Source organism: Chelonia mydas, chromosome 6, assembly GCF_015237465.2.
Source record: "Chelonia mydas isolate rCheMyd1 chromosome 6, rCheMyd1.pri.v2, whole genome shotgun sequence".
NCBI lineage: Eukaryota > Metazoa > Chordata > Testudines > Cheloniidae > Chelonia > Chelonia mydas.
Genome location: NC_051246.2, coordinates 18,765,771 through 19,030,421, shown reverse-complemented (window position 1 = coordinate 19,030,421; position 264,651 = coordinate 18,765,771). Strand labels below are relative to the sequence as shown.

General features: G+C 53.4%; 3 protein-coding genes and 1 long non-coding RNA gene across 10 annotated transcripts; 2 read left to right on the top strand and 2 right to left on the bottom strand.

The window, feature by feature from the left end:
• Window positions 1-9,885: 9,885 nt before the first annotated feature.
• LOC122466272 lies at window positions 9,886-27,820 on the bottom strand. The gene is made up of 2 exons (XM_043549065.1): window positions 27,638-27,820; window positions 9,886-11,494 (listed from the first exon to the last, which is right to left on the bottom strand). Exons 1-2 carry the CDS (start codon window positions 27,771-27,773, stop codon window positions 10,827-10,829), a joined length of 804 nt encoding a protein of 267 aa, XP_043405000.1. The 5' UTR covers window positions 27,774-27,820; the 3' UTR covers window positions 9,886-10,826.
• A 39,875-nt stretch (window positions 27,821-67,695) lies between these two features.
• Window positions 67,696-237,124, top strand: SYT7 (synaptotagmin 7). Of its 7 annotated transcripts, XM_037899442.2 has the most exons (13): window positions 67,719-68,051; window positions 148,063-148,166; window positions 161,127-161,206; window positions 166,830-166,961; window positions 168,070-168,285; window positions 174,292-174,660; window positions 182,411-182,533; window positions 191,093-191,228; window positions 212,498-212,768; window positions 213,878-214,047; window positions 214,847-214,961; window positions 215,441-215,640; window positions 229,184-237,124. In XM_037899442.2, the coding sequence occupies exons 1-13, from the start codon at window positions 68,021-68,023 to the stop codon at window positions 229,286-229,288; spliced, it is 2,052 nt and encodes a 683-aa protein (XP_037755370.1). In that variant the 5' UTR covers window positions 67,719-68,020; the 3' UTR covers window positions 229,289-237,124. The 7 variants fall into 7 exon arrangements, with proteins under 7 accessions (XP_037755372.1, XP_037755376.1, XP_037755370.1 ...); XM_037899444.2 differs by lacking the exon at window positions 166,830-166,961 and having other exon boundaries at window positions 67,696-68,051; XM_037899443.2 differs by lacking the exon at window positions 182,411-182,533.
• On the top strand, window positions 76,942-85,278 carry LOC122466282. The gene is made up of 3 exons (XR_006291677.1): window positions 76,942-77,046; window positions 83,911-84,008; window positions 84,631-85,278. It is a non-coding gene; the product is annotated as an uncharacterized LOC122466282 (long non-coding RNA).
• Window positions 237,125-252,357: 15,233 nt separating the features above from the next.
• LRRC10B (leucine rich repeat containing 10B) lies at window positions 252,358-254,565 on the bottom strand. The gene has a single exon (XM_007065769.3). It carries the CDS (start codon window positions 253,808-253,810, stop codon window positions 252,920-252,922), a length of 891 nt encoding a protein of 296 aa, XP_007065831.1. The 5' UTR covers window positions 253,811-254,565; the 3' UTR covers window positions 252,358-252,919.
• Between the last annotated feature and the right edge of the window lie 10,086 nt (window positions 254,566-264,651).

The window sequence follows — 264,651 nt, the reverse complement described above, 5'->3', positions numbered from 1 at the left end:
TTACAAGATCTGTTTAACTGACTATGTAGGCAGTTAGATCTTAGAGAAATACTTATTGTTTGGGGTACTTCTTTTCATCAGCTGGGTGTATCACCAGAAGAACTCTCTCAGGTGCACAGCTCCTGCTTACAAGATATACCCACACATGCAAACAAAAACTGTTACAGAGGGGCCCTTACCATCACCTAAGCTGCCCATGTGCTGGCCACACTCTGGAGACACCTTGGTGGATGACAAGAGGAGGAGAAATCATTAATAATTCTTGTCCTGGTATCGCCAGACAGGGGCAAACTTCCCACCAAGCCCTTGCTGCTATGGAGAGTGTGAGACTTTCCTTTAAACTCTCACTTTCCCTTTCTTTTGTATTTAGCCAACAGAGCAGATCCAGCTCAGGCTCATGTGAGCCAGCGAGAAACCAGGCACAGATTCCGCATCCTGGAAAGTCAGCAAAGAGATTTCTGCGTCAGAAAGAGGCTGCAACCAACCCTCTTCAAGGCCCTTGGGACAGCTGTAAGGCCAGATCCTTAACTGGTGTAAATCAAAGAGCCAATGGCTGCAATCGAGCTGGATTGATTAACACCAGCTGAGGAATTGTCCCACAGTTGTCCACCCACCCACCAGTGGAGATCCCCCAGGTTGGATGGGGGTAGTGCTTCCTGCTCCTCCATGGGATGCGTCCCCCAATGGCAAGTGGGGTCAGACTGGCTGAGGAGGGGTGTAATTTACATGTTCCTGCACCAGCCACAATGAATCTGGCCTGACCTCCCCAAGCGCCGGCTACTCTTCCTCTTGCTGCAGGGCTGACTTTCTGACTTTCAGCATGGCGCAGGCATAACATCTGCCAGAGGAAGCTCATGCCCTCCCGCTTGTGTGTATCTAGCCTCCCCCAGCTCAGACTCTCCCCCCCACACACACACTCCTGGCAGCAGTGAAGATGCACATCTTTGACATCCACTTTCCGCGGAAAGAACGTGGCTCGGAGACTTATTTTTCCACAATTCGGCCCATTCAAACACGCCAAGCACTGGCCTGGCAATGGGCATCTGGCAAGGAGCCACTTGGTTGCCAAGGAATCCCGGATGCCTCCCAAACACAGAGGCCGTTACAAGGAGCTCAGCAGAGAACAAGGGCCTTAATTTGGAGACTGCTGTTTTGACAGAGATCCAGGAGGAGACACAGAGCGACATGCTTCCCCCCCGGGCTCAGAGCAGCAGACAAGCCAGGCTACCTTGGCCATCAGCTTCCTCCGGAGCCACAATGCTAGTGACTGATCACGCTTTCCCCTGTTGGGCTTTACGGGTATCCTGCACGTGCCCTCTGGCCATCAGAAAGGCCATGTTTTTTTTCCAGACACCCACCCCCTTTTTTTGGTCCTTTGCCCCTGCTGGGGCTTTCTTAGGGCATTTTCATGGCAAGGGATGGTTTTGTCTTGAAAGATGGATGGCTGATCAGATAAAATGGCGTACCAAGTACAGGGCAAGTGTATGCTTCGTGTTTCACAAGCACACCCCCATACATGGGATGACTCGGGGGATTGGTAATAGGGCACAGAGCCTTCACCTAGCCCAGATTGGTAGTGACCAAAATTCACAGCCTACAGGAAACGTGGATGGTCTTGGCCTAATTCATAATGGGCATCCAACCCACTGGCCCAGCTGGCTCCCTAGTTGACAGCCAAGGATCAAATAGGCCTGAAGACAACGTGCCCCTCACCCACAAAGCAGCAGTCCCTCTGGGATTGGGTGGAGCACTGCAGCATGGGAGCAGCCAGCGCTGCTTCTGGAGACAGACGAAGAGCTCTTGTCTCCAGGGGTGTTCAGCCAGCGCCTTTCACCACCATTTATTTTAAATTGACTTTGAAAATATTGATCTGCTGATTTTTAAAGTCCACAGCAGCACGGTCTCTGCCCAGGCAGCCGGTTGTGCAGACACTACTGCGGCTGCTCACTCGAGCACGGAGTGGCTTGAATCTTCCCTGTAGTTCCCATCTGCTAGGATTCAGATTAATGAGAGACAGGTAAGAACGGGAACCCACTGTGTAAAAACGAATGCCGGGGAGGAAGGCCAGGGTAAACCTCAGTTCCCCACAACCCCTAGGTCTCAGCAGATGTTTTGCTTCCTGCTGCATCTGTCCCCTCTGTACTCTGTATGATGAACTTCACCCTTGGTGGTGTCTGAACTCAGCTCCCTTTACCAAGGAGGGCTCCACCTCTCCTGGGTGAACATTGCTTAGCTAGCCCCTCTAACTCAGTGCTCTGTGACTCTACCAGCCGCCTGTGAGCAGCCCAGGAACACTGGCAACACCTACCCAACTCCCAGCCTGCCCAGGAAACTGCAGCTGGAAGATATATCCCTTCTTTGCAGTGATGGGCAATCAATTACACATTGCCACATCTACGGTAAGCGTCGCCTACCATCCCCATCGGTTTGCAGGGAGCTCAGCGCTGGGGCTGCCAACTCTCTGGATTTTGGCCCAGCAGTTCTGATTTTGATGAGGCCATCCAGCAAATTAGGCCAGCAAGACATTACAGGCCTGATTTTCAAGATTAGGTGCACGTAATTACTCATCCTACCCTGCCTGTCTAGCTTGTGTGCAAAATCACCGCAATTACCCAGCCCAATCTATACGCACTTTTCCGGTTACACAGCTGCCTGGTCACTTGCACACCTGCATTCGAAAAGCTAGAGCGACTGGCTGAGTAGCTGTGTGCACCTCACTTTGATCGCTGGGCCCTAATATGTCCCTGGTTCCCTTTCAGCTCTGGCTCACCGTTAGCAGGGTAGGATGCCGCGTGGTCGCAACACTGCGATGTTGCTTGGTGACCTGGTGCCTTGTGACAACCAGTCCCGCTGCTGCATCGCGATGCAATGACCCTGCATCATGACACAGCACACCGTGATGCTGCAATGGCAAGTGGTCACAATGCAGACGTCACGCTCACTCGGATTATTCCCCTGGAAGATTTCCCCTTGGCCTCTGTCCCTCTTTGCTGGAGGAGTCGTCTTGTGGCCTGTGCTAGTACGTCTAAAATTGTCAGAGAGAGAGAGTACACACGCCTCCCCGGGCCCGCTCCAGGCGATTGCTTGCACTGTTGCATCTTGCATTATTGAGTGGAAACTGGAGCTATAACAGTCTCCTTGAAATTGCTCTGTCCTGGACACTGGGTTCATTATCAGTGACACTGAGTTATTCTACAGAACGCTCTCTCTGCCAGTTCCACTCCAGATCCTAGCTGCCAGTAATGTGATTCTATCTCCTGCCTTCTTTCCCTCTGTCCCTGTACCCCCGCCCCTCCCGGCCTTTCACATACCTGGAGCTAGCAATGTCAGAATCATCAGGAGGTGCCCTTTTCTGGGGAGTTAATCACCCAGCGGGCAGCAGACACGCATCCCAGGGGCAGTCAGCACTGCATGCCCCCATGCCTGATGAATGGCACAGTGTGATGATCTTTCCCATCAGAGGGATGTCTGCACTCTGTTAAATACCACTATTGCTAGGAGTCCCTCTCAGCTGGGATTGATTAAGCCTCCCAACAGCACTGATCTGATTTGGTCCTATAGGTAGAACCAAGTCATGCGAAGCAAACTGCTGTAGCCTTGGTAGTTTCAAGGGCGCGGCTTGGGTCCCTAAACACCGGGGTGACAACTGGATCCTGTCTACAAGGGCAAAACCAAACAGGACCATGACCACTGGGAGACTCCCAGCTGTACCATCGTAGCAGTAGTGTAGGTGGGCCCTTCGTCAGTGTGGGAAGTTGCATGGGTGAAGGCAGCCTGGTGCCCAAAAGGGGACTCCAGAGGAGGCAGCAAAGGGAAGTCCCAAGGCAATGATCCTGAAGGGGTGTAGGCCACAGAAAAGGAGGGGCAGGATGGTCCAGTGGTTAGAGCATTTGCTTGGGAGCAACTGCCAGCTTCAATTCCCTGCTTCGCCACAGACTGGCTGCGTGACCTTGGACAAGTCACTTAGGCCCAGATTCTCCAATGAGAATTAGCCACCTTTGAGGATCTGAGCCTTAGCCTCTGAGCCTCAGTTCCCCATCTGGACAATGGGCATACTAGCACTACCCTACTTCCCCGGGGTGTGGTGAGGATCACTCCATTGAAGAGTGCAATGTGCTCAGATCCGATGGGAGGAAAAGCAGTTCTCGTAGGTGTGGGTGAAGTGCCAGTCAGCACAGGGCTGGATCCTGAACTGGTGTAAGCCAGTGCAGTTCTGCTGATGGAGCTATGCTGATTTACACCAGCTGGGGATCTGGCCCTCAGTATCAAGACTAACTGGAGGTTATAAGATAAAGGTGTCCTCTCCCATCCTTAATATCAGCAGCCCAATGAAACCCAGTGCCCAGCTACAAAGGAAAGCTTTGCTGTCAGACCAAACAGGGGAAATACATTTTAACTGTGATTAACTTATCACCTTCTCACAATACCTAAGTACATGTCCAGCTTTGGAAGCACAGTTTCACACCATCATTGCCAGATACATTTAACATATACTGGCCCATTGCAAAAAGTCTACATAAAGAACACTGAGGTCACAAAGTTAAGCATTCAAACATCAGGAAATGCCAGAGCTACACAATTTTAACACTGCTCATTTGTGCACATCCTTATGATATAGCCTGTAATTAACATGATCATGTTATTTCCCAAATTCTTCCTGCGACCCCCGAGGGGAGCATGGTGTCTTGTAGTGGTTATTTTCCTCTTCTAGGCGTGCTCTAATGTCATTGTCATAATGGGCCAGTTTGTCTCTTTTGGTTTTATATGATAAATTGTCTCCCTGTGAGGACTATATTTCAGTAATGGATGGTGACCAAATTAACACTTATATTCAGTAGCATCCAGAGGCCCCGATCAAGATCAGAGCCCCATTGTGTTAGGTGCTGCACATTCACATGGTCCCGGACTTTCCAACGAATGGCAGAGCCTCTCTAATGGGCAGCAAAAGGGGTGTGCTGGTTAGCTATGGGCTAATTTATATGTTCACATCCCAGCATCCTTGCTTAGGTGCAATGACGGGGACGAGGCAGTTAACTGTGTAGCTAATTTAGCTGCTAACTTGGGTGACCTAGATCTGCCAGCGCATTTTTGCTCTCACTCTGTTGTCTATTAAATCCATAGGACATTGGGTAAGTACACTGGCTTTCCATGGAAAGGATTCAGACTCAGCACTGCAAGATACTCTCCACGGGGATCTAAGTTTGTAGACAACACAGAATCCCGCTCGCTCCCCCGCAGCTTCCCTAATGGCAGGGTGGTCCGGGGCCTTCCCCCCTCACATTTACCTCCATCCAGGGCTTCTAATTGGCATGGTGGTGGGAGGGGCTGGGTCCCCTCTTTTGCCCCCTCTCCTTTTGACATCTGCCTGCTTCTCAACCAGCTCCTCTGCTGTGCTCCCACTTGTGGCAGCAGGTGGGGTTTGCAACTCAGCATTGGAGCCAGCCAGGAGGGAGCTCACGCCAGCCCTTGCTCCATCCCAGCCTCTCCCCAGACGCCACACGCATCAGACTTCACTAATTCCCCCACCTTCCTGGGGCCCAGCCCGCCCTTCACCGGCCCTCGGGGAAGCTCTGTGTCTCCAGCCTCCCAGCTCACTGCCATCACTCTCCTCTGAGCTCCTCCCGCTTTATCCCCATCACCCCGATAGGATGGTGCCCAGGACCGGGTGTGGTGACCGGCACCTGGTTCTGGGATGGGGCACCTGGGTGGAGCCAAACTGACTTCAGTGTTTGCCTGACAGCAGAGGCCCCGGTTGCCCTAGTTGCCCTACACAGGCGGTTAGAACCCAGTAGGTTCCCTTCATGGCGCTTCCTGGATGATTTTCTGTTACAGGATAGAGGCCCAGTCCGGCATCCTCACAGCTCCAAAGCCTCCCGCTCCTGGTGGCAGCAATGACCATTTGGGCCAGGTTTCGGCTCCCCATGGATTTCAGCAGCAGGACTTTGCAATGTGCAAGGAACGCGGGAGAGGGGCTAGAGTGGGAAAGGCAGCCGGAGCCCCCTGGGAGAGGTGGGGGAATGGGAAGAGAATAGGGTTGGAATATTCTAGTGTTTCCAGCACTCCCCCAGCAGCCTTGCCCGCCGGTCTTTCGCTGCTGCTTTTTAAAGCCAGCTTCCCCTGGGATGGCACAGCTAATTTAACCAGAGGTCAGTCTCTCTGGGTCAGGGCAGAGGAAGGATGCAAGTGGGACAATGTTCTATAAAAAGATCCTCGCTGCTGCTTTTTTGTAATTCCATATCGATTTTCCCTTGCATATCTGTACCGATTCCGTGCAGTATGAGACGAGGGGGGATGGGAGATCTCGCCAGCACTGCCCCTGCTCCTGAAACACATCAAACCAGCCTTTGCCTCACCTGCATTACGCTAGCTAGTGAGGACTAGGATTTTACTAATCAGCTGAGCACACCCTCATTCAGATTGGCTGGGAGGAGAGCTGTGCGTGGAGGGTGAAGTCAGACTGTAGCAAGGCCCCTCCATACCCAGCATCAGATGCCGCCTCTGCCTCAGTTTCCCCTCTGTTTCAGTCATTCTCCTGCTGCAAGCACCCAGGACTGTCAGGTCACTGCAGTCACCCAGCCCACCAGCTAAATCCACTCCTTTGGGGATATAAGCCATAGAGTCCAGACACACGCAGGGCTTCTAATACTGTCCTTTCCCTGGGCTCTAGGCAGTCCCTTCAGCCACACCATATTCCCACGGATGACAGCACCCCCGCACTAAGGGGTAGGATAGGGGTAGCCCACGCCCACCCATAGTGGTACACAGCCCTGAGCAACCAGGCAGTCGGCCCTCATAATACAAAATCACCGGGGCTTCTCCTCAGGGTCTCTGCCCCTGCACTCCTAGCCCTTTTGCACTTGAGAGGGCACCAACTCTAAGACCTGCTCTCCTTAGAGTCTTCTAAACACTCCCTCTAGGCTACGGGCTGCTCGTATTTCCCCAGCAGTCCTGGTCTTAGTCATCTGCCCTTATCTCCCTGGTCTCCTCTACCTGGCAGGTGGGCTAAGCCTGCCATAGGGGTAGCTGAGCCCCAACCCCCTTAGATGGCCAGCTCACCCTGTAACACCAACCTTACCCCAAAGGGCAGTGTCTTCTAGGAGACATTCTGGAGCCAAGCCCAAGGCAGCACTGGTCTTTGCTCTGTATTTTGGGATAACACTTGGTATTTTTACATCCCTTGCCATTGAGCAACGCTGTTCACCGGGTGTCAGTTGCAGGCTCATTTATAGCTTATAAGGGGGTCACAGGGTGGAGGGGCAGGGCAAGGAAAATGGAGGTGAGTGATGGGCAGACTGAAGCAAGGAAGGGTATTGCAGAGGGCTAGCATACTGAAGGGATGATAGGTAAGGTGGCCCATGGCAGATGATCAATAATAATCCCTAGCACATTTTACCAGCAGATCTCAAAAGTGCTCTACAAAGGAGGGCAGCATCATTATCCCCTATTTTACATATGGGGAAACTGAGGCACGGGGTTGTGAAGTGACTTGCCCAGGGTCACTCAGCAGGCCAGTGGCAGAGCCAGCAACAGAACCTAGGTCTTCTGAGTCCCGCCCCACTGAGCTATCCACTAGACCACACTACCTCCAATGGGCAGAGAAAGGAAAATCAGCTTGGAATAACTGAAATAACAACTAAGGGGTGCTGCTTCCCTTCCTGGCCACACACCCCCTCCCCTCCCTCCCCGATACTTCTTTGTCCGTGTGTTCACCCATTTAGATTATAAGCTTTTCATTTGGGGGAGGGAGGAGCCGCTCTCGGTCTATGCTTGTATGACCCACACTTACACGTGTGGCTCCTTGACCCACCCCTACCCCTGGTGGCTGGATATGGTTGCAGTTTAGGAGCCTGTTAACTGGCTTTGTGATAACACAGCTGGGTCTTTTAGCTCAGGCTGCAGTAAGGATTCTTGGCTGTAAATCCAGAGATGCACAGACCCACCCCAGGGCATTGTGTTAGGTTTGTAAATGCCTAGCCCGTTCTTGGACACTAAACTATCTTGGCCGCGTAGGGCCATAAGGAGGAGTAAGTGCCCCCTTCCTTCGCCCCATGCTGGCCCCCTGGAAGCGGGTCTGGGCATGCAGAAGTAAGCAAGGTGAGTGGCCAGATTCATTGCGCTTTCAATATGTCATTCAACAAGCACCGATAAAGCACGGAGCTGCTCCACTGCGGGCCTCAATCAGCCTTGGGGCACTGAGAAGTCCAGCGATGGCCCATTAATGCACCCCCCTGGGGGCGGGGTAGCAGGGCTGGAATCTAGCTCATTTGCCATGTCACCTTCAATTAAAAAAATATACTGAAAGCAGTGAAGCAATTTATCCTTCCACTCCAAAAAGCAATCCCTGCGAAAAGGCGAAGAGAAAACAGCAGGGAAAAGGCTCTGAGGCCCAGCTCCTCAAAAGGGCCTAACCAGGAGTGAGCTGGAGCCGGCTGTTAAATTTAGAAGCCCTTTCAGAACCGGTTGTTCCGCGAGGAAGAACCGGTTCTAAAAGGGCTTCTAAATTTAACAGCCGGACAAAAGTGGCGCCTTAGGCACCGACTCCGTGGGTGCTCTGGGGCTGGAGCACCCAAGGGGAAAATTTGGTGGGTGCAGAGCCCCCACCGGCAGCTCCCCTCCCCGGCCTCAGCTCACCTCTGCTCTGCCTCCGCCCTTGAGTTACGCTCCGCCCCGCTCTGCTTCTCCGCCCCCCCGGCTTTCCGCAAATCAGCTGTTCACGCGGGAAGCCTGGGAGGGCTAAGAAGCAGGTGGCGGCTTCGTGCTCAGGCCCAGGGAGGCGGAGGCGCAGGTGAGCTGGGGGAGGGGGAGGGGGCGCGAGGAGGGCCATCCATGCCACAGCAGGTAACCCGGGGGTGCAGGGGAACCGATCCCCACCCCAGCTCACCTCCGCCTCCCTGGGCCTGAGCACAAAGCTGCCGCTTGCTTCTCAGCCCTCCCTGGCTTCCCGCCGAACAGCTGATTTGTGGGAAACCGGGGGGCGGAGAAGCAGAGTGGGGTGGCGCGTTCAGGGGCAGGGGCAGAGGCGGAGGCGGAGCAGAGGTGAGCTGGGCGGGGCGGGGAGCTGCCAGTGGGGGTTCTGCACCCACCAAATTTTCCCCGTGGGTGCTCCAGCCCCGGAGCACCCAGGGAGTCAGTGCCTAAGGCGCCACTTTTGATGTGATCAGTGTGGGGAGCAGCCGCTCCCCCTGTTCCCCCCCAAGCTACGCTCCCCCGCCCCTAGGAGCCAGAGGGACCTGCCGGATGCTTCCCGGGAGCCGCCCCAGGTAAGCTCCGCCGGGACTCCGCACTTCACCCCCCGGCAGGTCCCTCTGGCTCTTAGGGGCTGGGCGGGCACCCACCATGGTGGCCCACGAGACCCTCCTGCCCGGTTCCAGGGTCAGTCAGGGGACAGTGGAGGAAGGTGGAGGGGGCAGGGGGCGTCAAGGAACGTGGGGGGTTGGATGGGGCAGGAGTCCCGGGGGGCAGGGCCGGGCAACGACCCCCTTTTGCGGTGAGGAGGGAATGGGTTGTTAAGATTTTGGCAGCTCATCACTGGGCCTAACTCCCACGGCAATCAGCAAATACCTAAACACCTTGGAGGCTCTGGCCCATAGATCCCCTCGCTCCGCTGCTCTGAATAAGTTCATTGTTCATCTCTCTCTTTTAAGGTTCCCTGGACTATTTGACCCCTCGCTTGCTCCCCAAAAGCTCAGCCCCCTTACGGCAGCAGCTTGGGACTCAAGAGCCCCATTCAATTCACTTCCTTTTGAGCAGCTCCCCAGCCAGCTTTTACACTCCACGCAGCTGAGGAGGCCCCACAATGGAGCTGAAAGCCCTCCTTGGGGAGGGGCCAGTTCAAGCTGCCATGTGTCCTCCTTCTACCCATCCCACTCTGCCTTGGTACCTTCTTCCTGTCACCTTCAGGTCCCCTCCCACGGAACATAATGGACGTAGGGGTCTCGGGATCTGTTGACCTCATCAGACAGGCCCAAGCAGGCAGTCGCAATGCGGCACTGGGCAATTGGTGGCTCTCCAGGGTTGGATGCTCTTGCAGAGCCAGGCCGGTGCTGAAGCAGTGTGGAAGGGGAGCATACTCACAGTGCCATCTCCTCCCCCACTTTTGGGGTGGCTTACATGAGGGCATAGTGCAATGTGTGAGCATTTCGCACCCTCCCCTCCCCAGGGGCATTCCTGCAGGGACTGACCACACTCTTTCTGGTCCTTGACCTGGCTGGGGAGGCAGCCCTGTCTCCCAGCTGTAGCAGGAGAAAAAGAGATTAATGCTCCGACTCCTCCAGCCCCAGCCCCTGTCTTTAAAACATTAAATGAGCAGCGACTGGTGTCTTTGGGGATCATGGATCAGTGGGCAGGCTCCTGGACAAAGCACTGGGTGGGAATCCGGACAGATCTCCTAATGCAGAATGCAACATTCAGCACAGACTGTACTGGGTCTGTCACTGCTCTGGTGTGCGGGGGGGAGGGGGGACAGCAGGATGGTTCTGATATGTAACAGAGCTCGGCCCTTGGGGCGCTAATTGTCCAGTTTCAGATTTCCCCCCCTTTTTTAATAAGCTTTTGCCAGTGAGAAGTGCTACCACCACCAGAAGTGATTTTCCACTCACAGCTCCTGTCTCACACACACACACGCACCGCATCCAACCAGCAACAGCGGCCTGAAATCATATTTCATGCATTAAGTTAATGTCTTACTGGAAGCAACCACAAATCTTACCCTGATGACGCAACACAGGCAGGGTTATTTTGGGGCGGATATCGGTTTGCTTATAAAACGGTCTGTCCTGGCAGGGCAGTCGCAGGAAGTGAACCTGTAGCTCTTGACATGTCCTCGATCAGATCCCGAGCAGCAGGGCAATTGGAACTGTGAGAGGCTGCGCTCGTGGGCTGGCCACTATCTTTGTTATTACCAGCACTCGCTGGCTGGTTCCATACACAGTGCTGGAGGTGGGTGCCTTGATGCGATAAACAGCATGTTCACAGTCACTGTAAGCACCCCAGCACCACAACCAGAGTCTCACAAGCAGTAAAGCCATCTGCAAAGTTTTGATTTTGCCCACACGGCGGCACCGCGGGCTGGGGCGAGACCAAGTCTCTTTTCGCTGTGTAAGATCCTGCTGGCTGATCAGATTCTCTCTGGGCTGCCGCTGTCTGACACCTGAAACAGGAGGGTGCTGTCTTGGCTTGCGGCCATGTGCCTTTTCCGCCCTTGGGCGCTGAAGCTGTGGGGTGCTCACAATGGAGCGTTTTCCATTTCTTGTTTGACCTGAAGTGCATTTAGTGCCAGCAAGCGGTGTCTGACAGCCCCTAACCCTAGCACAGGGATGGCTTCCTCCCACGGCCCTGCCAGCTCTGCAATAGGCTGACCCCTGGTCACTCAGACAGATCTGATCCGTCTGATCCGTGGTGAATTCCTCTACAGGCTGCTGGCAGCCAGGTGCCAGTTGGGGCAGCCCATGGACTGCAGCGATCAGGGCCGAGGGCCATACAGGTGCCTGGCAACCTGAAAATAGAGGAGATGCTTTGGTAGCAAAAACCCAGTGCTCTTCCTGTGCACCCCACGGAGTTCAGCCCAGCTGCGGTGATGAATTCAGCCCAATGGGCCTCCCCACTCCATGCAGGGGCCATCTCTAGGTCTGGCTGCGGAGTTCAGTCTCTATGGCCTATTCTGCCCTTGCTCTCTCTGCTGAGCCTGCCCAGTGAAAGGGTCCAGCTGGTGTCCCTGGTGGCACCATTGCTCTGATGTCTCCCCGCTACCTGGTCCCAGTCGATGCGGCTCCTTGGATCACCCGCTCCCTCCAGCTGCCTCAAGTCACCACTGCTTCCTGGGACCTCACTGCGCTGGCTTCTAGGCTGCCTCCCATCCCTCCCGCTGACTGATGCCAGTCCCCCAGAGCCCCTGATGGCAGTTCAAGCGAGCTGTGGGTACCCCAGGGAGACTACGAGTTCAGCTCTTAGAGGGGCAGTGGGAGTGGGCAAGAGATGGGTCAGCTTCTCATTCTGTCCCCTAGAGTCCTGCCTGCTGGTTCTGTGCCGAACTGTAAGAGCAGGGTAAGGTTACCCCGGCTTGGGGGATGTGAGCATGTAATTAAAAGCTGTCTCATAATGCAGCCACACAAGGGGGCTGGATTAATGGCTGCATGGGCAACCTGACTTTGGGCATTTCCTGACGTCTGAGTGCTTGACTTTGCAACCAGTAACATTCTTTTCCCAGAGGTTGCTTTGGGTATTTGCCTTCCCCACAGGCCAGACGCCAGCCAGGTGGCAATGACTCCTGGGCACTGCAAAGCTGGGTTTACCAGTGCGGTCGACAGGGATTATCAGACTGAGCCTGTCAGTCTCCTGTTGCTTTTTCAGTGGCACCAGGCTGTGAAGGAGAGTTTGGCTCCTGCTCAGGAAGATTCCTGAGGCTGTTCTCAGTCGGGTGTGAGATATTTGTTTTCTTGTAATTTCTTGTTGGCTCTTCCCGTCCCCTTTCGGGGCTAGTCGTCCACTTCTTCCTTCACGGCCAGTCTAGTGGGAGGACCACCAGGGGACCATTGGCAACAGCACACCTCCAGCATGGCAGTGCCCTGCACAAGCGACAGCGGGGTACTGGGCAATGCTCCTCCACCGGAGAGAGGTAGCTGGGCACCCCCTTTGCTAATGAGGCACCAGTGAGGTCCCAAGGAATTAGGGAGAAGGTCAGGGTGGCAACAGGGAGGGCCAGGGTGGGGTAAATCGGCGTAGCTCCACAGGAGTCAATAGAGCTAAGGCAACTGGTGCCAGCTGGGATCCGGCCCTTCGAGCTCTGTATTGAAATGGTGGATCCCTTGCAGTTGGGTCAGTCCGTCACACTGGGTCAGCTCTCACATCCTCCCGAGCCATCACGCGCTGGGTGCTCATTCACATCCCCCCTTCCCTCACCCAGCCCTCTCGCTCCCCCTTCCCATTTGTCTCAAACACCCACTGTTATCACTCCCGCCCCAGTCCCAACCCCCTGACAGCACTAATGCCCCGCCACACCCACACCCCCAAGCAGGCAGGCGTGTGCACATCCAGAGCTGGGCCGAACAATGGCGCAAGGCAGCAGTGGGTGAGGGCTGCTTTAATCAGGTGCTTTTGGCATCGCCATCCCTGGACCTCATTCAGTCACACTCCATGTGCGTCACGTCACATGGGATTATCCGCCATGCCACGCAGTGTGGGGACTGCCCTTCAAAACACAGGCCCTCTCTTTGCGGCCTGCCGTTCCCCTGGTGCCTCCGTTTCCTGCCTCAGCGCCAGACGACGAGCTCGGCCAAGCCAGGCAGAGCAGGAGCTATTGGGCCAGGGAGGGAGGGGCAGACAGAGAGATGACCCTCCGCGAGGGCCAGAGGCCGGCTCGATAGGACGTGACAGGGGATAACAACATCAAACCCCAGGTATCTCAGAGACATTCACAGTCCGTGCTGGGGCCAGGGCATTCCAGGCGGGAATGAGCCTGGAGAGTGGATCCCCCGCCATCACACCAGCAGACGGACTCCTCCAGGGCAGGGCTTGGGCAGAACAGAGAGCAAGCAAGCAAGCGCTTGGGCCTGAATGGATGTGGAGTGGAAGCAGCCTGGCGGGGCAGAGCTGGGCAAGGAGCCTGAATCTGTCAGTCCCTTGTTTGGTCTCCCTGAAGGCTCTTTCTTTGCCCAAGGGCTCAGCCTCACTAGCTGGGATAACGAACCAGGATCTGGATCCTCCCACATTCTGCACCTCCCTTGACGGCTGTTAAGCTAGCAGAGGTGCCCCCTCGCTATCCTGCCAAGCCCCTGGGTCTTCCTTCCACTCCCCAGTGAGCTCCCTCACAAGTGAGACAGTCTGGACCAGCCCTCAGGTGGCTGTGAACTGCACCCTGACCTGCCACACTGCCCTGCCCTGCTGGCCTCTCTGGCTGCTAGGTCATGATCCAAGGATCCTGCTCGAATCGGCCTCTGAGCCCATTGGTGGCAGCCAGAAGTTCCCTAATGTGCCCAGCAGGGGGAGCTTTCAGACTGTTCCTACCCTTTGGTTTAGTAGCCGATGTGCCCGCATGGCTGCGAGTGCTTTCTCGCCCGCTCCATTTCCAGGGGGGCGCCGGCTGTGCACTGCGCCTGGACTGCCTAATGAACACGGGGCCTCTTTAGTTCCCTTCAGTTGCAGGGAAGGAGCAAGCAGGGTTTCCAGGAGCAGAGCGGGTTACTCCTAGCAACGGGTGTGTGACAGACCTGCAAGACCTAGAGCTCTGGGCAAGGGGGCACTTCAGTCTCAGCCCCTATTTCCAGTTGCTCGCTCTAAAAACCTCTCCCTTGGCTAGCAAATTTCCATGTCCAATCATCACACATGGGCCTCTGGAGATTTCCCAACCAGCACTATTGCTTCCATGGCCGTAGTGCCCACCAGCATTAACAGAGGTCAGGGCCACATGGTGCCGGGCAAACCCAGAGTGAGAGACGCTCCTTGCCCCACAGCGCCCACAAGCCAAATAGACAAGAAGTGGGAAAACAAAAGGATTCTTATACCCATTTTACAGATGAGGCACTGAGGTCCTAAGGGATTAGGAGCTCAATTTTCAAGGGCTCAAACCCTGTCACAAAATAGCACACCTATATAGGTACCTAGATGTAGCCAGCTTTCACTGAGAGACTCATGGGCAGCACCCACCAACCTAGGCACTTTTGAAAAGAACTTGCCCACACTCACAGAGAGGCTGTGGCAGAGCTGAGAATTGAACTCATAGCTTCTAAATCCCAGCCCAGTTCTTCAGCCACAAAATCAGCCTCCCTCCCTGTGATAGGGGTTTACAAACCCCTCCCACCAAACCAGGGCAAGGTACAGAGCCATACTGGGCTAGGGAGGCCCACGTGCTCCCAGTGGAGGATCAGAATCACAGAAACGTAGGACTGGAAGAGATCTCAATAGGTCATCTAGTCCAGTCCCCTGCACTGAGGCAGGACTAAGCACTATAGGCTAATAGTTTAAAACAGTGACTCTCAACCTTTCCAGCATAGTGTACCCCTTTCAGGAACGGGATTTATCTTGCATACCCCCAAGTTTCACCTAACTTACACTACTTGCTTACAACATCAGACATAAAAATACAAAAGTGTCACAGCACACTATTACTGAAAAGTTGCTGACTTTCTCCTTTTTACCATATAATTATAAAATAAATCAATTGGAATATAAATATTGTACTTACATTTCAGTGTATAGTAGATAGAGTAGTTATAAATGAGTCTTTGGGTGAAATTTTAGTTTGCACTGACTTTGCTAGTGCTTTTTATGTAGCCTGTTGTAAAACTAAGCAAATATCTAGAGGAGTTGATGTATCCCCTGGAAGATCTCCAGGTACCCCTGGATGAAAACCATTGGTTTAAAAGGACATTGGTAGCCCAAGAAAATGAAACATGGCTGAAGCTGGGATAGGAGGGGCTACAGAGTTGTTCAGGCTGCTGCAGCAGCGGGGAAGCAGATTTGCCCCCCACCTCCTTTGGGAGCAGAAAGCCCTAAATAGGCTGCTTTGAATGGGACCTTAACAGACCAATTGGAGTTTTCTAAGCCAGCAACCACACCCCAAACAGAGAAGCTCCTGTCTGACTGGAAGTGACCCAGAGGAAAGTGTAACTTGGAGTAGATCAACAAAGTCTGGACCCTGTGACAAACCTCTAGAGCCCAGGTCAGACTCTGGTGGAATGGATGGGCTCAGGTCCCCCTGTCTTGCTCCCATATAGCAACAGAACCACAAGGGGAGCCCTCAGGAGGGATTGAGGCCTCCCGCATACAACTTGGCTGGGGCCCCCTCTGGGATGACTCAGCCGGCAGAAACTGAAAGGCCACTGCATGATCGCGAGGCCAGCTGGGGGTGGGACTGTCCCGCTACACTCCCCGTTAAGAAGACTCTTCACACTGCGTGTGTGCTCGGATAGCGATCGTGTCTGCTGGCATTCCTCCATGCTACTCTCATACCTTTACCATGAGATTTGCCATTGGTCTTTTTAAGCCCCAGCTCCTGGAGTCAGGTGATTCTATGAGAATCTCAGCTGCTCTCTTAAAAGGACATTTCTAGCCCTTGTGGTTGTGGAGGAAAGCTTGAAAATGTGACCCCTCAAGGCTCCAGCACCAGAAAGCCAATAAAAAGGCCCCAACATTTATGACACGATAAAAATCTACCGATTTTGGGGCAGCTACCTCCTGACGTTCGAATAAGGGCAGCAGTTGGAGCGCTGAATGCCAAAGGCAGCCAGTTTGAATGAAGACACTGAGTCTCATGCTGAGCACTCACCCCGTTCCACAGTAGAGTGGGACGTTCCCACCCACAGATGGAATACCCAGCGCATTCATTCCCACCCCGCCAGGGAGGTCCTTTTCAAGGCAGAGGCCTGGCTTTGAGCAGGCAGATACATCTTTGGGCACCCAACCATTACCTATGTATTTCAAAGACCCCTCGCTGCTCTCTGAGCTCCAGTTACCTATAGCTCTGGGCTAAGCAAAGGTTGGCTGGGTCCCTCGGGACTGTGCTAACGGGAGCTGCATGCAAGGGAGCTCCCAGGCTCAGTCTCTCGGGGCTCCCAAACTCACCATTACACCACGGTGTGATCAGCCCAACTTGGGATGTTACAGACCCCGCTCAGCCAGCCCTGGGGCATGGAGAGGAGGACACAGCCACCGCTAGAGCGAGTGTGGGGTGGTTGCAGGACTGGAGGGGAAGTAGAGCATATGGAGACTAAGGAGTTATTTCCATGCATCCCACTCTGCTGCATTTCAGGGCAGCTGAATCTCCCCTCCCCACCCCCCACACACATAGTTATCGCCATCCTCCTCTCCTTACTCCCAACTCTCTCTGAATCTCTAAGGTACTGGAAGAGGGAAAGGCTAGTGGCCTGAACACAGGGCTGGTAGTCAGGTGTTCTAGCTCCCAGCCCCTCTGTGGCCAACTCACAGGGGCTCTGTGCCTCAGTTTCCTTTGTCTGTACAATGGGGACAGTGAGACTTACCTCCCTGGCCAGGGCTGGGAAGGGGAGGTAGCTGATCCTGCTGAAGTGCTTTGAAGGGCTACGCACCCTGATCCCCAGAGAACCCCCCTCTCTCCTCTGTTCCTGCACAAGTAGAGGAGCCGAGATTCAGGGCTGGGAAGGAGCATCCCATGAGCCTCTTCCCCTTTCTCCCGGTCCCCACCCTCCCCATTCATAGCGCACCCTAAATCCCGGCAGGCAGCATAGCTGCAGCCCGGCTGTCTAACATTAGGAGCCTTAGCGAAGAAGCAGGCTAATGAAGTGATGGTGGTTGAGTTTCCTGCTGCCTCATCTCTGAGGCGCCATTAGGCACTGCCCAGGAGGAGAGGAGAAAGTAACACACTGAGGGAGAAGGCAGCAGGACAGAGACACTTACCACTGCCTCAGGAGGAACCCCGCTTCCCTCGCCCCATCCCAACAGGCCCTGGGTCCCATTCTACCAGTGGCTCCTCAAGTCTCCAGGATGTTGCTCTCCATCCCAATGGGTCCTTGCAAGGCGTGAGGCCTGGGGGGCTCTGTTGCCCACCCTGGTGGGCCCCTGTGAGGTTGAGAAGCCCCCACAACTTCACTCCCTGTACTGAGGGGCCCCAGAAGACATGGGAAGACTGACACAACCCTGCCTCTTCCTCAGGAGGCCCAGGGTCCTCTGCGGTGAAGGACACGTGGGCTTGGACAGAAAGTTGTTTCCTGTCGCCCTCAAGGTGTGTGTGAAGAAGGCCTTGGTGTCTCTCCGCTGGGCAGGCCAGAAGGGGAAGAAGCCATCTCCACCCCTCCTGCTCCAGCCGTGGCTGTTGGGGCCATGGCTGAGGTCTGGCAGTCCTGGGCGAGAGACACGTCATTGCCATGGCAATCAGGGATGTGTGCAAGTGGCGCAACCACCGAGGGGCAGCCACCCTCCCGCGCTACTTCCCAGTGACTTCTGGGAGACCACAGCTCAGCGCCAAGCCTGGCACCAGGAAGTCGGTTGTTGTGGCCTTTGCTCTTTACACAACGTACATAACATGAAGGAATCAGATGGGCACCATGGGGGCCAAGTCACTATCTTTACTGAGCAGAGAGGACACACAAGGCCTAGCTACATGTGTACAATACAGCACTGCAGGGCTCCTGGGGGCTTCTGGAACAAGGACAGCGAGGATCACTAGACGCCCCTCAGACCATTTATGAAGATACTACCCAATTCCTATATGCTACAGCAGTGAACCCGGGTCATTGGGACCAAGCCTGTCAGGAGTGAAAACACACTATGGATATACAGAATTAATGGCAAGTTCTAGTGCCCATCCACCCAACACACAAAGAGCCAGTCCCTATATACAGCCAGTCCATCCAACCCCACATCCTTGCTCCTACCCAGCATGTCCATCTAGCTCCCAACTGCGCCTCCCTTCCCCAGCCAGCCCACTTATCCTTGCCATCCCCCTTACAGCAGATCCCTCTGACTAGTGAACACGCAGGAGAAACCCAGCTGGTGTTTATTCCTAACACCTGGGTCATTTTCCCCATAGCTCCCTGGACGCTCTGCTCCTGTGGCCTCACGTAACAGGTTCTCTTGGGACAAGAGCCTGTGCCCAGCATCAAGCCTGAACCTTTCCTCTTACAGCCCCCGTTCCTGACAGCGCTCTATACCCCTGCCGTGGCAGGCACACCCCGCACAGGCCTCCTTCTTAGCATGGCCTCAGAACATTGAGGTGCAAGGCCTGTGATTCTGGGTTATGAGTGTACCTGGCAAAAGAGGATCAGGTCCCAGGAGGGATCTATATTGGTGGCTCACCAGTCACTCAGTAATGTAGGACCAGGGCTGGCAGCTGGGAGGCCAACAGCAGAGTCTCAGCACAGAGCCCTGGCCTCACAGCCTGTGAGCGAAGGCTCCAGTTCAAACAACGCCACGCGCTGTGCCACGCATGGCTAGTGAAAGTGGGTGCCCGGGCTCCTTGGGACCAAAAACGTGAGCGTGCCACTGTTTGCACGACCAGTCGTGTCTCAGATCCTTGCACTTAGGCTTGGGAAAGCCAGTCTTAGCCTCCTCCTCATCCATCCTACCAAGCTAACCCCCTTTTGGCACACACACCCCTACCGCCTCTCTTCACCTTCTGGCTGGCCAATGGTTTCCTACCCACTGCCCTTCCCTTGCTAGCTAGCTGCTTGCTCCCCTGTCTGCATGGCAGGACTCTCCTCCCTGTTGTAAACTCTTTGCTGGTCTTGCCGTCCTGTTAAAAGGGAGGGCCTTGACTGGATTTCTCACCATTTCAAGTGGCACAACTGCCTGTGGTAGCTCTTCAGTCTCGTTTGCAAAAGATTGTGCTCACAGCCGTGAAATACCCATTTCTGCACAGAACACACAGCTCAGTCTGTGTCGAAACACTGAGACCCATTGGATTGTTCCAGACACAAACTGCCTTAAGAAACAGCGAAGACTGTAAAGACGTAGTAATTGCTTCTGCTAAAAGCCTCATTAGAACACTGGGCTTATTAGAAAACCCAAATGCCTGAAAAGCCAAGAAATATCCAGCTAAGGACCATTGCATAACATTGCTAAACCAAAGCTTGAAAAGTCTCGAAACTGAGAACTAAATTTTCACAAATACCCTTAATCTGCCCTGGCCCCTGCTATGCTCCAATCGCCCCTTTAGGGTGTGCTGCCCACATGATGTATACCAGTGCCTATGTCAGGTGTTTCAAATGTGTGTGTGCGCACTCTATCTGCCTAGCTTCTTACCAGCGCCCATCACCATGGGCTCTGAGCAAGTCCTCTGTGTGGGACAGGTAAGGTGATGAGTGTGTTTTGGAGAAGGTGGTGCAGGCCTCTGTGGTCTGCAGCTAGAATCTGTACAATGGGTGGGATGATAGGGCTGGATCCAAAGACTATGCACTTCCATGGGCTTTGGAGATCTGGCTAGATAGGGATGGGCTGGTCTCATGAACAGAGAAGGAAGGAGATTAAGGCCTTCTCTACACTACGGGGGTAAGCTGACCTAAGTTATGCAACTCCAGCTACGTAAACTGCGCTGGGTCGATGGGAGACACTCTCCTGTCGACTTACCTTATGCTTCTCGTTCCGGTAGAATACCGGAGTCGATGGGAGAGTGATCTGCGGTTGATTTAGTGGGTCTTCACTAGATCGACCCCCCAGTGCAGCAGTTGCTGCAGCTTCGATCCCCGGTAAGCGTAGACATGCCCTAAGTGTAACCCATGCTGGCAGAGCGTGGCTCTTTGTCTTTCTCCCATGGCTGGTTTATGCATTTCCTGTTGTTTCCCCACTGATGAAGCCAATCCTTTAGCTGAAGCAATAGAAGTTCATTCTTTTAGTTCCAGAGGTCATAGAATCATAGAATATCAGGGTTGGAAGGGACCTCAGGAGGTCATCTAGTCCAACCCCCTGCTCAAAGCAGGACCAATTCCCAATTTCTGCCCCGATCCCTAAATGGCCCCCTCAAGGATTGAACTCTCAACCCTGGGTTTAGCAGGCCAATGCTCAAACCACTGAGCTATCCTGGCTTGGAGCCCTGTGGCTAGCCCAGTGAGGCAGGAAGGGGCATTACATAAGCAAGCGGCGTCTACATGCCACTTAGAGAGAGCAGGGAAGTAGGGACAGATTGGGGGTGGGGGGGCTACCCCACTCCTAAAATAGAAGGGGTTAAAAGCAGCCCTGGAGAGGGCTGTGGCTGGGGATGGCTGACTGGGGAAGCAGCCGCAGCTGGGCCATGCCCCAATCAGGCCCCAGCTGGCCTGTATAAAAAGGCTGTGAGCCAGAGGCCCAAGGAGTCTCTCTCCAGACAGACAGACAGACAGGGTACTGAGGGTGATGCAGTGCTGGGGAAGGAGCAGGCTGAGCGGGGGCACTCTAGGCTGTAGGGGCTGGTCCAAGGCCCACAGAGGTACTGGGAGGCAAAAGAAGGCAGCAGGTCTGAACCCCCTTGCCTGTGATGAGTGGCCTTTACACTGCAGTCTGCCCTAGGGAGTGGGGGCTTGGTGATGACTGTCAGTAGCCCAGACTGAGGCAAGGTGGGGATAGTGGGTTGGGGGTTCCCCAGGAAGGGGAGACCAAGAGGCAGAGTGTGGGGATACTGCCAGGGGGCAGAACCCCATAGAAAGGGGCACTGGGGTCTGTGAGGGACATGGGGCCCAGAGCTGTGGCAGATTCCCCAGCCTGCAGAGGGAGCTCTATGCTGGAAAAGAGCTAATCCCCAATGACCAGCAGGAGGCGCTGTAGGGGTGAGTTGCCATGCCTTTACAAGGATATATGCAGATAGGGAGATGTGAAAGTGTCGTCTGTTGGCTAGGGCACATGGAGTTTTAGAAGTGGTTTCATTGCGCTGTGCTCATTTCCCTTGGGATTTACTGTGATGCACATATGGGGCACACATGAGAAGGGATGGCCCCAGCCCTGAGGAGCTCTAAGTCCAGGAACAGGGGAACAATCAGAGGGATTTTCTGTTCAGGTCTACTTAATTCACTAGAGGCAACAGGGCAGAAGTTGGTCTATTAGCGGGATTTCAAAGGGGAGAATGAAGGGGTCTTCCGAATGAGCTGGGGGAAGCGTCATAACATGCACATGGGGAAAAAGACAGAGGGCAATTGTGCCAACGAGAAGGGTCAAATAACCCACGCCTCAATCGCAACTCAGTCCTGCTCTGGGATTCATGCTAGTTACTAAATTTCAGCAGGCCGGGGCAGGGACTTTCACTCCCCCTCTCCTCTGGGTGCAGTGTGACCCTGTGGGGAGGGGCCCCCTGGCTGCCAATCCAAGGAGCCAGCTCGGCTCTGCCACCTGCTTTTGTCCCCCAGGGAGGGTGGGAGCGAGAGCACAGTGTGGGACAGCCTGGGGCCACATGTCTGTTGTCTGCTCTCTGATGCGTGGGAATCTCATTGCGGAGTGGTGCTTTCCAGCTCCACCGCGCGGCTTGGCAGGCAGAGGGAACAGGGCTAATTACCTTTGTCACCAGCTTCTCTCGCTACCTAAAGTGAGCAAGCAGCGTATAATCTGCCCTGTCAGACAGGAGCCCATGTGGGGTGAGAAGCCCGCCTCCCCACACCCCCACACGCATCTATTCACCGGGCTGTCAGTGCCAAACACCACTCGCTGACAACAAATATTATGCCAGGCGAGGAAGGGAAAAGCTGATTAGAGGAGGACGGGGCACTGTGATTCATGGGGGTAACTGGCAGCTGCAAGGCAGGACTGATAAAGAGCAGCTGGCTCCCTGTGGCAGCAGCCCATGCAGGGTGTGTATACACAGGGATCTCCCCTGGGTGCTGGCTCAGCACCCAGGGGATCCAGGCCTGCACATACGGGCACCTGACAGGGGCCCCTGAAAGCACAGAGAAAGGACTTCTGACCTCTCCCACTCCTTAGAAACCTATCTAGCCAGTATCCCCTCCAGCTCTTTGCACTGCTCATCAGCTGTCCCACCCTTCTGAAAAGCTGAGCTGTCTCTGCACTCCTTTATTGATCAGAGATGCAGTCTTGAATATTAGCTGCAACCAGGTGTCATTGCTTGCCTATTCCAAGACCCTTCTATCCAAGAGGGATGCGTAGATGGTTTCTTCCTCCTCATAAAAGAAGCTCAGACACCTGCCCCAAGAGCCTCAGATACCTACCCTCATAGCAGCTAGATAAAAAGATGGCAGGGGATAAACACCTGTAAAGGAAATGTGTTATGACTCCCAATGCTGTCCCCTACAGAGTATTATGCTGCACTGCGTAATTATCAAACACTGTCTGTTTCTCCTCAACGTCTCTCCTGCCAAGCGATCCCCGGCACTGCATCACAATGGCACACTCAGGAGATCAGGGTTACAATAAGAAAAGGAGTACTTGTGGCACCTTAGAGACTAACCAATTTATTTGAGCAGCAGTACCGCCCCCTAGGGAGCCTTATGGAGCAGTCTCACACCCCACAAAGCACTGCCCAGCACACAGCACTGTCCCGTTGTGCTCTGTCTCCTCCCTGGCAGCCTGCCTGGGGAATTCTCCCCCTCCGGCGCTGGGTCCGGGACGGCTGTGTCTCCAGGAGGCCCACCCTCCGCCAGTGTTAACTAGGGAGTAGGGAGGGAGCTGCTGGAGCGAGACAGCAGCCGGTCTCCCCGCATCTGGGGGCGTCTGATTTCTGACACCGTCACTTACGCCATTCTAAATCCGGCTCCTGGCTCTTGTGGGGTGGGAGGATTTGCGTCAGTGGGTGACTATTATAGCTGGGAGAGCGGCAAGGGGGGACTCCTGGAATGGGAACCAGCTGCTGCTTGAGTCACGCGTGGAAAAGGCTCCCGCTCAGGCCAGCCAGGAGTGTGTGCGGTCAGTGCTGCCTGCAGCATGATGGGAAGGATGGGGGGGCTCCATTCCCATTCACCCCAGTGGGTTTGCTCCATCCCCCACAAGGCCTGAGTTAGCTCCTTGTTCTCGAAGGGAGGCTGCCAGGCAGGAATGGGAAATGCTGCAGACTCTGCTTCGAGCTTCCATTCCCAGCTCACTCCTATGTCCCTCTCCTCCTGCTCAGCTGGATCTCAGGCAGGCAACGTGAGGATCCAGCTCCTGGAAGTCCAGAGCTGCCTTAGAGAAGCATCGTTCTGGGTAGAGATTTCACCCGTGTCCATCGGAATCCCTCTGATTGCAGAGCTCATGCTCACCGCTCTTAGGTACTGTCACGATTCGGGAGGAAGGGAATCCATTAGAAATAGCACTGAGAGCTCCCAAAATGGTCCCTTACAAAGGCTTCTGGGGATCCAGTTCACCCGAGCCTAGATCTGTCCCAGGGAGCCTCTTCAGGGGACTGTCCATGAATTCATCTTACTTCGCTGGGCATTGCCTTCAGTTCCATGTGGACACTTCAGACTCCCAGTCTCCCATCACACCTCAGCTGGGGTTCCCCTCAGAACCTCATCCACTGCAATTGCAGCCAGATATCCACAAACCCAACTCAGCCCGGCCTCCTGCTTCCCGAAGAGCTTCCCACACAGAAGCACAGAAAGTTCAGGGCCCAGCAAGGACTTGACCTGGGGAGTCCTTGTGCTGGGTGTTGATCCCCAGATCCCCCATTCTGCAGGATTCAAGGTGAGGCACCACCCCTGCTGAGCTGGTTCAAACCATGGTTTTAAAGGTGAGATGAGCTTGGAGAAGAACAGCATTGGCACTGGGGGAGGTTTGGGGCTTGGCCCAGTGTCTTTTTTTAACAGGGGCAGGCTAACTAAATGCCACTTGTCTGGTCATTGGGTAGGGGGCCTAACCGTTTAAAATCCACATTCTAGCCTAGGTTGAGATGTGTGCCAGGATGCAGGCTGGCTCAGCCCTCTAGATCGAGTTAGCCTTGATCACATATAGCTTAACCCCATTGAGAACCTAGGTGTCCAGAACTCCAGATCACTTTAGCCTGGAACACACTCTGCTGGGGGTTTCAGTCAGGTGTCCTGTACCCGACTCCATTCAGTTGCTCCTGAAGACAATCCACACAGAGATATAAACGCTGGACTGGGAGTTGGAAAGCCTGGATTCTACCTGCCTTACAACTGACTCTGTGAGTTTAGCCAAGTCACTTAATCTCTCTGTGCCTCCAGTTCCCACCTGTACAACAGGGAAAATGATTCATACCCACCTTCCCCAAGTGCTAGTGAGAGCTAATCATTCGTATCAGAGCCCAGCTAACTCACAATGGAATAAGCAGAGTCTGTTCTAACCTCTGTCTTCAACCACTCAGAACTTTCTGAAACATTCACCTTTGGGCCTGACATTTTCCAGCCTGGGCTCTGTCCAAAGGTTACTTATTTTTGGTGAGGGATGCAGGGATAGGGAATGTTTTAGTAAAATTCTTTCAGCTGTTTTGTCTTAAGGGAAGGTTAGAGAAAGGAATTTGCTGTGGTTGGTTGAAAATTCTGTCAATACTGTTTTTCAACAAAACATTATTCAAGAATAATCTTTGCTTTCCACAGAAAATTTTGATTTGTTTTGGGGGAAAAAAACCAAGGTCCCCAAAACCAAAATATTTTTATCTGAATATGTTTTCACAGTATCTCATGGGAGTTGTAGTTAGCTTGCTTCATGGCCTCATTCGCCTCTAGGGAGCGGGCTCCCTATTTGGACTACATCTCCTATGATGCACCAAGGCCAGGAATTCCCAGGATGCAACCTTTTCGTCACCATAAGGGGAGACTGTAGTGCATCATGGGATATGTAGTGTGAGACCAGGGAGCTGGCCTCTTGAGGAGACTCAGAAGGGAGGAGGCATCTGAACTACAACTCCCATGAGGAGAGGCAGCACAGTTTCCAAATTGCTATTTTTCAGTTTTCGGCATAAGTATTTTGATATTTTAATTGTCATTTTCTGACCAGTTCTAGTCTTTTTCCATTGTAAAAAAACAAACAACCCCAAACCTTTTCATGGGTTTAATTTCAGAAAGGAAAGGGAGGGCAAGATAGGGGAGCAGCTACATCTGGGGAAGTTACTGATAACCTACAGTAAATAAAATATCCTATTTTGTCCTCCTGTCTCCTTGCTTACCTCCGTCAGAATGCACTAGTCTCCTTGGCATATGTACACGTGTCAGTGGAACCCTCCCTCGTCTAATACCTTTTGCCCTGAAAGTTAAGGTACTAACAGATGTATGCTGCACGCTTGTCATTAGTTGTATTGGGCTGGTGCCAAGATGCCTCAGGCAGGCAGGGGCTGATTGTGCTAGGTGCTGTATCATCCTAAGTGACAGTCCCTGACCCAAATAGTTTACAATCTAAAAGAGGCACAAGCGTTCTGAAATGGGTCACGACCTGTAGAGTTGGTGTATGAAAAACGCTACCAATCTATCAGTGGGATTTGCCCCATCACCTCACAATCTTCAACATATTTAGCCTCACAATGCCCCTATGTGGTAGGGATGCACGACTATCTCCATTCCACAGATAGGGATATCAAGATCCTGCAGGGATCCTATAGCAAAGTCAGGAAGAACCGACGTCTCCTAAGTTATAGGCTAGCACCCTAATGACTGGAGCAGTCTTCTCTGTAAAGACCAAGCCCTTCAGAATCAACTTAGTTTTACATTAAGGGAAACAACCAAACACAAATAAAACTGCTGCGGCAGGTGTGTGGGTGTGTGTGTAACATGTCGCATCAGCTGTCTCGCAGAACAGCAGCTACCTCAGCATCTTTGTCAGAAGTGTAACAGTGCAGAACAGAAAGCCAACTTGTAGCAGTTATGAAGCTATCCACAAACCGCAACCTATCTTAGGGGCAAATATGTGCAATGGCACATTCTTGCACGCAGGAGATGTTGACACCATATTGTTTTCCCAATACACTATATACGGTTTATTCCATTTTCAATAAAGAAGTTATTATTGATATTACTAAGGCAAGTGGAGGTCTCACACAAGATCAGGGTTGCATTGTGCTGCACAGACACATAGCAAGAAACAACCCCCAAAGTTTATGTTCTCATCCAGACAGACATCCCCCCCTTTTCCAGAGAGATGAAATCCCAACCCCAAAAAGCTTATACTCTAACTAGACAAAGGGAGCATTACTGTCCCCAGAGGGGGAACTGAGGCCCAGAGAGAATCAGTCACTTCCCCAAGATCACACAAGGAGGTGGTGAGAGATCCAGGTAATGAACCCCCAGCTGAGTCCTACTCAGCTGTTGTAACCACCAGGCCATCTTTCCCCGCCAGTGAAGGGGTTAACAATCCAAGTTGTTGGGAGTCTTGGCATATTTTTTTTCCTGCAGGCCTGTGTGAGCTCTTCAGAGCCACCAGGTCCTTTCTCAGGAGCTGTCACATGCTTATCCACCTCATTAATTTTACTGGACATGGTCTTAACTTTGTTTTCCAGCAGGACGGGAGCATTTGGCCAGAACAGAGTGCTTACAGAAATAGGAGGGAGCCTATCCTAACCCGGCTAGCAGCCTCCTTTCCCCCCCTCTAACAGGGCTTAGCTGGAGCCTCCGCACCTAACAGGGAAGGTGATAATGAACACCAGGCAGACAGTGAGGTGCACTTTAAATGAGTCCAATTTGGCCATTTTCTACTGTATTTTTCCTCATGCTATTTTGCCTCGTTGTGTTCCGCTCGAGAAAGGACGGAGAAGCAGATCTGCTCCCCACAGCTCCTCTAAACGCAGGATGCTGAGTGGTTAAACCACTAGCTTAGAATTTAGGAGACCTGGGTTCAAATCCAACCTGTACCACATGCGCCCTGTGTGACTTTGGCAAAGTCACTTGGCCTCCCTGGGCCTCAATTCCCCATCTGAGGATAATAAATCTGTCTTGTCTATTTAGATTGTAAATTCTCTGGAGCAGGGACTGACACGAATTATGAGTCTGTACAGCATCCAGTGCCACAGGGCACTGATTGAGGTTTGGCATTACCATACTATAACTAACTATGGACACAAACATTTAAAGGGCATTATTTAGGATGCAAAGTCAAGCACTGAAAGGTCTGGAAATGCCAGAATATACCATTGCCCATGCCACCTTAGTTCAGCCTCCCTTATGCATTATGATACAGTACTTAATTGCATGGTCACTTATTAGTTTTCATACAGGATCCCTGCCTCATTCAGTGCCCAGGGTGCAGCAGCTCTGAGGAAAGCTTGGCTGCTTTGAAGGTGGAAAGGAGGCAACTGAGGAGATTGGAGATGGCTCCATCTTTCATGACTTACTCCAGATTCCACAAGGCACCAATTCCTGAATGGACTCAGATCCAAGCCCTATGTGAACGGATTCATCCCAGCTCAGGAGAACTTGTCTGAAGGAAGTCAGATGCTTTAATAAAATGGCAGGGTATGACCAACTCATCTGAGCAGCTAGTGCCCATCGGGGTCTTTTGTCTGGGAAGGGCAAGGGCGAATTTGTGTAGAAGAGAAAACAGAAGCAGAGTTAGAGGGCGGGGATCAGAAGTATTTACAAGAGCCAAAAGTTTAGATCTGGGAAACCCATCTTTAGGCATCTAAACACAAGGCCAGTGTTCAGACATGCTGAGAACTCAACTCTAGTTGAGGCCAGCTGGAGCTCAGCACCCCAGAATGTTGGATGCTTGAACGTGGATGCAGGCAGGTAATTTCAGGCAGCCAGCAGAAACACGGGATGACACCTACCTAAGTAAGACATTGCGTGCTGTGATGATTAATTGGTTGACAGAGGTTAAGGCCAGAAGGGACCATTAGATCATCTGGTCTGACCTCCTGTGTAACACAGCCCATACAATGTCACCCAGCCATTCCTGCAGTGGAGGGAATCGTTTTTCTCTGCTTTCTAAGAGCCTCTGTCAAGCCTGAGAGCTGATGGCCATATGGCGCTCCACATGTGCTAAGCAGCGAGACACAATAGAGATTGCTCGGGGAAAGGTAGGAGGAATTAAAACCAAGGGGGGAAAATTACCAGGCATCTGCTACAGGCCCTAGGGTCTGGAGAAGAGAGAGAATGACAGTGTCCAGATGCAGCTCTCAAGATACTTGAAACCAGCGTACCAAACACTCAAGCAGGATTTTAACCAGCCAGGTATCTGTTGGGTAACATGGGCAGCCAATCGTGCCTCGTGTGGGTCCTTATTTTACAAAGTGGACAACTTTATGATCCGGCAAGAGGCTCTGACAGAAAAGCATCCCTCCTGGACTGGCTGGTGGAAGATGGGAGACCCTCACAGCTCTAACAATAGCAGTTAAAGGCCCCTCTGCCATGCAACAAGCTCACATCATACAGCAGAGCAAGAGGATGCGTTTACTTGAAAGGCACTATAGCTCAGCGAATTAAGTGAGCAGGACATCATGGGAAGAGGTGACAGAATTAGACTCCATGAGTATGGGACACTGATCCCTTAAAGGTGGCCACAGGTAACCGCATGCCTGAGCTTAGCTCCCCACAGGGAGCGGAGTTCATTCCTGCTGGGACATCTCTTGGGAAGGGGATGCCACTGCTGCACCAGAGCCAACCGGCCTTCGCACCACACAGAGCTCAGCACAGACAGATGGGCTCCCCCGGCAGAGACCTTACTAAACATTCTCCTGCCTTCATGGCGCTCTATCCAGTGACGAGCTGCCAAAATCTTAACAACGGGTTCCCTCCTCACCCCACGAGGGGGTCGTTGCCCACCCCTGCCCCCCGGGATTCCTGCCCCATCCAACCCCCCCGCGTTCCTTGATGCCCCCCCCAGGACCCCTGCCCCATCCACCCCTGTCCCCTGACTGCCCCCAGAAACAGGCAGGAGGGTCTCGTGGGCCACCATAGTGGGTGCCCACCCCACCCCTAAGAGCCAGAGGCACTTGCCAGGGGGTGAGGTGGGGAGTCCTGGCGGTGCTTACCTGGGGCAGCTCCCAGGAAGCATCCGGCAGGTCCCTCCGGCTCCTAGGGGCGGGGGAGCGTAGCTGGGGGGGAGCAGGGAGAGCAGCCGCTCCCCACACTGATCACAGCAAAAGTGGCACCTTAGGCGCCGACTCCCTGGGTGCTCCGGGGCTAGAGCACCCACGGGGAAATTTGCTGAGTGCAGAGCCCCCACCAGCAGCTCCCCACCCCGCGCCCGGCCCCAGCTCACCTCCGCTCTGCTTCCCTGGGCCTGAGCGGGAAGCCGTGGCCTGCTTCTCAGCCTGCCCCAGCTTCCCGCGCGAACAGCTGATTCGCGTGAAGCCTGGGGGGGCAGAGAAGCAGAGCGGGGCGGCGCATTCAGGGGAGGAGGCAGAGGCGGAGCACAGGTGAGCTGGGGCCGGGGGTGGGGCGGGGAGCTGCCAGTGGGTGCTCTGCACCCACCAAATTTTCCCCTTGGGTGCTCCAGGGCTGGAGCACCCATGGAGTCGGCACCTAAGGCGCCACTTTTGGCCGGTTAAATTTAGAAGCCCTTTTTGAACCCGTTGTCCCTCGCGGAACAACCGGTTCTAAAAAACAACCGGTTCTAAAAGGGCTTCTAAATTTAACAACCGGTTCTAGCGAACCGGCTCCAGCTCACCACTGGCTCTATCCCTGCATGGGGGAGAGCGGCCTGGACTGATCCCTATGCCGCTACGAGTACCAGGACAGAGGCAATGCAGCTTGAGTCTCCCCTGTGGCAGGGGCTGCCCTACATCCCTGCTTCATGGAGCCCTTGGGGAGTTTTGAAGAATTGCCAGGGCACAGGAACACCCTGACCACACCCCTGACCTGCTGCCTTCCAAATTGGCCCTCTTCCAGCTCCACCCCCTGCCATAGGGGACTGTGACTGACAAAGGCAGCTGTGTGCTTGTGCCCAGAGATCCCTCACTCTGGGGTATCCCCCATGAGGGGGTTGTGGCCACAGAGCAACGCTGAACGGTGCCCAGAGCAGGGGTAGCAGCAGGGAGGAAGGTCACCAGGGAACACGGCTTGTACTGCACAACAGGAAGCGGAAGTGGCATTGTCCCATCAAAGCCCTTCCCTGCAGACACCCGCCAGGCATGAGATGATTAGGTGGCAGCTTTGCATTCCTAGGTGCTCAGCAAAACCTTTTCACAGCTCACTCACCAAACCGCTCATTGAAACAGAGCAGCTCTGAGCCTAGAGTCCTGTCCACCAAGGCGGGAACCCAAGAAAACCGTGCTCCCTTTCTAGGCCTTCTTATGTGGCAGACAGAATTCCCAGAACTCCTTGGGATTTTAAAGGGGCATTGTCCAGTTTTCACCCAATACACGTTTACGATCAGCGAGACAGAGCTGTGCCTGCCATACAGAACAGAGTGACTTAGCCCAGTGTCCTTAGCAGGGTCCCCCGTCAGCGACACAGTGAAGAAGCCCATTGTAAAAGGAAAGTTAGTTTGTAATGCCTCAAACGGGGAACTCTCCTGTCTCTATGGCGCTGTATTCTCCTTCCTCTGCCTGGCAGTCCATCCTGTCTGTTCTGCTTCACCTGCCTCGTCCTCCACACTACAGCATCTGGAACAACGCACCAGTGCACTTTCCCCTCCAATGTCTCACACTCCCAGCCGCACTAGAGAAACCACAGGTGGCCGGCTGCCAGCTGGAGCAGCGCTCCTGAAACAGAGAGGGGCCACATGGGAGCAGCAGGGACTAGCGCAAACCTGAGGGCTCAAGGACAGGGAGGCAGATGGGCCTCCCCAGATTGATCCCCTGCCCCCAAATGCAATTGGGGGGCGGGGGCTAACACACACACACACACACCAGGCAGCGAGTCCTTCTCCCTTAGGAAACCGAGATGGGGGAGCTCGGCAGTGTCCTGGGTAAATATCGCCCCCAGCCCCACTCTCTGGCAGAGCTAGAAAAAAAAAACATCAGGAAGGAGAAAAAGGCGCTCCTGCCCTCACCTTACAGGGAGAACGTTTTCAGGGGTCCAGGGCTCAGGGGAGTGGGAGAAATGGGCCAGATGGGTTGAGAGGCCTTCTCTGTGCCTAGGAGTCTGTGACTCCCGGACACCTGTCTGGGATAGCCCATGGCAGAGTCCTGGGAGGAGGGGGGCTGGGTTCCAAGACACTTCTTGCAGCTCCCCCCACTTGTGCCTGTCCCTCGTCCCTGGCTGGGCTGTTGTTTCCAGCTGGCAACCTGCCCCATCTCCTGCTGTTCCAGGGCTCTGAGCCCTTCCTCTGTCTGCAGGGCCTTGGAGCTCCTGCAGCAGGGAGACTGGGCGACTGCATTTCCTGGCCTGAGAAATTCGCCTTTACCCCAGCGTGGGTGGACTGCAGACTCATCTTCTTCCCTTGCTCCAGTCCCAGGTCCTTCCCAGAGCCAGGAGGCAGGTGAAAGGGTGAGGCAGTGGAGGAAGATGGGATGAGTCAGTGGCGAAAAGGAAGCAGGAGAGGTACAAAGAGCCTGAGGAAGGAGGGGAGTGGGAGAGTGATGGAGAAGAGAACCTGCTCCCTCCGGCCCACTCTTGGCTTCAATGACAGTCCCCTCTGGAGCCCGGGGGAGCTCGGGAGCACAAGGCATGATGCCCTGCTACGCTGAGCGACAGGTCCCCTTGCCCTTCCCATCATGCCGCAGGCAGCACTGACTGCAAACCCTTCTGGCCAGCCTGAGCGGGAGCCTTCTCCACGCATGACTCAAGCAGCAGCTGGTTCCCGTTCCAGGAGTCCCCCTTGCCGCTCTCCCAGCTATAACAGTCACCCACTGACGCAAATCCTCCCACCCCACAAGAGCCAGGAGCTGGATTTAGAATGGCGTAAGTGACGGTGTCAGAAATCAGACGCCCCCAGATGCGGGGAGACGGGCTGCTGTCTCGCTCCAGCAGCTCCCTCCCCAATCCCTAGTTAACGCTGCGGGAGGGCGGCCCTCCTGGAGACACAGCCATCCCGGACCCAGCGCCGGAGAGGGGAGAATTCCCCAGGCAGGCTGCCAGGGAGGAGACTAGAGCATAACGGGACAGTGCTGTGTGCTGGGCGGTGCCAGGGGGTGCTTTGTGGGGTGGGAGACTGCTCCATAAGGCTCCCTAGGGGGCAGTACTGAGGCATGGTAACCCTGATCTCCTGGGTGCCACAGTGATGCAGCGCTAGGGGAGCTGTTCCCATCCCCTGCAGGTGTGGCAGGGCTGTAACTGTCTAGAGGGTGCGGTGCTGGGGAGCTGTATCCATCTCCTGTGGGTGTGGCAGGGCTGCAGTCTAGAAGGTGCGGTGCTGGGGAGCTGTTCCCATCTCCTGCGGGTGTGGCAGGGCTGCAGTCTAGAGGGTGCGGTGCTGGGGACCTGTTCCCATCCCCTGCGGGTGTGGCAGGGCTGTAACTGTCTAGAGGGTGCGGTGCTGGGGAGCTGTTCCCATCTCCTGCGGGTGTGGCAGGGCTGCAGTCTAGAGGGTGCGGTGCTGGGGACCTGTTCCCATCCCCTGCGGGTGTGGCAGGGCTGTAACTGTCTAGAGGGTGCGGTGCTGGGGAGCTGTTCCCATCTCCTGCGGGTGTGGCAGGGCTGCAGTCTAGAGGGTGCGGTGCTGGGGAGCTGTTCCCATCCCCTGCAGGTGTGGCAGGGCTGCAGTCTAGAGGGTGCGGTGCTGGGGAGCTGTTCCCATCCCCTGCAGGTGTGGCAGGGCTGCAGTCTAGAGCGTGCTGTGCTGGGGAGCTGTTCCCATCTCCTGCGGGTGTGGCAGGGCTGCAGTCTAGAGGGTGTGGTGCTAGGGAGCTGTATCCATCTCCTGCGGGTGTGGCAGGGGTGCGGTGCTGGGGAGCTGTTCCCATCCCCTGCAGGTGTGGCAGGGCTGTAACTGTCTAGAGGGTGTGGTGCTGGGGAGCTGTATCCATCTCCTGCGGGTGTGGCAGGGCTGCAGTCTAGAGGGTGCGGTGCTGGGGAGCTGTATCCATCTCCTGCGGGTGTGGCAGGGCTGCAGTCTAGAGGGTGCGGTGCTGGGGAGCTGTTCCCATCCCCTGCGGGTGTGGCAGGGCTGCAGTCTAGAGGGTGCGGTGCTGGGGAGCTGTTCCCATCCCCTGCGGGTGTGGCAGGGCTGCAGTCTAGAGGGTGTGGTGCTGGGGAGCTGTTCCCATCCCCTGCGGGTGTGGCAGGGCTGCAGTCTAGAGGGTGTGGTGCTGGGGAGCTGTATCCATCTCCTGCGGGTATGGCAGGGGTGCGGTGCTGGGGAGCTGTTCCCATCCCCTGCAGGTGTGGCAGGGCTGCAGTCTAGAGGGTGTGGTGCTGGGGAGCTGTATCCATCTCCTGCGGGTATGGCAGGGGTGCGGTGCTGGGGAGCTGTTCCCATCCCCTGCAGGTGTGGCAGGGCTGTAACTGTCTAGAGGGTGCGGTGCTGGGGAGCTGTATCCATCTCCTGCGGGTGTGGCAGGGCTGCGGTCTAGAGGGTGCGGTGCTGGGGAGCTGTTCCCATCCCCTGCAGGTGTGGCAGGGCTGCAGTCTAGAGGGTGCAGTGCTGGGGAGCTGTATCCATCTCCTGTGGGTGTGGCAGGGCTGCAGTCTAGAGGGTGCGGTGCTGGGGAGCTGTTCCCATCCCCTGCGGGTGTGGCAGGGCTGCAGTCTAGAGGGTGCGGTGCTGGGGAGCTGTATCCATCTCCTGCGGGTGTGGCAGGGCTGCAGTCTAGAGGGTGCGGTGCTGGGGAGCTGTTCCCATCCCCTGCGGGTGTGGCAGGGCTGCAGTCTAGAGGGTGCGGTGCTGGGGACCTGTTCCCATCCCCTGCGGGTGTGGCAGGGCTGCAGTCTAGAGGGTGCGGTGCTGGGGAGCTGTTCCCATCTCCTGCGGGTGTGGCAGGGCTGCAGTCTAGAGGGTGCGGTGCTGGGGAGCTGTACCTGTCCCCTGCGGGTGTGGCAGGGCTGGAGAGTGTTCTGCACATGGCACGGGCTGCGTTTTCCTTTCATACCCTTTTCTTTCAGTGCGTTTCCGGCGATCTGGAGAGGCCCATGCTGCAGAAGGCAGGATGATGTGAGTGAGGGTGCAGTGACCCCAGTCCCGAGCCCTCCTTTAAGAAGGTGTCTCGCAGCCCCTTCCTCCCGCAGGGCTTTCCAGAACTACAGGCTGCTGGTCTGCACAGCCCAGCAGTCAGAGCAGCCGAGTGATAACAGGTTATTAAAGCTCTCTGAAGTGTCCCATTTCCCATTATTGCTCTGAGTGCAGAGTCATTACCATTTAATAACCACTAATCCCCTCATTACTAGTTATCTCCGCTCACTAGCTACTCATTGCCAGTGCCCAGCATTGTGCCCTCCCTCCTGCTGCTGGCAAACAGCTGTCCTGAGCCCCATGGAACAACTCCTTGGCTGAGCCAGCCGGGCTCAGTTCCCAGGCACAAGATCTGCAAAGCTATAGGACAGGGGGAAGAACCAAGCCTATGCACCAACCTCCCAGACTCGGTACTCCACCCCCACCGTTTCCTCTACCTACTGCTTCCCCCTCCTCCCAGTTTGTCTGTGTGCTGATCCCCAGCTGATGGCCTCAAATTTCCAGTTCTGATCTCTCCAGCTCCCTTGGCCATCGGCTCCCCACTCCCCTGCGTCTGATATTCCCAGATTGGGCATCCTCCACAAATCTGTGTGTGGTTGCATTTCACCTCCTCCTTGCACATCAAGGAACATATTAAGAGAAGGGTGTCATAGCACCCGACCCTGAGATTACCCCCCCCAGCACTGCTTCCCCTCAAATGGTCTCCCCTTAATGGTCACTCAACTCCCTGCTCTTCTGCCAGTTGCCAGTACATGCAATGGTATTTTTATCTGCTTGGTATCAGTCCAATGTCCTAATGTTTATGATGTGGCACAGGAATGACTACCTGACTGAAATGCACATAGACTCTCTGCCCTGCATTCCCTTTATCTGCTCCATCAGTGATTACATTTAAGGAAGCTATTAGCCGGTTTGGCACAACCTCTTTCTAATAAACCCATGTTGCTCAGTGGCTATTAGAAACCTTTCTCCTAAATGTTTACATTATTGACTATGCTTTTTTGGCTTGGGCTAGATGTTGGGCTAGTTGGCCCAGTTAATTTCCTAATATGGCTGCCTTCTGGCCTGGAAATTACATTGATCTCTTCCCTCTACCGCTCCCACCCCTTTCAATACCTCCTGCCCACATGATTTACTGCAGGTTATTTTCATTTCCATGCCAGAGGCTGGAGATTTCCTCCACTACATTCTTTAAAATCTCTCAGGTACCCGCTTCCAACCGGGCCTCCAGATTCACCGTGCTCCATCCAGATGTGCCCTGTCTCCTGCAGGTGTGGCAGTGACTCTGTTGTCTTTTCGTAACGTGTGCTCAGTTTCTGAAGTGATGAGGGCACCCGAGTACCTCGGTGAATGACATGTGGCAGCGACAGTGCCTGTGAACTGTTGGCATGCAGAGCGAATAAACGCTGTATCGCTGAAGATAGGTGTTCTCCTTTAGATCAGATTGCAGGGGCCTGTGTTACTGGAGCAGAGTTCTCATCCCATCTCCCCTTTGGGGTGTCAGTCACATAGTAACTTGTCAGTGACTTTTGCTCTGCCTGGGGACTCTCCATGCCCTGCCTCCTCCCCATGGTTATCTGAACTCCCTGGTTAGCCTTTTGAGCTGACAAGGGAATCCACTATCTATAAGGCTCCCTGCCCACTGCAGCCCTCCTCCTCTCCCATCTGCCACCTCCTCCCTCTCCCACTGCAGAATGTGTGTATCCAGCTTCCTTTGTTCTCTTTGTCTCACCGCCCCAGCATCGTCTCATTTGCTGTCCCCTGATTTTGTCTGCACCTTTGGTTGGCAGTGTCTCACAGTTCCTTTCCATCCTCCCCCCACCCCCCGCCTCCCGCCTGTTTCCTACACAGTCCTTTCTTCCTTGCAGGCCTGTGGGTTTTTTAATCTCCCTTGTATGTAACTTGTACTTAATTTTTAGGCTTCATGTATTGTCTTCTCAGAAACATTCTCCTCCTGGCACTTTGGCTTATTTTGTGCTGCCTATGCTTTTCTCCCTGATAACAAAGTTTGCTGGATGCAAACAGGTGTGTTCTGGGCCCGCTCTCTCAGCACTGAGTCATGGCAGTTGTTCCAAGGAAGTCATTGGGCCTGTTCTTAATCATTACAGTCCCCAGCAGAGATCAGACCACAATGTGGTAAGGACTGGACATACATACACTACATACCTGGCCCCAAAGAGCTTCTAATCGAGATAGACAAGACAGGCACAGGGTAGGAGAAAGGGCAGCGCTGTTTCACTGTTAGGGAGCTGAGCACAGAGAGACTCGGTGACTTGTCCAGGGGTCACACAGGGAGTCTGTGGTAGAGTCAGGAACTGAACTCACATCTGCTGAGGGGCCACCCTGTGCTTTAGCTATAAGGCAGGGCACAGGGGGCTTGCGAGGATCATCTGAGTAATCTTATTGTAATGGTTCCTCCCTCTCGGGTCCAGAGGGAGGCTGGATGTAGTCGGGGTGGCTTGACTTGCGGTCACAGAACGACCCACGCCAGGCTTCTAGCCTCCAATGGAGGACCCAGGATGAGGCCTGTCGGCTGGTGACTCCAGCCCGCAGTTGGAGTACCCAGCAAACGTCTGGGGTTTTAGGCCTCCTGTGTAATGGCACAGTCTGACCTACAGCCTCCTGGCTGGGCAAACAACAGTAATCTGTGGCTCCAGACCTCTGGGCAGGGCCGAGCAAGCAAACAGTCTACAGCCCTCAGCCTCCCAGCTGGGGCAAGCAACAACAGTCTGCTGCAGGCCTTCTGGCCTTGCGGGGGCACGGGGCCTAAGAGAAGCCCATGTCCCTGCCCCCCCGCCCCCCCCCGGGGCTCCCCACCCAGGTCAAGTGGAGGGTCTGGGGCTCCCCACAGCTGCCCAGGCTTCCGGCCTGGTCAGGGGGTGTGGCCTTAGGCGGAGGAGGAAGGGCAAGGGGCTGGGGCTTGTCCTGAAAAGTGGATGGGACAGGCAGTCCATAGCCCCCCCGCTGGTTCCGGCACCCCTGGCCTCAGAGAAATGTCTTGTCACATACACCTTGTGCATAATAGGTTGCAGAGCTGCTACTAACAGGTCAGGCTTCTGTACCAGATATGGACTGGCCCCAGAGCTTCCTTCTCAAGGTAGATGCCCCAGATGTGTCTTCCATAAGACCCTTTAAAGGTCTAAATGAACGAGGTTTAGGATTTCTCCTCACATTTGGTTTGGAATGACAATGCACTCGCCTTTAATCATGAGTCCATTTGACTCACTTAATTGTCCACGTACAGCAAAGTAACCTCTTGTCACTTCATTAGTGTCCTTTAGATTCCCTGTCTGAGAAGAAAGCTCCATAGCCAGTCCATACCTGGCACAGAAGCCTGGCCCGCAACCTACCATGTGCAAGGTGTATGTGACAGTTCTAGGATTCAGAATGGGACAAAGACAAAGTCCATGTGAGACAGCTTGGAGGAAACCTGGGGGCAGGGGACAAGGTGGGAGGAAGAGTCTTATTTGTCACAGAATCCAGGCTCCATTCAGATGTAATCCACCCCCAGGGGAGAGTGAAACTCAGATTAGAGCAGTTTAGCACCACAGCAGAGAAAATCCTGTTACTGAACTGAGAAAATCTCACCAGCTTCCAGGGTTTTGAGCAAAACATCAAACTCAGGCCAAGTTTGTTGAGAATTTGTGACTCTTTGGAGGGAACTCAGGTCGAGTTCTGAGCAAAGGGCTCCCCACAGCTTCAGTGGGGAGGAGGTTTAGAGAAGAGCTTGAGCTAAAGTCTGGTTCAGGATCCAAACTTGGCTGAAACTTGTGGGTGGGGTGGGACTAAGGTCGGGCGCATTGCTAATAGGCTAGTGTGAAATTAGGAATTTGGACTCTAACTCAGGCAAAGTTCAGTGGTTCCAGTAGAGTTTTGCATTGAGGTTTGGATCGTTGGGAGGTGCCACATCCCCTGCCCAAAAACAAACATTTGACATCCCTCTACCCTGATGAACCAAAATCGCCAAGGCTGGCCCAAATCACACAAGTCCCTGGAAGAGCAGAAGCTTCTTCTGAACATCCCGAGTCTGAAGCAGGAAATCTAAGGAGAACAACAGGCCCTTGGGGTTTTCTGGCACTTTGTGCTTCTGCTTGGAAAACCTCTTTTCTTGGTGGATTCACCTTCCCGTGGCTGGTCTTGGCTAAAGCCTGGAGGAAGGCACAGATTAAAACAGATGGGGAAAGAAGAACGTTACCTAATGTTGGTAAAGTGCACGGAGGCTTTGATTCAACTTCACACGGGGTAGGCCGTATGGCTACACTTGAATTGTTAGTCATGTTTTAACAAGTGTGAACTCCATTATGACCTCTAATGTAGGCTGGCCTTGACAGTTTATTCCTAGTCCTATTTAACCCTAGACCGCAGCAAAATGTGTGTCATGTAACAACTACTTGTGTAACTGCTACACTAGAATTTACAATCTGGTTAGTTAACACTTGACTAAAAATTCAAATGTAGACAAGCTGTTGGGCAAAGGTCAGGGCTGGCTCTTGTTTTATTCAAACCAACTGCCCGGCTTGAGGCCTAACATGACTCCTCATTTCTAACACACTTCCTTGTGACACAAATAAGGGTGAATAATGCCTGTTTATTCAGTAAATGTCCTCCTACCATTTGCTTTTTTTCAGTTCACATGAACTCCAGGGTCACACTTTTCCTTGTTGTTTCCCCCACCATTTGCATGAAGAAACTATCTGCCACCAGGTCTAAGGGTATATCTACACTGCATTGTAAACCCAGACTCAGATTCAGGTTTGAACCCAACCCTCCCACACAACCGTCCAGACACAAATCTGTCTGACTCAGGTCAGCAAGCACTCAAGCCCTGGGTCCTAGGACAGATCCCTGGATATGGGTCTTCAACCAAGTCCTGCTGAGACTTGGGGTCCAAGCCCGGTCATTTTGCAGTGTGGATGCAGCACAATCTCCACACCCAAGTCAGCAGGTCTGTGTAATGCAGTATGGACACATTAGCATAGCTGTGAGACCCGGGTCCAGCAATTTTAAACCTAGGTTTACAATGAAGTATGGAGGCTCAAACCCAGGTTTAGGAACGCAGTCCACTAGCACAGGTTCCACAGACCCGGGTTTGCAGTGCAGTGGAGAAATACCATAAGTGTTTCTGCAGTGTAAGGTTGTCATTTGTGTTTTCCCGCAGAACTCTAGCTACAATTATTGAAGTCATCTATTATTCTTTCATTTTTTGACATTCTTGATATTTGCTTCATAACTGCACAAGCTTCCCCTATTCCCTGCTTAGGGATTTGGAATAGTAATGTAATATCCCACGCAAAATCTAGGCTTTAATGTACTGTTGCAGATAAGAAATCAAGTGCTCAAAAGTCAGGAAATGCAAAGTTAAGGTTGAAAGCTCAAGATTAACTCAGGTCCTTGCTGCTAATGCCAGAAAAATAGATCTCTCTGTATGTCTCTGAAAATGATCTGTCAAGTAGCACAATACATAATGCAGCTTCCATCATCTTTATGCTGCACTTATCCCAGGACAAATTCTTCCCCAGTTCTTCATGGTGCATTAACGCTCCCAATATGCAACTGTGGTGATGCACAGGGGACAGAATATGCGCTGAAACGTGCTGGATGTTTACATAGGCTGGCTGGGCAAAGGAAACACTTCATGAATTTTCAATAGGCTGTTCAACAGGGGGCTTGGTTCCATCCGGACTCCCAAACATGGGAAGAGTTTGCTCTTCAGGGGTAGGCTGTCCTGTGGATGCATGCTACAGAGCAGTGACAGAACCTTGCAAAGCCCTTCTGCTCCCACGCTATTCCCGTGGGCACAGTATGGCACAGCGTTGGTGATAGCCAAGGGAATGAGGCTCTGCCCGCAGTGGGCAGCCGAAGCAGCACAAAAGGACGATGCCACTCCCCAGGTTTGCACTGCTGGGTCGTGCCGGTGTCCAGCACTGCTGCGACTAGCAGGCAGGCTAATCTGACTCAGGCTGCCCTCTGCCAACTCTTTGCCAGCTCCATAGGAGGGGAGGCCAATGGTAATTGACAGCCTACTTGTTTTGATTGCTTCATCCGTTGTCAGGTCCCATAATAATGATTAAGGACCTTAACATTTAAAATGTGTGTGTGTTTCATCCCTGTGTGAGAGAGAGATGGGAAAGCTCTTTACTAGTTCAAGTATTAAGTATAATAGAGATTTTTATCTCTGGTCCTGTTTTATTCTCTATTAGATTTCCTGCATCTCTCAAGCACCCAATAAAATGTTTGCTAAAGCGGTGCCGTGGTCTCTGCTCACTCAATAAACCCAGCGCCCATACCATGCTCCTACTAAACCAAAACTGGCTCCAGAGGGAGGGTGGCTTCCACAGAGGGACAATCAGGGTCTGAGAGCACAGGGTATTCCTGGCAGTAGGACAATACTGGTGATCTTGGCACAGGAGTAGGGGACGGGAGCTACGGAGGAGATGTCAGGAAGGAAGAGAACTGTGAGGAAGACACAGGACGTGATTGGAGGCGTCATTAGAGGCTGTGGGAGCCTTTCCATTGACTTCAGTGGGCTTTGGAGCTGGGCCTGAGTGAAGCTGGTGGGAGTCAATGCCAGGCCGCAGAAGCTGGCAGCACTCCTGGTGGGCAGTTCCAAGCCAGGATTGCCTCATGCAGCAGGCCCAGGAACAGCGCATGCTTTGCTATCTTCATTTGCCTCAGAGGCTTCTCATGCTAAATATAATACCCTAAGGGGTTGGTTTTCCTTCTCCACCTGTAGCCTCAGCCTCTCAGCCTCCTCCTGCCAACCCTCCTCATCCCAATGTGTGTGTTGTTTCTGCATTTTCCACACATCCATGGAAACACTGGCACTCAGAGCCCCTCTTCATCTCCTACTGCAACTCAAGGAAGAACTCATTCTTTAGCATCCTCTTCTTTCTCAAGCTGCCCGGTGGCTGCTCTCTGCTGCCCTCCAGAGGCCTCTGTAGAGCTTGGGCAGGCATCTTGGGTATGGTCTTCCAAGAACCTCAGCATGCTTCTCCTCATTATCCAGGCCTGGGAAAGAAAGAAAACAGCTGATGGGAAAGTATGTATGGGTGCCCCCTGTGTTCCAAACCTCACATGCATACCCCGCTCCCATCTACAGTACCTGCAGTAAGTAGGGGCATGCAACAGAACTAACACATCCACAGAGAGTATCTTCTCCCAGGGTAACAGAACTCTGTTGCAATTAGGAGTGGGAGGGAGGAGAAGGCAAAAATAATGCTAGATAAAAAGATGGAGGATCATGGAGTCCAGGATTTGTGTGACACTATCATAATGTGTCACTGTCTGTGCGGGTAAACCGAGGCAGCTGCGGCCTCAACAGAGTCCAGCAGAGGCTTCCTCTGCTCCCCGGAACTGCTGTAAATCTACAGCTATCCTGTACTCCCAGGGCTTCTCCCTACCCGTAGCTCAGCATGCTGGCAGAGCTCTGAGTGTCCGCAGGCAGCTTCCCAGTTCTCTGGAGAGCCCACATTCAGCCTATGGTTTCAGCTGGTGCTTAAGGTCTGCAGTAGATCCTGTGCACTTCAGAAAGTCCACAGGGTGCAAAGCTGAGAAGAGGCAGCAGGAATTAAGATGTGGAGTGGGGGAGAATGTGGAACTGTGGGAAGCTGACTCACTGGGTGAGGAGCCAGGGACCATGTGGGACTCCCATGCCCCCGCAGTTCCCTGTTCCTGGGCTCACCCGGTCCCATTACCCTGCAGAACTTAGGGGCATCACATGCCACCTCTTCCTTGCCTACCTTGCTTCTTATGTACATCAAAGGTTTCAAACTATAAAAAAAAAAAATAAGGAAAATCCCATCCAGAAAACTTTGCTGTGCTGGAGTCAAGCTTGAAAGCATGTATCAGTAACTGAAGCGTAAAAAAAATACTTACAATGGGGTCATAAAACCCCAGAACAAAATCCAACATCCCTTAAACAAACCCAGGCAACAGAAATGCAGGAAGTTCAGAGTGAAAGTTAAACTTAAAAGAAAGCTTCGTATTTAAAGGATGAAAAGGCACATTTAAGGCATGCAAACAACCTTAATTCTGCCCTTGCAGTATTACCCTGATTAAAGAGAACAGAAAGACATTCTGAGTCACCCTTATCCATCCATAATAAACAGTTTAAAGTAATCAGTGACTTCAGCCACTGGAATGATTTACTCTTAATTGTACAGTGGCTCTGCAAAACCCGACTGCCTTTATGTCCACAAAGATAAAAGAAGAAAAAAAGATGTAGTGTACAAATTCCCACTGAAACTAATAGCATACTGGAGGTCATCATTCATTAAGATTTCATGTACCAACCATTATACAAGCATCAAGAAATGAAGCTATTTTTAATACGGATACTAAGCTCCTAGACTCAGATCACAATAGCTATAGCCCTTACAGAAAAAGAGCAAAGCGTGGTTATGAAGCACCACACTTACAGCTGGTGCTATATGGCAGGTCTGCACAAGGGCAGCATTCTCTTCAAACTGAGTATTTCTGCAGCCGTCAACCACAAACTTCTTAATGCCCTTAGGAAAAAAGATGACTTGGGACCAGATCCAAAATAAACTGAAATCAATGGAAAAGCATTCAGTGATTTCAACAGGCTTTGGATGAGCTCCAAAAGGAAGATGGGAGGTTGCCAGGAGTAGAGTCCAATATACCTGCTTTTCCAAACTCCATGCACCCGCTGGTGTAGAGCATCACAGCCCCATTGACTTCAGCTGAGCAACAAGTTAAAGCTCTTAGAAAATATCCTTGATCCAGAAATAGCAGTCTGACGCCACAGAGGCTTGAGCCTGCCCAGCTGTATTTGTGTGAGTAATGGTCTGTAGAGCCAGGGTATGTCTACACAGCAAAGAAAAACCTGTGGGTGGCCTGTGCCAGTCAACTTGGGCTTGCGGGGCTGTTTCATTGCTGTGTAGAATTCTGGGCTAGGGTCTACACAGCAAAGAAACAGCCCCACAGCCCGAGCCCTGCAAGCCTGAGTCAGCTGGCATGGAGCAGCCGTGGGTGTTTAGCTGCTGTGTAGACAGACCCTCATACTCTTTGTGTGAAAGGGACAAAGACCAACAGATTGGAAACTGGTGCCACCCAAACAGCAGAGTTAAGGTTATCTGGGAGCGTTCACTGTGCAGCTTCATGCTTCCGAATGTTAGGGGCTCTCCAGTGTAACCTCAGCTTTGAATTTCTAATGTGTGAGGTATTTTTTTATAGAACTGTAACATTGCTTTAACACCCTTAACTTTTTAGTCACTGATGTGTGCTCTCGACCTGAACAAAGACTTATGCCTAGAGATATTATTACTAAGCAGTTATGCAGCACTTTTTCATCCATAAGTCTCAAAGGACTTTATGAAGGAAGTCAGTCTCATTAGCTCCATTTTACAGATGGGGAAACTGAGGCACTGAGCTGAAGTGACTTGCCCAAGGTCACCCAACAGATCAGGACACACAAAGGTCTCCTGACTCCCAGTCCAGAACTCTATCTATTGGACCTCTCTGACCACCTTCTCCCTTCTGATTCAGTCAATTCTTCAAAGATTTGAATTTCAAAGGTTCCAGAGAATCTAAATCACTAAGCCTACAACAACATAGCCCTCCTCATCATATATCCTTATACTTGTTATGTCCTGTATTCTAACCTCTCTTTTCCCCCAACATCCCTCTGCCCTTCACTACTTACATGGATATTGTTATGCTGGGATGTGTTAACGGTGGCCACCAATCTGGTAAAAGTTGATGGGCATACTAAGTATCCTTCATTTCAGGCTAAATGAGGGTGCAATTTAGTGATAGTTTAAACCACAGAAGCCACCGCTCATGGCTTGGACCAGAAAAGCCTAACTAAGAAGTGAAGCCATATGGCCTATGGGGTTTCCCTGGAGACTGACTACAAATTTAGGCTCTGGGCCATTGGTTTAGTTGCAGCTGTCTGTCTGTCTGTCTGTCTGCGGAAGGAACCAAAAAGCAGGGAGAAAGCGAGCAGAGGCAGTGTGAGTGTGGCCCTGGAAGGAAACCAAGAGAGACCTTCTTTTGGGCAGAGAACTCACTGAGAAGGCAGGCTTGGATTTCTGACCAAGGAAATTGCCTCCTGTTTGTGTTTACTGTGTTCAGGGGAACAGGACTTTGTGTACATTCATTGTAAATCAACAGGATTACACCAACGAAATGCCTGACTTACCTCATCCATTTCTCCTCCTAAAGGAAAGAACCCAGCAAGGCCCCGAACACGGCTAACCACTTGGGCTTAAAGGGGTTAACAATGTTTTTGATACCACCAGTGACTTACAACCTCTTCCAGGCTTCCCTAAGAATGTCCTGATTAAACTGTACATTGGATCCTTCTCTATCAGCATTCTGGTCATGTGTCTTACCCTACCAGGTCCCTGCAATACCAACTAGGTAGTAATTGTCTTCATGCATGAGAAACTCGACTTCCTCCTGGTTATTTCCCTTGATTCTAGCATCAGCATCATCACATCTCAGACAGCTTTCACCCCCTTCTTTCTTAATCCTGGCTCAGCATTTCCTTTATTAGTCATAGGGCTGCTCTTCCCTTTCACTTAGAGACCTAGTTCTATTCATTATATAATTGTATTCCCTTCTCACTGCTGAGTTTAAAGTCCTTCTAACCAGCCGTGCTAATCCCCCCCACCCAGCCACCCAAGGAGGACTGAAAGTGAAGAATCTATCAGTATAGTATGAAAACCAATGCTGCATGAATCCAAACCCTCCCATCTCCATGCCAGCTCCTAGAACACCATTTTATCACTAAGATCATCCCTCTTCCTTCTTCACTGGCCCTTGCTACAGGTGGGCTCATTGGAAAGATCACCTGAGACTTTCTTTCCTTCTGTTGCTGCCTAGACATTGTCCATGAGCCTTTGTTTTCTACATACTGGACTATGCTGCCATGGGAGCTTTACTGCACTGCCTTTCAGCTTTCCTTCATGGCCCTGCTCCGGGAGATCTGAACAGCAGTTGAATGCTCAATGACATTAGCACATTAGCATCCATTTCAAACAGAACCCAAGCTGCAAAGGAGGGGGGATGATGGATCCATTAAATGCAGTATTTATTTCTTCACAGCCACAGCTGCAGATCCAAGAAAAAACTAAGCCAGCTCCGCCCCTAACGTCAATCAGCATAACTCCTCTGAAGGCAATGAAGCCATGCCGATTCACACCAGCCAAGGGTCTCAGGTGTGGAGTCTAAAATGTAATAGTCCTTCGGACACTGTCCACACCAGAACTTGTAACTGAGACCGGAGCCAGTTTGGCTGGTCTTACTCATTCCCAGCTCTCTGTGCAGTCAGACATCCCAGAATGCGCTGCTGCATGGGTTGTCGGTGCCACCCTCTGGGCTTGATCGATGGGAGATGGCTCAGGCCCTGTGGGCATGTTCTCTGGGCACTGTGTGCCTTGCTGAGGCACGATGGAAAAGCAGCGCAGATTTTCCCACAATGCACTGACACAAAGGCAGAAGGGAAGGTGTGGATGCACTAACTCATCCAACACATGGCTGGGCTGTGAAAAAGAAGCTGCTGTGTGGACATAACACAATGAGGTTTAGCTGGGACAGGGGAGAGTGTTATAATTGTTATAAAACCACAACTGCCCTTATTGTATAGACAGGACCTGAAGTCAAGCCTCCAGCCCAGCAAGCAGAGATCTCATTGGCTGGCAGCTAGCATGACAATTTCCTGCCTTTTCCACAGCCTTTGTTCTACTTTAAGTGTATCCCAATGTTCCTTGTTTTCACGCACCGTCTCCTGTCTCCAGGCACAGCAGAGATGGAGCTGGAGGTGAGACTGGGGGCCACAGGAAAGGAATATTCCCAATGTCTCTAATTTTGGGTGCAGTGGAAAGCAACTGTCCTGCTACCTCCCAGCTCTAGTGCAAGCAGGGAGAGTGTTTCCTGAGCTCTGACGCTGTAGTTACTGGAGGCAGTTTCATGGGGGCAAGCCACAAACCCAAAGAAAGATGCTACGTGCTGCCAAGGCATGAACGTGCAGGGAGATTTGCAAACCACGTGCTGCCCTTTTAGGATACCAGTTGCCTGCACTCATCCAGCACATGAGTCCAAATCAGAGACCCGATTGGGATTGTAGGGAAAATGGAACATGCCAATAACCTCCAATTGCTACTGATCTTAGAGGAGCTCCAGGCTGCTCAGCCAGAACATCGGGATGCCCCACTTGGGTACACAAGGCAGCAGGCTTGACTGCCATTTGGAAATGCGGCTGCACAAGGGAATAAGACTCTCCTAAGGCCCCGATGCAGACTAACTGGATCTTGGGCCCAGGATCATTGGGGCAAGTGGGACCAACTCATCCATTTGCACCTGGAGCAGATGGGCCGGGCCTTGGCTCCATGCCCCCTTACATGCTGGACGGAGCAGCTGAGACAGCATGCAGGGGTAATGATTTATTGTGATATAGCGAGGGGGAAATAGAGGAGGAATTGGTGCCTCCCAGGAGCATCTTAGCATCCTGGGCAGGGCATTTTATGCAGCACCCCTTATTTGAGGCTGTGTCCAAAGGCACAACCTATCCCAGTTGTTCTTTAAAGGCAACTACAGAAAGCCACAGCTAGACCTAATTCCATGCTAAAATTACTCCCAGAGGGACTAGAATGTTTGGACATAACAAGTATAAGGATATATGATGAGGTGGGCTATGTTGTTTGTTAGCCTGGGAGCAAAGGTGTATAAACACTTAGAACAGGCAGTGAGCAAAGAGGAGAAGACATAGGAGGAGAAGACAGCAGATAAATAAGGCAGAAGGAAAGAGAGACAGGAAGGAGAATGGAAGCCTAGGGATGGGATAGACCAAAGTCTCCATCCCAGGAGCTGCTGAGCACCTGTGGCATCAGTGGACATTGAGGGTGCTGAGCTCATAGGATCAAACCCAGGGGAGAGCCAGTCTCTGTCCATATTCAGGAGCAGAAATTATTTCAGACACCCCCACTCACTTAAATGGCAGCAGCTGAGCAGGGCTCAGGGTCATCTGCTGGCTCGAGCCCTCTGTTAACAAATATCTGCCCCTGGGCTCCTGGGTTTAAGCTTGGCTTGGATGGGATCTTAGAGTGGGCTGTGTCTCCTAGGCAGGCTAGTGAGTGGGCAAGGGACAGGGCATCGATGGTGCAGACAGGCTGAGTGCAGAGCAGCTTTATGGCTCAGCACTTCCAGCACAGCCGTCATTCAAACGACTGACCATCTCCATGGGGAAGAACCATCAGGCTACATTCGGTGCACATGAAGGCATGTTGCTGAGAGAGAGGAAGCATTGCTGGATCAGAAGGGTCTAGTCTGAAGGCCTGTGGGGGACAACCTGGATTCTTCCCAGGGAGGCAGTAGCGAGACACAGCTTTGATCCCCCATCTCCCTCTCGGCTGGCTTGGTTTCGGGTGGGCGCGTGTCTGGCGATGGGAAATGGATCTTTGATTGACCGTAATTCCTCTCTCAGCTTCCGCTCCCCATCTCCTGTTTTCATGTTAATTATAATTTTATGTTCCTGGTTCGGTTTCTTTTGTTCGTTTAATAACATTGGCTGCCCAGGAGAGGAGAAATAATGAATTTTTATAAAACACAGAACAGGGACTGAGTGGGAACTCAGTTGAAAGGCCCTGGAGCTCTTACGCTCGCTTAATGCCCCACTCAACCTGGCTGAGCAGAGCATCCAACAAGCAGCAGAGGGGCTGGGTTCTTCAGGATACGGGGGAGGGGTGTTTGTGGGAGGTGTATCAGCTGCACGGGAGGAATATCAAAACCTTCCCTCTCCGGCTCAGGCTTGTTTGGCTTTGCAGATGGCTGTCAGCTTTCAAGGAATCTGAGATGGACCCACACCCAGCTGGACCCTGGTCTGAGGAGCGTTGCTCCTCCATGGCCAAGGAGTCTAAACCTGAGGGTTTCTCCAAGGCCTAAAAGCTTCCTGGAACTGGGTGGGTCCTCTAATTTCAGGAGCCAGGGGAGTCCCCTCAAATGATACCAGCTGCTGCTTCTGATTGTTGGCTTTTTCTCATGGTCATTTCTGAGCAGCACACTCTAAAGTGCCCTTAATTCTCCACACTGACCATCACTCCACAGCCTCTGTCCTGGTCCCAGGGCAGTTGTCAAGGGACAAAGGAGGGCATTGCTGGATTGGAAGTAGCTGATCATCCGTCACTGTGGAGCAGACCCAGTGAGGGCAATCTACTGTCTGGAGGAGGAGTAGCATGGAGGACATTACTATTATTGTTGTTCAGCATAAGACTCATGAGAGGCCTCTAACATTCCCCACTCTCAGTCCTCCACCCTACTCCTTCTCCAGAAGGTAAGTTGCCCTCACTAGGTCTGCTCTTGTTTGCCCTCTCAAAGGGCTCTCTTTCTGTTTCTCGTTTTCCCTCCACTCCTATCTCTGCCTCTCCCTCTTGTCCCCTGAAGATCAGCTCTTAGAACAGAGAGATGGGTAGCTGAATGTTTAGTCCTGAGTTCAATGCAGAGGCTGGCGGTTGAGGAGGACAATAGGGTGCGGGATGAGGACAGTGAAGTGCTGTCCTGCTGCAATGGAGGTGATTGTCCTATTAGGGATGGTGGAGGTGCTGGCAATGGGGTAATTACAGTAGAAGCGAATGTAAGCGAATTGTAAGCGAATGTGGTGACCAAAGAGAGCCAAAATGCTAGGGAAGATTACGATGATGTGATTTCTACTGCTCTGGTGAAGGTCACACAAGATGTGGGCTCTACTGCTGATAGACATCACTAGCAGACTATGAAGAGTGCGAATCAGACTGTCCTGATGAAAGTGGTTATAGTGATGGGGAAGTTAAGAATTAAGATGCCTGTGAATATTACAGAGGACAAAATTGTGATGTCGTGAGGACAACCCCATCCTGATTCCAGAGCAGAACCACAAGAAAGTTCCACCCCAGAGACTCCATCACAGATTTTACACAGAGCGCTGTCCAGATAGGACTCTGGGAGTTTAGTCAGTGCTGTGTGGCTGAGCATGCAGTGTGGACACAATCAAAGCACTTCTACTTACATACCTCCCTACTGAGTTCTGGTGTCTTGATTTAAGGAATGGCCCAGTAACCTGGATGTGACCCTAAGAACCGCTCAGTGCCAACTGGCAGGGGGGTTACAAAAATATCCTGATCCTAGTATGTACCTTCTAGTTGACCGAAGAATATCAGGTGAGGTCTTAAATGAAAGCCAGGCTCATGCTGATCAGTAATAGCATTGTGAAGTGTATGTACAGATAAGTCAGGAGCTATACTGAAAATATGTTCCTAAAGTCTGTATCCAGGCAGAACTGACAAAAAGATGTGTATTCACCTGTCTCTTTGTTGACATGTAAATCAAGCATTGCAAGCAAACACAATGGAAGTCCCATTTATATAAAAACATAAGAATGGCCATATTAGGTAAGACCAAAAGTCCATCTAGCCCACTATCCTGTCTTGCAACAGTGACCAATGCCAGGTGCTTCAGAGGGAATGAACAGAACAGGTAATCATCAAGTGATCCATCCCCTGTCACCCATTCCCAGCTTCTGGCAAACAAAGACTAGGGACACCAACCCTGCCCATCCTGGCTAATAGCCATTGATGGACCTATCCTCCAGGAATTTATCTATTTCCTTTTTGAACCCTGTTATAGTCTTGGCCTTCACAACATCAAAGTCAACTGGAGGGTGGGAGGAGGAGTGAAATCAATAGAAAGGCAGCACACCAGAGAATAAGCCACAGAGGGTTATCCTATCTCTAGGTACAAAACATGAACTTTGGGGAATACAAGGATCTTTTATCCTGCATCTAAGAAGTGATGGGGCAGTGCAGGATGACCATCTGCCCTGGCTGAAACATTGCAAAGGGCAAGTGAGGTTAGATAAACTTCTTTAGACAGAAAGTTAGTCTGTTCAGTTCAGTCTCTAGAAAATGTGCTATGACTTTGTTTTATTTATATCCCTCTTGTTCCCATTATCCTTACTCACTATCTCTTCAATCTCTGATAATAAACTTATCATTGTTTCCACTATAAATATAGCTCAGTGCTGTGGTATTAGACCAGGAGCTGAATCACTCAAGCTGGTGTGAGCTCTGGATCCGTGGGGACAGCAGAGCTGGTATTACTGTGGGTGTTCAGTGGAGAAGAGGCTGGATATCACAGGGGAAGCTTCGAAGGGGCCCGGGGACTGGGATGCACTGAATGTTAACCTGCAAGGCAAAGTGAGGGCTGGCCTAGCCCAGTGGAGATGGTGTGGGTGGCTAACAGGCTGGTGGTGTCAGGGAGCTGACACCCAGTTAAGCATAAGCGAGGCTCCCTCTGGCTGGAGGCAGGGGTGACTCACAAGGTGAGATGGAGGTGAGGGTGGAAGTACAATATCAGGGCATTTTGATGAAGATTGTGACAGGTAACAATAACATCTCTCATACGCTATCAAGATATCAGCTCTTGCCTCTGCTCTGCCAGTGGGGCCAGCCTTCATCGCCCACTTGTTACATTTTCAAACAAGCACCTTCATGCTTTCTCCCAGGCTACCCCTCATGCTTGGGGGCAGCTCCCTGTAACCATCAACAAAGCCACCTTGTTGCCCTCCTTCAAATTCCTCCTCACAACTTTGCTTTGCTGTGATACCTACGAAAAACCTGACAACAGTTAGGCTGCTGGTGTGCTGAGACCACTGCCTGTCATCCTGACCGACGTTGCTTTATTGGTTTCTTATGCTCCCTTAGCTGCCTGTATCTGTCTGTCATCTCTTGTAGTAAACTCAGGTTGTAATCTTTTTGGGGCAGGGACTGTCTCCATGTTCTGTGTTTATACAGCGTCTGGCAGAATGGGGTCCGGGCCCATAACTGGGGCTCCTTGGTGCTGCTCCAATACAGACAATTAATAATAATTAGGGCCCTTTGATGAGGATGATTGTGACTGTGGTGATGAAGATGAGGCCCAGCCATGGAAATGACGGAAAGTGGAAGACTTATGATGAGGATGCCCCTAAGATCAGACTCAAATGCGCCACAATGCTGAAAAATTGGAGCAAGAGGCCAAAATCAATTACAGGAGATGCAGTGAGAACAAACATGACAGGCTTTATGTGGGGAGGAGTAAGATGCACACATAGAACAGGGGACTTAGTGGTGAGGCAGCTGGGCCGGCAGAAAACAGACAGGATGACAAATGGAAATGTCAAGAATGTGATGCTCTGCCAGAAGAGGCCAGGATGTTGGGGTGTCACACGGAAGAGAAGCTCATTCCACTTCGCGCTGGGCTGGCTGCCGTCAGGAGCCTGCGTTCAGTGGTTAGCTCCATGTTTGAGGAACTGGAAGCAGATCAGAGGAGAGTACGAAAAGTCAGAGAAGCGCGTAGGAAATAGGTCCCCCGGGGCAAGGCTAAGAGAAAGTGGCACATTGAGCTGGCAAGAAATGAAGTGGAGCGGAGACATGAGAGCTGGCTACAAACACTTGAAAGGAATGATTGTCACCAGCTGAAGGCGGAACAAGACGTAACCAGCTCAAAGGCCAGCTGGGAACGTTTAGGTTAAACAGCAAAAAAATCTTTCTGACTTTGAGATGAGTTCAGCCTGGAAACAATTTAAGTGGGGAGCCCACTCCAAAGGTGGCCCCAGCCTTGCAGTGGTACATGAGCAGAGGGAAGGGCAGTTGGCTCATCTGGATCTAGCATGGGGAGGTGCATTCAGCCAGCCCTGTGGGCCTGCACAGGATGTGAGGGACAGTGGTGGGAGCATGTGCGGGACAGCGTGGGGACAGGGCTGGGTGATTTGGAGGGATACAGGTGAAACATTCCCCCAAACCACTGAAATTTAGGGAACATATAAGTATATGACCATCACTGCCCCTCAACAGGAACCCTCCAGGTCACAGTCACCCCGTTCACAGCCCCCAACAGGAACCTCCAGGTCACAGTCACCCCAGCGAGGTGACAAAACCAGGATTCCTATCACAGGGTGAGAGGCAGCGGTTGGTTTTGGCAGGATTCCTGGCTGTGGGTACAGGAAGGTTGGGGGACTAGGAAGGGAGAGAGCAAAGGGTGCCCATCCTTCCCAGTCCCGTCCTCAGCCAAGCAACAGCCCTTCCCTTTGCTCTCAAAATAAAACCAGGGCCTGAAACCTCAGCTGAGCCCCAGAGTTCTCCTTGTCCCTCCTAAGGGGGGAACAGGAACAAGTCCCTTCCTTCCCCCCATCCTGCACCCAATCACACCAGCTAGAGCAGCTCCAGAGCCTCAAATGGCTCCCTAGGGGCCATCATGCTGGCTGAACTCCAGCCAGACCCCCCTCCTATCCTAGTAATACCCTGACATCAAGGAGCTGGAAGGGGGTGGCCAAATCCCTGGGGGAATCTTCAGTCACCCCCAGCAGCACAAAGGGGATTTAATGTCTGGGATTCATTATAATAAAGGGTGAAGTGGGAGCAAACAGCATTTACCCATCTGGTGTCTCCACTGCACCAGTCAGCACATCCCACATACCTGAAAGCCCCAGCTCCTTTCTCATCTATCTCCCATGGGCTGGATCCTACCTTATTTCTTTATTTTCCCTGCTCTTGTCTGCCATGCCCTCCTCCACCTGCTCTTACACCTTTCTCTGGCTTTTTTCCTTCTTTTCCGCTCTCCCCGCTCATCTCTCTCTGTGAAAGGGAAATGTAGCTCAAGGATTCCTGCCCAAGAGGCCTGATGCCTAGAGGGAAGGCAGGGTAGCAATGGGACAGGTCTGGGAGGGTGCAGGCCTGGTAGCACACTCAGCCAGTAGGGTTGTCAACCCTCGAGGATTGTCCTGGAGTCTCCATGTCAAGTGATGAAACCTCCAGGAATTCGTCCAACCAGAATTGGTGACCTTATCAGCCAGTCTACCATCAATTCCACCAGCTCAGCCATTTTGTTGCAACTTAAAAAACTGAGGCAAATCTGTGCGTTTTGTAAAACCAGCAGGGGCTCCGGGATGGGTCCCCACGCCAGGGATATTCCCAGCCACTCAGTCTCCCTACTCACATGGCATGCAGGGCCTGCACCAATTACATAATGCCCTGATGCAGTCAACCCCAAATGTTCAAAAATCATGAGATGCTTTAAATACGATACATCTGTGGGGAGGGGGTTGTTTATATTCTGAATCTTTAGGGTACACTTGGTTTATGTTTGTAGGCTTTTCTCTGCAACCATGAAGGCTGGGAACTTACTGCTCAGATTGCCACAAAACCACCAGACAGTATGAGGAGCATAAGCAACCCACAGTGGTGTGGCTTATGGTTTTGTTTTAATATGGCTGGAATTGTCCAAAGCTGCATTCTAATTGGCTGGTTGGATCTTTCTTTGATGATGTCACAGCTGCGTGCCATCTCCCAATAATGTACAGCTGGGATCTCGTCGGTGGATGGCTGCACCTACAGAGGGGTGGGGCTGGGGGAAGGGAGTGGCGGTGGCAGTGGGAACTAAAGTATGTGGAGATAAAGATAGTACAGGCCTCCTGAGGCTTATTCTAAATTTCTCCTTTTACTAGGTACTATTTTTCACAGTGGAAGGGTATATGTGTCGTTCCTCCCCCCCACACACACACACACATTCCCTGGCAGGACCAGGAGCCATTGGGTTTCTATCCTGGTGGTGGCTTCTGTTCTCCAAGCCTGTCCTAGGCCTGGTTTCCATGGGAACCCTGGCTGATAGCTGAGGAGCATACTGAGTTCCTTCCTTCTCTGTAGCCTGAGGAGATGCTGGGTTTTCATAGAGAGACCAAGGATGGAGGAGATAGGGGATGTATTTCCCTTCACAGGGAGGAGGGTGTGAGAGCCCAGCCCTACAGGAGCTGCTGTTCTGCTGCTAAGTCTCAGCCGGAGGACTAAGGCAACAATCCTACAAGGGGGTCTGCATGCACAGATCCTTGTTCCCAGTGGGACTCTGTGTGGGCCCTTGTCAGACTGGGGCCACAGTGAGAGACAGGGAGTGATCATCCATGTCTCAGTGCTTGAGCCAACCTGGAGACTTTCACACTTTACGTCCTGTTTCCTGCTTGACAGAGGTGCATGGACATTTATGTTGTTCTTATTGTAACAAATCCCAGGGCTTCCTGTTAGTTGCCCTACTGCCCCTTGTGTCTGCTCAGAACTTCACAATGACAGCAAGGGCAGGACTCAGATCCTCCTGCTCCCCAAGCTCCTATCACTTGAGTTAAAGGAGCATCTTCTTTCGGTGTTGAGCAATATAGCGTGTAGGGTACCCCGAGGAGCAGTTCTGATTCCGTCCAGCACACGGCAGCCTGCGCAGGTGTGCACACTCACATAATTGGCAGCTGGCTCACTGCGGTATCATGAGAAAAGCCATCATATCATGTCCCAGCACAACATCACATAACAATGCTGACATACTCAGTCATTTTATGGATGGGTCAGTGAGCTGAAGTTGGGGTGATCCTACTAAATTCAAAACAGGTGGCAACCTGCTGAGGCAAGAGGAAAGGAGAGAGACTAGATTTTGAGAGCATGTAAGTCAGTTGCCGGAGTAAATCCTCTTGGAGCTGAACTCTGGTGTTTGCTGCTGACCTGAGCAGGTTTGCAGAGATAACACTACTCCCAGAACAGAACTCCACAATCCTACCTCAGTGCTTTATTCCATGCTCCAGCCAGAGCTCAGGAATAATACAGACATTGGAGTTCCCTGCTCTCCCTGTCCCAGCCTGCCTGGGGGGCCTAGAAAGGCTACAAGCTGAATCTCTCCAGGGGATTGTTTCTTGGCCTATAGGTTCCCTTAGAAGCCATGCCCTGCAGCCACCCTGACACAGGGCCACCTAAAGGCCACAATTTGCTTTTCCCTTTAGTGGTAACTGACCCATCTTGGAGGTTCCCTTAGTGTGGGGCACTGTAATTCCACAGCTTGATAAACACACGGGGCCTGAGTCTGCTCTCACTGACAGCCTTATGAGCTCACAGGCCCCCAGGAGGAGAAGCAAGCCACTGAGCGAGGAGAAAGAAGTGGGTTTGGAAGTGGGCAGTGCAACCCAGTCATCCCCTCTCACACCGCCTCTGCTCCTTACTATTCCAGTTGGCCTGGTACGTAATGAATGGCCTGAATCTGTTGTGCTGTAGCCCCTTTATGTGCTGTGTTGGCATAAAGGGGGTAGAAACGGCCGCTGGGGAATACTCTTATATAAGGGAGCTCCCTCGCCAGCGGTGGCATGACTCTAGGCTGTGCTGATATAGAGGCCAGGCCAGGGGTGGCTGGAGTGCATTGCACTCTGCCTCTTCCTGGCTTGCCACAGCTCCCAGGGGACCATGGGAAGAAGAGTGTATATTGGAACAGACCTGGGGCTACACTACTTTATACCAAGGGCCAGGCAAGCCCCCAGCTGGCCCGAGGGAGGTGCTAAGGAGGCTTAAGGCTACCTTTGTTGTCCCTTCCCACTCCACGGTTCCTGAGCTGAGTGTGGGAATGGTGCTGCATAGAGCCGGGCCAACGTCTTCCGCCAGTCTGTTTCCTCCAGCTCCTTTCTGGTGCTCGTCTCTTTTGCACTATTTACACCAAGGTTAGACTGGGGCTGTAGCCAGGGAGTGGGGGTGGGGAAGTGGCAGGACTCAAATCTCTGCCGATGATCCCCAACTCCACTCACAGCCTCTGAGCAGCTGGGTGTTTCTGTCAAAATTATCACTAGGGAACTAGCTAGCAACAATGAGTTTTAAATGGTCACCATTAGCCTTCAGAGTCAACATCCCATTGAGAAACAGAGGACGGTGTACATCTTTTTGGGTCCATGGTTTCAGTCTCATTAAGAGAGTCCTGCGTCAGTTCAGGACAGAGGTTTGCTTTGAAACACTAAGGGCTAGAAATGTAATTACTTTTACATACAAACTTATATTCTGCAGAAACAGATGGAGGCGCCCCCAAGAGGGGCAGCACTACTGAATGCTGTCATGGCCCAGTTCCATCCTAGGTACTTACATTACATTACTGGGGTATTTAAGCACCTTGCAATGTTTTTATCCCCCTTGAGGTAGGGAATTGCTGTTAACCTCATTTTACAGCTGGGGAACTGAGGCACAGGGAGGCTAAGTGACTTGCCCAAGATCACCAAGGAAGCATGTGGCAGAGCAAGGACTTGAACTTAGATCTCCTAAAGCCGAAGCTAATGCCCTAACCACTGGCTCACCCTTCCTCTCTGAGCAGCCTGCTGTGCTTTGGTTCCCAGCAGCCTGCTATGCACTGGCTCTGGATCCACAGCATATTGCTATACACCAGCGTCATCCAGCCTCTACATTTATACTGACCTGTTCTCTTTTCCACCCTGTTCCAGCCATGTTCACAAGAGCGAAGAGACCTGAGAGCAGAATGCCTTGTGCAAACTCTGGCCGGGAAGATGTGATTAAAGCCAACAGCCGAGAGGCTCGGGGTAGAAATTATTCCCATTTCCCCAGTAATCTGGAGGAGAGAGAGCAGCCTTGTTGAGCAGTCTGATTGCTGGGGCCTTTCAGTCAGTCTGTCAGCCTAGAGCTGGGGGGGAACTGAACTGACGTGTTCTTGCCTTCCGGAGGCCTGCAGTAAGGCTGTCAATCATACTACTGGTGACAAGCAAGGGAGAGGCTCCTTCAGCTCCAGTGGCAGACACAAGACTTCCCATAGGGGGAGGGGGATGGTAGCCTTGAGTTCTTTCCCCCATGCTGCATATGCCTGGTATGGCTGGTGATCTTGGTGCCTATATAAGGCCAGGGACTCATTTACTACAATCAGTGTAAAGAAAGGTCAAAGTACTGCAGTGGTGAGCCAGTGCAGCAAAACAAACACAGGCAACATGGCAAGTAGCAGGTGTTTCCTGGCAGCCACAAGGCACTATGCAGGGTATAATGAAACACCTAGGTTTCTGGTCCATGACTGGGGTGCCCAGGAGGCACAATAATATAAATAATAATAGCAGCGTGGGGCTTCCTACCCCAGGGCACAGCTTCAAATGGCCAACCTAGGCCTTTCCTGACACTTCATTCTGTGGGATCCCCTCATCAGAGACCCATCTTCTAATGGAGCCACTGCACCTTGCAACACTCCACTCCTTGGTCCCCAATATCTCCCTGCCAGTCCCATGTGAGCTCTATTGTCAGAGGCGGAAGGCCCTGGCTAATGGTCCCATAAATCAGGGCATGGTCTCTTTGCTCAAGGCGAGCTCACAGGAAGGCGTGGCTGGCGTAACGGGACCCTGCTTTGTGGCAAAGCTGACGCAGGAGGGAGCAGGTAACTCTTATGTAAAGGGCGTAGCGTTATAGCACAAGCCATGCAAAGCAAACAGCCCATGCAAATACTGTGAGCTGGAAGGAAACATCTGATCCAAATCCAAGCTAAAACGTTACAGACATATTCAGGTAAATATAGTGAAGAACAACTTGTGCCACAAGAATCGTTCCATAGAAAGCATGATTGACACTCCCTCTGTAATGAAAATACATACAGGGTGTTCAATCACGCCCCATCCAATCACTCCTATGTGGGATGCTGTAGTGAAGGCAAAGTCCCTCATTACTGGGTAGAGATTGCAGGATGTTATCCCCACCATGTTCCTGGCCAGCACTTCAGAGCAACAGTAAGTGTGCTGTTCCCCCAGGCTTAATGTTAAGCCTGGTGCATGCTGGGGCAGCGAGGAGGGTGCCCATTGGTTAGCAGGCAGCATGGCATCATGTCCCAGTGCTGAGGATTTATTTGCAGCCATAAAGGCTAGAATGTGTATGTGTTTTGCAGATGAAAGCTTAAAATTGCTGGAAGCATTGGGTCCATGCGAGAAGTGATAGGCCAGTGTATTGGCTCCAGTCTGACCCCATTCCCCAATGGCCGGTCCCCTCCGTGGCCAGGCCAGACCTCTGCTCTATTGAAGGACAGGCATTATTTTGACCTGATCCCTGGGAAATGCTCAGAGAGGTCTGTGCACAAGGCCTGATCCAAAGCTCATGAGAGACTGCAGGACTCTGTCCGTTGACTTTAATGGGCTTTGGCTCAGGGTCTTGGTGCTTGTGTGAGTGACTGTCTCTGCACAAGAGTGTGACTTTGAGGGTAATTCTGCCAGTGTCCCTGTCTGGAAATGGGAACATTCAGCAGTGTAATCTACTGCCTTCCATATCCGCCCCTCTGTGCCTGATCCACACAGGATAGGAATCTATTACAGCTCCTAGCTACAAGCCCTTCAATTCAAGGGGTATAGGCTTACGCCATTGAATCATGGAATCATAGCATCATAGAATATCAGGGTTGGAAGGGACCTCAGGAGGTCATCTAGTCCAACCCCCTGCTCAAAGCAGGACCAATCCCCAACTAAATCATCCCAGCAAGGGCTTTGTCAAGCCTGACCTTAAAAATATCTAAGGAAGGAGATTCCACCACCTCCCTAGGTAATGCATTCCAGTGTTTCACCACCCTCCTAGTGAAAAAGTTTTTCCTAATATCCAACCTAAACCTCCCCCACTGCAACTTGAGACCATTACTCCTTGTTCCGTCATCTACCACTGAGAACAGACTAGATCCAGTCTCGTGCTTGAGGGTTCTGGTTCACAGCCCCTGGTCACCACCAAGCTGGTGGTTGTCACAGACAGCATGTGACAATCAGTATAACTTTGGGTCCTGGTTACTTCAGAGTCTGTCTCCTCATGTGATGCCATGGCATTTGAGATCAGCCAATATCCTCCATCTAACAGCCCTCCCAGGACCAGATAGCCATGGGTTGGAGGCAGGGTGTTTTCAGTGCCTGGCCCTGGGCTCTGTAACTTGTTCTTTCTGCCTTGGCCTGACAAAGCCAGGATCTAATGATCTGCAGGGCTCACCTAGGATATAGGTAGAAGCTCTTGCCTGTGGGGATGTGTGGGTGAGTTTCCAGCTGCCTTTCTTTGTTAGCTAGGTTGTTAGAGGTTGCTTACTGGGACTAGGGCAGTATGTGTATGCTAGTGAAGTGATGTGGTTTTAATTACACATAGGTTGAGGGACTTGCTGATTGCAGAATTTTATACGCTGAAATAACTAATTGTATAGATGAGTGTGTTCCCGGGGGGGTGTGTGTGTGGAATACACCTGACCTGTTCATTTTCCTGCACAAGCATAAAATATCCTGAGCTACACAACCCACATAATCTCCAACACAGAATCCCAGCACCAGGGGCAGCCTTGGCTGTGCTCTGACCGGCCTCCACCCTCCCAGAACACACACACATACAGCTGCTCATACAAGTTAAATAACTCTTAATTCCATTTAGTCGCTTGACCGGTTCTATCCTCAGCATAATGTTTACACAGAAGGACAAACAAGATGCTGCATGGCCGGGCTACGATTCCACTCCAGTCAGCAGACGAGAGCTCTTCTGCAGGGCAGGGATGCTGCCGTAAGAGCTGTAACCTAGCTAATCTCTCACTGCTTACATCCTGGGAAATGTTCCATTATACTGGACAGGGGGTCACAGAGACAAGGTAGGGACGAGGACAGGGAGTTGGGAACTGCCTGATCAGAACAGCTCATTGGGCCATCAGCCCTATAACCCTGACTCTAATGCAGCCTGTGGGAAAGATAGTCTTGGGGTTAAAGCATTGGCACAGACCTTTGGAAAGCTGGGCTCAGCCCTGCCATAGACTCTCTGTGTTGATCCCAGGCAGGTCACTTAATCTCTCTGTCTCAGTACCCCCTTTGTGCAAGTGGGATAATAATGCTCCCTTTGCCTCTTTCCAGTCTAACTCTTCAGGGCCGGGAGCACTGTGTGCATGTACAGCACCCAATGTGCTGGGGCTCTGATCTTGGATGGCATCTCGGTGATGAGCATGGGAATTTTCTGCAATATTTTTATGGATGATATGCCTGGAAATGAATGACGTGACAGGATTGCTACCCTGTCAGTACAGAAGGGTTCAAATGCTGCTCTGGGGCAGACCAGGAGACATGAGGGACTGGTGTCATGGAACTGTCTGGAATGGTATGAATGGGGTGTTAAAGACTGGCTGAAAGCGACCCATATCAGTGAAGGATCCACAAAGAGAAAGAGAACCCCAAGGACTGAACAACTGACACCTAAAAATGGGAAATTCCCACAGGCACAACATGTGAACTCAGCATGGGTCTGCAGGAGGGAAACAGTAGAGCAGAAGGTGACAGGAAGCTAGGATAAGCACTGGCCTTGACAGAGACACAGCCACTCTCACCTGGGACTGACACAGAGCGACAGAACGAAAATGGATTCTACAGCAGCTTGGCTGGGTGGAGTCCTGATGCTGGTGGCCAGTCTGAACTCTATCTTACCCTTTGCTTCTCCATGCTCATGTAAGGACTTCCCGATGCTGGGTTCCAGTTGACTAATACACCCTACTCCATTGTGCAGTCTCTCATGAGCTGCCTGGTGTGCTGAAGCCCAGAGGCTCAGTCTCAGAGGTGTTGGCCTCCTAACCTGAAGGAAGAGTGGGACCCCTGAAGAAGTACTGCCAAGAGACTGTTTAAAAGCTGGGGCGTAGCACAGATGCCTAGGCACTAATATAATACAAGTAAATAATACGACTACTACGCACTATAATTCTGTGCACCCCTGCAGTGCCTTTAGTTGGAGGATACCAAAATGCTTCACAAACAACAAAGAATTCAGTGCTAAGTATTATCCCTGGTTTACAGACAAAGAGGTGAAGAGACTTATCCAGAACTTCACAGTCAATCTATGATGCCCCCAGTGCCTTGCACTAACCAGCAGCAGTGCTCCCTTTATTTACAGTTTTGGTTCCCTTTTCCTTACGGCACTTTGCCTCCTCCTAAAGTGTACTTAATAACTATAATTAATAGGACTTATCACTCATGCAGCACTTTCATAGAATATCAGGGTTGGAAGGGATCTCAGGAGGTCATCTAGTCCAACCCCCTGCTCAGACCAGGACCAATCCCTAATATTTGCCCCAGCTCCCAAATGGCCCCCTCAAGTGTTGAACTCGCAACCCTGGGTTTAGCAGGCCAACACTCAAACCACTGAGCTATCCATCCTCCCCATCTCAAAATCACTGTACTAACATTTAGGTATACAATGTAAGAGTTATGAGCTACTTTTCAGCAGCAAGTGGGTCTTTATTGTGGTAGTTCATGTATTTACCCTTTATTGACTGTCTTGGGTGAGTCCGGATGACTTGGAGGCTGTGATGGACTTGTCCTTTAGCCACTCAGGTATCATATAATGAAAGACCCAATATTTTGCCCCCCGCTACTCCCCGACTTTGTGGGTCTTGTGATAAACGAGTGGAGGCTAGAGAGCAATTGCGGCAGCTTTGTATTTGCACAGTCCAAGGGAGAGCCAATGTCTGGAACAAAGATCCAATGGATGGAAATTGGAGCTTGATAAATTCAGACTGCAAATAAGGTGCACATTTTTAAAAGTGAGGGTAATCAACCTCTGGGACAGATTGCCAAGGAATATGGCAGATGCTCCATCACTTGAAGTCTTTGAATCAAGGCTGGATAGCTCTTTACATGGTATGCTGTAGCTGAACCACAAGTTATTGACCTTGATACCAGGTGAAATTCTGTGGTCTGTGTAATGCAGGTCAGTTCACTATAGCCTTAAAATCCATGAAATTATGGGACCAGAAAGAGAGACTGGGAAGTTAAGATGTTTGAAAGGGAAGGAACTCAGATTCTCAAGCAAAAGGGAAGGAACTCGGATTCTCAAGCAGACTTAATTGAAATGAAGAAACCTAGGCATCACGTTGTTATCTTTAGTTTGTTAACATTTTATTTAGTCCATCCTAGCAAACGCCTGGTTACAACCTGCTCTTGTTAAAGTTGCAAAATAGTTTTCATTCTAACCCCCTATTTTAGTCACTTATGCTCTGAAAATTTCATTTTTTTTTTTTTTGGATTAAGTTTCTTTGAGCCCAAAGATTAATTGTTATCCAAGGCTTGAGCAAAAAATAAAAATAAATAAATAAATTCCACCACTTTTGAGTGTAAGGAGAATGAAACAAATTCACTCTCCCCCAAACTGTGCAAAAGTTTAATGACCATTTTTTTAACAGTACTAGAGCCAAAATGGCTGGGGATTGTGAATTGCAATTTGGCTGGGAAATAGACTTTATTGAAGAGCAGTGCACAGCTGCCTCCTGGAAGAAATTCATTTTGATTTGGTCAACTTCTGGGTGTTTGGAAATCACATATTGAGCTTTCACGGTAGAGTTTTTTGACTGGACTCATTAAAGGCACAACAAAGAAAAGATGAGCTGTTGTGGTGAGGGATGATTAGACTATCAAATGTCTATTGCTGTGCAGCCCGTCACAAGAAGTGAGGGTGAGGATGTTCTGTTTGGACTAACAGAGGGAAGATCCTCTTGGGGGAGATTGGAAAAGGAGATGTGTGTTTTGGCTTATTATTTGTCGGACAATAGAACCAAGAAGCCCAATGGTGCTAGGTGGTGTGTAAGCCCATAGTAACTCTGTCACAAAGAGTTTGCACTATGAATGGGCAAGACAGACACAGGGTGAGGGGGCAATAGAGCCCCAGAGACACTTCTCCAAGGTCAGACAGTAGGTTAGTGGTACAGCTGGGAATCTGAACCCAGTGCTCTTTCCTACAAGGCCACAGCCACTAGACCAGACCGACTCTCTCTTTGGGTAGGGAGTTAGGGTAATAGGGGACGGAAAGATCCTGCATAGGTGAGACATCTTGATTCCCCAGCTCGCTCAACCAGACCCAAGCTGCTCACCCTCCCTACCACAAAGCATAAGCTGTAAAGACCACACAGGCATTTCCACTTGGTGCGGGCACCCATGGTCCAGCCCCCTCCAAGGCTGCAGGGTCAATGGCATGACATAAAGCAATGCCTTAATTTTCCCCATGCTAAGCACTCTTCCTGAGGGCAGGGACAGCAGGTACAGCAATCTCAGCCTGTTGCAAAGGAGACACCCACAAAACACTCTCACTCTGCTTCTTTCTGGTTGTTTTTCCTTTGATCAAATCTAAATCTCTTTCAAGAGAGGTGTGAGGGCCACCATCTTGGCTGATACAGTGAGGAGTGAACCCGCGGCCGGGGAACCACTGGAGCTAAACGCACAAGTTGCTGTACTGGAGGAAAGGCTTTCCAGTCAGGGCTGTACCAGCCTCTGCAGCTTGGGCACAGTGGGGACCAGGCACACGCTCCCCAGTGGGGTACAGAGGTCCAGGTTTTCCTTTGTGTATGGCAAACCGAATCAGCAGCATGTTTGAGACAAACCTAGGCCAGCTCCACCTACTTTCAGGGCAGTTCCAAATACATTGCACAGATCTGCTTCCAACTTCCCCTGCTTAATTACCTCTCACTTGGAAACTCCTCCGCTTGCTCTCGCACAGGTAGGGAGGAGTTTGAGGCCCGCTGAAGGTCACTAGGGCAGCGACAGTACTTCAGAGTCATCTGCGCGTGTCCCCCTCTCCCGCCATTAAAACTTGCCTCCCCCTCTGCCCCCGATCACAAGTAAGCAGTTTGGATTTAAGACCTTAAACATGGCCTGCGCATAGTCCCAGGCAGGAAGGTGGCTTTGCTGCGTTCACAAACAGTTGGCTGAGAAATAAAGGTTTGGGTGAGTGAAGCTTGCGTAGGGCTTGGGAGCAGCATGTGTGGTGTGTATTGCAGGTTTCAGAGCTGGTCCAGGGAACATGCTGGATGGTGGTGGGGAGGGAATGAGGGTTGTGTAGACGATTGGGGGTTGTAGAGGGGATCATATAGCTATAAAGTGGAGATGCAAGGTGGGGGTATATCATCAGCTGAAGAGCAGGCAGGTCTCTGGGTTGAGAGTGGGGTTGCACAACCCAGGTGGGGAGGAATGATGGTTAAGGTGCTTGAGTGGGACTCAGGTGCTCTGGGTTCAGTCCCCCACCCCACCTCTGACACAGACTCTCTGTGTGATCTTGGCCAAGTGACCTGAGGCTGGATTTCTATAAGTACCCAATCCACTTTAGGCCCCGAACCATGGGCCAGATTATCCAAAGCACTCAGCACCCTGCAGCTCCTGTAGAGACACTCCTGGGCAGATTATCTCTGGAAAATCTGGCTGCCTCATTTGGTGCATAGATGGGAGCAGAACTCGTGGGGTTTCAGGTCCCCATCTGTGAAAGAGGAGTACAAATCCATTCTGTCTGTTTCCTTTATTTAGCTTGCAAGGTGTTCAGGACAGGGGCTGTCTCTTATCATGTGTGTGCAGCGCTGAGCACACCCATGGAACTGAATCTCTACCTTGCAGCATTGTTGTAACCTGGGCATAGTGAGGCCATGACTCTGCTCTGAGTCAGCAGCATTTTACATTCACTTTTCACCAGTGAAAATGTCTGGGCAGGGTGCAAAGCAGTGGAGTGCATTTGTGTGGGAGTGAGGGGTTATGGAGCTGACAGGAGCTTCTGTGCATGGGGGGAGTGGGATTTTCTAGCCTGCTGAAGAGCATGTGGGAAGTGTGTTTAGAAAGCGGAGTAGAGCAGCGATTTGCTGCCAAGAATTTAATTAGAGGCTCTCACAGAAAGGTCCCCCCCCTTTGTCTTCAATCAACCCCACATGCTAGGGGCATGTGAGCTCTCAGAGGAACGGTCGAGGGACTTGTTTGCTTTCCCCATTTAAACCAAACCACTCTCTCATAGCCCCAGGGAAGTGGGTATGATCAGTTGGCAAACAAACTTCACTGAGTGCACTTACTGGAAATGTTTATATTTGTGTCCTGAAAAGTGGGCTGTTTACTGAGACTCCAGCCCAGTGTTTAACTTGTTATCGGAGATGGTGTGTGCATGGGGATGTGGAGGTGTGTAGAACAGCCCAGTTCCGTGGTCTTTCCTATTATCCTTTTCCGACACAGGAGAAAGAGGGCTGGTTATATAGGCCTGGTCTCAACACGCTTTTTGTCCCACTATAACTATTTCAGTTAGCGGGGTGATTTTTGTTACAGATATACAGTGTGGACAGTTCTACTGGTATACGGGTGTCTGATCCTGGTATAGTTTATTCCCCTTCCTCTGTAGGAATAAACTACACTGATACCAGGCTCCTCTATACATCTATAGCTGTCCACACAAGGGGATCCGTCGTGATATTGCAATACTGGAATGGTTCAAGCACTACAGCTCTTTTATGGAGACAAGGCCTTAGTTAAGAGCCAGCATGAAGTCAAATTTCTTCAGAAAGAGAAATCTCCTGGTGCTTTAATCCAAGCCAGGCGTGCAGCACAAATAAGGAAACAAAGCAATAGGGGAATGGAGAGTAGTTTCCTCTACACAGCAGCAGCCCTGTCCATAGGAGACGGCTCTCTCTGTATCTGCTACTGAAAATGTTCCACCTCCTTCCCTGGAGGTCCAGAAAGCACTCCTCCAAGTACCAGCTACTAACCTCCAGGAGGGTGTTGCCTTATTTTGTTTGAGAAGCAGGGGAACTGAGACTGTTTTGGGTCCTGAAAGGAATGTACACTGTGCATATGACATGCATGTGTGCACCTGTGCTTGTACACGTTTGTGTCTCCAGGTGTGTTGTTGTTGGGGGGCGGGGGGGGGCGCACCTGGGACTTCTGGTTCTAAAACGTGAGCCTTCGCTACTTGAGCTAAGAGACCCAGCTCAAGTCAAGGTTGGAAAAGGTTCATCAACCTTGGTCCCAGTCAATGCTAGAGAGGGACGAAGCGACATGCTGAGTGGCTGGGACACATGCGTGTACAGGTGGGTACCTGTGGGTTGATATGTGCATGTGCATGCATCTTATGAGCATGTGTATGTGGACCTGTTAGGGCACCTTCCCCTCAGAACGTTTTTATAGCACTTGGTGCCAACTCTGATGCATTCCAAAGGCAAAGATGAAATTTTGAGAGATACCCGCACATGCCACAAGGATGAGGCCTGTCTGGCAGGGCTAACGCAGAGCAGGGATGAGCTCCAGCAGAGGCAGGCAACCACCCCAACCCACCTATCATGAGAGACCTCTGACCACCACCGTTGGTCTGGGGAGGTGACTAGTGTGTGTGAAAGGATGACGGGGGTGTCAGTAGAGCAGGCTTCTACAGCGGGCTGGAGAATGTGTTTATGGGGGGGGGTGTAATATTGACTGACAAAGTGGGCAACTTCTCTACCTTTGCTCCTGCCCAAACTCTCTTGGCCCTCCCTCCTTAATCCTTGGACATGGGTTAAGGAGCATGATAGGCTGGGTTCATTTCCCCACTGGGGAGAAAAGGTTAGATCACTTCCTAGGGACAATTAGTCCCTTGGAGCTCTCACATTGGCTTGTGTGAGTGGGGATGGGGTGGGGGTTCTTGGCTCTCAGGGGCTGTTTCCTGTTGGCCTCAGTTTAGCCAGAGAGCTCCCCTGCCTGACACCCCCCTCCATACCTATTTATCAACACACTGCAGAGCCAATTTACCAAACATATTTCCGTTAATTTGCTATGTGTGTTTTTCCATTGGATGCGTTCAGCAAATGTTAATGTGCAATAAAAGCAGGGGACGTGAATTGTGTTTACCTGCTCCGGTGGAGTGGAAATGATATTGAGATCTTCCTCTGCCCCCTCACAGATGGCTCCAGAACTCATTCCAGCAGGGCACAGAAATCCACCCATGGCTTTACCAGTGACCATGTGGACTAAGAAAATCTGTGCTAGTGTCAAGACTAAGATGATGCCCTCTGTGAATTTATCAGCAGGAAAAAAACTGAACTGGATTTCTGTGCCCCCTGGAGTGGACTCTCGGTGTCCCCGGGAAGAACCGGAGTTGGATTTCTGTGCCCACGGGGTGGGTTCTGGGTGCCCCTGGGGAGAAGAACCGGAGTTGGATTTCTGTGCCCACGGGGTGGGCTCTGGGTGCCCCCGTGGAGAAGAACCAGAGTATGGTTTCTGTGCCCATGAGGTGGGCACCGCATGCCCTCAGGAGAAGAACCAGAGTTGGATTTCTGTGCCAGTGGGGTGGGTTCTGGGTGCCCCCGGGAAGAGGAACTGGAGTTGGATTTCTGTGCCCAGGGGGTGGGCTCTGGGTGCCCCTGGGGAGAGGAACCGGAGTTGGATTTCTGTGCCCAGGGGGTGGGCTCTGGGTGCCCCCGGGAAGAGGAACCGGAGTTGGATTTCTGTGCCCAGGGGGTGGGCTCTGGGTGCCCCCGGGAAGAGGAACCGGAGTTGGATTTCTGTGCCCAGGGGGTGGGCTCTGGGTGCCCCCGGGAAGAGGAACCGGAGTTGGATTTCTGTGCCCAGGGGGTGGGCTCTGGGTGCCCCTGGGGAGAGGAACCGGAGTTGGGTTTTTATACCCACAGGGTGGGCACCAGGTGCCCTCAGGAGAAGAACCCAAGCTGGATTTCTGTGCCCACGGGGTGGGCTCTGGGTGCCCCCGGGAGAAGGGCTGGTGCCCGGTGCACACCGGGGGCCCGCGGTGCAGCTGGGCGGGCGCCGGCCCATGCACGTCCGGCTCCGGCGGGCGGCTGCAATCCCCTCCGACGCCAGCAGCGAGCAGCAGCGGGCCGGGCGCCGCACACACACACACACACACACAGGCGCGCGCGGCGGGGTGTGGGGAGCGCGCCGGAGCCTGGCATGCCCCAGTGTGGACGTGAGTCACTCCGCGGAGCCCCTCGCAGCAGCAGCCGCCGCCCGCCAGGCTCCCCCCACATGCCGGCTCCCCGCTGCTCCGGGGCTCAGTTGCCCGCCGCGCTTGCCCGGCTCCCCGCCGCCTGCGGCTGATGCTCGCTGCTCCCCAGCTGCTCCGAGCCTGCCCGTGTGGACCGTACAAAGCCCGCAGCCCGCGCCGCTGTCCGGGGACTGCCTTGCCTGGGAGGAGCCCACGGCTACCAGGAAGGGACCATGTACGTAGACCCGGAGGCTGCCGGCAAAGGTAGGAGCCAGCCCGGCCCCTCCGGCGCGTCTGGGGCTGCCGCGGCCACCGGGCGTCTCCTGGGCCCGCCCTCGCTCTGCTCGCGCCCCTGAGCGCTGTACAGCGCCGCGCACCGGGACAGCGGCGCGACCCCCTGTTCGACCCCTGCTGCTGCTGCTGCCGCCCGAAGCGGGGCGACGGCGGCGGCTGCGCCCCCCTCTGTCTCCACGCTGGGGTTGACCGGGGGATGCCCCCCATCTTCCCTCGGGGTAGCCCTTTGCTTTGACAGACAGCTGATTCTCGCCCCCAGCCGCGCTTGCCGGGCACCTGCTGCGCTCACCCAGGTGCTGCCCGCTGGGCGCTGCTGATGCTGCCCTTCCGGGACTGGGCGGGTGGGGACGGCGCGGCTGGGGGAGCGCAGGGCTCGGCTGCTTAGTGGAACTTCGCTCCCCATTTCGGGCCACAGAGAAGAGCAGGGCACGGGCACAGAATGGGGCTCCAGCCGCCCCTCTCTCATGCCTTCTCCTCTTCGCTTGCTTCATTTCATCTCCTCTCTGCCCCATCTCTCCTTCCTCCTCTGCCCCATCTCTCCTCCTTCCCCTTCCCCCTCTGCCCCATTCCTCCTCCCCATTCCCCCCTGCCCCATCTCTCCTTCTTCCTCTGCCCCATTCCTCCTCTTCCTTCCTGTTCTCCTCTGCCCCATCTCTCCTTCCCCCTCTGCCCCTAGTCCTCCCCCTCCTTCCCTCTCTGCCCCCATTCTGCATCCTTCCCCCATTCCTCCTCCTCCTCCTTCCCACTCCCCCTGTGCCCCATGATCTCTCTCCTTCCTCCTTTGCCCCACTCCTTCTTACTGTTCCCTCTCTGCCCCATTCCGCTTCTTTCCCATTCCCTCTCTGCCCCATCTCTCCTTCCTCCTCTGCTCCTATTCCTCCTCCTCCTTCCCTCTCTGCCCCTATTCCGCTTCTTCTGTTCCCTCTCTGCCCCATCTCTCCTTCCCCTCTTTGAGCCATTGCTTCCCATTCCCTTTGCCCCTATCTCTCCTTCCCTCCATCATCCCATCTCCATCCCCTCTTTGCTCCCATCTTCTTCCCCTTCCCCTCTCTGCCCCATTCCTCCTTTCCATTTCTTTCTTCTCTTTGACGTTCTGCTCCCATTACCTCCTTCCTGTTCTCTGCTCACAATTTACTCTATCAGATCTCTGCTCCTGTTCCTCTCTTTCCCCAGATCCCCTTTCTTTTCCTTTCCTTATTCCGCTTTTCCCTCTCTTCCACCCACGGAGCCGCCTACTTCTCCTCCTTTCTCCGTTCCTTTCCTCTCCTTCCCCGCGGGGGTTGTGGGCTTTCTGGAGTTTCCCAGGCAGGAGTTACAGTAGTTTGGGGGGGAAGTCACCGCCGCTCATTTCAAATGAGTCACCACCCTGCAGAGCTGCCTGAGCAGTGGCACCTGCTATTCCTGGAAGAAATAAACACAACACAAGCAAAACATTCCCAAGTCCCGGAGCCAGTTTGAGAGCAGTCAGCCCACAGTGGGCGGGGGGGAGGAGAGCCTCTCCATCTGGCTGGCTCTGGGGGTCCTGCTTAGACACAGCTTCCTGGCCCCACCCGCTCCCTACCAGCCTCAGTCTTGCCCTCTGGGGATAGGGGTTTGGGGAGGCACTTTGGCTCGTGCTCTTTGCTGATCTCATGCTTACAGGGAGCAGTTGGCCCGCTATCCAGGAATCTGGGACACGCTGGTGTTGGGGGCTAGGACTTACGGCTCTCGGCAGAAGGGTCTGTTGCCAATGCAAAAGAAGAGGGAAGGGGCATTGTCGAACGCAGTGTGGCTGACTGGGGCCTGGTGTTACCTTCAGGGTTTGGTTGCCAAGGTGGCTAGTAATGATGGGTTCCCAGGGGCAGGAGGACAGGCTGTTTTCTTGAGATTTGGGGAGATCCAAGAGAGGGGTGGATTGGGGGGTGGATTTGTCTTCAGGGGATTCTTCGGAACGTAGAGTCAAATTTTCCAAGTAATCACGATTCTATTTGAAGTAGATGCTCAGGCCTCAGCTAACTGGGCCTGTAGGAACTGGCAGACCCAGAACATGGGTCCATCTAGCCCAGTGTTCTGTATGTCAGTGGTTCTCAACCAGAGGTCCGGGGCCCTCTCGGTGGCCGTGAGCAGGTTTCAGGGTGTCCGTCAAGCATGGCTGGCACTAGACTGTGTAGGGCCCAGGGCAGAAAGCTGAAGCCCCACCGTGCAGGACAATAGCCCTGGGCCCCGAGCTCCAGCACCCGGGGATAAAACTGAAGCCTGAGCAATTTATCTCCACGGTGTCCCTTGTGACGTGGGGCCCCAGGCACTTGCCCTGCTTCCTACCCCTTAATGCTTTTATATGGAGAAAACAGTTGTTGTGGTACAGGAGGACCGTGAAGGTTTTATAGCATGTTGGGGTGAGGGGGGAGCCTATCATTTTGAAATTTGCTGCCCTTCCGTTTTGTTGCCTGGCCACCAGGTCTCCCCCTGTGCAAGGATAAACGGGATATACCTGATCTACCTCTTCTGTGCCAGTCGTTATTTTCTATATCTTGATCATTCCCCTTCTTATTCAGCTCCTCTCCAAACTAAACAGTCCCAGTCTTTGCAATCTTCATATGGAAGTTTCCTATGTCTCTGGTCAGTCCTGTCTCTGAAGCCCTATGTTTCTGCGCTGTCCCTTTGGAGACAGCGTCCCCAGCATGGCACACAGTATTCCATACGGGGATTCCATATTCTTTTGTTTTACACGCACGCTGGCATTATAATAGTCTCCGTGTAAATCTCCATCACCTTCCTTGCGGACCCTAATGTGCTGTTTGCTTTTTCAACTCCCGCATACTGAGCAGAGGTCTCCATTGTACTGTCCGCAGTGGTGTCCATGTCTTTCTCCTGAGCTGATAATTAAAGTCAAGCCCAGCAACATGTGTGAGTAGTTCTTGCTGTGGGCCACTTCATTACTGCAGCCCCCTGTTCTGTCCTGGCCCCTTACCAGGAGATTGAGGCCCCAAATCTATTACATCCAGCACTCCACCTGCCTCTGCCCCACTGAGGAATCCCACTGATTGCCCCCAGATTAGGCAGCTTCAGCCTGAACTGCTCTACGTTTGACATCTGCCTTGCTGTGTGGGCAGCTCTCTCCCAGCCCCTGCGGTGAGCTGCCCTCACCACATTATGTGGGTAACCCTCCCTGGACTCCTCCCCACATCACAAAATGTGTGTGACCCTAGTCCAACGCCCCCTAGCTGCACTAATGAGGCTCCCTCCCTGACCCCATGGCATTTGGGTGTCCATGCACTAGTGCCCCCTAGTCCCAGCACACCCCTGCTCTGAGCCCCTCCTCCCAATATTCCGAACGGGCAAAGCCCCCTGTGCCCGACACAGCCCCATCCTGAGACCCGCTGTCACCATGATCCTGTCCTATTGCCTTCCACTGCACTAATGATCCTGCCTTGACCCCAGTTTTCCCCATGATTTATGGATGACTGTCTCATGCCCCACTGCTGAGCTAATGACTGCCTGAGCCCCATGTCATCCCAGCGTGCTCACCCGTACCTGCCTCTCCATGTCACAGGGACAGCCCCCTTGGTCCTTCTCCCATCCCATCCTTGGGCTCTCACACGGAAGGGTGGATTTCTGGGATGTAAAGCTGCCACGCGGAATGGAATTGAATGTCTGCCTTAGAACAGGGGGTTGGGGCGGGGGAGCCAGGTAGGGGCAATGATAAGGCAGCACAGATTTCCCCTCTCAGGCCCTGGACAAATATGGGTTATTTTGAGTGGGCTTGATCCTGCTAGGAGAAACTCCTGGGGGTGCCGAGCTCCCTCAGCTTCCACTGAAATTCCACTGAAATCTGTGGGAGTTGAGGGCACCCAGCCCCTTGCAGGATCCAGCTCCATGTGATGTCTGTCTCCATTGTGTGGCCTGGAAGCAGGCCAGACAGATACAGAAGCTATGACGGCAGGTGTGGCTTCCTCAGACACAAGTTCAGCCAGAGCGCCAAGAAACCTAGCTCTGCACTGGTTGGCAAGACAGGCCTTGCTGTATGGGGAGACCAGCATGAGCGGCAGTGGGTTGGTGGGGGACCTGGTTTAGTTTCTGTGCTGAAATCTCTAGTCTGAAAGCAATCACAAGGAGACTCCGTGAGCAGCCTTTGGAGGAGTGTGTCTTGAGGCAGGGACAACAGCAAGAACAGGAGCAGCAGCAGAGAAATAAATACCAATGCCTGCACAGAACCGTGGCCTCAGATCTCATTAGAGCTCACACATTACGCAAGGTGGGATTGGATTGGTATGTGGATGGGCACCTCCCTGGACACTGGGTGTGAGTACTTGTATGGGAGATGTCCAGGAAACATAGAGGTGCTGCAGGAAATATTGTTGGTGACTCCGTAGATGCCACTTTCCCCTCTGTTTGTACTTGTTCCAATGCCCCAGCATGGTGCTAGGGGGAACTTCGCTGCAGGTGGCATCATCTTCTGGCTGAAATATGATAAAACCAAGGTGCTGATCATGTGTGGTCATTAAAGATCCTATATCCTGGTCACACTCCCCCCCAGGTTCTTACATCTTGCAAAAATCAATTCCTGTTCCGCTTTCAAATGGAAAGAGTATTACCCTTCATTTCCTGATGCAAAATTGTGTTATGTTGCTGTGTGCTGTTAAACAGCAGTTGCACCTCTCTCCAGAGGTGGCTGCATTTCAGTGGTGAAGGAAGCAATCAGCCTTGAGAGATTTGTGAAATGTAATTCATTATGACTTGTAAAATACTTTGGGACCTTTGGAGGAAAAGTGCTTTATAGCCCAAGGTAGTGGTATTAATTATTACCTAACTGTAAACAATCCACAGTCTAGTTAAACAATGGGAGGAATTGGGAGCTGTTATTAAGGGAAATAGTCTAGGGTGAAAAGAGACATTACGGGTGTAATTCAAACCAAGAAAAAACTGAGGTGGTTTCCAAGGAGTTTTTCCAGAGGCCAAGAGTGGCAGAGAAGGCTCTTGCTCTGACTGATTGTGGCAAGGGATTGCGAGAAGGGAGCAGGGACGTGGTCATGGTTTTGTGAGGTTTGGGGAATGGGTGATGCCACACATGATACCCAGCTGCCCAGGGGAGTTACACTTCCTGTAGCACATCTGAGGGCTTGATCTCTCTGAAAAAATGGATCAGCCTTAATGTCAAAGATGCTCTCCCTGCTACATAGCAAGATTTCTTCCCCATGACCCTGTGAGTGAGATTTCTCCCCCCCACCCCCGCCATCCGTGTCCTCCCCTCCCATCTCTTCCTGCTCTGTCTCTTTCCATCTCAGCCCGTGGAGTGAGACTGCCCACCCCTGTCATGCCCTTCAGGTGTCTGGCAGCATGAGAATGTCTGATGCCCCCAGCACTTCTGGGAGGGCAGGTGTGGGGGCAGTTTGATAGTGGCTGTCCCCCTTCACTGTGTGAGTAATGCCTGGGGGGCAAGGGATCAGCACCCCACATGGCAGAGCCTCCTATGTCCCTGGGGCAGCCCTTTCCACTCTTCCTTTGGTGCCTCCGCTCCTCTGATCACCAGCTGCACTGACAGAGCCGAGCAGCCTGAGTGATGGCCCCTCACGATGTGGTGAATAAATAACCAAGCGCCTGCTGTTTTCTCAGGGGAGCTCCCGGATCTGGGATAAAAAGGTCTGCGTGTTTGAGCAGCAGGTGTCGGGATGGCAGAGCAGGGGAGTGGAAGGGAAGGTGACTCCCGAGGGCTCGTGGTGCGGAGACAAAAGCGGGGCTGGTTAAAAATAAGATGAAATAACATCAGAAAGATTGTAGCCTGGGGCCCTGGTACAATAGCCCTGAACTTACGTGAGCAGAACAGCCGGGAGGGGAGGGAAGGGGGGGGCGAATGTATTGGGGAAAGTCACTGGCGGAGAAGCAGACACAGAGCGAGGAGCTCAACCAGCCCGCAAGCCATTCTGCACAGCGCTCTCCATCCCCTCCTTGGGCTGGGGGGCTGGAGAGGCCAAAGAGTCATTTCCATGAACAAGCCACCTTCGCTCCCCCCGGGCCTCCCTGTGCCGCTCGGCTGACATGCGTCTGACCTCCTGCTACTCCGGGTTTGCCTCTCTGGGTCTGCTAGTGCCCCTCCATCCTGCCCCACAGCACCACCCTGCTATTTCTGCCCCAGCTTTCCCCTCAGTCCTCTTGATCAAGGGCATCCTCTGTTATGTCAGGTCTGGCACTGCAGATACATTTACCTACATGTGCCTCTGCCAAAGCCCCAAAATCCAGCCCTACAGCATCCTCTGCTCTTCCGCTCTTGAGGTCCCTGCATCAGTTTGCCAATCCCCTCAATCCTGCCCTGTGTTATCCCTCTGCTGTTCCAGCTCTGGGCTCTCATAGAGCTCTGCCAATGCCCCTCCATCCTGCCCCGCAGCACCACCCTGCTAGTCCAGTTCTGGGCCCCCTGCTTTGCCAGTGCCCCTCCATCCTGCCCCGCAGCACCACCCTGCTAGTCCAGTTCTGGGCCCCCTGCTTTGCCAGTGCCCCTCCATCCTGTCCTGGAGCACCACTCTGCTAGTCCAGTTCTGAGCCCACTGCTTTGCCAATGCCCCTCCATCCTGCCCCACAGCACCACCCTGCTAGTCCAGTTCTGGGCCCCCTGCTTTGCCAATGCCCCTCCATCCTGCCCTGCAGCTCCCTCTTCATGCCACACCTGGGCCCCTCCAAAGCAGAGACCATACCACCTGTTGCCAGGTCCTGCAGCAGTGGTTTTCAGGCATATTAAATCAAGACCCTTGGTCTCATTTTTCTTGGGACCAAGGTCACATTTGAACCCAGATCTGCTGGGCTGAAAGGCCGATGTGTGAAACTGTTGCATCATGAGCTCCCTCCCTCCTCCCACTGGCCTCCTGCTGGCTTTTCTCTCTCTTCATCCCTCCCTTTCCCGCCTACTAGCTGTAAAATTTCTCCTTTCCTGCTCTCAGGTGCTGGTGCCTCCCAGAATAGCTCCCATGCCAAGGGAGGGGTGGGGAGAGAGAGAGAGAGACCCACACACACACCCTCACATACCCAGTGGTGACAGGTGAGATCAGGTTACTAAAATTAAACCTGCCTTGGCTGCAGCTGCAGGAAGTGGGGTTGGAGGCGAGGGGACCCTCAGACAGAAATACGGTCTAGCCAAGCCCAGTAACGGCACAGGCCAGCCCCAATTTTGTTTCCAGTGAAAAATGGGGCGAGGAGGGTGCCCCCTCCCCAGCCGGGAATGATAAGTGTGGAAGGAGCTTGGGGCTGATTTCCGTGATCTGATCTCGCAGCCTTCAGCCTGCCAGGGAGAGAGAGAAGGAAATGAAGACAGATGTAGATAATAATCGCTGCCACCCCAAGCCCCCGGGGGCTCGGCTACAATATGTATTATGGATGAATTCAGCAGGGAGAAAGGCTTTCAAAGAGCAGACGGCAGGGCTGGCAATAAGGGACTGTGTTCAAAAGGCAGAGAGCCTGGGAAAGCATAGAGTGGGGTGGCTTGAAAAGCCACCAACTGGCTCAGCAGGGCATGGCCCGTTCCCGGAGGGGGTGGGGGCGCAGATTTAAAGCAGGTGCTGGGATACCTATGGGGTGGAAGCAAGCCCCTTCTGCCATTGGGGGTGGGGTCCTCACTTCCAAACAATGGGACTCTCCAACACTCTCTTGACTTCCTCATAGGGCGAGTCCCTGCCCTGCCCAGCCTCCCCACTTCCCTCTTGGCTTCATAGATTTTAGGGCCAGAAGGGACCATTATGATCCCCTAATCTGACCTCCAGAATCACAGTCAATTAAGTATCACAGCTAAGGATGTAACCCACATGTCTGGCATTCATTTCCATGACAGAGGTGGGGATAGAACCCAGGAGTCCTGATTTCTACTCCCGTGTGTGTGTGTGTGTGTGTGTGTGTGAGAGAGAGAGAGAGAGAAATGAGTGAGTGATATAAAGGAACTGGTGAGAAGATATGAACTTCCTGGAAGCTACACACACACCTCCTCCAAGGGACCTCTGGGTAGGGGCTGAACAGACTTTGGGACTAAAAGAGGCCATGTGCTGAGAGCAGCGGAGAGGATCAGTGGGGCGAAGGGGGCCTGGGAGAGTATTGACTGGCTCCTTCCTTGACATCTCCAGTAATACGAACTCACTCCTCCATGTTCAGCTCTTCTGGTCAGTCCGTTCTTCCTCTCTCTTCATGCCCATTGCCCAGTCCTCCTTATCCATCTCTCCACCAGCCTCCCATGTCTTCTCTCCTTTCCTCTCATCCTGTCTCATCCACTTTTCCCCACCTATATCTGGTCCTTATGTCTCTCACTCCCCCATCCTCCCTTCTGTCTTCCCCTTCCTACCTTTCCCCTTCCCCTGTCTATCCATCTTCCTACCGTGCTCATCACCATGGTATCCAAGCACCTCTCTCCCCGTCTCTCATTCACGCCCCCTTCCCCCCAGTCCAATCTGTCATGTTTTCCTGGGACATCTGTGCGATTGGCTCGTTAGGGACATCAGGAAGCCAGACAGACCGGCACCCAGGTGAGATGGCCACTGATAATGCAGGATAAGAAGGAGGGAGACAGGAGGAGCGGGAGGGAGAGGTCACCTTGTGTGGAGTTAATGAGGTTTAAAAGGGAAGCGGCCAATCTCGCAAGAGGAGAGAAAGCGGGGGCGGCTGAGGTCGAGGGACTGAAACTGCCCTGCTTCTGCACCAGCTCAGGGATCGATGAATCTTTCCCTGAGGATATAGACAAGCTCTGAAGCTGTGGGGAAGTGTAACAGGGTGGCTTGCCCTTTAAGGGCTGAAGGCCTGGGACCAGCCAGCCCTAGTTACTAAGGAGGCACATCTCAGCAGGGATCAGCTCATTCCCTATAAACAGTAGCAGGAAGCTGCAAAGGGGGATGTGAAGGAAGGCCAGAGGCAAGTGACCTGATCTGTCTGGGAGCAATTAGGCTCTGGTGGAGGAACCTGGGGGACTTGGGGAGTGAAACCACAGGCAGGAAAGGCCTGGGAATGACCTGATGAGGTGATAAACGGAGGAACTTGGGAACTTCAGTTTGAGTGTTTGTTAATGTGATAAACCAGAACCCGAGAAGGGCTGTGAATGGACATAAAGGGTTTGTGAGTTATTGAAGAAGCCCCTTGAAGGGGGAAGCTGAGGCAGGGGCCACTTACAGGGCTGCCCTGAGGCCACAAGAGGTGGCCTGCCCAATAACAGGAGGACTGATTTAACTGGGACTTGGTCCTGCTTCGAGCAGGGGGTTGGACTAGATGACCTTCTGAGGTCCCTTCCAACCCTGATATTCTATGATTCTATGACTGTAATAAAGGAGAGATGCTGGTAATAGACCAGTCTTTATTTTACGTGATATGGGTCAGTAGCCACTGACTTCAGTAGCTACTGCTCCATGGACCAAGGCTTCATTGTGGGTGGGCCATGTGTTGCTGTCCATGCCCTTTAGCTGGGATTGGGCCCTGGGATGTTTGCCTAGATGTCCCATTAACCTCCTGCCCAGAGACTGCAGCTGGAAGTTGGTGCTTAAATTCTTTGACCATTGGCAGCAGGTGATAGGAAGAAGCTGGTAGCTGGGTTTAGCAGATGCTTTATTCCTTTTGCCCTTGTCCATCTTTTCCTTCCCTGACTGAAGTGGGTTCCTCTCTGGATCCTCCACACGTACCTTAGAGTGTATGTTTTATTCATAGCACAGTCCCGGTTTCCCATTTGGCTGTCTGGGGACATTTCCCTTCCCCTCTCTGTGTCCTTGTGTCTGGGGGATTTTGGTGACATGCGTGATTGAGTGGTGGCAGCGTGGGAAAAGTGTCCCCCTCTTTCAAGTCCGCTTGTGCATGGCCAGTTTGGTCACATGTTGTCTTTCAGTGATGTGGATGGAAGGTCGCTCCAGGTGGGCTGGTCCTGGGAGGAGTGAATTGGAATCATTAATGATTTAGATAATGGCATAGAGAGTACACTTAGAAAGTTTGCGGACAATACCAAGGTGGGAGGGGTTGCAAGTGCTTTGGAGGATAGGATTAAAATTCAAAATGATTTGGGCAAACTGGAGAAATGATCTGAAGTAAATAGAACGAAATTCAATAAGGACAAATGCAAAGTGTTTCTTCTAAGTGGAGTAATCAGTTGCACACATACCAAATGGGAAATGACTGCCTAGGAAGGAGTACTGCGGAAAGGGATCTGGGGGTCATCGTGGACCATAAGCTAAATATGAGTCAACAGTGTAGCACTGTTGCAAAAATAGCGAACATCATTCTGGGATGTATTAGCAGGAGTGTTGTAAGCAAGACACGAGCAGTAATTCTTCTGCTCTACTCCGCGCTGATTAGGCCTCAGCTGGAGTATTGTGTCCAGCTCTGGGTGCCATGCTTCAGGAAAGATGTGGACAAATTGGAGAAAGTCCAGAGAAGACAACAGAAATGTTTAAAGGTCCAGAACACATGACCTATGAGGGATGATTGAAAAAATTGGGTTTGTTTAGTCTGGAAAAGAGAAGACTGAGAGGGGACAAAACAGTTTTCAAGTACATAAAAGGTTGTTATAAGGAGGAGGGAGAAGAATTGTTCTTCTTAACCCCTGAGGATATGACAAGAAGCAATGGCCTTAAATTTCAGCAAGGGAGGTTTAGTTTGGACATGAGAAAAAACTTCCTAACTGTCAGGGCAGTTAAGCACTGGAATAAATTGTCTAGGGAGGTGGTGGAATCTCCATCATTGGAGATTTTTAAGAGCAGGTTAGACAAACACCTGTCAGGGATGGTCTAGATAATACTTAATCCTGCCATGAATACAGGGGACTGGACTAGATAACCTCTAGAGATCCCTTCCAGTCCTACGATTCTATGAGCAGGGGCAGGTTTGGAGATACCCATTAGGCTGGCTCTTTGCAGGGGAAGAAAGCCTCAAACATGGCACCAGGCCCTCCCTTTAGATGCCTTCAGTAGGTCTCCTGGCTTCCTATTGGCCAAGGTGGTGCAAGGGTCTGAGATTCCCCTGTGGGAGATTTTGGTCAGCTTCTGCCAAACCTGTCGTGGAGAAAGCCAATGCTTTTCATGGCTCAGTGGGTGAGCGTCACCTGCCTCTGAGGAGTCCCTGAGACCCGGTTGGATGTTGCTGCTGATCCATTTGCTTCTGGCTGGGTCCTCAGGGATTCAGAACCTCATGCAGTGTCATCGTGACCTATTCATCACGAGTGAGATGGGCAACTGAGGAGTGAAGTTTATTTGAGCATCTGGCCTGGGCCAAGAACTAGCTGCAGGGTTCTCCCATAGCTGATCCAGCTCCCCAAGAGGTGGTAGCTACGTCGATGGAAGAATTCTCCTATCGACCTAGTGCTGTCCACCCCGGGGGTGAGGTTGGCATAGCCACGGCTCTCAGGGGTGTGGATTTTTCATGCCTCTGAGAGACGTTGCTATGGCAGTGTAAGCTCCCAGTGCAGACTAGCCCTGAGGTTATAACACCTCTGGAGAAGCACCACCACCTGGGGAGGCTCGCATATGCTGGTTCAAATTGGACTCTCCAGAGGCCAACAGACAAAAGAAAGGACTTTTGGATAAATAGCACAAGCTTTAACTCACTCGAGCCTTCGCTCTAGTTCCTGATCTACAGACTGATCCAAATGTGTAACCACAGGAAAAACCCAGCAGTGGGGTTTGAAGAACTGACCCATACCAGAGCCCTGGGTTGGAGCTAGGGGCGCCCTCTGGTAAGCTTTTTAGCATGTTTGTAGATTCTTTTATGGATTGTATGTGCTTTCTCTGTAATGCTTTTACCTTCAGAATAAATGTGCTTGCTTAGAAAGAGCTGTGTGGTCATTTGTAACTGCTGGCAATACACTGGCCATAGCTCATGGAGAGAGAGCAAAATGCAGATGCTGGCCTCTTTGGGCAGTCTGCCTTGCTGTGAACGTTACAGTGTAGGCAGGGAACTGTGCAGCCTTTAATGCTCCTGGTCAGAAGGGAGTGCAACATGGGTCTCTGCCCATGAGAGGTGACGGCTGGGAGCCAGAAACCTTTAAGTGCATTCCCTCAAGGGATGATGGAGGGGGAAAATACAGGTGCAGTTATCCTTAAAACTGTGACACACAGCAGCTCAGTCCTCTGCTGTTGGTGCTACTCTTGGATGCTCTCAAATGATTGTCATTGGGGATTTCAATAAGCATCTGCATATCAGCGCAGATGGGCTGGCACACGCCTTCCTGGAAGCAATGGATTCTCTGGGCTTTACTCCAGGGTCTAGAAGAGCTGCTTGATCTCCAGCCGTGAGCTTGTATGGTTGAGTTCTGGATAGTTCAGATTCTCCGGTCATCTGAGTTGGGTGGTCCATCTATCCCCTCATCCATTCCAATGCAGGGTCTGTTCCACACCTACGCCAGCACCACATCTAGTCTATTTCCCCGTGATCTTGGAGACTCCCGAGTAAGACAGGTTTCAGCTGGTGCTGGGGTAGATCTGACCCTCATCCCCTTCACAGTGGCACTGATAGATAGTCCTGGGTGGGGGTGCGTTCGACTCCTTGGTTCATCCCTCTATCCTCGTTATTTCTTGGGCCTGGAAGCCACTGGGGCTAACTCCTGCCCTCCTGAAGATCACCCATATAAATAGTGTGTCGGGTGAATAAAATGCTTTTGAGATGAAACTCACCAGTGCCCACCTCCTTGCCTAGTCTAAGGGTCTATCCGCCATATTTAGTACCTCCAGCTCCCTGCTGCCTTGTACACCACTGGCCGGATGCTCTCCTCCATGGGTTTCCTGACTGTCTCTTTTCCTAGTTCCTCTCTTCTGTGTTACCATCGAAGGATCCTCTTCCTCCTCCCTCTCGGTACTGTTTCCCAGGAGTCTGCCATTCATCCACTTCCCTTTTCCCTTCAACTCACACCCCATCGTCTCTTGTCGCCTCACAGACCACTCTCAGATTTATCTCTGCAGCCCTGTACTCTCTGCCTAGGCCACATCTCTCTGTCTCTCTCCATGGATGACCCACTAGTTCTTCAAACTAAACTCTCCCATTTCTTTATCAGCACTGACCACTCCTCCCTCCTGCCCGTCGCTCAAGCCTGCACCCTCGGGAATATCGTTGACTCTTCCCTTTCCTTCTGTCCTCACATCCAGGCTTTCCCCAAACCCTGCCGTTCTCCCTCTAACCATCTTCTGTCCCCACTGCACGCTCTTCCTCTGTGCACCGCCCTCTGGAGGGGGTTGGTTTGGTGGGGGGGAGCCAGGTAGCAAGTGCCTTTATGTACCTGGTGACAGACTCACAGCTGTAGCAGGTGCCCCTGGTGACTGCAGTTCCCTCTTATCAGGGCTCTCAGCGAGGCTCCCCCAGCCCCTGCTGCAGCCTCTTGGTTGTGAGCTATTATGAGTATTACTCCCACTCCAAACTCTTGACAAGGGCTGGCTCAGAGTGGTGGATTGATTAGAAGCTGCTACTGTTGGTTTTTAAAGGCCCTGGCTGTCCTCCCGACCTCCTGCTCTTGGAGTTTCAGTGACCGTCCTGCTTTAAGAGATTCCGCCATCTTGTCTTGGGTCTTTTGTGGATCGTGCCCACGTGGGGGTGGGGCCTTGTGGGGAATAGGGGTGGGTATATCTATGCTGCATCTGTGGGACCCGGGCTTGTGGGCTCAGTGTTTCCAAGCCTGTGCTTGAGCATCTGCACTGCACTGTAAACCTGGGTTTGCAGTTGCTCGACCTGGGTCTCCCAACTGTGCTAACACATCCATACTGCTCTGTGAAGACCTTCTGACTCAGGCCTGCGGCTTGAGCTGCGTCCACACTGCAAAACGACAGAGCTTGCACCCGAGTCACAGTGGGACTCAAGCTCTGACTGACCCCATTAGCAGGGTCCTAGGACCTGGGTCTTGAGTGCTTGCTGACCCGTGTCAGGGTGGATGGATGGAAGTGGGGTTTGGGCTCAAATCTGAGTAACAGCTTGGGTTTAGTGTTCAGTGTAGACAGGCCCAAGGTGTGCAACTTACTCCCCTGCCAGGGCTGCAGAGTGGGGACTGTGTCTTTTTCTGGGGTTGGGACATGGGGTAGGAGCTAGACTTTTATCTGAGGTAACGGGGTATGGATGGAGCCTATTTCTGGGACAGAGACCTGCGGCAGGGAGTGGGGTATCAGGGTGAAAACTTGGCTTTTATCTGGATGGAGACACAGGCCCGGCCTCGGTCTGAGTCGGAGCTGGACTAGGCCCTTTCCACAGGTGGGGCCATGGGGGCACAGAGCAGGGTGGTCATGGGGCTAGGAGAGGAGGGAAGTATGTGGCGTTGCTGGTGAGGGGTCACTGGTGGTGCACAGGGTGACTTGCTTGCTGTGTGTATAAGTCTGGGGGCCACTGAATTTGTGGGAGACTCGCCATGCGCAGGCCTCAGCCCTAGTTTTGTTGCTGTGAAATTTGTCACTGTTTGGGAAACTCCCTGCCAGTTTGGTGATCAGGACACTTAGGAGGTACTGTAGAGAAAGAGAGCGACAGGAGATAAAGGGGCTGGGTGAGCTCATCAGAACTAGCCCCCCTTCACCACGTCCTATTTCACCTCCTGCTGGCAGAGGCTGAGACTAGGATACCTATGAGCTCCCCATACGCGCAGTGTCCTAACCCCATTCCCTATAGCGCCCCCTGCTGGGAGAGGCCAGCAATGGGATTGGTTTCTCCCCTCATCTCCTCTCCTGTGACAGTCTGGAAGTGTGTCACTTTCTGCCCCTCTTTCCCTGTCACTCAGTCAGCCTGGCTGTGTGTGAATAACGGAAGGCTCAGAAGAGAAGTGATTTCGGGTGGTGGTGCGGCTCTCTCCCCTCTCGAATGGCTCTAAACCGGAAGCAGCTCTGGGAGGCGTCCCGTTGCTGGAGGGCACTGGCTGCCCCTGAAACAGTGCTGAAATGGTAATGCCAGTGTGTGAAGCCATAATGCTGCCCGGTGGCATAAATGTGCTGCCCCCACAGCCAGCCGGGGCAGATGGAGGCTGCACCAAATGTTTAACGGCAGCTGGGCGAGCCAGCCAGGGAGCTGGGAGAATGGTGGGTGGCAGGGGCCGCGCTCGCTGCATGGGTCACTGATTCCACACGCTGCTCCCCATGTCCACACTGGATCCAGCTCCCCCGCCAGGGCCGTACATGCTGCACCTGCAGGGGACAGAGACAGTACAAGCCAAACAAGCTTTCCTGCTGGTTTCCAGCCTCCACTCTCGCCTGCATGCAGAGATGGTAATAGCATGCTGCAGCCAGGGAGAGATTCCATCCTGCGCCCTGGCAGACCTCAGGGATTCCTCCCCCTTTGTTACTGGGGCATACCAACCTGGGGAGAGCACCCCTTGCTGCTTAGAGGGAGACAGAGTCCCTGCTGTTGGACCCAGGGAGCTCCTTTCCCCCCTGCACTAGCCATCGGGATGGGGGCACCCCATGCTTGCTGTAGGGTCAGATCTCCTTGCACTCTTTCAGTAGAATAGAGGTTCTCAAACTTTTGTACTGGTGACTCCTTTCACACAGAAAACCTCTGAGTGCGACCTCCCCCTTATAAATTAAAACCACATTTTTTATTGTTAACACTATTATAAATGCTGGAGGCGAAGCAGGGTTTGGGGGTGGAGGTTGATAGCCCATGACCCCCCATGTAATAACTTTGTGACCCCCTGAAGGGTCACGACCCCCAGTTTGAGACCCTTGCAGTAGAGGGCATTGAGCCTTCAAGAGTCATACTGATTAGGTGAGGCCTTAAAGCCCAGCTGGATGTGCCCCCGCTCCCATGCACTCCCAGGCTGGTGGGTGGGTGAGAAAGGGAGTGAGCAGGGAGAGGGGTGAGTGAACAGATGTGTGTGAGCAAGCCGGTGGAATCCATTTGCACTGGTAGCTGTTTTCATCCAAGTCTGATCCTCTTTCTATTTAAGACCAAAGAAGCTATCACCCAGGGTAAGAGGAAAAGTCAGCAAAGATGATGTAGCTTCTGGCTTTCTCATTTACAGCTTAGCTGCTGGAAGAATCTCAGGTAAGCACCCAATACGCACCATCTTATTAGCCACACTGAGACTCTGGCTAGGATAGGACTAAAGTATTAAGTTTATCCAAGAAGAGGTTAAGTAGGAGGAATTGGTGGCCGGGGAATTCTCTGAGAGAACCAGCAGAATAGCCCTTTGCCACATACATTACAGATCCTAGCACAGTGAGTGTGGCAGGGAAAGAGGGGCCATGGCTGGGCTGTTTGTTGCATTCTGATTATTCTCGCTTGCAAGAATGGCCCCTTGTGGCCTGTTGTACCCAGGTGTAAATTTAGAGCAGTCCCAATGCTGCTCTAGCTTTTGTGGAGGGTAATGCAGGCTTGACCCCCCCCCCCCCCCCCCCCCCGTTCCTGTGCGGAGCATAACTCATCTGGAAAGGAAAATCTAATGTCAAACCAGCATTTGGGGAATGGGAGGAGGCACAAATCCTGGACCTACAGGGCGGTAGGAAAGGGCCATAGCTCACAACTCAAGAGGGAAGGTGCCTCTAAAATATTGAAACAACCATCAGTCTAAATCTGGATTCGGAGCTGCCTTGTTCTTGGCCCTGCATATGCTGTTACAGGCACCGTTCTGGCTAACTGAACTGCACACACTCCTTGTTGCAAACAGATGGATCGTACAGCATTGGAAATCAGTGCCTGGGCTGCACAGACCTTGCTGGCACGGACGGTTAGAAGAGCTGGCCAGCCTCAGAAGAGCAACGCATCAAGTAGAGAGACTCTCGCCCTGTAGCAAGCTGATCTGGATCCAGGGTTTGGATCTCCCAAAGCTCAAGTGGGACTGGATTTTTTTTTGCTTTGGGCCCAGTGCTCATAACAGTGCAGTCCTGGATTAGGTGAGCGCCGAGAGGTGTGGCCAGCTTGTGGATGTGCTCCACTGTCCCCTACTGCATGGAATCAGAACTGTTCCGTGTGTGACTCAGCCCTTACGTTATGCTGCTAACAACTATAGGAGAGTCTCCTTTAACTCGAGTGGGAGGGGCTTTGGGAGCAGGAGGGGCAGAGCTCTGTCTTTGCTGTCATTGTGCATGCAATTCTAAGCCGCCATGGAAGTGCAGTGAGAGCTGTGAAATCCTAGCTGGCCACAGCTTTTTTACAACAGTCTCAACTGTGTGTGTTACCCTTAAACCCTTGAGTCTGGCCATACTGTTACAGCCTTTAGTGACAGTGTAACCCATCCAACACAGCACTGACCCGCAGAAAGGACTGTATATAACATAACGGGTGTGTAACAACATTACCTAGCTCTTATCTAGCACATTTCATCAGTAGATCTCAAAGCACTTTACAAAGGACGGTCAGGATTGTTATCCCCATTTTACAGGAGGGGAAACTGAGGCACGGGGCAGGGAAAGTGGCATGCCCAAGGTCACCCAGCAGGCCAGTGGCAGAGCTGGGGATAGATCCAAGCTCACCTGAGTCCCAGTCCAGTGCTGCATGCTCTAGGCCAGTAGTTTTCAACCAGGGTCTGGTGCCCCTTGGGGGGCCACGAACAGGTTTCAGGGGGTCTGCCAAGCAGGGCCAGTGTTAGACTTGCTGGGACCCTGAACCCTGCCACCTGGGGCCGAAGTCGAAACCTGAGCAGCTTAGCTTTGCTGGTCCCACTGTGGTGTGGGGCCCTGGGCAATAGCCTTGCTTGCTACTCCCTAATGCCGGCTCTGGCTTTTATATGCAGAGAGAAGCGTGGCACAGGTTGGCCATGGAATTTTTATAACCTGTTGCGGCGGGGGGCTCAGAAAGAGAGAGGCTGAGAACCCCTGCTCTAGGCTACACTGCCTGCACTTCATGTCCAAGGTGTATTGTACAGACAATATCAGTCCTGGTGCAGTTATCTAGAACCAGATACATCAGTCAGGCTCTTATTTAAGTGCCTCAGTGAGAGCTGAGCTGCTTTGAAACCCTGGCCCCGCTTGTGGGTGCTGAGCCCTTGAAATCTGGCCTTGAGCTTTTTGTGACTCTGGCGCCATTGTCTGCAGAATCTGCCTGCTTCCAAACCACACCTCTCACAGTCCTTGCACTCCTGAGCGTTAGGAATGGTGACGTTGTTACCAGACAGTCTGTTACCTTCCTTCCCACCCTGTGCATGCTGCCCCAGGGTGTGTAAGGGAGTGGGGAGACTAAAGGGCAGCCCGGTCCCTGGGGTGTGTGATCAAAGGGGAGGGGGAGCGACTGCCCTGCAAGGCCTAATGGGGAGAAGACCACCTGGCCTGGGATCTGTGAGTGAGGGGGCCCAGGGAGTTGGCCTGTGATCCAGGGAGGAGGGCAGAGGGCTGTGTGTGGTCGGTAGAGGCAGTTCCACACCTGGGAGTGGGTATAGGATGTCTGGGAGTGCAGTGGGGCAAGAGCCCTGCACAGAGTGAGCTCTGCTGAGTGCAGACAGGGGTGGCTGGGATCCCGGGGGCGGGGGCCATGTCCATGTGGATAGGAAGGGCTCTGGGCATGTAGGGGGAGCATGTGTCTGGGCTGCATCGCCTCCTCTGGCTGCCCTTTAACGAGCACAGCAGTGCAGAATTGCTGCCTCTCTCCTGCAATCAGTGCTGCCCACTGCCAGCCCAGCTGGGGGCTTGGCTGCCTGTCTGCCCCTGCTGCAAGGTACTTGCTCCTAGACCAGGCTCCTTCCTCATTTCCTCTGTGCCGCCCCTCCACTGATGCCCAGGTGCTTCTCCACAGGGGTGGAGAGTGGGGGCATCAATTCTTGACAGGTGGAAGCTGCTCATGGCCTCCTACATTGGCTGAGCCCATCTCCTGGGGAGAGTAGCTATGGTAATCATGAGTCTACGCCAAGGCCCCTGCCAGCAGTGCTCTGAGTCCTGGGATCCCTTTGGCCCAGCAGAAACCAGAAGATAGGGAGTGGGGGCCCTGGATACTCATACCTAGGGCTAGTTCCCTCACTCCTCCCCAAGCACGCCTGTCTAACACCTGTGGGAGGTAGGGGGGTGGTGAGGAGAGTCCCTGGCTGGAGCACAGGAGTGGGCTTCTGCTCCTGCTTTGTCACTATGTCAGTGCATGACCAGGACCTCCCTATGCCTCAGTTTCCCCATCCAGTTAAAGAGGGGTGCTACCACCATAACAGAACTCCTGTCACCCAGCACTTCACAGTTGTCCCTGTGCTGCACCTTGTGTCCACCCGTTGTGTGGCTTCCCTGTGTCCACAGGGGTACAGTGCTGCCCTTCCAAAAGCACAGGCACCCACACCGACCCCGTCAAACGAGACTCTCCATTCTCTGGCAGCAGCATGGAGACTTGAACAGGTGGGGAATCAGTTCCACTTCCCTCCAGTAGGGGGTGGTGGTGGTGCCCTCCAGCTTATTACCCCATTTGCCTCTTTCCAGGGGTTGCTGTGAGGCTTAATCCACCATGCGCTTGGAGATCCCTGGTGGGAAGGTGCTACAGGCTAGCAAAGTGTTGCTGTACCCAAATAAAGGGGGTGCAGTGTGCGCGTTTGGGATCTACCCCCCGTGTCAGGTTGAAGGCAGCTGTCCCCATCCCGAGCCTTGCTACCCTGAAGAATTCATTCTGGACAAAGTCTTGGGCAGCACGGCGTAGGAGACAATCCCATGCTGGTCTCTGGTTCTCTGTGGGCCTCTCTGAAGCCTAGCCCTCAGGTATTGCTGGGGCAGGCGCTCTCGCCTCTCTCTTCCCCCCAAGGACCTGGAGCTTTGGCTGAATCTGACTGAGCGCTTGCAATGGTGCCGTGCGCTAGGAACGAGGAGAGCGCTGTGGTGGGGCACAAACTGGGGGAGCTGGCTGCTTTCTCAGCTGTGGGCGGCTGTCATGCGGCTCACTTACTGCGTGGTGCCAGCTCCGTGCCGGCTGTGGGAATGGCACTGGGCGCTGATTTTGCTGGGCTAGATGCTCCTCGCCATTCCTGCCTGATTCCGGTGACGTCAAAGCTTCCTCCGGTGCCTCCAAGCGAAGGTCGCTGGGTCTGTTTCTCTGATTCAGCCTGAGCTCCCCAACCCCGCTAGCTGGCAGCGAAGGGACCAGGGCTGATCAGAGACTCAGCTGTGACCCCTGAGCCAGAGCAGCACTCTGAAAACCCTTCTGTGGTTTGCTTAAGTGAAAACTAAAAGGCACCACAGACCCGAGGAAGGGGGCTGGTTAGCGTGACGTCAGGCCTTCTCCTGATGGGTGGTGTGGCTGGATCACAAGGTGTCCTTGTGCTGTGCCGAGTATTCTCTCTGTGCCCTGTCCACAGGAAAGGAGCATTGGCCCCAGCTGAAGCAGCTGGCCTGCATTATCTGAGCACCTCCCTGCTCCTCGCAGCTTGACGAGTTCTGCATGGGGGGTGGAGGGGGATCACAGGGCTGGTTTAACATGCCTGGCTGGCTCATTAGCATCCCTTGGGGGGGTGCACACTCCTGAGGGGGAGGAGAGAGAGAGATGGGTGCGCATGGATGGAGAGGCAGATGTGTATAGGGGTGGAGGGACAGGCAGATAGGGTGACAACCCAGGACGCTTGTTGCAGAACAGTGGGGTGCAGAGGGGTGAGTGTTGATGGGAGCCTGGGCGACGGAGCTGAGCCCTGGAGGTTTTGGGCAGCTGGGTGCAGGAGGTAGACAGAAAGGGCAGTCGCTGTTCCTTCTTCCTCCCCTCACCCCCGCTTTTCTCCCAGCGCCCTTGACTGCTGTCCTGACCCTGTTTTCGTAGGCTCTGTCTATCACTTCTCTCTGCTCTCCCATGTCACTACACTGGTCCCTCCCTTGTTTGTTTTTCTCTTCCCTTCAATTTTCAAGCCTGTCCTTCCTCCTCTGCTTGCTCCCTCTCATGATCCGTGTCATTCAGTCTTCACCTCCCGTCTGTCTGTCTGGGGTTTGATTCCACCCCCCACCCCAGGGAAGGCCCGTTCTGGTGCTCCCGCCCTCTCCAGTCCTCTTGATTGCGGGGTAAATGGGAAAGCCCTGTTCCAGCCCCAGGAGAACACCCCTCCTGGGCAGCCCCATGGGAAGTCAGTCCCCTTGCGAGCCCCCTGCACACCCATTTGCTCGTAGGGCACGTGTGTGCCGCATCCCTGGTACAGCTGCCATGTCCCCTTGGCTGCAAAACTGTGTTTGAAATTACCTGAGTGGGAAGGACAGACTGTTTGAAAGTGACACAAAGGGATGTGCAGGAGCTGCTGCCGGGCTTCCTGTGCGCCTGCCAGTTGCCTTGTCAGCTTGCCTCTCTTCCTGTTCCTTCCTCAACAGGCACAGGGGCCTTTGGGGTCACACGTTGTCCCTGCAAAATCCATTTCAGGGGCCAGCACCTGCATTTGGGGTCACTGCCCTGCCTGGAATCCGAGGAGAGTCCTGCTGGGATTGGGCTGGGCTGGGCCAGCCTACTGCAGGGATCATCACCCTGGCCTTGATCGCAGTGGCCTGGGGTGAGCCTCTCTTCAGTTCAGGCTCAAGGGAGTGCCAGTGCATAGCAGCTAATTAGCACAATGGCATGTGCTGTGGCTGCCAGTGGGAAGATCTCACTGCAGGCAAAATGGCCCAGGGGGTGGGTGGGGCCACCTTGTGTCCTGGGTGATGATTGTTCTGAGTGCGGCTGGTTAGAAATATTTCCTGATCTGGCTTGGCATGTGTGTGTAAACTGCACTACTGTGTATTCCAGTGTACATTGTGTACATGCTGTGTGTAGGGCTGGGTTAGGTGTGTCTATATGTGTTGCTTTGTGTAGGCGTAGGAGTTCACACTTACTCCTGGGGGAATTTTCTGCCACTGCGCATGCGCAGAATTTATGTCCCCCGCAGATTTCTTTGCTTCCCCACAGAAAAATGACTTTCTGATGGGGAAGCAAAAGGAAGCCGCAAGAGCAGTCATGCGACCCTCCCCAGCAGTATGTTTCAGGTGCCCAGGGTAGCCAGCAGAGAGGTAAATCACTGTGGGGCAGGGGGGTGGAACTGGGGAATACCTGGCTGGTGTCTCCTCCCTGCGCTGGGATCAGCTGCTAGTCCAGGCTGGGCTGGAGAGGACAGGACTTCCCCCTCCCCTGCACGGCATCCGGGGCTGTGTCAGACCCACCCCCAGATTTATCCCCTGGCTGTAGGAAGCTCTGCAAACTCTCCCCCCCCCCCCCCGCCACTCTTCCTTCACCCATAGCTCCTCAGCTGCAGGGGGAGGGATCCCTGTAGAAGGAGCTGCTCCCCCATCCGCCCAATCCCGTGCATCCAGACCCAATCTTATACAGACTCTCCTGCTGAGCCTCACCCCTTACACACCCAGAACCCCCACCCCCAACAAGCCCCTGTGCATCTGCACCGGGACCTCCCACTGAGCCGCCCGTACCCAGATTGCTCCACACAGAACCCTCTCAACCCACACCTGGATTCCTCCTACACCAAGCCCCTCCACACTTGGATCCTGCCTTGCTGAGCCTGCCCACACCTGATGCACCCCGTATGGAGGGGCAAGGCCCTGGGGTGTTTCTGGGGCAGGCCCTGTCCTTGAGCTGTGTCAGGGTTGGGTGCAGCCTCATCACTGAGTCCGTATCCCAGGGAGGAGCTGCACAGTGATCTCCCACCTCTGTGCAGCCAGTGGCCTGTGCTCCCCAGTGCCATACTGGAGCCTCAAATGTTGTTTGTCAAAATTTGCAGAATTTTCAAATATTGTGCGCAGAATTTTTAATTTTGGGGGGCAATTTTTTTTATTTTTGTACAGAATGCCCTCAGGAGTAACACTGTATGGGTGTCTGTATGTACTATGCCCAGCTGTGTGTATAGGTGAGTGTTGCTTTGGACAGCTGGAGATAGTGTAGCTTGCATGCTTGTGTGTGTTCATTGTTTGGGGGGATGTGGGTCTGTATAGTGGTAGGAGACCTTGTTCTGAGTGGGTGTGTACATATATAGGAATATGGAGGGGGGTTAGGTTGTGTAGCTACGTATATGTATCTCATAGATGTGTGTGAGGCTGTATATGAGTATTGTGTGTGTGTCTGTATTGTGTAAGATTGTGTTGCTTTAAGTGTGTATGTAAGGAGTGCCCTCTGTGTATAGGTGTACTATACTGGAGGGTGTAGGTTGTGTTGTGTGTCTGTTTATGGGTTTGTTTGGGTAGCTGCATGTGGGGCTGAGTGTCTTGTATTGGGGGGGCGTGTAATGACTCTGCTGTGCGTGGGTGTATTTGTGTTTTGGGGGGGCGTAGGGTTGTGTTGCTGTGTAATGAGTGTGCTGTGCTTGGGGGGGCGTGAATTGGTTGGGGTGTTTATAAGCTGGCTATAAGTAAACACGGTGTGGCTGTGATCTTAGGGGACCTTTGTGATCTGCAAACACCGTATTCTAATTTATTTATTTATTTATTGGGTGTTTCACTAAAGTCAATAGACAGCGAGGGCAGGGTTGGCTCCCACTTCCCCAGGTGGATGGCAGTGTGTGGCAGCCGGGGACGAAGCCTGCTAGCAGCAGCTGTCTGTGTACAGAGTTTTGATCATCTTTTCAGAACCAGGTGCCCCGCAGGAAGGGAATGTCTGGAAACCACCTGATGGCTGCCTTCTCTCACTCACGCGTCTTCCTCCTCCCCGCCTGCCCGGGTAACTCTTTGGAGGATGCGGACCTGAGGCCGGCTGGAGCCCAGCAGCAGCTGACCAGCCTGCTATGGGTTGTCTCTAGGCAGCACTCACTGGCTGAGAAGGCGGCAAGGCTGGAGGGGCCTCAGGTGCCGGGCACCACTGGGATCACAAGGGCAGAAAGGCCTCGCCTTGGACATCTGTGCTGCCAGGGCATGGACCGTTGCAGCCACCTTGGGATGTTGTGGGGAAACTTGTCCTGCCAGGGCTGTGAGCAGGATGCTGAGAGACCCCAGGACTGGCTTCTTCTTGAGTCGGTCGGGATTCGCTGCCCTGGAGTCAGTGGAGCTAAGCAGTGTTGCATCAGGAGAATCAGGCCTGGTGGCCTGTAAGGATTCAAAGACAGGGCGATGCACCAATCCCAGCATGTTAGCAGCTTGCCCTGTAGGTTCTCAATCAGGGGGTCACCAGCAGAGAGGGGACAGGCAGAGGGAAGGTTCCTGTTGCCAGCCTTCTGGTAAAGGTGATTTGCTTAGTCACTTGTAATCCCATCTTGGAAATGGCCCACCTTGATTATCATGCACATTGTAGGGGGAGTGGTCACTTCGGATGAGCTATTACCAGCAGGAGAGTGAGTTTGTGTGAGTATGGGGGTGGGGGAGTGAGAAAACCTGGATTTGTGCTGGAAATGGCCCACTTTGATTTTCATGCAGGTTGTAAGGAGAGTGGTCACTTTGGATAGGCTATTACCAGCAGGAGAGTGAGTTTGTGTGTGTGGTTTTTGGAGGGGGGTGAGGGGGTGAGAGAACCTGGATTTCTGCAGGAAATGGCCCACCTTGATTATCATACGCATTGTGAAGACAGTGGTCACTTTGGATGGGCTATTACCAGGAAGAGAGTGAGTTTGTTTGTGGGAGGGCGGAGGGTGAGAAAACCTGGATTTGTGCTGGAAATGGCCCAACTTGATGATCACTTTAGATAAGCTATTACCAGCAGGAGAGTGGGGTGGGAGGAGGTATTGTTTCATGGTGTCTGTGTATATAATGTCTTCTGCGATTTCCACTGTATGCATCCGATGAAGTGAGCTGTAGCTCACGAAAGCTCATGCTCAAATAAATTGGTTAGTCTCTAAGGTGCCACAAGTCCTCCTTTTCATCTCACTTAGTACCCCTTCCCCCTATGCCCCATAAGTCTCCACTGCACTGATTCCTAGGGCACCTTCTGCACAGCCCCCTGGACCCAACACTGCAGATAGCTATCTGGCACCTCTCACCATGGTACATAGGCCCGCAGGATTCCGGGGCACACCAGCAGTGGATGGTGGCTGAGTATATATATGATCAGGGTACTAAGAGCTGATGCACCTGAGCTCTGCCCTTCCAATATTTACTCTCTGTGGTGCTGCCTTGTTCCTCCAGCCTCATCGGCGAGACCTCACCAAAACGGTCCCCAGGCCTCCTGTGAGCTAGTTGGAAACCTGCTCCCCTCTGAGCTTTCGGTTAAGATTTCTCTGGAGCCGTCTGCGAGCCTCTCTGCCTGCCAGTCCCCAAGCAGAGCTGAGCTGCGCTCGATCCATTTGCAGAACTGCCCCCCAGAAGCCCAGAGTTTGTGACCTCCATTTCAGCTTGCCTGACGCTAGCTCTTGCCTGCAGCTGCATCACCTTGGGCTGCGATCCTGTCATCTCTCATAAGCTTAAACGGGGTTAAGCCTGGTCAATGCTTGGATGGGAGAGCCCCAGGGAAAACCCAAATGCGTGAGGAAGTGGTGCTGGTGATTCAGTAACTGGCATTCTTCCCCAGGAGTCAGTGCAGAGCCGGCGGTGCTGCTGTCTTTCCAATGAGATGTAACACTGAGGACTTAACCCTTTGTGGTCTTTAAAGAGTCCATGCCCTGCTGTAGTTTAACTCTGGCGTCTGGGCCAAATTCTGCAGAAGTTTCAGATCTGGAAGCTCTTCATTCTCTGTCTGAAAGATGGTTTCATGCGATTGTGTTCCACTCCGTAGGTGGCTGCATTCTGGCGTTCCGTGAATGACCCCTGAATACAGGGTCTGTGAAATGTTTTGTGTGCTCTCAGGTGGTGATTGTTCCCTTCACCTTAGCAACAAACAGCTGGATAAGAGTGCGAGGGGAAGATGCTGCCACCTCTGTGATGTTTTGTCTCCTTTCTCTGCAGGCAACTGGGATTTGTGAGTTGGGGTGAGGGAAGGAGACTTAATTCTTTGCATGATTTTGTGCATCTTTTCCACACACCCACCTCCTGAAGCCAGGCTCTGTTCCATAGGACGAATTGCTCATTAGCGACAAGGACCTGGAATTTGACGGGATGGCTCTGCAGATCATCTCTTTATCGATAGATTTGAGGTGGAGAGAACTGAAAACCCATCTCTGTGGGAGTATTTGCTGCACAAGGAGGCCTAGGAATGGGATCCCTTTGTGGCATCCCTGTGCACGACCAGTCCCAAGAGAACAGAGGCTGTCCAGGCTGCAGAGTGGCAGAGGCAGCCTAAGGATTTGAGGATCTGATGCACTTCTTGGAGACCCAAATGGAAGAGCCCCCAAGGAGGAGCAGGTCAATCCCTGCCTGTTGGGATATTAATTATCTGGGACACCTCTAAGATACTAACCAGAATGTCTGGCTTCAAATTCAGTTCCCTGGGAAAGGAATGAAGGGGCCAAGGTTCAATTCCTGCCTACTAACTGCCTCCGTTCACCACCAAACATGAACCAGGGGTCCTGGCTCAGTCCCTGGCTGGGAGAGTCTGCAGCCAGGAACTAGTGGTTGAGATAAGCCCCTGATGGGTAGCCTGCTTCCATACTCCCGGAGACAGGCATTCTGATTGGTGAATTCCCTGGGATAGTCACTGTGGGACGCAGAATCAATGCCCAGATGGTAAAGGACAGGAACCATCAGGCCTAGGTAAAGTCCCAAGACAGTAACCTGGGTACCTGGGTGCAGTCTCCAGCGGGTAACTCTGCCCACACAGGGATAAAAACAGGGGCGCCTGGGATCAATCCTGGCGTGCAACCCCCATCTCCCTCAGCCTGCATGCTTCTGAACAGACACCTGGCAGAACTTGGGGTACCTGGGGCAATGCCCAGTGTGGAGAGCCCCCAGAATGCAAGCAGCACTGAGGGGATCTCAGCACTCAGCTAACCATTCCTTCTCTGCTCAGCAGGTGGAACTGGTATTTCAGAGCCAGGCTTGGTAACAGGAAGAGATCTGAGCACTGGAAATAGACAGGGTAGGGGAGGAAAGGGGCGGGGGAGACGGAAGCCCAGCAGCAAGGAGAGGAAAGAGGGAGAAGGGGGCCATGTGGGAGGCAGGAATAGGAAGCTTGTGTACGCCCTATGGGACGCGGTGTATTTGATGAAGAGAAATTCTCTCTAAAGAAAGTGGGTGCGTGTGTGTGGGGGGGGGAGGGTGTCTGTCCCCAAGGGGTGGCAATGCAGTGGGGTAGGATCACCTACCTCTGAGCACCCGGAGAGCAGGGCAGAAGGACTGAGGGGAAGCTGCCAGGGGCGAGGTGCACTCAGGGCTGGGCTGAGTTACAAAGGAAAGCTCGCTGGCTTGTGGATGCGGGGCACTGCCTGAGCATACGGACACTGGGCACCTGGCGTGTGCAGTGGGGCTGTTAATATAGATATGGGGAGTGCCAGAGGGAGAGGGTCATAAGATTATTCGGTATGGAGAGCACCTAGAGGAGAGGGTGTTATAAGCCAGTCACTCTCATGCAGGGAGGTGACATGAGCAGGGGTGCTCAGGTGGCAGGGATACATGAAGGGGGCTGGCCTGTTCTAGGCCCGGGGGTACAGAGGAGAAATAGGGGGGAAGAGATTTCCTTGTGCCCTCAGGAAGGTGAGTGGAGAATCCAGTGGCGGGCTGAGAGTCACTGGGGTGGAATGGGGGTAGAGACTCTTGGGGCAGGGGCAGGTGTGTGCAAGGAGTGTGTCCAGTGAAAGCCTTAACCCTGTTGTGCAACCCCCTGCTGCGTGGTCAGTCCCAGCTAGGGTGACCAGATGTCCCGATTTTATAGTGACAGTCCTGATTTTTGGGGTCTTTTTCTTATATAGGCTCCTATTCCCCTCCACCCCCTGTCCCGGTTTTTCACATTTGCTGTCTGGTCACCCTAGCTGGGACTAGCAGAGGGGAGACAAATGAGCTCCCACTGACAAACGTGCATCAGCAGAGGCAGCATGAGTGCTGGTTGCTCCGTCCAGCCCCGGCTTCGCTCGCCCGGCGTTTGACCGAGACGGCATAAACCGCTCTGGCTTTCTCCCTCCGTCACCTTCGGGGCTTTCAAACATCAGGCAGGCTGGGGAGGAATGAAGACGTGAGCAGATCTGCCTTGGCTTGCCCCGGACTGATCTCTGGAGTGCCTCGGGCCTGAGCCCTTGCTGCTGTACATGGCCTTACGCTGATGAGCTGACACATGCCCTGATGTCCCTGTCACTCGAGCGCTCCTTGTACCTGCTGCCTCCTCTGGGACCTGCCACGGCTCAATGACCTGTAAATTGCTTCCAGCAAACTGCAGAGCCTGTGCAGTGTAAATGGATCTTAAGCGCTGCTCTCCCTGCAGTCGCCTCTCTCTGCTCCTTTAGGTGCCTGAGCAATGCATAGATATGTATGGGGGGATGGATGGACAGACAGACACATGCATATGGAGGAGGGATGGATGGATAGTCATGGCCCCTCTGTGCCTCAGTTTCCCTTCTACCCCTTGTGCATCTGGTCTACCTAGTTCGTAAGCCCTGCGCGGTAGGGGCTGTCTCTTACTATGTGTTTATACAGCACCTAGAACCATGTGGCCCTGATCTCAGTTGGAGCCTAGACACTAGCATCATAAAAATAACTCTCAGCAGCACAGTGCCCCCTAGCCTCAGGCGGGTGCCTTGCTTCAGATCAGACTCATGCGGACGAGCGCCCCTTGCAGAATCGAACGCCCCCAATGCCTTAAGCCCGTGGGTTTTTGTCGGAGGTCTCCCATCCAAGCACTGACCAGGCCAAGCCCTGCATAGCATGAGGCTTGGCAAGCTGATCCTAATAATGAATAAATGAAAATAGTACTTAGGTCTTGGTAACACTTTGCCTCCACAGCTCTCAGCGCGCTATTTAAATATTCTCCAGGCTGCGTTTTGGAAACAGGCACTATGGATTCTGTGGCTTTTATTTTGTATTAACCCCTCTGCCTTCTGACATGGTGGGATTTATGTGCGCAGATGTGGTGGTAAAAGCTGAACCAGTTTCACTGAGAGCTGCCCGGTTAGATGGTGGGTGCTAATTAGGGCTGGGGCAGGGGAAGCTAAGGGAGAGTACGTGAGGACAAGTGGCCTAGCGCCTTGTCATGGGGAAGGGGTGTCATTGGTTTGGTTCTCTCTTGTTGTGGGGGACACGTGGATCGGATCTGCACAGATGGCAGCGTCTGTGTGGCGCCGCTCGCACCTGTTGGCTTTGTGGAGGCTGAGGGGGAACAGATAAGAGGCACCAGTGATCGCTCACTTCCTCCCGCATGCTGTGTTAAATAGGCTTAAATCACCTTCGTTAAATGCTATTACATGGTTTTAAAAGCAGATTTTATTGCCAAATCCAGGGCATTTGGATTCAAGGGAGGCAGCCCAGGACTCTTGCTCTAGGTTTATGACTCTCTCTCTCGTCTCCATTTATCATAAAAGCCACTAGCCCTAATTATGACCTTCCTCACACAGATGGGAAATCTGAGGCATGCAAAGTTACAGCCTGTGTGTTCCTGTTCGCTGGGCTAAAGCCAGGCCCCTGATAAGTGGCCCAAAGACATTGAGCTCCCAATACCTTCCATTAAATTCAGAGTTGCAAGGGTTTCAGCACTTCTGAAAATCAGGTCATTTCTTTAGGAGACTAAACACAGATTTAGGTGCCTGACTTGAGCTGAAAAATGACATCTTTAGGACTCGTCCAAGGTCCCAGAGTGAGGCAGTGCCAGAGGCAGGATGAGAACCCAGGAGTCCTGACTCCCTGCTATGCAATTGCTCCACTGTCACACTTCCAGTGGGGTTCTTGGCCCCCATTCTACCGGACTGCACCGCAGGTTAGCTGAGCCAGGGCTCTAGACCAGCGGTTCTCAAACTGTGGGTCAGGACCCCAAAGTGGGTCGCGATCCTGCATTAATAGGGTTGCCAGGGTTCATGTTGCTGAGACCTGGGGCCCAAGTGCCCAAGCCTCAATGTCTGGGGCAGCAGAGCTTGGGCTTTGCCCCCCTCACGCACCTGGGGTGGCAGGGCTCAGACTTCAGCTTCGACCCCACCCCGGGCGGCGGGGCTTGGTTGGGCTCAGGCTTTGGACTTTCTTTGTGGGGTCATGTAGTAATTTCTGTTGTCAGAAGGGAGTCGCGGTGCAATGAAATTTGAGAACCCCTGCTCTAGACTTATTCCAATCAGCTTGAGACCCCGAGGTCCTTCCAGGTGCCAGACAATGCTGGTCCCGAGCGGCAGGCAGTGTCTAGCTCAGGGGTGGGCAAACTTTTTGGCCCGAGGGTCACATTGGGGTTGCAAAACGGTATAGAGGGCCGGATAGGGAAGGCTGTGCCTTCCCAAACAGCCTGGCCTCTGCCCCCTCCCACTTCCCGCCCCCTGACTGCCCCCCTCAGAACTCCCGACCCATCCAACCCCCTCTGCTTCTTGTCCCCTAATCGGCCCCTGGGACCCCACCCCCATCCAACCCCCCTGCTCCCAGTCCCCTGACCTCTATACACATCCCTGCCTCCTGACAGGCCCCCCGGTACCCCACACCTATCCAACCCCCCCATTCCCTGTCCCCTGACCGCCCCCCCCCGAACCTCTGCCCCATCCAACCGCCCCATGCTCCCTGTCCCCTGACTGCCCCTCGGGACCCTCCGCCCCTTATCCAACCGTCCGGCCCCGCCCTCGGTCCCCTTACCATGCCACTCAGAGCAGCATGTCTGGCAGTCGCGCCGCCCGGCCGGAGCTAGACACACTGCCGCTCTGCTTGGCAGGAGCTCGCAGCCCCACCACCCAGAGCGCTGCCCGCATGGCGGTGTGGCTGCAGGGGAGGGGCCAAGGGCTAGCCTCCCTGGCCGGGAGCTCAAGGGCCGGGCAGGACGGTCCCTCGGGCCATAATTTGCCCACCTCTGGTCTAGCTGGTTTGGGATGCTGATTGGCTCCTGAGCTCCCTGCAGGGCAGCCTGGCGCGGTGAAGGTGGCACCTCACCTAAGACCACATGCTGCTCTTAAGTGGCAGGTGTGACTGGTTAGATTAGTTCCCAGGTGACCTTGCTTCCTTCTCCTCTCCCTGGTGCCTGTAAGCCATCAGTGTCTGTCCGTGATAACGATCCCCCTGCATGGGCATGGGCTGCTGGAGAGGGCAGCAGACCGTTGCTCATCACTCATGCAATAAGTCTCTGCAGACACTGGTGCTGCATTGCTGTTGCATCAGACATTGACGGGCTAAGTTACCAGATCAAGGCAGGTGGCGCCAGTGCAGCCTGCCAGACCTAGCCCTCTCCATCATGGGCTGCGACTGGCTCAAGTGTCCAGGGGCTCTGGGCAGCTGCTCATCACTTGGCAAGTTCCCTGTTCCTAGTTGCTGGGAGACCTGCTAAGGAAACAAATAGCCTGCTAACTACAACTGATCCCACTGGCAACTGGATAGATATGCATGCACTGCCAGCACGTGTAGACGTGCAGTGCACGCGCACACCCACACCTGCGCCGCTTGCACCGCCAGCGCATGCAGACGTGCAGCGCACGCGCACACCCACACCTGCGCAGCTTGCACCGCCAGCGCATGCAGACGTGCAGCGCACGCGCACACCCACACCTGCGCCGCTTGCACCGCCCGGGCATGCAGACGTGCAGCGCACGCGCACACCCACACCTGCGCAGCTTGCACCGCCAGCGCATGCAGACGTGCAGCGCACGCGCACACCCACACCTGCGCCGCTTCCACCGCCAGCGCATGCAGACGTGCAGCGCACGCGCACACCCACACCTGTGCCGCTTGCACCGCCAGCGCATGCAGACGTGCAGCGCACGCGCACACCCACACCTGCGCCGCTTGCACCGCCAGCGCATGCAGACGTGCAGCGCACGCGCACACCCACACCTGCGCCGCTTCCACCGCCAGCGCATGCAGACGTGCAGCGCACGCGCACACCCACACCTGCGCCGCTTGCACCGCCAGCGCATGCAGACGTGCAGCGCACGCGCACACCCACACCTGCGCCGCTTCCACCGCCAGCGCATGCAGACATGCAGTGCATGCACACGTGGGTACATGTCCCTGCAGCACAGCACAGACATGCAGTAGCATTGCCTACAGGAACGTACGCACACACACACATTCAAACATAAAACTACAGACACTTGTACGGGTTCACCCACACTTTGTCACAGACTCACAGACGCACCCGGCTATCTGAGTTCTGGCTTCTTGAGCACCTGTTCCCTGGCACCAAGATGGCAATTGAGATAAGGTCTTGTCTCCCCTCCCTAGATCTAAATGTCAGCAAAGGGCCTTCGACTTTGAAATCTGCTTCCCCTGTTGATCTGACAGAGCTCAGGTCTGTTGACCTTCAAGGCACAGTGTAAAGACCATCTGTTTGTAGAGGTTTTTGCTGGAGGGGAGACGGTAGGGTGTAGCTGCCTAGAGCATGTTGCAGGGTGGCATCTCTTTGGATTTTAGTTTGACGTCGGGCAACTAATTTTGTATTGTTTAAGTAATGTATCTACATACGTCCTTGTAAAGGGTAGAGTTTAATTCAACAAAAACAAGCACCTGTCCACGCGCATACCCGCATGCACAGTCACACACGCATGGGAAATGTTATTACAGGCAGCCACCCAGGCTCTTAGGCATGCATTCACACATCCATACAAACAGTCACAGCCCTATACCTAGGGCCCTGCCAAATTCACAGCCATGAAAAACACATCATGGACCGTGAAATCTGGTCTCCCCCGGGAAATCTGGTCCTTTGTGAACTGTAACCTTATACTATACGGATTTCCCAGGGGAGACCAGTGTTTCTCAAACTGGGGGTCCTGACTCAAAAGGCAGTTGCGGGGAGTTGCAAGATTATTGTGGGGGGGGGGAGGGGGGTAGTACTGCCACCCTTACTTCAGCACTGACTTCAGAGCTGAGTGGCTGGAGAGCAGCAGCTGCTGGCCAGGCACCCAGCTCTGAAGGCAGCCCCCCACCTGCAGCAGTGCAGAAGTAAGGGTGGCAATACCGTGACGCCCCTACAATAACCTTGCACCCCCCCTCAGCCCCTTTTTGGGTGAGGACCCCTACAGCTACACCGCTGTGAAATTTCAAATTTAAATATCTGAAATCATGAAATTTATGATTTTTTTAAAATCTGATGACCATGAAATTGACCAAAATGGACTGTGAATTTGGTAGGGCCCCAGCTACACCCAGGGTGGCATATGTGTATATTCGTGTTGTTTCAGCATTGTCCCAGGCACTCTCACACCTGAGCCTGGTGCTGGGTGATATAATCCCCAAATCACTTGGTTACATCGTCACCGCCTCCACACATTTCTGTATTCCTCCCGCTCTCTAGCCTGGTGCATGCTGGGTGAGTAAAGGCCGCTGTATGGGTGAGGAAGAGGAGGGACTCTGGGGACAGCGGGGGGTTATGGAAGCACTGATGGGTGACGGGTAGAGCGGTGTCCCTCATTGTCTCTTGATTCCCCTTGCACAGTTATATCTCTGCCTGTCTGAGCCCAGTGGCAGGGGACTGGCCAGGAATAGCCCTTCCCCAGGACATGAGCAGGTCAGAGGTGTGCGGAGTGGGACAGCAGTGAATGATGGTTCTATCCTGGGTCCAGGTGTGGCTGGGGGCCTGGGCGGGGGCCGTGGCCGCTCCAAATGCTTTTGTGCAGTAGGATTTATTTAGCAGAAGAGCTTTTCAAGTGTCTTTCGCACCCCACCCACTGGCTGATTCCTCAGGCACCTAATTTCAGCAGTTGTGACCCCCTCATTGGCTGTTGTGTCTGGGAAGGGAGAGCAGGGCTGTCAATCACAGGGGCCAGCTGGGTTGAGAGGATGAAACGTTCCACCACCCCTAGTGTGAGCACCATGGAGACTAGCAGGAGAAGACTGTGCTTTGGGTGTAGCAAGTGGTTGACTCTTCGTCACAGGTAGTGACCATAACCTTCAGCCCATGCTGTTCAGTGTGCATCAGTCATTGCTAAAGTTTGATTTAGTTGGGAATTGGTCCTGTTTTGAGCAGGAGGTTGGACTAGATGACCTCCTGAGGTCCCTTCCAACCCTGATAGTCTATGATTCACCATCCAGGACTTCACCCAGGCCAAGGTACCCAGCATAGCTTCCAGCTCTAAGTCCTGGCTGGCCCCATGCTGCTCTGGCTTTCTCCAGCAGTTTGCTAGCTCCAGCAATGCACAAGGGAAGGCAGGACAGAGGGTGTGGTTGTGCTTTCCACACCCAAGTTCAAGTGTAGGAAGTGTCTCACCCCCAAGGAGTGCATCAGCCCAGGGTGAAATTCATTCAGGGACCGTGAGGTCATATAGCGAGCCCTGGTCCTCCCTGCAGTGCCCACTTGCATCAGGTCAGTTGTCCGGCCTTGAGTTGCCCTCGCGTAATCTCTTGCTCTAGGCAAATTGTGTTTCCATGGAGATGATGGCTCAGGATCTTAAGAACTCTGATAACTAGGCGATTGTCCCAGGTGGCTCCTGGCTTGAGATAGAGAAGGGGCATGTCAGGGGGGTCAGCAGGATCCTGCAGCATTGAACTACAACGACTGAAGGTGTGAGGAAGAAACCCATTGCCTGATTATTAACAACCCCAGAAAACATGGTAAAGGAGAACAAAAACCCAGGACACACACCAGAGCTTAGGTTTCCTAAGTCAGTACCTTTAGTTCATGCAGCCAGAGAGTTTGCCATACTGAGCGCCTTCTCTGGACATTTTCCTTTATACTTTGGAGAGGGTTCCCATTATGCCCTACTCTTAAAGGAGCACTTGTTCCTTCACAGGGCAAGCTCACCTTGTCTTTCTCTGCAGGGTGGGCGGGTGGAATGGAAGCGCACCAAACAGCATTTAACAGCCCAAGAGAGGGAAAGGAAGGAGAACAGTGAATACTGTGATATGGGGTAAACTAAAAGGGATAGGCCCCTATTCCACATTTACTCTGTCAGGGAGTCACACAAATGCATTAGATGTTCTGCATTAGTTTCCAGGAGGTGCCATTGAAGGGGCTGATGATTAGCTATAGATAATGGCATAGAACTTGGTTTCTCTTGGAGATACCATGTTGTATCATTACGTCTTACAAAGCATTCCGAGTGTGGGGAAACCACGCAGACCCTGCTGATTTCCAAATGCCCACCCTCACAATGGCGCACAAATCCGGACCCTAGCTGCTGCTCTGTTAGTCGGGTTGCCAACCCCCCAGGCTTGGCCTGGAGTCTCCCAGAATCGGCATCGATCTCCCAGTGACTATTGAAAGCAATCCGGGAGGTTTTAATAGGATATTTTAAGAAAATGACATTACGTCATGTTGTGGGGGGGGGGGAATCTCCCGGAATAGCTTCAGTCAGAGTTAGAGTTGGCAACCCTTCCTGTTAGGTTCTTGCGGCTTCTGCAGTAGAAGGCAGGGAAGCCCAATGTATTTAATGGGTTCCTACCCAAGTCCTACACCCTGCTCTGTCCCAGCACATGCTGCCCTAACAGCTGCCAGGAGCGGAGGGACTCCTGTTGCCTGACCCCCAAGGCTGAACCCATGGGGGCCAGGGCATTCTCAGAGGAGGGCCCTGGCTTCCCAGGGGGACTGACAGAGTTCAGGGCTGGCCAAGGTTGAGGCCCCTTGCAAGGAACAGCTCCCTGCTTTTCTGTTTGTAGAAAGGCGGGTGGATCGTCTAGGACTTGTTCTGTCTCTTGAAGCAAACGAGGTGCAGGCTGTATTCGAAGGGCCCACAGCCCTGACTGCTCCTTGATGTCAGGCAGGGACGTGTCCCCTGCTCTGTGCTGGCTGGAGTTTTGCAGCGCAGGATGGTCTATGCAGCAGGCCTTTCTCCTGGGTCTGTCGTGGGCAGCATTAGGAGTTTTCTGTAGCGGGTGGCCCTCTCCTCGGCCCACCCCTTTCTCTCCTGTGCCTGGGAGATTCCTCTCCTCTTCTGCCCGTCCCCCATTGCTCCTTTGCACCGGGGGTGGCTTCTGAGGCCCTGGAGCTGCAAGGAGCCCCGAGGCAGCGCTTTGCGCATGTCCCAGCTGTGGTGGGCAGAGTCTGGCGGACACACTCTGTTACTCGCGAGTTTGCACAGGTGCGAAAGCTGCAAATTCACAGCTTTTCAACTGCAACCTAAAAATATCAGAGTGGGGAGATGACTGGCAAATGAGGAGGAGGAATTAGAGGCCCAGTGCCAGGCAAACAGCATCTGTGAATCCCCCAGCGTTGAGCCATAGCCCCATCCCCACTGCTGTATCCCAGCTCCTGAGGACCCCCAGCTCTGAGGCACAGCCCCAACCCCCAGGACCCCCCAGCGCTGAGACCTGTGAAGCTAAGTTGCTCAGGCTTCGTCTTCAGCCCCGGGTGCTGGAGCTCAGGGCCCCGGGCTGCAGTCCTGGGCCCTAGAGAGTCTAACGCCAGCCATGCTTGGTGGATCCCCTGAAATCTGTTTGCGTCCCCCCAGGAGGCCCTGGACTCCTGGTTGAGAACCACTGCCTTGGGAGGTGTCAGACTCTTGGCTTCACAGAAATAGATACATTGCCTTCCTCTGCAGAAGGTCTCTCTGGTGGTAGCCATCCGCAGAGACTTTTAATTGCTAGACACTCCTAATGTTGGATTCCTTTGTCAGTAAGCAAGTATCTGCACTGATGGTCTTTGGGAGCGAGTGGGAACTGGGAACACTGGGGCTGATCATCCATCCATCCACAGTGTGAAGCAGCAGGATGTGGTGCACTGCAATTCAAGCCAATAAACGTAACTGGCAAGACAAAGGATCTGAGAATCACCAAATTTCTACACAGAGTTCAATATCAGCTCAAAATAGAGCCCCGCAGGGCTCCTGCGTCATATGTCCATTTGATATCATCGTCCATTTCTAAGCCAGTGGCTGGTTGCCACACATTGGCAGTTTATTGCTGACGTCTCTTTGATGTCCCCCAGAATTAGACTCAGTTTTTCATCCTTGTGGCCTCGGGGAAGGTTGCTCCCTTTGTCCAGCAATCTTTCTGATATTTCTTTATCTTCGAAAAAGTGGAATAGAAAGTGCCATGCAGTTTCATTCTTCTCTGTCATAGCGATTACATATTTTCTTCCCTCGGTTTCCAGTGAATCATAGATCTCCTTGTTTCTAGTCCCACTTTGGGATTGCTGATTCTATAACCATGGAGGGCCCGCTGGTATTTTGCCCCTTTCTTTGTAGAAACTTTGTTGGCATAGAATGAAGTTTCCGGGTGTAGCTCTCTAACATTTTAGCTTCGTGAAGGCTTTGATCACTTCTTTCCCGGAACACAGTCTACATGTAGCATTCTGCGCATTTTAAATTCTCCCTGGGATTGTTTTTATTCGTGCGTCTTGCTGCCGGTATTATTTCAGATTGGGAGGCAGGCTACGTAGGTGTGGAGTGTGTTTGCTTGAGTTTCTTCATTTGGTCGTCTACTGCTTTGTGATGGTAGGAGTGTGTGTTGCTTGGATTGGGATGGTAACAGAATACCAATCAGCTGAGGGGATTGCCCTAGTTCTGCTCTGTGCCGGTGTTGGGAGAGCGCCTGTATTTGCTCAGTACTGGCTGGTGGAACAGCAAAGGGCTGGGTTTCCTCCAGCTTTCTGCCCTGTTAGGGAAAGTCTGGACTCAGTCTTTGCCGCTGCAGGGCAGAATGAGTTAACATATACTGCCAAAGAGTTTCCAGGGTAGTCTTATCAGTGGGTTGTATTTACCTAGTGTTTTCTTTACAGCGCAAAGCTTTTATAGCCAGACTGAAGCTCCCTGATGCATTCAGTATGAAGCCCAGAAATATATAATTTATAATGTGCTCCGTTTCCATGGCTTTCAGATTAAACTGTAGCTTGTTTTGGGTCTTTCTCTGAACAGTCAAGAGCTTGGCCCTCTTCTTGGTTGACCCGGAGAGCCCACGGGTTGTGGTAGGTTTGTACAAAGCAAGAGATTCTTTGGGAAGCCATCTGGGGAGGAGGAGAGTTTGACCAGGTCACTGGCACAGAGCAGCCATGTCAGGGCAGATCCACAGCTGGAGGAAACGGATGTCAATGGAGCGATGATGATTTACACTGGCCAAGGATCGGGCCCTGGGTTAGTTAGTGAGAATCTGGGGACTGCTCCAGCTTGGTAGGTCGTTGATGTGTATCTTGAGAAAAGTAGGGCTGAGGTTCCATCCATTCCTTGCTCATCTTTATTGCTTGAAGGCCTCTGTCTGTAGCACTGGTTCCCCTGGGGTAAACGTGCCGGGCAGTGGGGAAAGTCATCGCAGAATTCCCCTGTTCCAGTCGAGCGGTGCTTCATGCCCGCTCTGCGTACGCTCTCTCCCCTGGTCTCAGCGACAACACGTGGTGCTGGGTGACGGGGAATCAAATGTGGCGCCACATGTCTGTGTTTCCCCTCCGGCTGGTGGACTAGTGCAGAGATTGAACTCAGTCATTCGTTTTGTAGCAGTTTGCGGTTCAGTCCTGGGTGCCAGGGTGAACCAAAAGCCCATAAAGCAGATGACAAATATCTTTCTGCTTCTATATTTTCCTTCCATGATTGTTAATAAGTGTCTGCAAGGCAAAGATGAGTTCGAGGGCTCATTTCTCAGGCAGGGCACCGGTTGGACTCTCGTGTGTTAAGCTGTCACTGCTCAGTTGTTGCATTATTCTTTTATTGAGGAAGCAACACAGTAGCTTGCTAGTAACGCAGATAACCCCGTGGTTGTGGATCTTCCTGCTGTGTGTTTTATTATATATATTATTGTAATGCTCAGGGGCCCCACCTGAGATGAGGAACCCACAATGCTAGGGGTTCTACAAGCATGGAGTAAGAAGCAGGCCCTGTCGTGGAGAGCTCCTAGTCTAAGCAGACAAAGCAAGGTCTGTTGTCTCCATTTTACAGATGGGAATCTGAAGCCTGGAAGTGAATTGCTGGAGGTTGCACAGAGAGTCTGTGGCACAGCCAGGAACTGAGCCTCATGTCCTGGTCTCGTGCTTTTAAATACAAGACCATTCTGGCCTCAGAACTTAGGGAAATGTCCCAGGGAAGCATTAGGTGAAACAACTTGAATGGGGTTTTCTAGGTGTTGGGTTTTAACAGCACGTGGAATACGTTCTCTCACTGTTGTCAACCCCCAAGTCAAACAATTATGAGTTGGCTCCCCCAAAAATCATGAAATAAAAAAAAAAAAGTGGGGACCTTTTTCCTTTGCCTTCTGGGTTCTGAACTTTTAGGTCACACTTAGGTCATATCTTCAAGCTTTTCTCCACAACTACCAAGGCTAGAAACTTACTTATATTTTTAAACAGAAGCTGAGATTCTCACTTAATTACATGTCTCCAAGAGCTGGGGCTTTAAGAAAAACATCAAATACTGTGAGACTCTACAAAATTGTGAGTACAGGCAATGCTGCATAATCTAGGCCTCCTCTCTCCTTCAGCCTGAGTTTCTGAAGGTCCCTGGAGTGTTATGGGGCTCTCTGGGGGGTTGAATGACATTACTGTTTTCTCTGAGCTTGTTGTTTTGTTCTTGAGTAAGTTTGCCAGCCTGAATTCCTCTCCAGATCTGCCCAGCCTGCATGGCGAGGTTGCCTTCCTTTGCGCTGGGGATAGTCTCACTAGGCCTGCCAGATGGAATTGGTGTCTACTGCCATTTGATTTTGTAACAGCTGCTCTGCCCTGTGCTGGTGGAAGCCTTGGTTTGCGGTTCCACGGGGAGTTGAGAGGTGCAGAGCACTTGCTTGGACCCAAGCGCATGCCGTATTCGTGCACCTATGCAGCATGTCCTGGTGCACACCTCTGCAGAGCACACACATGGAAGCCTGGGTGTTGAGAAGAAGGCGCAAATAGAGACACGCTAGTGCCCGTGGAGGAACACTGAATTGCCAAGAGAGGGCATGCAAGGGGAGGAGGGTGTCTGGAGGTGGATATGCAATTGTGTATGAGTACCTGGAGGGGGGGTGCAAGTGTGCTCTGTGTAGACCTGTAATGATTACCTGCATTTGCATCATGCACCCACAGAAAAACATGTATGCCAGCACTTCATCATAGAATATCAGAGTTGGAAGGGACCTCAGGAGGTCATCTAGTCCAACCCCCTGCTCAAAGCAGGACCAATCCCCAATTTTTTTTGCCGAATTTCCCTAAATGGCCCCCTCGAGGATTGAACTCACAATCCTGGGTTTCGCAGGCCAATGCTCGAACCACTGAGCAGAGCGGCGTGTGATTGTGTGTGCGTGTTTGTGTGTGCGTATGATTGTGTGCGGGCGCGGGATGCAGAGCGGGATTGTGTGTGTGCGTGTGTTTGTGCACGCGTATGTTTTTGTGTGTGGGGGGGTGTGGGATGCAGCGTGTGATTGTGTGCATGTTCATGTGCACATGATTGTGTGTTTTGCTCCTCGAGAGAATGGGGAGGTTTACATGAATGGAGACTCCAGGACCCTCTGTGTGTGCAGGTATGGTGGTGCCAGGGTATGCAGGCAGGGGCGTTGGAGCCATCCTTATAATGGGGGTGCTGAAAGCCATTGAACAAAACTGTAAACCGTGCATATGATGGAAACCCCATCTTCGGTTGTTATTACTGCTTCAAGCCAGGGGCTGCTGCCGCGCCCCCAGTACCCCTGTGCGCAGGGCCATGAGGGCGTGGAAGGGAGTCCCCGGTGGCAGAGCGACTCCCGAAGGGTGTCACCAGGTTGTGGGGCGCCTTGTGAAGCTGGCGCTGAGTCTTTGTGGTGCTAACGAGGCAGGTGATCCAGTCATCAATAACAAACAGTCAAAATGGAATTATGTTCCATCAGAAAACCAAATCACGTGGAATACTGATGAGAGAGCTACCGACCAATAATGGCTCCACTCCCACTGCTCAGCTCCCGGCCGCTGCCCTCCCTCCTCCATGCCTTCCACTCGTTCTTCAGCGCTAGCTCCCTCTCCCTGCTTCTCGGGATGAAAGTGGGGCCTGCTAGGGGAGCTCCAGGAGGCTACCTGGTGGTCTGTGCCGCAGGGACCTGCGCATGGAGAAGGGGGCTTCTGGAGGAGGCCTGGGCACAAGGATCTCGGCTGGAGGTGACGCCCCCAAATCCTGTTTAATTCCAGAGGCATGTGGGCACCTCATGCCTTTGGCTCCCCCTTGTTGAAAAGGGGAAGCCCAAGGTCCATTTCACGCTGAGCAGCGAGAGGCAGCTTCCCCTTCACTCTTACACTGCTCAGGCGTCACCTTGGGCCACCCCAAAAACGAGATCCCGGTTTCCCATTGAAAGGGGCTAGAGTGCTTTGGAACTGTGTGGGGGAGCAGCCAGTGCGGGCTTCTGGGGAGCCACAGGGTCTGGAGTCTGGATGATGGAGCAGGTAACTCAGGCCTTGGGGGAACCAGGTCTGGAGCCTGGATGAAGGAACCAGGTAGCTCAGGCCTTGGGAGAACCAGCAGGTCTGCGAGTGGGACAGGTGCTGCCCACTGCACCTCCACCATTTGTGGCTAAAAATTGAGCCTACTTTCCTTAAAGGGCTAGGTGGGGTTCTCATGAGTTCAGGTGACCCCCCCTCGGCTCCCTGATGCATTGCAGATGCTCGTTGTCCCAGTGCAAGGTTGCCATGGAAGCTGGCATTCCCCCACTACCCTGTTCCACCCTGCTGTTTCCTGGGGCAGAGATGACGGAGTAGGAAGGAGGTTCGGACCGTGTACAGTGCGAGCATCTCAGTGAGTGACCAGCCGCTCAAGCCGCTCATGGAAGGAGACAGAGGCCTCAGCCCTACTGCCCTTGTCATCTGTCAAGGTGGGTGTGGAGCCAGAGAGGGGCTGACATTATGATTCATTCCCCCTGATTGATCGGGCACAGGGCCCTGTCAGAGCCAACTAACCTAAATTACATCAGACGACCGCCACACAATCCGGTAGCCAGGCGAGTGGGGTCTCTCCGGGCCGCGGGACTCGCTGTCTCTCTCACGTGCACCCAGCGCTGTCTGCACCAGCAGATAAAAGAGATTTATGGCAGATTGGAGAAGGAAGGGGCAGGGAGAACAAACGAGCACTGTATATATCATGTGTACTCGTCTCTGTCCTCACGCGTGCTGCCTCCAGCCAGAAGCAATTATCAGCCGCCAGAAAAAGCCCGGGCTGGTGAGAGGAGCAGCTTGGTAAATGAATCATGGCATCCATCGGAGGCACAACTCCTGCTCTGCTAACAAACCTGGCTCTGGCAAGGGAGCCCCGGGATCTGGCAAAGGAAAAGGGACTGCAAGCTGTTGGGTAGCCACCTAGATATGTGCCCCATGGGAGAGCCCCACGGACCTGCCACCCATCTCCAGCCTGCACCTCCTGGGAGAGCCACACAGACCTGCCACCCGTTTCCAGCCTGCACCTCCTGGGAGAGCCACACAGACCTGCCACCCATCTCCTACCTGCACCTCCTGGGAGAGCCACACGGACCTGCCACCCATCTCCAGCCTGCACCTCCTGGGAGAGCCACATGGACCTGCCACCCATCTCCAGCCTGCACCTCCTGGGAGAGCCACACGGACCTGCCACCCATCTCCAGCCTGCACCTCCTGGGAGAGCCACATGGACCTGCCACCCATCTCCAGCCTGCACCTCCTGGGAGAGCCACACGGACCTGCCACCCGTCTCCAGCCTGCACCTCCTGGGAGAGCCACATGGACCTGCCACCCGTCTCCAGCCTGCACCTCCTGGGAGAGCCACATGGACCTGCCACCTGTCCTTTACTCCCACCACCTTGCCATCCTTCCTCCCCTCTTAGTTTGATCCAGATTCAAAGAATTGATGAAGAGCTAGAGCTGACCCTGGGCTTCAAGGTTCAGATGTGGATGCACAGCCCTGCATAACAAACAAACGAAAACTGCCCCAGGTCTCTTAAGGGACCTGCAGATGTCAGCTGGGATTGACATTCACCTCTGGACACCACAGTCACTGGCTGGGCTTGACTGCTGGCTCGTCAGCACCCCGAGCCCAGGCCTCGCCCACTAGAGGAGAGCTTCTTCGGCTGTGAGGACGACGTAGCTGCTGAGCCTGTCAACTGGAGTACTACAGGCAGTGTCCCTTTAACGTTTTCCTCTCCCAGTGGGGTTGTCCAACATACACATCTCTTCTCCCCCTCGCGATCTGTCTCGGTCTCCTCACTCAGCCCCGCCGCCTCACTCTCTCTGAGCTGTCTTCTCTGTCTCCGGCTGCCGTGGCGTTTTGTGGCCCTGTGCTTTAGGGCTGCAGTAGTTACAGTTTGTCTTGTCACAAGGCTGAGTGAGCAGCAGAGCCGAGGCGTCTTCCGTCTGCTAACAGTCGTCTTCTGGCTCACCACTCCGTGTCACCCTCGGCCCTCGCTCTTCCAGATGTTCCCCTCTCTCAACTCACGCCACCACCTCTCGATGGCTTTGCTGACAGTCAGGGGTCCCAGTCGGTGCCTGTTCCCTGGCCATCCCTTTCGTGAGGGCTGCATCACCCAGGGACCAGCTGTTCCCAGTGCACCTGGCATGTCATGGCACGAGTAACTCTGATCACCACCAAGAGCTTTGCTCCATTTGCAGCCTGTGGCTCTATTTATGGCCAGAAGGGGGAGCACTCGCCTGGCTGGGAGTGGGGGGCACTGACAGCACGGGGTTCAGCCCTGAGAGTAAGAAGGATGGGACTGTCTCCCCGGTACCATCACGGGGAGCTCTCACCTGGGGAAAGTCGCGGGGTGGTCACGGTAATGGGACAGCCCAGCGGGGCTTCACCCTGAAAAGCCATAGGGCTGAATTCAGTCCTAGCGTGAAGCAATGCTAATCCCATTGCAGCTGATGGGGCTGTGCCAGGGTGGAGGTTGCCCTGTAGCCTTTTCCAATTTGTTTGGGTCTCTCCCTTTCACCTACCCTGCCACCTGGTCCTCCCTCTGAGCCTGCCCCTGCGTTCCCCCTGCACCTCCCTTTGTCTCTCCATCCCCTCTCTCTGTCTCCTGCGTGCCCCCTTTTTCTGTGGCAGCCCCTCGCCTCCCTTCTCCCACTCTGACCCCCACCCGCTCCAGCTGCTGGTGATGGGCTGGGGCAGCCCTGGAATTGCACTGGATGTTGAGAAGGGTGGGGAGATGCTATAGGGTGATGGATCCATACCTGGCACCATTAGCCCCTGTCTCTCTCCCTGCTTAGCCTCGGGCCACACCCCACTCTCCCTAGGTGATGAGCGAGGTTCATTGGGCTGGGTTTCTGGTATGTGTGTTGCCTAGTGGCAGGCTCCGTCTCACTCCAGCTCTCTCCTGCTTTCCTCCCAATGGGAGCTGGGCCTCCTGCTAAGAGCCGGTGTCTGTGTTCTCGTGGGCCATCCTTGGAAGTGGCCTCTCAGTCCTGGTCACTTGGCCGGCAGCGGTGACTTGGTCCTGGTCACCTGGCCGGCCACTGCTCAGCCGTGGTGGTGGAGGGGGGCCCTGGCCACCTCCAAGTTGTCTGCAGTTTCCTCGGGGCTCCAGTTACCCCAGGCTGGCTCTAGTCCGGCCCCATGGCTCCTGTTGGTGCTCAGTGGAATGGTGTCACTGCAGCTAGAAGGGATGTAGTCTCAGCACAGGGGATGTGGCACCAGGAGCCACGAGCACAGCCTCTGCCCTACGTGGCCCTTTAGAGCCCCAACACCACGCAGGCCTGGGAGCCGTCAGAGTCTATAGGGTCGGGGGCCTTCCCAGGGGCAAGGGCAGGCAGGATTCTCCAGGGAGATGCTGCCCTGACCCCCTCCTGTCTGCCCATTTATCCCCAGTGTGTCCCTTCACCCTCCCCCTGCCCTGTGCCAGGCAGGGCTGAGCAGGCCCCTGGCACTTCCCAGCTTCCCCCTGCCCCGGGATCCGTTCTGTTCCCCCAGGGCAGAGTGGCCTGCAGGCTGCTGCCTGCCCCACGGGCTCCCTTGTCCTCCTGTGCTTTTATTCTGCCTCTCAGTGCTGCTGCTCCTTTCTCCATTCGTTACACAGCTTCTCCCCTCCCCTCCGCCCCCCCAGGGGAACACAGACCAGGGCATCTCTCCCAGGTTGCACTGGGGGTCAGCCCCGTGGGCTGGGCACTGGCAGCCTCTCTGGCTAATTAACAAGTGCTAATTGCCTGGAAAAATTCATTTAGAACCAGCCTGAAAACTGCAGCTGAAACTTCGCCTCTGTCGAGTGCGGTGAACATGTGAAAGTAGAACAGCGCTGAACGGGGGTGGGCTCTGGGCAGAGCTGCTGGGCTCAGCCTGGGGACCAGATGTGCCCACATTGGGGCCCAAGGGTTAGGTGGCAGGATGGCCAAGTGGTTAAGGCAGTTGGCTGGCATTTAGAAAACCCGGGTTCAATTCGCAGCTCAGCCACAGACTCCCTGTGCATGCTGCTGTATCGCTCTGTTCCTCAGTGAGGGTACTAGCCCTGCCTTACCTCGCTGACATGGCCTTACTGTCCGTGAGGCGCTAAGTGACCAGGGTAACGAGGGCCAGAGAAATGCCTGAAACTGGACTACTCCTGTTGGCTTGCCCTGCCAAGTAATCTGCCTTTGGGGGTGAGGGTGTGGTCTGGGGGCCCTCAGCTGTCCAAGGAAGGTGGGAGCTAGTGGCTGGACTATAGCACAGTGAGAAGGCACTCCTGAGTTCCATTCCCTGCTCCTATCTCTGTGTGGCCTTGGGCCTGAGCCATGTCCTCACTCAGTGCCTCAGTTTCCCCATCTGGGAAAGGGGGGTGGTAATGCTTTAGCAAGCCCATAGCCACTGCTGGTTTTGCAGTGGTCACTGCAGCACGTACCAAACCCACTGAGAGCACTGTGCGGGAAGAACCCTGCCCTTCTAGCTCTTAAACACACAAGTTAAAGGAGAATCCCTGTTGGATGACAGCAGTCTAGAGTCTATGACACAAAGCTGAGCAGCTCCAATTGCACCTGCCTGAGGACGACGACACCAGCTTGCTTCGTACTCGCCATCTGGTTTGCCTTGGCTGGCGCCTGTAAAGTGCTAAGCCGGGATGTTAGTGAGAGGCTAAAATCCACCAATGGAACGCTTAAGCCCGTGCTCTCAATCCTCCCTTCCCGTAGTGCTCCCTGGGAGTGGTGTCCCGCCTGGATCAGGCGGGGTCTTTGTGGGCAGAAAGAGGTTGGCCCGATCCTGCTCCTGTGGGAATTCAGCTCTGGAAAGAGTGGGTCCTGCATTGGGGTGGACAGAACCCAGGTCCTTCCCCCACTCTTGGCTCTGATGACACCTTGGCCCCATCCCAGTCCTGGGCAGCCCTTGGCAAGGTCCTTGCTTTAGAACCTTCCTGTTCTTTGTGCCTGATTTGATTTCTCTGCTAATGAAATCGCAGCCTCCTTAACCCCATTTGGAGCTGCCAGTGTGGTCAGGGGGTGAGGATGCAGAGGGGAGATGGGCTGGGACCAATAAGCAGGGCCAGCAAGCAGCCTGCTGCTCCTGCAGGTTGGGATGGTGAGGCACACACTCCTAATGCTAACAATGAATGCTAGGGGAACGCCAAGCAGCCTGCGGGGGAGAGGGCCCTGCCCAGGGTGGGCCACAATCATCCCAGGGCTGGCTGGGAGCGGACTCCAGTTGCGGCTCCCATTCCCTGTCACATGCGCTGGGGCTCGAGGCGGGGTCAGCCTTGTTGCTGGGGGAGCCTATGGGGTCCAAGGGTAAGGTGGCAGTACCGGGCTGTGGGATCAGAGGCAGGCAATGCATCCAGGCCAAGTACCCTTCAGTTCTCGGTCAGGAACGAATCGGGATGTGACACAGCACTGCTTGGGGGAGATCAGAAGCAGGTTCCTTGGGCAGGGAGAGCAGGAGCCCTGCTGTGGGGAGGGGAACTTAGCACACACCGATGTGATACTGAGCTGCGGGAGTGTCATCATACATGCCCCCCATACTGTCCAGGAGCAAGCCTGCTGTGCCCCGCCCCTCCGGCATGGGGGGCCGGGCCCATGCTCCCCTTATCAGCACGGCCGTGTGCATTGTGCCGATGGCAGGGGCGTCAGAGACTGATTTGAAATGTGTGGCATAGGGGAACGTTTGTGTTTCCCAGTGTGTGAGTGTGAGCACAGGCCGTGTGTTAGCATGAATGAATGTGGGGAGGGGGAGGAAGTTAATGTGGGGGAGCGTTAAGGGGGGTGTGTATGTGTGAGGGAGAGAGCGAGAGAACATGAACACGTTCCCTTCCTTAGTCACTAGGGAATAAGAGCCATGAAATTAACAAGCCGAGAACAGCAATAATCTGTTCCATCATGCCAAACTAATTCCTGCCCCCCCCCCGAACTGTTAAACACATCGCAGACAAGTGAAGGATCTGCTTGACATAACTCTTCCTGCCTGACAGCATGATTTCAGGGGTGTCGCGTCTCTTCGTTCCAATCCGTGTCCTCAGCAAGGCAGCCCTGTCCCAGCCATGCTTTGTGTGCTGTATGCGGCGGCTGGCTGCGGAGGGAGGCAGGAGAGGAATTAATTTGCTACTTTGCGTTGTAATTTAGCACTTAGGATGTAAATCATGGTGCTTTGGCCTCTAGGGTCAGTTGCCTGAGTGTCATGTGTAAAGTGTTATGGAGCCATCTTGCCCTCGCCCCACCCTACCTCACCCGGGCTCTGTTCTGCCCATTCATCAGGAAACCAGTGTTGGTGCTCTCGCTACCCTGGCTGACTTCTGCCAGCAAATACCTGGCTGCTGCTCCAAGTTCTCCATCCCCAGCCTAGGGGAATGAGTGGCTCCTCGCTCAATGGGAAGAGCTGGTGGCACCTCACCTGAGATCATGTCCCATTGTGCTAGGCACTGTACAGACACACACTGAGACTCAGTCCCTGCCCCCAAGAATTCAGGCCCAAATCACAAGTATTTTGATTCCTAAATCCCATGGGAGTTAGGCAGCAGATACCTTTGAGGATCTGAGCCTCATAGTCTAAATAGGGCCAAAGGAAATATAATTATCCCCCGTTTACAGATGGAGGACAGAGACATGAAGTGACTTGCCAAGACCTGAACCCACAGCTTCTGATCCCCAGTGCCTTGTCCGTGAGGCCAGCCTTGCTCTGTATGCAGCTGAGCAGCTAGATTGGTTCACTCTTTGTGCTGAGGGGTAGAGGATAATTCCATCGGCTGGGGCACATCCACTTATGACCTGCTTTGCCTCTGTGTGCCTCAGTTTCCCTCTTCATAAAATGGGCATAAGGATCCCTCCCTTGTAAAGTACTAATCAGAGCTGGAAACATCTATGGTGTGGAACAGAAATGCCAGGTGCTGTCCTTCCCCCACTGGCCAGTGACTGTGCGTCCAGCCGTGAAGGGACTGGACTTCATCTATTTCAGCACCACGATCAGAGCCAAGGCCTTGAGCCATCATTAAAGTCAATGGAAAGACTCCCTTTGGCTTCAGTGAGCTTAGGATCAGGCCCCCGCTGAGTCACGCAGTCTGGACAGCCCTCAGAGCCATGGAGAGCTCTCCTGGGCAGTGAGGTTATTTAACCGTGGCCATAGTGTTGGGGGCGCTTTATGGACAAATAATTCGGGGAGGTCCCTGCCAGAAGAGCTTGCAGTCGAAGTGAGGCAGGGATTTGGGTCTGAATGGGTGAGGTAACCGGGGGCAGTAGGGAGGAGCCCCAGTTCCTCTAATCCCCAGAGTGGGGGCACCTGAGCCCCTGCTCCCTAGAGCCAGCCCCAGCTCAGAGACTCCTGGCGGCCCTGTGGGGGGCCAGCACCACTGGGGCTCCCCTATCCCAGCACCGCGGGAGGCACAAGCCCCAGCCAACCACCCCCATTCACTGGGGCTTCTTCAAGCCCATTCCCGAGCGCAGCTGGGCAGCCATGGAAGACGAAGTCCTGGAGGTCGTACAGAAGCCGCAGCTGCTCAGCCCGCCTGGCCCGTGCCACCTGGGCAAAGCGTGAGGCCAGTGGCTGCGGGGCTGAGTGCAGGTTCCATTCACCCGCAGCTAAAGGAGTCCTTAGCTCAAGTGATAGGGGCACGTGTTTTCATTGCTGAAGAGACCAAGTCAATCCCCACCACTGGCCGGGGTGTGTATGGAGTGGGCTGCTGCTGGCTACATGCGCAGGGGACCTCTCCTGGTGGTGGTGGTATTTACAGTGAGGTACTGACTGCAGACCTTAGCCACCTGGGGCCCCACTGTGCTAGGCACTGGACCAGTGTACGGTCCATTTCTGTAGCCTGGTCCTGCAAATCTAGCTCAGACTAGCAGCTATTACATTGACTTCAGTGTGGCTCCACGCGGGAGCAAGGATTACTTATGTGAGCAAGGGTCTGTGGATCAGGGTTCTCCTCAAAGTACCTTGTAGCTGAAACGTGTCACGCTTGGTCTGAGCCTGGAGATCAGTGATTCTGGCAAATTTCAGGGAAAACTGTTCAGACAGCTCTGAGTTAGCAGCGTGCAGAAAACAAGCCCTTCTCAACCCTTCTCAGCAATCGCCCGGAATCTTTTCTGTGCTCGGGCGGTTTGGATTTCAGACGTCAAGTGTGGCGTGGCTGTCATCCAGGGCGTGCTTTGCCTCCTCGCATGAAGACATTTGATTTGAGTCCTGCGCTTGTTCATAACGCACGTTTGCTGTCCCTCTTTCTGTGTTAAGCGCTAGCCCAAGCGCGAAGCTCTGAACGGCGGCTGAGGTTGCGTTTGAGGTCGCAATTCGAGTTCAGCCTTGCAAAACTGGCAGGAAAATGGACCGGCCCAGGCACACACCTACTAGCCAGGCTTTAAGGTAACTGTGTGGCCAACGCTGAGTCCAGAAGCCTGGGGCCGCTCCCCGAGGGCTGGCCTGTAACTGGGCTGTGTCGCCCACTGAAGGGGCAGGGCAAGAATCCAACAGACTCTGAGCCACAGTCTGGGCCTTGTATCCCCTCGTTCCAACGTGGATGTGTGCTAGGCCCTCTGCTGCCTCAGCTAACTTCTCTCCTGCCCTGGTTAGTGGGTTGGGTGGGGGTGGGACCACCCACTCCCCTCCCCTCTCCGCCCACCTGAGTGGGAAGGAGAGCCGCTGTCCTGTGGTGGCTGTTCTGCCCCACTAGCCCATAGGCAGCCTCAATGCTGCTGGAAGCCCACCAAGGGGAGAAAGTGGTCACTGCAGGGGAGTGCAGCAGGGCTCATGGTTTAGCTTGAATCCATGTGTGCCTCTGATCCTGCCTGTGAAAGGGGGCTTATGATCTTTCCCTTCAGCCCCACCCTTTGTCTCTCTTGTCTGTTGAGATTGGATGCTCACTGTGTGTCTGTACAGCACCAAACGCAGAAGGGCCCTGATCTTGTTTGGGACCGCTAGGATCTACCCTGTCACTGGGAGGAGGCAGATGCAGCCAGCCCAAATTATGAGATTGCTATAAAAATCAAGAGCTGGATTCCCAATTAACTCCATGGTTGGTTGGTTAGTCCTTTGCTTTTGGAGCTCTCCGGGGAAAGGGAGCACTCCACTCCCTCGAACCACGAGATTCACAACCAAGCCTGCAGGGTCAGACCCAGCTGTGCTGTCCCGTGGCATCAGCCCAGCTCACTGTGATTCGTGACTCGCTTGAATTGTGAGCAGCACAAAAACGTCCGCTGCAAAATTCCACTCCACAGCCCTGTTAACTCCTGCCAGGCTGCTCCGGTCTCCCGGGATAACCAGGGGACACGGGTGACTTGTCTGTGGCAGGCTTTAAGGCTCGGAAAAGGAATCACATTGCCCATCTATATCCATGCTGAGGAGCTTGAACCTTTGATTCCCAAGCAAGCTCCTCTCCAGCACCTTTTTACTGCAACTGGTAACCCTCCTTAATGTGTCACTTCCACAACAGTGGTGCCACATGAAAGTTGATGGTATGGCTTGTAGGGAAGGTGCTGCTCTGGGAGTCAGGAGATCGGAGTTAATGCCCTGCTCTGCCACTGACTACCTGGGTCACCCTGGGCATGTTGCTTCATCTCTCTGGACCTCCGTTCCCCAGGTGTAAAACAGGGATAAGGCTTGTCTCATTAGATTGTACACACTTTGGGGCAACAGCGCCTGGCACAACGGAGCCCTGCTCTCGGTTGGGAGCTTCTGGGTGCCCTGTAACACAAATAGTTATTCCAAAGATCTTGGCATGAATCAATCCCAGCACTCATAGAAAGTCCCAGGTTGTCACAGCCTGCTAGGAGCAAGCAGGCCCATTTGTGCTGGAAATGGCCCACCTTGATTATCATACACATTGTAAGGAGAGTGATCACTTTAGATAAGCTATTACCAGCAGGAGAGTGGGGTGGGGGGAGAGAAAACCTTTTGTAGTGGTAAACACCCATTTCTTCATGGTTTGTGTGTATAAAAACATCTTCGGTATTTTCCACAGCATGCGTCCGATGAAGTGAGCTGTAGCTCACGAAAGCTTATGCTCAAATAAATTGGTTACTCTCTAAGGTGCCACAAGTACTCCTTTTCTTTTTTCAGGCCCATAGGGTTTGAGACCAGGGCTGAGGTCAGGTAGCTGGTGGGCGTTGTCGATGCGCATGGTCGGGGAGCAGCTGGGCTTTGTCGGGAGGTCAGGGAGGGGTAGTTGTCTGAAGGGCAAGCCAGCTTTCGAAGTCCAGGGTGTAGACAAGTTCAGCAGCAGGGATCTCAGTCCGCCAGAGGACGACAATGCGTGGATAGGCAAGGTGCAGGGTCAGTGTAGGTAGTATGCAGGGACAGGCTGACCCTGAATCCAGCCAGGGTATGGGCATATCAGAAGCGTGGCTTGGATAGCAGGAGCTTGTTCTCAGTGGGTCTGGGCAGCGACAGGCCTTGTTGTTCAGACAAGGGGTGGGGCCGGAACTGGAAGCTATAGACTAAGTGGTGTCCAATCAACAGTCTGCTGCTAGTCACCTGATCCCGCTGAGTAGGCAGGTGTAGCCTCTGGTGGTGGGGTATTAACGATGGTCCCTTGTGTGACCTTGGGGCGCGGTGGCACGGAGGGTAAGGCTCTCGCTCGGCAACCCCGCAGGCCAGTGGTGCCTGATGCAAGAGAAGAGCCAATAACTGCTTGCTTGAAAGCACAGTGCTGCGCCTGCCTGATCTTAGCAGGCTGGGAGCGATCAGCGTGTTGTGGCTGGGGACCTAGGGGTGACCTATGACAGCATGTCACCGAAAACCTCAGGGAGGGCGGCTGACTGGTGGAAAAAGCCAAGACTCCTTCACTTGGGTGGGTAGCCCATGAGATTTTGGATGGAAAAGATCTTGGCTTGATTTCTTCTTGGAACAGCTTCTTCCTAAGCAGGGACAATCCTTCATTTGAGCTTTGCTGCTTGGATCCCTTTCTGCAGTGAACAGATCTTGCCTTTTATTTTAATTTTCTCTTGCCAGAATGCACTTAGGGTGAAACTGGCCCATGCAAGGGCTAGACATCACTTAAATCCTGCTTAAACCCCCAAGCACAAGGCTCAATGTCCCCTTCATTCCTTAGCTGAGTTGGGTTTGTAGTGTTGTTATTTATGTATTTATTATTAGTTTATTGTTATGGCTGTTGGCTGATCCAGCTCTTTGCTATGGAGAAAGGCTCAGAAGCAAGCTGACAACTTTCCAAACCCTTTACCTCTCCAGCCCAGCTTCTCTCCTCTTCCTTCTCAACCCAGAGGTGACGTTATTATGTTTTGTTTGGAAAAGTGGGAAGAAATACCCAGCCTGACTGTTTAAGGAGGGGACATTCCAGTCCCCACAGGTTCCTTTTCACGTTGGGGTCAGGATATTGCTCAAGATGCAGGATCTTTCCTCCCTCTCTTGCTCATGAAATATAAAGTGGGTCGAATTAATACAAGCAAGTGACGTTGCGTTGAACAAAGCTGTGATTGCAGAAGACAGAGGGATGTTGGAGTTCAAGGAAGGAAATTGAGGCCCGATCACTGGCTCGCGTAAATAGCCCGTTGCTTCAGTGCTGATCTACCCTGGCTAAGGATCTGGCCTGTTGGCTCTCTTGAAATGACATTGAGTCCCTTTGTATTTTTTAATCTCTGGGGGGATTCTGCATCAAGTGTGCTCGATTGATGAGTCAAAAAATGATTTTTTTCTGCCTGCCAGCCCTGCAGAGCTCAGCCCGGCATCTGAGTGTCTTTGTGTTTCTAACATCAGTCAGAAGGACTCTGCAGTCAGAACTTCGCTGACAAATGCCTGATGCTTTGATGCTGGGCAAATGCAAAACAGATTGCAGCTTGCTGCTCCGTGACCCTGCTGACTGCAAGCTGAGGCCCTTGGTCCCATGTGCCTTAGCATGAAGACAATGGGACGATTTCCGTGGCATATGCATAAAGGTTTGCAGGTTCAGCACCAAAGGGACTAATCTAGCACCGACTGAACTCAATGGGAGTCTCTCCAGTGCTGTCAGTGGGCTGCGGGTCAGGCCCTTACCGGAAGAAAAAGCTCCTTTGTGTCAGCAAAGAGATGCACCTGGGCATAAATTCTGTCCTCCCTTACACTGGTGTAAATGAGGGGTCACTCCGCTGAAGTCCGTGGGACACCTCCTGACTCACATGGGGGTGAGTGAGGGCAGGTTTCGGTCCCCAAGCATATGGTGAGGCTGGGATTAGCTAGGTTCTGGTTCTGATCTGAAAAGTGACTCATGGGCTCCCTGTGTCTCAGTGGTTTCTAGCTGCAATGCCCTTAGTTATCATCAGTGCATTGTCATCGAGGGGCTTACTCAGGGGTAAGTGACTGGGAACTAGGCTGGTCCTCCAGTGAGCTCCACGCGGACAGAGCCCTGCACCCACACGGTGCCCCTTTGAACTCGGTGGGTCTCCATGCAGCTGCAGGGATCCATCCCTGCCAAGCTCACTGCAGAATCGGGACCTTCGTTATCAGTTCTGCTGCTGTTGCACAAGGCATAATAGACTCCAGCTCCCTCTCCCTTGGCTTGGCTGGCTTGGCTGGGCTAACAAAGCAGTAAGGACGTATTATCAGCCCTGACCCTGAATCCAGCCAGGGTGTGCATCTGCAGAGTACAAAGGAGCCCAGCTGACAGTCACGTTTCAGAGCAGAATCCGACACTAGTTTCCCAGAGCAACCTTACTTCCTCTTTCTTGCCGCAGGGTCGTTCATCCCATCATCACACAACTGTCTTCAGGTCCCTTCCAGCCCTGTGTGTCTGTGACTCTCTGATTAACCCTGAGCTGCGAAATGTGGCACACAAATATTTTACCTTTTTAAATGCACTGGTGACTGTATTACTCATCTCCCTCTTACACAACGGCCACTCTTCGCCTTGGATCCATTCTCCTTTTGTTTTGTGCTTGGGGCTGGATTTATTGTACTGTATTTGTATGGCAGACTGAGCCCTGTGGAAGGGGGAAGGACAGATGCTATAGAAACTGTTTTCTATTGCTGTTATGTGGTGTATTTGTTTAGCTTCAAGGGTGCCCAGAATGACACAGTCACGTGGTCCCTGCTCCAAGGAGCTGTCAATCGAAGTAGACAAAGAAAGATCAGACAATACAAACCTGCCACAAAATTCAGTGGGTGGCCAGAGAACAGATTGAATATGGAGTCAGGCGAGTTGCTTTGGGAGGTGGGGTGTGGGGTAGTGGTTTGAATTTGTCAAAATCTTCTAGTTGCATAAATCACAAGTGAGAGGCAGGACGGGCTCAGAGCCCTGGGCTGCGATGGAGGCAGTCTGTGCTCAGATTCCCATTTAGTGAAACCAATGCAGACCCCGGTGTGGCTGTGCTGAGTCCAGTTCAAGTGGCTCTATTCACTTGAGATGACGTTAACTGGGGACAGGTTTAAGCTAAACCACAATAAGCCACCTTGAAACTGAAATAAAGCATCTCCACCAGCTTAGCTGGACCTGGTTACAAATCACTTTAAAGTGCAACTTTCCCACGTAGACAAGGCTTCAGTTCCCCATCTGCACCATTGGGATGATAATCCTTCCTCCCAGCTACCCTGTGTCTTGTCTATTGAGATGGTAAAAGCTGAAGGGAAGAGGCTGTCTCTCACTGTGTGTCTGGGCAGCGCTGGCACAACGGGGCCCTGATCTCAGCCAGGGCAGGGACTGTCCCTCACTGTATGTTTGTACAGCACCAAGCACAATGGGAGCCTGATCTAGGCACTACCTTAATACAGATATAACTAATCCTCCTCTGGCTGGTGGATGAACTCTGTCAGGCTACCTGGGAAAGGGTGTCTGAAGGAGGGATTAGTAGGGTAGGGAGTTCCCAGCCATGCAGTATAATTTTATGGACAGGACCTGCTGTCTTGGATTCTGCGCTGCTTTCCAGTGGGGCTGGGTATATCAGCTGGACCATGCTCTGCTCTCTGGTACAACTGCCCATGGTCTAGCGGGCAGAGCACTGGAATGAGACCCAAGAGAGCTGGGTTCTGTTCCCACCTCTTCCTTTGACCTGAGACAAGTCCCTTTGCCTCTCTTTCCCACTCTTTGGATCGTGAGCTCTTTGGGGAGGGACTATCTCTCACTCTGTGGCCCTGATCTCAGAGGGGACTTCTAGGTGCTACCATAGGGATTTTCTTCTCTGTATTAGCTCACGTACATCATATGATCATGTAGTGGAAAGAAGCCACTGAGGTGTTGAATTTCCTGACACGAGTGCAGCTCCAACCTCCATACAGTGCTGATGCAGCCATCCATCCATGAGCAGCAGGGTGGGGACAATGACAAATTCAGACTGGAAATAGGATGAGGGTAATTAACCATTGGAACAGTTGCCGAAGGGTCGGGGTGGATTCTCCATCGCTGGCAATGTTTCAGTCAAGACCGGATATTTTTCCAACAGCCCTGCTCTAGGAATGTGGGAGCAGGTCTCTGGCCTGTGCTGTACAGGAGGTCAGACTAGATGATACACAATTGCCCCTTCTGGCCTTGGACTCTATGATCTCTTGATCAAATGAGCAGCACGTTGCTAGGCCCAGTGCCGCGGTGAATGGAATCACTCAACTCGCCTAATCCTCAGCTTCAGCATCCCACTCCGAAATCACTCCCGCTCAGCAGCCAGCCACTGTATGCTCCACGTGCGCTCTGAGTCCGCACCATGACTAGAGCTCAGAGCCCTGCTGGCTCCCCCTTGGTCCAGAGCTCAGCTCCATTGTGCAGTGCCCCAGAGGGACATCGCCTCAGATCAGCACCATGGAGAGCGGCCGCTTTCTTCCCCAGCCCCTTGGGGGCTGTTCTCAGGGCTGTGCTGGCAGGTTGAGTTTGCTGAACATTCCTCTCAGCAGCTTATCTGGTTTCAGGTTATAAATGTTTGAAATTAAGGGCTGCTCCCAATTCCCTTCTAGGCAACAGTTGCTAAGTGTGTTTTACACAAAGACTCGTTATTACTGATGCAATTGAGGCGTTTTCCCTTTTTGCTCTTTCCCTGGCACGTGCTGGTGAGAAAGATGGCTAGGAGGTGCACAGGCCTGGTGCATCACTCTCCTAAAGAGCCCGATAATCTACGTGATGTGCGGGGGGTCCATCGTGTCCTTCCACCGCTTTGAAAAAGAAAACCTCTGTCCAGCTGCGTCTCCCAGCCCAAGCCGTGTCGCCGGGGCAGCTACATGCTTAATAAATTCTTTGTTTCTCTGCTCTGCCCTGCCTCCCTATCCTCTCTGACAGCTTATCCCTCGGCCCTACAGATGATTACATCTTCTGCTTGTCAATGCTGCGCATACGCCCCACGCACCGGCGGGCGAGGGGAACGCATGGCTGCGTCCCCTACTCCCCTCCCTCCTTTATTCCAGGGGGTGACTGTCTTTGTGGTGGGCTTTGATTTCCATTAGGCCCTGCATCTGACTTGTGGGATTGTCTGCGGCCAGAAAAAGCACCCACTGATTCCAGCCAGAAGCACCATCAAACGCCCGCTTTTTTGGCTTGCTCTGCACTCACCTCCCTTGCCTGCATCGAATCTCGGCACTGCTTTTCTATTAGCTATTACTGTGCTCTTCCAGCTCTTCCCCTCCAGCCTGACGGGGCTGACAGTTTCATTGACGGCCTCTCGTTAGTGCCATTAAAATCCTCTTCTTTTTTTTCCCCAATGATATGCAGCGTATTTTGGCTTCTGATTTATGCCAGGTTCTCCAAGGTGGTCGTTTTCCTGTCCATTGAGGAGTTAGTGATGCAGAGATGAATTATGGGACTGCGCGGCTGAGAGAGCAGAGTGAAAAGCAGCCGGGCAGATTAGCCACCAATATCAGTCAGCCTGACTTGAAAAGGGAGGGGGGATTATCTGCACGGCCTAATATAGTTCTCTGGACACACCAATTAAAAAGCAGAGCCTTGGAATATGGATCTGCTGAAGGAGATTAAAAGATTGGTAATGAAAGAAGAGCCCCTGAGCTTCCGCTTCCTAGAGCCCGGCCGACATGCACAAAAGCAAAGCCTCTTTATCATGGGGCAGTTGGGATGAAGAGCACGTGCTCCAGCCAGCCCCAGCGCCGATGCTGCCTTGTCCCAGAAAGACAGATGCTCCCTGCCAGCAGAGCTGCGCTGCCGGCTCTTCGATTTTGTTCAAAAATAAATCACATTTGCCAAATAAAATACAAGGGAAGAATACTAGATTATAAGGCCTGATGTGAGGCAAGGGCGCCGTCCTGGCAAAGACTCTGTTGATCATTGTGAAGCAGAGAGAGATGCCCACCCATTTCTCCCTCCCTCCCACCCGCCGTTACTGGATCACACTGGCTTTTCATCTGAAAGATACCAACCCAGAGAGGGACGCCAGATTGACGGGACTGAGGTCCCAGTGCTCTCCAGTGCTGGGATCTCACCTCACTCAGCAGACACTGACGAAGGGAGATGGGCTAAATCCTACTGAGCTCAAGGAGTGTCCTTGTATGGGGAAACTGAGGCATAGAAAGTGGGAGTGATTCGCTTATGGTCACACAATGACTCAGTGGCAGAGACAGGCCTAGAACAAAGATCCATTCCCTAGTCCTGTGTCTTCATCAGCGTGTCATCTTCCTTTCAGGGTCATTGGCAGTCAGTCTCTCTCTGTTCTTGGCTTCCAGGTGCTGCTCCCTCTGCGGTAGGGAGCTGGTCTCTGTCTGTGCTGGGTCCTATGGAACTACCTTCCTGCTTCTTTGGGCCTACAGGGCTGGTCTGCTGCTGCTCTGGGTCCTGAGGAACACATCTCCTGCTGTGTCAGAGACCCAGAACAACAGACCAGCTGTCTAGGCTCAGAAAAGCAGGAGACCTGTTCCTCTGGACTTGGCACAGCAGAAGAAGCAGGTTCTTGGAGGCCAATTGTAACAGGTGGCCAAGGACCAGTCTCCACCAGCTTCAGGCCCAGGCAGCTGGTCTCTATCTGTCCTGGGCCCTGGGGAATGTGTCTCCCCCTGGGCCAGAGCAAAAAGCTGGTCTCTATTGTTCTGGGTGCCTGAGAATGGGCTTCCGGCCTAGGGAGCTGATCCTATCCCCCTAGATTTCCTCGTCAGGAAGCGAGCTGGCTAAACCGCAGTATGAGTACGTCTTGCATGCTCTGCATTGCCCCGATGGGATGGCAGGGCAGGGGCCAGGCGTAATTCTCTCATCACTGGGAAAACACCAACTCCCTCTCTAAAGATCCCGCGGATTGCAGCTGGTCAGCATGAGGCTGGTCATTGCTGCCGTGACGTTGGCTGGCTGGGGCCCCCATGTCTAAGACTCACGGCTTGCGCAAGTCCCTCCACCTTAGGGCTGGCAGGAAAACAGGAACTCCAGTTTGTGGAAAATGTCAGGGTTTCATTCTCCCTCAGGGTGAAACCAGGGACCTTTCTGAATTTTTCATGGAAAAACAAGAGAGAGATAGACCCAGAATAGCCAAGAGGCCAGCGTTTGGGCACACAGCTGGGACACGGGAGACCTTCGACTCAGGCAGAGCAGGGGAAAATAGGGCTCCCACCTCCCTGCTGAGTGGCTGGACTCTGGCCTAGTAACTGTTCTTGGGTTCCTCTCGTGTGTGTGTGTGTGTGTGTGCGTGTGCGCGCGTGTGCGTGTGTGTACACACACCAGTAATTCCATCCTGGGCCCGAGAAATTCCATCGTGGACCCGAGAACACTTCCCAGTGAAAGCATCATCAGACATGGCCATTTCTGTGACAAGTCTGGGTTTAAACAAATGGGTGTTTTCTGATGCAAAAAGTTTCATCGCAAACTTCCCCACCGGCTGCCTCAACCTTTGTGCCTGTCCCTCCACCTGTAAGAGGGGGTGCCCCATGGCACAAAGGGGTGTGGAAGTGAGCTGGCCCTTCTGCCTCTAGCCTGCAGCCACCTTGCCATGCAGCACTGTCGCCCAGGGTCGCAGAGAGCTCTGTGCGCAGCTCCTGGAGCCCTCAGCTCTGCTCCTCCTGGAACTTCTCCCTAGATTGATCCTCTTTGCTCTCCTTCCCTAGTCAGTCGTCTGTGGTACTGTCAGGGCATGCTCCCTGCGCAGGTTTCCCAAGGACAGCACGCATCCTGCTGGATCAGGGGAGGCAGTGCTTCCACCTGGAAGCCTCTTTTAAAAACCCCCTCCCCCGGTCTTCTTGACTTTTGTTTTGTTAGTGTGTGTCTCTTTTCAAATGTCACCACGGCCTGTGCGACAATGGCAGGGAGGGGAGGCGGCGCAGCAGCTGCCAGCGGCAGTAGGGGAACAGACGGGAGCCATTGTCTCCATTTAGTACCATAGTCTGAGCCGTGTTTCAAAATCTCACAGAGGAGCTTGGCTTTTTCTCTTCTTTCTCCTGTCTCTTTGCTTCCCTTTGTCCTCCCCTTAAAACGCAGGCGGAACAGACATTGGGAATCAATGTGGGGGCATTCTGCCTCTGCCAAGCACCGGGCTGCTCTGGGAAGAGGGTGTCAGAATTGGCTCTTTCTGCCAGAGCTCCCTACACAGCCTGTGACTGGGCAGGCTGTGGCATCTGGCACACGGGCTGCAGGCTCCGTTTCTGAGCCACTTGGCTTTCGCGACAGCAACCAGGCACCAGAGGGACAAATGCCATTCTATCCCCTGGCCTGGGGCATGTGATGAGGTATGGTGGGTTGGTGCCAGCAGGTGACACTCTTTCCGCTGTTGGCTTGGGTTTCTCTGCCAGTACGGCGGGACAGGGGGCTGCAACAGTGGCTAGAGGATGGGAAACTTCCCTCTTGTGCCAGCTGGGGGCACTCTGAGAGCTCTGGGGGAGAGGAGCCTCCCACCTGAAAGGCTGAGGACTGGAGCCGTGTTAGCAGCAGGGAGTGCTCTAGTGGGGTGGCCGTGAGTCTGGGCTGTAGTGCAAAAGGGAAAGCGTTTCTGCAGGACTGAGACTGGGGATTAATTCGTCATGTTTATTATGGTAGGGCCTAAGGGCCAATCAAAAGTGGGGCCCTGTTGTGCTAGGTGCTGCACAAACCCAGAGTAGGAGAAGTACCCTGCCCTGAAAAGCTTACCATCTAAATAGACCAGGCGGCCACAAAGGGTCAGGACTGGGGTAGAACACCATGTCTCTCTGGTACCAGCAGGGGACCCTCACAGTGGCTTGAGTTTGGGAAGTATCGCACAGCAGACCGCCACCGTGGTGGCCAACAGCAGCGATTGAACCCGGCAATCTCCAGAGTTGAAAGCCTGAGCTGGAGTGGACCAGCCACGACTCCCTAGCAATGGCTGTAGCAGACTCGTATCCTCTGCAGATCAGGCACAGTGGGGGCCTGTAACACACACTGTGCACTGGGTTACCCACTCAGCTGCTTGGGGTGAAGTCATCCCTTTGCCCAGCTGTCGGGAATGGCAATGTCTCCATGGCACCAGCAGCGGGTGCCCTCAGCTGCTTGGGGTCATGGAGATGAGGGGACACAGTAAGGCCCAGGAGTCCCTGGGGCAGAACATGCCTTTCCTAACAGGCAGTTTGACATCTGTAGATACAAATTCTCTTCCCGGGGAAACGCAGGCTGAGAAATCTTTCTTCACAGCTCTGCAGCCTCTAATCAAAGCAGCCAAGCGTCTGTCTCTTCTTTATCCCATGGGGCCTGCGCTCATCCCTTCCCCTCACCCCATGGTTCATGAGAGTGGGGACAGATCCCTCGTTTGTGGCCTAAATGCAGCCTGTGTTGGAGGAGCTCCTTTTAGCAGTTCAGTGCCTCGTGAGTAGCACCATGAATATCTGGTTGCCTCCTCCTCAGCTTTCATGTCTAGCACAGGCTTCGTGGGGGGCTGGGAGGGGGGCTGGGCTGGGCTGGTGGAATAAAGAGCCGCAGCCTCCCGTGAAGCAGGAGCAGAGAGGGAGGGCTCAGTACACAGTGGTGCTGGCAGCTGTGCGGGAGCCGGGCCGATGTTGGGGAAGGGACACAATGTCTAGGTCCTGCACCCCAGGGAGGGCTGTGGTGGCTGTCACCCTCCAGGATGCAGGAAATCCCAGCCAGGCCGTCCTCCTCATATGATGAGGGCAACAGCTCCAGGGGGAAGCACTTGCCATGGCTTCCTGAAGGCGCTGGATCAAGGGGCAGAGGTAGCACCTGAGGCTGGGATGGTCAAAGGAACCTAATGGATCCAGGCCTCTGACTCCTTAGGCTCCTCTGAGAATCCCAGCTCTGAAAGCAATGCCTTTTGAGGCGTGTGGTATCCTACCCCAATGGCCCCCTGGAGCCCCTGCTCGTCCCTTCCCCCCCCCCCCACGGGGCTGATCCTCTCCTGCAATAGTGCGAGTAGTGGGGCTACGGCAGATCCTTCGCCAGCCCATCCGTGGGCACAGTGGGCATCAAAGGGGACATCGGGTCCAGTTCTGCTCATACTAGAGAGAGACTTCAAGTCCCAGCTCCTGGAGTCAGGTGCACACATAAGAATCTCAGTCCCCAATGTGAGCCCTTGAAAATGTGCCCCCTAATGGCACCAAATCCAGAATGCCACTAAGGAGGGTCCCCCACCTCCACCTTCTTCTGTTTAAAGCTCAAATGGTTTTTAAGCTCATCTCTTGATTTTTGTGGGCCCGGCTCATGAGTTTAAAGCCCCAGGCAATGCTGGCTCGGCACCAGGCTTTTGTTGGCCAACCCCATCAACGATACAAATGCGTCTGCTCCTGACAATCCATGTCCCTTGCCCACTTCTGGTTAGATACCTTTAGTGTCCACCAGTTGGCACTATGCCATACTGGCCCAGACAGTTTCTGTATCACCGTGCTGAGAGCCCCTGGGGGATAACCCTCCAATATGGGGTTGACTAGCTCCGTTGCCTCTAATTGGGCTGATGCACTAACCAGCTCCCAGGAGGCTAGAGTGGGCGCTATAGCTGCATTAGCAAAACCTAACGGGGCCAGCGAGACCATGAAAGCAGCCGCTGAAGTGAGCTGTAGCTCTCAAAATCTTATGCTCAAATAAATTGGTTAGTCTCTAAGGTGCCACAAGTCCTCCTTTTCTTTTTGTTCTCTACTAGCTACCCCCTGGAGACGGGAGTCCCCTCAGCAGGGGTGTGCAGTGCGGGGGTTGTCCCTCTCAGGGCAGGGGTTTCAGTTCCACAGGGGAAGCCAAGGACTGAAGGGCTGTGCTTGTGGCTCTCCCTGTCCCCATTAACCAGCGGCGTCTGCTGCAGTCATTCCTTGGGCTCCAGTCAAGCCATCAGCCTTTGTTACACTGTGTTCCGCCAGCTCTGCCAACTACAGGGCTGCACCCGGTGCCAGGGATTTAGGAGCACGCTGCCAGCCCCACACAAGGGAGCACAAGGTCTCTGCTCCCCACCAGAAGGCTGAGACTGCTGTGGGGCATGGTCAGGGATCACCAGAAACCCCTCAGAGCATCCCCTCTCCCAGGGCACAGGGCGGGCAGTGGCTTAGGCGCTCTACTTGGTTGCTTTTTCCTCTGGGATCTGTCCCTTAGAGATGGGCTCGTGCAGTGGGATCTGGATTTGGAGCCAGGATCCGGGTGTTCAGAGACAGGGTGTGGGCTGGGCCCAGGGCAGGGTTCAGGGGAAGGCTCAGGCCACATCAGGGAGAGAAACTCAGCCCTCGCTAGCTAAGCACATGCAGCAGTGGGGGTCCAGGCTTGGGATGGTCCAGGGCTCAAGGCACAGCAGGGAGTCAGGTTCGTGTTGAGCCAGGGTTGAGGGTGCAGAAGGTCTCAGATTCTGAGGCCTTCAGGGAGTCTGGGCTCAGAGCCCATCCGAGAGGGAGGCACAGAGGGAGTTGGGGCACACCCTGAAGTCCTGGCTAAGGGGAGTTGGGCCTAGGACCCTTCAGGGAGTCGGGCTCAGAGGGAGTCAGAGGCCAGGGAAGTGGGAGGGCTTTGGGCAGAGCAGGCAGTGCAGCGCTGAGAGGGGTGGCCAGGAGGGAGGCAGCTGCAGGCTGCCCCCAGGGCACAGTCCCTCTCGCTAAGCATTGCTGTTTTCCTTTTGACTGTTCAGCCCTGCTTGTGGGCTACTCGTTTATCTCAGTGATTTATTGTTCATTACCAAACCCCATTAAAAATTCAGGCTCCCCATGTGAGAGTATGAAAGAGCTATTCTTCCCCATCCCTTCCCTCCCGCCTTCTGCCTTCCACTATGCACCAGCCCAGCCAGGGGCTGCTTCTTCGTACTGCCCGGGGAGCAGAGCCTGCCTCCGAGAGTGCAAGAAATGGCTTCCAGCCCCCCATGCCCTGCTCGATGCCTGCACGCCCCATCTAGCCCTGCACGCCCTGCCCAACACCTGCACTCCCTTTCCAGCCCTGCATGGCCCATCCAGCCCCACAGGCCCTACCAGAGGGCCCCATCCAGCCCCGCAGGCCCTGTCGGCGGCTCGCACACGCCATCCAGCACCACACGCCCTGCCCAAGGCCTGCACGCCCCATCCAGCCACACACACCCTGCCTGAGGCCCGCGAGCCCCATCTGGCCCGTGTGCCCCATCCAGCCCCCGCATGCCCTATCCAGCCCCGCAGGCCCTGCGAAAGGCCTGCAGGCCCCATCCAGTCCTGCACGCCCCATCCAGCCCCGCACGCTATGCCTGAGGCCCACACGCCCCATCCAGCCCCCCACACCCTGCCCAAGGCCCCCACACCCCATCCAGCCCCACAGGCCCTGCCCAAGGCCCGCACGCTCTGTCTGAGGCCCACATGCCCCATCTAGCTTGGTCACAGGCTTACAGCAGTGTTTGCAAAATATACAATCTTGGCCGGCTAAGCCAGACTGATTAGAAAGAGGGAAGGAGGAAAGGGATAGGAAAGAAGAAATAAGGTGGGGAAGGAAAAGGGCCCATGGAGGGAAACAAAGTCTCATCCCACATGCGGTTTGGGATTCAGCCAGAGCTGGTGGAAGTGGTGATGTATTCTGTGTTGCTCTGTGTGGCCCGGTCTGATCAGGACACGTCAGGATCAGGATGATGAAGGCCCAGGAGACAGTGGAGGTGGCAGCCAGGATGGTGCAGCTTGCTCCTGTTAGGCAATTTCCCCCTCAAACTCTCAGTCGCAGGGAGCGATGGATGGAGTGATCCATCCCCTCATTATTTTGTCCACCACTTAGGCCTCGTTTCCGACACATCAGTGTCGCTTCATTGATTTCTGGTGCCACAGTTTTCTTGTTTACCAGGCACGATCTTCACACAGTCCTTGTTATGGCAGGGGGGCGTTTTGGACTCAGTCTGTCTGTCTTTCCCCCCTTGCACCATTTCCCATCAATGTTTGTGGTTACAGGTTATGGTGACATTTTATGAATTTTCACTCGCTTTTTACTGTGGAGCTCATAATTAGCATAAATGTATAAGCCCAACTGTCACCCCATCTAGCCCCACACACCCTGACCAAGGACGTGTCTTTATCCAGCCCCTTCAGCACCATCAAACTGCAACCATACCCATTCCCCCCCAGACCACATCGTGTACAACTGGCCTATTACAGCCTGTCTGGCATCACCCTGCGGCCCCCACCCTCAGCATACCCTGCTCAGTGCCATCCCCCATCCCCCTGTCCTGTCCTCTCAGGCCCACACCCTGCTTTCCCATCATGCCTTGGATCCTTTCCTCCAGGCACATTGCCTCTTCTGAACTTGATTTCGGCTCTCCTCTACCGGTAGTGTATTCCATGGACCAGTCTCAGATTGCGTTTACTTTAGTGGGTCACACCTGTTTATACAAGAGCTGCCCCTGGGTCCACACCAAATGAGATGTTTTACCTGCACTCCCTTCCTCCCTCGGGATGTAGGTGAGCATTACTGGATTGGCCTGGGGTTGGGAATAATACTTGATGATGCTAGAGACCATCTTCTCCAAAAGACTTGAGACAGCTTTGCAAAGGTTAGTAGATCTCAGTGTCTGTTTGCGCTCCAGATTGTCGCTCGATCATCTGCAGTTGGGAGGCTGTTGTCCTTTATGTGGGTGTGACTTCTCCTCCCATCTCCTGCCTCTGTCCAGAAGAGAGGAGGAGAGAAAGGATGAGATTAAACAGGACAGAAGGAGAAAGAAGCACCCAGAACATGATGGAAGGGGTGTGGGAGGTTGCTCTTCTGCAGAGGGTTATTAATAAAAGCTGCTTCTGTGGTCTAGGAATAGCTCCTCTGTTGTGGTGACACAGCGACGGAGTCGTTAGTGTAATTTGCTGAGGTCCCAAGAGGCTGCCCCCTTGGGCCAGCACTGGAGAAGTGGTGACACATTGGCTCAGGGAGATCAGCACATACTAAAGAAAGCTCAGGGGAGAAGGCGGACAAGCTGTGGGCAGCTCTCCGTGTGTCATGGCCAATCCGGCACCGGGAGGGGTGAGAATGAGATAACGTTGGGAGAGTGACAGCCAGCTCCCAGTGGAAGAGTATTTACAAAGAAAAACATGCCAGCAGTCAACAGTGAATGCGCTTCCGCCACCCAGCCGTATGGGCCCAGGCTGCCCCAGCTCCGCTCCCGCCACCCAGCCGTGTGGGCCCAGGCTGCCCCAGCCCTGCTCCCGCCACCCAGTCGTGTGGGCCCATTCCACGTGAGGTGACCTTACAGGGGAAGGCAGGCAGGACTGCGAGCCGAGGTCCTCCTGTGCCATGGGTTGGAGGCTGGCCATAGCCTGGCAGCTGACCTACGGATGTGCCGGGGCCGGGGGGAGTTCCCTGTACCCTGCCTGTAGCTGCAGGAGCTGATGAAAGGGAGAGATCTGTCGTGGGCGCCCACTGAAAGTGGGACAGAGACGCAGCCAGGAGCCTCTCTTGCAGCCAGGAGTGACGAGAGCAAGAGATGCATCATTTATCAGACAAAGAGCTGTAGCCTCCCCACGGGCCCCTGGAGCCTTTGGCAGCTCACGCAGTCTCAACAGCAACTAGCCAGGTGGGTTAGTGTTCCCGCCATGACAGCGGGGCAGCCCCTGGTGCATGGGGAATGAGCCCGTCTGGCGGTGCTGCAGGGTGGGTGAACGCTTGGGTATGGGGGCATGGCGGGGCCACAGGGAGAGTTGGAGCTGTGGCCTGTGCTGTGGCACAGCCATGCTGGCCAGGCCGCACCAAGTGATCTCAGTTGCTGAGGCGGGTGTCAAGCCCTCAGAGCAGGCCTTCCAGGCAGGTGCTGGGATCCTGCCAGTTCCCCAGGAGCAGCTGTTTGTTTCACTGGGGCACCATCAGCAACCCCACTGCTGCATTCGCTTAGCTTGGCGAGTGCTGAACACGGCCCACGCGGTGGCTTCCCAGCGGGGAGCAGAGTTCTGGAGAGCAGCAGCTGGTGGACCTAGTGCCCTGCTTTCTCCCGTCCTCCGCGGGTTGAAGGCCAGAAGCGTTTGGAAATCGTCTCGCCACCCTCTCCCCAGGTCTCCAAGCATGGTGCGGGTGGCAGGCATAGCTGGAGGCAGACTCGCTGCAGCAGTGCTGGGACCTGGGGCTGGATGGTCTCTGCTGAACCATGTGCTCTGATGTACAGGTGCAGAAGCTGCGGGTGAGGGCAGACAGCCTGGTGGCCAGATGTTGTGTTCACCACTAGACAGCCGCTGAGCTGAGCTCAGACACCTCCTTACTGTATCTGCAGCCTCTGTGTGTGCTGGTCTCTAGGACAAAGACGGATGCCCAAGCGTTTGAGGCCTCGCACTGTTGGAGACTTTAAACTAGCAGGAAACACAGTGATCCAGCTCTTTCCGCCCTGCCAGTCCTATCCCCACAGGGCTGACAGTGCTTGGCATAGCTGCCCAGCCTTCCCTGCTGGAGCTGGGCTTGCCAATGCCTCCACTTCCTAGAGTGACAGGTTCAAGCCCTGCTGGGGGTAATGCAGCTTTTCACTGGTCGATGAACTAATGACACCTAAGGTTGCTTCTGCTCTGCACTGAAGAGCCCATGGCCTGATTTTGCAAGAGTTGGGCCTTACCCTGGTATCCTTGGAGAAAGCCTCTCTCTGGCCCCTGTTCAAGTCGTGCTCTCTAGCTGTAGGGTCTGAGCACCTCATGACTTTCACTGGATTGATCCTCCCCGTCAGGCAGGGCTGTGCTATCATCCTCATTTCACAACTGGAAAACTGAGGCACAGCGAGGGGCAGAGACTTGCCTGTGGTCACGCAGGCAGCCTACAGCAGGGCAGGGAACTGACTCCAGGTCTCCCAAAGCAAAGGCTGGTGCTCTAACCACTGTGTTAGCCTTCCTCTCCTGTGCAGAGGAGTGGGTATACACCAGCACTGTTGGTGTCAACGTTGTAAACCAGGCGGGCCTGGAGCTGCCGAGAGCCGTTCCTTTGTCTCCAGGGGCTTTGTGCCAGGTCCTTTGTGGCGACTCTGTAGCCAGGTAAAGCAGAAGAGCAGTGTTTATTTTCAGCGCCGCCCCACAAGACCCAGGCCCAGGCCTCTGCTTCTTGATGCTCTGCATCCCGCTCCACAGAGGCATCCCTGCTGTGCTGGTGAGGCTGGAGGAGAAGGAATCAGGTGGAAGCCCAGGGGGTGTCTGTTGTGCTCCATCATAGCAGGGGGCACAGTTCGGGTGATCACAATTATGCTCTGGCACATGAGGGCTGATAACCCTTAACTTGTCATTGGCATGCAGGGGCAGCCCCAGTCACTGCCACAGCTGCTCTGAGACAGAGAAACGGCTGATCCCTGGGTGAATTTCATTAAGCTATTTGCCTCGATAACAAGGGCAGCTGGTGAATGAATGATTAGTTATTATTTAATATCTATACTGCAATAGAGCCTAGAAACTGGGCGGGGGGGAGGGGGTCTTGTTTGCCAGGCATTGTACAAACCCAGCATTATGATTGTGGTGCCAAGCAGCCCCGACCAAAATGGGGTCCTTGTTGTGCTAGGTGCTGTAGAAACACCTGGTGAAAGACAGTCAGTCCCTACCCCTCAGATCCTACAGTCTCAACAGAAAAAAAACAGGGCTAGAGAAACTGAAGCACAGTGACTCGTCCATGGTCACACAGCAGGTCCGGGGCAGAGCTGGGAATGAAATTCAGCTCTCCTGACTCCCAGCCCAGTGCCCTGTCAGCCAGGCCAGGGTGGCAACTGTCAGATCCGGCCCATAGGACGATTCCATCCAGTCCCCGAATGCCTCTGCCCCCTCACCCCCTAGCAGATCTGCTCTACACCATGAAGGTCCTGCGCATGATGTGACCTCGCACACACTGTCCTCGTGAGGTCACGTCGCATGGAGGACCCGGTGTGTAGAGCATGTATTTCTGTGTGTGGCCCACAAAGGTGCCCCACGCAACTGCATCCAGCCCACGGCAGAGAAAATGTTGGAGCTCCCTGCATGCAGCTGCCCGTAGGAAGAGCCTGTCCCTGCTCCATAGCTCTGACGTGGACAAGCGAGTTCCACAAGCTGTTTCCAAGCTGTGTAAAGCAGGAGTGTTTCCTTCCACGCCAATTGTGTTCGTTCCCCCTGGGTTTCACAGCCTGCCTGTCCGATGGGAGATGGTGCATGGGACCTTCTCATTGGTGTGCTGAGCCCTCTCTCTCGCCCTTCCCCTTCCTCGTCTAAATAGCCCGAGGGAATCTGTCCTGCCTGGCTGGTGTGAGGGCTTTGCCCCAGCCCGGCTGCTAGCTTCCCCTGCCCCCAGCAATGGGGGCATGGCCAGAGTGCAGGGCTGTTCTCTGCTTCCCAGTGGCCCTCATACATTGAAGCAGCCTTGAGGTTGCTGTAATTTGCACTGGCAAGGGGCCAGCAGGGTCCTTGCACAGCCCCAGAATACAGGGAGCCAAATTCCCCGCTGGGGTACACTGCCATATCTCCATGGACTCCGGTGGAGCTACACCAGTTTACGCCAGCTGAGGATCTTGGCCCAGCACGAAAGTGGCTTAAAGCCATATTACATCCCCCCCAGCCCTGCCCCACTAAGCATCTGATCCTTAGCATTGGTGTTGTCTGTTCCTGTGAACCCCTCCTTGTGCCTGCACTCCCTCTCCCTGCCAGTCTCCTGCCCTCCCCTGTTCCTGCTCCCTGGTTCAGAGATGAGGTGCCCAGAACCAAGTGGAGTCATGCAGCTGCTTGCTGTAATGGCGTTCTCCTATTTGTGTATTTGCTCTCTTACGCCCTGGCCTCACGTTAACACTGCTCCGAGCACATTATTTGCTCCCCTACCCCCAACTGCCTCTGTGCATTCAGCAGCAGGCTTTACTGAGCTGTCCGCGGTGACACCCTGGGCTCTGTGCTGAGGGGTTATAACTAATTCAGAACCAGTCAGGGTGTGAGGAGTTTAAATCATTCCTTCCAAGGGGCATTTCTTTGCACTTGTCTAGCAGGAATTTGGCCGGCCGCGTAGTTGTCCAATTACATTGTTCTGTTCATTCCCTTTGGATGGCTGTGCTGCCCTCCAAAGTCTGCTAACCGAAAGCATTCTGTGCCATCAGCAAGATTGGCTGCCTTAATATTCAACTCCCGTTCCAAATCATTAATAAACCTCCTGGACACAGGTCCTCGTTCTGGTCCATGGGGCACCCTGCTCTGAATTCCTGCTCGCTACAGTGATGGTGCATTGTGTGTGTGATGGCAGGATAATACCATGCCCTAGGTGGGTCGCTAGCAGTGGGGATTGTCCCTGGACTCTCTCCATCTTAAGGTGTGAGCCTCAACTGCTTGAGCTAAAACACCTGCCTCAGTCAGCTTAGCCTGCAGTGGGCTCATCAATCTCTGTGTCACAGCCACTACCAGAAGAGGACAAAAGTGCCACTCTTTGTGGGTCACGGTAGGGCCTAGAGGGACCCCATTGTGCTAGCTGCTGCACAGACACAGAGTGAGAGACCATCCCTCTGAACAGAGGAATAGCGATGATCCCCATTGTACAGATGGGAAGCTTAGGCACAGAGAGATTGAGTGACTTGACCAAGGTCCCACAGGGAGACTGTGGCAGAGCTGGGAAGTGAAAGCTGGTTTCCTGAGCCCTGTCTGGTGCCTTAACCACTAGACCAGCCTTCCTTGATGAGAACTGGCCATTTATTTTTCCTTTGGGGCCTGATCCACTGTGCAGTGACGTCAATGGGTGTCTTTCCATTAATGTAACAGCTCCTTTTTTCTGACCTCAGCTTGCGTTAAATCCATGCTAGGCCTTTAAACTCTCACCCCTGGCCCCCTGAGCTTCCCAGCCATGTCCTGAACGTGAATGATGTTGCCACCTGCTCCTCCCTTCGGCACTGTCCTAGGAGGGTCCTGGCAGGTTACAGCTCCAGCAGCCAGGCTGCCTTGTCCGTAGCATACCACACTCAACTAGGTCCTTTACAATAATCACCAGTGCTTCCTGTTATCCCTGTGTGTTGTCCTTAGGCAGCGCAAAGTATATTCCTGGCCCCAGGAATTTCACCACAGACATTGATGAAAGGCCTGCAGACCTGTAATATAATAATAACCTCCCCCTCCCCCCACGCCGAAGTAATAAATATCTCCCCTCCAGCTGAGCGCTAGGGGAGGGCGTCTGCTAGGGCTCAGCCACACCTGTGCAGAGGATGGGACTGATCCGTCCCTCCCCAGCCAGCGGCTGGAAGCTGAAGCTTGACAAACTCAGGTTAGACACATGCAGATTTTTAACCCGGGAGACTGGGGGTGGGTAGTGAATCATGGGAACAACTTGCCTTGGGACATGGGGCTCAAAGTCCTTAAAGCAAAACGGGGGCATCTCTCTAGTTCAGCCAGGAGCTATGGGCTTGAGGTGGGAATTTCTGGTGAAACTCTCTGGCCTCTGTGATGCAGAGGTCAGATTCGATGGTCAGAATGAGCCCCAGAGGGAAGTGCACAAGTGCAGTGGAGGGCAGGTATGTGGGGCTGTAACAAGGCAGCCCACTCGTTTAAGTGCCAGGAGGCCCTGGGCCAGACAACACTGTTAATTAGCCCTGCCCTGCTACACCTGGGTGTCGGACTCAGAAGGAAGCGGTAGAGAGTTGGCTGGAGAGGACAACAGAGGCCTGTGATGGGGAGCACAAGGCTGGCAGAGGATAGGAGAGTGGCTGCTCAGGAGAGGATAGAGAATAACCCAGAGGAGCCCAGGAGGGGCTGAGGAAGGAGATGGAAAGGACCCAGGCAGGGTGAAAGCTGAACCCAGAGGGTGGGCAGAAGAGTGCCTGAATCAGAGGAGAGAAGACAGACCCCTGGGGAAGCGGGGGCTGGGCTATGGTGGAGACTAAGGCAAAGACTTTGTGTTGTGTGTGATGGGATGCGATGCCCTGAGTGGGATGGACTTTTGTTCAGAGAAAAAAGACACTGCAGCAAGTCACCTCTGTGGCAAGAGGAGGCTGAAGATCACTGTGGGGAAACTGAGGCAGAGTGCAACAGTGCTGGGTCTTCCTGTGAGTGGGGCACTCCAGGATGGAGTCTTGGGACCGGGACATTGATTGCAGTCAGGGGACAGGTGTAGCGAAGGGCAGGAATTTGTCCCTTTGCAGTTTTCAAACCTGGGTATCTCAGCAGGACTCCAGTCCAGCTCCTGCTTACACTCGGGCAACTCAGCCAGGCATTTGAGCCCCTAACAGATGCTGCTGATGGATGCTACCGATGCCCAGCTGTGGGATTCCAAGGCCACATTTGAAAATGAGCCCTGGCCCATCTGTACTAATTTTCCCCCTCTGTTTCCGGCACTGATGTGTAGGTCTCCGGTTGGTCCATGCCAGCATCACCCTTCGCATCCTTGTTTAGAGAGGGACCTGGGGCTGGCTGCTCTCCAGTGCACTGGGAGAGTGGCTGTTTTGAATGATAAATTATGCCTTTTTGTGAGCAGCTCAGTGACTTTGTTCCTCGGCTCCTTCCGAGCCCTGCAACAAACGCCAGCCGTCCCCGGTGATTTATGAATGGCACTCAGCTTACGGCTGTGGGGCGTTTCCCTTCGCAGGCCCCACTTCTGAGTGCCAGGAAGAATGACCCCATTGGGCTGGAGTTTGTGCTGCTGTCCCTCTGCACAGCAGCGAGTCATTAAAGTGTCGCCTGGTGAAACTCCCTGTGTCTGTTTTAAGAGACCCAAAAGTGTGGGGACAAAGCTGTTACCAAGGAAGATATTCGTCAGATTTTGTTTTAGGGCTCCGATCACTCAAAACCCAGCTTTACTTATAAACTCCAAGCCTTGCAGGAGGAAAAGAGCTACTGACCTGACTTTCACTAGTGTCAAGTACCCCAGAGACCCTATTGGAGTCAATGCAGATAGATTAATAGATTTTACATCCAGAAAAGACCATCTAGTCTGACTTCCTGTGAGTCACAGACCATGGAACGTCCCCCAGTGATTCCAACTTCTGGCTCATAACCATTGGTTGAGCTGGAATATGTCTTGTACCCAGTTTTGAGGTAAAGACTTTGAATAATGGAGAATCCCCCACCTCTCTCAGAAAGCTGAGCCAATGGTTCCTAACCCAGATTCCAGTGTGACTTCGTTTAGCCTCCGCGTCCACTGGCTTTGATGTCCAAATAAGGCCCAGAGCGATGAGATCTAGCTGTAACACTGATGCTGCTGGTTTGGTGAGCCGGGCAAGTCACTTCAATCTCTCTCTGCCTCTGGTTCCCCATCCGTAAAATGGTGACAATAATTCTTGCCTGTGGGGCTGTGATGCTCATGTGGGATCTTTGGGGCGTGTTCTAGGAATGCAACGTCTGTTACTGGTCGGACATTTCCTTCAGCTAAAGCTTCCCCCTCACCTGTGATGCGTTAGAAGAAACGTTTCTTGCGGAGGAAAGCTGGGAGCATTTGCAAAGCTGCGCAGCCCATTGGCCCCCTGCCGTTTGCACCCAAGTCTCACCTGGGAGCATCCCTGTTTCATTGTGCACTTGCACAGCACCTTCCTCTAAGAACCTCAAAGCACAGGAAGTCTCCTCAGGGAGATGGGGAAAGTAGCATTGTAATAGGGGTCACTCGCTCTCGACTGAAATGCAGCCACTTCAGGAGTGGGAAAAGGCAGCTGTTTCTCCGCAGCATTACAGTGTGAGAGTCAGGAGGTGGAAAAGAATCTTCTATCCTGTGCATCTTGACCCCCAACAGGTTTTAGGGGGTCACTAATAACCCTCCATTTCTTTATCATAGAATCATAGAATATCAGGGTTGGAAGGGACCTCAGGAGGTCATCTAGTCCAACCCCCTGCTCAAAGCAGGACCGATCCCCGACTAAATCATCCCAGCCAGGGCTTTGTCAAGCCTGATCTTAAAAACTTCTAGGGAAGGAGATTCCACCACCTCCCTAGGTAACGCATTCCAGTGTTTCACCACCCTCCTAGTGAAAAAGTTTTTCCTAATATCCAACCTAAATCTCCCCCACTGCAACTTGAGACCATTACTCCTTGTTCTGTCATCTCCTACCACTGAGAACAGTCTAGACCCATCCTCTTTGGAACCCCCTTTCAGGTAGTTGAAAGCAGCTATCAAATCCCCCCTCATTCTTCTCTTCTGAACACTAAACATCCCCAGTTCCCTCAGCCTCTCCTCATAAGTCATGTGTTCCAGTCCCCTAATCATTTTTGTTGCCTTCCGCTGGACTCTTTCCAATTTTTCCACATCCTTCTTGTAGTGTGGGGCCCAAAACTGGACACAGTACTCCAGATGAGGCCTCACCAATGTCGAATAGAGGGGAACGATCACGTCCCTCGATCTGCTGGCAATGCCCTTACTGATACATCCCAAAATGCCATTGGCCTTCTTGGCAACAAGGGCACACTGTTGACTCATATCCAACTTCTCGTCCACTGTAACCCTTAGGTCCTTTTCTGCAGAACTGCTGCCGAGCCAAGCGGTCTCTAGTCTGTAGCGGTGCATTGGATTCTTCCGTCCTAAGTGCAGGACTCTGCACTTGTCCTTGTTGAACCTCATCAGATTTCTTTTGGCCCAATCCTCCAATTTGTCTAGGTCCCTCTGTATCCTATCCCTACCCTCCAGCATATCTACCTCTCCTCCCAGTTTAGTGTCATCTGCAAACTTGCTGAGGGTGCAATCCACACCATCCTCCAGATCATTTATGAAGATATTGAACAAAACCGACCCCTGGGGCACTCCACTTGATACCGGCTGCCAACTAGACATGGAGCCATTGATCACTACCTGTCAATCTAGCCAGCCCGACAATCTAGCCAGCTTTCTATCCACCTTATAGTCCATTCATTCAACCCATACTTCTTTAACTTGCTGGCAAGAATACTGTGGGAGACCGTGTCAAAAGCTTTGCTAGATGGCTAGATGGGGGCAGAGGAGAACAGTCCTGAAACTTTTTGTGTTGTAGCCTGGGGTCACAGTATGGAAAAGGTTGAGAATCTCTGTTCCAGGGGGTTGTAACTGCAAGGAAACAGAGTTCTCTTCTTTTCCCTGACAGGTTTCAGAGTAACAGCCGTGTTAGTCTGTATTCGCAAAAGGAAAAGGAGTACTTGTGGCACCTTAGAGACTAACCAATTTATTTGAGCATAAGCTGCTCAAATAAATTGGTTAGTCTCTAAGGTGCCACAAGTACTCCTTCTCTTCCTTGAGGTTCCTATACCATGCTCATCGGCGTGTCCGAGGGAGTGCCTTCCAATCGGGCGTTACCCAGTGTGACTAACCTGTCCCGTGTTTCTTCTCTCCCCGGGGGCAGGAGTGTGCACAGGGGAGTGTCCTGTGTGGTGGGGTTTTTCCATGTGCTCGTTGCTCTATATTTACGTCAGAGAAAGCAAAGGCAAAGAAACACGCCTGGCACTTGGAGCAGAAGCTGCGGGAGGTTTGGGATGGTCCTTAGTTCCTGGGGGAGTTCATTCCCTGGGCTGGGACTGGCCCCCAGGAAAGCTCTGTCTCCTGCATAGAGGAGCTTTACCTTGATTGGGGAGAGTTTGTTTGGCTTTGGAATTTGGCCAGGACCTGGGGGCTCTTCCCGGCATATTTCTGTAGAGGAGCTTTAGTGACCGCAAGAGGCTGGGACACTGACCTTTACTCCTCCCGCTGATCTGACTTCACCATGGGGTAACTCCCCTGAGAAGTCCCTGTAGCTGCATCACTAATCGGTTTGGCCCAGTACCTCCAGCAACACAGATTCCCCTAGCACCGTGCTGGGACTTCAGCTCACAACCGACTCCAAGAGGAAAGTGTCACGTTCTGCATCGCCAGCCAGCAGCACTGCCTCCGGCAGCCCGCCACTGCTCCAGGGGCCTGTCTAGCCACACTCTGGCATCTGACTGTCTGAGGTCTCCTGAGCAAGCATTGACCCAGCTCATCCCGGCTGTGCCTGGGAGAGCCAACCGGCCCGCCGTGCAAGGTGTCTTATCCCCAGGCTGTCTTTTCCCCTGGCTGTGGAGGCGCGATGCAGCAGACAGACACAGGGGCGGGTGAGCGAACACCAGAGAGATGTGCGGTTGTGCAAGCGGAGAACACACGGAGATACAGCAGGAGCAGCCCGACTGCTCTGCATCCTCCTTGCAGACCTGCCTGGCGGGTGTCCTACCCCTGGTCCCTCCTCCACGAATGTGACTATCTGATTATGCGGCTCAGCCCTGGCCAGCTCTGGAATCTGGCATGCCCCTAGGAAACCTGCAGCATCCCAGGGTCTGACGACTTGCAGGGCGTCATGGCTCTGTATTGCTGAGATCATTCCCCTTTGTGTTCTCGCCATTGGGTCGGAGGAGGCAAGGTGACGTAAGGGCTAGTCTCAGGCTCTGTGTCTGATCTGAGGCTGGGAGGAATCTCTGTCCGTGTTCCTGCTGATCGTCCCCTATGGGAGCAGAGGGGGCTGTGCCAGTGACTGGCTCCCCCACCCCTGCCGAGCACGCTAAGCAAGCGCAGGCTTCCCCATCTTGCCACTGCCTTAGCAGACAAATTACTCAGGGCGGCTCCCCTGCTGCCGGCAGCCCCGCTCCCTCTCGGGACTGAGGAGTGTAGTTTGCAGCGTGGGTCTGCAGGTGGGTGGGAGCAGGAGAGCAGGAGCCTGGAGAATGGGGTGCTAGTGAGGGTGGAGCCCCCCACTCTGCGATGGCCCATGGGTGACCAACCCCATAGACACCCCCAGTCAGTGGGAGGCTCAGGGTCACCCTATATGACAAAGCCCGAGACAGAGCTCTGAGGTGGGTCTCATGGGATAGCCCAGAGCGGAGCTGATGTTTGGCTGGACCTCAGGAGCCAGCTCCTAAGAGTGGCATGCGTATGGCTCCCTGAATTATTGATAGACTATTATTACAGCGATTAATTATTCATGAGCATTGATTATTATTTAGACAGCACCCGACGTGTGCGTTACTAGGCCGCAGAATGACCTCCGCGAGAGAGTGCTCTGACCTCTCCCCTCTGTCACTCAGGGCGTCTGAACACAGGACAAGGCATGGGCAAGGGGCTGCAGGGAGCAACCCTCAATGGCAGGGGCGAGACAGGTGTGTCTCCAGCTGTGCTTGTGTGCCAAATCCTGTAGCCTGTAGTCAACCCAGAAGCCCGGCTCCTATCAACAGGAGCTTTCCTGCGTCGGCGCTCCGCGAGTCGGCCCTGCAAGGCTGGGACCGTTGGTCGGTATCGTGGCCGGGCGGCTACACGTGTAATGCTCTCCGTTTCACACACCCGCACGCACAGAGATCTGTGGCCCCAGCCTGGCTCGCTAGCAGGCACCCAGCTGGGATTTGTGTGCAGTGCCACCTGGGTTTCTTGTTGTAGGACGTGGGCTCCCAGTTAGCGTGGATGCCCAGGTCTTTCTCGCTCTCTCTTGTCAGCATCGATCCCGCAGTGCTGGGCTGGCACCCTGCTGGGCCCAGGCAGCCTTTCCCCACGATGGGAATGTCAATCACCCAATGCAGGAGGACCATCAAGAGGAGACCTGGAGTACAGGGCCCTTTGCTGTAAGGTCGCTGGCTCACACAGGCCCCCAGGTCTGGGGAGACTGAACGGCTGAGAGGATGTGGAATGGGGTGCAGAGCCTCCACCCCCAGGTCCCTGCTTCCAGTCAGGCCTACGCTTATAGCAGAGGGTCAGGGTTCCACTAAGGGCACTGTGGCAACTGGCCCTTCTGTTGGCAGAGACCCCCTCTCACATGGGTCAGGGATTCTGCCCTCCCCATCCCTGCTGGAGCTGGTCCTGCTCTGAGGCCAGTCTAGCTAGGGGGGCAGTCAGGGGCGTGTGCGTCGCTGTGGCCCATACTATAGACCTTGCCTGGGGGGAGAGAAATGTCTGACTTTGGGCCTGGGCGTCCTTCCAGCCTCTTCTCCCAGCCCCGCCTCCACTCGCAGACGTTTCCTAAAGGGGAAGCAATAAGGGAGATAATAGAAGGGTTGAGGAGACAGGGAGAATCCGGCTTTCAGGCTTGAGTAAACAAAGGTGACTCATTCCCCAAAGCCAACGTTCAGGGAGAGCCCAGACAACACAGCCGAGTAATCAGGCCCATTTGCAATGAGACTGGAGTGATGCAGCGCAGATGCCGTGGCGGGCCTCCCCTGGGATGTATTGTCACTTAGGGGAATGCACCATGACCAGCAATGAAATTAATAGGACCGATTCCTGCCTGGTGTAAATCCACTGCACTAGAGGTGACTCACCTAGCAGCACAGGGTCTGCCAAATACCAGGCAGCAGTGCCTCTAGCCAGCAGCGCTCAGTTCCACGTGCTTCCCCCCGAATGGATGGCTGCGCACTAACATGCCCATAGCGGAGGGCTCTTCCTAGCACCAGGCCATTAGTGGAGAGCCTGGGTCTTGAAACAGGAGGGATTGGGTTCCCAGCACTTGCTGTGGGGAGCTGGCTGTTCCTCCTCGTTTTCCAGCTGCTAAGTTACCATTTAAAAAGCTAACAATACATGAAATACTTCCTGAATGGGACTCTTCCATGTGAATAAGGGCAACAGTTGTATGATCATCAATGGGGGAGGGGAGACAGAGCTAGGGGATGGCCAGTGGGAGGGGAGCAGGTTCGCATGATCTTTACTGGGTGGGGAGGTGCCCATGAGACTCGTTCAAGGATAGAATTTGACATCTCTCACGATATATTTGTATCACAGTTGGTGTAACTGAGGAGATGCTTAATATTCATAAACATGTCTAATCCTTTTGGGAGTCTACTAAGCTCTTGTCCTTCCTGACATCTTGTGGCAAGGAGTTCCACAGGTTAATTACACTTTGTGGAGAAAGGCATTTACTTTTGTTAGCTTTAGATGTCTTGCCTTTTAACTGAATTGGATCTGCCCTTGTCAAGGCAAGTGAGAGCACCGACTTTATCTTGTCTGTATTCATCATTTTATAGACCTCTGGCACGTCCTTTCTTATTCACCTCCTCTCTAAACCAAACAGTCCTAATCCTTGTAATCTCTATGCACATGGAAGTTTTTCTATGCATAGGATCATTTCCATTGTCCTTCTCTGGATCACTTCTATTTCTGCTATATCCTTTTTGAAGGGTCTAGATGCTGTATTGTTCGGTGATAGATGACTACGAATGAGGGGGGTAGATAGATCACCCAGAGCAGCACACAGTATTCCAGGTGAGGGCACATCACTGGTCTACAGAACGGCATTAGAATAGCTGCATTTTCATACTCTATTTTTTCTTTATCCCTTTCCTGCCTAAACATCTTGTTTGCAATTCTGCCTGCCTGCCACTGTGCACTGAGAGGTTCCTATTGAAACGGCTATGATGGTACCTTTTTCCTGAGTGGTTATGGTTAATTTAGAGCTCATCACGGGGTAGGAGTAGTTCAAAATGTTCCTTCCAACATGCATTATCCTGCACTCATAGCCCATTGCTTTGCCCTAATCTCCTAGATTCACTGAACCCTTCCTTCTGCTAGTATTCACTCAATTAAATCAGTGCCATGGCAGCTGCAAATTTTGCTGCTTCACTTTTCAGCCAGGCGTCCTACCAACGCATGGGACATTGAAGCACGACACCGTTAGCCATGTCAGAAAGGGGGCGTTGGTGCCTGCCCTTTGCTTTCGGTCTTTAACCCAGTTTCTAATCCAGGACAGTTTACCTCGCACCCTGTGATGACTTAATTTCCTTAAAATATCTCGTGATGTGCTTGATCACAACTCTTTTGAAAGCCCATCAGCCATGCCTCCCTTATATACTAGTTCAGTCGTCCTCAACCTTTTCCACACTCTCCTTCTGTCTAGCCAGCCCCCTCCTGCTGTTTAGAAATATGGGAAGGGCAGGTTGACTACACCACCCTGTTACCTATTGATGACACACACACCGTCAGGCCCAGAATCTCTGCCTTAGTTAGTTGACTCCTTCAGAGAATTCCAGTAGATTGGAGAGGCACGTAATTCAAGCTGCCCAGGGATGAACTGCCCCATTGTACTTTGTCAGCCATGTCCCTGCAGGCTGGCACATTTTAGAAAATAAACAGATCAAATGACGGAGTGTTTCCTCACTGTCATGCCTCGTATGCAATGCGTGGTGTCTGGCTTGGAGATGGGCTATCCCACTGCAATGTGATCTACTCAGTGGACCGTACCTAGAGAGGAGGTTCGATATATCTTGCTACAATGTCTTGTGAGATCCACGAACAAGCAGGGCCCTTGGCTTGGCCTGACGCCTGACGTAGTCTGTGGTGCTGTATGTGGATGTGTGTGGCCGAGATTGGAAACTCTCTGGGCAGGGGCTGTTCTCAGGGAGTGTTTTTAGAGTGCCCATCACTCTGGGAGACTGATCTGGATTGGAATGCAGGTGCTGCCCAAATACATTAACTAATTCTGACCCGATGGCTCTGATATGCAAACGGCGTTCTGTCTGGGTTGGGATGGACCAACTCTCATTGCGTGTGGCACCGTGTCTGGGTGGCTCTTGCTGCTGGCTGTCCCATGCCGCTCCCTCTGTCTGGGCGAGGATGGGAGGATCTCGCTGTCGGGTGTCCCATGCTTCTGGATGCATGCCTGGGTAGGTTTCGGTGTAACACCTTATTCCCTGAGGCCACAGCAGGATGGCCCTGAGGGTCTACCTTACCATCAGGTGTCAGAGTGGAATGGCCACCATACTGGGACATGGGCCATGGTGCCAGAGTTCAAGTGCTGCAAGGTGGGGGTGGGTCCATGTGCTCCCATGTGTGGCTGGTGACCTGTCCAGTCTCTGTCTGATCAACCACATGGCTGCTGCCATCCTCAGCACTCTGCCCTTGTTGCCTGTCCTTCTCCCCAAAGGCTGAGCTTTCCACAGTAGCCGTGCCTGGGACCATCCTGCAGGGACTGTGCCGGGGAGGTTGGCTTAGGACAGACCAGACCAGTGGGAGCTTTGTGTCCCTCCCTTGCCAGCCCTGTTCTGCCCGCTCTCCCCCTCGCCAAGGGGCCTGACCCGGTGGTTTCCTCTTGCCAGGAGTGCCCTCCCGCGATGTCCTCCTGGTCTCAGCCATCATCACCGTCAGCCTTAGCGTTACCATCGTCCTGTGCGGGATCTGCCAGTGGTGCCAGCGCAAACTGGTAAGTGCCGTGACTCGGTGGTGGGGGGCCCTGCTGCCCTGCCTGGGTTAGGAACAGCTAGGGGGTAAGGCTGCCGGGTGGCACACAGTATACTCGCCGAGGTACACCACTCGGGGCACAGCATGGGCAATCCACTCTGCAGCAGCGTCATCCACGACCGTGGGGAACGAGAGCAGTATGAGACACAGGGCAGAGAAACCAGGGCAGTCAGGAGAGGAGCAGCCGCACAGGGCCAGGGCTCGGCCAGAGAGGACCAGGGTCCGGCAGAGTCGCTGGTTTAAAGCAGAGAGGGAGTTCGAGGGAGCGTCTCCTGAATGAGGAGTGTCATGCCCCAGAGCAGAGACTCCACAGTCCCTGGCGATTCCTCACCTGTAATGGCGGGACCCCAACCCAGCCCCTCACCAGAGCACAAGGATTGGACCCCCCGGGTGGGACCCTCCCACCCCGGAGACCCCCCCCCTCCACCTGTGCTGACCAAAGGGCAATGTGGCTCCCCCCCAACCTCAGCTGCTGCAGCTTCCTTCACCTCTGAACCACATCTTAGAATATAGCACAGCCAGCAGGCCCCCTGCCCACCCCCCACAGAACGTGGGGCAGCCCCAAACTCAGAGCGGGCACCCCCAAATTCAGAGCAGTCACTAAGGGAGGGATCTCGCTGCTAGAAACCTGGGTGCCGTGCAGTGCTGTTGCTGACATGGTTGGCTGACTCGACCAGGTGCAACACCTGGCAGTTTCCTTTCTTTACATTTCTCTCTCTCTGTCCTTCTTCCCACCTTGGATCAAGCCATGGGTCTAGCAAGATCCTTCTCCCAGCTGTACCTGAATTCTTCAGAGGAAGGCCAGTCCTTCCCAGAATGCAGGGAGGAGGGGCGGGAATGCTTTCCTGGTCCATGCAATGGTGCACTTGGGTTCTGAAACATGACAATGTGATCCCCTGCCTTAGCTGGTGTAGACATGTTCCCACTGATGGGAGTGATCATCTTCACACACACACACATCTTGCAGAGAGGCCAGCAGTAGGGAAATCTACAGTCCCCCTGCCTGGAGGAGGCCAGAAGGGTCAGAGCACTGAGCAGGGACCAGCCCCGGCTCCTTTCAGGCCCCACTTTGCCCCACTGGGTTTTCCTTTAAAGACAGGGAAAGCAATCGAGACCAAAGGAAAGAGCCGAGCCTGGAGGTCAGGCTTCTCTGAGCCCCACACCACACTTACATCCTGCACAAGGCCAGCATGCGTGGGGGGTCGAAATTCCCTACCAGGCACACAGCTGACCAGGAGAAGATATTGGCCAGGCATCAGTGGAGCCCAGCTAGCTTGTCTTACGCTCCAGTGCAAACAGACTTTGGTCACACCTGCCGCACCCTGCACTGGCTGGAGAGGCTAGGGTGACCAGGTGTCCGGTTTTCGACTGGAACACCTGGTCGAAAAGGGGCCCCGGCGGCTCTGGTCAGCACCTCTGGCCAGGCCGTTAAAAGTCTGGTTGGCGGTGCTGCAGCGCGAAGGCAGGCTAGTCTCTACCTGTCCTGGGGCACCGTGCTGCACCCCGGAAGCAGACAGCAGGTCTGGGTCCTGGGGGGGGACGGGTCACGGGGCTCCACGTGCTGCCCGAGCACCAGCTCTGCACTCCCATTGACCAGGAATCGTGGCCAATGGGAGCTGAGCGGGGGGGGGAGGGGGGGGCGAGAGCGGCATGTAGAGCCTCCTGCTCCCCACCCCACCCCTCCGCCTAGGATCCAGACCTGCTGCCACTTCCAGGGCATGCACAGCCCCCTACGCTGCGCTGCTGACCGGGAGCCAACCAAGGTAAGCCTGCACCCCAACCCTGAGCCCCAACCCCTGACCCATTCCTGAGCCGCCCTCAATCTGGAGCCCCCTCCTGCACCCCAGACAACTCAACCCCGGCCCCACCGCAGAGCCCGCGACCCCAGCCCAGACTTCTCACCCGCCCTGCACCACAACCCCCTGACCCAGCCCAGAGCTCCCTCCCACACCCTGAACCCCTCATCTCCGGCCCCACCCCAGAGCCCGCACCCACTCCTGCACCCCAACCCCCTGCCTCAACCTGCAGCCCCCTCCCACACTCGAAATCCCTCAACCCCACCCCTCAGCCTGGAGCCCCCTCCTCCACCCCAAACCCCTCATCGCCAGCCCCACCCCAGAGTCTGCACCCCCAGCCGGAGTCCTCACCCCCTCCCAAAGCCCAACTCCCTGTCCCAGCCCAGAGCCCCCTCCCACATCCTGAACCCCTCATCCCCAGCCCAGTGAAAGTGAGGAAGGGTGGGAAAGCGAGCCACCGAGGAAGAGGGAAAGTAGTGAGTGGGGGTGGGGCCTCGGGGCAGTCTGGGGATGTATATATACCTGGGGCAGGGGGTGTCACCTCCTGAGTCCTGCAAAGTCTGGTATGTGGCACCAGCAGCTGGCCATTGGCTATGTGCTGCCTGCTGATGAAGTCAGGGCTCTCACCGGCTCAGGGCTTGGATCTGAAGAATCGAAGGCTCTGCCCTCAGTTCACCCTAGCACTCACCTAATACCTCACAGAGCCCCCTTCCCCTGAACAGTGTAGGAGGCGAGGTTGGGAGGTGCTATTTGGATAATTCGTACTCATGGGACTTTCTTCAGTTCCATGTGACAGCTGCTGAGAGCCACTGTGCCCCTGGTGGAGGATGGGCAGGTATCCTGGGGCAGAGTTAAGGTGATTGCCAGAAATGTAATCATGCAGTTCCTGAGTTTGGAGAGTTTTTAAAACACCTGTAACTTTCCCCTAATGTTATTTTACAGGGCACTTTATTCTCAGACTTAATTCTGGTCTAACAAAACTTAATCTCAGGGTATCAGATGTTTCATTTAGACACACACCGATGCTGCTTTTTATGCCTCTTGAAACTGAAAACTATCAAGGCTTGATTTTCCACCTTCCCATTTCTAAGAACACACTTGCCTGTCTGAGAAGTAGCAGCTCTTCCATTCACCTCTGTTTGGGGTAGCAGTTGTTTCCTTAATTTGGAATCTCAGCAAGATCCTTTACGTATTAATCCATTCAGATTGTTAATTCGATAGCAGAGAGACAAAATGTAACGAACAGCAGCCCTCGCTTTCCCCAGCAGAAAGACAGTTGCTTGTTATGAAAATCAACCACAGCCAAATAAATCTAATAGGGCTCATGGGGTGTTGGGGAACAGGAACAAACTGGGGTATGAGAGTGGGGGTTATGATGCTCCCTCTTCTGTGTAAACAAAACTGCGCAAGCTTTGAATAAGGGGGGGTACTGGGGGCACAGCATGAGGCGCAAGAGGAGGAATTGGGGTACAGGGCAGAGGAGTTTAATTAGGGGTGCACAATGAGATGTAGACGGAGACACACTGGGGTATGCAGTGAGAGGCATAAAGGAAGTAATTTGGGGAGCACAGTGGGAGGTGTAAGGGGAGCCACTTAGGGCATTAGTTTAACAGGTAGAAGAGCAGTCAGTTGGGGTTCACAGGGGAGGTGCCACTCCTGGGTGTGTGGGCAGGCTGGTGTCCGGGGCCCCTGGAGTCCCACCCCGCAGTGACAGTCGTGTAGCCCTGAGAGGTGTTTGCTGAGTAAGGCTCCGTGGTGGCGGCTGCAGCTTTTATTTTGCTCTTTCGGAGATGTGATAATTAAATGTTTGAGTGAAAATGTGTGTGCAGCATAAAGGGAAGTTTTCAAAATAAATATATATATTGGAGATGCACGGTAATGAGCTGGCCCCTCTCCTGCTCCGCCCTGGCTCTGCATTGGCATGAGCAGCCTGGGGGGAGGCAGGCTGCACGGCACTGCTGCGTTATGCCCGAATGGTGGTAAAGAATGGACCTGCGGGCCCCCCCTGCCCTGCGGCCCCCACCCACCCCGGTCCCCTACAATGCCCTGTGGCCCCTTCCTACCCACAGTGCCCTGTGGCCCCCACCCACCCTAATTCCCCACAGTGCCCTCCTGGCCAGGATTCAGTAGCACGTTGTCTTTCGTTTCCTTCCTCCATGAAGCCTCTCTGTGCACGGCTGAGATTGGAAAGTGGGTCAAGTGCTCCGAAGGCGGCTATTTTTGATTCTTTTTCACTCTCCAAACAACAAACACCGCGCTAGAAATAATGTCACCTCCCCGTTCCGCCTGCCGGGGCCCGAGAGGGCGCGGCCAGGCACCGGGAACCATTAAAAAGCCATAACATCTGTTCTTTAAAACTGGCGTTAAAAGGAGACAGCATCTGTCTTTCCAGAGGAACGTTCCTAGGAGCGTCTCCCTGCTGCACCTTCACACGCACAGGCAGCTCTCCTTCCCCAGCCCTCCGGCAGGTATCAGCGCGGCTCCTCCCCAGCTGCTATCTGCCAGCTCTCTGGCTCTGCCACCCCACCGCCCAGATCCAGGCTGTTTGGCTTCCCGTGATTTATGGCCGGGGGAAGCTGGCGTGTGGAATGTCGAGGAGGGCCGAGGATGTTTACATTCACAAACAAGGGAGTTAAGCAGCGATACTGCCACATTAATAAGTAAAGCCCTGCGGCCGGGAGCCAAATTAATAAACCAGGCAGCCTGGGAGGAAGTGAGATGAATTGAAGAGCTCCCCGTTCCGTGGTAACTGGGCCTGGGGCCAGGTTCAAAAACGCTTCAGCCAGCCGCACAAGAGAAACAAGGACTCGCTGGGAGGGGAAGGACAGCCCTGGCCGCTGCCTGGGCCCAGCTCTCCATGCTGCCTGAGGGTAACGAGAAGGGATAGAGAGCTAGCTGTCTGGCTCAGTGGGGTCAGGGAGCCGTGGAGTGCTCAGCTGCCTGGGGTGAAGGGTGGCTTCCTCGTCCTGAAGACTCTGCTGCTGTTCCCCCTCCCAACACCCTCCCTCCCTCAGAAGCGTCCTGTTCCCAGTACCCAGGCCAGCGCCCTGGAAGGTGACAGAGTTCTGTGACAGATCCGTGCCCAGCCAGCACTGAGGACCGAGGGAGGAAACCTCTCCCAAGGTCACAGAGCCACAGCCCCTAGCAGATGCCCTAGGTAGGCCAAAGATCCATGCCATGGTGAGGAGAGTCTCCTTGCACTCCCCAGCCGCCCACGTATCTACCTGTCTCTCATGAACCATAGTTACCCCCGTCTGCCAACCAGCCAGCCAGCCTCCTACCTGTCTGCCCTCCCTCACCCAGGCATCCAGCCCGCTCTGCTGAGAAAGCATTGCCTGGCCGGCAGCAAACAGGGCAATGCCTCCCCTCCATCCAAGCCAGCGGAGATGCCGGAAGAGCTGGGCCAGCTCAGAAGTATCTCTGTGTTATAGCAGCAGCACCTGACCACTCGCTCTCCTCCCCTGCCTCGTCTGCTCCAAGTCCTGTCTGGCGAAAGGGAAAGAGCCCTGGCAGGTCCACCAGCTTCTCCGGGGCTAAGGAAAGTTAATGCAGCCGCTGCTGCCATGTGCCACCTGTCGGGAGCCTCCCGTGGGGTCCAGGAGCAGCAGCTGATGAGGAGGGAAGGTCACAGCCGCCGCAGTCCGTCAGTCTGCACTCGCCGGGGAGCGCGGGCAGCACAGAATGCTAACAAGCGAGTCCGCTCTTCCAGCAGGCTAAATTTAGAAGCAAAAGCAAGAAGGTGAAACCCTCTCACCTCCTCCCTGAACGCAGCTGAAACATGCCCAGCCTGTCTGCAGCCAGCTGCCGGCTCACTCACTCCTGTAGTGCTGGCTTGTCAGGGAGGCTGGATCCAGAGACGCTGTGAGGGTCCCCCGGCCACTGGCTGGCTGGCTACTCTAATCGCGGCATCAAGGCCAGGGGATCGCCCTCCTGGTTCATGGCATGGCCCATATTTTCATGCTGAGATTGTCTCAGGGACACCTGCCCTCCCAGGTGCAACAGCCCTGTGCAACGCCAGCCTCCCCACCACAGAGCAGTGACCCGAGGAAATGTATTGAATGTGTTTCTAGCTTCATTTAATGCGAATGAATAAGGAGGACGAAGAGCAGCAGCATTACCCGATGGCCCATGCACAAATGCTCCCCAGATCACAATTTTGGAACCTCTGGTATGACTTCTGTTCCATTTCCTGCAGCGCCCCCAGCTGGGAGAGGTTGGCACAGCAATAGCTGGGAGCTCCCCCACAGCCAGCACTCCAGTGTTGCTGTGTCCTCCAGGGGCTTGTGCCGGGTCTCCCTTTGCTCGCTGTGGCTGCTGAGCCAGTCCGAGCGCACCTGGCAGATACCCCAGGGTAGGGTAGCTAGCATGTGGTTGCCCTTCTGATTCAGCACGCCTTCAGGCTCCTCCATGCCCCAGAGGTGAAATCAGAGCCCCCCACTCCCTGCCCAAGAGCTGGACACAGGTTGTGAGTTCCCTGCCTCCTTGAAGAGGCGCTGGGCGCGGAAAGGACTGGGCTCGGGGGCAGGACCTGAGGAAAGGGTTGGGATGAAGGGGAGGAAGGAGGCCCGGGAGGGTGGGGAGTGGGGAGCCCTTCTCCCGTCCTGCTGGCCAAGTTTGGGAAATCAAATTCCAATCTTGCCCTGTGACTTTGGCGGGACAGGTGCCAGGGAGCAGTGGCAGGAATTGGCCGTCACAGAGCGCCTCCGTTGCACTCCTGGCAAAGAACCCTCCACTTCACTTCCGCGTGGATTAGGCTGCTGACTCCTCCTGTTGGGCTTGTGGCAGCTGGGCACAAGGTGTGACCTGCCCCTCTGGTAGTCAGCAGGCCAGGCCAGGCCAGGATTACATGGGGATGCTAGCTAGAAAGAACCCCAGGGTCTGCCCCCGTCCAGCAGCCTGCCCAGAGCGTCCCCTTTCAGTTCACTGCAGCCCAGTCCCACCTGCCCCTGTGGAGAGAGATGCTGGATGTTGCAGCAGAGCGTGCCCTTTGGGAGAGCCTGGGGTGTGAGCGCCCTCTCCCCCGCTGGTCAGTGCTCTGGCTGCAGCGTGCGGGCGTGCACTCCGGTAATGGGAGCCATTGCGCAAGGCTGCCTCGAGGGGAGGCATGAGGGTGGTTGCGCCTGTGTTCCTGGGGACCCAGGCTCCTGCCCTCAGAGACACTCACCCCGCTCCACAATGCCCAGCTGCCCTCAGACCTTGGCAGACGGAGCAGTCACCTCTGTGGCCGAGGGAGCCAGGCGTTGGCCAGCTGGGCACTGTGTCTCTCCAGCACAATGAGCCGGAGCCCCAGCGGGCACATGGCAGTTGTTGGATCTGCACACGTTCGCACCAGCTGGGGTGTGGCCCCGTCTCCCTGATACAGGGAGCAGGCTTGCCCAGCTCGAGTTTCCCAACAGAGCCAGCTATGTGGCTTGCCAGCACTGACCGGTGAGCACCTGTCCAGCTCCTGCCAGGGAGAAGCTACTGCTGCACAGACCAGCCTGTGCTGAAGCATTGGAGGAGTGAGCTGCTCCCCGCCCCTTACCTCAGCAGGTGGCTGACGGGGCCACCAGGCAGCTGCCTACTACCAGCACCTGATGTGACAGGCCTGGCACTCTCACCCTCCCGATCGGCGCAAGCGGACCCTGCCATGGCTGGCCTGATGCTGCTGGCCTGGGAGAGGTAGACGGGGCCCTGCCTCGCTCTGGCAGGGCAGGAAAGGCTCGGAGAACAGAGAGAGTTCAGAGAATGCAGGAGGAGGGGGGAGAGGAGTGACACGGCTTCACCTCCAGCACAGGGATCTAGGTCCTTCATAGCCCGGCCCATGGCCTGACATGACTGAAGGGCTGAGAAGGAGGAGGAGGGCATGGAACAAAGGGGCAGAGAATTGGACAAAGGAGAGACACCTCATAGCCTGGCCCTGGGGGAATGGTAGGCTCAGCCGAGCGATGTAATGGGTTGGGGAGATAACAAGTAGGCTCTAGGATTTGTTATTATCTCTGTGCTAGTAGCTCTTAGAGGCCCCCCACCAAGCTTGCTGGCCCATTGCCAGGCGCTGCACAGACACAGAGTCAGAGTCAGCCCCTGGTCTGAAGAGCTTACAGCCTGAATGGACCATGGGAGCGTCACAATCACCTTTTACAGATGGGGCACTGAGGCCCAGACACTCAAAGCTGTTTAGGCTTCTAACTCCCGTGGGAGATGAAGTGACCTGCCCCACAGTCAGTCACACAGGGTGAAGAATTGAATCCAGATTTTCTGCTTCCCCATCCTGTGCCTTAAGCACAAGATCCAACTAGCTGGAGTCACAGCTGGTGAGCTGCAGCCTTCCCTGGACCCAGCAGGGGGCACTCTGACTGTGGGCATTGACCATGCAGTGGGTGCAGGCCAGCCGTTCAGGTTCATCTCATCCCCACGCTGGTCTGCACCGGCGCCCTGCTCATCAGTGTCTGTGGAGGGGAGTTTTTTGCCCTTGACCAGGCACCGTGGCCCTGTGGTTATCCCACCCTTACTCAGTTTCCCTGTACCCTTGCCATTGAGGTGCCCACCAGTGATTGTCCCCAGCTGAACAGTTGCTTCACCCAGTCCCTGCTGTCTTATCTAAAAGCAGATGTGATGGGCAAAGGGGGGAGCAGGGCGAGGAAAGCGTGAAGGACAAAGTGGGTTAAGATAGAAAGGTGGCTAGATGTGTACTGAGGAAAGGGAAGCCAGCCCACAATGGCTGTCCCGCCATATCCGATAAAAGAGCTTCTCTCGGCCTGCCCATCAGCAGCGATGACATGTGTCTCGCTCAGCTCAGGAAGTGTGCACGTCTGTCCTAGATTGGCACATAGGCCAGATTCAGCTGGAAGCAGATCCAGCTCCCATTGAATTCGGTGCAAGTTGCATCTCCTTTGACCTCCCGCAAAGACCCATCCCTTTGTAACCAAGGTAACCAGTTATCCCTTGTACCATCCACCCCAAATCACTTACATCTAACTCATGCTTCACTCCAGCTCTCAAGTATGAACAACAGCTAGACGTCTCTTGAAGTGCCCACTTCTAATCCTGCTGGGATGGTCATTAGGATCCTTCATGGCTCTGTTCCCTTTTGCACCATCTCAGAGGCAGAGACCAGGATCTACCCCTATATTCTGCTACAGTCCTAAATGTGGTGTCAAGTTGGCACTGTACTTGGTTTTCAGCATTGCACTGGAAAGAACTACTCCACTGGCTTGAGCTTGAAACCTCCTTGGATGGGAACATTTTGATGAATGGAGTTCACTGGAGGCCATGCTGGCAGAGCCCCCACCCCCTTCACACCTGAGCAGTTCTGCTAATGGAGCCTGCGGACACTGCAGCCTGCTCTTGGCAGAGTCTGCGCCATTCAGGAACCTGTATCATTTAACGACAGAGCTTACGGGCGCCTGGAACGCAAGAGGTTCACAAGACAGTGTTTCCGCGTCCTGCAGGCCACTCCGGCTGTGTCTGTAACCTCCTCTAACCTGGACCTTTTGAACAATGGAGCTCAGAGATCTCATGAGCTGGGCCGGGGGTGTTTGCAGCCTTGTTGAACTGCAGCGGCTGGGCTGAGAGAGTGTGGCAGGCTTGGGAGCAGCTTAAACCCAAACTGATTGGCTGATGAAGGTGACAGAGTCTCCAAGTTGTGCTGCTAGCAAAGACAGGAGCTCACCTGCTGAACCTTACACTCTGCCAGCAGTTGTAGAGCTCTGGAGATGCTGAATTCAGCCTGATGTTGGCAAAAGTTATCAGCTCAGCTGAGTCCTGGCAAAGTTCTCCGAAGTTCAGACATTGGGGGAGTGCCCCAAGGGTCGGTCCTCGGGCCAGTTTTGTTCAATATCTTCATAAATGATCTGGAGGATGGTGTGGATTGCACCCTCAGCAAGTTTGCAGATGACACTAAACTGGGAGGAGAGGTAGATACGCTGGAGGGTAGGGATAAGATCCAGAGGGCCCTAGACAAATTAGAGGATTGGGCCAAAAGAAATCTGATGAGGTTCAACAAGGACAAGTGCAGAGTCCTGCACTTAGGACGGAAGACTCCCATGCACCGCTACAGACTAAGGACCGCATGGCTCGGCAGCAGTTCTGCAGAAAAGGACCTAGGGGTTACAGTGGACGAGAAGCTGGATATGAGTCAACAGTGTGCCCTTGTTGCCAAGAAGGCCAATGGCATTTTGGGATGTATCAGTAGGGGCATTGCCAGCAGATCGAGGGACGTGATCGTTCCCCTCTATTCGACATTGGTGAGGCCTCATCTGGAGTACTGTGTCCAGTTTTGGGTCCCACACTACAAGAAGGATGTGGAAAAATTGGAAAGAGTCCAGCGGAAGGCAACAAAAATGATTAGGGGACTGGAACACATGACTTATGAGGAGAGGCTGAGGGAACTGGGATTGTTTAGTCTGCGGAAGAGAAGAATGAGGGGGGATTTGATAGCTGCTTTCAACTACCTGAAAGGGGGTTCCAAAGAGGATGGATCTAGACTGTTCTCAGTGGTAGCAGATGACAGAACAAGGAATAATGGTCTCAAGTTGCAGTGGGGGAGGTTTAGGTTGGATATTAGGAAAAACTTTTTCACTAGGAGGGTGGTGAAACACTATAATGTGTTACCTAGGGAGGTGGTGGAATCTCCTTCCTTAGAAGTTTTTAAGGTCAGGCTTGACAAAGCTCTGGCTGGGATGATTTAGTTGGGGATTGGTCCTGCTTTGAGCAGGGGGTTGGACTAGATGACCTCCTAAGGTCCCTTCCAACCCTGATATTCTGTGATTCTATGATTCTATGACATTTGTGGTGACTGGCTCCAAAGTTAACCACCTGGCCTTCTAAGGCACATTCAAGGACATGTGCTGTTGTGGAGGGCTCTTGGAGTTTCTAGGCCAAGCCATTTCTGGGGAGGTGCCTTCCCAAAAGTAACTCAGGAGGAAAACATCTCCATTTGCACCTCTTGTGACTGTCTGAGTGACCTCCAGAAATCTCTCCTCTGCCGGGAGACCACACAGGAGAAAGCAGAAGCAGAACTGAGGTGTTTCTGAGGGACACAGAGGGAGATCAAGGGCTGAGGCTTAGGATGGAGAAAGCAAACCACAACCTAGCTATGAAGTCACTGCACTGCCTTGGCTCCATAAATGAGCCCCTTCCCCCCCCCCACCCCCTGGGGCAGCATTTCTCATGGTGATTAACAGGCTGTTTGTGATCCTCCCCAGGCTTTTTCTTAATTTGTGGGCAGATTACCCACAACTAACCGCAATGAACAATGCATGTATGTAGCTGCCTGGAGAGCTCACAGGGACAGTGCAGGTGGGGTGAAAGGTCTAGGGGGAGAGAGCTGTCAGTCTGAGTCCATATTTCACATTGCTAGCCTACCCCTCCCCAGCCACGGAATCCCTTCCCCTACCCTGATCAGACTGGTCATTCTCCAATTCTCTGTTGTCCCCTCAATCCAGTCCTTCTTTCCAGATCCAAATTGCTGACTCCCCTGCCCACAAACACCCCAGCCTTGTCCCACTGTCACCCCTGCCCTCAGTCCAGACCCAGATTCCTTCACACGCACATCTGCTGCTATGCCACTCTCCATTGTCCCGCTCTGATCCAGATCCAAATTCTCTTCTGCTGTTCGTCGCCACCTTGACCTAGATCCAAATTCTCTCCTGCCCCATCCTGCTCTATCTGTGTGCCTGGAGCCAGCTCCCTTCCTCCCCTCTCCCCCCGCTGCTGTCCTGTTTTCTCCCACCCCTACATCCAGAGCTCCTGTTGGATCCAGAGCACCCCATGTGTTTGCTGCTCTCTCTTGTCCCCTCTCCCCCCCACCCCCGGCCAAGCATATTTCATGCAGCTGAGGCTTAAAAATACCCCTGGCGGCCTCTCACTTTTCTTCGATGGCTTCCCCCTAGAGCTGTGAGGGGGGGCCCTTTACCTGCACCTGTGTGGGATGGTGTCATCTGCTAATTGTTTGCTAATCAGCATTAATTGTGCTCTTGTCTGCCCTGGAATCGCACAGCATGTTGAACCTGCCATCGGAAATCACTACCAAGTGGCCTTATTATCAAGCCCCAATTAGGAACAAATGCACATTTCATTATCTTGTGACATGGGTTTTTTTTTTTCTGTGAACTTAATTAATTAAAGTTCAATTAATCCTAAAATTGCTGTTCCTCCCCTGCTGCAGATGTGATGGGGCAGCGGAGAGGAAGGCCGGGTTTGGCTCTCTGTCTTGCGTTCATGAAGCAGAAGCAGTAGGGGGGCACAGGTCATCCAAACTAACTCCTTGGAAGTGCTCCATTGTGATGGCCAAGCAAGGAGCATTCTGGGGCATGCCTTTCCCATGATGCTCTCTGACTGTTTCAGATGTCTAGGGAAACACACCAGAAACATTAAGAGTTTGACCAATTTCAGGATTTTTCCAAGCAAAACCAGGTGGGCGGCTGAAGTGAATGACAAACTGGAAGCCACAAAAGAGCAAAAACTAGGTCAGAACACACCTGACAATCCGGGACATGAGACTTAATCATGGCCTCATCCAACGAACGTCCCCCAAAATCCAGCACCCATCTTCAGCTGCACATTCCCCTCACCCTGCAGACAGTGGGCTGATAGAGATGGCACCAGGGAAAGCTCTGGCTGGCCTCATGGGCAACCTGTTGGTTCAAGAATTAGTCACATTAAATAGACATTATTCAGGGTGGGGTGGGAGAGTTTGGGCACTTAAGTCACATGGTCTTGTTTCTTCTCCCTGATTAAATGACTGTTTTAAAATAGGTATCTGTCAGTGGGTGAGAGGATTGCTTTGTGTTTAGGGGACTTGACTAGGATGCTGGGGACCTCGGTTCAATTCTTGGCTCTACCACAGATTCCTTTTGGGACCTTGGGAAAGTCACTTGGCTACCATCACATTAGCCAGGAAAGCGTTTATGTCATAACCACAGTGAGAGCCAGATGGATAGGGAGAACACTGATCTGCAGCAAATGAAACCTGTGAGTCTGATTACCGCTGGTACCTGGGGCTCACAGTGGGCTTACTGGCCTGAAAAAAATTAACAATCCCCAGACAATTCACAGGTTTTAGCACAAGCGAGCCTGTGTCCAAAAATTCAGTTGGAAACTTCTTGGCTCCGACCCCTTGACATATCTCCCTTCTTTTCCCATAGGGTAAACGTTATAAAAATTCCTTGGAGACGGTGGGGACCCCGGATTCCAGCCGAGGGCGCAGCGAAAAGAAAACCATCAAGTAGGTGCCACGGGACAGCGCGGGAAGGGATTAAAGCTTCAGGTGCTGCCCTGGAGCGTGGTGTCTGCTCCATGCAGCTTCCCAGAAGCTGGGAACTCCTGAACCCCAAACACCCCCACACACTGCCCCCTGTACACCCTGCCCCCACACAGCCATGACAATCCGCCAACACCCGCATGTCCCTACACACTGCCCCATTCACCCTGCCCCCACACAGCCTTAACACCCCACCAACACCCGCACATCCCCACACACTGTGCCCCATTCACCCTGCCCCACACAGCCTTAACACCCCACCAACACCCGCACATCCCCACACTCTATGCTCCATACACCCTACCCCCACACCATATTGACAGTCCACCAACACCCACACATCCCCACAAACCGCGCCTGTACGCACTGCCTCCACACAGCCACAACAATCCACCAACACCCGCACATCCCCACACACTGCACCCCATACACTGTGCCCCGACAGAGCTTTAACACCTCATCAACACCTGCACATCCCCACAGTCTATGCTCCGTACAAACTGTCCACACAGTCATGACAGTCCAATACGCGCACATCCGCACACCCTGCCCCCACACAGCCATGACAATCCACCAACACCCGCACATGCCCGCACACTGTGCCCCATTCACCTTGCCCTCTCACAGCCTTAACACCCCACCAACACCCAAACATCCCCACACACTGTGCCCCATACACCCCACCCCCATACAGACTCCACACCCCTGCAACACCCATACATTCCGACACACTGTACCCCATACATCCTGCCCCCACACACCCAAGACAATCCACCAACACCCGCACCTCCCCATACTCCTTCAATGTCCACAAACACATCCATAGACCCGGAAACTCTGAACATCCCCACACCGTGATGCCTTCAAACATCCCCATGCCTCTGCACCCCACATTCCTGTGCCCCCAGACTACCCGATCACACGTCCCCCCACACTCCTGCACCCTCAGATACTCCCATGCTCAGAGACTCCACACACTTCTGCACCCCAAAATGCTTCTTATAGCCCCACCCCCAAACACACCCCTGTGCCCCCAAACAAACCAGCCCATCACTGCACGCTCAAACTCTCTCACCCATCACCCCCAGCACACACACCTCTCCAAAGGCACACAGCTGCCTAACCCCCAGATGCCCCCCCACCTCCTCCCCTAGCTCAGACACCTCCCTGACACACACAGCCCTCCACACCAATCAGACACCAACCCCAGACTGCCCCACTGCCTCGTGTGCACCCAGCCACGACCCACAAACTGCTCTCCTCTGCCCCCAAAACCACCCCCCATCTAAACATTCCAGTGCTGCCCCTGCTCACCAGCCCTGAGCAAGAACAGAGCCTACCAAAGCCAGACCAAGGCTTCACGTCTCCCTGCCCTCCTCAGGCAGCAGGCAACCACCTCCTGGGATCCCAGAGGACTGTCCCCAGGGCTGCGAATCCTCAGAGCTGTCTCCTCAGGATGGGCAAAGTCAGGGCCTCGGGTCCCTCATGCCAGGCTCGTAGCCATGGTGGCAGGGCTTGGCGAGGCTGTTAGGCCATCATGCTGCATCTTGCCCGCAGGGGATGCTGATTGCCAGCCGGGGTCTGCTATAAAAGACCAGGTCCTGCAGCAGCTAGTTCCCCTGGTTCTTCCTTCTTCCTGCATGGTCCATGCTCCCCAAAGGGCAGCCAGGGCACATGGAGGGGCAGGGATCCTAGCTGCTCTCCACATTGACAGCCATTGGGGTAACCAGTTGAATCTGGGCTCCCATGCCCACCCCATCCCGACCCCCCCGGACACCTCCTTCTGCAGCAGCCTGCTTGGCTTGGACCAACCACAATGAGATTTATCCTTCTCTATTCACATCTCAGCACACAGAAGTCCCCGCTGCCCCACAGAGGGAGGGGAGATGTCTCAGGGTCCCCTCTGCCCCACAGAGGGAGGGGAGACATCTCAGGGTCCCCTCTGCCCCACAGAGGAATGGGGAGGTGCCTCAGGGTCCCCTCTGACCCAGAGAGGGGAGGGGAGGTGCCTCAGGGTCCCCTCTGTCCCACAGAGGGAGGGGAGACGTCTCAGGGTCCCCTCTGCCCTACAGGGGTGGAGGACACCTCACGTTCTCTCTGTCTCACACCAAGCGGGGGCCCTGCTGTTCACTTGGCTGTCTCCATAATGTCTCGCCCCACTCTCAAGCTGAGGGTTTAAGCCCATGGTGCACTCTGGGGGCATATGGGCCACAGCCATGACCTTTCTCAGGGCTTCTCTTTGTTCAGAGGCCAAGGCAGCATCCAAAGACAGAGACGCCGATGGGGCAATCCCTACACCCACTCCGTAAAGGACGTGGGGCCGAGGGCTGTAATGCGTGACTGGGCTGTGCAGCAAGAGGGCTCCTAAGACGGGTGCACTTGGGTGGAGAAATGGTGTGAAGGGCTAGTGATGGGCCTGGGGTGCTGTAACATCGTGCAATGGGGCAGTGCCCACCGGGGCAGTAAGATGGGCCTTCAGGGGAACTGGGCCCTGTGACTATGACTGGGCCCCAGGTGGCTCCTACCCACCCACGCCAGGACAGCGATATCGGTCAGCACTCTGCCTGTTCCCCCCATGCCCTGGAAACCTGGCATCCCCTTCTGCGTGGCCTGCGCGGTGTGGGGGAGGTCAGCTGGCCGGGGAGGGGGCAGTCCTGGGAGGAGGGATGGGTGGATGGCTGACGCATTTCAGCCTGGCGAGAGCCATTGTCGCATCTATCGCTCTTCCAGGCTGAGCCTGTCGCCTTCCACTGCCTTCCTGAGAAGTGGCCACTTCCAGTGGGACTGTGGCTGCTTCCTCCTCCCACCAAGCCTATGTGGTGCCTTGTGCCTTGTGGTGCCTTGTGCCTTACTCTCTTCACCCGCCGTGACCAGGGCTGCCCCTCCATGGGCCGGCCAGTGGTGCAGTTATTGTGGCACTCTGGCTGGTGGATCAAGTGTGTGCGCACAGGGTCCCTGGGTGCATGGGATCTTCCCTAGCATAGGCCCAAGGGTGGCAGCACCTGTCCTCATGTGGGCCAGGGGACCTTGGGCAACATGCCCCTTCACACAGTGCCCGCGTGTCAGCCCCATTGCGTGCTCCTGACCTGGCTGATGTCACCGACCCTGCTGATGAGTGAAGTGATGAGAGACGAGGTTCGTGGTGAGTCGCAGAGGAGTGGTGTGCGGGCTGCCCTCTGAGGAGAGGAGTCACTCAGGGGACAAAGAGCTAGCCTGAGACACACCATCCTACACCGCAGACACTCACCCCATCAACTCCTCAGACACTCCACCCTCTCTCTCTGGGAGGGTCTGCCCACTCCCTAAGGGGTACGCCGCCCACTTGAGACTCTTCACCCTCTCTCCTCGGGACTCAAAAGCTGCCACTTCCCAGAAGCCTCGTGGGTCTCCCAGCACCAGTGACAAGAGACTCTCCAGACAGCTCAGCCTCCGATGCCCAACCAGCTGGCCCTGACTGAGGGAGAGAGCTGCAAATCAGAGGGCCTTTGTCTCTCCCTCTCTCCTCCATCCTCTCTTCTCTCTTTCTCTCCCCACCTCCCTCTTTTCTCTTCCCTGCCTCCCCTCCACTTCTTCTCTCCCTTTCCCCCTTCTTTCCACTGGGTTGTGAGCGAGCCTTGTGCTCTGAGGCAAAAGGCAGTGGCCCCTGAGGCACATGCGGCCCCCTCTCCTCGGCCTTTCATCTCACTCTGTGTGTTTGGAGAGGCCGTTTCATGTCAGAACCGCAGGAGGACTGGAGGAATTAATGAGGGGAGGCGGGCTGAGTGCAGGCACGCAGCCTGTCGGGGACTTTTGAAGTCTCCGATGAATTTGCCGCAGTACCACTTGATTTCAAAGGTGCTGCTTGTTGGATCCCACGTACTCCAGGTCAAGCAACAGGAAGCCATTGGCAGCTCTCTGAAGTCAGGAGGCGATGGGTAGATACGGCTTGTCTCTGATCTGTCCGTGGCATGAAGTGACCTATTTAGAGTCTGAAATGTACAGCCAGACAGTCGCAGTGCACGCCCTGCTGAATCACGCTCACTGGCTCCCGCTGCACCGCCAAGTGGGGACTGACCTTGTCCCGCAGGATGGGACAAGAGGGTTACCCTTGGTATACGTTTTCTAGGAGTGGAGGGTCTCACATCTGGAGCAGAGTGTCATTAGTTCTGGATCCTGCAGGGAGGGATTACACATCTGAAGCAGGGTGTCAGTTGTGGATCCTGCAGGGAGAGGTCTCACATCTGGAGCAGGGTGTCATCCGTCCTGGATTCTTCAGGGAGGAGTTGCACATCTGGAGCAGGTGTCAGTAGCTCTGGATTAGAGAGGGTCCCCACATCTGGAGCAGGCTGCTATTAGCTCTGGTTCTCCACCTCTGCTGTACTAAGATGAGTCCTGGTGATGGACAATGCCTATCTAGGTGGAAGACAAACAGGGAATAAGAACCCCCTGCTGGATTCATCTGCCATCCCTCTCAGGTTTTTAGTGGCTGGTTTCAAATACTAGTCCTGTGTGTCTCTCAAGTTGCTCCCCGGGTCCCTCTCCTCTCTCCAGCTGGAGTTTCTAGCAAATCTCGAAGTGATGGCAGAACAAGTCTGACTATATTCCTGCCCCAGTGTCCCTCAGAGGCCAACCTCGGGAGATCCTGATGGACCATCACCCTAACTTGACTCCCAACTTTATCAAATGTTCTTAGAATCTTTCCATTCCCCAAATCCCATGTCCTCCCATGCCTCAGGAACTGGGCATTGAGTCCTGTCAGCTCATTTCCCCCTTGTCTGAAGGTGACATTCCCCTCAGCATGCTGACCTCCAGTCTCTTGAAAGATGTCAGTCATTCCCCAAGACTGCAGTGGATTCTGCCGCTGTCTCAATGCTAAGGGGACTACGTTTTGCGCTGCCCCATTGCCAGCTCTAGTGATTATATTGTGAGTCTTGAGCAGCTGGGGTGTTTTCCTGATGACCCCAGCTCTCGGGCTCGCGAGTCTGTGAGCATCTCAGCTTCTGTGGTTACACCTGCAGTGCGTTCCCAGCCCAGTAATGGTTGCCAAGAAAGCTTGAGAGCGTGACTCCCTAACGCTCCCAAACCGCCTCCTTTTTAGGCCAATCTCATGCTTTTGGGGGCATGCCTCCTGATTTCTGAATGCCTGGAGCCATCAGTTCTGCCATCATCCGGGGGGCAGGGTGCTTGGGATGTAGTGAGAACTGCCCTGAAGCTGTTCCCAGGAACAGAGCAGGGAGCCTGGCGAGACATTACCAGGTTGCCGTGTCCAGCGGACTCTCCTTTAACCTGCACTCTGTCTCTCTCTCTCCTACCAGCTTCTGGAGGCTCCTGCTCCCGTCTTTCTGCTGCTCTTCCTCCCTTTGTCCCCAGTCCATCCTCCCTCCGTGTTTGCGTGGGTGTGTATGTGTGTGGCAGGCCAATGCCGCGACCGCTGTGGCTTTTTTTTTCACAGGAGGAGATGGAGCTGCTCTCCTTTCTAACCTGGCTTCTTTCTGGTTTTGTGGGGGAGGGGGTTGATTTTTTTTTTCTCCTTCCTCCCCTCGCAGGAATTCAGATTCTCTCTCTTGTATTTCCCTTTTCTTTCTCCCCTCTTCTCCGGCCGATGTAGTGATCTAGACAGAGACTTTTGGAATAACAATGACAACACAGTGCAGCAGAAATGGAGCTCCTACCCTCCCAAGGAGTTTATACTAAACATTTCACCTTACGCCCCATACGGTGATCCACGACTTTCCCTCAAGTGAGTCTCTCGTTACCTGGTTTGATCATGTGTAGTGAGTATATGCGCAACCCACCACCCACCCACCTACCTTCTCCTCCCCTTCACTCTCCTCCTCTTCCTCTTTGCTCCACCTCTTCTCCCCACACACTCCACCCCCATGGGCAGACAGCCATGGAGACGAGCAACCCCTCCTGCCCTTCCCGCCCCCCGCCTTTATCTCAGTGGTTCCCAACCGCTGGCATGGGCGCCAGTACTGATATGCCAGGCCAGTTCCCTGGGCTCAGCCCCTCGCTCCCTTAGGCTCAAATCCAAGTCAGAGAGAGCGTTGCCAGGGACTTCAGTGGCCCTTCACAAGGCACCGCTGCATCAGGCTGCCCCCGTGTGGGGCTGGGCCCAAGCTCCAGGGCGGGATAGAACACAGCCCACCAAATGGGAAGCAGCGGTGGGCACCGGCTGGCACAGCTGTGGCCTCGGGACCTCATCCAAAGCTCATGCCAGCCAATGGGAAGCTTGCCATTGACTTGGCGGAGGTTCGGCTCAGGCCCTTCGCCTGCTAGACTGGAACAGCTGCCCCAATGGATTGGGAACCACTGCCCTAAGTGACTCGCTGAGAGAGGCTAGCGCCCCCATCCTGCTGCCCCAGGTCCCCTCTGCTCTCCCTCCCCCACCCCATGCCCCCTTCTCTGCAGCACAGGATGGGGTTGCGCGTTTGGGTCCCCCCTCAGCGTGTACTCTGCATTTGCACTGTGTGGTGGTGACTCTGGTGCTGGTAAGCTCTCACTAACATGGCTTTTCTCTCCCTCTGCCTGTACTGGTGCCTCTCCTAACAGTTTTCTCCATTGTTTAACCCCTCGTTGTCTATGGGATAACGTAACTTTGCTGCCATCACACACTCACACCGAGCCGGGGCCGCCTGTTGTTTTTTCTCTCCTCTCCCTGTTGCCGAAGGCTCCCCGTCAGCCCTTTCTTTTGCAGTGCTGATGTCTCTCTTTCTCTCTCTGTCTGTCTGTCTCTTGTCTGTCTGTCTGTCTCTCTCTTTCTTTCTCTCTCTCTTTCTCCCCCCACGTGTGGCCTCCTCCCCGCCACCCCCCCTCGCGCCCATCCTGGTGGATCTGGCCCACCCCAGTGGCTCTCTGCTGTCGGGCGCTAAGTTGGCCGCCTCTTCCGCTCCGGGGTTGGCGGGGGAGCGAGAAGGACGCCCGGGGGAGAAGCAGCAGCTCCGCGAGGACGGCATGAAGAGCAGCCTGTCTGCCCACAGCGAGCCCAGCAATGGGAAGGCGGGGAGAGGCCGATGGCACACGGTGCAGAGCCACCTAGCAGCAGGGAAGCTCAGCCTATCCAAGTGAGTGAGAGCGCTTCACAGGCCCTTCCCGGCCCCACGAGGCACTGCAGCGTGGGGTCCAGCAGAGCATGGGGTTGGGTGAATATCCTGCTGTTTGAGTGGATTATCCCCCCCACTGGGGTCAGGCAGCGGGTACAGGAAAATGTGGGGTCGTGTGAGAGGACTACCCCACCCCAGTGGGATCAGACAGGGCAGTCTGGAATGTCTGAGATGGCAGGAAACACTTGGCCACCTGATGGGGATTTAACCCCCATGTGTGATGAGAATCCTTTTGATCCTTGGTGAAGTACTGTCATTATCTCCATTGCGGTAGCATCTGGGGGACCCCAGTCAGAACCCAGGGCCCCAGTGTGGAATCTCTGTCATTGGAGAACAGGTTTGACAACCACCTGTCAGCACTCACCTAGGTACACTTGGTCCTGCCTTAGCTAAGGAGGGATGGACTGGATGACCTCTTGAGGTCCCTTCCAGCCCTCTATTTCTGTGATTGTGCTAGGCACTGTGCGAACAGCAAAAGACAGTCTCTGCCCCAAAGAGCTTATAATCAAAGTAGAAGTCTAGAGACAACAAGTGGGTCTAGACAGGAGAGTCTGAAGGAGGACACCGAGGTGTCTTTGTGGATGACCACAGGGAGCTTCTCCCAAGCGTGAGGGAGAGAGCATGAAGGGGCCTGTCTGAACATTTAACAAGTGGGTGATGGAGGCTCTGGCAAAGCGGAAGGGGAGCCAACGGCTTGGCAGCATTGGATTGACGTTGGGATGGATGGGGTAGGCCGGAGAGGACCTTGAAAGTGACAAGTCATTTGGGTTTGATGTGGTGGAGGAGGAGCCAGCAGAGCAGTGGAAGGAGAGGTGTGAGAACGTCAAAGCTACAAGCCTGGAAAATTATCTGTGTGGTGGTGTTTTGAACGGGAGATAAGTGGGGCAGGACTGCTTTTGTCAAGGCCAGAGAGGACGAGTTTGGTCAAGATGGGGTGGGCGTGGATGAGACTATTAGAGGTGTGGATGGAAAAGGAAGGCTGGATCTTAGAGGTGAAGAGAGAGGAGGAGGAAGGCAGGAGAACGTGTAGACCCAGCCTGGATGTGACGACCTACAGAAAGGGCTGAGGCAAAGATGATGCCTAGATTACAGACCTAGGCAACAGGAATGATGGTGGGGTTGTCCATAGCGATTGAGAGAGGAGCGTGAGGAGAGGCCTTAGGGAGTGGGGTTTGGTGGTTGGGAATTAATTAATTTGATGTCCAAAAAGCAGGGCCCCGTTTCCATGTCACTATTGCTAGCTGGCTGGTTCCCCCAGCTGGCAGAGCTGCATCCACTGCGGTGGGGTAGCACCCTCTGAGCAGCCCTGTGGATGTGCTTGAGTCAGTTAATCTTGGGGATCCTGCCTGCTACATGGGCCTTCTATGGGTCTGGAAGGGAGATCGCCTGCCCAATGCTCAGTCTCTTGGAATCAAGGCTCTCCTGGGGATTAGTGCTAGAAGTGGAGGGAGACTTACAGGTACCAGGCAGGCCAGGGGTTATGCCTACATTTCTGCAAGTATCTGCGGGTAGGGGAAGTGAGCAAGGTAGGAGGCTGCTCAGCTGGCTTTCCACCCCTTCCATGCTTAGTACCAAGGCGGGGGCTCTGAAAACTTACCAGTGGATTGCTCCAATGGGTGAACACACCAATATGGAGTCATTGGTTTGTGTAGTGAAACAGCTAATGGATTGCCCCACTCTTGGGCCATCCCATTCCTACCCTTGGGGGCAGGACCATTCTTAGCCCCACCCCCATGGAGGGGGATAACGGCAGTAGTGACTTCTTGGAGTCCATTCTATGTCCAGGTTTGGCCTAACTTTTGCAATAAACTAAATTTTTGAGCCCCAAAATTTTGCTCCCTCAGTCTGATGTCAGAGGGGGACTTGGGGAAAATTTTGAAGTTTATCAGCGTTAGAAAAAAACAGTTTCTTTAGGACACTCGTAACTCAGTTTGGCTTAAAGGTTTTGGACCAGATTCTTGGCTGCTGTAAATTGGCATAGCTCTATTCATTTACATGGAGCTACACTGATTTACACCAGATTGAGGATCTGGCCCTAAATTTCTAATCTCTGTTGGTTAAATTGCCCGAGATCCAGGAAGGTACAGACTCCAATGGTGCAGTATTTAACTCAGATACTATGCTGTGCTGTAATTCACTGAATAACATGTATAATTCTACACCCTAACTAGAAATACAGCAAAGTAGTCTCTCGGAAGAACATATATAGATGTATGGCATGTTTTCACATATCATTGTGTTGAAATACATTCATTTAAAAAAAACTAAGGAAATTCCCAGACAAAATGCTTTGTTAAGATGCCAGTAAGGTTTTAATAACATATTCAAATACGTCATTTAAAATTTTGTTAGAGTCTTATTGTTATAAAGAATAATTTGAAAGCCAGGAAACTGTAAGTTAATATTCAATTTACAAAAAAAGAAAAAAAAGAAAGAAACTGGAAATTCAGAGTTAAGGTTCCATAAATAACCTTAACTCTGTACCTGAACAACCTTCTGTATCCCCAAGACATCTTTCCAATGGCCCTTTCCATACATTTCCTATATGAGCTACATGCCCCTACTATAGAGACCCCTTTCTGATTTATGATATGCAAATTGCATTATCGCTGCATTGAAACAACATACCCAGCTACAATCCCTCCTCAAATCCATGCTCCTGGACTGTGTCAGGCAGAGCACCTGCCTCCTACCCATCTGATACAGAGTAAAGATCTCTCCTTCCCACCCACAAATGCCCACTGGAGCAAGACAGGACAACACTCACATCACACTTTCTATATATGGTCCCCAGACACATTACCTGTTCCAGAGAGGACTAGCTCAGGTGTTCAGATACCATGGGGGTGGGAGTAGTGATGGATGGATGGATAGATGGAAGGATGGATATATGCATCTGAGGTGGGAATGATGTATGAGTGTGCATAAGGGTGGATAGATAGATAGATAGATTAGATAGATAGGGTGTAGCTAGCTAACTAGATAGATAGATAGATTAGATTAGATAGCAGGGTGTAGCTAGCTAACTAGATAGATAGATAGATTAGATTTGACAAACTTTTGAAAATGACTTGAAGCACTTGGCACAGACACCAATCTATGACATGTGGTTAGTGCATTTAAGAGTGGGAAATGAGGCAGAGTTAGGGTGTTTGAGAAAATTTAGCTCTGAATTTCTAGACTGTAATGCCTTTGCATTGTCATGAATTTCCCTTTGGCTTTGTCTTTACTGCTTTTTTAAATACGATGTCCCTGTTTTAAAAAGGTTTCTAGCAGAGGGAATTGATCTGCCTTACAGACCTGGTTGTATCTTAATGAAGTTCCTTTTGCTGGGGAGTAACACAGCCACTCCTGTAGCTGACACCTGCCCTTGTGATGGGGCTCTCCATTGCATTGTGTGTCTGGAGGAAGTCGACCTTCACTCGCTTGTGCCATAGGAATAGCAGTATCCCAGGGGCGGGAGTAGGTACTAGCAGATGCTAGAGTGCCAGGTGTGCTTGATGCCAGGTTCGTACAGTTCCCTCTGCATCAGAAGCAGCTCCCTTGCGTCAGTTACCGCTGATAGAAATTTATATATTCCACTGGCTCAGGGCCCAGAGCAGCCAATTTTAGTTTCCTGTGACTGAGAGGTTGTAAATTGGACTAATTTAGGATTTGATAGAAAACTGAAATGAGGTCACCAAGCATGGAAGCGAAGGCAGCGGCTGGGAAAGGCCCATCTCTGCGTCATACCAGGCAGCACAGGGGCCACGCTTGGGGACTCATCACCCAGATGGCATTGCTCCTTCCGAATCACGTTTGCCAAGGAACCCAAAAATATATGCCAAGCCAGAGGCAATGCCAGCTGGGTGACACACCTCTCCAGGGCACCTGGGTCTTTGAGGCGGGCTTTCTGCTTATTCAGGACTTCACTTTTTCTCTTTCCCTTTACTCTTTCTTGATCTCTCTCTTTCTCGATCTTTCTTTTTTCTCTCCCTCTCTCCTTTCTGCTCTCTGCGTAATGCACGAAGGCGCAGCTTCACCATTGTGTTTCCGCCATAATTACAGCCCAAACCCACATGGAAAGTAGACAAGTTTTCCTGCTGCTGCCACGGTGGAAGCGATTCCCCCAGGGCCCGGCTGGTATGTGCCATGGAGGTGGCATCTGCCGCCACTGTGGCTGGGCTGTTCTTCCTTTGTACCCTTGGGAACCATGCAGGGTCTTAGGTTTGAAATGACCATCAGGGTGGATGGTGAATACCCTGGCCTCAGCCCAGCCGGCTGCTACAGGGACGTCTCAGCCGAAGGCATGACCTCATGGCAGCAGCAGAGCTGGGGGACAAAGAGGTTAGTTGGGTCCTGGCCACATGCTCCTCTGCTCAACCACATGTTTAGCTACCTGCTTCATTGGCTGTCCAGCCGAGTGTCTAACTGTGTGCTCTGTATGCGTGCACAGCCATGTACTCTGCCCTGTGCCCAGCCTTGGGCTCCAGCTGCATGCTCTCATGTGACAGCTGTGTGCTCAGCGACGGGCTTTGTCAGATATCCAGGAACTGTGTGCTCGGCTGAAGTCTCCGTCATGTCTTCAGCCAGGTGCGCCCTTGCATTCCCAGTTGGGGTGCTAGCCACATGTTCCATTGTGTGCCCAGCTGTGTGCTCAGTTTTGTCTGCTCAGTTTTGTCTGGCTGTGCTCTACCATGTAGCTGGCTGTGTGTTTATCTGGGTGCTCTGCCATGTAGCTGGCCGTGTGTTTAATCTGGGTCTTCTGCTGTGTTTATCTGGGTGCTCTACCAGGAATCTGGCTGCATGTTTAGCCGTGTGATCACCCATGGGTCTGGCTGCATGGTTAGTTAGTGTACATTGCATTGTCTTGCCATGTTCTCTGTCCTGGGTCAGCCCATGCGCTCCGTATCTCATGCCCAGATGAGCCCCTGTCCCCACGTGGGCAGCTGGCTGTATTTTTCAGCCACCAGCCCTTTCCACCAGGGTTCAAACATTGCAAAGGCCAGATTGTGACCTGGCCATTGTCCCTTTGGAGTCAGTGATGCAGCCCTGATTTACCCCGGCTGAGCATCTGACCCTTAAATGCAGAGCCATCCTGAAAGCTAAAAAACACAGATGCAAGAGACCAGCAGGCATCTTCCCCTTCTCTGCAGGGCAAAGGAAAGCTTGAGTCCAGGGGCTTTCACCTCATGGCTGGGCTTTGGGCTGCCTCCCGATTGGCACTGCGCCATCACCAGCATGTGGGGGCCGAGAAAGGGGCAGCCAGTCAGGAGAGAGAATACTGGGAAGTCATTGCCGCACGCATGCGCCAGGCCTGACGTTGCCGCTGTGCCCCAGGCAATGTGCACGGTACACTTGAGGGGCTTCTGTGGTTCTTGACCTCAGAATGTGAGTGGCTGGGAATGCGCCTTTTTCACGCCAGCTTGGTCTGAACTTCGCTGAGGAGCCTGGTCCCGGGACTTTGGAGAGCCCCCAACCTCACAGTCCCTTTCAGGGACTGAGTGGCTGCCCAGTTGCAGCCAATGGGGAGAGGGGCGTTTCTCATGTGACGGGAAGCAGCGCGGACACTGGGGGGTTCGCCTTCACGCAGCAGCCTAATTAGCTCAGAAAGGAGGTCGGCCAGCGTGCTGAGAAGGCACAGGCTTCCTGCGAGCCGAGTGGGAAAGGAACGGGGACAGCAGTATCCCAAGCGTCGGCTCATGGGCACGGACACGCCAAGCCCTCAAGGATCAGACAGAGTCTGGGCGACATGGCGTGGGGTGGACGGGAAGGCGAGATGGCCATGGGGCAGAGAACTTGCACCTCTGGGAAGGCAGAGACAGGGCCAAGACCTAGAGGGACAGCTTGCTGGTTCCGAAGGCCCCTGGCAAAGAGCGCACCACGCTGGGGCATCTTCTCTCTAACTCTCTTCTTTTGCTTCCTCCAATTTTGCCCCTTCACCTTCTTCTCCTTTCTTTCCTCTCCTTTGCCCTCCCCCTCCCTAAGTTTCGAGGACTCCACCATGTCCACAGCCACTACCCTTGAGTATATCCCCACCTCAGCAGGAGACCCGAAATGCCAGCGCCCGCGCACACTGATGCGCCAGCAGAGCCTCCAGCAGCCGCTGAGCCAGCACCAGAAAAGCAACCACAGCCAGCCCACCACCAGCCAGAGCCTGGGGCACCTACAGTCTCACACCAGCTCCTCTTCCAGCGGCAGCAACCCCCGGGGCTACCGGAGCGGCCAGTCGCGGCAAGGAGTCTCGGCTGGCTCCAAGCACCGGACAGCTGGCGGCCGGAGCCGCTCCAACCCTGGGAGCTGGGACCACGTGGTGGGGCAGATTCGCAACCGAGGCTTGGATGTGAAGTCCTTCCTGTAAGTTCTCTCTCTCTTCTTCCCTCTCTCATTTGTTTCACCTGCTCCTTCTTTGCTAGCCAGTGGCAGGCGCCCAATGCCATGCCGGCCACTGAATTGTCCTCTCTAGTGGGCAGCACCGCCAGCTCTTTCACTGCTCTGATCCTTATTTGCAAGTGGCAGAGGCAGCAGTTACCCTGCATGGATCTCTGTCCCCAATCCATGAGACACTGAGGAAGAGGGGGGCTCTCTCTCCTTCCTCTCCCTCCAAGTGTGTCTGGGGAAAGGTTCTCTCCCTCCCTCCCTCTCTGCTCCCATCAAATCTGGTCGCTTCCATTTAATGCCGTGGCTTTGCCCCACATATCCAGTAAAATCTCAGACTAAAGCATCTTGTGAATTTGGCAGCCACAGCTGGAGAGGAACTCTTGGGGCCCAGCCCTCCTGGCTCAGGGAACCAGTAAGTCCCATCCACTTCCTTCTCCTGAAGCAGGAGAACAGGCCCGTTGAGTGTGTTTTCAGAGCTGCTGAATCCCGGTTCCAAACCCCCAAAAACTCTTGCGGAACTGCAGGTCTGGCTCCTCACTCCACAGCTGCCTCACTGTCTATAGAATGGGCTGAACCAAAATCCCGGATCAGACTCGGGAGAAAGTGCCTGTGCGGTCCTGGATCCGTCCCTAGGTGCAGCTGTAGACAGCGCACAGTCTTGCCTTTGGGAGAGGAGGGAGCCTGTCAGCTCAGGGACAGGAATTCTCTTCCCGCCATGGGGTGACTCTCTTGTACCAGTGGGAAACTGACATTCCCACCGCGAAGGAGGCAATTGCCTGTGCTTATCCTTGGGAGTGTCAGCCCGCAGATCCTCCACGGCCGTGATCCCTAAATGCAGCTGTGTCAGAGCAGCTGGAGGCGTGCGATCTCTCATCAGTTGTAAATGCGTCTCCTATCAGTGATGGCTTTTACATTCCCAACGTCATGAACTAAGCTGAGTCCCTTGCTGTCATTATATCCCTACATATGACAATCGCACTTATCTTCTGGGCACGTGCCTCTCCTCTGCCAATACTTTCCCAAGGCACCCTGCTCTTTCATTCACTCTTTACCCAGTGGGGCCCATATACAATGGGAACCACGTTGTAACTCCCACAGAATGTATTAAATGTAGGGCCAGATCCTCAGCTGGCGTAAACTGATGTAACGCCATTGGAGTGAATGGGTCAGATCCCCAGTTAGTGTAAGTCAGCATTGATCCCTTGACTCAGTGGTGGGTGGGAAGGATGGTCTGGTGGTTAAAACTCTGGACTGGGCTTCAGAAGACCTGGCCTCAACTCGGGCTCAGCTACAGACTCCCTGCATGAGCACGGGCTGCTCACTTACTCTGCCCTGTGCCTCAGTTCCCTATCCGTGAAATGGGATGAAGCTTCCTGACCTCAGAGCAGTGTTCTGAGACTAAAACCCATTAGTGAGTGAGCGGTGTTCAGATGCCAGGTAACTACTTAGATGGGTAAGGAACCACTCTGACTGACGCCAGCTGAGGCTCTGACTCACGGCAGGGAATCCATCCTGCCTAATCAAGGGCATGGAGTGTCAGGTGTAATTCACCCACGTAAAGCTCTTTCAGATCCTTGGATGGAAGATGCAAACTCACTACACCAATGATGGTGATCACCATCCTTGGGGTTAATTTGCTATTAATTCAGCCAATTTTGTGGCTGTTCACACCCAGCTCAGCACCAAGGCCCTTTTACCTCCTGGCCTTAGCCTTAAAGATTTTCATAGCAGGCTCCATTTGCCAGCTTCCTGATTTATAGATGAATCTCATTAGCCCTCCAGAGGATTATAGACCTCTCTGTTTGCACAGCTTCATTTGCTTATTCCAGCCTTAATTGGTTGAAAAAAGTACCCACAGAAAGAGAACAAGCTGAGCAGTTCTGTTGCTTTTGCCCTTCGAGGAGTCACTGCCATTTAGTTCCATTACTTCCAAAAAACCATTAACTTTGTTTTTCATCTTGCTTACCATCAAACTCCCGCTCCTCAGCATTTTAATGCACATGCATTTATTAACCTCTGGAGGCCCACAGGAGGCTACACTAACGAGGCTGCATCATCCATGCAAAGCATCCTGGGATCTCAAGTGGGTGAAAACGCTCGCTCTTCTAGAGAGGGAGCTGAGCCTTTAAATAGCAAGGCAGGCATGCCAGTGCCCCACCCCCCACCCCCCATACACACACGCATAAGCAGGAGGCTGGAGTTGAGTGGGTTATTCTGTAGATATGCAGAGCACAGAAATATCTGCCTAGTATTGCTTTTCCACGCAAGCAGTTGCTGTGGTTGACATGGGGATGCGCTGCCCATGAGGGAAGCTGGTTGGTGTGATCAGGAATGGGAGAGGATGGAAGCTTGGGTAAATCGCTAGAAAGATGTGATCCAGGCTAGGAGAGCCCCAGCTTTACACCTTCAGGAAGGGGCGATCTCCAACTGCTTCCCAATGGGACCCAGCACTTCTAGCCCTCGAAGGGCCCAGAATAACAGACTTTAAATCTGTGGCATGTTCAGGTACATGAGTGCTAGTTTGGGTTCTTTCGTGGCTCTCTCTGAGCCCTAAACAGTCAGGCTCATGGCAGCTAAAGTACTTGGCTTTGCAGGCGGAGGAATACAAAATACAGTCCCAATAAAACAGTTTAAAAATCTCTAAAGCTTTCCTAAAATGTCCAGTATCTGTAGGAGACACAACAGCACGGTGTGCTGGGAAGGCTCTGCTGGAACTTGGTTGGGATGATGTGCGTGTTCGCACCATGTGCAATGCAGGCGTCCCAGACTCACTGATAACATTTACATTCCACACCAGGCTAGCCTGCATTCCCTGTCTCTAGATGCAGAGATGAGTGCATGGTTAAGGTCTCTCTCTTTCTCTCTCACTCCATTTTGATCTGGGGGATCCTCACTCTCTCTCGGGGTGCTGGAACAATTTGTGTAGAGGGGATGCTGAGAGCCATTGAACCAAACTGTAAACCCTGTGTATGATGGAAACCATGTCAAGTCAGGGGGTCTGGCAGCAGCCTTAGTTCCAGCACCTATGCATTCTCTCTCCCCTTCTTTTCTCTCTCATGTATGTCTGGAGCCAATTTCTCTCTCTCTCTAGTCCTTTCTCCTGTCAATTGCCGTGCATTTCTGAGATACAAATCACGCAGTAGAAGAAGCCCATTCAGACCTTCCCTAGCTTCTCCCCCTCTGTCTCAGCTCTGTCTCATCCCCTGCAACCATTCATAGCCCTACCCACTCGGTTTGGCCCCATGTGACCTCTCCATCCCCCTCCCACCGTCTGGCCTTTGTCTCACCCCGTGACCTTTCTCAGTTCTCTCCCCCATCTGAGCTGCCTCACCTAAGGAAACCTTTCTAGTTCCGTTAAGAAACAAAACACAGCAATGACACTCAGGGAGCGAGACAACAGGACCAGGGCCCAGGGGTATTTTTTGCCACTGTTTTCTGCACTCGGTGTCTCCTAATCCTCCCATAACAGACAAGCATCTTTGCAGGGCCCTGCTCCAGAACTGCTGCCGTGCTGTTGGCTGGTCCTGACTTCCGAGAAGCGCTTTACCTAGGAAAGGAGTCAGATGGCACTAGGCCTCTGCCAATGCAAACCCACCCATGCTTCTGATGGCAGCAGCTGCAACAGGATCAGACCCCATTCATTCTGTCTAGTCCTCACTGCTTTGGCTGGTGCAGGCTCCCTGGCAGCTCAGCGTGCCACCCTTTGCATAGCTGGATAGACTTTAAGCCCATTCTAATCATCTAATCTGATCTCCTGCATAGCACAGGGCGGAGAACCTCACCCAGTGATTCCGGCGTCCCAGCCCATAACCTGCGGTGCAGCTAGAGCACAATCTAGCAGTGTGGGGCTCCGTCCTGCCAGGTGCTGAACACCCTCAGTGCCTACTGACTGAGAGGGGAATTGAGGCCACCTGGTGCACCCCCTCAGCCCCTTGCAGGACTGGGGCCGTAGGGTAACAGCAGTGATCCCTGGGCCATGGTCCCTCCCTCGTTTGGACATTCCACTTCCCCCAGAGTTTCAAAATGTCCCCTTTAAAGAGTTGCGCCTGGCTGGATCCCAGCAGATAGTGTCAGACTGAACCTGGGGGACGGCGGGCAGTTGGAGAGGGAAATGTTCTAAATGGAGATGGAGGAGTATCTGGGCTCCTTTCAGTCCAAACGAGGTGACACTGCCCTGGGGACCAAATGGACATTGTCCCAGCCTTGGGGAGGTTCCTGCGTAGACCCGCTCTTCTACCTATTGCAGCAAGGAAGGGTGTGCTCCCAGGATATTAATAATAATGACTCCATACACTTAGCATCTTCCAACCCTCGTTGTCAAAGTGCTCCACAGAAACCAGGCCTCCACTGATCAGATGGGAGACCCTTGGCATCGGTCAGTGAGGGAGCACAGGCTAGGGGTTAAAAGGAGGCAAGCGGACTGGGTTCTAACCCCAGCTCTGCTACTGACTCACCCTGAGTATGGAACAAGAGGTGGCAGTTCCAGCTCGAGGAGACCAGTCCTTGCTAGCTCTGATCGAGCTAGTGCTCTAAAAATGGACGTGTAGTGGTGGGAGGAACTAGCTGCCCCAAGTACGAGCCCATGCAAGATGCTAGGCACACACGTGGCTGGCTAGTCCCTGCCACCGCGGCTATACTCTATTTTTAGCACGCTAAGGCTAGTGGGGTTAGGTCTCCACGAGCCGGCATTTACGCCTCCAACTCCAGTGTAGACGTACCCAGTGTGACCTTGGGCACATGGCTGTGCTGTTCCACGCCTCAACGACCCGCTCTATGAAGCAGGATAAAAACGCCTTTCTGTCCCGCTTTGCTGCTGGAAGGATTAAGGGCCGGGGTTGTCAAAGGCAGCGAAGGGAATTGAGCAACCAGCTTTTGGATTTTTGGGTTTTCTGAAAAGCCCAGCCTTATTCAAGCAGGCCAGTGTCATCAAAAGTGGGTGCCTAAAACGAGGCGCCAAAGCAGCCTGATTTTCAAAGGTACCGGTTCCTCTTGAAAACTGGTGGGATTTACAGGTGGTTGGCACGTCTGAAATCAGGCTGCTTAGTGAGGTGTGTAAAGGTGGATTCAGGTGTGTAGGGCCCCTAGTTTGGGTCATTGTACCTGAATGAGATCATACTCCCAGCCACAGTGTGAGACAGAAATGTATGATGAACACCCTTTTGAGTGGGAAACTGAGGTGCCCAGAAGCTGAGGCCCAGATCCCCAGAGGTGTTTAGGTGCCTAACTCTCATGGGTTGCAGTGGGGATCTAGGCCTTAGCCACTTGCCCAAGGCCACCCTGGGACTTCAGATGGCCGGACTCCTACTCTGTGCCTTAACCACAGCACAATGCTCCCTCGCCGATGAATAGCAAACCGTCTCTCATGATCTGTAATACAGATGCATTTAGAATTGCGAGGAGCAAGAGGAGGCTGTTTCTACCCTGGCTCCTTCCCGAGTGTCGTGCTGTTTGTCCTGCTCTCTCCTGCTCCCATGCCCAGCCTTTCCTGCCTCGCACAATGATCATCTGATCTCAGACACAAGCCGCGTAGCGGCTTCAAATCCAATTACACAGCGCCCCTGCCCAGAGCACCCCAATACCTTTTGAAGCCAGCCGAGAGCGGTAAGTTCAGGGATGCGAAAGTGTCTGCAAGACGCTCTCGTCAGCCGTAATAAGTAGTGGCACGTGCGTGTCGGAGCGGCTGCATCACACTTCAGCGTCAAAGGCACAGCTCTTGAACCGGGGTTATGACGCTATTTGTTGTCTCCACAACACATAAGAGCCTGGGGCCCACAGAACCACTGCCCGGCGATAAAGGTCAGAAAGACCTGCTCGCTCAGAATTGAAAAGCCTTTGCGCTCCCACCAGGAGTGAAGTTTAATTTGGAGCTGACACTCTTTCCGAAGGTCCATGCTTCTGAGCAACTGGCAGTACTCTGCGGAGAACATTTCTATTCACTTAACTCGGGCGGCTTGAGCTGGGGAAACAACAGATCAATCCAGCCCTGGGAAATGCCTTCGACCGCAGTAGAGCTAAAGCAGGGATGGCTTGGGCCCAGTGTATGGCCCTTTCCCCTCACAGAAAACCTGCCCTTTAACACCTGCTCCCAGGAGGTTCCCCCATTTGGTACCAACTCTCCTTCAATTCTAGCTCCTACTACTCACTGCCTCCCATGGCAATCTGCATACGACTAAGACCCTCCAGTATCCCCACCCTGTCACCCAACCTACCCATGCTACCAGGCCAATTTCTGTCCCAAGCATCCAGATCAGCTTGCATCGTAGTTAATTCTCCATACCTACCCTGATTCCACAGCAGCCTCCTGTAATCATTCTCAAGTACCAGCTCCCCAATAGCTGCCTTATTCCAACTCCATCCATCTCCAGCACCAGCTCGCCCAGGGGCAGTAAAGCCATCCTGCCTTCAGTAATCAACATTTCTGTGACCTTGTCTGCTAGAATCAACATCCCTGTACCCAACCACCCTGCACACCACTGTCCCCAATGGCAGCTCCCCAATGCAGAGCTGTCGTCAGGACCCATCCCTCACTACCATCTCTCCAGTACACACCTGCCTCAGATAGATTAGATTAGGTTAGATTAGATTACAGCTAGATAAAGATAATTTCAAATACAGACAAGGGGAATTTTCCCAAACTCTTCATTAAATAAATCTTCTCCTTTGGGCTGAGAAGTGAGAGAGAGAAATATCGCAGGACAGGGTAATTTTACAGAAAGCTATCACCTGAAACGAATGTGCCTCACAAACCATATGACCATAGGCTTTACCATTCGGGATCAGACCATTGGGCTGTCTAGCGTGGTATCCTCCCTCGGCTGTGGCCAATATGTGATAACTTTGGAAGAAGGTCCAAATCCAGGTGAAACTCCTCCTGAAGTCAATGGGAGATTTTCTGGAGTTGGCCAGGATGCATTTTGGCAAGTTGTGCAGTGGTTGCCAGTGCAACAGTAAAATACCAACTCACCTTCATCCACACACTAGCTGAGCTTTGGTCGTCAACAAGCCCCAGCTATCAAACCACCAAGGATTGCTCTCCACCACATACCGTTACTCCTCTCTTTCAGAACCAGGACACCTCCCATAGCCATAGCAATCCTAGTTTAATGCCCATCCTTCCCATGTTACCCAGTCGCTCTTGCCTTCCACACCAACCTTCAGCCCCTGTTCACCTGCCTTCACTTTCATCTTGTCTTCTCTGCTAACCTTCATTCCCTGCACAGTCACAACTCCCGGAGGAGAGGCCATCACCAATGGGAGGGGAACTGCCCCCAAGGCAACCTGTCTGTTAAGATGCAGTCCACACTAGAAAGAGGTCTGAGACGCCCTGCATTAGATTGACAATCTTTTCTGGAGCTGATTCTCAAGTGTCCACTGGTGATGGATTCCCCACGAATAACGCAAGTGCCTCTTTCCTACTGAAAAGTGGCACCATGGCTGGTTGATTTAGCCCTGGTCTCCATGGCCATAAAGAAGTGCCAAGTGCATTTGCCACCTTACGGAGATTCTCTGTCCAACAATCTACTCTGTACTCCATGTTATCGCCAACTGGGGAGCCTGTGGCTCTGTACTGTGGGTATCTATCCCAACCTTGAGTAGCCTCACACTCTGTCTCTAAGGTGCTGTTTTTCTCTGGGTTTTGTTTCTCATGCTTTGTTCTCCTCTCTCTTTCTCTTTCCTTTCTGCTTCCTGCTCTCCTCCTCTCCACGGCCGGCTCCCTCCTGTGCAGGGAAGGCCGGATGGTGGTGTTATCCCTGGTTCTGGGACTTTCGGAGCAGGACGACTTTGCCAATATACCTGATCTGCAAACCGCTGGGAACCAGCAGGCGCAGAACTCTCAGGGGGACAAGAGGTATGAGTAAGGGAGAGGGTGCTTCAGCAGGAGGAGAAGAGAGGGCCCTGCCGAGGGTCGGAGGAGGCTGGTGGCAGCTCCCACTGCCAGGGAGAGCGGAAGGTTGGCGCAGCAGGAGGGGGGGAATGCCAAGTAGCCCGGGTGTTGGGCACAGTGCTGTTTCAAAGCCATGTGGCAGGCTCCCTCCTCTTTCCCTAGCACCTAGTCCTGGTGTTCGCGTTCCTGTTAGGGGGAGCGCTGGGGCTTGGGAATCACGCCTTCCTCAGGCAGGAATGAATTGTCCTTGTCCTCCTTCCTCCCTTCCCTTCTGCCACCTCCCCTGCCCCATTCACCTCCATGTCTCATCCCCTTCCCTCTCTTCTGACGGGTGTCGGGGAGCAGGGTGGTGACCACACCGATTCCCGCCTTTGAGCAGCCTCACCCTGCTTAGCTAAGGGCGATGGGAAGCGAAGACATGAAGGGAGGGGAGTTGAAAAGATCCAGGGGAGAGAGGGGAACAAGACTGATAGAATGGAGAGGGACAAGAGGGAGGACCTCAGGGAAATTTGTGGTCCACTGGGCTCATTAGTCAAGGCCATGGCAAGTCCCCCAGTCTCAGTTCCTTGGTGCATTATCAGGCAGTATTTGTTGTGGTCCCTCAAGAGGTGCCATGTGCTTCAGCAGAGAGCTGGAGAATGACCTCCTGCCAGGAAGTTCCTGGTTTCATTCAATCCCCTGTACACCACATCCTGGAGAACCAAGACCTTCATGATTGGAATCCCAGCCCCATAAGTTAAGGAGAACTTTGCCATTGACTTCAGTGGGGCCCACGTTCCACCCCGTGCATTTAACTTAACTCTGCAGTGTTGGCTGGCATAGGGCAGCGGGAGACAGTGAACTGCAGGGAGGGGAGAGAAGAGTCAGTGGAGAGGGAATCTACTACTCTCATGCTATTCTACGGAGAGACCAGACACAGTCACTGGTATTTGCACATTAAACCCAGGGAGGTAACAGCCGCCCGGTCGTTTGTTGCCAAATACACCTCCTGTGGTGCCACATGCCCCTGGGCTACTGTGCTGGCTGCTGAGCTGTGATCTGAGAAATACCTTTGTTTCCCAGGATCCCAGGGTTTCTTTCTGGCTACAGGGATGGCAGGATATTTCCTAGCAGCTCTGGGGCTAAGGTTTCTCTTCCTCTCGCTGGCAGGCAGTTGCTTTCACCGCTCCTACTGCCTGGCTTCCAGGAGCCTCTCCTCTCCTGGGCCCCCAGCTGGTTCCCGGGCAGTATGGAGACCGCAGGGAGGAGGGGGCCTGGGCTGCAATGGGACAAAATGGAGGGCAGATTGGGGGCAGCCACCCCAGGCTGCCCCACAGACTCCAGGCTCCCACTTCCCCATCACCCCTTTCCTCAAGCTGCTCCAAGCCCTGTCCAATCCCCAGTAAGGCTCCAGGCTCTCTCCCCACAACCTCTCTCACTCCAGCCTCCTCCAGGTGAGCCCTGACTCCTTCCTGGTTCCCCTCCCCCAAGGCCCAGCTTCTGAAGTGGTGGGGCACTGCCCCATCTCCCCTCACTCCTGGGGAGGAGATTCCCCCCAATCAGTGCAAGAAACATCCCATGTGGGCAGATGTGCAAGCACCTTGGCAGCCATGAATCAATGGGGTGGGGTGAGTGGGTGTTTCAGGGCAGTGAGCTCCAGGGGGCAGAGTCTCTTTTTACTCTTAACCAGTGTAGCCCCCTGGACTGTTCCAGAGTCACCCCAGGGAAGGATGGGAAGCAGATCCTAGCCTTGGTCTGTGGGGAGCTTTCATACCAGAGCTCTGTTTACACTGTCATCAGGGACTGATTACCGCTTGTGTAGACGTAATCGCACTAACTCTGATCTAGCTAGCTCGGTGTATGTAGCGGTGAAGCTGCAGCAGCATGGACTGCAGCACTGGCTAGCCGTCTGAGCACATACCCACACTGGCCGGCCTTCAGGTGGCCAGCCCATGCTGCCGCAGCTTCAATGCTATTGGTAGCCCAGCTGGCTAGATCACAGCTAGCTCCGCTGTGTCTACGTGTGCTGCAGCGTAGATACACCCTGTGAGTTTTATGGATCATGCCTGCACTTCAGGGGCATCTGCACAGCCCTGCCTGAACTCCGCGAGTCCTGCCCTGGGACGCACAGGGCTCAGCAGGGAGTCTGGGGGTGGTGTCACGCTTTTTGGGCTGTTCCAAAGTCCTGGTCAGGAAAATGGGGAGAGACACCCCGCAGAATATTATACCCTGATCTTTCCATTGCCTAAGCCACATGGCAGGCAAATCTGCCAGTGTCCTTTGGCCTTTCTGCTGCTGCCCAGCAGGGGCTGCTTCCCCTGCTAGCTGCCTGCTGTCCTCGCAGAGGCGAGGGTTGTGGGGGAGTGATGTGACAGCCACAAGCCCCCGACTCTTGTGTGGTTTTGTGCCATCTCATTCCCCTGCTGGGATCAGGAGGGGAGGGGGCCTGGCTGACTGGAGGCAGAGGCCTCGAGCAGCTCCAAGTGCATGTTAAATTCCATCTCTAGCTGCGAGGAGGTGTGAAGAAAGAAGAAGCCGGTTCCACATGATCAGTGTGTTAATTAGCTGGCACCGTTCTCACCCGCACGCTATTTATACCTCACTGCGGTTATATTTCACTACATATTTTAGCACTTCCATTTTGATCATCTCATTGCACAGTCTGTCCCTATCTGATGCTGTAAGTGGGGGTGGGCTGAGCATGTCCAGCCGAGATCGCCTCAGCCCAGAGAGAGCATCCCCTGCTGGCACAGGTCCATTCTGTGCACACTGACCTAGGAGCTGATCTCCCACGGGGCACGCAGCGTGCTCCAATCTGGAGAGAGCGCCCCCTGCTGATACCATTTTGTACCTTCCACCTTGGTCCTAGGAGAATAGCCTGCCCTCCCCCTACCCCCACCGCAGCCTCCTCCTGACCTGATGAAAGCACCTCCCGGTGGTGCTAGGGAGGCAAGTCCCTTCTCCACAACCTGAGGACTTGTGAATCTGTTCAGGGATTAATTTAAGGAAAAGTTGCCACACATACCTTGTCTTCCCCAGCAGACAGAGATGGGCCAGTGGGGAGGCATACGTGGGGGAAACTCTTCAGTGAACAAACATGGGGACAGTTCCCCTCATCCCAGGAAGGAGAGAGAGAGAGTGTATGTGTGTGTGAGAGAGAGAGAGAGAGAGAGAATGAGTGTGTGTAACCCCAGGGACAGTCCCCCTCTTGCCCCAGAAGGATCCATTAGTCGATGTGTGTGGATGTGTGTTTAAACGCCACAGAAAATTCCCCTCTTACCCTGACCAGGCCTATGGTTGTATTTAGGTTCTCCTCAGCACTGTAGCAGACCCTGCTCCTGGCCTTCAACTGTTGCCTTTTATGGAAGACTTTTGCTGGACTTGACTTCCACTTGATGCACAACAACTTGGGCCTTGGGATGGTGTTTGCAGTCATCCAGCCTGAGACAAGAGGGGTGGAGAAGGGCAACTCCAGCAGAGGCCCCCTGCCCATTATTCAAAGCAAGGATTTGCCCTGACCCTAAGCAGCCTACCCTGGAAGCTCAACGTCTCATCACAGATGATGAGGTCCATTCAGTGCCCAATTCTATTGCCCAGACCGTCCTCAGTGGCCAGTTCTCAGTGCTGTTAAGCAGCAAGGGCCAGTGAATTTGGGGTACCCATGCCTCGAAAAGGGGGCTCACTTCTGAGACACACACACACCCCAACCAAATCCTGCTGGGCCTTTGCTGCAGGCTTCTCCAGCCAAAGGCAGTTGCCCTTGGCTTTGCAGTGGGAGTCAGCAAGCAGGGGGCACGCTCCTGGCATCGTGTGCGAGGGGGGAAGGCTGCACTGTCAGGTCCAGCTGGAATAGGACACCATCCCTGTTAGAAAGAATCAGTCTGGTCCTAACAGAGACCCTGTCATTCATGAAAACAAAGAGCTGCAAGAGGGGACTTTGGGGAGAGGTAGGTGAGCCCTGTCTAGCCAGCCTGGAACCCTGACCAGTCTCACCTCCCCTGTGCAGTGCGGAGATAGGATGCGGGTCCCTTGGGAGCTGGATTTTTTGGGGAGGTGATCAAACTGTCCATGCCCTGCCACCTCCTCTTTCTCTGCAGCGAGTGAGCTCATCACCCACTCCTTCCCTTCCCCTCACTGCCTCTCCGTATTCCCCCTCTGATAGGCCCACTCACCGCCTGCCATTCTCAGCCGCGTGGGCCCGCAACTCCCAGCCTGTTTCCCCCACATCTTCCTAGTGACCCCATTTCGCCCACCCTCCATGCTCCCCCTCCACGCCCTACTAACCCCAGTCTCCTGTTCTCCCCATAACCCATCAGCCTGACATGGATCCTGGGCAAGATAATGGAGCAGCGGATACAGGACTAGAGGAATAAAGAATAAAGAATTAAAGGAGGGTAATATAATTAATGCCAGTCAACATAGGCTAAAATATAGCCTGATATCTTGATATCTTTTTTTTAATGAGATTACAAGTTGGGTTGATAAAGGTAATAGTGTTGATGTAATAGACTTAGAATTCTGTAAGGCATCTGATTGGGTACCATATAACAGATTAAAAAACTGGAATGATATGAAATTAACATGGCACATAGTCAATGGACTAAAAGCAGTGCGATGCTGTGCCCAGAAGGGCTTGTGTAATTCTTGGATGCATAAACAGGGGAATCTTGAGCAGAAGCAGAGAAGTTATTTGACCTCTACCTTTGGCACTGGCGTGGCTGCTGCTGGAATGCTGTGTCCAGTTCCGGTGGCCATAATTCAAGCAGGGTATTATCAATTAGAGAGGGTTCAGAGAAGAGCTATGAGAAAGATTAAAAGATTAGAAACTGTACCTTCCTTAACAAAGCAAAGGGTAAGGGGTGATTAGATCACAGTCTGTAAGTACCTATATGGGGAACAAATATTTAATAATGGGCTCTCCAGTCTAGCAGAGAAAGGTAGAACATGATCCAACAGCTGGAAGTTGAAGCTAGACAAATTGAGACTGGAACTAAGGCGTACATTTTTAAGAGTGAGGGTAATTAACCATTGGCATAATTTACCCAGGGTCATGGTGGATTCTCCAGCACTGACAATTTTTAAAGCAAGATGGGCTGTTTTTCTAAAAGCTCTGCTCTAGGAATGGTTTTGGGGCAGTTCTAGGATCACACTGGCCTCTTCTGGCCTTGGAATTGATGACAATGATAGGCTCTATGTTCTCCCCACTTCTTTCCAGCCCCCAGCTTCTGCTCCCCCCACCCCTCACCTCTCTCCCTGTTCCCTCCACCCTTATCTCCTTTTCCCCCTCACACTCCACCTTCCTCCCTGTTCCTCTACATCCTCCCAGCCCATCTATTGCTCTCCCCACAAGCTCCCCTGCCCCTCCAGTCTCGGTGGGATATAGGGGAATGTAGCTTGTGGGGGCCGGCGTGGTGGGAGGGATGGGTGCTAAGGGCTCCTGAGGCTTGTGGGTCCACGGAAGGCCCTGTCTCTCTTTCTCTCTTTGTTTCCCATTACCCCCCATCCCAGCACTCCTGTTCACAGTGGCCATGTGGTGTATCACATTGTAATGTCTCCTCCTTTCCCTTTTCTCTGCTTCTTCCTTCCAGCCCTGCTGCTGCTGCTGCTCAGCCCTGTCCCCCCTGTCAGCCCTGGTGGCGCCAGTCCAGTGCCTAGTCCTGTCGGTGTGGTGGTTGCTTTTTGTTTACTAATCTCTCTGTGTGTCTCCTTCTCTCCCCTCACGCTTTCTTCCCATTTTCCCTTCCCTCAGGAGGCAGGCCAGGCCCTGTGGTGGAAGATGCTGCTCTTCCCTTGTCTCTCTCTCGCTCTCTCTCTTGCTGTCCTGTGAGCTCCGCCGGTGCTAACCATTTCCCAGATAGCTTTGCAGCTGCGTCCTGATGCACTGGGGTTGACAAAATACCTCTGAATTGTTCACACCTCCAGCTATCAATCACACACTTTCGCTTTCTCTTTGTTTTTAACCTGACTTTACCTCTCCAGCTATTTCAGTCTCTTTCTTTATCTGTGTGTGTGTCACTCTGTCTGTGAGTATTGGCCTGTCTGGATCTCTGTGTGTGTCACTCTGCCTATGAGTGGATCACTGTATCTAGATCTGCCTGTCTTACGCTGTGTACGAGAGTATTGGTGCAGCTGGATCTTCGTGTGTGTCACTCAGTGTGTCAGTGCATCTAGATCTATGTGTGTGTGTCACTGTCTATGTCATTTTGTCTAGATCTGTGTATCTATCTGTGAGCTTATCAGTGTGCCTGGATCTAGGTGTGTGAGAGAGACTGTGTGTGGATGCCACTGTCTAGAAGATTTAGGTGTGTGTTGCTCTGTCTGTGAGTGTGTCAGTAGGTATCTGTGTCTGATTCTGTGTGTTTCTTTGAGGGTTTTGTTTGCTTTTGTTTTGTGTCTCTGCATGTGGGTCTGTGTGTATGTGTGTATCCCACGTGTCTCTGTGTGTATTTCCCTGCATGTTGGTGTCTCTACATGTCTCCCATGTGCCTGTGTCTCTCTGTACGCCAGTGTCTCTCCTCTGTGCCTTTTCCAGTGTTCTGCCCCTGCGCCCTCATACCTTGGATCTCTCCTTCCTCCCAATCGTACGTGCATCATCTCCTCTTGCAGCATCTATGCTGGGGCTGCTGCTATCAAACCCCCCAGCACTGCTGTTCAGTGCATCTATCGACCCAGCTGCTGTCACAGAGAGGCCATTGAATTGCTAGACCAGGACGAGCACAGCCGGGACCTCCCATGTGTGTATGTGAATGAACACCAAGCCATGGGGGGCCTGGATGTCCTGGGTCAGAGAGACGGCATCATCACCGTGGTCAGAACAATGGGGGAACCAGTGAAGGCCTCTCCTTAGTGTCTTAACGGGATAGGTTCATCCCTGCTAGGGTATCAGGGGTGGATCTGGCTTCCTGGATGTCTGGGGAAGATGTCCGGGCTGACCCAGCCCTGCTCCCTGTGCTATATGGTTCTACCCAGCTCACAAATAGGGACAAGAAAGGCGAGTGAATCCACATCTCCTGGGAGGGAGGAAAAAGCCTCCAACTTGTGTGCTTTGTCCAGCTTCTAGGGGCAGAAAGAGGGAGAGCTGGGAATGGGGGTGGCCAGCAGGAGGGGAAAGGTGGGGGAGATATTGGCAATCTAGCATCTTTACAGAGAGGTTCCTGCAGTCAGCACCTACTGAGATCAGACCTTTCCCAGGCATGGGCAGGGGAGGCATGGACAGGCACTGAGCAAGACCTGTCTGATGTGGGAGACCCTTCAGTCACTCTCCTAGTGGGGTGGTGAGTCCTGGCCATGCTGCTGCAGCTCCCATGGCAGGGTGCTGAGCAAAGGAGGCACAGCCAGGCAGCTTCCCCAAACACTGTAAATGAGAGCCGCCAACACACCAGGAACTGCAATGGGATGTCACATGGGGGGCATGGGGCTGCCAGGGCCTGGCTGCTGGGTTACAGGCCTTAGTGGGGCTGTCAGGATTTGTCTGGTGGGTTACAGGCCATAGTGGGGCTGCCAGGACTGGGCTGGAGGGTTACAGGCCATAGTGGGGCTGCCAGGGCCTGGCTGCTGGGTTACAGGCCTTAGTGGGGCTGTCAGGATTTGACTGGTGGGTTACAGGCCATAGTGGGGCTGCCAGGGCCTGGCTGCTGGGTTACAGGCCTTAGCGGGGCTGTCAGGATTTGACTGGTGGGTTACAGGCCATAGTGGGGCTGCCGGGACTGGGCTGGAGGGTTACAGGCCATAGTGGGGCTGCCAGGGCCTGGCTGGTGGATTACAGGCCATAGTGGGGCTACCAGGACTGGGCTGCCATGGAGTCACAGCTGCAGCGCGGTTGCCATGTTGCTGTCCTGCCCGCCCTGGGGGAGTCTGTCCCATCGCACTTGGCCTGCAGAGCTGACGTCCTGTAGCACCTGGCACTTGGGTTCCCCCAGGTGCTGTGCATGTGTTGGGCCTGGCAGACAACTCATCTGTCAGGAGAAAGCAAACAAAGGCAGCTGCCTCTCTGTGAGAGGGAGCGTGTGTGTTCACAGAGGTTAATGGGCCTGAGAGGCAGGGGAGGGTGTCAGTGGAAAGAAGCAGAAGCAATAGCTCAGGCTCTGCCTCCCTCCCCCATCTCTCCCAGTACAAGACAGGAGAGCCTGCAGTGCCAGTGGGTGATGCCCAGGCCCCCACTGAAGGGGTGGGAATTACTGGAGGCTGGGGAGACATGAGGGCCTCCATCTATAGGGCCAGAGCAAGATGGAGGCCAGGACAAAGGGGATCAGCACCAGGCTGAGGGCAATAGTGAACGAGATGGACGGGTGCCCATGTGAGGGGCATGCCTGGATCCATGGTTATGAGTCCAATGGGTGGGAGGTCTGAAGTGAACTCTCTTACGGCCAGGTGGGTGAGGAATCACCAAGGGGTGTGAGGGATACACAGGGATGTCTCAGGGGATCTTGGCATTAGGATACAGCCGTGATGGAGAGCAGCTGGGGCTGCATTGGCACGGCCTGACCCACGGCTCAGACATGGCACCCTGCCCCCTTCTCTTACATACTGCTCCTCTCTCCCAAGGTTGCCGTCTGGAGGCAAGATGGTGAACACAGCCCCTATGCCCGGGCAGACCCAGCATGACGAGTCTGACCGCAAAACGGAGCCTCGCTCGTCCGTCTCGGACCTGGTGAACTCCCTGACCAGTGAGATGCTAATGGTGAGTGCAGGCCAGAACCCCTGTGCCTCTCACTTGGAGATACCCCGATCCTGTCTGAACTGCCCCATGCCCAATACTCCTGCTCCACTCCCTATAGTGCCCCCTGCTGGGAGAAGCTGGGACTGGAGTAGCTGGGAGCTCCCCCACAGCCAGCGCTGCTACCCCATTTCTGCAGCCTAGCTACATCTCCACTCAAAACCAATCACTGTGGGTCCAGTGTGCCCTTGGCTGCAGGGCTCAGTGGGTGACACTGCAAAGAGCGCTCTGGGAACTTTAAGGCTCAGGGTTTGTTGTTGCCAGGTTGTTCTAGATCCATGTCTCAGGGGCTGTTGCCAAGACATTGAAGGCTACCAAACCCTGTGGGGGTGATAGGCAGGTTGTTCTAGGCTCCTGCTTTGTTCTGAGCTGTTCTCAAAGTGTTCTAGACTTGCACTCTCTTTGGGGGCAAAAAGCAGGTTGTTCCAGATTCCTGCTTCATTCCGGGATCATGGAAATAGTCTAGACTCGTATTTTTTGTTGGGTGATGGGCAGATTGTTCTCAGCTCATGCTTCATCCAAGGGTCATTGCTGAGAAGTTCTAGGCTCCCAGTTCCTTTGGGGGTGACGGGTAGGTCGTTCCAGGCTCACACTTGGTTGGGGCACCTCCACTGGGATGTGCCAAGCTGCCGTTCCCTTCTGGGCTGGTGCTGGGCCACAGCTAAGTGGGGGTTCAGGCCAGCCTTTGTTCCCCAAACCCTGTGTATCCATTTCCCTGGAGTCAGCCCTGACAAGCCCGGCATTCAGGGAGCAGGCAGCACGGAGCCTGTCATTGGGCACCTCTGCCCAGCCACACGCCCAGTGGTGGCAGGGGCGCCTGCGACAGGGTTGGCCAGGCTCATTCATCTCGCGGACAGCTCTCTGTTCCTTTACGAGGGCTGAGCAAACCCCAAATGGGGCCAGGGGCACCCCCTTGTCACAGAGTTGGGCAGTGTGTTGGATCAGTAACTGTGAAGCTCTCACTCTGCTCTTTGCTGACGGGAGGCCGGGATGCAGCTAAAGTGGCTGAGTGTGTTCTGGCACCTGCCCAGCGCAGATGAAATGAGTAAGAAAACCTTTGCCAGCGCTCTGTGCTGAATCCTTAAGGAGGCAGGATGGGAAAGAGAGAGCCACCAAGCCCGGGGTTCCCAAGCATCTCAGGGAGGCCAGGGGGAGCGCTGAACTAGAGCAGGCAGGAAGGGCAGAGGGTGCCCAGCCAAGAGGGGGAGGCACCACTCTGGATGGAGGATGATATATCTATTTATTGGGGCAGCAGTTGCTTTAGGGAGGGGTTTTATTTGCAGTCGCTATTGATGGAGCTAATGACATGCCGAGAACACTCAGTGTCAGGATTGCCCTTCCCATGCATTCAAAAATCACGAGATTGAGCCTATGCATTCAAAGCTCATCCCCCCAGATCATGAGGTTCGCTAAAGAAATCACAAGATTTCAAAAATACTGTATTTAGAGTTCTTTTCATTTCTTATCTGGCTTTGGAGTATTCAGGGGTCACGTTTTCAATCTTTTCTGTGCCGCCAGGAGGGCAGGAAACTTGCTTTGTTTTTTAAATGAAAGATGAGAGTCTCATAGAAGCCCCTAATTCCAGAAACTGGGGCTTTGAGAAATATGCCAAGAAACTCGCTAAAGTTTGCAACCTTGAGATTGGAGGAGTCGCAAGCAACCCATGTGGACAGAGAAGTGAGACAAAGGGGCTGACCTTAGACATGCGGGCACAAAATAATGCCTCTTGGGAAGAGACCAACCGTTTGTGGGGGGAAGAATCTGGAGCAGGGATTTTCAGTGGGGAAGTTCCCTCTAAGCTGCACACCCGGGTGGTCACCCAGCAGACTATCAAATGCAGCGCACTGCAGGTGTCCCTCCCCTCAGTGCCTCACTGCTCCTGCCCTCTGCCTTGGAGCCCCTAAACAGCTGCTCCCAAGAGCCTCTTGATTGCTGTGCAGAGTGGGGCGAGGGAAGGGGGCGCCGATGTCAGGGTGTCACCCTCCCCCCACCACTGTACCTCGTCTCCACAGAGCAGGTGGGACATGACGGGGCTCCAGAGGGAGCTTGCTGGCAGCTGTTGCTGTGTCTGAACACGCAGGCTTCAGGCTGTTGAGTGCTGATCTACTTAAAGGGCAGCGGACGTAAAGGGGCAGCGTGTAGCTCTCTTTGTCACACACACTGTGTGTTTCTCTGTCTCACACACACACACACACACACACACTGTGTCTCTGTCACAAATACACACTGTGTGTCTCTCTCTCATAGAATCATAGAATATCAGGGTTGGAAGGGACAACAGGAGGTCTTGCCCTTGGTGAATCCATGCTGACTGTTCCTGATCACTTTCCTCTCCTCTAAGTGCTTCAGAATTGATTCCTTGAGGACCTGCTCCATGATTTTTCCAGGGACTGAGGTGAGGCTGACTGGCCTGTAGTTCCCAGGATCCTCCTTCTTCCTTCTTTTAAAGATGGGCACTACATGAGCCTTTTTCCAGTCATCCAGGACCTCCCCCAATCGCCATGAGTTTTCAAAGATAATGGGCAATGGCTCTGCAATCACATCCTCCAACTCCTTTAGCGCTCTCGGATGCAGTGCATTCGGCCCCATGGACTTGTGCTCATCCAGCTTTTCTAAATAGTCCCAAACCACTTCTTTCTCCACAGAGGGCTGGTCACCTCCTCCCCATGCTGTGCTGCCCGTGCAGTAGTCTGGGACCTTGTTCGTGAAGACAGAGGCAAAAAAAGCATTGAGTACATTAGCTTTTTCCACATCCTCTGTCACTAGGTTGCCTTCCTCATTCAGTAAGGGGCCCACACTTTCCTTGACTTTCTTCTTGTTGCTAACATACCTGAAGAAACCCTTCTTGTTACTCTTAACATCTCTTGCTAGCTGCAACTCCAGGTGTGATTTGGCCTTCCTGATTTCACTCCTGCATGCCCGAGCAATATTTTTATACTCTTCCATGGTCATTTGTCTAATCTTCCACTTCTTGTAAGCTTCTTTTTTGTGTTTAAGATCAGCAAGGATTTCACTGTGAAGCCAAGCTGGTCGACTGCCATATTTACTATTCTTTCTACACATGGGGATGGTTTGTCCCTGTAACCTCAATAAGGATTCTTGAAAATACAGCCAGCTCTCCTGGACTCCTTTCCCCTCATGTTATTCTCCCAGGCAATCCTGCCCATCAGTTCCCTGAGGTTGTCAGAGTCTGCTTTTCTGAAGTCCAGGGTCCGTATTCTGCTGCTCTCCTTTCTTCCCTGTGTCAGGATCCTGAACTCGACCATCTCATGGTCACTGCCTCCCAGGTTCCCATCCACTTTTGCTTCCCCTACTAATTCTTCCCGGTTTGTGAGCAGCAGGTCAAGAAGAGCTCTGCCCCTAGTTGGTTCCTCCAGCACTTGCACCAGGAAATTGTCCCCTACAGTTTCCAAAAACTTCCTGGATTGTCTGTTTACCGCTGTATTGCTCTCCCAGCAGATATCAGGGTGATTGAAGTCTCCCATGAGAACCAGGGCCTGCGATCTAGTAACTTCCGTGAGTTGCCGGAAGAAAGCCTTGTCCACCTCATCCCGCTGATCCGGTGGTCTATAGCAGACTCCCACCACGACATCACCCTTGTTGCTCACGCTTCTAAACTTAATCCAGAGACACTCAGGTTTTTCTGCAGTTTCATACCGGAGCTCTGAGCAGTCATACTGCTCTCTTACATACAGTGTAACTCCCCCACCTTTTCTGCCCTGCCTGTCCTTCCTGAACAGTTTATATCCATCCATGACAATACTCCAGTCATGTGAGTTATCCCACCAAGTCTCTGTTATTCCAGTCACATCATAATTCCTTGACTGTGCCAGGACTTCCAGTTCTCCCTGCTTGTTTCCCAGGCTTCTTGCATTTGCGTATAGGCACTTGAGATAACTTGCTGTTTGTCCTGCTTTCTTAGTATGAGGCAGGAGCCCTGCCCTTTCACATTCTCCTGCTTGTGCTTCCTCCCAGTATCCCATGTCCCCACTTACCTCAGGGCTTTGGTCTCCTTCCCCCGGTGAACCTAGTTTAAAGCCCTCCTCACTAGGTTAGCCAGCCTGCCTGCGAAGATGTTCTTCCCTCTCTTCGTTAGGTGGAGCCCGTCTCTGCCTAGCACTCCTCCTTCTTGGAACACCATCCCTTGGTCAAAAAATCCAAAGCCTTCTCTCCGACACCACCTGCGTAGCCAGTCGTTGACTTCCACGATTTCTGGTCTCTACCCAGGCCTTTTCCTTCTACGGGGAGGATGGACAAAAACACCACTTGCGCCTCAAACTCCTTTATCCTTCTTCCCAGTGCCACGTAGTCCGCAGTGATCCGCTCAAGGTCATTCTTGGCAGTATCATTGGTGCCCACGTGGAGAAGCAGGAAGCGGTAGCGATCAGAGGGCTTGATGAGTCTCGGCAGTCTCTCCGTCACATCGTGAATCCTAGCTCCTGGCAAGCAGCAGACTTCTCAGTTTTCCCGGTCGGGGCGGCAGATAGATGACTCAGTCCCCCTGAGGAGAGAGTCCCCGACCACCACCACCCGCATCCTTCTCTTGGGAGCGGTGGTCGTGGAATCCCCTTCCTGAGGACAGTGCATCTCATGCCTTCCAATCGGCGGAGTCTCCTTCTGTTCCCTTCCCTCAGATGTATCATCTAGTCCACTCTCCGCATTAGTACCTGTGGAGAGAACACGAAAACCGTTGCTTACCTGTATCTGCGCTGCTGGTACATGGACGCTCCCCTTTCTTCTTCTGGAGGTCACATGCTGCCAAATTTCTTCACCGTCCTCCTGTCCCCGCTGCACAGCCTGCTCTGAATCTTCAGAACATTGTGCCCGTAGAAGCATAACCTGATGTCTTTCCAGGAAATCTTCAGTTTCTCTTATGCAACACAGGGTCGATACTTGTTTCTCCAGACCTTGAACCTTCGTTTCCAATATGGAGACCAGCTTGCACTTTGTACAGACAAAGTTGCTTCTGTTCTGTGGAAGAAAGACAAACATGGCACATCCAGTGCAGGTCACAACAGCTGAACGCTCCCCATCCAAATTACCTTCCTTCTACGAGCTTCCTCAGGAGTTGTAGAAACTACTCAGAGAAGCCGGCAAGATGTAAGCCTCAGTGGGCTCTCCCCGGGCGAACTCCCAGGCAAACTCCCTTTGTTCGCCGCTCAGCTGGTTCGCAGCTGACTGGCTTTTTATAACAGTCAGGCCCACTCAAGGCTCACCTGGAACAAAGCACTCACACACACACAGTTTTCACACTCACCTCCCAACACATACTTGTATTATTGTTGTTGTAACTTGATACTTCTTTCAAAGTGTACTTGTGACACCTTAGAGACTAACCAATTTATTTGAGCATAAGCTTTTGTGAGCTACACGAAAGCTTATGCTCAAATAAATTGGTTAGTCTCTAAGGTGCCACAAGTCCTCCTTTTCTTTTTGCGGATACAGACTAACATGGCTGCTACTCTGAAACACTTTCAAAGTGTGTTGTTTTAGTGTTTTGACTGGTCTGTGCATTTCATAATTTTATCTCTCTTTTATGCTTAAATTTAATTCTTTGAGTACTAAGTTCTAAAATGCCTGACCTGTCCTGGCTGGAGTAATTATCCCTATGGTAACTTTTAAAATATATATATTATAGCTAGGTTTTTTGTTTCTACTGGTGGCGCACATCCGCACATTACCTCGCTATGGTGCACATAACAAAATGCATTCCGCACATGGATGGAAAAAATTAGAGGGAACATTGGTGGGGAGCCTGGGGAGTGGCTGGGGATGGGGGGTGAGACAGGACACCTGCTTTAGGAGCTTGCAATGCCAAGTAGATTTCAGGGCATTCACGTCACTGAGCCAGCTGTGGGGAGACAGCAGGTAGAACGCTGGGTGCTGCTCAGGGAACCTCCGTCCCGAGGCAGTGCTGAGCGGAGAGGAGCCATGGGGATTGCGGTGCAGGGCGAGAACAGGCCTGATCCAAAAGCCACTGAAGTCACTCAGAGACTCAGTGGAGTTTGGATCAGGCCCTAAGGGAGCTCAGGCCAACATTTCTCTATGCTGGCCCCTGATTTTGAGTGCCCGGTTAGAAACCTGGAGGCATCTAAAAATCAGCGACTATTTGTGAGAAATAGGGCCTAAATGATATAACTTGGACACGAGTGGGCTGGAGGAGCGAGGCTCTGAATAGTCCATTGCAGAAGGGAAGGCAGCGTAACCAGAGAAAGGCAGGCTTGTGAGTGAGGCGCTGGCCTGGGTCTCCAGAGCTCTGCATTCAGTTCCTAGCTCTGCCAGAGACCTGGGTAACTCACTCAGTCTCTATGGGCCTCAGTTAAACATCTGCAAAACGGGGTGCGGGGTAGTGATCCTTCCTTTGTCTGTTGGGACTACTTAGACTGTCAACAGTTTTGAGCCGGGACAGGGGGGTATATACAGCACCCGGCATAACGGGGCCCTGATCTCAGCTGGGGCAGGGTCTGTCTCTGGCTGTGTCTGTGCAGCACCCGGCATAACGGGGCCCTGATCTCAGCCGGGGCAGGGGCTGTCTCTGGCTGTGTCTGTGCAGCTCCCGGCATAACGGGGCCCTGATCTCAGCCGGGGCAGGGTCTGTCTCTGGTTGTCTCTGTGCAGAACTGGCATAACGGGGCCCTGATCTCAGCCGGGGCAGGGTCTGTCTCTGGTTGTCTCTGTGCAGAACTGGCATAATGGGGCCCTGATCTCAGCCATGGTTCAGTGGGGCTTTTCTGCCTTTGTTTAAGAGAGGAAAGGGTCAGAGAGAGGGGTCCACGCTGCCCTGCTCAGGAGGGAATTTGCACACAGCTTGCTCTTTCCCCGTGTGACCTTGGGCCGAGTGACCCTCTTGCTGGGGGCTAAAGAGAGATGGGCTCAAACCCAAGACCTGCCCTTGGGGGTGATCCTCACTGGGCCCTGATTCTGCACCATTCAAGCCCGTGGGAGCTTGGCCACGGGCATCAGTGGGCTCAGGATCAGGGCTGTAGTGATGGCACCAGCCCAGCAGGGCAGAGACGTTACCCCCACCGCACCCCCGGTGCCATCCCAAACTCACAAACTGTCTTGTCTCATGGCGAGATCCGGAGCTAGAAGAATGGCCTCTGCTTCTCCTCATGGACATTGTGGCATCATGTGGCGCCCCCTTGTGGCACATCTGGGAAGAGCGGTGTCAGTGACAAGCAGCTGCTCCCTGAACTGGGGTGCAGGGCAGAGATAAGAGCGGCGAGCCAGAAAGCAATCCTCATGCCCCTCCACACTGCAGCATGAGAGTGAGACGCGCCCCGCAGGCTGGGACCACCCATCCAGGGGATACGGGATGAGCATGCCTCTGCAGAGAGAGGGAAGGACAGACTGGCTGCTCCCCACCCCTAGGTGCATGGCCAGGGCTTGGGAGCCCAAGCTCCTTGGCCCAGGCAATCAGAACTGCTCCCTCCACTCTGCCGAGGAGACCCCAGCGCCTAGGCCTGGACCAGGCAGTGGGAGAGGAGGAGCTGGGAGCGTCCATCCTCCTGGATCAACGCACCGCACCAGGCTGAGACCCTGCTCCTTGCTTAGGTCCCGTGTGCGTGGAGTGAGGCCAGAGCTGCCCAGCTCAGAGCCAGGGGCCAATCCAGCACCCTTGTCTGGGCTACATTTGCCCTTTAAAACATCCCTGCCGAGATGTAAGCAGGTGGGGCACTCTGCTCGACTGGGTCACATAGCTGGGCCCACCGTGGGGTATGGCACATTACCACCTACTGCCAGGGGAGAGGCTCCAGCAGGCAGCCAGGGGCCTGGATCCCACCTCCCCCAAGCATGGGAGGGACTAGGGAGGGCGCTTCCCACAGGCCAGTGCCACTGCTGGGGCCCTCAGTCACACAGTTCAGTCCAGCCACCACTCCCGGGGCTCTGGGACCAGCAGCTCAGCTTCCGTGGCAGGCTTGGGCAGAGGGGGAGGAGCTCAGCTGCAGGGCAGGGAAGAGACCGTGTGGTCGAGGAAAAGGATATGCTTCCCCTTAAAGGCTGGGGACCTGGGGTGGGGACTGAACCCCGCAGGATGTGGGGGCATTACCTCCACACGCAGCAGAGACATGCAACTGGCCATAGCCCACAGACATACAGCAACGCACACACACAAAGCACAGAGCGATACACACAGCACAGAGCCATGCTCTAGCCAGTCATCCATCCCCCTCCACCCGCAGCCAGGCTAATGCACGCGGGGGTGCACATACACCCAGGGCAGGGACATTCACACCCAGAGCCTCCTGGCCTGGACACATACCCACAGGGTCACACGTGTCCTACCTGCCCACCCACATACGCTCTGGCTGCCTACGTACCAGCCTGCCCGGGTGCACCAGTCCTGGGGGAGGCCTCTGGGCCCAGCAAGGAGCCCCTACTTGGTCCCCTAGTGTCTCCCCCTGCAGGAAGTGGCTCACTCGTGTTAAACACACTGGTGGGGTCAGAGGCAGGAGCTAATGAACTGCTGGGCCACCGCCAAGCGCACCTGCCCTGTAGGAAGACGCACAGCCAGGCCATGGGCTGCCACCGAGCCACCCAAACCTCACAGGCCATGGCAGGGCCCTGAGTGGCAGCCTGCATCTCCCACCCCCTACCCTGGCCCCACGCTCAGGCCAGGCCCTGCAGCATGGTACGGGGCAGGGCCCTCTGCCTGGGCACAGAGACACCTTGGACAATGTGTCCTGCTTTAGCAACCAGTGGCCTCTCTCCTCCTGTGCTCCCCATGCCCTGCCCTCCCCTGCCCCCCTCCACTGCACATGCCCTACTCCTCCTGTGCCTCCCTCCACTCCCCTACTTCTCCAGCCCCCTGCCCCTCCCCTCCCCACCCTCCTGCCCTCCCCTACTCAGCCAGCCCCCTTCCCCTCCACGCCCTCCTTCCCTCCCACCCCGCTCCAGCCACCCCCCCACGCCCCTCCTGCCCTCCCCTCCCCTCCCACTCCAGCCCCTCCCCTACTCAATTCCACTCCCCTGCTCCTCCAGCCCCCTGCCCCTCCCCTCCCCTCCCCTCCCCTCCACACTCTCCTTCCCTTCCCCTCCCCTCCCCTCCCCTACTCCTCCAGCCCTCTGCCCCTCCCCTCCACGTCCTCCTTCCATCCCCTCCCACTCCAGCCCCTTCCCCTCCACCCCCCTCCCCTACTCACTTCCACTCCCCTACTCCTCCAGCCCCCTGCCCCGCCCCTCCACACTCTCCTGCCCCTCCCATCCCCACTCTTCCAGCCCCCTTCCCTTCCCCTTCTCCCCCTCCCCTCCCATCTTCCTCCAGCCCCCTTTCCCTCCCCTCCTGCCCCTCCTCTTCCCTCCCCTACTCCTCCTGCCCCTCCCTTCTACGCCCTCCTGCCCCTCCCTTCCACTCCCCTATTCCTCCAGTCTCCTGCCCCTCCCCTCTCCTCCCCTCCCCTTCCAGCCCCCCCGCCCCTCTCCTCCCCTACTCCTCCAGCCCCCCTCCCTTCCACTCCTGCCCCTCCCCTCCCATCTGCCTCTAGCCCCCTTTTCCTCCCCTCCTTCCCCTCCCTTCATTCCCCTACTCCTCTTGCCCTGCTGCCCTTCCCCTGCTACCCTCTGCCTCCCGCTCCCTCTCAGGCAGTCTTCTTTCCCGCAGCAAGCAGCTCACTAACCCCTCTGAGTCTCTGACCCTCCAGCCCTGGCTCCTACTCTGCCAGCCCCTCTACCTTCTATTCACTGCTCCCCGACCCAGCCTCTCTGGATGGAGGAGAGAGAATCCCGCTGGGTGGCTGAGCCTGCCAGCCCTGCAACAGGGAGGGAAGCTGCTCTGTACGGGGCTGTAGGATGGTGGCACCCTGCTCTCTCAGCTCCCCAGCACCCTCAGGCTGTTCCTCAGGGGGCCCGGCCCACTCAGCAGCATTGCTTGCCTGAAGCCCACTGCTCAGTGTGGTACGCCTTTCTCCCACCGCCTGGCCAACACAGGGGAGGAGTTTAGCTCTTTAGCTCAAGCTGTGGAGACTCACACCTTGGCTCTGGAGGTCCTCCTATCCGTTCCAGGTCATGAGCAAGACACATAGCACCAACACTTGGCCTTCCAGACCCACAACCACCAGATTCCCATAGACCTAGCAAGAGCCTGATCTGAGCCATCACTGACAAAGGCACTGCTCTGAGGCAGCTCACATGGCTGACACCATACAGGAATAGACAGGGCACTGCTGAGGGGAAGCTCACAGCACTGGAGTCCATGCTGGCATAGACAGGGCACTGCTGAGCAGAAGCTTACAGCTCTGGAGTCCATGCTAAGATAGCCAGGGCACCGCTGAGGGGAAGCTTTGTAGAAATGAGAGATAAACAAGGCTTGTGAGGACCTGGCTGGAATACACCTATCCTGCCCCTCCCTGGACAACACACAGTCATTCCCTGCTTCCACCACTGCCTTTGGGGAGACTCTGCCACACCCTAACCCCTTGCCATTAGGAGACTATCACTGCTCATCAGTGTCACCCCATTGCTCCTACCTAGCCCCCTTTAAACACTCTCCTCCACCGCTCGAAATTCACATTGCTCAGGTTCCCCTAAACAGTTGTATCCCTGCACCCCTGGCAGGGACATGTGCGGGGGAGACAGAATGTAATTACCCCAGCTGGAGCTAACACTACAGTGCCGTGTCTCATACATGCTCTATCCTTCCCCAGACACATTACCCAGCTACATAACAGGATTACAGAGAGGGAGACCAGCAGAAGGACAGGAAAACAAAACTGTTTTGCCACTTAACTCCCTGCTTTGTCCCAAGGACGCAGGAGATGAGGGGCCAGATTCTCAGCTGGTCTCCATCGGCGTTGATATGCACCAGCTGAGAATTTGGCTCAATAGCTTTTAAGGGCAGGCTCAGGCTCAGTTCTTCCATATAGGCAGGGCAGCAAAAACCCCCAAGGCAATGCCTGGGTTTCTCCTTCTCCCTAATGCTCCATGTGTGTCTTTCTGTGCTCTCCTCAGCGGTTGGCTTGGGGAAGGGCAGAATGAGAGGGCCCTGTGGATTTGTCTCAGGCAGATCAGGGTAGCTGCTGCTGGGACCCCTGAATGAGTCTGTGCTAGATTCCTTACCCTGCACAACTAGCTTCCAAGGCTGATGGTGGAACATGAGCTAATGACCTGACACAGTGTCCTCCAAATGACCCCAGGAGGTCCCCAAGCAACCCAGCAAGCTGCCCTCTGAGTGACCCAGGGAGGGACCTACATGATGACCTGACCAGGCGTCCCAAGGGATCTGATGATGTGTCCTCAGGTGTATTTTGAGCAACACTCGAAAAAGCTAGAGCAGTCTCACTGGCTGCCTCCCTGCTCAGCTCCCGCTGGCTCCTGGAAAAGTGTGACGCTCCGGTGGATGGCAAGAAATGGGACACGTCCTGCGTTCTTTGCTTCTGAGCAGAGCTGGTCAGGAAAGGGAACTTCGGCTCCATCTGACATCTCAAGATTTCCATTTCTCCCACTTCGGAGTGACAAGTCAGAATTCCCCACAGAACGAAGAGTCAAAGACCCTTCATGTGAGACACACTGAAAGAACTTTATGGAGATGTAGTTTCACTGGGACTTCAGTGTTACAATGTACCAGCTGAAATGATGCCATCAAAGCGAAAAGCTTTGATAATCTCCCCTTGTAAATTTCAACATAACAGAACGTTTTGGCTTCACTGGATGAGTGTTTTCCGAGGGAAAGCTTTCCACGGGTACGTGTGCTTGAGCTGCAGTCACACTCTGGTTGCAGTGCAGGTGTAACCTTGTATCTCTAATGCACTAGTGTGTGGTGGCAGGGAGGGGTGACCAGTGGGTCCCTAATGCACTGGGGGCGGGCGGTGTTCATCCATCCAACAGCTCTCTAAGCACTGGTGTGGGGGGAGGGATGGGGGGTGGGACACCCAGTGGAGGAGATGGTTGGACAGCTTCCTAAGGCAGCATCAGTCTGTGACAAATCTGAACCGACTGGCTCCTCGATAGCTCCTGTGCTGCCCTGAGCCCCTGCTGGAACGCAGTGCCATTGCCCTGCAGGAGCACTGGCCCCGGCCGATGGTACCACAGGAGCCCCAGCAGAGAAGGGGTTGAGATCCAGTCCTAGCAGGTGAGTGTCTGGGGAGGCAGTGTATGCCCCCCTGGACTGACATGACCGAGCGAAACCACAAATGTGGAGCTGAGTCAGACAGACAGTGAGTGGGGCTGTCAAGGGGCGCGTGTCAAATGCTGCATCACAAGGGCCTGGTGGGTGTCAGGAGGTCCCATGTTTGCAGCATGTGGGGACTGTCAGTGGAGCACAGGAGAGACCTGGCCCTTCTGCCCTTCTCTCAACAGTTCTCACACATGAGGAACTCCACTAGCACCAGCCATTATCATCTCCCACCGCCCCATCATTTGGTCTTGAGCCTTTATTTAGCGATGTTGAAGAGCTTCATCCCAGCTGGGTTTGGGGGCCTTTAGGTGTCTCTTCCCAACTCCCTGATAGACAGTACAGCGTGGAAATCCCTCCCCATAGATAGCCGGGTATGTTACTCCTCTCTCTCCCCGCTCAGCCCTCTTCTGTCTCAGGCATTCAGGCCATACGCCCTTGCCATTAGCCGCTGTGTGCGTGAGGGTCCCGTCCTCTGCCAGGTCCCAGTACCTCCATTGTGTTGGGTCGAGGAGGCCAAGCTATCCCAGGGCTGCCCACGATGAGACGCAGTCTGGGCCGTCAGATTGGTTCTGGGGAGATGGCTGCAGTGATGTGACAGGCAGGCTGTCAGGAAGGATTTGGCTAATTGGAGCTCCCGACCCTCGGGAAGTGAGTGTGTGGAGCGGAGCCAGGAGATGCCGGTGACAGAGAGAGAGGCTGATCCCCTCTGACAGCTGCCTGGACAACAATGAAGCCACAGACCCGGGAATCCATAAGATATTATCTAGTTGTCTAAACGTAGTGGGAAGAGTTCCACTCCCCAATTCCTTGCAGAGGTGTCTCCGCTGACAGAGATAGGATTGCCATAGAGTGCTACAAGCACAGGGGGCTCCGGGTATGGGGACAAAGGGAAGAGCCCAGCTAGGTCGTGGCAAGATGCAGAGGGGATTGCTCCTTCATCGTGGATGTGGATGTGCCCCTGATTCCATGCTGTGTATCCAGGAGAGTCAGCCAGGAGTGAAAGGCCAGCCCCTAACACCCCTCAAAGCCTGGAGGATGAAGGGATTTATTCTTTGAGATCTAGGAGCCCATGCCTGCAACTAGACATGGATATCCTGTCCCAGGGCCATGCACACACCCACAGAGACATGAGGGCCACATGCAGAGGAGGGACCTCAGCATCAGCACTTGAGGTGACAGGGCCTGGAGTCTCTGTGCGTGGCGACGTGCTGATGAATTAACCAGAGCTGCCCCTGACTCTTGCTTCAGTCAGAGCCATGGCCTGAGATTTTCCTGGTGCTCTGCTCACCGACAGCTCCTCTACCTCTCGCTGAGGTGGCTAGCTGAGCTGAGAGCTCTGCAGGAAGGAGAGCGGCCTGTCTCGAAGGGGCCTGCAATGCCTGTTTCTGGTGGCAGTGCCCAGGCTGTGCTCCACATTTCCTCTTGCTGACAAGATGCCGGGAAGGTTTCTCCTTGGGCATAGTATGGCACGAACAGCACGCACATCTGCTCAGCTACGTGCCAATGCAGGCCTCCCTCTGCCCAGTCCCCAGGGACTTCCTGGGTAAGCCCTCCGCATCTGCTTTGGGCCAATGGCTCCAGCTTCCTCCAGGCTGCCCTTGTGCTGATGGAGTGGCTTGCAGCGTCACTACCCATAATGGAGCAGAGGCATGTGCCGCCCTCCTCGTGTGTCTGCATCTCTTCTCTTATTTCTTCCCCCATTCCTCAAGGGGAGCCCCGGCCAGCCCTCCCAACAGTCCCTGGGCCGCAAGCCACAGCACCAAGCCTTCTGCTCTGTCTGAGTGACTCAGGCTCCCAGTGGATCCGGAGAAGCCAGAGGCGGAAAGGGGCTTTCATCATTAATGGAGGAATGCAAAGCCACCAGCACCCGCAAGGTCTCTCTGTTCAGCCAGGACAGGAATCAGAGCAATCTGACAGGGCTACTACAGACCAGCTGGCTCATCTACACACACTCCCCCCACCCTCCCCGGTTCATCCCCACTAGTGACTTCTCCATCCTGTATCTGCACAGCCATGGCGCCTTCACCTCCTCCTTGGTCGGCCACATGGTTGCTCATACTTCCTAACAGTGAGGCCTATCAGTGGGAGGATCCACGGTCCTGAGTCCAGGCCTTCAGGCTGCAGCCACATCCACACCACCACTCAACAGCTCTACTAGTGACTGGAGAACTAGGAGCCTGAAAGGCATATGCTCCATTAAAGGTACCACCCCCAGGGACCGGATTGGATGAGTTCTGGAGTCCCTGATTGAGCCACGTACACTATTTAAGCCAGAAAGAGACCGAGGAAGTTGTCTATGCAAAAAGGTGGCTCCTGGCTTGCTGCTGCTACAGAGCCTGCCGTCTCCTACCTGCTGTCCCAGCCTCGTCCCCAATTCCATACTCTGACCCTGTCCTGTTCCCAGCTCCTGCCCTTAGCCTCCTTCCAGTCCCTGGACTCCGTTGCCCTGATTTCTGACTGCTCCGGCTCCAACCATGGGCTATGACTCTTTGGCTTCTGACTCAACACTGGCCTTTGGCTTCAGCTCCTGTTTCCTGTCCCTCCTGGCTTCGATTTTCAGCTCTAACACCTGGCTCCTTCCTTCAGACCTGCCCATTGGCCTCTGGTTCCTGAGCACCATGCTGACCACCAGGCCAGCCCGCCCCATACTGCTCCCAGGGCAGGGGTGGAAGTCTTATCACTGGAGTCGTCTAGAAACCAGCTAGTTCTTTAGAAACTAGTACAAAGCACTATTAGGTGCCCTGAAGGGAAGCTCCTGCACTGGCCAGAAGGAGATTTAATGGGTCTGTTCCCGTTGTGGTTTCTACCCTACCCATTAAGAACCTTGCTTCCAACATCTCGGCCTGAACTTCTCCTTCCTTAGTGCCAGGCCGTTGCTCTGAGGCCCACGTAGAAAGCTATGGGATATTGGATGCAAAATCCGCAAGGCATCTGAGAGATGTGAGGGTTTAAGAATTACCGTCTTCCTCATTTCTTGGGGAGGCTTTGTGGGCTGACCAGGCCTGGCACCATTCAGAGCGCAGCCTGGGCCCCTCGCTTGTGAAATACCTCCCATCAACACCCAAAAGTGCCCTAAACAGTGCCCATTCCTGCCATGAAGCACTAGGATGGGACAGGCTAAGAAATGTCTGTCTGCAGCATGATGATGGCAGCGTGAATGGAGGTCGCTGGCGTAACTCAAATGGTTCAAATAGTCCTCCCTTCAAACAGTCCCTCATGGCACCGTTGGCCTTGCAACATCTTCCAAAGGCCTCTGCTTTTGGGAACAGTGGGATAGATACCTAGAGGACAGTGTGGGTATGGGGAAAACTGTAACAAGTCTGCAGCATGGACACTGAACCGACTGGGCTTAAACCTGATCTTTCCTGTGGCTTCAGTTAGAAGCAGCTGTGTGAGTGCAGATTCAGCCAAAGAGAGCTCGGTCTGGAAACTCCATGTTTGCTTTAGTCTGTGTTGGCCTCGGTGAGGACTGGTGCCTTTGGCTAAGTCAGGAGAGGCTGGTGGGATAATAAGTCATTAGATGCACTGTTCACAAGCGTTTTCGGCTGGACTACTGCAGTGTTTCTAAGTGTGAGACCATGGAGAGGGGTCGGGTGGTAGGAGGGCAGCAGAACCGGAGTGTCCGTTAGTGAGGGGCAGGAGACCCAAGCATCTAAAACCCACTTGTACAGCTGACCAAAATGTTCTGACCACAAACTTTTCTTGCCAGGGATGCACTGAAAACATGTTTTGCAGGAAAATTTCGTTTTAGTCTAAATTTTTCGACAGGACATTTTGAAACAAAATTAACGTTTTTGTTTCATTTTTAATTGAAATTTTCATTTCATTTTATTTTTTGAGACTTGAAACAGATTGATGATTTTCAAAGATTTCTACGTTTATATTGTATTAATTCCATTAATGAAACGTGACCTGGTTGAATAACGTGTTTTGACAAGACTCAAAGGGGATATTTCCAAATATTTCGTTTCGCCGAAAATTCCAAGATTTTGACTCTTTTTGTCCCAGTTGGGGGTGAAACCAAATTTCAAAATTTGAGAACTTTCAACGGGATGGAAATTCCATTTTCGGCCCACTCTAGTTAGAACCATTCAGGAAACTAACATTAAACCTGTGGTCCCCCAGCTTGAGAGAGCTCAGCCCTTTGTTATATCTGACTGGAGGCCCCCAAACTAGAATTTCTTTTAAATCCTAAATTCTTTTAAATGATTTAAAGAACTTATATGATTTGAGGCCAGGTGCTGAGGGGCAGGAGATTTGTAATTGGAAATTGTTGCCCTTACCTGGGAGTCAGCAGAGACATGTAGCATCGTAACCGTGCTGTGGATTTGTATCTCCCAAAGCCACTGTACCATTCATCAAGGGCTGAGGGAAACTCTGAAAACACAGAACGTTTCAGAATGTAAAACTCACCCTGCCAAAAGTCCTTATTAAAGAGTTTCCAGTTCCCAGGCCTTGTGTCAGAGCACTAGTGGCTGAGTGTCCTGTCTTCTGAGACTGGCCAGTGCCAGATGCTACAGAGGGAATGAACAGAACAGGGTAATTATCAAGTGATCCATCCAATGTCGTCCAGTCCTAGCATCTGGCAGCCAGAGGCCTAAGGACACACAGGCACCAACTTTCTGAAGTGCCGGGGTGTGGGGTACTCGATCCCCAGCTCTGCCCCAGGCCCCCACTCCACCCCTTCCCCCAAGACTCCATCCCCTCCCCACCTCTTCCCGCCCAGATCTGCCCCCTCCCCCAAGCATGCCGCATCCTCGCTCCTCCCCTCTCCCTCCCAGAGCCTCCTGAATGCTGCGAAACAGCTGACCGCAGCGGGCAGGAGGCACGGGGAAGAAGGGGGAGGTGCTGATCCGCGGAGCCTGCTGGCGGTCAGGAGACACTGAGGGGGTGGGAGGGAGCTGATGGGGGGCTGCCGGTGGGTGGAGCACCCACAGAGTCGGAGCTTATGTAAGGACACCCCGAGCATGGGGTGGCATCCCTGACCATCCTGGCTAATAGCCTTTGATGAACTTATTCTGCATGGATTTATCTAGTTCTTTTTTTTAACTCCCCCACCATTTCATCCCCTCCCCAAGGCCACGTCCTCGCTCCGCCTCTTCCCGCCCTCACTCCACTCCCCTCCCCCGAGGTCCCACCCGCTCGGTGCTCTCTGCTGTCCCTCAAGTGCCTCTACCCAGCCGCCAAACAGCTGATCGGTGGCACCGAAGAACAGCTGTGGCTGGTGGGTGCTGAACACCCACTGGTTTTTTTCCATGGGTGCATGAGCCCCAGAGCAACCATGGAGTCGGCGTCTATGCCCAAGGGGCATCAGAATTCAGAGACACCCCTCTGTGTTACAGTCCCTCCCCTGCTTCCCCCTTGCTTTGCAGGGTAGTGATTAACTGCAGGCCTGGATCAGCTGCAAATTACAATACCCCGTGTACTGGCAAGGCTGCTCTGGTCAGGGAATAGAGGGAAGACCCATTCCATGTACGCAGCAACTGCTCACTCCTGCCTGCCCAGACCCCAGCTCTGGGTAACATGCAGAGATGCAAGGAGGGTCGCTCCGCTGCACAGCTCTGTAGTCCAAACCACAATCTGGGCCACTCAGGATCAAAGATGTTCCCAGCCTGTGTCAGCAAAATGTCCTCAGCAAAATAGGCGTGTTTGGTACAGCACATGCCCTGGGTGTGGAGGGACAGGTCGGTGTAAAGGCCGTTTTGTTGACTGTTGACATTTTCAACCTTTCAGATGTATGTTTGGATTTAGATTTTCCTGGCATTCTAGGGATTTGTTTTGTTTTGTTTAAACCACAACATCCTTTTAAGACCATTTCCCTGGAAAAGATTGATGTGTATTTTCAACCTTAACTCCAACGTAAGGAAGCTTTTCGTAATGGAATATGGAGAGATCTGGGGAGCGATACAGTATCATGTGAAAGCAGAGTGATGATAATTCCCCTGCACACCACCAGGGGGAAGCCGTGGTGCAACTGAGATAGTCATTATTAATCGCTGATTCGTTATTATGAGCAGTAAAACAGGGAGTACAAAGGGGAGCGTGGGAGCTGGGAGAGTTGGAAGGCCTCCCATCTAAGAGATCGTCACAGGAGCTATGCATACGTGCCTTAAAGAAATGCAGGGAGCAGAGTGGGATAGGCCTCTGTGCCAGCAACAGAGCAGAGATAATAGAAAGGAAGCTGGGAATGATCGGAGTTTAATAAGAAGCAAGGGCCCTGAGCATAGGAAGAGCACATTTAGATGAGACGCCTGCTGACGCTCTGACAATGGACCGAGGTCGGGGAAAATGCTCGCAAAGAGCCCAGATGAGGCAGGCAGAGCAAGCGGAGGGAGTTGAGCTGCGGTGCAGTGGCCTGTGAGCTCCGTTCCTGCTAGCGATTGGTACTGGAGAAGCAAGGGCATTTTGGAGAGGCCCATGAGAAGCAGGCAGTGCTAATTGCCAGGGCAGGCGAGCCGGGGGCTGAGGCCAAGCAGGGTAAATTGCTGGCTTGCGAGTTGGCGCCACACGTCACTGACAAGAAGCAGAGTAACCAAGTGCTCTGGCGGCTAAATCACAGAGCTTATGAATATGCCACTGCTGCTGGCTGGCAGGTTCAGTCCTTTATCTCAGATGGTATAACTGGCTCTGTGGATGAGGGGAAAGCAGTGGACGTGTTGTTCCTTGACTTTAGCAAAGCTTTTGACACGGTCTCCCACAGTATTCTTGCCAGCAAGTTAAAGAAGTATGGGCTGGATGAATGGACGATAAGGTGGATAGAAAGCTGGCTAGATTGTCGGGCTCAACAGGTAGGGATCAATGGCTCCATGTCTAGTTGGCAGCCATTATCAAGCAGAGTGCCCCAAGGGTCGGTCCTCGGGCCGGTTTTGTTCAATATCTTCATTAATGATCTGGAGGGTGGTGTGGATTGCACCCTCAGCAAGTTTGCAGATGACACTAAACTGGGAGGAGAGAGAGATACACTGGAGGGTAGGGATAGGATCCAGAGGGCCCTAGACAAATTAGAGGATTGGGCCAAAAGAAATCTGATGAGGTTCAACAAGGACAAGTGCAGAGTCCTGCACTTAGGACGGAAGAATCCAATGCACCGCTACAGAGCAGGGACCGAATGGCTCAGCAGCAGTTCTGCAGAAAAGGACCTAGGGGTTACAGTGGACGAGAAGCTGGATATGAGTCAACAGTGTGCCCTTATTGCCAAGAAGGCCAATGGCATTTTGGGATGTATAAGTAGGGGCATTGCCAGCAGATCGACGGACATGATCGTTCCCCTCTATTCGACATTGGTGAGGCTTCATCTGGAGTACTGTGTCCAGTTTCGGGCCCCACACTACAAGAAGGATGTGGAAAAATTGGAAAACATCCAGCGGAGGGCAACAAAAATTATTAGGGGACTGGAACACATGACTTATGAGGAGAGGCTGAGGGAACTGGGATTGTTTAGTCTGTGGAAGAGAAGAATGAGGGGGGATTTGATAGCTGCTTTCAACTACCTGAAAGGGGGTTCCAAAGAGGATGGATCTAGGCTGTTCTCAGTGGTAGCAGATGACAGAACGAGGAGTAATGGTCTCAAGTTGCAGTGGAGGAGGTTTCGGTTGGATATTAGGAAAAACTTTTTCACTAAGAGGGTGGTGAAACACTGGAATGCATTACCTAAGGAGGTGGTGGAATCTCCTTCCTTAGAAGTTTTTAAGGTCAGGCTTGACAAAGCCCTGGCTGGGATGATTTAGTTGGGGATTGGTCCTGCTTTGAGCAGGGGGTTGGACTAGATGACCTCCTGAGGTCCCTTCCAACCCTGATATTCTATGGTAGAAGCCTGTGCTTTTTGTCCAGACAGTCCTGGGTTCAAACCAACTGGCAGCCTGCAGAGACTCATTTGCTGTGTTGATGCAGCACCTGTCCCCAGCAGGCCCTGCCTGCCCACAGCTCTGTGCCAGTTCTTCCCCAGCCTGAGCAGACGCACCTCTGCTGGGTCCCAAGCTGAGAGGGTCAGTCGGGAGGTGACAGCAGGGGAGACAGGCTATGCAGCTAGTTGGCTGTCAGAAGCTCCTTCTCTGTCGCAAGCAGTGTGATGGGGCCTGTGCATAGCGTTTCCTGGGCTCCCGTGCCAGCTGCAGGCTGGCCTCACATTCCGGGGGGGGTGGTCTACCAGTCTCCAGGCCCCCCGTCCCAGTAGGCTAGCACACATGCTGGGTGGGTGGCCATCTCAGCCAGCTCTTGTGCCTGAGCCATGCATGGCAGCACTTGCCCTCTCTCAGGCAACGGTGGGATTTTGTCCACTGTTCTTTGAGGACACTGAGCTGGACGCTGGTATGAAATACTAGCCCAGCTCTGCAGAGCTGTCCAGACACACAGAGGGCTCCAGAAGAAACTCACCTCCCTTTCTGACCATAGACACCTTCTCTACTCCCAGACCAGAACCTGGCCCCACCAAAGCCCAGGGCGTTTTGCTGATTATGAGGAAGCAGGTTGATAATCGGCAGAGCCTTGCCTCGGAGAGCTTGACGCTGCATGCTTCGTTCTCACCGACTGCACCTCTCACCCACCCCTAGTGGTTGAGCTACAGGACCAGCTCCGCCATTTGGAAACAGCAGCTGCCGCCTAAGAAACCTCTTTATGGGGAACAGCCCCAGAGGTGCACCCAGCCCATGCTGTGTTTCGCGTTACACTCACATCACAGCTGCAGATCGGCCCTGGCTATTTAAGCAATATTGTACCATTCCTCAGAGGCAGATGGAAATCAGCCTCATCCACCCAGTAGCTGAGCTACCCATCCCACTGCTGTGATCTCCCCTCCCCAGGAGCCTCCAACCCCCCTTCCTCACTGCAGATTTACAGTCTGCCCCGACTAGAGATGCCTCTTGGGTCTGTAGAGTCCCGAGCTACCTGATGGGGAGAAATCAGGCCAGTCTCCTCCTCTGGTCCCATCTTGGGCAAGAAGGGGGAGAGAGGGGGCGGGGCGAAGGGCAGCTATAGAAGGAGGTGCTCAAAGACTGAACATAAATCATAGATAAGCGGGTAAAGTGACAGGTAGATAGACAGATCTCTGGGTTTCTCCCTGGCAATTGTGCTCACCCCATGCTGAGTTCTCCAGGATGACTCTCCATTCTCTGTCCCCACTCAGCTCTCCCCAGGCTCTGAGGATGACGAGGGACATGACAGCTCCAGCAGGGAGAACCTAGGCCGAATCCAATTCAGCGTCGGCTACAACTTCCAGGAATCCACCCTGACTGTCAAGATCATGAAGGCTCAGGAGCTGCCAGCCAAGGACTTCAGCGGCACCAGTGACCCTTTTGTCAAGATCTACCTGCTGCCTGATAAAAAGAACAAGCTGGAGACCAAAGTGAAGAGGAAGAACTTGAACCCGCACTGGAATGAGACCTTCCTCTTTGAAGGTAGGCGGCAGGAGCCAGCAGACAGGGCGTGAGCCAGGAGCGAGTCCCAGCTCAGCCATTGACCCCCGGCTAACCCTGGGAAGTCACTGCCTCTCCCCTGTGCCTCTGGGCCCTGTCTTTAGCATGGGGTTAGCACTTCGTGCCTCCCAGCGCTCAGATACTGTGGTGACGAGGGCCATATGAACACCTAGAGAGACAGAAAGTGAGTCCAAGTCCCTGTAGGAAGCAGGATTTGCCAGACTGGAGCCCAAAGTCAGCCATCTAGAGCAGCAGTGTGCCTGCTCCTGCCAGGCTGATCTCTCCACACGACTGTTCTCTCCACCATGCTGGATGGCACCGTGGCCAGTCAGCACCAGTACACCCTTTCCTACCTCCCCAAATTGAGCCACTGGCCTGTCTGGCCAAACGTCCTGCCTCCTGGTCCTTCCAGCATCGGATTCTGTGACCTACCCCCACAGCCACCCCAATGGACAATCAGCTCTGTGATCCCCTCTCCAGCCTCCCCGAATTGAACCACTGGTCACACTAGTCGTATGTCCCACCTTGTGTGCCACATCTCTGGCCTATCTGGTCCACTATCTCCGCTTCTGCTAAACCATATCAGACTGTCCCGCCTCCTGCCCGATCAGACCACACCCTTGGGATCTGACCTCCTGCCGTATCAGATCACACCATTGATCTGCGTCCAACCTCTGGTGAACAGTCAATACCTGATCACTCACAGAAACACCTCCACAGACAGTTGCGATGCACCCAGCCAATTGTGGAAGATGTTTGTGAAGGGTGGGATTCCTTCCTGACCCTGGCTGTGGCCAGCTGGTGTCATGAAGCATGAGGGTTGATTACTCGTAACCACAGATATTAGTAGAGGCCATAAAATTACTGAAAAGTGTGTCTCCCTCCAACCAGTGCCCCTTCTCCACTGACTGTTTGATCCCAGCAACATGCACCAGCCAGAACGGGCTAGAGAGATGCATGCCAGGGATGGTCTCTTTTGCATGAATGCCACCTGGGTTTAAGTAGGTGTATGGATCTGGAATGGCTCTGCCAGACTTGGCCGTGTTGCCACGTTTCTGGGTAGCCACCTCCCGCTCTGGTCTCCTTGACAGGTTTCCCATATGAGAAGGTGGTGCAGCGGGTGCTGTATCTCCAGGTTCTGGACTATGACCGCTTCAGTCGCAATGACCCCATCGGAGAGGTATCCATTCCACTCAACAAGTTGGACCTGACCCAGATGCAGACATTCTGGAAGGAGCTGAAACCCTGCAGCGATGGGAGCGTAAGGCCTTTGCTTTGTGTTCAGAGAGAGGCTTAGCCAGTGTGTAATGCCCTGGCTTAGTGTACGTGGCTAATAGCTGGCCTCAGTGACTATAATAGCCTAGTGCTCCCAGAGGACATCCTGGAGCTGCCACAGCAAGGGTCCCAGAGAGGACATCCCCGAACCCCCATCACTGTGAGATACCCTGAGGGATCTACCACTATCCCAGCAACACTCCTGGAGGCTGGGATGAGAGCCATGTCTCCGGCCTGTGCTATGCTGGAGGTCAGACACAATGAGCAGAGTGGTTCCTTCTGGCCTTAAAATCTATGAATCAGTGATGGACCCATGAATCTGGTACCGGTAAAAAGGGGAAGTATTGACAGCCCTGGGGACTGCATCTTCTCTTTATTCAGAATCCGAAGGCCTACGGGTCTTACCCCCTGTCAGCTGAGAAGGGGTTTAAGGCCTTGTGCATCCTGTAGGAGACACTCTACTGGCAGAAAACAGTTCTCGGCCGTGGTTTAGAGCCAACTGCAAACACGTGGGCTGGCACCAGCTGTGGGATACTTTCACTGATCCATGTGGATGTGAATTTGTTTCCAATAACGGTGCTAGCTGAAGCCATGCTACAGATTCCTTCCCAGCCCTAGACAGCCAGCTTCTTCGTATGTGGTGGAGAAGCAAAGCATGTTACAGCCATAAATATGTTTGAAGGTGGTTTCTGTGGGGACAGGGCCGCCGAGGTGCTCTGGTTGAGCTAGGCTAGCTGGTGTCCCAGGGAGTTCTGCCAGTCTATAACAACCTCTCCTCTCTGCAGGGAAGTCGGGGAGAACTCCTCCTGTCCCTTTGCTACAACCCTTCCGGTAACTCCATCATTGTGAATATCATCAAAGCACGGAATCTGAAAGCCATGGACATCGGGGGGACTTCAGGTACTGGCAATCAGGGCCATTCTTCTGTACTGAGCCAGGGGCACTGGCAGGGGCCATTCGCCACAGCGTAGTAAGGTGCAGGGTAACTGCAATCTATTCTTCCTCACCTTGGGGCCCCTCTGCCTCTCCTCGGGGAGGAACTTGTCCGGAGTTCCTCTGTCCCATACCAGGGAGAGAGTCCTCCTTTGTCTTCCACAGGGAACGGTCAACTCTGAGTCTCTTTTGTCCCACAGTGGGAGAAACTCAAGAGTCCCCCTGACCTGTTTCAGCTCCCTAATACGTCCTGCAGCGAAAAGGGGAGCTGCCCCACAGATCCCTCTCTCCTGCACTGAACAGGAGGCTGCAGGCCACCAGCTGAAAGAGAGGGCCCTGGCATGAGAGGCAGGAAACCTGAGGACAGGCCATGTTAAGGAGCAGAAGCGGGAGGAGCCCTGCCCTGGCCTAAGAGCGCTGTGTCTGACCTCTCCTCTCCATGGCAGACCCCTACGTCAAGGTGTGGCTGATGTACAAGGACAAGAGGGTGGAGAAGAAGAAGACGGTGGTAATGAAGCGGTGCCTGAACCCAGTCTTCAACGAGTCCTTCATCTTCGACATCCCCACCGAGAAGCTGCGAGAGACGACCATCATCATCACCGTCATGGACAAGGACAGGCTGAGCCGGAACGATGTCATTGGCAAGGTGTGTCCCCCCCCAGACAGCCCCAGGGCCGCAGCTCTCCTGGGATTGCGTGATGGGGGAGCAGGTCACAGGGGTGGCGGGAAAGTGGGTTCTGTCAGCACAGAGGGGAAAGGGCTATGGGAGGCCAAGGCGGGACCTTCACTAGCATCCCAGCGCAGCGCTCAGAGGGGCACACCACGGATATTTTGTATTCCCACCTCTGGGACAGGGAGAGGGCTTGAACACTTCCATTTAAAATGCCTGTTCCAGCACACAGCATTGCCATAGGCCACAGCCTCACAGCATTGCCATAGGCCGTATGCACAGGTGCCACACGTGCATGTAGGCCGTGGACATGCACTAAGGGCTTCGGCCACCAGCACATACCACTGGCAGAGGCCATAAGGGCAGCTGATCCACACATGTCACAGATATAGATAATGGGCACTGTCAGCATTGGGAGGCTGTGTCAGGTGGGGTCCGGCTGGGGTCTGTTCTGGCTCCAGCACTGGCCAGTGTTTTCACTAAGGACTCACGGAGTGGAGGAGAGACACAGCCAAAGCAAAGAGGGCTCGCAGGAGCCTGGGGCACACTGTTAACCCCTGCTGGGCCACACGGGGATGGTAATGCTTCACAGAGAGGGGCTTTGTCCCCCTGACTGCTCCCAAGTTAGCTCTTGCCAAGTGCATTCAGTCACCCGCCAGTACAAGGCTGCTAGGTCACTGAAGGGGCTGGAACTGTCCAGGGAGGTGTAAGAAGAGATGCATGCATGGTAGGGGCAGGGGAGGGTAATGGCTTGGCTGTTGTGATGTTGACAAGGAGCTATCGAGCATAGTAGGCCGGACACACGCCAGCGGTGGGACTCAGTCCCAAAGGAGGTGATATTCCAGGCACTCCATTGTGGACATACAAAAATGCATACGCAGCTGCATGCCTAGTCTGTCCACGCAGTTAACCAGGACTGTGTGCGCAAACGGCTGGCTGTATGTTAACCCCTCTTCCGCCCCACGTACACATACAGCTGCCTGACTCTGACCCCACAAGGGTGTAGCAATAGCCTGCTCAAATTAGGCTTGCAGTGGCAATTGTGCCCCTCAGGGCTTTGACCCAGCTGGATTGTGTTAGCAGGAAGAGCCAGGACCAACAAGAGACAGCGTTATTTCCTCCCTATCTTTAATGTCACACGATCCCGATCCACCCAATCCTACGCCAGCACTGACTCCTCTCGCAATGGAGCCGCTCTGCAAGTTCACACTCAGCTGCTGTTCCTCCCTGGGTCTTTCCCAGCCTCATTGCTCTGTAGATAACTGGTCCCTTCCCACATTTGTCTCTGTTCCACTTCTTCCTCTGCCAAGGCGGATGGCCTCACATGGCATTACTGAACCTCAGGCACCCGCAGCGCTGATCTCCCCAGCTCCCTTTGCTGCTGGCTTCCCCTTCTCCTGCATTTGCTATGGCTGATTTGGGCATCAGAGGCAAAGCTCGTGAATTTCCCCTTCCCCTAGCCTGTCAAGGAGAACATTAAGTGATGGGAATCCTAGCACTGACTCCTGAGGTTCCCTCCCTTGATATTGCTCCCTGCTCAGAGGTCTCCCCCTTAACAGTTACTCTCTGCTCCCTGTTCATCAGCCAGCTGCTAATACAAGCAACAATCATTTGATCTACTGGGCCTTTTTCCAATGCCTGTGTCTTTTAGGTGGCTCTGCAAGGCATTTCTGGGGTTTGGCGATCCATTTTGCACCTTCCACAGGGATCACAGTGTCGCACAACACCACAGCCAACAGAGCCAATTGGGGAATCCCACAAGCTCTCTGCAGAGTTCACTGCAAACACCCCAAATATTGTGCCCCAGCAACATGGCGGCTCAGAGCCCCTCTGCCCTGCGCTAGCTTGAGGCGAAGAAAAGGGAATTCTACAGACCATTGGAACTGGTGCCACCAAAGCAACATAGCCCCAGGCAAGGAGAGAGGGCAACTGTCCATTCGTAAGAAGGGACGTTAATGCCAACCATGTCTTGGGAGTATAACGGGGAAGTCAGGAAGTGCCTTAAACAGAAATAAGAGACTCGTGAACTCATCTCTCAGCACACAGAGGAGTCCCTCACACAGAGGGCATAATGTGGAAATGATGGTGCTGTAGGGGAGGAAAACTCATCAACAATACCCTGTCTAGAGTGTCAAGCTCATGGTGCTCAAGCCAGAAAGTGCCCCATGCCTCCATTGCCACCTAGAGAATTCTGGACTGTGAAGATCCTGGAATCAGGTGAAGCCTACAGGGATCGGGAATTGATTTACTGTGAGAAACTATGCATAAGTCAGGGAATCGCTATAACATGGCCAGGACCATCTTCAGGGCACGTGGGGATAGGGAGCCAAATGTCGGAAACAGGAGCAACATCTCAGCTTTGTCCATAAAAAAATGTTGATGTATCCAGTTAGGGAAACGGAGCCACATCCATCGCTAGGATAATCAGGCGCAGCTCCACTGGGATCAATGGATTACACCCATGGGGAATTTGGCATCTTCCCGCGTGAGCAAAATGGCATGGAAAGGGAAGCCAGGTCCACCACCCAGATCACTGGGATGGAAATCTGGCCATTGTCCACGTAAGAGGTGAAGCACAAAAGCCTATAGCTTTGTGACAGCACTGAGTGGATGTAGGTACAAGAAAGCCACAAGACAGCAGAATAGAATTCCGTGGTTCTCATGGCCGCTGGGAGACCAGAGAAGTTCCAGACTCCTATCGAGCAATGTGTGTGATACTGATTCGGACAGTGGAGAGTGAGCCCCAGGGGTTGGGTTCAGATAGATACCTAACATTTTTTAAGCTTGTGCAGATGTCTCTCAGCCTCTTCTCCAGAAATTCGCAGCGTGCAGACACGACTGGTACCAGTCCAGTGCATTCCCAGTGTTGCTCCGCTAATCATCTAGGTGAGGCAGTAGCATCCAACTATCCACAATATCCACATCTGCCCATAGATCTAATAACACCATCAAGGACAGCTCTGTGTTTGCAAAGTGGTGAGTAAATCATCCCTGACGCTAGCAAGGGGATTCTTGGTGCTGTGTCCCCGACTGAATCTGGGCAGCTATTTCATTGCTGAACAGGACTGTCTAGATATTCCTCCAGCTCTGTTACCACTACTGAGTCCAGAATCTTGTCCACAAGTGTCTTGTTAGACACCAGTCTGTCCTTCCCAGTGCAGTTAGGATTTCACTGGCAGAAGAGTCACCACTTCCTTTACACCAACTTGAGAACAGCTGCCTCGAACGAGGACAGCTGAGCTGCATCGGGACAGCGTGTCTCACCACTCTCAGATGCTCCAGAAGGAACACTGCTGGGCAAGGAATCACCCTTCAGCTAGCAGCACGGAGCCCAGCTATCGCACTGTGCAGCTCCAACTGTAAAGATGGCCCGAAAGTCCATGGGCAAGCCGAGGTGATTGAGAGGCCAACCCCTAGTAATAAGTGACCACGTGGGGGAGCTCAGGTCAAGTGGTCTGTCTAAAGTCTTCTTCTCCCTGAGCCAGAAGAGGCTGCTCACCTTCCCCCTCCACCCCAGTTAACTATTTAAATGTTCATGTGAGGTTAGTGCTGGTGAAAGATGCTAGATTGACAGCCCTGGAGTGGGACATCTTTTGTTAATCCCCAGCATGCACAGTATGAGCAAGGCCCATCGCTGTCATCATCATCAAGGCAAATCCCAAAGGAATATCGCTTCCTTGCAGATTGGGCACCACCCAGACAGATCTCTAGCTAGGTCCTTAAGGCGGTCAGGCTGGATAGTCAGTCTGTGTCCATCATCGGCAGTCCTATTGCACTACTGAAGCGCTTGGTACCCATGACCTTGCCAGTTGTGTAGCAGCATTCCTTGATACACACACTTCATAATTCATTGATCTTCCCTCCTGATGATATGTCTGCACTTAGAAAGCCACCGAACCCAAACCTGTGCTGATGGGAGGCAGTTTCTGGGTTCAGCTATGAATATCCTCATTGCTGACCTTGTCCTGCCACTTGATATGGAATAGCTGACAAAAACAGTGCTGTCCCTCATCTCTGACCTGGAAAGATCACCTTTATGGAAGGGTGGGAGTTCATGGTCCTTGCCACATTCAAGCCTCAAGCTCTCTTTTGAGACTGCCGTCAAGAGGGTATTGATTGGTTTCATGACGTACATACATATCCACTGGGAAGTGGGCCAAGACCACTGAATTCATCCCACCCAAGCCACCAAACAGATGTCAGATGGGAACCTGCCTACCTAAATTCAAACCAGTGGCCTGGAGGCGAAAGGCCCCATAGCCCGGTAACCATTCACTGAGCCCCTCCCCCCGCCCCCCCCCCCCCCCCCCCCCCAGCCTTCCAGGTAACTCTATTAACTAAACAAAGGTTCATCCATCAATAAAAAAACAAGCTGAAACAACTTTCCTTGCAGTAGCCACACCTCAGTGTCTCGGTCTCCTCGCCTTTCCCACAGCCTCCTATTGCTCCGTCACCCTATGCGGATGAGAGCCCATCCCAAAAGCCATGTGACTTTCCAACATGTTTTCCTGGCCCTGGAACGGCCACAGAATATGAACACTAGTCATTCATTGCATACGCACGGGGGGAGCCTCCCAAAGAACTACTCCATACTACAGCCAATTCTAGAAGAAACCCCAGGTCCCAAAAGGCACCGGAATTCTGGGAAAGTTTGGATCTGGCACTAAACTCTGCAGCCAGCCCAGCCACAGTCTCAGCTCCGACTTGACATGATCCAAGAGTTGCTAATCCAGCCAACAACCGGAATACCAAGGAAATAAGCCATCCACTGTGTCTAATGGATCTCTCTGCCTAAGCTTTTCTGCTACACTTGTCTCTCCAGTGTACAGCAGAACCTGCTTTAGGGTGAACTTGAATCTAATGAAACTCTGTTTATAGGGAAATAAAATGAAAGGCTCAGTGCTCTGCAGTTCCAGGTAGAGCGTAATCTCCACCTACAACAAAGCTGTCCTGTGGAGGAAAAATATCTCATGCTGTGGGGAGTGATCCTGTGACTTTTACTCAGGAGAGTACATCCATTGGCTTTAATGGGGCTGCTTGTGTGAGTAACGGAGGCAAGATCGGGCCCAGTAAGATGGGATCTATACTTTGGATATAGCGCCTTCTGATCTTACAGCAAACACTCACTGCACATCTATTCCAAGGCTGAGTCGCCCTGAGTCCTAACCAAAGAACTAGTTAACAACCTTGAGTTAGACCCTCAGCAGGTGTAAATCAGCCAAGCTCCAAGGACCTCAGTGAAGCTACAGCCAATTTATACCAGCTGGGGATCTGGCCCATTGACTCAAGTGGAATGATGCTGATTTACGTCAGTTGGGGAAGGATCTAACCCATTGATTCCAATGGAGATACAGCCAGTTTACACCAGTTGGGGAGCTGGCCCCTTATTTGTAAAGACAAAATTACAGGCGGTACTTACAAAAAATAAATCTGTTGTAAATCTGATTTACACTAAGTATCTATAACTCTCCCCCCATTAGGGTAATGATGATACATTGACGTGGTAATCTCATTATTATTACTGCATGCTGCAGGGAGTCAATTATTCCCTCATGCCGGGCTGCAATAAAACAAACACCACGTCTATTACATTAAAAGCAGAACATCAAGGCGGCATTAAGAAGCTGAGAGTTTAAGCACAGTCAGGCCACAAAGTGAGAGGACGGCTGGTAGCGTTGGCTTGGGCCTCAGCCGCGGCTGTGTGTTCAATTCTTGACTCCGCTGTAGCCCCCTGTGTGACTAAGGGCCGGTCACCTCACCTCTCTGGCCCTCAGTTCTCCATGTGTCCGAGGGGGGGATGATCCTTCCCTTCTCCCGCCCTTTGTCTGTTTAGGGTGTAAGGTCTGTGGGGCACGGGCAGCCTCTCACTAAGTGTGTGTGCAGCACCTAGCGCAGCTTGACTGGAGCCTCAGGTGCTACCGTGATAGTGATACAAGTAGACAGCCCAAACTCTGTTCCCCTTTGTACCAATGCAACCCATCGACCACCAGTGAGGATACACATGCGTCACCAAGGCTGGATTCTGGTCCAAGGTTTGCAGCAACATTAACTCAGCTACGTTGCAAACACAGCGTCATCATAGGTAGGATTTTCCAAAGCGCCTATGTGACTTAAGAGCCATTTGAACAACTAGCCTTCAATCACCCAAGACCCTCCCAGCCCCCTGCAGGGCTGCTTCATATCTGTGGGTATGTCTACAGTTTGAGCTGCGGCGTAATTCCTAGCTCAAATAAATATGCCCACACTAGCTCTGATGGAGCTAGTGTGCTAAAAACAGATCATTGGCATGGGGGGGCAAGCTGTGGGCGGGGCTAGCCGCAGCAAATATATACCTAGCATATCAGACAGGATCCTACTGGGGCAGCTAGCCCTTCCCACCACGCGTGCTTGCTGTGGCTACACTTCTATTTTTAGCATGCTAGTCAATCAGCACTAACGTGGGTATGACTCCTTAAGCTGGGAACTGCACTTCCCAGCTTCAGTGTTGACCCTCTTTTATGGAACAGGTGCCGCTATCCTATAAAATCGGGCAGGATTAGATTTGGTTATGCTACTCAAACCAGAAACACCAGGAGGCCAGAATGAGAGCGGGATGGGATTTTTCCGTGCCTCGATTTTTCATAACAAAAATGCCAATATGCTGAAATTGAAGCTGTTCACATATCAGGATTGGGGCCAACGCCTTTCCCAACTGGAAAAATGTCAAAGGAAGAAGTTTTGAAATTGTCGAAATGGTTCACGTCAACGTTTTCAAAACAACAAATTCCAGTGTTGTGGTGTGAAACGACTTTTGAAATGTAAGCTAATTAGTCTGAAAGAAAGGTTTTTTAAAAGTGGGAGAGAAGTCAAAATGGAAACCTGGTGTTTTGGTTGACCTGAAATGGGGAAACAATTGGTTTTTGGGTTCACAAATATTTTCGAGATTTTGACTTTTTGTCCTGATTCAAGACAGGAAAAAACATTTGGAACACTTGAAAAATATTCATGCCAGAACCCAGATGTAAACTGACCGGGAGAGATGAGAGCAGAGGAGGCTGCAGGCTATGTGGGGAGACTGCATGCTGAGAAAGCATGGAGATCATAACCTGTTAGGATTCTCATGTCTCATTCCCACTGTCCTCACTGGAAGAGGAGATGTCCATGGGACAGTCTCTGTCTTTTGGAAGTGCACTTGGCAATAGGGAGAAGCGGCCTCAGTGAAATCCACTGGCCTAACTGATTTCACTGCAGGCTCAGCAGTGGTTCTCTCCCATCCGTGCAGTGAGACCAGCAAGGAGAGCAGCATTTTCCTCCCGCATTTAACTACGCTGCTTCTCTTGCTTTAAATGGTGTCTCCCGCTGAGAAGGTTCAAACCCTTACAGTTCTCTGCAGGCCGTGCACATTACATTAACATTGCAGGGCTCCGTATTGACTCTTAAGGATTGTACAGCCAGCATGCCCAGCTCTTGGTTCAGGAGCTGATTTGTCTAGCTGCCGGCAGTGTTGCAAGCCCCACCTGGTATCTGGAGACCCAACAGGGGCCTGACTGCCTCCAGCATCATTCCAGGGACATTTGGCCAATGCGGGAGGCAGAATAGAATCCAGCTCGCTCTCCTGTAGCTGGGAGGGGAGCAAGGTCTCTTGATCCAAAGAAGCCATTTTCAGCAGTTTTTCTAACCATCGCCATCCTTGAGAGTCAGGGGGCCAGATCCCCTGCTGATGTAAATCAGCATCGCCTTGGTGAGCTCAGCACGGGCTACACTGATATACACCAGCTGAGTGTCTGACCCAGGATTGTTTAAAGGGGAAAAAAGAGGTTTTTTTCTCCTCTCTTCTAATTCAAAAATAGATGAACCAATTATGCACAAACTTTTCAGAAAAGCTTCCTAGACTTTGCTACAGTGACAGGCATGTAGATTAGATTAGATAGATTACACACAGTAGGTAGGTTGATGTGACACTTTTGGGGGTTACCCCAGGTGGCCAGGGTGAATCACTACCACCTGCATACAGCATAAGAGAGGCTTTTCTGTGCCCACCAGAAGAAAGCCTCCCAATTCTATAGGCAACCCAAGTGCTCTGATCCAGGCTCCGCAAGCCTGCTACTCTTCCCCTCTGCAGGCTAGCAGTTAGCACACCCCACCTGCCGGGTGTAGCATGCGGGTACTGGGTGGTGTTAGTGGCCTGTGGAATGGAGGAGGTCAGACTGGATGCCCTCCTGGGCCCTTCTGGCCTTCAACTCTACAACTCTATGACCTTGTTACACTCTCATGTCCAGTCTCTGGTCTTCCAGACACCTGCAGTGTACACCAATCTGCTGCCTCTGTGGAAGCCATGTATTCTGTCCTGCAGCAATCTCCTCCTGGCCTTGGTTATACTGAGGGCTGCCCCTCATCCCCCTCCCCTGTGGACATCTCGCTGTTCTCTGCTGCTAAGGGTGTGGAGATCTCACCTCCCACGTCAGCTGCCTCCCCCTCTGCAGGGTGTGTGTCTGGGAAACCCAGGGGGACACTCCCTCTTGCTGCAGGTCACAATATTAACAGCCCTAGGCAGTGAAATAATATCATTCCCCACTCGCACATCCACAGGTATATTCTGGAGAACCCCCGCCTTAAAGTTTCTTTTAAACCTTCCCCCACAAGCTCAGTGTGAGCGAAAGGTCCCATGGTTTCGGATTCCCCCAGGGCCAAGGGCTTTACCCTCTCTCCTGGGAGCACATCAGACTCCTTAATCATATCCTCCTTGACAAGTGGGTCATGGACCCCTGTGTCCCTCCAGCCTCGGCACATTCTGCTGTTTACCTTGGCATCTTTGTCCACCTCCAGTAGGTCAAACTGGACAAAATTAACTGGGACCTTCTCATGGACCCTGGGGGGCTCTGGACCGGGGATTCCTTAAACTGCCCCGTTCAGGGTTGGCGTTGGGATTCCACGTAGGAAGCACATTGCTTCCTCATGCATTCACTAGACTCAAACAGGTAACAGCTTCTGGGACCATCCCACTGGACTGGGAACCTGTTATTGGTGTTGCCAGGAGGGGACCATTTCTGGGGTGGTATGAATTTAGACCTACCTCTCCTGCCTTCTTCCCCAGGACAAATCAGGGACCCTCCTTTATGCCGGGACGTTGCCCATCCCTCTGTGGCATGCGCTCCACAAATGGTCTTGCACCTATAGATCAGCTCCGTCTTTTACAGTCATTGGGGTTTTATCCCACACTGCAGCCCTTACTTCATCAGTGCTGCAGGCATCAAAGAATGGCTCGTGAGCAAACATGTCGACCAGCTTTTCACAACCCTCTGCCCCTTTACCCCTTAGCCACTTGCTTAAATAATACCATTTTATAAACATAGTTCCCGTGACTCATCTGATCATGTTTGCTGAGGTTTCTAAACTGTAGGCGATATACCTCGGGGGATTTGAAACATTTTCAATAGTTTCCTTGCACCGATCATAAACCAGAGCCTCCCACAGATCCATATAATTAAACACGTGTAAGGCTTTATCAGAGAGTTTGAGAAGCAAGACAATCATTTTTGTGCACCAGGAATCTGGTGTACTCTGTGAATCCTCTCAAAGGTAATCAGATGCTCCTCTATGGACTGCCTGTCCCTGCAGCTTGGGCATCGCTTCTCATAGCTGGTTGATCCCTGGGGGGCGGGGCACTACCCCTGGACTGAGGGCTCTTATTTTGTAATTCCAGCACTCTAAGCTTTTGCTCACCTGTGTTCCTGCTTTCAGCACCATCAGTCTCCAATGGGCAGCTTCCTGGACTGCTTTCTCTCTCTTGCAGCCTCTCTCCTCCATCCACCTCTGGTGCTCTCATTCCTTTTCCAATTTCACCAACTCCGATCTGGTCATCTGGGATGAAGTGGTAATATTCTTAATGGTTTGTCAAAATACTCTGTGTGTGCCTCAGTTTCCCCCATGTGTTACTTAAGTGTCTACTTCTAGGTGGTGGGACAAGGGTGTGTAATCATTACAGAGACCCCCAGGTGTGACTGCCTGGGCTCAGACAATGGCCAACACTCAGTATGCTGGCAGCTGATTGCCGGGGCCCATCCTCTGCAAGAGCAAGCCAGAGATGCTGGAGAACAAAGCGCCGGGTGGAGGCCAGGTGACCCGTTTGCCCAGGAAAGAGACAAAGGCCGGAGGAGGGGCAAACTGGGTGTGACAGAGGCTGGGCTGCTGGAAGCTGGTTAGTCTGTGGCTGGGGGATTGAAGAGGGGAAAGCTCTGGGCTTGGGATTACCCTCTGCCCTCCAGGATGGACTTTGCTGAAAGTTCCTAATTTCTGTGCTAACAAACTGTGTTCTACGCTGTGTTCCCGACGACAAATAAGCCCTTCTGTTTTCTACTGCTGACTGCAGAGTGGGGATGCACGGCCCCTTTTGGAGCGTATAAGGCTTCCCCAGGTGTCCCATCCAGGTGGACTCACTGCGGGAAGCTCACGGTGTGAACAGGGGCACTGAACGCTCCGAGGTCAGACCCAGGAGGCGCTGGAGCCAAGGAGGTGTGTCCTGGTGAGAATGTGCCCTCAGGCAAGACATGCTGCTCTAGAGCCTTGTCTGACTTCATTCAGAGCAGTTCCAGAGCACCCAGCCTGTGACTACATGACACCATCTCCAGCCGAAAGGCTGCTTTGTTGAGGGCTGTGCCAGGATGGCCCCTGTTGCTGGGAGTCGCACCCAGATCTGCATTCCCCACATTTTCATTCATTCCCAAGGGATCTAGCCGCTCTCCCTACAACTTGTTCCATGAGCATAAACCTCGTTCCCGCAGCGGCTGATCCACGTTGGGCACGCAGCTGCTCTGACTGCCGTGGAGTCCGTTTGCAATGTGTTTCATGGCCACTGTGCACTGGCCTTTGTTCTGTGGCCCTCTCCTGAAATAGACAGAAACCAACAAAATGTCTCCTTTTCTCTCCTGTCTCTAACCATATTACCTTCGAGCCTTTAGGATAGGTCTGTCAGTGTACGTTGTACATGCCTTGAGCCTGAACTTCTGCTGGCCCTTTTTCCTTCCCTTGTACAGCCACAGACATTTGTCTCAGTTCAGAATCGGGGCATTTCATTAACGTCAGCTCAGTCCTGATGGTCCCCTACTCACAGTTTTTCCTTGGCGTTCTTTTGTCCGTCTCAGTGCTCAAGCCTGCATCTGCTGCAGGCTGCAAACCCAGAGCTGGGCTGGGTCGATGGATGTCCGTTGTTCTCAGGGTTGATTGAGTCCGCTCTGGAGACCCATCCTGCCTCAGGCAACAAGTTTCACCTCCAATAGCTTTGGAACCCAATATTCTACAAGTGATATAACGCTACAATTGTTCCCCATACAGATAGGAGGCCAGGTGTCCAGTTTTGAACCAGGCATTTCTCTTTGTGGGCGGTTTGTCCCGCATCCAGTACTGAGACAAAACCGGATGTGGTTTTGGCCATTATCAGACGGAGGACACCATTTTGAAGAGTGCGCCACACCGCCCCTGCTGGTGTGACCTCGCGTGCACCCTCACGCCGGCAGGTGTGGGGTCACACCAGTGGGGTCAGGCCCATGCCATTCGCAAAATATCCAGTATTCAAGAAATGAATGAGTGGCCACCCTATGTACAAACATCCTGCAATAACCATGATAATTAGCTCATTCTTAGCTTTTAGAGTCCACAAGACCCCTTGGTTGAAATATCTGGAGGACAGTTGGACACAGATGTAATATACCTGCCTGGGCATGTCTGTGTCAAAAGGCACGTAGGTAGATCAAGTGTGGTACAGCAGGCAGGGCAAGAGAGAGAGAGACATTTCATTACTAAAGGAAATTTGTTGAGAAAGTTCCAAGCAACAGAGCAAAGAACTTGAAAGAAACTTGCAAAGGAAAATTGTCAAGTATGTTCCAGGCAACTGCAGCCCGAGGTTGAGAATAGATTGCCCTCCACAACCTCAACCACAGCTCTGCTGCTGGCAACATGATAATAACTTCTGATTGAATAATTACCAGTATATAGCATACCTTAAGTCAAGCTATGAAATCCTGTTACTTTGAGTGACAATCACAAGGCTCCATTAGTGCATCTGGAACACACGTCTCAGCTGTCAGCATGCAGGAGGGTTGACACGCACATTTTCAACGTGGCTGTATAGAAAATCGGCAGATAAAAATAACCCAGCCTGTGCGGAGGGGTTTTCACTCACTTGCATTGCCTTGTAGCTAATTCTGACGCCTCCATCAAATTTGCTTGGCAGAGGAGGGATGCAGGGTATCAGCTGATGTTATCACAAGAGGTCCATGGAACGGGGCTGCGGATGAGAGGCCCAAGGAGGGGAAGGGTTGAGATTTAGTGGCCAGAGATGCATGCCCCAAAGAGGAACCTGGTGCCTAATTGCAGAGCTTCTCTGCACTGTGCCTAATTGCCTGGAACTGGCAGGTGGTCGGTGCTTTTCTCTGAACAGTGTTGCCAGTTGTTAGCAAAGTAGAGGTGTCGTGTTAGTGACACAGCCTCACGTCCGTAGGCGGCAAATTATATGGGCCCATGGTGCCCTTGCTCCACCAATATTTAGGAACGTGGACCCGGATCCACCAATGTTTGGGCTTACTGCGCTTTGGGGGGCCCGGCGCTTCAGGGGGACATGGGATCCAGGGCAGCCTGGGTGGTTAGCAGGGGGCCTGGTGCCGGCAGCAGTGAGCAGCCTGCCCTGCCCTGCCGGCTATCGGTGTCGCTCGGGGGAGGGGGCGGAAGCCAGAAAGTGGCGGGGTGGGGTTTGGGGGAAGGGGTTCTGGGCACCACCAAAAATTATACAAATCTGGCGCCCATGCTCACGTCCCGCTGAATATCTGTCTGCTTCAGAGCATGGGTCATCTCCAGATAGCCAGAACATCTCAAGGGCACCTCCCCGGCAGCTGCAACCCCTCCCGTTCACCAGTGGGCCTGCACAGCTAGCTGGTCCTCTTCTCCCCCAGACCCACCAGCCCACCACCTTGCTACCCTGGCCACGCCTCCCTTGCCGGTCCATCAGCCCAACTCCAACAAGGGCAAGGGGCTGGCTTGGGGGACAAGAGCTGGGAGGCAGGTCCAGGCGTGGGGGCCGCAGAAATTAGTGTACAAAGAGGGAGGGCAGCAATAGAATAGGAAGGAACCTGCTGGGAGCAGGACAACGAGAGGAGAGATACGGTCATGGGCAAGGCGGCAAGGGTTTGGATGAGGAGCCAGAGCAGGACTTTACTTGTGTAAATGGTGGACCTTGAAGTCTTTAAATCAAGATTTGAGGACATCAGTAACTCAGCCAGAGGTTCGGGGTCTATTGCAGGATTGGGTGGGTGAAGTCCTATGGCCTGCAACGTGCAGCAGGTCAGACTTGATGATCATGATGCTCCCTTCTGGCCTTTAAAGTCTCTGAGCAGCAATCCAGTGAGCTAAAGGGAGGCCGATGGAGTCAGTGCAGCAGGGAGGAAGGTGACCCTAGCTGCAGTGTTGGAAGGGGGAGGTACAGAGCTGAGCTGTGGCCCAGGCACACAAGGAGGGGGAGTCAGTGACTCTCGGGTTTCTCTCCCTGTAGATTTACCTGTCCTGGAAGAGTGGCCCCGGCGAGGTGAAGCACTGGAAGGATATGATCTCCCATCCCCGGCAGGCCGTGGCACAGTGGCACCAGCTGAAGGCCTGAGCGGCAGCGGCTGAGAATTCTTTCTGGCTTTCACCGCTCGGAGTCGACGTTTCTTGGCCATGCTCTCACTACTTTATGCACAACAGAGGCACCTGGGGATCCCCCTAGGGGATGAGCTCGGGGCTGACAAGGAGCTGAGGGTGTGAAGTTGGCAACGTTTCCAAACTCTGGGAAGCAGCGTTGCCCGCCCGCTGTGTCCACGGAGCGCCCGGCACCAATGGGAGCATCTTTAGTGCCCGACTTCCTGCTTTAGCCTTTCCTTCTGACTCGTTACGCCGAGAGAGAGACGCCAGCCCTCTAGGTGGGAAGAAGCCTCGGCGCCGGTTTGTTTTGGCCCTGGGGGGAGGGGAAGTGGTGTTGGCGCGACTGGCTCTGTGAGGTGGTGAGAGGAGGAGAGGCCTCCGCCACACGAGACTTCCTACGAGTTCTTCCAGCCCAAGGCCCGTTGGGAGTGGTCCCCCGAGGAAGCCAGCTTCTCCTAGGGGGCGCGTGGGCCTAGGAGGGGGGCTGGCAAGGGGGACGCGCCTTTCGTCTCCTTGAGGTCATTTATTTTTAATTCAATAAAACTTGTAAGAGTAATAAGAATAATATAAGTAATAGCGGCTAGAATCCCATCCCGGCCAGGGCTGGGGGAAGCCGCGTCACTCCAACAGCCTCCTGTGCGTTTGCTGTGTGTGTGTATAAGCGTGTTGTAAGTGTCACATGTTTGCGTGCGGGCTGCTCACGTCTCTCTCGCTCTCTGCCCTGCCTGGGAAGCAACCCCTGATCCCACAGGATGGTGGTGGTTCCAGTGCGGGAGGTGGGGTTTTTTTAATTGGCTGGTGCGTGGGGTTTGAAGGAACTGATGCCACATGGGGAGTGGGGCCAGTCTCTGCTGCCAGTTGATGCTTGATAGGGAGGGAGGCGGAAGGAGCCGGCCACCAGACAGGGTCTCCCCTCGTGACCACTCTGTTGCATATGGGATTGGAAGCCATAACAGATGGATCGGTAGCCAAACTGGGCTCAGCTTTAGGGCTAATGAGAGCTTGACTGTAGACACCTCCCTCTGGCTGCTGAGGGCCTCATCCTGCTCAAACTGAGAGAATGTCCCAGCTCCCAAACACTGCCACGCTCCCAGGCATATGGACCCCGAAACAGCCCACCCCTCCAGCACTCATCCCCCAACAAGACCCCAGACACCCTCACCACAAACAGACCACTCCTCCAGCACCCATCCCCCAACCCGACCCCAGACACCCCACACCCTCACCGTACACAGCCCACCCCTCCAGCACCCATCCCAACCCTAAACACCCTCACCATGCACAGCCCACACCTCCAGCACCCATCCCAACCCTAAACACCCTCACCATGCACAGCCCACTCCTCCAGTACCCATCCCAACCCCAGACACCCTCACCATACACAGCCCACCTCTCCAGCACCCATCCCAACCCCAGACACCCGCACCATACACAGCCCAGCTCTCCAGCACCCATCCCCCAACCTGACCCCAGATGCCCCACACCCTCACCATACGCTGCCCACCCCTCCAGCACCCAATCTGCCCTAGGCCTCAGAGGTGCTGTCTGTGAAGGTTTCCCACTTGCTATCTGTCTCCCCCTAGCTGTGGGATTGGATATGGCCCCTCCTCCTCAATCCAAATGTGATGCCGCCCCATGATGGGGTCTCCTGCATGGGCTGAAGTAGCAGGCGGCCATTTCACGGGGGCCCATCTGAGCCCATTCCAGGCACCTCACTGGGCCACGTCCGCTGGAGCAGCTGACTGGGCACCTGGGGTGCTCTGTTCCCCACCCCCCACCCCCCACCGTTCTGGGCATTGCTGCTCATTTCCTGGCAGTACGACACTGGGGCAAAGGGGCTGCACCTCGCCTATGAATGGGCCCAAAAGAACTAATGTCACCCAGAAGCCCCTGCTAGGTGGTGAAGAACGCCAGAGCCCTGAGCGCTGGGGCATGGGAACGCTGTGGACACATCCCACCCCCCACATGCCCACCGCCCACCATTCCCCACAAGCAGGGGGCCAGACTGGCCTAGCTGTGAGCGCGCCAGGGCTGCTGCTACGCCACTGCCTACACCGCCCCCTGCTGGGAGCGGCTGGCACTGGCCTAGCCGGGAGCACCCCATGGCCCGCACGCCCCGCATGCCCCTGCCTGCTGCCCAGCACGTCACGCAGCCCCAGGGCTCTGAGCTGCCCCGGCCCTTCCTCTGCCCCATTGAAGGGACTGTTACTCTCCATTCCCGCCAGGGCTGAGCCGGGGCGGGGGTTGTGGTGAATTAAGCATCGGCCTCGCTCAGCCAGGGACCCTGCTAGAGAGCTAGCTGGAAACTGCCCGGCTGCTTTGGAGCCCAAGCCATGGGCCTGGCGAGAGCAAACCGTAGCGCCTGCACAGCTGCAGAGCCTCCACCAGGTGGCACTGTAGGGCCATAGGCAGAGCAGTGCCGGGGCTCTGGCTCCGGCTGATCGCCCTTGGAGTCACTGCCCAGGTTGCTGGCCAGGGAGCCCCGCAGAGACCAGGCGCTTCCAGAGTTGCCCTCCCGCCCCCGCCCCATCTGCGCATGGGGCTGGTCCCTGATTCCCCCGCTGGCAGAAACACAGCGCTCAGGCCCTGAACTAGACTCAAGGCAGGCGGCTGGTACATGCCAGCCAGCTCCCCCCAATCCCTGGTCCAGCACAGCTGCCCCCTTGCTATGCATGGCCCTCTGGGACCCTCTTTCCAGGGCCCCATGGCTGCTCCCCTGCTGAGGCCTGGCCTCCTCACCATTGTTCTGCAGCCCCATGTCGCTGGTTCCCCCCTACCCCCAGCCACTCCTCTTACTGGGGAGCCATAAAATGGTTCACCTTCGCCACACAGCCCTCCCCCCCCGCAAAAAAAGTGTGTCCCCCCCTCCAAGCTGGGCTCCTGTCACCAGTTCACTATTCCCAGCCCACCCCCTCCCCCCCCCCATCACACAGGGCTGCAGTGCCCAAAGCTGGGTGCTTGAAGGGACTCTGCCCCCCACCTTGCTCTGGCCACCCTGGGTGTGTTGAGTGCTGAGGCAGCTGGCTGGGTGGTGGAATAGGTGCTGAGGCCATTGGGTGGGAGGATGGCTGCTCGGCAGGGCGAGTGGGCTAGTTGCAAGGGTGCTGTGGATGATAGATGGGAGGGTGAAGGTCCTTGGGGTGGGTGCCAAGACTGATAGATGGGGGGAAGGGTTAAGGGGTCCAGACCTGATTGAGGGAGAGGGTGTCGGGGCTAGGTACTGGGACTGATTGGTGCACGTGTGCCTGGGGTGGCTGCAGGGGCAGCTGGGTGGATGGCTGAGTTAGGTACTGAGACCACTGGGTAGGCTGGTGCCTGGGGTGGCGACTGGGTGGGTGCTGGGGTGTCTCTGTGCTAAGTGGATGGTTAGGTATCGAGTCGGGTACTAGGACGTGTAGGTGGGGGGAATGCGAGGGGGGATACCAGGGTGAAACCAGGTAGAGGGTGTGCTCCCCTAGACCATGGGAGCTCTGCATTTAGAGGTGTCTAGGCTGCCTTGCAGCACTCATGCCCGGCTGGGTGGTGGAGTCACATGGCACGTTGCCCTGGGTGATGACAACATCTATTCAGTTTCCCTTGTGATGTTCTAGAACCCTCAGAGCTGGGGTGGGGGGCAGGGAACACTGTGTCCATTGTTCGGTGAGATCATTAACGCCTACTGACGAGGCCAGCTGCCTCTCATTAGCGGTCCTCACTAGGTCCATGCACACGCCGTCCTCGCTTGACACTGTCAGTCTCACTGGCCTTGCTCTAATCTACCCTTTTTTAGATGAGATCACTGAAGAGACTGTGGGAGGACACCTTGGGTGTCATGTAGAGTCCATAGGTTGCCTTGATTCCTTTCCGTTTGTGGCATGGAGGCTGCACTAGTCTAGCTGCCTGTTGAGCTCCTAGTGATGGACAAAGTTCAGGTATCACCATGTTCCTTGTAGATCTGCCAGCAGCCTTTGGAGCTGAGGACCTTGAGGGTTGGTTGACTCTATTGAAGATCGTAGCTAGGGCTGATGAGATGGCTCTGGCGTAGGTCTGCTCAGGGCAGGTGATGCTGGGCAACTGCTTTATTGACGGAAGAGCATGTTCATGTGTGGTACGCTGCAATTCCATTAGGTCCTGTTCAGTTTGTGTGTGAGGCCACCAGGGGCAGAGGAGACTGAGACATTACAGGCCACAGCAATGTCCTTGTTATGTCAGTGGCAGGTCGCGCGCCATCTCCATTTCCTGGCGCAATGATGCTGGTAGGTTGGGTACCAGTTAGAGTGTATGGCTGGGGGTTATTGAAAGGTTGTTCCCACCCTTTATTAGCGCAGGTCCAAACTGGAGGTGCTGTCAGAACTCCAGCCTCCCCCGCAATCTCAGGCATCACTGGCAGCTTTTATTCTTCTGCCTCTAGTCAGACGATTGTGACCATCTCACTTGGACCTTGATTGTTATTCAGGCATTGATGGCCTCCAGACTGGATTTCTGCCATGCACTCTACACTGGCAGTCCCTTGGAGATCATCTGGGTTGTAGCACTGGTGCGAAACCTGGTAATGAGCTGTGTCCGGCACAGTGAAAACGTTACACCTATTCTTCCAGAGGCTACAGTAGATTCCCATGAGCTTCCAGGTGTGATTCACGGTGTCATTATTAACCTATAAATCACAGGGTAGTTTAGGTCCTCGCTACCGGTGCAACAACCTCCTTGGGTGCCACCTTGATAATTGATGTCACTCTCAGTCTTAGGTTATTCATGATTTTAAAATCTATTGGGAAAGCCTCGGAGAAGGCTCTCAACGCACGCATTCACTTCTGCTTCCATCCAGCCAACAGAGCCCAAGGTTCATAACCTGGTGGGCATGATGTAAGGACCACCTACTCTCTCAGGCCTTCCCTGAGTGGGGTGACTGATAGGCTCTGTACAGTAGTTCACCTATTTTTTAGGGCATAAGAGTCTTTTCTTTGGTTGACATAGTTATTGTGTTATGGTGTTTTTTCTACATAACGTGCAGGTGCCTAGAGACATTTGTGATGGGCACATTTTTATAAAATTAACAATAAACCATGACGGGAGGATGGAAGAAGGCCTACAGGTGATGGGGAAAGGGTTGGGATCTCCTAGGAAGGGTTGGGTGGACTTTCGGTTCTTTCTTGTTCCCCCATTTTGTGGCATCACTTCTGAGCTGAGCCAGTTCTTCAAAGCCCAGAGGAAGTGCTAATAGGTTTATTTATTGGTCTGTGGGGGAAGGGACCCTGGGGAAGAAAAGGCCACTTAAAAACGCAGAGAGAGCAAGAGAGACGGTGAGACAGCCCTTAGCGATCTGCACTCATTAGGTGAAATAGTTACTGGTTTACTACAGAAATAAAAACCAAACTCGTATTGATGTGGGAGGGGCGACAGCGTCTTTTTATTTTTGTGCCCCACCCATGCAGCTCTCAGCCAATCAGATGCAAGGAAACATTCCAAAGGGATACTTTTCGCAAAGGGGGACTTTCGCGCCAAAGCAAACTTGAAAACACGCAGCTTCCCATGTCAGTATTTGAGCTGAGCTGTGTTGATGGGAATGGTTTCTCACCTGCAGCCCTTCCTCTGCCTCTTCCTGAGCCTCCGGCAAAGTCCGAGCTAGAGCTAGTCCAACTATGGGATGAATGATCGTCGTCCAGAGCCCCATTCCTTCTAATATACACTATTGGTTATTCGGCATAGCTCGGGTGATAGCGGTGGTTCACAACTGAATCAACTCCTCACTGTTAGTCAGCGTGTGTAACTGGTCACCTAAATCACTTGCTGATGTTTCTGCTCCACTGATTGCATGATGGAACCATTCGCAACAGGAGGAAAAAAATTAACCAACTTTCTGGTATGAACTTTTGCACCAACCTGTGCTAAAATTGTGACTAGGATCCTGTGTCGCTGGCCACTGGCCAAACACTCCCAGATTACAAGCGTGACAACCCTCAGGCAGCAGAGTGAACAGAATTTGGCTCATTTGGGCACAAAACTATTCAGGACTCAAGGGGCAAGGGGCGTTTTACTAGTCCACCCACTCCTGTCAGAAGTCTGCCTCAGTGACAGCCCAGGCTGTGGCCATGGTTACAACTGTGAGGTCTCAGCTTTGGCATTGTGGCTCTTGCTGGACAGTGGAAGAAACAGAAGGGGGACGTGTGCAACCCCAACGGGAAAGAGTAAACTCGTCACCTGTGGAGGTGTTAAGGTGAGGCCAGCCCTGGGGTCCTCCGTGTCAGCTGCCCTCTGAACTCCTGCTCCCTGGTGGCCTTCCACCCCCCTCCAGGCTGGGGTTTGGCTCCACAGCTTCCAAAATTCTCAGTGAAACTGATTCAGTTTTGACCATCACACCGGTCCCCGTGTGGCCTCAGGAAAACTGCTGCACCTACGTGGGACTCTGATTCTTCTTTGGTACAACAGGGATATTCCTACTTCCAGCCCAGGCTGAATTCATGACATGCTGGGAGATCCGGGCTAGCAAAGGGGCAGGGGTAGCTAACATCCCAGAAGTCCTGGTACCCATTCCTGCATTGGCAGCCATGTGACCAATGTATGCAGCTAATGTCATGTGGAGATGTAAAGCCACAAAAGGAACGTATTTATGCATCAAACTAAAGTTTTGCCTGCGATGAAAGTCCCTCTTTAAAGTGCTGGACAATCTTGACAGAAATAATCGTGTTAAGAATATTTGTGGTTTTTTTCATATTCTCTCTCCTTTTTTTTGTAATCAAAGACACTTATAAACCTGGCAGAGGAGGGGAAGATGAGCTGAACGGGTTTCATGCTGCTGGCTAACAGCAATGCTGGCACTGACTGGCTGATAATAAGCAGAGTGGTGGCATGGAGGGGCAATAGTTGCCATTCAACTAAGTGGGAGGCAGCATGTCTAATGGTTAGGGCAGAGAGGACATGAAGCCAGGATTCCTGGGTTCTATCACTGACTTTGCCACTGACTCACTGTGTGACTTTGGGCAAATCACTGAACCTCGCCGTGCCTCAGTTTCCACACTTGTAAAAAGGGGCTAATAATACTTCCCTCCCTCGCTGTGGGGTAGGGTGTGAGGCTTAATCTACAAGAACCAGTTTCGGATCCCCAAAGTCACATGGCGTCATCCCCCAGTGCCACAAGAAACCCCACTGACTTCAGTGGCATTTTTTGTGGAGCAAGGTGCTTACTTAACACGAGTAACAGGAGACAAATCCGGCCTCTGAGTAAAGCACTTTGAGATCCTTCAATGAAAGGTGCTAGAGACATGCAAAGTACTATTTTCATTATTGACCAAACGGCCTCTCTGCCCGTGTTCCCACTGGGTTAGCAGCCGGGGCTAACCCGTTCCCCTTCCTTTCCCCAGAAGTGGTTTCTTTTGTATGGCTGGATTTCCAGGAGTTGCGTGTTCCTTTTTAACTCTAGAGCTCTTTGCTGTATCTTGTTTGGGTAGCTCTTCTTCATGTGCTGATAACCATCGAACTGGTGTGTAAAATACAAGAAAACGAAAAAACATAATGACTAAACTGTAGACTTCTTTGCTAGCAGCAACGGCAGCAGCTGGGCTAGACACCGCTGCTGCCTCATTTCTATTGTGTTTGGGCTGAAGAGATGTTAAACTCATGGCGTTGCCGTAATTTTATAATAGAAACAGAGAAAACACACCAAAAAAATTATAACGGGAGACAAATAACCCAACTACTTACTACTAAGCCAGCGTGATTTCATCATCTCGAATGTTTACGAGGTAGGATCGTTTTCTTTGAAGAACCATATTTTTGGAGACCTGGCCCCTCGTTTTGTGGAGGCGGCCTCTCTTCTGAATAATAAAGGACAGCAAATAACTCGGGTTTCAGCATTCTCTCTGGTCACTTGCAGTAGGGTGCCGGGGATGCGGGAGGGGAGTGGCGGGGTGTGATTCACGCACAGCCCCACCAGGGGACGCAAGGTGGGAGAATGGGATGGAAGGGGTGTTCCCACCGCGAGCAGATCCAGGGATCAGCGGATCCTCTCCCTGCCCTCAACCTCTTGAGGCATTTTCATCTTCTCTGTGGTTTCAGCTTCCCAAACAGCCTCCCAAGACATGGCCTGGATGTGGCAGAGGGGTAGGGTGGGCTGGGCTGTAAGGAGACCCAGAATGCTGTGCAAAATGCACTTCCTGCAGGCATGGGCTAAGGAAACTGGCCTGTTACAGGGCTACAAAGCTTAGCCAGACGTTGATGCTCTCCAAAAGCTGGGGAACGTCTAGCTGGAGTGGGTGACCCTGGCCTTCTGACTCATGTTGTAACATGGATCGCTCCCATTTTCACTGGAACCTGGAGAGATCCAGCCCCTTCTGCTGGCCTGGCTGGCTCCCCTTTCCTCCTACCGTTCTGCCTGGCCTCCTGATCAGCAGTGCTCTGCCAGTCACCCTGCCTCTGGGAGCATGGCCTCCGCTCCCTGCCTGCAACGTATCCGCTTGCCAGTGGACTTCTAGGCCCCTCAACCCTGGCAGAAGGTGACTTTGTCAGACCTCCAAACCCCTTTGGAGCCATGGCGAGAAATATTTGGGGCCATGGAGCCAGAGGGAAAGTATTGGAGGACCCTGCGTAGAGGAGCAGGAGGCTTTTGAAGCACAGGAGAGGGGATTGGGGTGTGGGGACTGAGCAACTGGGGGAAGGGATGGATCGTACGGGTCTGCCAAGGGCTCAGTGTGCTCTTGGTGCTATAGCCAGCAGCACTGGCTTGGCAAAGAAATGAAAGCAAGGAGCCGAGTGTGGAGCGAGAGGCTCCAAGAAATCCCAGCAGCAGAAAGGAGACGAGCAAACCCATAGCAGGACTCTGAGCAGGGTGGAATACAGGGTAGTGAAGGGGCTGGGAGAGCACAGGCAGGAGATGCCAAAGGAGAAACATAGGTTCCCCCCCACCGCGTCCTTCACTGTACTGAGTCCTTTGTTTAGACTGAAAGAGGACATGGGGCTGACTGGGATGGATAAAGGCAAGTGTGCCCCTGCCCCTGCCCCCGCTTTGGCAACTGCCCCAGGTTTTCACTTTAATAATTTAGGGCATCTACCCATGACGCTCTGCAAAGCCACGCCCTGACCTGCTCAGCAAAGGGTTTGCCTGCTACAAGGATAAACACCTGGTGTTACAGGCCCACAACGAACGGCGCTGCCCGCCTCCTGCCCCTGTCTGTGCGACAGAAAGGGCTCCTCTGGTCCGCCCAGCAATTATCGATTGTGTTCACACTTGACAACCTTCTGTCCGCGAGGAGCAGATGGAAATGGCAGCACACTGCTAACTGTGCCCTTTCCTAGGGCGCTTCAAACAGGCCCTTGCGTCAGCATCTGACTGGCTTCCCGCACCTACAATGGGCTGGAAATCTGGAGAGCAAGGAGTTAGTCACAGAGGCACCTGACCAGCATGGAAGTGAATGAAAGCGGTTATGGACAGCAGCTGCACAGACAGCGATGAAATGGTGCTACTGGAGAAAGCCGGGGCTTTCTCCAGACCTGCAGAAGTCGCAAAATCCCAGGTAAAAGCAGTAGCTGCAGGAATGGAAGGTGATTGAAGCGCATTCAGGCAAGGAAGAGCCATGCAAAAACACTAGCAAATCCCCATTGCTGAAGGGACTGAAGCAGGCCACAGAGTCTTCACCCTCCCTTCCTCCCACCATGGGCACAGAAAATGCGCAGGAAGGAAACCTGCTAATGCAGAAATTACGCCAAGTGTAATAAAAGCCGTTGCTTTGCACAAGTCTCAGCCCTGAGCCACACAGATCCAGGCCCATCATTAGACTGCAGGTGACAAGAACAGTGTTTCTGACAGCAGGGAGCTTTTGATTGATAGGCACTAACAATGCCTCAGAAACAAATAAGTCATGTTCAAGCCAAACACCTACTAATCTCCCGCTAGGCACAGATACTCAGACTGTGAGACAGACACTCAACACCCCTGCCCTGCACATTTCAAACCCCGGCCTCCACGTGCCAACAAACGTGTGTCAGGCTGTGGAGGTGAACAGCTTATAGGTGATGGGCCCAGGATGAATCACTGGGGGGCTTGTGGCTTTTATTGATCCTTTGTGATGGATAAAGGGCTTTTTCGGCCTTTTTTTTTTTTTTTTTTTAAACACTAGAAATTCAAGACTAAGCCTGGAAGACTCCCCAGTGATTAGAAATCTAGTAACATGGTGGCCATCAGAGGAGCCCAGGGAGTGAAAGCTGAGCAAGTGCCTGAACCAAAGACCACTGGTGTTGTTCCACTGACCTCAAATAGGCTTTGTCTCAGGCCCCAAGGGAGAGGCGAAGGAGGGACTTCAAGTTAGACTGTTTCACATTCTTTCAGATTGGTTTGATTTTTATTAACTCCAATGTCTAATTATCACGGTGGAGAGGATGACTTTGGTAAAGCCTGAGCACCTTCTCCCCTTTAATTACGGCATAAGAATGAGGCACCCGGCGTAAGGACACATCCTCCAAGATCCCCAAGAAGACCAGAGTTGGCATTCCTGATATTTTATTTGTCCACCATGAAGAAGCAGAAAAGAGCATCAGCCCAATTTCCTGTAACTCCTTTGCAGGTCCGTTAAGCACAATGGTACAGAAGAACTAGAAAGCGGATTGAAAAATGCCACCTGTAAGCCTGCTGTAAACACTCAGCCACATCCAGTTATGGGCCTGGAAGCATGTTTGGAGCGGAGCACAACTGACATCTGCTCAGCACGGGGAGGCCCAGGGGAGCTGGTTACTGCTCCCTGATTTGCAGATTGCATCTGCACCACTCTTCGCCTGGGACAGGCTGCTGTCACCTATACCCACTGCGCACAGCTACAGCGCAGCACACCCTGGCCACTGCCCCTCCCCACCCCGACATGCCCCTTACGCTGGGGCTGAGTGGTGGTGCAGGGGTTCTGTCCTGCCCTGCCGGAGGAATTCTCAGCTGATGAGATCTGGCTGCTTTCCAGTCCCTTGAATGTATTATATTGGGGTTCTTTGTAGCTCCAGCTGAGATTACAAAACCTGCTGTTCTCACAGAGCATGCCGACGTTTTCAAGAACTGAATATTTTTTCAGGTAAACATTCCTCTCATCTTGATCTCATCTGCCATCAGCACACCAAGAAAAATACCACTTGCAAACTGAAATTGCCTCCAGCAGGAATTAGACCACGCAGTAAAAGCAGGGATTGTCACTAGCATGACAGGAGCTACAAACAGTCATTTACAAACTGCTATTTACCAGTTAGAGAAAAAGCCCCAAACAAGCAAACTCAGTCTGTCTGGACCCTCAGCAGCATAGGTGAGCAACACTATGTCCACATTACGCCAGATTTTGAAGTCAATGGGCCAGATCCTCAGCTGGTGCAAATCAGCATGGCTGTGCTGAGCATCTGGCACATTACACCTACACTAACTGGCTCCTCCGGAGTGCAGGATGTGAGGCCAGAGTATTAAGCAATTCAACTGTCTGAAGAGTCATCGTGAGTCTATTTTTGACTGATTTTAACCAGGACAAATTCCTTTGTCCACCTTTTGGCATCAGTTCAGCATAAGAAAAATTCCAGTACCAGACATGAAAGACTCAACAGAGCTGCAGTCACTTGACATCATCCAAATATTTGGGGGAAACTCTAGGAATCACCTGCCAAAGGGGCACATCTTAGGCCAAGGAAAAGTGTGATCTGCATCCCAGATGTTGCATTGCTGTAGGTGGGATCAAACTCCCGTCACTACGATCAAGAACAAGGAATGACCACAGGACTATTGTTCTGAGCTAGAGACAATACTTGGCCCGTTTAGCCCAACCAGGTCTGTGAAAATAGAAGAAACTCATGCTCAGAGGTATCAGAAAAGAAGCAGGTCCAGCGTTTATCTACTTTGATCCAAAAGAACAGCTGATGCTACAAGCAGATGCATTTAAGAATGAACTTATTCTGTTCTTCCAGAAGGGCCACCCCTCTGTTATGCAACCAGTTCATTCACACCAACAGGGGAACATTATGCACAAACAGCAAAGGAGCGACAGGCACTGGTATTTGGCTACAAGCGCTTTCATCAATATAGGTATTGATCCCCACGTTAGAGTTAAATCCAGCCATGAATTATTTCGATCAATCCTGAAATAACCATTCACTGCAGGATTCTCCAATGGCAGATGCGACAGCCACGCTGTGTATCGTCCATGGAGAGAGAGGCCTGTTGACAAGCTGCTAAAAAATAACAAAAATCCATTACTGATAACACCAGCGAAAGAATGAACATGCAGGACCACATGGGAAATTCTGAAGTGCCAGGAAGTGATCGGAAAGTGACAGAGGCAACTAAAGGGGAAGAACAAAATAAAACTTTGGAATTAGCAGTAAGGGGTAGACTGCTAGATATTGAAAAAGGAATGTCCCTGCTTCATTGCCAAATAATGGAAACAGAGAGAAGAAATCTCATTTTTGAATGGTGTAATCTTTAAAAGCAAGAAAAAATAAAATAATTTCCTAGCGGTTCTTGCTCTCTGAAGACGTAGGGGCAAATCCGCAGCTGGTGTAAACTGGCATAGCTTTACTGAAATCAATGACGCTATGCTGATTTGCACCAGCTGGGCATCTGGCCCATCAAAGTCAGAGGATTACTGATTTTAGGTGTATAAAACCAGCATAAGACCAGGAAGAAATTCTCCTAGCTGTGAAGTTCTGAGCAGTTAGGTACCCGTAAAGGGATGTCTCATGTCACACACCCACTTCCCCCTCTCTCAATGACTAGGTTGCTTTTCCTTGTTCCCTGGTCAGTTCCTTCCAAAGCAAGAGGCAAAAATAATCCCACCAGGCAATTAGCAAAACTAATAGGCAGAAACTCCAGAGCCCCAGGTCTGCGGGGAAGAGGGGAGAGCACTAATCCACTGGGAGGAGAACAAAAATTCAGACAAGTGATTTCATTGATTTCCAAAGATACCATCTCATTTGATTCTCTTCTTGAATACTAAACCACACTGTACCAGATACTGCAATAAGAACTAATAACAGAGTAAAACAAGGGATATATGTGCCTTGAAAGGTAACAGATTTTTAACCTGGAAGAATAAGGTATCTCCTAAAAATGCAACTGCTGGACAATTTCAAGAGATATCCCAATTAAATAAAACTCCAGGGGGCAGCAGGATCATGGTGAGCCCAGCCTTGAAGGCAGTTTAAGCACCGATAAATCAAGCCTGGATTGTTGCTGAAAAGCCAAGTCTAAACATTGATGCTTGGTAAATTAATGCAGCGTAAACCAGGTGGCTGCACTGCAAATCTGAACAGAGACAGATTTGACAACGGTTGCCGAAACTGCTCTTCTGTGAATGGAAGGACCCTTGGCAGGTCGTAGCAGCAAATCCAAAGAGCCATTTAGCTACAGCTCTCTTGGGAACAGCAGAACCTATTGTACTGGTGTCAAAGCCAGCCTCTCCCTGGATTAGCCCCCCAATCAAAGCAGTGTCCTGGGGTATGGCCGTTGTCACATACTAGCTGCTACTTGGAGCCACAGGTGAGAGTCGGGTATAAAATGAAGACCAATGAAAAAGAACCTCTCAAGAGTGCAACTGTCTTGACTTTCAGAAGTACTACCTCTCCTTCTACACCCCATATTCCCCTACAAGGCAGCTATGCAGAGAAAGGCCTATCGCCAGCATGCTAAGTCTTCTTTGGCGGACGAGACCTCCTGGTCCAATGGCTGGAAAGGCACTGAACCAGCATATTGTGGAATATGGAAGACTTGACCAGGCACAAAAGATGTCAACCTAGCCACTACAGATAATGAAGTTCCCAGTCATTGAGACCTTTTGCACCTTGGGTCTTTGACTTCAGCAGCCAAGAGAGTGAGACTTCTCTCTTAAAAAGCCTTACACACAGGCATTCACACATCATTAAGAGCCCACAGCCGCAAGAGAACGCACAAGAAGCTGGGGCGTCAGCATCATGTACAACGGCCAGTCATATACATAATATATACTTCAAGTACATAAAGGGTTATTACAAAGAGGAGGAAGAAAAATTGTTCTCCTTAACCTCTGAGGATAGGACAAGAAGCAATGGGCTTTAATTGCAGCAAGGGAGGTTTAGGTTGGACATTAGGAAAAACTTCCTAACTGTCAGAGTGGTTAAGCACTGGAATAAATTGCCTCGGGAGGTGGTGGAATCTCCATCGATGGAGATTTTTAAGAGCAGGTTAAACAAACACCTGCCGTGGATGGTCTAGGTAATACTGAGTCCTGCCATGAGTGCAGGGGGCTGGACTAGATGACCTCTCGAGGTCCCTTCCAGTCCTACGATTCTATACGCCTGCTGATGTCAAGGGGTAAACTCCAGAGCAGAGGGAGCTCAAAGGCACAAAGCCCAAGCACATTAACAGGGCAGTGTACTGCAGGACTAATCTCAGTGCCACAGAGCTGCAATGGGTTCAGAGAAATGTCTCATTGCTGCACCCACAGAAGGATGCGCTGTAGAGGAGACAGGCCCAAGGCCCTGAGCGCACCCGTGGCACAGGCAGCCAGTCAGTCTTTGCCTAGGCACCCTGGAAGGAGCAGATAGCACCAACACCACCAATGGTCATGGCCTTGAACACCCAGACAGACAGACAGACAGACAGAAACAGACAACTCAAGGAACCAGTAAAAGATACAGGGCTAAAGTATCACAACGCTGCTGAAGCGTCACCAAAAGCCAGGACAAACTTGCTGGCAAGTCCCCAGGCAGCCCCTTCACCGAAGGCAGTCTGAAAAGAATTGGCCATGGAACACTAAGGAGCAGACCACACGCTGCAGGAGTGGACTGCAGGAGTTGGCCATACCTCAGCCCTTCAGAGCTCAGGCAGTTCTGGCTTTGTCTCATGCTGGCAGCATGAGCCCAAGGGTGGCAATCCACTGAGATGGGTTATTTGGCCAGAACAGGTGTTCCATGTGCACTGTGAAACTCTCCAACTGGGTTCAGAGACTTTAAGGCCAGAGGGTACCTTTGCAATCACCTAAGCTGACCGCCTGCACATTGCAGGCCACAGATCCTCACCCACCCACTTGTGTAGTAGGCCCATAACCTCTGGCTGATGGGCATGCAGAAAGGCGAGCAAAGAAACTGTGACCTATTCCTTTGGTTTGGTACATTGTCAGCAAGTTGACCAGCTTGATACAAGTGAGCCAATGATACCTCATGGAATGCCAACAAGATCCTGGCAGACCATTGACAGTTGTGTGATTCCTTGTGTGGAACAACAGACACGATATGAATGTTGTGCAATATTACACTAACTTCTCTGAACTGGAAATCCTGAATACCGCTGAAAGTACCACAAACGGAGGGCCATACTCGCTAGACATGGAATCCCTAAAAAGATTGTCTTAGACAACGGCCTTTGTTATTCCTCAGAGGAATCTGCAAACTTTGCCAGTGCATGAGTTGGTAAACATAGCACAGTTAATCTGTGTTATCCACAAAGCAACAGTCTTGCTAAGGAACCAGTCCAAAGGACAGAACGTATACTGGTCAAAAGCCAAGGCTGATGGCAAAGGTTCTTCAGCCTCTATCGGAATTCACTTATTGACTTTAAAGTGTGATTCTACTCTGAAAAGTGACACTACAGAAATGGCACCGTGATGTTCCACAATCTGTCACCTCTCAATGATTCCAGGTCAAATGTGCTTAGTATACAAGTAAAAAGAAGCCAGCCACTAAAACTCACCTTAGGCTCTGAAAACTAAATTTAATTCTTTCCTTCTTCGACATCATCACCAGCTAGAGAGTTTCTGCAGGCCAACTTAGACCTTTGTTGGCATCTCTGCAGCCCCCTATCTTCTGATTGTGTCCTCAGCGACACTGGTGAAACCCCTTCACCTTCAATGGGGTTGCACATGTGTAAATGACTGGAACGGAGGCATGGCCGCATGGCAATCAGGAGATGTGACTGTAGCATGTGGTGACAGACCTGAGTGAGCTTTGATCTAGCTCCACTTACAAGAACAGTAAAACTGGAGCCCACCTGCCCAGGACCCTGGGTACACACTCAAGCCGCTGCCCTCCATTCTGCCGCAGATTCACGGCTATCCTTACTCGAGCTCCATCAAAGCTACCTTAGGTATGTCTATACATGCTGCAATCACCCCCCTGACTGCAGTGCAGACAGACCCTGAGCACACAATTCTGCCGATGGTGTCCGTGCAGAAGGAACAGAATCCAGCTCACTCTCCTGGAGCTGTGCTGGCACCGCAGGGCTAAGAGGTGTGAAAAACAGCCAAAATGTATTTTTCTCAATAAAGCAACCAGATATTATTCATTATTTTCAGGTGCCCCCAAATGTGCTGGGCCTCTGAAAACACTCCGGGAGTAGATCTGCTGAGCAACCCCCTGCCGTTTTTGCAGACTCACTTTTCAGAGTAAATCACACTTCAAATCACCAGTCCATGTGCCAACCCCTTTTCTCAGCACACAGAAATGGCTGAAATAGCAGCTCTCTGAACCGGCTGAGGAGATCCCTGCTCTACATGAGCAAACCAGAAGCTGATAAAAAGCCCTGGACCGGCGTTCGCAAACCTTGCATCTCCTACGGCATACACAATCTGTGAATCGCTAAGACAACACGCACTGTGCCAGCCAAACCAATGTCACCTACTGGAACAGCACAAACACCTCTACCTAGGAAGCCAGAGTCCCAAATATGGCCCAAGATTGAAACCCAAGGAAGTCAGGGATTTGTATATTGCCTCCTATGACGACGACTACTGGGCGTAGGTGGATGATTGCCCTGAGACATCGAGACTTCTCACGTATACGTTGCGAGCCAGAACCTCAGCTGGGGTAAATCGGTGCAGCTCCATTGATTTTAATGGAACTAGGCCAATTAATACCTTCTGAGGATCAGGCCTTGTGTATGCTTGGATTGTCTCAGTGTAAAGAGCAGAATGGTCATATGAAACCACTTGCCACAGTCAATGCGACTGATTCGTATTTCTCTTCCAGCAGACACTGTACATATGAGAAGGGTTCTCTGAAGGGACAGGTAACAAAATGTGCTATTCCCTTTTGCAGTGAACCTGCTCGTTTTGTTTACCCTGAACATTTCAGATTCATGCCCTTCTAAAGAGAGACTTCTTCTCTGCTAGGCTGCCTTATGTTTGCAGTCAGCAGGAGCAGATGGAAACAGAAGCATGCTCCTAACAGCTGTGATTAAAACAAGACACAAAGCAGTGCACGCTGGATATTGGAGAATATGCCACTTATATACATACAGATCCTATGCTCTATACTGTGACCCAAAGATGCACACATGCCATAGCTATTTGCATACAGTGCTAGGGCTGTGAAGTCTCACTTGGATTCCTGCAGCGTCAGATTAGCTCATGACCAGACCTGCACATGCTCTCCTGGAATGCAGGCCCAATCCCGATCCGTGCAGATGCAATTGTTGTGCCTGGAACCGGCCTCCCAGATTGGATCCCATTCCTTTTGTGGACCCTCTCTTGACTCCCTCCAGCTAATGCCCTCCATGGGAGTGAAAAATAGGCAGTCTAATGCCATAAGGGAAGCACAGCGCAGACAGTCAGATGGAGGGAGCCTGGGGAAGTCAGACTCACAGGGGTAGCATGGGGCAGCCAGGCAGAAGAGCTGGGGAGCAGCAGAAGTAATGGCCCCAACAAAAAAGCAGGGCAAGGAGGGGAGACTGTGTTATTTCAGCATCCAAATGCCTTTCTGTGGGACTGCAACAAAAATGTGGCCATCTACAAACTCTGTGCTTGTCATTATGTTGCACACTGGGGCCAATCAGACCTTCAAAGTGATAGTGGGGATAGAACTCAGATCTCCTGCTTTTAAAAAAAAAAAAAAAAGCATAGACTCCTGCTCCTTGAGCTAAAGGGGAATCTTCCTTAGCTATCAGCAGTAGAGTGCTCTGACATACAGAAGAACATTTCTGATTTTATTCAGTGGAAAGCAGTGGTGTGCATACATGCCACTCTCTATGCATGCAGGTTGTCCCATTCGTACATAGAGGTGTGAATGCCACTATCTTGTATTACTGTAGTGTCTTCAATCCCAAAGCACTTCAGACACTATGAACTGGGGTAGTCAATAGGCAGACCGTGAGCCAAATCCAGACTGCCAGAGGCTTTTGAACGGACCATGAAATCTTTTTATTTACTTATTATCATTATTGTTATTGATGTGTGAAAAATGTTTCTCTGGAGTCTGGACCTTGACTATACCTTGACCAAAAAATTCCCCTGCTATAAACCATTCAGATAGCACCTCTGAACAGAGCCCACGTTTGGAGTGAAAGGTGGGATCCAGCCAGGATACAACACACTCTGGAATAGTGACTCTCACCCTTTCCAGACTACTGCACCCCTTTCAGGAATGGGATCTGTCTTGCATACCCTCAAGTTTCACCTCACACTACTTGCTTACAACATCAAACATAAACATACAAAAGTGTCACAGCACACTATTACTGAAAAGTTGCTGACTTTCTCATTTTTACCATTATAAAATAAATCAATTGGAATATAAATATTGTACTTGCATTTCAGTAAGAGCAGTACAAACCAGTCATTGTCTGTATGAAATTTTAGTTTGCACTGACTTCACTAGTGCTTTTTATGTAGCCTGTTGTAAAACTAGGCAAATATTTAGAGAAGTTGATGTACCCCTCGAGACCTCTGCATTCACTCAGGGGGTACACGTATCAATGGTTGAGCACCACTGTGCCAGAACACCAGAGAGCAGGGGCAAAATCCTAATCTTATAAAAGTGCCTGGGAGCCTTAATGTCCAAACAGAGCAGACTGGACCACTCCGGTTAAAGCCTGGCGCTCAGTTTCTCTCTCTCAGTAGAAAAGCTAAGTCAACCCAGCTGGAATGTGAACTTATGATACCGGGCAGCAGAGCTGTGTCACACCTGATACACAGACAACAAAGCCAACTCTGGATGAAACCCTAGACAATGGCCTCTCAGATCGCGACATAATTCTGGAACTTCACAACTCACAAACATTCCGTATCCCTCCATACACTTGACTGTAGTTCATTTGCATACTGCAGTCTTATTGGTTACAATCAGAGCCACTTGAAACGCAGCCTTTTTATTCTGCAGGAAATTCCAACATTTCAAAACCTGGGTTTGCGCCACACCAGCATGGACACAGAACACGGTGAAATTTCCCATGAAATGAAATTTTCAAAGCAATTTAGTTTCAGATCAAACAAAACATTTCGTTCAGATTTTGACTTTTTTAAAAGTTTATATGTTACTGATAGAATACAAAATACATTTCTAAATAAAGTTATTTCAAAATGAAAAACAAAACATTCCACTTTGACCTTACCCCAACCCTTCAGTTCCATTTTTATTTTGTAACAACATTTTGTCAAAGTCCCTATGCTCCCGCAGAGAGTTTTGAGAAAACTGTCATCTGAACATTTTTTGACCAGCTCTAGTTAAAATGTCTTGCAACTCTGACTGTTTTTAAAATCAAAAATGTAAACCTTTGGTCTGAAGTGTCTGGACAGGTCCACAGACACATGCTGTTCCGACAAGTAACTTGGGAAACTCACTGCTGCAGGATGTTATGGGGGAAAAGAACTCAGTGGGATCCACAGGTTCTTATACTTCAGTGAAAGCTGATCACCATCTGGGATCAGCAAACATTATTGCCCCCTACCACCTTGCTATGGTATTGCACAATTCGATGTATCATGCGGGGGAACATACTGGTTACTGCCAGAGGCAGGATACCAGACTAGACAGACCACGGGTCTATTATATTATAACAAGGAGGACAGATATTGGCCCAGCTGATCACTGATCTGCTCTAATGCCTCAAGGAAGTGAAATACCAGATGAGAAGGACTCACTGCTCTGATCCGGTCTTTGGAAGACTAAGAGACCTTCCCTCATCCTGGCTGGAGCAGGACAGTAGAAATTCACTCCACCTTCACAAATGGGCAGTAGGATTTAGACTTCATGCTCAGTGAGGCTGAGGATTAAGATAATCAGGGCCAGTCAGCCTTTAGCACAAGCAATGTTCCTGTGGGTACCTGCATTCTTGCCACACATACACCAGATTCCTGGGCTGACTCAGCAACTGCCGCCAGTCCAATGTCCCGCTCCAGCAGAGGGGGCGGGACTGAGATAACTCGCTTCTCAATCCCCGCCCCTGACCTGGCAGCCTCTTGCTGACTCCGGATGTTACTATAAGAAACAGCAAAGGAAATCATTTGAAATTGTTCCCTTAAGAAGCCTAATAAAACCACTTGAAGCTGATCAAGAGAAGGAGAGCAGAGAAATGACTCAAAACAGGAGGAAGAGGGGAATGAATTAACTACTCCAGTTAAGCAACATTCCTGATCTTGGTAAACAAAACACCTCTAAGAGGTACAGGAATCCCCACCACCAATTTCATGGGAGTCTGGACAATCAGCAATAAAAGGCCCTTCCCAGGCAGCAGTTTAGCCTCAGTGTACCCAGCTTCATAAACTCATGTGTGCGCTAAGCCTCAGGCAGGCATGCCCCAGTGCACAGAGCTAGCCAGGGCAGGCAGCAGCAGTGGGCTCAGAGAGGAGATCACTGCGGAGTGCTATGGGGATAACATGCTATATACCCCTAACTCACAGAGACAGGGGCAGCAGGATTCTGGAGCTCTGAAATACAAGGGCCAGGGAAGCACTAAGTGCTGTAACTGTCAGGAGACATTCTCTCCCCCTCCACCCGCTGTCATTTCGATAGCACAATTAGAATTCGTTTTCCCAACAGCCACTTGAGTCAGTCTCTCTCACCTCCCGTGTTTGCCCCTTGGCCTGACCTTCCAGCCTCTCTACTCATCACTTCGTGGCCCACTGCAGCTGGGATGGCATATCCTCAGGTGCCACAAGGGCTTTTCAAATGAGGTGGGAGAGAGAGAGGACATGGCTGAGAGAGAGGACACAGCTGACAGAGAGAGCACGGCTCAGAAAGAGACACCCCACAGCTCAGACAGAACAACAGAGAGTGAGGACTTGGTTTTCAGGTGCAGATGGGCCAGCTCCAGGACCAAGACCATGCAGTTTGAGCCTCCCTTAGTCACACAGACCAATTCAGCCCCCGGAGCAAAAATGACGCAGACAGGGACAGAGCAGTTCTGAGAGACATGAGTCATACTATTCCTGTTATCAGTACTGGGCTGATTAATCCCCACCCAAGGCACCTGAACCTGCTACAGAGACACCTGCTACAACAGCACACAGGCCCTGTCAGCTCAGCCTAGAAAAGACCAAAAATCACAGGCTTAAAGCCCCAAAGCAAATTAAAATGTTACTGTGCAGACACACACAGAACCCACCTGAACAAGCCACACCTTGGCCTCATAGTCATGCAGCAGGAAGGGCCCAGCCGGCTACAGGATGTGCTACAGACCTTTAAAATTCTCTGGCTACCTTCAACCCGCGGATAAATCTACTGCTAGATCTTTATGGGTGGGGAATGTGGAGTACAGCAATTGGCACTCAGGCTGCACTGGAGGGGACATAAGCACTGCTAAAATCACCCTCCACTCTTACACAGGCAACATCTTCCCACCTTCTTCCAGACACTGCACAAAGCCCCAAAAAAGAAAAGTATGTTGGCTACTGGAATTAGAGAACATCATCAACACAAGCAGCTAGATTGTTCTAGCTCCCTTCACACTAGCAGACCTCCTATCTACAGGGCACTGTGTAAAACAGAGCTGTGCTCTCACCAAGTATTGAAGCAGTGATTCCAAAGCAAAAACGGAAACCAGGACACTTTCCACTAGAAACCCAAGGATGGGCAATTTTGTACCCCACTGTGACAGGAGAGACTGAAACTGAGAGGCACTTTTTATTCTGCTGCATGAGATCCAAAAGAAGAGGAGGAGACTTTTCCAAGTGATCAGAACTAGCAAGACTCTTTGCAGCAAAGCAAAGAAGAAAAATGACATAACTTTGAGTGAAAGGAAAAAGACAGTGGAAATGTCTTAATGCTACCTGGCCCCCAGCCAGCAAATCCACAAAAGATCATAGTGGGCACATGGTATAAAACCCAGTTAATCCTCTAAAACCCTGACCAAGGCACAGAGACTTGACAAAGTGTATTAACTTTGGCAATACTGGTATACTTTGCCATGCCAATAAAGTTACTGAGATTGAAGCTGGGCTGAGAGTGAACACAGCCCAGGGAGGAGTGGAGGGGAGGAGAGGAGGAGTGGAGGGGAGAGCGCTATGGAGGGGAGCTCAGAGAGAGGTATGGAAAGGAGGGAAGGAGAATGGACCTAGTTCCCAGTGAGGGAGGAGTTGCACTGCAGAGGGAGTCACAAATGACAGCAGCAGAGGAGGGATGGAGGAGAGCGAGGAAGAGTGCAAAAAAGACAGTACAGTTCAGAGACGGGCAGAGAGAGGAAACAGGATTCCCCAAAATGTTAAAAATAACACAGATGCTTGAGAACCCAGTTCCCTTTCCCCAGACCATATGATTCTGTTTACATACTCTTTCCAAATAAACCATCCTGGCAGCAGCCTCCCTGAGAATCAGCCTGGGAGCCTCTTCCTCTCACTACCAGATTTTCTCAGTTTTCTACTTTTTATTGCTTAGATTTGGTACAAATCTAGCCCGCGGTGGAATGGGAGAATGAGCCTGCCACCCCCAGGAGGAAAGAGAGAGTCGGAGAGAGTCCTGCTGCTGCCACCCCACTGCCCCAGACGCACACAGTCCTGGTGGCCCAGTTCACACCAGCTTTTGCTTCTGTGCCCATTTAAGGGAATGGAAAGTCCAGGCAGCCTGCAAAGCAGCGCACAGGGCTCCTTTTCCCACCATACAAAGAGCGGAGGCAAAAACCCTTTCCAGGCCAGAGAGCGAGTGCTGCGCACAAACAAGGCTTTCCTATCAGCTTCTTTTCAAAGCTGACAGCTGGAAGGAGCAGCTTGGGAGATGTTTCTCTCTGTGAGTCTAATTCCAGTAGCAGAATAGGAATCTCTAGGATGTGAGAAGCTTTTCTGTTCATACTCGAACCCTATAGCCCTCCAGGGCGCGGAGTCCAAGGGAATGAAAAAACCCCACCAAACCAAACAGCATGGCTTTTTCCTGTCTTGCTTCTGAGTCCCGTGGCAATGGGCCGGATGGCAAGTAGCAGAGATCACTCATAGATACCTAACCAAACAGCCACAGATTGTCACATTAAAGTCCTTTCAATTCCAGGCTTCCACCACAAGCTGGCTGTTCTGAGAAGGCCAACTCTTATCAATGCCCATCTCAAACAGGGACCATCCTCCTACAGACCTGGTCCAATGGGATTATCCAACACAACAGCATTGTGGTTTCCCCTGCCAACCCCCATATCCTGTGGTTATGCAGGATGTCTCAGGGGTGCAGTGACTGCCCAGCACTTCTGCAGATAGATGATACTCCCCTTTGCGGTCTGTGGTCCCAGCAAGGAGACGGTGATCCCTTTGATTCATGGTTTTCCTGTCTCGTGCAAGAAGATAGTGACTCCCTGGACTGGTAGTTGCCCATGACCCTAGTTGGGAGACTGTGGCCCCCCATGGCCACAGATGGTCCATGCAAACTCTCACCCCTTGCAGCGCAGAAGCGGATATACCAGCCCACCAATGTCCACCAGATTTTCTGAGCAGCAACCATGTTGTTGTAGTGCCCATTCTCATGTTTCTTCTGGGGAGCATTCCAGGGCAGAGAAACTGCCTTCAGCATCCTCCAGCAGAGAGGAGTCGTTCCTCAGGGTGCCCTGCATGGCTTCTGAGCCATTCTCCTCCTGTTCATCCTGCTCCTCCTGCTCCCGCAGGCTCTGGAGACGTTCCTCCCTGGCCTCCATCAGCTCCTGGGCCCCATCGCCCACAAGGGTGACCGTGTCAGCCACACAGGGTGGTGCTTTAACTGGATTATGGTCATAGGAAAAGAGCCGTAACCCTTTTAGGTGGGCCAGGTCTGGGAAATCGATGATCTTGTTGCGGTCCAGGTCAAGGATATGGAGCTGGGTCATGCGGAGCAGGGGCTGTGGGAACTCCTCAAAGCGATTCCCATAAAGCCATAGCCCCCGGAGGCCAGTCATACGCGGCAGGCTGCCTGGCAGTGCCCGGAGTCGATTGTCACCCATCTGCAAGGACTGCAGTGCAGGCATCTGGAGCAAGGCCCGAGGGAAATGGTACAGGTAGTTGTTCTCGATCCACAAGCAGCGCAGAGTCTGGAGCTGGGCAAAGTCTGCAGGGAGGCCAAAGAGGCGGTTGCTGCCCAGGTAGAGGCGGGTGAGACGGGGCAGGCGGCATAGTGCCTCAGGCACCTCCTCCAGCTTGTTGAAGTCCAGTGCCAGGATGCGCAGCTCCCGCAGTCCCTCGATCTCCTCAGGCAGCTCACGCAACCCCGTGCCACTGATGTAGAGCTTCTGCAGGCTGCCCAGGGCACACACTGGGCCTGGCAGCCGCTTCAGGTGCCGCCCGGTCAGCTCCAGTGTCTGATCCCCACCACTCAGCTGCTCCTCCGCTCCTGATGGCAGCCGCTCCTCCCTGCCTGAGGACCCTGCGCTGCCCATTCTCATGGCCAAGGGCTGCTGGGATAACGAGAGCCACCGCCTCCAGCGGGGCAGCCCACAGGGAACATGACAACCAGCTAACCTGGTGCCCCCCGGATTGGCCTCCTGGGACTAAGACCAGTGCCCCCCCCGGGTCCCCCCTGTCAGGGATGGGACCGACCAGCCTCCTGGAGCTGGGACTGGTGCCCCCTTGCTCCCCTCCGGCCAGGGCTGGGACTGGTGCCTCTGGATTGCCTCCCTCCAGACTAGGACATGTGCCCCCCTTGGGCGCCCCCTTGCCTCCTCCTGCCAGGGCCGGGAGCAGGGCCCCCGCAACAGCCCCCCGGCTATGGGGCCGGTGCCCCCGGATCAGCCTCCCGGGACCAGGACCAAAGCCCCCGGGATCCCCCAGCCAGGGCCGGGCCGGTACCCCCTGGATCGCCCTCCCGGGGCTAGCACCCTGCCCCTACCCGGGATCGGCCTCCCCCCCGCGTGGTGCCGGCCCTGCCGCTGCGCGGCCCCCGGTGCCTCCCGGCCTCTCGCTCCGGGGCTCCCGGCTCGGTCTGAGCTCGGCTCCCACACACCCGGCGCCTAGCGACTCGTCTCCATGGCAACCCCCACGCGGGACAGCCCGCCTATGGCGGAGCCGCTCGGGCCAGCGGGGGCGGGCTGTCCTCAGACCCCGCCCCTATGACACGCCCACTCCCCGGGGCCGCTGCTGCGGGCCTGGCTGTACCCGATATGGGCTCGCTCGCGAGGCCCTGCCCCGCCTACAGCCGACACGGGCCTCGCCCCGCCCCCGAGTACAGCCTCGGCTACACTCGGCCCCGCCCCCAGCACCTGTGTCCTCACTACGGCCTAGGCTGCACAGGGCACAGACACCCCAGGGCTACAGCCCCAGGCTCAACCCCCACACCCCTTCCTCCGGTACACCCACCGCACACCCCCAGCCCAGCTCCACTGAGAGACTCCCTTCCCTCCAACAGCCACCACACCCCAGCTCCACCCACTGCACAACTTCCTCCGATGCTACACCCACCGCACAACCCAGCCCAGCTCCACTGAGACACTCCCTACCCTCCAACAGCCACCACACCCCAGCTCCACCCACTGCACAACTTCCTCCCATGCTACACCCACCGCACAACCCAGCCCAGCTCCACTGAGAGACTCCCTACCCTCCAACAGCCACCACACCCCAGCTCCACCCACTGCACAACTTCCTCCCATGCTACACCCACCGCACAACCCAGCCCAGCTCCACTGAGAGACTCCCTACCCTCCAACAGCCACCACACCCCAGCTCCACCCACTGCACAACTTCCTCCCATGCTACACCCACCGCACACCCCCAGCCCAGCTCCACTGAGAGACTCCCTTCCCTCCAACAGCCACCACACCCCAGCTCCACCCACTGCACAACTTCCTCCGATGCTACACCCACCGCACAACCCAGCCCAGCTCCACTGAGAGACTCCGTACCCTCCAACAGCCACCACACCCCAGCTCCACCCACTGCACAACTTCCTCCCATGCTACACCCACCGCACAACCCAGCCCAGCTCCACTGAGAGACTCCCTACCCTCCAACAGCCACCACACCCCAGCTCCACCCACTGCACAACTTCCTCCCATGCTACACCCACCGCACAACCCAGCCCAGCTCCACTGAGAGACTCCATACCCTCCAACAGCCACCACACCCCAGCTCCACCCACTGCACAACTTCCTCCCATGCTACACCCACCGCACACCCCCAGCCCAGCTCCACTGAGAGACTCCCTTCCCTCCAACAGCCACCACACCCCAGCTCCACCCACTGCACAACTTCCTCCCATGTTACACCCACGGCACACCCCCAGCCCAGCTCCACTGAGAGACTCCCTACCCTCCAACAGCCACCACACCCCAGCTCCACCCACTGCACAACTTCTTCCCATGTTACACCCACGGCACACCCCCAGCCCAGCTCCACTGAGAGACTCCCTACCCTCCAACAGCCACCACACCCCAGCTCCACCCACTGCACAACTTCTTCCCATGCTACACCCACCGCACAACCCCAGCCCAGCTCCACTGAGAGACTCCCTTCCCTCCAACAGCCACCACACCCCAGCTCCACCCACTGCACAACTTCTTCCCATGCTACACCCACCACACAACCCAGCCCAGCTCCACTGAGAGACTCCCTACCCTCCAACAGCCACCACACCCCAGCTCCACCCACTGCACAACTTCTTCCCATGCTACACCCACCGCACAACCCCAGCCCAGCTCCACTGAGAGACTCCCTACCCTCCAACAGCCACCACACCCCAGCTCCACCCACTGCACAACTTCTTCCCATGCTACACCCACCGCACAACCCCAGCCCAGCTCCACTGAGAGACTCCCTACCCTCCAACAGCCACCACACCCCAGCTCCACCCACTGCACAACTTTCCATGCTACACCCACCGCACACCCCCAGCCCAGCTCCACTGAGAGACTCCCTTCCCTCCAACAGCCACCACACCCCAGCTCCACCCACTGCACAACTTCCTCCGATGCTACACCCACCGCACACCCCCAGCCCAGCTCCACTGAGAGACTCCCTACCCTCCAACGGCCACCACACCCCAGCTCCACCCACTGCACAACTTTCCATGCTACACCCACCGCACACCCCCAGCCCAGCTCCACTGAGAGACTCCCTTCCCTCCAACAGCCACCACACCCCAGCTCCACCCACTGCACAACTTCTTCCCATGCTACACCCACCGCACACCCCCAGCCCAGTTCCATTGAGAGACTCCCTACCCTCCAACAGCCACCACACCCCAGCTCCACCCACTGCACAACTTCTTCCCATGCTACACCCACCGCACAACCCAGCCCAGCTCCACTGAGAGACGCCCTACCCTCCAACAGCCACCACACCCCAGCTCCACCCACTGCACAACTTCCTCCCATGCTACACCCACCGCACAACCCAGCCCAACTCCACTGAGACACTCCCTACCCTCCAACAGCCACCACACCCCAGCTCCACCCACTGCACAACTTCCTCCCATGCTACACCCACCACACAACCCAGCCCAGCTCCACTGAGAGACTCCCTACCCTCCAACAGCCACCACACCCCAGCTCCACCCACTGCACAACTTCCTCCGATGCTACACCCACCGCACACCCCCAGCCCAGCTCCACTGAGAGACTCCCTTCCCTCCAACAGCCACCACACCCCAGCTCCACCCACTGCACAACTTCCTCCCATGCTACACCCACCGCACAACCCAGCCCAACTCCACTGAGAGACTCCGTACCCTCCAACAGCCACCACACCCCAGCTCCACCCTCTGCACAACTTCCTCCCATGCTACACCCACCGCACAACCCAGCCCAACTCCACTGAGAGACTCCCTTCCCTCCAACAGCCACCACACCCCAGCTCCACCCACTGCACAACTTCCTCCCATGCTACACCCACCACACAACCCAGCCCAGCTCCACTGAGAGACTCCCTACCCTCCAACAGCCACCACACCCCAGCTCCACCCACTGCACAACTTCCTCCGATGCTACACCCACCGCACAACCCAGCCCAACTCCACTGAGAGACTCCCTTCCCTCCAACAGCCACCACACCCCAGCTCCACCCACTGCACAACTTCTTCCCATGCTACACCCCCTGCACAACCCAGCCCAGCTCCACTGAGAGACTCCCTTCCCTCCAACAGCCACCACACCCCAGCTCCACCCACTGCACAACTTCTTCCCATGCTACACCCACCGCACAACCCCAGCCCAGCTCCACTGAGACACTCCCTACCCTCCAACAGCCACCACACCCCAGCTCCACCCACTGCACAACTTCCTCCCATGCTACACCCACCGCACAACCCAGCCCAACTCCACTGAGACACTCCCTACCCTCCAACAGCCACCACACCCCAGCTCCACCCACTGCACAACTTCCTCCCATGCTACACCCACCGCACAACCCCAGCCCAGCTCCACTGAGAGACTCCCTACCCTCCAACAGCCACCACACCCCAGCTCCACCCACTGCACAACTTTCCATGCTACACCCACCGCACACCCCCAGCCCAGCTCCACTGAGAGACTCCCTTCCCTCCAACAGCCACCACACCCCAGCTCCACCCACTGCACAACTTCTTCCCATGCTACACCCACCGCACACCCCCAGCCCAGTTCCATTGAGAGACTCCCTACCCTCCAACAGCCACCACACCCCAGCTCCACCCACTGCACAACTTTCCATGCTACACCCACCGCACACCCCCAGCCCAGCTCCACTGAGAGACTCCCTTCCCTCCAACAGCCACCACACCCCAGCTCCACCCACTGCACAACTTCTTCCCATGCTACACCCACCACACAACCCAGCCCAGCTCCACTGAGAGACTCCCTACCCTCCAACAGCCACCACACCCCAGCTCCACCCACTGCACAACTTCTTCCCATGCTACACCCACCGCACACCCCCAGCCCAGCTCCACTGAGAGACTCCGTACCCTCCAACAGCCACCACACCCCAGCTCCACCCACTGCACAACTTCTTCCCATGCTACACCCACCGCACAACCCCAGCCCAGCTCCACTGAGAGACTCCCTTCCCTCCAACAGCCACCACACCCCAGCTCCACCCACTGCACAACTTCTTCCCATGCTACACCCACCACACAACCCAGCCCAGCTCCACTGAGAGACTCCGTACCCTCCAACAGCCACCACACCCCAGCTCCACCCTCTGCACAACTTCCTCCCATGCTACACCCACCGCACAACGCAGCCCAACTCCACTGAGAGACTCCCTTCCCTCCAACAGCCACCACACCCCAGCTCCACCCACTGCACAACTTCCTCCCATGCTACACCCACCGCACACCCCCAGCCCAGCTCCACTGAGAGACTCCCTACCCTCCAACAGCCACCACACCCCAGCTCCACCCTCTGCACAACTTCCTCCCATGCTACACGCACCACACAACCCAGCCCAGCTCCACTGAGAGACTCCCTACCCTCCAACAGCCACCACACCCCAGCTCCACCCACTGCACAACTTTCCATGCTACACCCACCGCACACCCCCAGCCCAGCTCCACTGAGAGACTCCGTACCCTCCAACAGCCACCACACCCCAGCTCCACCCTCTGCACAACTTCCTCCCATGCTACACCCACCACACAACCCAGCCCAGCTCCACTGAGAGACTCCCTTCCCTCCAACAGCCACCACACCCCAGCTCCACCCACTGCACAACTTCCTCCCATGCTACACACACCCCCAGCCCAGCTCCACTGAGAGACTCCGTATCTTCCAACAGCCTCCAAACCCCAGCTACACAACTTCTTCCCATGCTACACCCACCGCACACCCCCAGCCCAGCTCCATTGAGAGACTCCCTATCCTCCAACAGCCACCACACCCCAGCTACACCCACCATAAAACTCCCACACCCCAGCTACACCCACTGCACAACCCCTTCTCCTGCTAAACCTGCTGCGTAACCCCCCCAGCCCAGCTACACTGAGAGACTCCCCCCTCCTACAGCCACCACACAACCCCCACCCCAGCTACACTGAGGGACTCCCCTCCCCACCTGCAGCCACCACACAACCCCCTTCCCAGCTACACTGAGGGACTTCTCACCTATAGCCACCACACAACTCCCCTCCTAGCTACACTGATAAACTCCACCCCCGCTACACCCACCATAGGTCTCCCTGCATACCACCACCGCCAAACCTACTTCTGCTACATCCCATGTGCACACCTTTCCACAACTCCCTCACAGAGACACACCCCTGCACAACAGAGGGTCTTCTGGTTAGTCAAAGTAGGAAGAAGATATCCCTGGCTACTCTTGTTTGTGTATCCAGGAGTAGCAATGAGCACCCCAAGACTTGTCACTGCCTTGACTGCTTGGCAAGTACCACTGCAAATGCCACTGCCTCAGAAAGTTTTCCTTTTCCTACTAACAGGACCTGGGGTACTCTCTTCCCTGGGTTTAACTGAAGCTGGCTTCCTTTTGTCCAGGTTCCTTCAGACACATCATTGCCATCCTCTGCACCGGAGATGTAGAGCTGGGTGTCATCAGCCTATTAATGGCATTCGATCTCATGGGATTTCAGTGTACACTCGACAATTCTCCAACCAGTCCTTTCTTCTTCATATGGCAATCCCCTGGGTACACCTCAAATCACACTAACAATCCCTGCTCATGCAGCCAGCCATACAAAACAGGACCCATCAATCCTTATCCTCCACACCCTCAACCAACACATACACACAGCACTGAACCAGTCCTGTCTTCTCCTTCCACCTAATCCACCCCCCACACTCACATCCAACCAACAACCTCCAGCATACACCCAATCAGTTTTCCTGGGCATGCACAAAATCACTCTTCCTTACAAACCCAATGAAGGTCTTCCCACAAGACCCCAACCATCTCTCTCTAATACACTCAACCAGCCTTGAGTTGGTTGGAACTCAGGCAGCTCACGTGGTTTGGCTTAGGTTGGCATTTAGATAGGCAAGGTCTCCCAAGCCAACCATCTTTTATGGCTTGGATTAGGCAGGCAGCTTGCATGGCTTGGATTGGGCAGGTACACTGGAAATTCCTTTGATCAGGAGAGTTATTCCTTTATCAGTTAATCCTCTGGTACTTTAGCCTCAGGGGTGGAACTGTCTTCATAGCTCTATCTTGTGAGCATATGGCAGGCAGTGGCAATCAAATAAATAAAAAACCCTGTTTGTCCCCCTCCCTGTAGGAATGTCATGATACCAAAGAAGGTTCAGGCCTGTGTCCCAGTCCCAGCTCTTGGTTGGGGTGGGGTATTTCTGTTTGTTACGCACAGGCCTGGTAGGTTTGTTGTGAGCTCCTGTGAGAGGCTGGAATGGGAATTGTGCTGACAAGAGTTTATTGATCTCCCGACAGAGTGAAGCCAATTAGCCCAGAAGTTACCAGAGGTCACAGCATCTGCCTTTACTTTCCCCCCTTCCCTTCTCATTTCATCTAATTCATTTTCCACCAAATCACGTTGAAAACAAAACTCCCCCATACTTGGTTCATCCTGTATCTTTTCAGTATCCCCTTCCTCCCACTTAATGCAGTACACAAGAGATCCGCATGCCCACATACATGAACTCCTGTGTCCTACAACAAAATTAAGAGGCACATACGCAAACATGCTGACCTCATGTACATGCAGATCTATACACCAAATGAACTCACCTCCATGTACCTGGGCATATGCACACAAGCACACATTCATGTATGGTATTTGTGCACAAATATGCCCACATAAAGAACAAACATACACATTAAAATTACATGCAAACACAAAATGCACTGAATTTGCACCCATGCAGTCTATGCCATACACAAATACTGAAATCACCTACATCCCTATACATACCTGCATTCACACACACACCTGTGTCCCTAAATACACAGAGCAAACATGCACACATACACAGTATTTGTGCACAAATATGCACATGTAAAGAACACGTACACATTCAAATTACATGCAAACAAACACACTGAATGTACACCCACGCACAAGATATGCCATACACAAACATTTAATTCCCCTACATGCCCAAACATACATGTATACACACACAGAAAAGTAATGTACATTCGCACACAACCACGTGCCTAAATTCATACAGCAAACATATACAAACATGCATGCGTTTCTGTTCTGTTCTGTGTAGATTCATATACCATGCCACCACTGTGGTATCCAAAGGCTTACACACACCAAACATCCATGCACACACAAACATGCATGCATGTGCATGTTAAGGGACAGTACATAAACTCCCATGTCACCCAGCCTGGTTTCTTTCAGAGACCTAGTCATGCTTATCCCTTTTGAGATGCTGGGTTTTGACTGCCCTGCACTGACCCTTGTGTCCACTGCATTCTGAGAAGACAGCAAAGATCTGCATCAGTACCTTAGAGCTGGTGGCCCTGCTGGAGATGATGATCTGGCTCCTCGGCTGGTGGGAATGGACACAGTCAATGGATTTATGCTGATGTACACTAGCTGTGCATCTGGCCCTTCCTTCAGCTCATTCCTTGCCACCCTCAATTCTGTTCCACCCCAAGTACCTACTCTTCTTACAGTAATGTTCCCAAACATTGTCCACTAGTTGCTTCACTCATATTCCGTGAGTTTTAAATTATCAAGTCCTGGCTCCTCTCCTGTATCCAGGTTCTGCTCATGGAAACTGTTGCATCTCCTCATCATTTGAATTTCCTAAGTCTCCTCTCCTCCAGAAATAACTAAAAAAGCCATAATTTCTCTTCTTCAGCACAGCCTAGCTACTTTGGTTCAGTTTGAGAGCTTCTTATCTTCTCTCCTCCCCTTTTTTCTATTCTTCTCCCTGTGGCTGGAAGTGAGCTGGAGAAGACAGCCACCTTCTCCAGATCCATTCACACCACTCTCAACACCCCCTGCCTCATTCCCAGGTTAGAGAAATAGCTTAACAACCCCAGGCTCTGAAGTACCAGGTGGAGACCCCACTGTCACAGAAAAGGATCATAGGCAGAACCAAGACCCCTGGTACCATAGATCCCAACCCCTACCCCCATTTTTTGCCATTTCATCCCACCAAGACAAAAGATGCATTGAGATATAGTTATCGATCAGCAGTTGTGTATCTCTTATTGCCTCTTACACATCCCTCCAGGTGTTTTGTACTCAGCCACTCTCCTGCCTTAGTTCCCTGTTCAAATCAGCTGTGTCATCCACAAGACCTTCCCTGGGAAAAATTATACTCAGACAGCCCTCCAGTGGCCACTGTCCCAATGACAATCTCCCATAGATTGCATGTGGGATACTTGTACCTTACTCAGGCAAAATTCCCACCAATGTCAACAGGAGTTTGCCAGACTAAAGACAGAGCCTGTACTAAATAAGGAACCAAATCAATGGGGGTTTTGCCCAAGTAAGGAGAGAGTGTAATGTGTGTCTGGTTTGGTCCTGTGCTGTAACTACAGATGGGGCAACCCAGGGTCCTGTGTTCTGGTAGTGGGGGCTGAGACTCCAAGTCCCTCACGTCTCATTGCACAATACCTCAGTGCTAACCGTGGGATAAGAACATGATTAGAATATTTTTGATTAGCTAAACTAGATAGTCTGAGCTCCATTCTGAAGTCCATTCCCACCACCACCATTACTAACACACTTAAGAGCTGAGAATTCACTCACAGGGATTGGTCAGGAAGCCACTCAACCCCCTCTCACAAGCCTGGGTCCAGCTGTCCTCATCCCCTTTACTCCCCCCTCATCGCCCTAGGTCAGGTCAGCCTCTCACTCCCCTTTTCCCCCTGGGTCAGCCCAACATTCTGCCCCACCCTTGTTAATGGTGCATTTCCCAGAACAAACAGCCGCTGCCTGTTTGACCAGCCAGAGAGTGTGTGTCTGCCCGGGTGTTACTCTGTCACACACGGACTGACTGAGAGGCAAGAATTGCTGCTGTACAAGAAATGCTCAGGAGTAGCCAGTGTTACTCACAGTGTGCAGACACTAAACAACCTGTAACAAAACTAGGAGCCCCAGAATCTCAGAACCGTTCATTAATTTTGGGTGCCCCACCTGAGTTCCCGAGGCACTGAGCTCTGCTATTATTATTTGTGTTACAACGGCACCTAGAGGCACTGACCAAGATCAGGTCCCAGAGTGCCAGGTGCTGCACGGGTGCACTGTGAGAGACAGTCCCTGCCCCGGCAGAGATCAGGGCCCTGTTGTACCAAGCACTGCACAGACACACCGCAGGAGCAGTCCAAGTCCTGGTTGAGATCAGGGCCCCTTGTGCCAGGTGTTGCACAGACACACAGTGAGAGACAGCCCCTCCCCTGAAGAGTGCCGAGTCTACACAGACAAAGGAAGGATCATTATCCCCATTTTACACGTGGGGAAATGAGGCCCAGAGAACTGCAGTGACTTGTCTAAGGTCCCACATGTCTGGGGCAGAGCCTCAGCTCCAAGCCCACCCTTCCTTTTGTGCACCAAATCACATTGTTTTCCTTGGGGGTTGGGGGCGCTGAGTGCCTCTGTAATTCAGACCCTAATTGTCTCCGGCTGTGATCAGTTTTCATTTTAAACACAGCAAAGGACACCAGAGGAGAAAGAGCAGCCTCACCAGCTCATCAGCCAGCGGCCTGCACACCAGCCCCCCTCTGCAGGACTCATTACACAAACCCAAGCGCAGGCTAGAACGGTTGCTGCATGCACCTACTACCAGGCCTGCTCACGTGAGCCCCGGCTTTGCCCATAGGCATGCATGGGGGGGGGGGGGGAGTTAACCCTGTTCTCACTAGCAAGCTCATACCAAGCAGCACTCGTGCACAGCACAGGGCCAGCACGTGCAAACAGTGAATCACACGCAGGCCAGTACGAGGGCCTGTCATAACCACACACGTACGTGTATGCACAGCCACAACGGGGACACACCTCCTGAGCCTGTGCTGTGGTGGATGCTGCTCTCAGGCCCTGATCCAACCACATGGAAATGGACAGTTGCCTATTGCCTTCAAGGGGAATTGGAGCCGGCTCTTACACCAGGCAATGACTGTGACTTACTACTGGGGTGAGCCATCAGCTGGTCAGCCTCCTTCATACACCCCCTGAACAGTGTACCATGGTTCAGTCCTTGCCAGCTCTCCCCTTATCCCCAGTCACTCTGTGGCTGGGTCCCCAGGCTAGTTATTTTGGTACTAACTCCTCCTCAGTCCTTTATATATCCGTTGTCATGAGTAACGCTTGCTCTGAATGAGTCTCACTCCAGATGGTTGTAAAGGTAACAGGGATTTTTTTTTTCAGAGCTATGTACAGCCCTGTCTG

Excerpts from the sequence above, each read along its gene's own strand:
- LOC122466272 (XM_043549065.1), bottom strand. The coding sequence starts at position 27,773 with ATGAGTTGGTCATACCCTGCCATTTTATTAAAGCATCTGACTTCCTTC. Across the intron at positions 11,495-27,637 it reads GGTGCCTTGTGGAATCTGGA|GTTGCCAGGCACCTGTATGG; the intron begins GTAAGTCATGAA and ends CTCTATTTTCAG.
- SYT7 (XM_037899442.2), top strand. The coding sequence starts at position 68,021 with ATGTACGTAGACCCGGAGGCTGCCGGCAAAG. Across the intron at positions 166,962-168,069 it reads GATCCACGACTTTCCCTCAA|TGGCTCTCTGCTGTCGGGCG; the intron begins GTGAGTCTCTCG and ends GGCCCACCCCAG. Across the intron at positions 168,286-174,291 it reads GGGAAGCTCAGCCTATCCAA|TTTCGAGGACTCCACCATGT; the intron begins GTGAGTGAGAGC and ends CCCCTCCCTAAG.
- LRRC10B (XM_007065769.3), bottom strand. The coding sequence starts at position 253,810 with ATGAGAATGGGCAGCGCAGGGTCCTCAGGCAGGGAGGAGCGGCTGCCA.